The sequence below is a fragment of the Somniosus microcephalus genome, chromosome 8, assembly GCF_052327205.1.
Source record: "Somniosus microcephalus isolate GS21.2 chromosome 8, FLI_Smic_1.0, whole genome shotgun sequence".
Taxonomy (NCBI): domain Eukaryota; kingdom Metazoa; phylum Chordata; class Chondrichthyes; order Squaliformes; family Somniosidae; genus Somniosus; species Somniosus microcephalus.
This window is the reverse complement of record NC_140994.1, coordinates 226,003,028-226,210,720: the sequence shown is the minus strand read 5'-3', so window position 1 is coordinate 226,210,720 and position 207,693 is coordinate 226,003,028. Positions and strand designations below refer to the sequence as shown.

The 207,693-nt window shown below is 43.9% G+C and overlaps 3 protein-coding genes across 7 annotated transcripts; 2 read left to right on the top strand and 1 right to left on the bottom strand.

Moving 5' to 3' along the window:
- Positions 1-31,057: 31,057 nt before the first annotated feature.
- On the top strand, positions 31,058-144,208 carry LOC147114129 (septin-8-A-like). 5 transcript variants are annotated; one of them, XM_085995749.1, is made up of 10 exons: positions 31,058-31,157; positions 96,001-96,111; positions 97,643-97,838; positions 100,897-101,083; positions 103,726-103,887; positions 104,557-104,653; positions 105,185-105,353; positions 107,819-107,951; positions 108,606-108,793; positions 143,512-144,208. In XM_085995749.1, exons 3-10 carry the CDS (start codon positions 97,672-97,674, stop codon positions 143,675-143,677), a joined length of 1,269 nt encoding a protein of 422 aa, XP_085851875.1. In that variant the 5' UTR covers positions 31,058-31,157; positions 96,001-96,111; positions 97,643-97,671; the 3' UTR covers positions 143,678-144,208. The 5 variants fall into 5 exon arrangements, with proteins under 5 accessions (XP_085851875.1, XP_085851874.1, XP_085851872.1 ...); XM_085995748.1 differs by having other exon boundaries at positions 31,059-31,157; positions 96,001-96,115; XM_085995746.1 differs by lacking the exon at positions 31,058-31,157 and adding an exon at positions 33,200-33,507 and having other exon boundaries at positions 96,001-96,115; positions 143,515-144,208.
- A 38-nt stretch (positions 144,209-144,246) lies between these two features.
- Positions 144,247-177,999, bottom strand: ccni2 (cyclin I family, member 2). Its single transcript, XM_085995751.1, has 5 exons — positions 177,672-177,999; positions 163,411-163,567; positions 158,055-158,189; positions 153,041-153,115; positions 144,247-144,928 (listed from the first exon to the last, which is right to left on the bottom strand). Exons 2-5 carry the CDS (start codon positions 163,522-163,524, stop codon positions 144,749-144,751), a joined length of 504 nt encoding a protein of 167 aa, XP_085851877.1. The 5' UTR covers positions 163,525-163,567; positions 177,672-177,999; the 3' UTR covers positions 144,247-144,748.
- Positions 178,000-182,954: 4,955 nt separating this feature from the next.
- ccng1 (cyclin G1) lies at positions 182,955-200,154 on the top strand. Its single transcript, XM_085995750.1, has 7 exons — positions 182,955-183,058; positions 185,338-185,610; positions 187,368-187,621; positions 188,483-188,561; positions 188,650-188,748; positions 189,609-189,807; positions 196,118-200,154. The coding sequence occupies exons 2-6, from the start codon at positions 185,338-185,340 to the stop codon at positions 189,804-189,806; spliced, it is 903 nt and encodes a 300-aa protein (XP_085851876.1). The 5' UTR covers positions 182,955-183,058; the 3' UTR covers position 189,807; positions 196,118-200,154.
- The last annotated feature ends 7,539 nt before the right edge of the window (positions 200,155-207,693 follow it).

The following is a 207,693-nucleotide window of genomic DNA, read 5'->3' as shown; positions in this document are numbered from 1 at the left end:
CCGAATTTCTGGGCCAATGTAATTATGACCCTAGTCGTGTCTAAAGGAGCATCACCCCTTTCCACCATAACTCCCCCACGCCCTCCACCCCCAACATCGCTGTAGCCCTTATCCATACTTTTGTTACCATCTCACTCAACTTCAGCACCACCTTCACCAGCCAACCAAGCTCCACCCTATATAACACCACCTCATCCAAAACTCTGCCGCCTGTATTCTGTCCTGCACTAAATCCTGCTTCCATATCACCCACATCCTTGCCAATCTCCACTGAACCCCCAAACCCCAGCACAACAAATCCAAAATCCTCATCTTCCTTTATATGTTCTTCCATGGCCTTACCCCACCCAATCTTTGCAACCCACAACACCACACTAGGCTTAAATTTCAGTCCTCGTTTTCTGTGTGCTTAGAAAACCTTCCTGTCCACCTTTTTTGAATGATAACCCCTCCTTGAAGAAAATACTCTCTACCCATAATTTTTCACCCGTAATAATTATTATTTAAAACAAGAAATCTGTCTTTGCTTCTTGTTTTCCTTCCTTTTTAACTTTTTGTTCCTCTGTTCTCCAACACTCACACACAATACTCACATGGCTGTTTTCAAGTTTGCAAGTAATAATCAAGTTTATGATCAATATCTTAAATAAAGAGCCAAGGATTAAGTTGCTATGTGTAGTGACATTGTAAATGAATTCATGAAGCTATACTCTGCAATTTCTAGTAAATTTATTAACACGGTCACTAAAAGTACCAAACAGAGCAAATGCTCACACATTTATGATGCTACACAAAATGACAAGAGAAATTCTTATCCTCAAATAATGAAAAAACTGTCACATTTAATCCTGAAATAGCTGCCAGTTTAGCACAGCTAATAAATCTTACAACTCTGCTGTGACCTTGAGCCCTGATGATTTTACTTTTGTGACCATTGCTCTTTGACTAAACAAGAAGATATTGGGCCTGAATTTCTGATCGGAGGCTTTCTGCGGGCGGATGCCTCTGATCGGAAAAAATCTACACACTTACCTGCTGGCTCCTTAGGTCTCGAGACTTCCGATCCTGGGCCTCTGCTCTACAAAATACGCAGAGGCCCAGGTATCCCAAGGGCGCATGTGGTTTGCAAGCACCCCCAGGATCACATGGGCCATGGAGTACCAATCAAAGTAGGGAATCCTCCGTCACACTTTTTACAGTTCTCTACGCACAGATCTGTCAAAAATATGAATGGGGATCACTTAAAAAACAGTTAGACATTAATACATTTTTTAAAATCACATTTAAAATTAATTAAAATTACCTTAAGTTAAATATTTCAAACAAAAAATTTATTTTTTGGAAAAAATATGTAAAGTTTTTTACGGGGCTAAAAATAAACTTATCTTTTATAAAAGTATTTTTAAATTATAAATGAGTGAAATTTTTTTTTTTTTTTTAAACGCTTATTCTGGTAAAAGCAGGCCTTATGTCTACTTTTACCAGGCATGAGATTTTTAAAGGTTTTTAGCGGGCGGAAGTTGTGTAGAAAGCGCAACTCCCTGCCCGCGGAGGCCCTTTTCCCGGGCAGGTGGATGATCTGTCAAGAGAATTCTTCACAGATCGCAAGTGCCGGGTTTTAACGCATGTGCTTCACATGCCTAAACCCGGCACTTACACGGCCCCTCTGGGTGCATACACACCTCGTACGCAGCCGTAGGGGTCGAAAATCCAGCCCCTTTTATTTGTTACAAAATCATAAACGCATGTTTAACAAACTCGCTTATGATTTTTTTACAAATAGTGAACAGGAAATCCTCGTAGGTATGTGTTGCATTAGTTGCCGGCTCAATAATTTAGCTGTCGGGCTGCACTCTCCTCTCACAAAACTGCACATTACTAAAGATAACTCCCGGCTTCTTTTTTCCACTACCAACCATCTCATTAAACCCCTCTACCTTGCCCTCACCACCCTCACCTCTAACAACATGCAAGGACCTCATAGTCTTCTTTATCACTAAAACTGAAACCATCCATTCAGCTGCCTCTGCTGCTTCCCCCTTCCCTTTGCCCACCAAGCCAAAACTCCCCCAGGATCCTACCTACTCTAGCCCTGAACCCACATCTTTCTCCAGTTTGCCCCCAAACTCCCCTGATGCCATCGCCCAGCTCATCTTGTCCATGTGATCCACCTTCTGTTCCCTTTACCCCATTCCCACTAAACAGTTGATCACCCAAATTCCCTTCCTGGCCCCCATGCTCACTGACATAAATGGTTCCCCCCCCCCCCCCCCCACTCAGGTACCGTCCTTCTTGCTTTCAAAACCTCTATCATAATCCCCCTCCTCAAAAAATTCCAACATTAACCCCTCTAACCTTGCATACTGCCCCATTTCTAGCCTCCCTTTCCTCTCCAAAGTTCTTGAACGTGTTGGTGCCTCCAAAATCCGTGCCCATCTTTCCTACAACTCCATGTTTGAATCTGTCCAATCAGGTTTCTGTCCCTGCCACAGCTCTGAAATCTACCTAAATCCTAATCTACCCCAACCTGTCTTCCCCCTCACTTGGTTCTACTCCGATAGGAGCCAAATCACCTTCACACAGCTCTACCTCTCCACCACCTCTCTTGACCCATCCATTGCCTCTGTGTTGTCAGAATGCTTGTCTGACAAACACTCTTTGATGAGCTGCAATTTCCTCCAGTTTAACATTGGGAAGACTGAAGCAATTGTGTTTGGCTCTCGCCACAAACGCCATACCCTTGCCATCAATCCTATCCCCCTCCCAACTACTGTCTCAGGTTGAACCAGATTGCTCACAACCTCAGACTATTTGACCCCGAGCTGAGCTTCTGGACCCATATACTCAACATCACTAAGACTGCCTACTTCCACTTCTGTAACATCACCTGCCTCTGCCCTTGCTTCAACCTATCTGCTGCTGAAACCTTCATGAATGCCTTTGTCACCGCCAAGCTGAACTATTCCAGTGCTCTCCTCACCAGCCTCGCATTTTCCACCCTCCGTTAGCTTCAGCTCATCCAAAACTCTGATGTCTGTTTCCTGTCCCACACCATCCTGCTCACGTATCACCCCCGTCCTTACTGACCTACATTAGCTCCCAGTCCCCAATGCCTCAAATTTAAAATTTTCATCCTCTTATTTAAATCCTTTAATGGCTTTATCCCTCCCCATCACTGTAATCTCTTCCAGCCCTACAACCCTTCCACAAACTCTCCATTTCTCTGACTGGCTTCCTTCCACCTCCCTTTCCTCCTTTAAAGCCCTCCTTAAAATCCACGTCTAACCAAACTTGTTATCACCCCTCCTAATATCTTGGTTTTTTTCCCTCGCATTCATTTTTGTGTGATTGTGTCTCAGTGAAGTGCCTTGGGACATTTTTCTGTGTTAAAGGTGATATATAAATGCAAATTGTTGTTATTCTTCTTCCAGTTGATCAGCAGCTATACTTCACACATTACTTCACCTGCCAGCGTTGTTGCTTGGAACACTTATTTCAATGTAATATTTTAAAGACAGGGTTAACCATCACCTGCTCTCCCACGGTTATTGGCGCATATATTTGGCCCACTGCAAGGCTCCACCTAAGGTTTCCCTACAACTTGGTCATTTCATCAGCCACAGCAGGTAATTTCCTGTGATGTCGGTTTATACTGACTGTAATTGCACTAGCTGCTCCTTGTTTTATGCCACCTAACATAAAAAGATGTTTATTTAAAAATTGTGGCATTGTTCTTTCTTTGTACTATCAAATATTAAACACAATAATACCTGGAACATTATCCATTGACAGCGTTTGTAAGTGCCAAAAGATTTGCCTTGCTACACTTTATACTACTGCAAATTGATATCACCAACAATCCTTCATTTGCTATGTAAAGTAAATCCTCTTTTTACAGTATGATATGTTTCTTACTTTGGTGTTGATCTGAATTGCTGGAAATACATTTAAAATGAGACTAATTCCTGGTCATATAGGATGTTCAAGGTCAGGAACGATAAGTAGCTTGTTATCCTTTAGCAGCTCATTATACTTAGCTGAATTGAAACTGCAAGATTTGGAGGTCATAGTGCACAATAGCACAGTGAAATAAATTAAAGGCCACTGACGTCAGGAAAAGTGCCTGGTAAATTTTGTTTAGGAAGAAGGAAATGTCCTCTTCCACCCCTACCTCAGCCCATCTGGAGCTGAAATCCTCATCTATGCCTTTGTCACCTCCAGACTCATCCATTCCAATACGCTCCTGGCGACCTCCCATCCTCCACAAGCTTCAACTCATCCAAAACTCCGGTGCCAGTACTCTATCCCACACCAAATCCCCATTACTCGTTACCCCTGTTCTCGTTGACCTACTTTGGCTCCCAACGCCTCAAATTTAAAATTCTCACCCTTGTATTTAAATCCTTTCATGGCCTCGCCCCTCCCTCTCAGTAATCTCCTCCAGCCTCACAACCCTGTGAAAACTCTGTAACCCTCTAACTCAGGCCTCTTGAGAGATGGCATAAGCAATGTTCCCGATTAGCTGCATGGCGTCTGAAGTTCCCACACAGGCCGCTTGCCGGTTTCTCAATGGAAAAACCACGCATGCGCCGAAGTTTGAATGGGCTGTGCAGCCCCTTAAAGGGGCCGTGCACCTCAAAAACAATTAGAGGGCACATTGGGCATGAGTCCTCTTTAACACCTTATAAAGGCCCCAAAACTTCATCAGAGAAAGGTAATCGATTCCAGAGGGAATTCTTTTTCCCCCATAATAGACCTCAATGCTCCATTGGGACTGTAAGATTTAAAAAGAGAAGATTCTCCTTGGGGCTTTCTAGTATCTCCTCTCTGCCAAACCTCCAGGCCCACAAATTTCAGAGGACAAACTACCAAACAAGAATACAAATATAATTGGCTGATGTATTGCCAGGGTTGTGTGTTCCTAGGGTTACTGGTTGGACACCCCTACAAGGCTGGTGACCGGCCAGTCAATTAATTCTCTTCCTATCTTCCCTCTTCCCTATGCTGTCAGAACCTGAGTGCTGCCTAATTCCAGGAGCCATCCTGGTGCTCCAGGGCACCAGGACTATCCCGACTGATACCACATTCTGGAGCCCTTACTGTTGCTAAACCCTGAGTTCTCCCCTGCTGCCAATCTCTGGGACACTCCTGATGACAGGAATGTTGTAGATAGCTTATTGGTAATGTTCCTTCAGGGTTGGTAAACTGAGAGGGCAGGATTGTTTTTTTAGTATGTGTAAATTGGCAAGAGGATATTACTGAGGGTATGAGGTGGACACTTGACAAAAAAGGCTAAAAAAAAGGGAACATAGAAACATAGAAGATAGGAGCAGGAGTAGGCCATTCGGCCCCTCAAGCCTGCTCCGCTATTCAATGAGAACATGGCTGATCATCCAAATTCAGTACCCTGTCCCTGCTTTCTCCCCATATCCCTTGATCCCTTTAGCCTTAAGAAATATATCCAACTCCTTCTTGAATAATTTAATGAATTGGCCTCTACTGCCTTCTGTGGTAGAGAATTCCATAGGTTCACCACTCTCTGGCCACTATGACCTCGAACTGACTTGAGGATCCGCCTCCTAAGAAAAATTAAAGAAAGATCTCGCATTTAAATTGTGCACTTTACATTCAATTAATTACTTTTGAAGTGCAGTTACTGTTGTTATGTAGGCAAATGTAGCAGCCAATTGGCACACAGCAATGTCCCTGTGAAAGCAAATTAGATGAATGACCAGACAGGCAGCTTTTGGTGGTGGTGGCTGAGGAAGGAATAACGGTCAGGATAAGATGAGAACTCCCTGCTCTTCTTCAAATAGTGCTGTATAACCTTTTTATATAATATGGATATGGTAGCCTATTATGGTTATAGGACTGAACTAGTAACGTAGTGGTCATAAGTTCAAAGTGAAACCATATCAAGTTGAAAAATGTATAATTCAATAAATCAGGTACAGGAAACTTTCGATTTACTGGCACCTAAATAACCAGAAATCTCGGTTAACCAGCAAAATTCAGGAGTAGGTTCAGGTAAGTTTTACTTCATATTGTACTTGCCTTCCTCGATCTGTTGCTGTGCAAGGGTGTGGCTGCAGCTGTTGCTAAGCTACAGAGACGCTTGGAACTTGTGGCCATTGTTCTGAACCTGTTGCTAAGCAACAGGGTTTGTTGCTTTATACGGAGCTCTCAGCTCTCCGTATCTTTTACTATAGCTTTCGGTTATCCGGAATTTTTGATGAACCGGCACCACGTCGGTCCCGTCGGTGCCGGATAAAAAAAAGTTTCCTGTAATTTGTCGGTTAGCAGTAAATGATAATAAAAGCTTCCATTTTGTCATAAAAACCCACCTAGTTCACTAATGTCCTTTAGGAAAGTGAACCTGCTGCTCCTGCCTGATTTGGCCTACACGTGACTCCAGTCCCAAACTATGTACTGTAGTTGACTCTTAATGCTTTCAGGGCAACCAGAGATTGGTAATAATTACTACTTTGCCAGTGTTGCCCACATCCCAAGAACAAATTTCAAAAATGTCTGATCTACTGGAACATCCAGTTGGGACCTTGGTTTCATTTCTGATCTGAAGAATGAATTAATAATTTGCCTGTAATTGCTAATTGACTAGGGAGGCACAATTGCACCCTGTAGCCAAGTTACATGCAGCTGGAATTTAGCAGTACAATAAATACATTGTGTGGTACATGCTTTAAATACTACCACACTTATAAAACAGTGCATCCTTTGACCTAGAGTGAGTATGCCACAGATCTGTTTTTATATTATATTATGCATTACATCTGTCCACTGTGCATTTATTTCTAGTGCTCTGACTAGTCTGTGAGAACAAGGTGACCAATTAGCAATCATGTGATCTAGTGTTTAATCAGACGTGCTCTGTTGAAACAAAATTATTAATAGAAAATGACCTAATTTTAGATGCCGAATATCTCAGATGCGGCCCCAGCTCTCATTCACTCCACAGGTCTGCAGCCAATATCCCAGCCCCGAGTTTCTGTGGCACCCATGTGTATTACAGTAGCTCCCAGAAGTACCAATAACAGGTCGGAGCATTGGCTCTAGATTCAGCAGGACAGGTACAGGAAGATCATTTGGCGCACTCCATCCCAGGTCTTGACCCTATCTGATCTCCCAAAATCTGGCTCAACACTCTATCCCAAGTCCTAGTCTAACTTTCCAGCCTAGCCTGAGCCCCAGACCCCAGCCTTCCATTCCCTCCTTCATACCTAGCAATAGACAAGATCATTTCTGTATCTATCAAAGGTCTCCAGGTCTCCTGAGAGGAAAGAGTGAGAATCATACAAAAGAAAGAAATGTGATACAGAGAAAAAGATAATATGTGAGGGGAAACAGAGAGATGGGAAATACACAGAAGAGGAACAAGACAGAGGGAAGGGGAGACTTACAGAAAGAGTCAAAGACAAATAGAGATATACAGACATCGCAACAAGAGTAAGTATGTGAGGGCCACACAAAGAGCTGGATCATCCCTACCTTGGCGGGAGCTGACCCCGCAGTTGTCTCAATCCCAGCATCCAACACGATTTTATGAGGCTAAGGCTTGTTAAACCCGCCCTGCAAGGTTCCCGGCCAATTAAAAGGAAGCGGGTCTGATGACATCATTTGATGGCGCGTCATCAGCCTGTTTCCTTAAAGGGACCATGTCCACAATCATTTTGACATGTGCTGTCAGTGTTCTACAGCATCGAGGTGCCCCAATCATTGACAAGCACTGCACAAAGGTGCATGGCTGCACCCAGGCTCTCCCATGACTCCCTCCATATGCTTACGGAGGGAGTCACAGCACATAGGGAGGTTCTCTTCCCTTCCAATGGATGGAAGAAACCTCCCCAGGACACCAACTAACAACACAAAAGGGCAGGCACTTGGGTGTTTTATGCAATGTTCATGTGAAGTTTCTGTTAATGTGTTGTCAAACATTGAAATCTTTATTTTCACCACTTTGCCTTCTTGGACAGATTTGTGTGCACCTTTGGAAGTGTCTTAGTGAGTTCCAGTGAATGGTGAGACATAATGTCTCCCTCTTGGAATTCTATTATTTCTATGGTTTGAGTAGGAGAATAATGATGAGGACAGGGAGGAGGAGAGGAGGGAAACTCAGAGAAAATGGCATTATATACGTTGTCACCACCTGAAATATAGATACCCCTAGATGGTCTACAGATCAAGGAGGTCAAATATGGATATCTTCCAAAGGCAGTGTGTGAGAAGGCTGCAGTTTCCTTTAGAAGCAGTAAGTTTTGCCAACTGCTGACAACAGATCTGAAGCCTCTATCTACCAGGGGCACAGCCTTGTCAGTGGCTGTAAAGATAACAACAGCGCTCAATTTTTATGACACCAGGGGGGAAAAATTCAGTTGGTAGCGCCACCCATTAGCACCTTAAGAGGGCGCTAAGTAGGGCGCAAACCAACTAGCGCCCGGGCATGGCGATGTTTACGCCTCTCGCAAAATTAACTAGACATTTTGCGGCAGCACTAAACACTACCGCCACGATCTCCTGCGCCGGCAGATCGTGCCGTCAGTCGAGTGCGCAACGCCCCAGTAGCACCCCAGACCGGATATTGAGTGGCACCCCCTGCCTTACCGCCTGCCGCTAGCAACGACAGGTTGAGGGGAGCGTTATGCTGTCAGAAAGGGACTAGAGGAGCGCTATTTACAGGCAACCACTTCCTGCCTTTTTTTGTCGGTGACATTTTTGCACCACGCATTCTGAGAGAGAGAGAGAGAGACTTCTGGAGAGATTCAACGCTGTGTGAAGGAGTTTTGGGTACTGAGCAGCACTTTGCAGGTTGGTTTTGATTTGCCCTTCCTTGTATCGATTTAGAAGAGACCATGGGGTCTGCACTCTGAGCTCTTCCCCTGGTTCTCTCCATTGTTCTTTCCAGCAGATTTGATGTACAGGTCTCTCCAGGCTGAGATTCAGGCTGAGATTCAAGGCTGCAATGAGCAGGATGTGGATGGAGAGCAAGATCAACCCTCCCCTTTAAGATAAAAACAGAAAATGCAGGAGAAACTCAGCAGGTCAAGCAGCATCTGTGAAGAGAGAAACAGATTTAACGTTTCAGGTCGATGACCATTCGTCAGAACTCCCCTTTAAGAATTGAATGGTACCAGTGTGTCTGTGTTCCATTGCTGACTGAAATCACATGAGCTTCGCCAGCGCTGTGAGGTAGCGCCTCGCTCCTCGGCCTTAGCGCCTTAAGAGAGGTGTGTAGCACCTGATTTAGCGCTCCAATCATCTCCAGGGGCGATAAAAGCCAAGTTTGCTGTCGGAGGCGATAATTAGCGTCAGGCGCTAAACTTTGTGCCCGGCCGATAATTGCGCCCCAAATGCGGCGATACCGAATTTCTCCCCCAGATGTTTCCAGGCAACTTTGGGTGACCTAATTTCCTCCTGACATCTTATTGCCACAGAATTCTCCTGGACTGCCACAATCATCATGCTCTGACATACTTCCTACATTGTGTTCCAGATACCAGTTGTTTCTGTCCTCCCCTGCCTCCTGAGAACAGACAGTTGGTTCCTCTTCCAGCTCCTCCTATTCACTGGTGCTTTCCATTTCACCCTGTCATATACCTTCTTTCTCATTAGTTACATCCTCCTGAATGGGTCTATCTGGGTTGGAGCTTGAAAAAGTAAGGTCCCATGATTGAGTTGGTGAATCAAGTGCAGGAACGGGCCCTCTTGAGCTGCCAGGCTGCCTGTCAGATGCTTCTTTATGTAAAGGACTAGTATCTGTGAGGGACAAATAGGTCATTCATTTTAGAAGGGTGCACTCTGACTTATGATTTAGAAGAAATGATGGATCAATGATAGGAGGCCTTTTATTTACTCAAAATTTCTGAAGACTGCATCCACTCAGAGTACTGCAAGTGAACCATCTTTTACCAACCTGACAACTATCTTCCAACTTCTTCATCTCACACTGCGTTCGCGGTATGTCTGCCCAGGAGTTGTAGGGCATTCTCCTTATTCCTGCTTAAGGGCCTGATGATAGCCCTTCATCCAGCTGTGACACTTCACTGTCGCTCATTATGGTCAATATTTTCCTTTAGAAAGAAAATGAAGATATAAGAAGGCTAGGGATTCATTCAGAATTGAATGTCACCAAGGTGGGGGGAGTGAAAAGGAATGTTGTAGTGGTAGGGGACAGTATAGTCAGGGGGATAGATATTGTTTTCTACAGCCGTGTTCGGGAGTTCTGAACCTGCCTGGTGCCAGGGTTAAGCATATCTATTCACGCTGGAGAAGAATTTGGAGTGGGGGGGGAGGATCCAGTTGTTGTGGCCCACGTAGGGACCAACAACATAGGTAGAACTAGGAATGAGGTTCTGCTGAGAGAGTTTGAGGAGCTAGGAACCAAATTAAAAAACAGAACCTCAAAGGTAATAATCTCTGGATTATTACCTGAGCCACGCGCAAATTGACATAGGGACAAGCAGATCAGAGAGTTAAATGCATGGCTCAAAGAGTGGTGTGGGAGGAAGCGGTTTCGATTCATGGGGCACTGGCACCAGTACTGGGGAAAGAGGGAGCTGTTCCGTTGGGATGGTCTCCACTTAAACCGGGCTGGGACCAGTGTCCTGGCGAATCGAATAACCAGGGCTGTTGATAGGGCTTTAAGCTAAAAGGGTGGGGAGGGAGAGGGGTCAGTTGAGTGGAATAAGATGAACGCAGGTGTAAGACGTGTGTAAATCGTGCTTGACTAATCTACTGGAATTTTTTGAGGATGTAACTGGTAGTAGAATAGATAAGGGAGAACCAGTGGATGTGGTGTATTTGGACTTTCAGAAGGCTTTCGATAAGGTCCCGCATAAGAGATTAGCGTGTAAAGTTAAGGCACATGGGATTGGGGGCAAGGTATTGGCTTGGATAGAGAACTGGTTGGCAGACAGAAAGCAAAGAGTTGGAATAAACGGCTCTTTTTCCGAGTGGCAGGCAGTGACTAGTGGGGTACCGCAGGGATCAGTCCTTGGACCCCAGCTATTCACAATATATATTAATGATCTAGACTAGGGAACTAGATGTAATATCTCCAAGTTTGCAGATGACACAAAGCTGGGTGGGCGTGTGTGCTGTGAGGAGGATGCCGAGAAACTCCAGTATGATTTGGACAGGTTGGGTGATTGGGCAGAAGCATGGCAGATGCAATATAACGTGGATAAATGTGAGGTTATCCACTTTGGTGGCAAAAACAGGAAGGCAGATTATTATCTGAATGGCAATAGATTGGGAGAAGGGGAAGTGCAACGAGACCTGGGTGTCCTTGTGCACCAGTCGCTGAAGGTAAGCATGCAGGTGCAGCAGGCGGTTAAGAAGGCAAATGGTATGTTGGCCTTCGTAGCGAGAGGGTTTGAGTACAGGAACAAGGATGTCTTGCTGCAGTTGTACAGGGCCTTGGTGAGACCACATCTTGAGTATTGTGTGCAGTTTTGGTCTCCTTATCTGAGGAAGGATGTTCTTGCCATGGAAGGAGTGCAGCGAAGATTCACCAGGCTGATACCTGGGATGGCAAGAATGACGTATGAGGAGAGATTGGGTCGATTGGGCTTGTACTTGCTGGAGTTTAGAAGAATGAGAGGGGATCTCATTGAAACTTATAAAATTCTGACAGGACTGGACAGACTAGATGCAGGAAGGATGTTCCCGATGGTCGGGGAGTCCAGAACCAGGGTTCACAGTCTAAGGATAAGAGGTAGGCCATTTAGGACAGAAATGAGGAGGAGTTTCTTCACCCAGAGAGTGGTGAACCTGTGGAATTCTCTACCACAGAAGGCAATAGAGGCCAATTCATTAAATATATTCAAGAAGGAGTTGGATATATTTCTTAAGGCTAAAGGGATCAAGGGGTATGGGGAGAAAGCAGGGACCGGGTACTGAATTTGGATGATCAGCCATGATCTCATTGAATGGCGGAGCAGGCTCGAGGGGCCGAATGGCCTACTCCTGCTCCTATCTTCTATGTTTCTATGTTTCTATGTGTGGAAATCATCCCTTGCCCTTTCCAACAGTTTCCAAAGTTCAAACCTGTCGAACAGACAACACAAAACCCAATGAATCTGTGAAAAACTTCTTTTACTTTAAAATCAGTAAGAGATTACAAGTAGGCATCCGACAGTTCTTTAGCGTATAACAATTCCTGATTATACTTTAGCATACAGAGAGCTATCCCTTTACTTTAAGCTCAAGTAAAACACCACAAACGTATGAACACCAGCGATTGGTCAATTCGGTGATGACTAGACGTATGATTTCTGACAACTGACCAGGTTGCCCCCGACTGCAGCCCCGAGTGTTTTTTAACACCATCTTTTATACCCTAAATTTTGGCAAACCTTCCACCGTATTCATGTCCCAAATTATGCTAGTAATGGTCAGCAGTTGTTTGTCAGACCCTCTTATCATTAGTCTGTTAACCATCCGTGGGCCTTCAAGGCCGGTTACATTCCATAGTCTGAAGATGTTTCTGTTTTTGCAATGGCTTAACAGTTCAATAGTCTGTTCCCACAGAACTCTCAAAGTCTGTTTTCCCTATCTGTTGAAAGACAGCTGGTAGCCTTTCACATCTTACAACCATAACAGTCTGTTTTACATTTCAGCAGAAAGTCTCTGTTTATGTCCAAGGTCTTCTTTATCTGTGAACAGTTTTTATACAAATTCCCACAGGAACCTCTCGGCCTCTCAAAGCATGCTGGTATATTAAATTTGACCAACTTTTAAGTTTGGTCAAGTTACAGCAAAATTTACAGTAAATAGCTTATTCTTACACAGGGAATAATGATAAAAGGCTAAAACTAAATGCTCTTTACCTGAATGCATGAAGCATTCATAACAAGGTAGACAAATTAGTGGCACAAATAGTGATAAATGGGTATGATCTAATAGCCATTACGGAGACATGGTTGCAAGGTGACCAGGGTTGGGAACTAAATATTCCAGGGTACTTGACTTATTGAAAAGACAGGCAGACTGGAACAGGAGGGGGCAGGGGTTAGCCCTGATAATTAAGGATGACATAAGGACAGTAGTGAGAAAGGATCTTGGCTCAGAAAATCAGGAAATAGAATCAGTATGGGGGGAGATAAGAAATAACAAGGGGCAGAAAACAATGGTAGGAATAGTTTACAGGCCTCCTAACAGTAGCTATACCATTGGACAGTGTATTAATCAAGAAATAATAGGAGCTTGTAACAAAGGTAAAACAATAATCTGTATATAGATTGGGCAAATCAAATTGGCAAGGTTAGTCTGGCGGACGAGGTCATAGAATGTATTCAAGACAGTTTCTTAGAACAATATATCATGAAACCAACCAGGGGACAGGCTATTTTAGATCTTGTTTTGTGTAATGAGACAGGATTAATTAGTAATCTTATTGTAAAGGATCCTCTAGGAAAGAGTGATCATAATATGATAGAATTTCACATTGAGTTTGAAAGTGACATTCTTAAGTCTGACACTAGAGCCTTAAACTTAAACAAAGCCAATATGAGGGGGCGAGTTGGCCAAGGTAGATTGGGAAATTAGCTTAAAAGGTATGACAGTAGATAAGCAGTGACAATCATTTAAAGAAAAATTCCAAAATTCTCAACAAATATACAATCCATTGAGAAATAAAAACTCCACGGGAAAAGTGATCCATCCATGGCTAACTAAAGAAGTTAAGGATAGTATTAGATTAGAAGAAGAGGCTTATAATGTTGCAAAGAATAGTAGTAAGCCTGAGGATTGGGAGAGCTTTAGAAACCAGCAAAGGATGACCAAAAAATTGAATGTCAGAGCAGTCGCGAGGGGCCATATGGCCTACTCCTGCTCCTAATTCTTATGCTCTTATGTGTTTGTAGACATTCCATTGTGATCATGCATTCAGTTGCAGACTATGGAGCAATCTCTTCACTTTTCACTCATACATCACAATCCTTGGTCTCAGAGGTAGGATATGGAATAATGGAATGGTGGAAGAGGGATGTGTGGTACTGGGGGTGAGGGTGTTGGGGGAGGTATTTGGTACATATTCACTGTCTCATTCATCTCAGCATTTACATTGTGTGGGCATGAATGGTATGGCGGTGAGTCATTCTTCCAGCATTATTTCAGGATCGGTCTGGGTACTTTCCTTGGCCAACCTGGCAAGGTCATAAAACCATTCTGGCTTTGTATTACCTTTCATGGAATGGTTGACGTGGCGCTGACTGCCTGTGCCACCTCTCTCTAAACTGTAGCCTTATTCTCCTTGTCTTTACCTCTGCCAAATATCACCTCCATGGATACAACGACAAATAACTGCGGATGCTGGAAATCTGAAATAAAAACGGAAAATGCTGGAAATACTCAGCAGATCAGGCAACATCTGTGGAGAGAGAAACAGCTGATGAAAGGTCATTGACCTGAAATGTTAACTCTGTTTCTCTGTCTTTCTGATGAGATGTTAAACCAAGGCCCCGTCTGCTCTCACAGGTGGACGTAAAAGATCCCATGGCACTATTTCGAAGAAGAGCAGGGGAGTTATCCCCGGTGTCCTAGCCAATATTTGTTCCTCAATCAACATCACTAAAAACAGATGATCTGGTCATTATCACATTGCTGTTTGTGGGAACTTGCTGTGCGCAAATTGGCTGCTGCGTTTCCCACATGACAACAGTGACTACACTCCAAAAGTATTTCATTGGCTGTAAAGTGCTTTGAGATGTCCGGTGGTCGTGAAAGGTGCTATATAAATGTAAGTCATAGAGTCATAGGGCTAGAAATTCAGTAGGCTTTGCGCCCAGTTTTCGCCCAAAGAGGGCTTTTGCGCCACTTGCTGAGATTGCGCCGATATTCAGCGCTGCGGTAATGGCGGCGTTAGCCAGTAGCGCTGCGCCGCCACCGATGACGTCATCGGTGTGCGCAGTGCCCCTCTACCGCCCCGCTACCGGCCCGACCGCCATATTTAGTTGCAGCCGCCTCTTCCGCAGCGGCCGCAAACAGCGATCTGAAAACGGGGCCATCCTGCAGCCTTAGTGGGGCGAGTTAAGGCGGAGGTGCGGCCGGCCGCTTTTTCGGCGGCCGCCTGCCCGCACCTCCTTCCCCGGCCTCCTCCACCCCCCCCACCCCCCCGCGGCATTGCCGGCTGTTTTCCGGGAGCCCGGCACTTCTCCGTGGTGCCGGGCTCATTTGCCGGCACTAGCGAGCGGCGATCTCGCTGTTGCAGGCACCTCCCCCTTAAGAGAGGGAGGAAGGCCTGCAGTACCGCAGCCTGCCACTCCGCAGCGGGTGGCGCTGCGGCACCTAGCGCGCCGAAATTCAGTTTCAGCGCCCCAAGCGGGGGCGGCCACACCCTTGAATAGCGGCCGGCTTCGACTTGGGGCGCTGAAACTGAATTTCCGGCGGGCGCAAGTGGCTCCGCGCGCAGCAGTAACTTCTGGGCGCAAGCGAGCCGGCGGGCCCAAACTGAATTTCTAAGCCATAGAGTTATACAGCACAGAAAGAGGCCCTTCGGCCCATCGCGTCCGCGCCGGCCATCAAGCCCTATCTAATCTCATCCCATTTTCCAGCATTTGGTCCGTAGCCATGTATAGAGTCATAGAGTCTTTCTTTCTTTCTTTTATATCACCTCCAAGCTCCAATCTTGGGGCCTTGGCTGCAGCAGACACTCCCATTGCTGTTCCATCTTTTGTCATTCTTATCTCACTGTGCTCTTGCTCTGTAGCTGCCCCCTTTTGGCCCTTTAACCCACAGCAGTCTCTTAAATGCTCCAGCTGAGCTGGATTTCCCTCCCAGTGCAGAGAAGGACTCAACAGCACGATTCTCGCCTTTAACTCCCCCTGCATTCAAAATTAGGGCCCAACCTGGAAAATGCAGTCAGGTGGCAGCATCACCACATGGGCAGGTGGAAGTCCCAGCTCTCCATATTTACAACAGACCAAGGAAAATCCAGGCCATGATCTTATTTTTTTAATTTTCTGTGAGCAGTGCCATGGGATTGTGACATTTTCTGTCAAAATTCAAACCAGAAAAAAACTATATTTTTAATATCTACTTGTGGATTTTGCTAGTCATTGTAAATGTTGGTTACTGCGGGTGGAGATCTAGCTGGAGTATACATGCAATCACCAGATGATATCCGTGGCCTTTCATACTAACGGGAAATCTCCCGATGCAAATAGTGATTTGATTGCAGATCAATCAGACATCACTAGACACAACTACCCGCTTTGTTCTATGAATGGTTATTTGAGTCAAAAGAGGTATTGCAAATAGGTGACAAATGGATGGATTTGTGTTGAGTCTATTTTGAGTCTGCTGACACAGCAGGGGGCAGCAATTCCATGCAAGCAGTTTGAAATCCCATCAATGACTGACAGGTTTTTTTTAATGATGAAAAATATCGGTTTGATGTCCTTTGGCCTCGTTTGAACTTCAAAGAGGATAAGGGTTATATCTGACACCAGCTGGCAGCAAATCGAGAGTTTTTCCTGTTCCATGATATTGGAGCTTGTGTAGAGGTGAGCACGTGAAGACTCTGAGAGTAGACCCACAAACAGGCTTGCGTCATTGGTGCCAGTCCAGGTTTTGTAGTACTAAGAGAATTCACCCTCCATAAACTTGAGCTCATCCAAAACACCACTGTCCATATTCCTATCCAATACCAAGTCCGACTCACCACCACCTCTGTCCTCAATGACCTACAGTGACTCCCAGTCCCCCAACACCTCAATTAAAAAATGTCACCTTCCTTTTAAATCCCTTCATGGCCTTGCCCCTCCCTATCACTGTAACCTCCTCCAGCACGATAATGCACCCCCGCCCAAAACTCTCTGTTCCTCGAACTCTCTCTTGTGCATCCACCCCCCCCTTCCACCCACCCCCTCCCCCGCTTTGCCCCACCAATGGCGGCTCCATGCTCTGGAATTCCCCACCTAAACCCCTCTGCCTCGCTACCTTCCGCTCCTCCTTTAAGACGACAACAACTTGCATTTATATTGCGCCTTTAACATAGTAAAAGATCCTCGCTAACACAGGAGCGTTTTCAAACAAAATTTGACACTGAGCCAAATAAGGAGATATTAGGACAGGTGACCAAAAGCTTGGTCAAAGAGGTAGGTTTTAAGCAACGTCTTAAATCCTATTGACCAAGCTTTGGGTCACCCCTCCTAATAACTTCTTCTTCGGTTTGGTGTGCATTTATTTTCTGATTACAACTCTATGAAGCGCATTGGGATATTTTTCTATAAAATAATAAAATTCTGTGACGTTCTGGAAAACCCAACAGCAGCTTCCATTTACATAGCACTTTTAACAAATGGCAGCTGCTGTTGTGTTTTGCAGTGTCACAAATGTTATTATTTTTCTAACCAAGGAGATCTAAGTTAATTGTGCTGTAATCAAGTGAAAAGTGGTCTATTGACTTTATGCTACTGTTTAACTTTAATTTTTTTATAGATTTGACTGCTAGTTCAGGCGTCATTAAGCTAATTTTGTTGGAGCAAAGTGCTGAAGCTCTGGAGAAAAAATATAGATATATTTTAACATTTTTAAACCTATATGCTTAGGGCATTATGGATTGCTCACAAATCATATTTGACAATAAACAAAGCAATAACAATAGTTCTCAAAACTTTTGACAAACAAATCCAACAAGAAATTGATCAGCCTCTCACTGCCTCTCAAAAACTGTGACTAGGCAGGTCATTTTAACACCCCAGCGCCGGCTGGACAGTGTCAGGGTGGGGGTGAGGAACGGGTTAAATTGTTAAAAATGGGAAACCTGGCCCCAACCCGCAGCGAACGCGCCTACATCCGGTTTAACCGGGGCGGGTTTGGAGTTGAACGAGTAACCCGATCCCGAGAGGCTGGTCGCTAATTATATTATTTAAATGAGGCTACGTGCCTCAGATTTTATCATCAATTTGGATATAATGGCTGCGGGCCAGGTTTCTCAGGGCTCTGAAAACCCAGCAGCTGAAGGGAGGCAGGAGCTGCCGAATGCAGCAGGTAAGTACTTTTCCAGAAATAACAACAGAAAATGCTGGAAAAACTCAGCAGGTCAGGCAACATCCGTGGACAGAAATTTGAGTTGACGTTTCGGGTCGAACCCTTCTTCAAAACTGGAAAGAAAAGATAGATCGGAGGCAGGGCTGCGATCGGACAAAAGAATAAAAGAAACAAAAGAAGTAAAAAAGAGACAATAAAAGGTGTTAGAAGCTAGACGAGATGGTACTAGGCTGAGATTGGGTGTAAAGTGTAGTGGCAGGGCAAGGGATAGCTGCCAGGTGTGAGTGAGAAACAAAAGGAAAGGGGGGGGGAAAGGAGTGGAAAAATTACAAGAAAAAATGAAATAGGGGCCGAGGTTATGATCTGAAATTGTTGAACTCGATATTGAGTCCGGAAGGCTGCAGAGTGCCTAATCGGAAGATGAGGTGCTGTTCCTCGAGTTTACGTTGAGCTTCCGTGGAACAATACAAGAGGCCAAGGACGGTGAGGTCCGAGTGGGAATGGAGCGTTGAATTAAAATGACAGGCGACCGGAAGCTCGGGGTCACCCTTACGGACTGAACGGAGGTGTTCCGCAAAGCGGTCACCCAATCTGCGTTTGGTCTCCCCAATGTAGAGGAGACCGCATCGTGAGCAGCGAATACAGTATACTAGATTGCGAGAAGTACAAGTAAATCGCTGTTTCACCTGGAAGGGGTGTTTGGGGCCCTGGACAGTGGGAAGGGGGGAGGTATAGGGGCAGGTGTTACATCTCCTCCGCTTGCACGGGAAGGTGCCAGGCGAAGGGGAAGGGCTGTTTGGGGTGATAGAGGAGTGGACTAGGGTGTCTCGGAGGGAGCGGTCCCTGCGGAATGCTGAAAGGGGAGGGGAGGGGAAGATACGTTTGGTGGTGGGATCACTTTGGAGGTGCCGGAAATGCCGGAGGATGATTCGTTGAATGTGGAGGCTGGTGGGGTGAAAGGTGAGGACAAGGGGAACCCTATCGTGGTTCCGGGAGGGAGGGGCAGGGGTGAGGGCAGAAGTGCGGGAGATAGAACTGACAGGGTCGAGGGCAGTGTCAATCACGGTAGAGGGGAATCCTCGGTTGCGGAAAAAGGAAGACATGTCTGAAGCACTGGTGTGGAAGGTGGCATCGTCGGAGCAGATACAGTGGAGACGGAGAAACTGGGAGACTGGAATAGAGTCCTTACAGGAAGCGGGGTGGGAGGAAGTGTAGTCCAGGTAGCTGTGGGAGCCAGTGGGCTTGTAGTGAATATTGGTCGATAACCTATCCCCAGAGATGGAGACGGAGAAGTCGAGGAAGGGAAGGGAAGAGTCAGAGATGGACCATATGAAGGTGAGGGAAGGGTGGAAATTGGAGGCAAAGTGAATGAAATTGTCAAGTTCGGGACGAGAGCAGGAAACGGCACCGATACAGTCATCAATGTATCGGAAAAAGAGGTGAGGGAGGGGACCCGAGTAGGACTGGAACAAAGATTGTTCCACATAGCCCATGAAAAGGCAGGCGTAGCTAGGACCCATGCGGGTACCCATGGCAACACCTTTGATTTGGAGGAAATGAGTGGAGTTAAAGGAGAAGTTGTTCAATGTGAGAACAAGTTCAGCCAGGCGGAGGAGGGTGGTGGTGGATGGGGACTGGTCGGGCCTCTGTTCAAGGAAGAAGCAGAGCGCCCTCAGGCCATCCGGGTGGGGGATGGAGGTGTAGAGGGATTGTACGTCCATGGTGAAAAGGAAGCGGTTGGGGCCAGGAAACTGGAAACTGTTAAAGTGGCGGAGGGCGTCCGAAGAGTCGCGGATGTAGGTGGGAAGAGACTGGACAAGGGGAGAAAAGATGGAGTCAAGATAGGAAGAGATAAGTTCCGTGGGGCAAGAACAGGCTGAAACGATGGGTCTACCAGGGCAGTCCTGTTTGTGGATCTTGGGAAGGAGGTAGAAGCAGGCTGTGCGGGGTTGGGGAACTATGAGGTTGGTGGCAGCGGGGGGAAGATCTCCAGAGGAGATGAGGTCTCCTCTCGCAGCCCTGCCTCCGATCTTTCTTTTCTTTACAGTTTTGAAGAAGGGTTCGACCCGAAACGTCAACTCAAATTGCTGTCCACGGATGTTGCCTGACCTGCTGAGTTTTTCCAGCATTTTCTGTTATTTCAGATTTCCAACATCCGCAGTATTTTGCTAAAGTACTTTTCCAGCATTGCTTGTGGGCCAGGAGGAGCAGGAGTGCTAAACCCCCAGCTCCTCAAACAAACCTGCTGTGATTTGCCTCCTTCCCCACGATCCTCAGATCCACTCCCCTCAATCTCTCGACCCCCCTTGATCTCTCCCCTCCCCGTGATGTCTCCCCCCGCGATTGCTCCCCTTCTCTCCCCTCCCTGTGATCTATCCACCCCAGCGCGATCTCTCCACCTTCCCCGCGCAATATCTCCAACCCCCCCCGCAATATCTCCAACCCCCCCGCGATCTCTCCCCTCTCCACAATCTCTCCAACCCCCGTGATCTCTCCCATTCCCACAATCTCTCCCCTCCCCACATCCTCTCTGTTTCCCATGACCTCTCACCTCTGCGATCGCTCCCTCCCTCTCCACCGCGCCCCGAGTAACCCCCCTTGCACCAACCCTCGATCTCAAGCAGTCCCCAGCTGCTGCCTTGTAGCGTAGGCTTTCCTGCCCGTCAGCCAGCCCGCCTTCAAATTAATGAAGTCCTGCCATTAAATTTGCACTCCCGGCATTTCCGGGTTTCCCAGCAAATGACAGACACTCCTGCTCCCTCCCCGCCTCTTTGTAAATATTGGGGTTTAAGTATATACATACTGATAAGTCTGAAACAAATCTCTCCCCTGTTTCCTTTCTGTATTTGTCTCTTGTAAGAACATAAGAAATAAGAGCAGGAGTAGGCCATATGGCCCCTCGAGCCTGCTCTGCCATTCAATAAGATCATGGCTGATCATCGACCTCAACTCCACTTTCCCGCCCGATCTCCATATCCCTTGATTCCCCTAGAGTCCAAAAAACTATCGATCTCAGCCTTGCATATACTCAAAGACTCAGCATGCACAGCCCTCTGGGGCAGAGAATTCCAAAGATTCACAACCTTCTGAGTGAAGAAATTCCTCCTCATCTCAGTCTTAAATGGCCTACCCCTTATTGTGAGACTATGTCCCCTAGTTCTAGACACTCCAGCCAGGGGAAACAACCTCTCAGCATCTACCCTGTCAATCCCCTTCAGAATCTTGTATGTTTCAATGAGATCACCTCTCATTCTTCTAAACTCCAGAGAGTATAGGCCCATTCTACACAATCTCTCATCATAGGGCAGCCCTCTATTCCCAGGAATCAATCTAGTGAACCTTCGTTGCACTGCCTCCAAGGCAAGGATATCCTTCCTTAGATAAGGAGGCCAAAACTGTGCACAGTACTCCAGGTGTGGTCTTACCAAGGCCATGTACAATTGTAGCAAGACTTCCTTACTATTATACTCCAACCCCCTTGCAATAAAGGCCAACATGCCATTTGCCTTCCTTATTGCTTGCTGTACCTGCATGCCAGCTTTCTGTGTTTCTTGCACGAGGACACCAACATTTGAAAGTTTCTCACCATTTAAAAAATATTCTGTTTTTCTATTCTTCCAACCAAAGTGAATAACCTCAGGTTTCCCTACATTATACTCCATCTGCCACCTTACTGCCCACTCACTTAGTCTATCTATATCCCTTTGCAGACTCTTTGGGGTCGATTTTCCTGAAGCTGTCGGGAAGAAGGCGGGACTACAACTTTTGGGTTTTAGACCCGCCTACTTCGACGTCCAGCCAATCTGTGCGATTTTCCCTTGATTGACCTTGTTGAGCCCACCCAGCGGGCTCAGCAGGCCAATTAAGGCCACCTGGCAACAGGTGACGTCACAGACTGCAATTTCATCTGTCAAGAGTTCTTGACAGATGAAATATCAGTGTTTCACAGCTGTTTGAAGCTGTGAAACACTGACAGTCTGAGTCCTAACATGAGTCCTTCTGCACAGACTCAGTTAGAACTCTCAGCAGCACTCAAAGCTGAAGGCTGTCATTTTTCACAGATCGCAGCCGTTCAGCTTTAAGTGCCGGCTGAGTGATGGGCTCCCAACAGCTACAGGAAGAAAGGCTGTTAAGGTAAGTACAGGTAAGTAAAAGTTCTTTACACACTTTAGACACACCAAACACACTTACCTTTGCACTCATGCACCCATCACTCACCTGAGCACCGACATCGCGACCCCTCCAACTCCTTCAACCCGATGGCCCGACTGCTCTAACCTGGCGTGGTTTGGAGCCGTCGGGAATCCCACACAAAACCCTTCAAAATAGGGATTAGGCTAAAAACTGCCTGTTAACTACCTGTTAACAGGCAGTTAATTGGCACTAATCCCTTCCCGCCTGGTTTCGGCGGGTCCCAGTGCGGGGCGGGTACCCGCCGCCCCTGAAACTTGGGTGGGATGGTGTCGGGACCCCCAAATTTAGGATTCCCCCCCCCCACACACACACCAGAAACCCCGCCTGACGGCTCCAGGAAAATCGACCCCTTTGTGTTCTCACAGCTTATTGTCCCACCTAGCTTTGTATCATCAGCAAACTTGGATACATTACACTCGGTCCCTTCATCTAGGTCATTAATATAGATTGTAAATAACTGAGGCCCCAACACTGATCCTTGCGGCACCCCACTAGTTACAGCCTGCCAACCTGAAAAAGATCCGTTTATCCCTCCTCTCTGTTTTCTGTCTGTTAACCAATCCTCTATCCATGCTACTATATTACCCCCAACCCCGTGAGCCCGAATCTTGTGTAATAACCTTTTATGTGGCACCTTAGCGAATGCCTTTTGGAAATCCAAATATACTACATCCACTGGTTCCCCTTTATCTACCCTGCTAGTTACATCCTCAAAAAACTCTAATAAATTTGTCTAAACATGATTTCCCTTTCATAAAACCACGTTGGCTCTGCCTAATCATGTTATGATTTTCTAAGTGCCCTGATACTGTGGTGTATGTGCCTTTAAGAGCAATTGTGGTGTATGTGCCTTTAAGAGCCCCAGGTGTGCGTAATGCCGGTAATTGCCACTTGGGCTATATAAGCCTGTGTATTGTGTATATCCTTTAGAACCCCCCCCAGACTTGCTTAGTAAATACCTATGAACCAACTCCTGTCTTCAGTGTCTTTATCTACACACGGACACTACAGTGGCGACGAAGTGAAAACGGACTTACCTGCAATTCGGCAGCACCTCAAGGACATCGATTCCTCCAGCGTCCAGAAGACTCAAGGAAGTAATAGAAACTGTGGTTTCACCAGCTGGCCAAGCTGGTGGCAGGTACTGCGCTAATCCTTCCTGGGCGTCAGGCTGGGGCTCCAGCGGTGGGCTCTACAGCTGAGACAGGCAGCGAAATCAGAGGCAAGCAATAACGAACTGGGAGGGTGCACTCGGGAGACGGCCGGCGCGGCAAGCAGGTCATCGTTTAGACCTCCGCCGGGAACGAGTCTCCAACAGTGAATAAACGGAAACCACAGTAAAACAGCGTTGTTATCGGTAGCAGCGGCAGGAAAGCGCAGGAAGCGCCATATCGTTGCTACAGAGAGAAAAAAAAAAAGCGCGGGAAGCGCCATATCTTTTTTGAAATGCCTAAGTCTGGCAATATTGATGCTTTTAATAACGAAACAGAGCCTAACTTTGGCAATATTGATGTTTTTGATAACAAGATAGAGGATTGGACCACATATGTAGAAAGAGTGGAGGTGTTTTGCACCGCAAATGGAATAGAAGATGAAAAAAAAGCTTCAGTGCTTCTGGATCTAATGGGCGCAGAAACATACAAGCTGTTACGCAACTTAATCACTCCAGCCGAACCGATGGACAAGAATTTTGAGGAGATTGTTGATACCCTACACTGCCAATTCGAGGCAGGACTGGCAGATTCTCTTCAAGACAAATTCATCTGCGATCCCCTATGTGTAGAAACACAAAAAAAGGTATCTTCTGGAAAAGATTTAACACTGGACAAGGCTTTCAGTGCAATAGGAGCGGCAAAGATACAGCAAAGGCCACAGGACTTCGGCACCCATGAAATGACAGGGGGTTTCGAGAGATGTTATCGCTGCGGCAGATCCAACCATGACCAGAGGGATTGCTGGTTCAAAGAAAAAGCATGCAGGCGATGCGGAAAGATGGGACACATTCCACGTGTATGCCGATCTGAAAATAAAAAATCCACTAACGGGAAAAGAATCAATAAGGAAAAGCACAGAAAGGTACAAATGATGACGGACAGTAGCTCCAAAGACCAGAAGAGCGATAGCGACTCCGGGAACAAGAGACTAAGCTCTCTCAAATTACATAATGTAATTGCCAATGAAGATTACCAGACCATTTGGGTTACCCTCATAATAGCAGGGTCCCCAGTTAAAATGGAGCTAGATACAGGATCAGCTCTAACCGTAATAAATCGACGAGATTACGAGAGGCTATTTTCGCATATACCTCTAAAAGACACATCCATTATCTTAAAAACATATACGGGGCAGAAAGTATACCCCAAAGGAAAAATAAAGGTGTCTGGTATACAACGGCAAAGAAATACAAAAGTTGTATTTATACATTCTACAAGATGGTGGTCCACCGTTGTTGGGACGTGAATGGATAAGGAAGATACGTTTAGACTGGCACTCCATTCAGGCACTGACGGTGACCAGTAAGGAAAAAAACAATGATGACATCATACCTGAACGATTAAAAGACATCTTGGCCAACGCCAAAGAAGTGTTTCAAGAGAAACTAGGAACCTTGAAAGGCATCACCGCCTCAATAAAAGTGGAAGATGCAGCAATTCCAAAATTTTTTAAGGCAAGACCGGTGCCATACGCAATAGGTCCGGCAGTCGAGGCAGAGCTGGAGAATTTGGAAAAGGCAGGCGTATTATCCAAAATAGATTGGAGCGAATGGGCAACACCCATCGTTCCAGTCATGAAAAAAACATTGAAAAATAACTCTGAGGAACAGAGAAAAATTCGCATCTGTGGGGACTTTAAGGTGACTGTAAACCCGGTCCTTCACACGGTACAGTATCCTCTTCCGAGGATAGAAGATATTTTCGCCTCACTATCCAGAGGAAAACGTTTCACAAAAATTGACTTGGCACAGGCATATCTACAGATGGAGGTTGAGGAGACCTCTAAAAAGTATCTCACAATAAACACACACAAAGGCCTGTACCAGTACAATCGACTGGTTTTTGGAGTAGCATCAGCTCCAGCTATCTGGCAAAGAGCTATGGAGCAAGTCCTGCAAGGGATTCCGGGGACTCAGTGTTACCTAGACGACATCCTTATAACAGGAGAAAACGACAACGAGCACCTTGCCAATTTGGAGCAGGTGCTCACTAGGCTGAAAGAACGGGGCCTACGAGCAAATCGCCCCAAGTGCAAATTTTTCCAAAATCAGATATCATATTGTGGCCACATAATTAATAAGGAAGGGTTGCATAAGTCACCTGAAAAAATTGAAGCAGTTATAAAAGCCCCAGCACCTGAAAATGTTTCACAATTGAGGTCATTCCTGGGATTAATAAATTACTATCATAAATTTTTACCGAACTTATCAACTATTCTACACCCTCTTAATGATCTTCTACACACAGGAGTGATTTGGAAATGGAACGAAGACTGTAAACGTGCCTTCCATAAATGTAAAGACTTAATCACATCCGAGAAAGTTTTGGCTCATTACAACCCATCACTACCAATCAGACTGGCGTGCGATGCATCCCCTTACGGCATAGGAGCGGTATTGTCCCATAGATTCCCTGATGGCTCGGAACGGCCGATAGCTTTTGCGTCACGCTCATTGAACTCAGCTGAGCGTAACTATTCCCAGATAGACAGGGAAGCACTCAGCCTGGTATGGGGAGTGAAGAAATTCAACCATTACCTACACGGACAAAAATTTACCTTGCTGACTGACCATCAACCCCTCATCTCCATATTCAACCCTAAGAAAGGTGTCCCCATTATGACGGCACAAAGGCTACAGAGGTGGTCCCTTTTTCTAGGGGCACACCAATACAACATTGAATACAAAGGGTCAAAACAGCATGGGAATGCTGACGGTTTATCGCGCCTGCCGTTGCCAACGATAGAAGAGGCACCTACAGTAGACCCAGTAGAGATATTCCACTCTACCATAGTGGAATGTCTACCGGTGACAAATTCTGCCATTGAAAGGGAGACCAGAAATGACCCTACTCTCTCACGGGTCTACGATTTAACAATGAAGGGATGGCCAGCACATGGCGAACCACTGTTGCCAGCATTCTCGCAAAGAAGAGAACAGCTGTCAGTGTGCCGAGGAACCTTGATGTGTGGATCCAGAGTGGTGATTCCACCCAAACTCCAGGATAAAGTGCTAAAGGAGCTTCACGAGGGGCATCTGGGTGGAGTGAAAATGAAGAACCTAGCTAGGGCGTTTGTATGGTGGCCAGGTATCGATGGAGACATCGAAGACATGACCAAGAGCTGCCTAGGATGCCAGAAGGTCCAAAATGCTCCGCCACAGGCCCCTCTACATCCATGGGAGTGGCCCTCATCTCCCTGGCAAAGGGTGCACATCGACTTTGCTGGTCCATTTATGGATTCAATGTTCTTAATCGCAGTTGATGCACACTCCAAGTGGCCGGAGGTAATAAAGATGTCCTCCACCACCACGGAAAAAACCATCACAGTATTAAGGACCATATTTGCCAGGAATGGGCTGCTGGAACAGATATGTTCTGATAATGGACCGCAATTTGTGTCCGAAGAATTCAGAAAGTTCTTAAAGAACAATGGGGTAAAGCACTACACGTCCGCCCCATACCATCCCGCCACCAATGGATTGGCTGAAAGGTTTGTCCAGACCTTTAAGAAGGCCATAAAGGCCATGGGTAATGAAGACATAAAACTTCAGCACAAGGTGGATAACTTCTTATTTGCATATAGGAATGCAACACATATGGTTACAAACCAAACTCCCGCCATGATGTTCTACAATAGAAACCTAAGATGCCGGCTGGATTTGGTCAAGCCCAACATCCGAAGGGACGTGGAGAACCGGCAGTTTCAGGGCATGAATGAAAGGCCAACTAGGGCCTTCCAGATAGGCCAACCGGTTTTGGCCCGGGACTACCGTACCGAGAAATGGCAGCCTGGAACTATCTGCACACGACTAGGACCACTGATGTATACCGTGGACATCGGAGAAAGCATAATAAGGCGCCATGCTGACCAAATCATCAAGTCATCCGAAAAGGGACAACCTACACCACCACGCTATACATCTAACGATGAAGTAGAGATACCCATATCTACCTCCGATCCGGTGTTACTGGAACCCAATGAACCCGACACTGGCCTTCAAGCCGAATCAGCCTTACCAGAAGAACCTACTACACCACCAGAAACTACTACACCCCCGAGGCGTTATCCGGACCGAGTCAGGAAGCCTCCTGAGAGACTAACTTATAATTAATTAATACAGCAATGTATATTTTGCATATAACATGTAATTAATAATTACTTAAAATATGATGTACTAGTTAGCTAGAAGGGGAGGAATTGTGGTGTATGTGCCTTTAAGAGCCCCAGGTGTGCGTAATGCCAGTAATTGCCACTTGGGCTATGTAAGCCTGTGTATTGTGTATATCCTTTAGACCCCCCCCCCCCCCCCAGACTTGCTTAGTAAATACCTATGAACCAACTCCTGTCTTCAGTGTCTTTATCTACACACGGACACTACAGATACCGCTTCCTTAACAATGGATTCCAGCATTTTCCCGACAACTGATGTCAGGCTAACTGGCCTGTAGTTCCCTGTTTTTTCTCTCACTCCTTTCTTGAATAGTAATGTTACATTTGCGACCTTCCAATCATCTGGGACCATTCTAGAATCTAGGGAATTTTGGAAGATCAAAACCAATGCATCCACTATCTCTTCAGCCACCTCTTTTAGAACTCTAGGATGTAGGCCATCAGGTCCAGGGGATTTGTGCCACTGGTTCATTTATCTTCTGTGTTTCTCTCCTCCTTCCCTCTCAGTGTCACTCTCACCTATTCTTTATCTGTTTGCCACTTCCTCCCTTCTGTGTGAGGCTCTCTCAACTCCATTCCTCCTGTGCCTTTCTCTGTTCTTTTCCTTCTGCATGTCTGTCTGTTTGTCTCTCTGCTCCTTTTCTTCCATCACGCTCATCCTGTTCCATACTGTGTGTCTCTCTATTATCCTGTCCTTCCATCTCGGCCTGTCTCTTTCTCTTTCTGCTCCTCACCTCCATCTCTCTCTCTCTCTCTCTCTCTCTCCTTCCATTGTGTATCTCCTTACTCTGTTCCTTCTGTCTGTCTGTCACTCTGCTATCCCATCAGCTGGTATAAAGATGGTTATGGCCACAGAAGACGCATTCATGTTGTGGCCTGTCAGACTGTAAATCAGCCTGCAAATCCTTGCACTATTTCACACTATTCTACAAGGGAAGAGTGCAAAGATATGAAAATAACAACAACTATCTCCTTTTTTTCATCTTTACAGCTCATCTTTTTATTTCCTTGTGTATATGTTTTTTCCCCTCCCTTTACTCTCACTCTGTTTCTTCTAATGAGTTGTTCATCCGTAATATTTTCTCGTTCTGATGAAGGGAAATGCCTGAAATGTTAACTTGTCACGTCTCTCCACAGATGCTATGCCTGCCTTGCTGAGTGTTTCCAGCACTTTTGTTTCAAGGTTAACATAAACTTGGCTCAAATTAAAATCCAGATACTCCTGGAGATGCATTCCAGTAATTGATTGGCTTTGTTCATAAAAGCCTTATATTGGCTAGGATATCTTCAGTGAAAATCTCTTCCACCTTTGCCTATTGACATCCATCCACTGTGTATACATGTTTCATATTTCCTGCACCACTCGTAACATTTCTCTCCAACTTATCTATTAAAGGATCTAACTGTTCTATAACACTGCTCATGCATGGATAAAACATTTGTTTTAATGTTGCACCAAATCCCGTTCACCCAACACTCCAGTGCTCGCTGACCTATATTGGCTCCCGGTTAAGCAACACCTTGATTTTAAAATTCTCATTCTTGTTTTCAAATCCTTCCATGACCTCGCCCCTCCCTATTTCTGTAATGTCCTCCAGCCCTACAACCCTCCGAGATTTCTGCGCTCCTCGAAATCTGACCTCTTGACCATCCCCGATTTTTATTGCTCCGCCATTGGCGGCCCTGCTTTCAGCTGCCTAGGCCCTAAGCTGTGGAATTCCCTCCCTAAACCTCTCCGCCTCTCTCTCCTCCTTTAAGATGCTCCTTAAAACCTACCTCTTTACCCAAGTCACCTATCCTAATAATATCTCGTGGCTGTGCCAAATTTTGTTTGTTAACGCTCCTGTGAAGTGCCTTGAGACATTTTACTACATTAAAGGCGCTATAATAAATGCAAGTTGTTGTTGTTCTTGTTTCTGCTACTGACAATTGATCTATTTTACACTTACCTGTTGCAATATGTATATCCTGGAATATTGCCTACAAAAAGGTATACTTCTATTTCTTCTCATTTTGTACATACACATCAATTTTATAAACTGGCCCACTAATCAGTGTGTCAGCTGTGGCTCAGTAGGTAGCACACTCGTTCTCTGAGTCAGAAGATTTTGGGTTCAAGCTCCACTCTTGACTTGCGCACATAAAGCTAGGCTGACACTCCAGTGCAGTACTGAGGGAGTGCTGCACTGTCTGAGGTGCCGTCTTTCGGATGAGATGTTGAACCGAGGCCCCGTCTGCTCTCTCAGGTGGACGTAAAAGATCCCATGGCACTATTTCGAAGAAGATCAGGGGAGTTATCCCCAGTGTCCTGACCAATATTTATCCCTCAATCAACATAACAAAAAGCAATTTATCTGGTCGTTATCACATTGCTGTTTGTGGGAGCTTGCTGTGTGCAAATTGGCTGCCGCGTTTCCCACATTACAACAGTGACTACACTTCAAAAAGTACTTCATTAGCTGTAAAGCGCTTTGAGACTTCCGGTGGTCGTGAAAGGCGCTATATAAATGTAAGTCTTTCTTTCACTAATGGCTGGCTTCCTGAATAGAGCTACTATTACCATTCTCATTTGCCATGTTATGGGAGGCTGGGAGTACTGAGGTATAACATTTTGGAGCTGGTATAATATATCCAGTATCTTTTCACTGTATTCAGTGGAATATCTGATGACTGTTTATGTTCTATTAAGGTAGGAAATGTCAATTGTACATTTTTCACATTCTACATCAACGTCAGCATCAACCGCTTCAAGGTCTGTTACAAAACAGATTAGATGCAGGTTAAAGCTCCCTTTGCTCTACTTCAACAGTATGCCTAACCCCAACTACAGTATAATGCATTTTATTGTACCAGTGGGGAATTAACCACATTAGCCATCCTTGTAGCTTCCCTGAAGAAAACTATTTAGTGCTAATTAAAGTTACGTTATGGAGAGTTCTGTAGTGTGGATTCACTCCAATTGGTCATCAGAGAGAATACTTTTTTTTTTCAATTCAATGCTAAAGTTGAAAAGATTTACATAGAATTTACAATATACCTTCAATGGATTCCAGCTAGATTCAAATGACCAGAAGCAACGCAAGGCTACCTGAACCTATATATTGTGCAAGAGCTCCAAAGTAGTCCAGCTCTTCACTAATATTAAATCTAAACAGCATTTGGATGCCACTGAACATAACTCTGGGTATGTGTGTAAGCTCACAGTTGCAAAGCCTTGCCTCGCCTCACTTGACCAGCAAATGATACAGATTTGGCTTTAACTCACCATCAACAGTTTCTAATCAGGTACTAATTTCAAGCCAGCATCTAAATTGGCTGTAAAGTGCTTTGAGACATCTGGTGGTCATGAAAGGCACTATATAAATGCAAGTCTTTCTTTCTTAAAGCATAACAGTATCAGAAAATATTCTTTGCATATATTTTATGTCAGTAGAAGGTTTAAAGAACAAATATGATTCATTGAAGATGAGAGAGGTAAAATAATGTGGCTGCATCAATATAACTTTCTGAGCAATACTTCACAACAGAAGATGGCAGCAGAATGCCTGGACCTGTGACAACAATTGAAGGTGTAGTATTCAAAAGGCATTGATGGAAGGTTACTTGGAATACTAACAGAATTGAACATGTTACGATGGGATACTAAAGAGATCCACAGTCTTATGAAATGATTGAAGTTACTAACACATTGATGAATGATTGAGTTGTATTTATCATTTCGAATACATGGCATGAAGGGGGAGGGGATGATATCTTATAATCACAGGGCCAGGATTAAGGATCTCAGTAGATGGGAAGAAGGTAACTTGGAAGTATGGAACAGATGGGGGTGGGAGAAAAGAATGGCTTGATCTTTCAAGAGTTCACCATTTTCAAAATTGTGTGTAATTGTAGTTATTTCTTAGGAGTAGCTGATGCTTCATCACATTACTTAAAGGAATCCTTCATCTCAGGTCTCCGCTATATAAAATGGTACTGTGGTGACACAACAGTATTGGTACAGTTCAGGTTCCTGTCTTTTGTATTTATCGATAAACCCTTATTTTATTGCATTATAATCTTTTTGTTTTCTTCCCTAGCTTCTATTGGTTTTAAAATCAAATGTATTACATTATAAATTAAAGACCTATTTGGGAAATGCAGTAAAACCTTCCCAATGTACTCAGGCCAGCAATAGCATGGATTGGATGGCAGAGTAAAACTCCCTGTTACAAATTTGGATCGGCTGTAGATACCTTCTCGGGTACAGTAATGTCAGTTGCTCTCCTAAGTGGTCTGACAATCATACTTTGTGGGAGTTGACTCCCACAGTCTTAGGGCTGTAAGACCAGTATTCCCTTGTGACCTGAAATGGATATTTGTGCCTTTTGTGCACGTACTTTTTCAATTTCTCTTAAAGCAGACTGAGCAAGTACTCAGTGAGATGAGGCCAGATATGAATCATTAAGCTGCTTTATTTCACAGTAAGGTAAACATCCAGAATAGCCGTTATGAATGGACTCACTTAATTCAATTCATAGAATGTATCTTTGCGTAATAACACAATATAGGGAAGAGGCTATGCTACCTCATATCAGTGGGCCATCTGACCTGAATTAAATGAGATAGCTTCTAACTATCCTTCACCATTTTAACCTCTTTACCTCAGCAAAATCCCTCACAGCTTTCCCTTCATTAAATCTGACAACTGTTGCAGCCTTCTTGTTTCATAAAGAGCCTCCCTGCCAGCCTGTGTCCCAGCCTTTCTTTGTCTCCCTCTCACAGACACGAATCAAACAATTTGCTAACACAATGGGTGTGAGTTTTTTTTTAATTACCCAGACAAGCTAATAAATTGCTTATTGTTTAATCTTTGGGGGAATGCTTTCATTTAGCATATTAACCACCTTTCGTTTAGGTGCCTTTTTAACTTGTGTTTAACATTTTGTTTAAAAATCCAACGTCAAAAGTTTTTTTTTTCAAATCGTTTCTGTGAAAAAATGGTCAAAAAAATCCTGAAACGTGACACTCCCCAAAATTTGCCTTAACTCTACTCTAAGAAGGCCACCCCTACTGCACCGAGGTGACATTTACATTTTCTACAGCAGCCGCTTTTCCCTTTTTGACTGAAAATAATACTTTCATGATAATTATAAGGCAATGTTGTATGATGCACTCATAACCAACTAGGACTCCTGTTGAGACTTTGGCTTTTTGTGAGATCCTTACATTATCAGAGAGATGAAACAAATGTTACCAATCTGGGTTGAGTTCAAACCCAGATCCAAGAGATGAAGGGATAGTGTGCTGCTATCTCACTGCAGTGCCTCGTCCTCCAATACCCTTCCAAACTTGATTTTATTTTGAATTCAATCCATTATTACAAAAATCTATATATAGTTATATGGGAAAAAAACTTCCGTGGCTCTTTCGCGTTCATGAAACAAAGTATAAACGTTGATATATTTCTACATGAATCCACTTGGACTTGCAAACTCCGAAAACCATTTCGTTACTCTGCACCCCACTGATTCTTCAAACATCTGAGATGGAAACTTCACCAATTAAACTACAAATCCCAGAGCCTCCTGCGGCTCTGGAAGAAACCATTTGATGAGGCGATGTTCTTGCAAATTCAGCGAGTGCAACAGTAAACATCGAGCGTTGCTATACTTGCAATCGACGATAATGAGTGTAATTCTAGCAAAGGCGTCAATGTGCTTTGTGCATATGGTCCATGTGGCGGTTCTAAAAGCAGTGTTTAGTCTGTGAGTTCCTCCTCCCCCTCTCTTGGAGAGTCTGTTGGGGGAGGGGGAGAGTGTCCATGTTGACCGAGCTGGTAAGGCGGCAGCCAGCGGAGACTCGGAGTGCTTGCGCGCATTCCTTGCTCATTCACTGCACCGAAACGCAATGGAGGCGACGGAAACAGAGCGGCGGCCTGTGAGTAACAAGGGATTTGTGATTTTACCAGGGTCTTGTTTGATTTTAATCTCTTTCTTCGGGCAGTTTTTTTTTGGTGGGGGGTTTGTTCAGTGTTGGGTGCTGGTCCCCTTGGCTTGTTGTGAAGCTGTCACTTAGCGGCCGCCCTTTGTTGTATCTCCTGGAACCGCGGATACATTGTAGTTGCGGTGGATACAATTTGTTACACCGCCTTGTTCATTCTTAAAAAGCGACATTTTTCCATTTTAAAGATTAATTCATCAGATTAAAAAAATAAACTCCTTGACACTCTGCCCTCTTTTCGCGCCCCTTTTTCTCCCAAATCTCCCCCCCCCCCCCCCCCGGGTGAATTTACTTCAAATTTGTCTCGCACACCAATGCATTCGGCATTACTCGAAGCTCGGTGAGTTTGTGCTATACAGCGAATTGAAGAAGGCTGCGTCTTCACATCTCAGCAGGTGTGCGCTTACAGTTGCCCTGGTTCCCGGTTGACAGCGGCTTGCTCTCATTCCAGAGGCTGATCTCTTCAATCTAATTCTTCGGCTTGTACTTCTGCAGTGACATTGAGTATTTTGTTTCGAGAAATGCTCAACATTTCTGCAGGTAGCTATTCTCGCATTTCAGCTGTAATTGAAATCTCCCTTTTTATCTATCATTTCTAGACATAATTCCATCTTCGGTGGCTCGACTTGTTCTGTGCTGTCGGGTCCATTGCTTGACTTTAAAACTTTCTCCAGTAAACGCAAATCGTTTTGTCGCACTTGCTTGCTGGAGGGATCCGTCGGAGGCTGAAGCTTGCGTCGGTATCAATCAAATGCACATAAGGACGGATGTAATCACCATTCGAAAATCGAGCGCAACCGCGCCTCCTAATTTTCCCTCCACTTATACCACAATTTAATTTACTGCTGTTGGTAATAAATAATTGTGATGGCGCACCTTTGACCTCAGTCCCAAAGCCCACTCTACTGCGTCTGAGACAGGCGTGATTTGTGAGCAATGAACAACGACGACTTGCATTTATATAGCGTCTTTCAAGGGGCTTCACAGGAGCGTTATCTAACAAAATGTGACACCCAGCCACATGAGCTATTAGGATAGATGACCAAAAGCTTGATCCAAGAGTTAGGTTTTAAGGAGCGTCTTAAAGAAGGAGAGAGAGGCGGAGAAGTTTAGGGAGGGAATTCCAGAGCTTCGGGCCTAGGCGGCTGAAGGCACGGCCACCAATGGTGCAGCGATTAAAGTCGAGCATCATGCCTATCCCTAAAGGATATGCTGGACTCTGATGTAGTTGGGACAGGTACCTTCTTCACTCCAATCCCTCATACTGAGGGATCAGTGTGAATGTAATGATCCCATAATAATGCCCAGCACTACCTAATCTAGATTGATCTCTCATTCCCATGGCATTAACCAAAATGAGGAGCTACAATTGTACTTTATAGAAATAGCACTAACTTTTTTTATAGAGTAATGGGTATCAATTAATATCTGGGATAACTCGGTCCTGCTCGCCCATCACCATTATTCTTGCTGTGATAAATTCCTGTCCCCTGAACATGTTAAATTTAAAATTCTCTAAATCCCTCCACGGGCTCACCCTACTTTATGTCTGCAACCTCCTCCAGCACTATCTCCTCTCTTCCCCTCCCTCAGAAAACTCTCTTTCTCTGACTTTAGCCTTTTCCAAATCTGTCCTGTTGTCCATCCCCCATTTCGTTCATTCAGCTGTCTAGGCCCTAAGCTCTGAAATTTTCTCCCTAAACCTCTCTACCTCTCTCCCTCCTTTATGATACTCCTTAAAACCTACATCTTTCTCTGTCCTAATGTTTCCTGCTTTGGTTCGGTGTCAATTTTTGTCAAATTACGCCCGTGAAATGCCGTGGGACATTTTGCTGTGTTAAAGGTGCTATATAAATGCAAGTTTTTGTTTATGCAGCAACAGCAGAGCCTTTACTCCCCTAAATCAAACTCACTGGAATTCCTTCCCTATACCTCTCCTCCTCTGTTTCCTTTTTAAAAACCTCAATTATTTTCTTTGGACGTCCCTTCTAACCTCTCCATTCCTGGCTTTCTTTATCTGTAAAGTAGCTTGGGGCATTCTTTATGTTGAAGGTGCTAAAAAAAAAAGCAAACTCTGTTGAACAGCAGCCTGAGTGATTAAAAGTAGTTATACTATCACTTTGCTTCAATAGAAAGTGGTTTTGGGTGTGTATCAAAGTAAAAGGGGCTGTAACTCAAATTACTGAGCATATTAGAATAGAAAAAGCAGGAGTAGGCCAGTCGGCCCTTCGAGCCTGCTCCGCCATTCAATATGACCATGGCTGATCCTCTATCTCAATACCATATTACCGTTCTCTCCCCATACCCCTTGATGCCTTTTGTGTCCAGAAATCTATCTCCTTCTTAGATATATTCAGTGACTTGGCCTCCACAGTCTTCTGTGGTAGAGAATTCCACAGGTTCACCACCCTCTGAGTGAAGAAATTTCTCCTCATCTCAGTCCTAAATGTCCTACCCTGTATCCTGAGACTGTGACTCCTCATTCTAGACCCCCCCCCCCCCCCCAGCCAGGGGAAACATCCTCCCTGCATCCAGTCTGTCTAAGCCCTGTCAGAATTGTATATGTTTCAATGAGATCCCCTCTCATTCTTCTAAACTCTAGTGAATACAAGTCTAGTCAACCCAATCTCTGCTCATACGACAGTCCTGCCATCCCAGGAATCAGTCTGGTGAACTGTCACTGCACTCCCTCTATGGCAAGTATATCCTTTCTTAGGTAAGGAGACCAAAACTGCACACAGTACTCCAGGTGTTGTCTCACCAAGGCCCTGTACAACTGTAGTAAGACATCCTTGCTCCTGAACTCAAATCCTCTTGCAATGAAGGCCAACATACCATTTGCCTTCCTAACTGTTTGCTGCACCTGCACGTTTGCTTTCAGTGACTGGTGTACAAGGACACCCAGGTCCCTCTGTACATCAACATTTCCCAATCTATCACCATTTAAATAATACTCTGCCTTTCTGTTTTTGGAGTCTTGAGGTATGGGATGCTCCTCAAGGAGACAGGTTTGAATTTTAAAATAGTGTAGTACAATTTCAGCTTCATACAGATTATATATAGAATATTGCATACCTGGGAGTGAATTGCAGGTTGGAATATAATGTTGGCTTGTAAGTAAACTGATGCCTACCTGGAAGTTAATGACTGGCTATTATTGCCACTGAGGATGTACAGGGTTGTGCATCAAGTTGATTCCAGGAAAAGGACCGCTATATGGAAAAGTTAAGGGAATTTTTTGTTTTCTTTCAAAACGAGGAAAAGTTTGGGTGACCTAAATTAAGTTTTGTGTGAAATTGACAAAAGTGATTCAGACAAACTTTTCACTGAGGCTTTCAAAAATTTGGGGACAGCAGTTCTAAAAAATTAGGCTCACTAAGTTATGCTGAGGCATAAGGAGAAGGAAGGTTCCATATTTGATTCCTAGCCTGTTAGCAAATCTCACTGGGGACGAGGTTAGAGGCACTTCAGTTGGCCGCAATGCCCCATGTTGGGGAGGGACTGGCCTCTTCTGATCACTATCCAGGGACTTCTGCTGGGAATGCATGTCAGATGAGGACAGATTTAGGCTTGGCTGTGATGCCCCCTGCAATGAATAGCCTTCCAACTCTCAGTTGAGGCCCAAACATGAAGAATGGCCATTCGAGAGAGGTCCCAAAGGCTGCACAGTGCCTATGGAACCATACTCCGACAAGGAGTTTTTTCTTTCATGAGGGGAGAAAACTAGCAAAGGAAATACCCCCCCTTCGCTCCAAAAGAAAAGAGTGGGAAGTTGGGGGTAAAAGTGGAAGTGGGGCAGACCTGTTTTATGCAAAAGGTAATAAACTTGTGGGAATTACCAAGGAAGACCATTTTAAATGTATAGTACAAGATGGGGGTTCTTATGCACAAATCTTTGAAGGTGGCAGGACAGGTTAACAAAGCAGTTAATAAACCTTATGGGGATACTGGGCTTTATAAATAGAGGCATAGAGTACAAAAGCCAGGAAGTTATGCTAAACCTATAGAAAATACCAGTTTGGCCCCAGCTGGAGTATTGTGTCCAATTCTGGGCACCACAATTTAGGAAGGACATGAAGGCTTTGGAGAGGGTACAGAAGAGATTTACTAGAATGGTTCCAGGGATGAGGTATTACAATTACACAAATAGACTGGAGAAGCTGGGGCTGTTCTCCTTGGAGCAGAGAAGGCTGAGAGGAGATTTGATAGAGGTGTTTAAAATCATGAAGGGTTTAGATAGAGGTAAATAAAGAGAAACGGTTTCCAATGGCTGAAGGGTTGATAACGAGAGGGCACAGCTTTAAGGATTGGCAAAAGCACCAGAGGCGACATGAGGAAAAACTTTATTACGCAACGAGTGGTTAGGATTTGGAATGCATTGCCTGATAGGGCGGTGGATACAGATTCAATAGTAGCCTTCAAAATGGAATGGGATAAATACTTGAAAGAGAAAAAAATTGCAGGGCTATGGGGAAAGAGCGGTGGAGTGGGACTAACTGGATGGGCTGAATGGCCTCCTTCTGTGTTGTACTATTCTATGAAGGTGTTTTTGGGAGAGAATGGATTGATGGATATGTGAGAACGGGGTAGGTATGGTTTAGATGTGTTTAAAGCTGCTTTATATTGGGGTGAGTGACAATTTGTGCTGCCGATCCCCAAAGGGCTGGTCTTGTGCAACCAGCAGTCAGACCAGTATGAACCTGCTGGATTCAAGGCCAGTGTCCAAGCTGACCTGTCTTTTACTGGGTCCTCCTATTTACCTACATTAGCAAGTTTACTTTGGGGATGTGTACACTTTGAACCAGTGGTGCAAACACCCCACTGAGCTCAGTGTAAAAGAAGGTAAAAAGAGAAATTTCTGCATTTTTTCTGACGTGTCAACAAATACAATTGGCATATAGTATGTTGGAATAATGACCTTTCTCTTGTGGTATCTGGCTTAACTTCAAGCTCAGACACAATGGATGAAGGTATCTTCTGTAAAGAAGGCCTCTTGCTGTAAGTAAATTCTTGTCGTGACAATCAGCCGGGATTATGTTGGCATGTGCCTTTGCCTTTTGTTTGTTTTTATGCCTTTTCAGTCAGTTGTTTGAGCCCCTTATTCAAGAGGATTTTCTCTTTATCCCTCTTGAGTGTTCGGTTTGTGCTGCAAAGTGTAAATTATTCCAGGTGGTGAAACTGTCTTATTTAAACACTGTAAATGTTTTAATTGCAACCTGTTTTCTTTCTCCATGTTTCTTCAGGAAATCTGGATAGTAGCGCTTGTGATTATGATTATCCCATTGCTGTACTGTGCTTGATCAATGGGCAAACAATGTTGACAATCAGATCAGTGAATGAAATAAAGTATCGCAGTGACACCATAGTTAGAACATAGCTCTGATTTAAGCATTTGTAATTGAAGTAGCAGCATGGTCAAATCCATGCTTGATTAACTATGCGATTGCATGTTCTAACTATGCGATTGCATGTTATCCCTTCCATCACATAGTCTGTGACCTGTCCCACAGTACAGTGTCATGTATTGTCAATTATCAATTCAATTTTATTTGCCATATGTAACCAGTACAAGTACAATTACAATGGAATGCTTACTCCCCATAGGGACGTGTCAGCTATTCTTACAGCGCCGTGTTCAGAAAGTCAATACAATGGCTTGCAGTGGCAGTGGGAGCACGATGTCCCTCAGCCGCTCCGTCCTCCTCGTCACCGCGGCCTCCTCCTCACTGTTGCCGGCTCCAAGTGGTGGCCTGCTTTCCCGCTCGCGATCCGACCTCTGGCCGCCATGCTCGGCTCCCCTCCTCCCAGTTGGACTGCGAGCTTCCCGCCATGGAGCTGCCGGCCGACGTGCTGCAGCGGGACGTCGTGGCTGCGCTGCCTCCGCCCGACTCAAGTAATTGAGTGGAAGCCAAAAGAAAATTTTAGCTGGTATTCATTTTAATCAAAATCTATCTTCGGCTTTCCAATCAGTTCAAATATATCTCTTTTTTTCTTTTTTCTTCGGCTTTCCAATCCATTCAAATTGTGGCGAGGTATATGTTGTCATTTCCATAGGCCAGTAAGCTTATCGGCCATTGCACCAATCTGGGTAACCAAAATAGTATTTATATTCATTTATTGTATTTCACCCTATTTTGTCGGTGCAGTATTTTTTTCTTTAGTTTCTTTATAGGGGAAAGAAAGTTTGGGGAGTACCGCACTGACCCTTGAAGAAAACAACATACACATCAAATGTTATTGTTTTAGTAGAAATATATTATTACTAGCATGGAGACCATTGAGTCTGGTATTTCTTCTTTGATTACACCGCTGGGGAGTATCTCTGTAAATCCTGGAATTGCTCCATAGAAAACATTGGGGGCTGTAACTTCAGATGGCTGAGAGCTGCTAGATTCTGGGAAACTACACTGCAGGCTGGGAAGTCTCCATCACCAGCTGTTTGTGTGGTTTCCTGGATCCCATGGCTCTCGGGCCTATTTGAATTTATGGCCCTTGTTCCTTCCTACGAAGCTGCTTTCGCGGACTTCCACCTCAGTGTTGCTGGTCTAGCAGGGAACGACACCCAAATCAAGGCTCAATATTGGCAACTAAAATTAACTTTATTTTAAAAATTGAAATATCAAAAAAAATATAAAAGGAGTACTTTTAAATTTTAAAAGAAGTATCCTCAGCACTTTCAGAAGATACTTGCATGTGAGGAAGGCCATTTGGCCCATCTTAATTCATTCATCTAGAAAGATCCTACTTTCTCTTTCTCACCTCCCTCCACCCCCTCCATTGCTGTATCTAATTGTTGCTGACGTTTCTTCCCTTTCCAGTTCACCCCCCCCACCCACACCGTTCCTCAGCCAAGAGGCTGGATAGGCAGTTTATTCTTAGATCTCCTTTACTGTGTCAGCAGCTCATTTGTTGTTGTGTTTTGTCTTTTTTTCCCCTTTTTTCTTTGAGAAGCATCACTTGGATGCTCTATGGCTGATCAGATGGGCTGGAATACCCAAGTGGCAAAATTGTCGGGCATGAATGAGTGTCCTATTTTCTTGTCATGGGTTATGCCATGCTGATTTTTTTTACGTTTTAAATCTTTTTTTCATCGGGGAATAACATTTGGAGAGAGGACTGGCCTTCTAATAATGACTCTTGCAAATAAATGTTCTCGCCATTTCAGATTTCCTGAATCTCCTGCCCAGTGTGTCATCTTGGCGACATCAAATTGTGCATCACTTTGGTTGTCTGTCTCCTTTTTATCATACCCCAGTGATCACTCTTCATAGCTGTAGTAAGAGCGCATAAAACAGATGGTGTTTCCAAAGTTAAAATGGATAAAACATTTCTGATGTAGAATGAGGGCTGTATTTTAATTTGTAATAGGTTTACTGTATGTGTTGAATGTTCTGAGATGGTGATTTATGCACATTTATAGAGAATGCAACTTTAGCTTACTGCAACATTAGTGAAAACATAGATTAGAGAATGATGGGTACCTGGAAATAATTCAAGGGTAATCTGTTTCAGGTGATCATGTAGTGTTCTAACAGCCCCATAATCCTCCATGATATTTATTTCTAATAGAGTGGGGTACTCTTCTGATTTTGGGTGAGTAACCAAATAGTCTGTAACTTAATAAAACTTTAAATCTTAACAAATTAAATTAAATTGGTTTGGCCGGGGTGATGATGCACTCCAGTCCCCACAGCGCCCACCGGTCGCGGAAGGCCATGAGCGTGCCGGCGGACACCGCGTGCTCCATCTCCAGGGCCACCTGGGCGTGAACATGGCCGCAGAAGAGAGGCAGGCAATCGGACCGGACGACCCCCTCGACCGCGCGCTGCCTGGACCAGTTAATGGCCACTTTGGCCAGGCCCAGGAGCAGTCCTACGCGGAGGTCCTCCGATCTGCCCGTTCCCCTCCGCACCGGGCGACCAAAGATCAGGAGCGTGGGACTGAAACGCAGCCAAAAATCGAGGAGCAGCCTCTTCAAATAATGAAAGAGGGGCTGCAACCGCCCAGATTCGGTGTAAACATGGACTCCTCCAGGCCACAGAAAAGGCAGGCGGCCTGGGAGTCCGTGAACCTGTTTAAAACTTTACACTATATTAGAAGTCCCGTGCAATAAAGATCAATTGTGGGTGCGGGTGGTTTGCCCGTTGCTGTGTTGGGTTGCTGACTGTTAGTGTTACTGTGTGATGGTGTCCACAGCGATTAACCAACTCATTACTGGGAAGTAAATCATTATCTGTATAATTAGTTTAGAGTCTGGGCGATTACACACTCGTCATGTGGAACCATAAATCACCTGTCTCTCTTTAAATTTGCACGTAGTGTTATTTTGAATGGCTTAAATCACCAAAATCTAACTCCGGTTCTGTTAACCATGCTGATTTTCTCAAAACTCCAATTGTTATTAGGCTTTCAGTGGCGGGTATTCCTACTTGGAAGTAGCAACCTGCACAGTACCTACCAATCAAGTCGCTTAAGTGATTAAGTTGTTTGGCAGCCATGTTGCCTTTTGACTTGCTGCACTAAAGGCCACTAACAATTAAATTCATAACCCAATATGACCAACCCCAAGTGTTCCAGTCGGCTTCCCCATCGCCAACCTCCCTTCCCCTCAGTATCAGCTGCCAACTGTCTCGACTCTATCTTTTCTCCCCTTGTCCAGTCTCTTCCCACCTACATCCGCGACTCTTCGGACGCCCTCCGCCACTTTAACAGTTTCCAGTTTCCTGGCCCCAGCCGCTTCCTTTTCACCATGGACGTACAATCCCGCTACACCTCCATCCTCCACCAGGATGGCCTGGGGGCGCTCCGCTTCTTCCTTGAACAGAGGCCCGTCCAGTCCCCATCCACCACCACCCTCCTCCGCCTGGCTGAGCTTGTTCTCACATTGAACAACTTCTCCTTTAACTCCATTCATTTCCTCCAAATTAAAGGTGTTGCTATGGGTACCCGCATGGGTCCTAGCTATGCCTGCCTTTTCATGGGCTATGTGGAACAATCTTTGTTCCAGTCCTACTCGGGTCCCCTCCCTCACCTCTTTTTCCGATACATTGATGACTGTATCGGTGCCGTTTCCTGCTCTCGCCCCGAACTAGACAATTTCATTCACTTTGCCTCCAATTTCCACCCTTCACTCACCTTCATATGGTCCATCTCTGACTCCTCCCTTCCCTTCCTTGACTTCTCCGTCTCCATCTCTGGGGATAAGTTATCGACCAATATTCACTACAAGCCCACTGACTTCCACAGCTACCTGGATTACACTTCTTCCCACCCCGCCTCCTGTAAGGACTCTATTCCATTCTCCCAGTTTCTCCGCCTCCGCCGTATCTGCTCCGACGATGCCACCTTCCACACCAGTGCTTCCGACATGTCTTCCTTTTTCCGCAACCGAGGGTTCCCCTCTACCATGGTCGACGCGGCCCTCGACTGTGTCCGTTCTATCTCCCGCACTTCTGCCCTCGCCCCTGTCCCTCCCTCCCGGAACCATGATAGGGTTCCCCTTGTCCTCACCTTTCACCCCACCAGCCTCCACATTCAACGGATCATCCTCCGCCATTTCCGCTACCTCCAAAGTGATCCCACCACCAAACACATCTTCCCCTCCCCTTTCAGCATTCCATAGGGACCGCTCCCTCTGAGACACCCTAGTCCACTCCTCTATCACCCCCAACAGCCCTTCCCCTTCGCCTGGCACCTTCCCGTGCAAGCGCAGGAGATGTAACACCTGCCCCTATACCTTCCCACTGTCCAGGGCCCCAAACACCCCGTCCAGGTGAAACAGCGATTCACTTGTACTTCTTGCAATCTAGTATACTGTATTCGCTGCTCACGATGCGGTCTCCTCTACATTGGGGAGACCAAACGCAGATTGGGCAACCGCTTTGTGGAACACCTCCGTTCAGTCCGTAAGGGTGACCCCGAGCTTCCGGTCGCCTGTCATTTTAATTCACCGCTCCATTCCCACTCGGACCTCACCGTCCTTGGCCTCTTGTATTGTTCCATGGAAGCTCAACGTAAACTCGAGGAACAGCACCTCATCTTCCGATTAGGCACTTTACAGCCTTCCGGACTCAATATCGAGTTCAACAATTTCAGATCATAACCTGGCCCCTATTACTTTTTTCCTTTTAATTTTTTCCACCCCTTTGTTTTGGGTCCTTTTTTTCTTCCCCCCCCCCCCCCCCCCCTTTCCTTTTGTTTCTCTCTCTCACCTGGCAGCTGTCCTTATCCTGCCAGTACACTTCACACCTAATCTCAGCTGCCTTTTGTCTGCACGGGCCCATTACCATCTCATCTGGTTTCGTATACCTTTTATTGTCTCTTTTTCTTCTTTTGTTCGATCGCAGCTTTGCCTTCGATCTTTTTATTTTCTTTCCAGTTTTGAAGAAGGGTTTCAACCCGAAACGTCAACTCAAATTTCTCTCCATGGATGTTGCCTGACCTGCTGAGTTTTTCCAGCATTCTCTGTTGTTGTCTGGGAAGAACGTTGGTCATTCATCCTTTGTTCTGAATAGTTTCTCATTTTAACCCCTTCGTCTTAATGTTTTCTAACACTAGCACCTATGGAACATTTTTTACATGAATTAGAAGGCAAAACATGTTTGATTAAGAATTTTTTAAATGTTATTGACATAGATGTGTTCGCAACCTTGGTGTCATATTTGACCCTGAAATGAGCTTCCGACAACATACCCGCAGCATAACAAAGACCGCCTATTTCCACCTCCGTACCATTGTCCGTCTCCGCCCTTGCCTCAGCTCATCGGCTGCTGAAACCCCCATCCATGCCTTTGTTACCTCTAGACTTGACTATTCCAACGCACCCCTGGCTGGCCTCCCACAGTCCACCCTATGTAAAGTTGAGGTCATCCAAAACTCGGCTGCCCGTGCCCTAACTCGCACCAAGTCCCGTTCGCCCATGACCGCAGTGCTCGCTGACCTGCTTTGGCTCCCGGCTAAGCAGCGCCTTGATTTCAAATTCTCATCCTTGTTTTCAAATCCCTCCATGGCCTCGCCCCTCCCTATCTCTGTAATCTCCTCCAGCCCCACAAACACCAGCCCGCCCCCGAGATATCTGCGCTCCTCTAATTCTGCCCTCTTGAGCATCCCTGATTATAATCGCTCAACCATTGGTGGCCGTGCCTTCTGTTGCCTAGGCCCGAAGCTCTGGAATTCTCTGCCTAAACCTCTCTACCTCTCTTTCCTCCTTTTTAAGACGCTCCTTAAAACCTACCTCTTTGACCAAGCTATTGGTCATCTGCCCTAATTTCTCCTTATGTGGCTCGGTGTCAAAAAAATGTTGTCTTAAACTCCTGTGCAGCACCTTGGGACGTTTTGCTACATTAAAGGTGCTATATAAATACAAGTTGTAGTTGTTGTTATTTCCTTTTACAAAACCATCACTAGTTTTGCTTCACTGAAGGATAGCTCCACATATGTGACTCGGTGGAACTTTATCACAGTATTAGATGTTTTTATCTGTGAAGAGTCCAAATCTGAAATAACATTCCAATGATCAAAGCAGCATTTATCTTGAATGTGATCTGATAGGTGGTGGTGGGAACTCATGCAAATATTTGAATCGACAGGTAAAGGAATGCAGCTAAACATAAAATTAGTTTCTTCTGGCTTATCAGATGTGCTTGTTTGTGGTTAATTTGTTCAGTTAGAAGAAACCGATAGGGCTTGCAGGGAAGGCTGCAGAACCATCAGACAGCAAAAACGGTAGCTGACGAGCAATTCAGTCCAAACCACTCATCTGCTAGCACGCTCAAAATGGAGGCTGTTTGACGGGAATGGAGTACCATGTTTCTCGTGCTTCTTGTAGCTTAAAGGGGACAAAATTGCCTCAAGTGAAATAAATATGTTAGAATCCTTGTTTCCCTCAAGTTTAAATGGCTGCTTTTTAAAAACAATATGGCTTCAACTCCCCCGTCCCACCCCTTTTTAGTTGCATATTGTGCATCTTTCTGGGATTTCATTTGTGCAAAAATGCATTATTTGTGAGTAGGGTGATTTGCACTGGCACTGTGTGAAAGAGTGCCAGTTTTGGGCTTGTGATTCTTCCTTGCTTACCTTTTTGTTTGGCCCACCCTCCACCAATGAGCGAAGATTGTTTTAGAAATTTCTTGCTAATTTTCCCCCTCCTTGTTTGATGGGGAATGGTTCCCCACCCAAGTGACCATTATTCACGGTGAGCCTTACTGGTGAGTGTCAGAAAACTATTTGATATAACAGCCAAACGTGAACTTGTCCTCGCCCAACTTCCAGCAGAAGTCACTGGATAAGTCCTGACATCAGTAGTCGGGAAAGTGGTAGAATCTGCTATTAGGACATGGTAACGGGGCACTTAGAAAATCATAATGTGATTGGGCAGTGTCAACATAGGGGAATCGTGTTTGACAAATCTGTGGTTTTTTTGAGATTGTAACTAGTAGGGTAGGTAAGGAGGAACCAGTGGATGTAGTGTATTTGAATTTTCAAAAAGCATTTGATAAGGTGCCACACAAGAGGTTATTGCACAAAATTAGGGCTCATGGGATTGGGAGTAATATATTAGCATGGATTGAGGATTGGTTAACGGACGGAAATCAGAGAGTAGGAATAAACAATTGGCAGGCTGTAACTAGTGGGGCACCGCAAGGATCAGAGCTTCAGCCTCAGTTATTTACAGTCTATATCGATGACTTAAATGAGGGGGCCGAGTGTAATGTATCCAAGTTTGCTGATGATGCGAGTTTGCTGATGATACAAGGCTAGGTGGGAAAGCAAGCTGTGAGGAGGATGCAAAGAGGCTGCAAAGGGTTATAGACAAGTTAAGTGAGTGGGCAAAAATGTGGCAGATGGAACATAATGTGAAGTTGTCCAATTTGCTTGGGGAAAAATTGAAATGCAGAATATTTTTAAAAAGGTGAGAGACTGGGAAATGTTAGTATTCAGAGGGACCTAGACGAATCACAGAAAATTAACATGCAGGTACAGCTAGCAATTGGGAAAGCAAATGGTATGTTGGCCTTTATTACAAAGGGATTGGAGTACAAGTCTTACTGCAATTATATAGGGCCTTGGTGAGACCACACCTGGAGTACTGTTTTAGTCTCCTTACCTAAAGAAGGATATACTTGCCTTGGAGGGAGTGCAACAAAAGTTCACTAGACTGATTCCTGGGATGAGGGGATTGACCTATTTGGAGAGATTGAGTAGACTAGTAGGCCTATATACCCTAGAGTTTAGGAGAATGACAGGTGATCTCATTGAAACATATATCAAATTCTTACAGGGCTTGACAGGATAGATGCTGGAAGGATGTTTCCCCTGGCTGGGGAGTCTAGAACTAGGAGTCTCGGACTAAGGGGTCGGCCATTTAGGACTGAGATGAGGAGAAATTTCTTCGCTCAAAGGGTTGTGAATCTTTGGAATTCTCTACCACATACGGCTGTGGAGGCTCAGCCATTGAGTATATTCAAGGCAGGGATCGATAGATTTTTGGATATCAACAACAACAACTTGTATTTATATAGCGCCTTTAACGTAGTAAAACGTCCCAAGGCGCTGCACAGGAGTATTAAAAGACACCAAAATTAAGGAGAAATTATGGCAGGTGACCAAAAGCTTGGTCAAAGGTAGGTTTTAAGGAACGTTTTAAAGGAGGAAAGAGAGGTAGTGAGGCGGCGAGATTTTGGCAGGGAATTCCAGAGCTTGGGACCAAGGCAACAAATTGGCCACCAATGGTTGAGCGATTATAATCGGGGATGCTCAAGAGGATACAATAAGAGGACTGCAGATATCTCGGCGGGGGGGAGGGGTGCTGAAGGAGATTAGAGGTAGGGAGGGGCGAGATCGTGGAGGGATTTGAAAACATGGATGAGAATTTTGAAATCAAGGTGTTGTTTAACCGGGAGCCAATGTAGGTCAGCGAGCACTGGGTGATGGGTGAACGGGACTTGGTGTGAGTTAGGACACGGGCAGCCGAGCTTTGGATCACCTCAAGTTTACGTAGGGTAGAATGTGGGAGGCCAGCCAGGAGTGCGTTGGAATAGTCCAGTGTAGAGGTAACAGAGGCATGGATGAGGGTTTCAGCAGCAGATGAGCTGAGGCAAGGGTGGAGACAGGCGATGTTACGGAGGTGGAAATAGGCATTCTTAGTTATGCTGCGGATATGTGGTCAGAAGCTAATTTCAGGGTCAAATATGACACCAAGGTTGCAAACAGTGTGGTTCAGCCTCGGGCAGATGTTAGTGAGAGGGATGGAGTCAGTGGATAGGGACCGAAAACAATGGCTTCGGTCTTCCCAATATTTAATTGGAGAAAATTTCTGCTCATCCAGAACTGAATGTCGTACAAGCAGTCAGACAATTTAGAGACCGTGGAGGGGTTGAGAAATGTGGTAGTGAGGTAGAGCTGGGTGTCGTCAGAGTACATGTGGAAACTGATGCTGTGTTTTTGGATGATGTTGTCAAGGGGCAGCTTGTAGATGAGGAATAGGAGGGGACCATGGATAGATCCTTGGGGGACCCCAGAGGTAACAATGTGGGAATGGGAAGAGAAGCCATTGCAGGTGATTCTCTGGCTACGATTAGATGGATAAGAATGGAACCAGGCAAGTGCAGTCCCACCCAGCTGGACGACAGTGGAGAGGCGTTGGAGAAGGATGGAGTGGTCAGAAAAGTCAAGAAGGACGAGGAGGGATAGTTTACCTTCAAGGGATATGGGGATAGTGCGGGAAAGTGGAGTTGATTTAGAAGTTGAGCCATGATCTTATTGAATGGCGGAGCAGGCTCGAAGGGCCAAATGGCCTACTCCTGCTCCTACTTCTTATAACAATTAGGAGCAGGAAGCCTCGTCAATCCCTCCCTAATCCAGGAGTGCTGCGACCAAGTGTGTCACCTCTATGGCTGCCCTAGTTCATTCATCAACTTCAACACGGACTTGGAATCTTCCTCCGTGGATCAACTACTCACTGGCTGAACTTGCCCCGAGGGAAGCAGTACTTCTGGCACTCTGCCTTGTATATACAGGTTCCTTTTGGAGCTGGTGTGTAAATTTCCTGAGCAAAACGGGCACAGGAGAATGAGTTGGCACTAGATTATAGCTACTGGATCCATCAAGCAAACATGGTTTTGCTATTACAATAGCGAAATCTGAAATAAAAACAGAAAATGCTGGAAATACTCATTGGGGGAAAAATTCAGTTGTTTGCGCCTTAAGAGGGTGCCAATTGGGGCGCAAAGCAACTAGCGCCCGGGCGAGGTGATGTTTATGCTGCTCGCGAAATTAACTAGACATTTTGCGGCGACGCTAAACACTACCGCCACGATCCCCTGCGCCGGCAGATTGTGACGTCAGTCAAGTGCACAACGCCCCGTTGAGTGGCGCCCCCCTGCCTTGCCGCCTGCCGCTAGCAACGACAGGTTGAGGGGAGCGTTATGCTGTCAGAAAGGGACTGGGGGGGCGCTATTGAAAGGCGACCACTTCCTGCCTTTTTTTGTCGGTGACATTTTTGCACCACTCAGTCAGAGAGAGAGAGAGAGAGACTTCTGGAGAGATTCAACGCTGTGTGAAGGAGTTTTGAGTACTGAGCAGCACTTTGCAGGTTTATTTGGATTTGCCCTTCCTTGCTTCGCCAGCGCTCTGAGGTAGCGCCTCGCTGCTTGGCCTTTGCGCCTTAAGACAGGTGTGAAGCGCCTGATTTAGCGCTCCAATCACCTCCAGGGGCGATAAAAGCCAAGTTTGCAGTTGGAGGCGATAATTAGCGGCAGGCACAAAACTTTGCGCACGGCCGATAATGGCACCCCAAATGGGGCGATACCGAATTTTTTCCCCATTGTGCTGTTCCATTGCTCAGTATATCAGCCTTTGTACTGACTGGTGTTCACTTTGATGGTCTTTCTCTATGTTTGCACTGCAAATACATTTCTCTTCCCTAATAATGAGGGGATGGAGCAGAGACGACAGATTACTGCTTCCAACAGATGGAAAGCTGATAATTGATTTTCTTCTTTTTGTTATTCAGATAATTAAAAAAAAAAAAAATTATTGTAATCTTTTGTAATGCCTGAATTGACATTTCTTCTATTATGTTGTATAACTCAACTGAATTTGAATTAAGCTGCATTTTGTTGGGGTTTGTTTATCAAAGGAGGTGTATTCGGGAAAAGGGTGCGCCTTTTCAGTTTTGGGACCCAGTTTCCAAAAAGAGCGCTTCGATCAGATGCAGCGTGGGTCAGAAGTTGAGTCCAGTTCTTTCTATTCTGCCCCAAGAATGTGCCTAGTCACTAGCAGCAAGAGCTACGCTTGTGGAGACATGGAAATTAATCTAACCCGGTGACTTCCACTAACGTTATTAACCATGAGGGCAAAGCTTGGCCATTTCAAAATTGCCTGCACCCCAAGATTAGATGATCAACACCACCAACCTATGTGACACCACCCAAGATTTGACCTTCCATCTACCTATACTCTAAACCGTCTTTCCAGCCATCTTCCACTTTATCCTGTGCTTTCACTTTTTTTTTAAAAAGAGAGCTAAAATTAAGTATAGTTAAATGAACTTGTAATGGTAATCAAGACAAATATGTACATAAGTGTATAATTCAAGCCTGAAAATATCACTTACATTTGTCTATACACTCATTAAAAAATGCAATTTGACTTAATCGGTCATTACATCAGTGGCCATAATATATTATATGTTATTTAACATAAAACGGCACCTCTAATTTGCCATGAACAATGACAGAGGAAATTTATATTTGTAAAAAAAATGTATGTATGCCTGCACTTCCTGCCTGTCACATTACGTAACACGTCAGCTATAAAGGTTGACTTGCAAGGTTCATGCCAACATTTTTTTATTCGAGACTTCAAGGTGATTTAGACAAGTTGAGTGAGAGGGCAAATACATGGCAGATGCAATATAACGTGGATAAATGTGAAGTTATCCACTTCGGTAGGAAAAACAGAAAGGCAGAGTATTATTTAAATGGTGATAGATTGGGAAATGTTGATGTACAGAGGGACCTGGGTGTCCTTGTACACCAGTCACTGAAAGCAAACCAGTGACTGAAAGCAAACATGCAGATGCAGCAAGCAGTTAGGAAGGCAAATGGTACGTTGGCCTTTATTGCAAGAGGATTTGAGTACAGGAGCAAGGATGTCTTACTACAGTTATACAGAGCCTTGGTGAGACCACACCTGGAGTACTGTGTGCAGTTTTGGTCTCCTTACCTAAGAGAGGATATACTTGCCATAGAGGGAGTGCAGCGAAGGTTCACCAGACTGATTCCTGGGATGGCAGGACTGTCGTATGAGGAGAGATTGGGTTGACTAGGCCTGTATTCAGTAGAGTTTAGAAGAATGAGAGGGGATCTCATTGAAACGTATAAAATTCTGACCGGGCTAGACAGACTGGGTGCAGGGAGGATGTTTCCCCTGGCTGGGGGGTCTAGAACGAGGGGTCACAGTCTCAGGATACAGGGTAGGATATTTAGGACAGAGATGAGGAGAAATGTCTTCACTTGGAGGGTGATGAACCTGTGGAATTCTCTACCACAGAAGGCTGTGGAGGCCAAGTCACTGAATATATTTAAGAAGGAGCTAGATAGATTTCTAGACACAAGGCATCAAGGGGTATGGGGAGAGCGGGAATATGGTATTGAGATAGAGGATCAGCCATGATCATATTGAATGGCGGAGCAGGCTCAAAGGGCCGAATGGCCTACTCCTGCTTTTCGATGTTCCTGGGATGTGTGCATCGCTGGCAAGGCCAGCATTTATTGACCACCCCTAATTGCCCTTGAGAAGGTGATGGTACACCGCTGCAGTCCGTGTGGTGAAGCTACCTCCACAATGGTGTTGGGTAGGGAGTTCTAGGATTTTGACCCAGCGACGATGCAGGAACAGCGATATATTTCCAAGTCAAGATGGTATGTGACTTGGAGTGGAACTTACAGGTGATAGTGTTCCCATGCGCCTGCTGCCCTTGTCCTTCTAGGTGGAAGAGGTCACGGGTTTGGGAGGTGCTGTTGAAGAAGCCTTGGCGAGTTGCTGCAGTGCATCTTGTAGATGGTACACACTGCAGCCATGGTGCACAGATGGTGGAGGGAGTGAATGTTTAAGGTGGTGGATGGGGTGCCAATCAAGTGGGCTGCTTTTGTCCTGGATGGTGTCGAGCTTCTTGAGTGTTGTTGGAGCTGCACTCATCCAGGCAAGTGGAGAGTATTCCATCACACTCCTGACTTGTGCCTTGTGGAAGGTGGAAAGGCTTTGGAGAGTCAGGAGGTGAGACATTCGCCGCAGAATACCCAGCCTCTGACCTGCACTTGTAGCCACAATATTTATGTGGCAGGTCCACTTAAGTTTCTGGTCAATAGTGACCCCCCAGGATGTTGATGGTGGGGGATTTGGCGATGGTAATATCATTGAATGTCAAGGGGCAGTGGTTAGATTTGCTTGTTGGAGATAGGCATTGCGTGGCACGAATGTTACTTGCCACTTATTAGCCCAAGTCTGAACGTCATCCAGGTCTTGCTGCATGCGGGCATGCACTGCTTCATTTTCTGAGGCGTTACGAAAAGAACTGAACACTGTGCAATCCTCAGCAAACCTCCCCACTTCTGACTTTATGGAGGGAAGGTCATTGATGAAGCAGCTGAAGATGGCTGGGCCTGGGACACTGGCCTGAGGAACTCCTGCAGCGATGTCCTGGGGCTGAGATGATGACCTCCAACGACCACCTTTCTTTGTGCTAGGTATGACTGAGCATCAGTGAACAGGTTATTGGTGAGTAAGTGCCACTTAATAACACTGTCGATGACACCTTCCATCACATTGCTGATGATTGAGTAGACTGATGGGGCGGTAATTGGCCGGATTGGATTTGTCCTGCTTTTTGTGGATAGGGCATAGTTGGGCAGTTTTTCACATTGTCGGGTAGATGCCAGTGTTGTAGCTGTACTGGAACAGCTTGGCTAGAGGCGTGACTAGTTCTGGAGCACAAGTCTTCAGCATGATAGCCGGGATGTTTCGGGGCCCATAGCCTTTGCTGTATCCAGTGCGCTCAGCCGTTTCTTGATACCACGTGGAGTGAATCGAATTGGCTGAAGACTGGCTGCTGTGATGGTGGGAACCTCAGAAGGAGGCCGCGATGGGTCATCTACTCGGCACTTCTGGGTAAAGATGGTTGCAAATGCTTCAGCCTTGTCTTTCGCACTCGCATGCTGGGCTCTGCTGTCATTGAGGAAGGGGTTGTTCATGGAGCCGCCTCCTCCTGTTGTTTAATTGTCCACCACCATTTATATCAGCGACCAATCACAATTGAATAGTAAGGTATTATGCTAATCAAATTTGTTTTACAATTTTTTTTTAAATGGGTAACTAAACTTTCCAATGGAAAAACTACTAAGGACTTATGAAAATGATCGGCGAGGATTGGCCAGTCAGGAAAATCTACCAGTAAATGAAAGGAGTTGAGCCAATCAAATTATTCAAACTACTTTTTTGAAAATGCTTCTTTTTGCCTTCTGTTCCCTATTCTCCCCCTCCCCCTCCCCCACCCTTAAACATACAATTTATAGTATATAACTAACATGTAAAAACATTTTTTTTTTAAATCAACTCTTCCATAAAGCTGTCTCAATGTGTCTTATAAATTTTGCTCGAGGCCTAATCTCTGTCAGGGGCTTGGGCCTTTAATTTGGCTCTGAGGTTTCTGCCAGTCTTCCACTTTGTGGCCCTCACAAAAATAGCAGATTTCCTGTTCTTTCCCTCCAGGAATCCTGCCAGGTTGCTGCCTTTGCCCTGCCCACATCTTTCCCAGCATGGCCCAGCTCTACCCATATTGACCGGTCTTATTCTTGGCCCAGTGTGCCCTGTCCTCGGCACATTGCGACTCCGACATATTCCTGGTTTGTCAGGCTCTCTCTCTCTGACCCATTGCTGGTTGGTTCGCCTGACCGGTGACCTGTTTTGGCCTTTCAGAAACCATTGTTGCCCAAAGCTGATTTTCGGTGTTACACATTGTTCATATGATATTGGCCGTGAGGGGCAAACTTGGATATACAAATCCCAGTCCTTCATCCAAGTCATTGATCTATATGGTTCTGAGACCCCAGTACAGATTCCTGGGGAGCACTAATGTCGCATTCTGCCATGATCTTCCCACATCTCCTTCCCTTCTCTTCCCCCACCCCCAGTGCTGCTGCCTTCAGCCTAGTGCATGTTTGTGTATACTGAGTAAAGGAACCTATAGTTAACTAGGTTAGTAACTTACTGTTTTAGGGCAAAATGGACATTGGTGGAATTTGACCCCAGTAAACCATGTAATAAAAACACAATTTGACTTATTCAGTCAAAATTAATTATGCCCTTGATAATACATTGGGCATCACATTGCAAAACAAGGTATTGTTCGACTCACCATGAGGAATACCCCAGGAGATCTGCAGAATTCTGGTAATCAACCGTAAATTAATCTAATGAACTTCATTGTTAGTTCTCCGAGCAGACTTGTCTTGCATCCTATTGTATATAGTTTCTTGTGATATTGTTGCAATTTGGGGAAAGGCAAAATCTTTACCAGTGTATTGGGTAACAGAGTAATCTCTTTTCTGTAATGTGTCATGGTTGTAAAGTAGGAAATACAGCAGCCATTTCCACACAGCAAGCTCCCACAAGCAGAAATGGGATAATGACCACATCTGTTTTTTTAGTGATGCTGGTTGAGGGATAAATGTTGGTCAGGACACCGGGGAGAACTCCCCTGCTCTTCGAATAGTGCCATGGGATCTTTTACGTCCACCTGGGAGGGCAGACGGGGCCTTGGTTTAACGTCTCATCCGAAAGACAGCACCTCTAACAGTGCAGCACTCCCTCAGTACTGCACTGGGGTGTCAACCTTGATTATGTGCTCAAGTCTCTGGAATGGAACTTGAACCCAGAACCTTCTGACTCAGATGAGGTGTCACTGAAGATCCATGGTGAATCTTCTGAACACTGTGGTGACCGTCATGACTACATTTCTGTGGAGTTGCAACATTTCTGTTGCAAAGTCTGATCGTGTCGTTGTTTGATGGGAAAGGACTTTATTTGGTGATATATTTGCTACATGCCTCTGAGTCAGAAGATTGTGGTAGTTATCACAGATTATCTGGTCGTTCTCACATTGCTGATTCTTTTAAAATTTGCTGCTGCTTTTCCTACATTCCACAGTGACTACTCTTTAAAAGTACTTCATTGGCTGTAAAGTGCTTTGGGAAGTCGTGAAAGGAGCTATATAAATGCAATTCTTTCTTCGCTTGATACTGAGAAATTGCACAATATCTGTGCTGCCATTGAAAGCGAATAGTAAAGGGTTTAATTCATGAAATATTCATATTTTGAGAAGAATTGCATACTGAATTACTCCCACAGGCTGAATATTGAGTGAACTACTTAACATGTAGCTACACAGTCATTGTTGCAAGCATTTTCAGTTGAGCTGCTAATGATCATTGGTAAGTGAACTCGGAGGACAATGGAAGGAGAGAGTTTGGGCCTCTATAGTGATTCAGTAGCACTTTATCCCTTGCTGCCACACTTGACTAGGACAGTAATTGTTCATTTCATAGATGAATATAAGCACTGTACTACATTCACCGGAATATAATAAATATTTGCTGTAGTTTTTCTTTGCAGCAGTAGTTAGCTAAAATGAATTACTAAAATATTTTGCCTATAACCCAATTCCCTGTCTGTGCTTAAAACAAAATGTATACAAGAACATCAAGGTCAAAGATGAGAAGAAGTTCTTCCATTGAAGCTCATCCTTCTAATACCCAAATTCCCCAGTCTAGCATCCAACTAGAAATCTTGTAGTTTGTTTCTCTACTGCCTTGGAAGGGGGATTATTCCAATATTTATCACCTTTTCTTTCTGCTATCTGACTTGCATTTACTTTTCAGTAGTTTATAGCTATGACCTTATTACTTCTTTGAAGCAAAGGGCTACTATGAATGTGCCTTCTCTAAGCCATTTAATATTTTATAGATCTGAGTGTGACCCCTTTCTCTTTAACTGGCCTCTCAAGCCTCTACAGATTGAATTTTTGTAATCTTTCCTCAGAGCTCATTTTCCCCTTACACTTGGATTAACTCTTGTTGCTCTCTTATGCTTAGCTTAGCTTAGGCAGTCCCTCGGAACCGAGGATGACTTGTTTCCACATTAAAAATGAGTTCTCGGGTGACTGATGAGTCCAATGCGGGATCTACAGTCTCTGTCACAGGTGGGGCAGACGGTGGTTGAAGGGGCGGGTGGGTGGGGTGCTTGGGTTGACGTGCGCTCCTTGCGCTGCCTGCGCTTGGCTTCCGCTTGCTCCCGGCGAAGAGACTCGAGGTGTTCGGCGCCTTCCCGGATGCTTCTCCTCCACTTTGTGCGGTCTTGGGCCAGGGATTCCCAGGTGTTGGTGGGGATGTTACACTTTTTCAAGGAGGCTTTGAGGGTGTCCTTGAAGCGTTTCCTCTGCCCACCTGGGGTTCTCTCTCCGTGCCGGAGCTCCGAGTAGAGCGCTTGTTTTGGGAGTCTCATGTCGGGCATGCAGACAATGTGACCCGTCCATCGGAGCTGATTGAGCGTGCTCAGAGCTTCGATGCTGGGGATGTTGGCCTGAGCAAGAACACTGACGGTGCGCCTATCCTGCCAATGGATTTGTAGGATCTTGCGGAGGCAGTGTTGGTGGTACCTCTCCAGTGCTTTGAGGTGCCTGCTGTACATGGTCCATGTCTCTGAGGCATACAGCAGGGCGGGTATCACTGCTGCCCTGTAGACCATGAGCTTAGTGCCGGGTTTGAGGTCCTGGTCTTTAAACACACACTTCCTCAGGCGACCGAAGGCTGCGCTGGCACACTGCAGGTGGTGTTGGACTTCGTCGTCAACATCTGCCCTTGTTGACAGTAGGCTCCCGAGGTATGGGAAGTGGTCCACGTTGTCCAAGGCCTTGTCGTGGATTTTGATAATCGGGGGGCAGCACTGTGTGGCGGGGGCAGGTTGGTAGAGGACCTTTGTCTTACGGATGCTCTCGTACGCTTCGGTGAAGGTGTTGATGATGGTTTGGAGTTCGACCTCCGAGTGAGCGCAGACACAAGCATTGCCTGCATACTGTAATTCGATGACAGAGGATGGGCCGACCTTGGATCTGGACTGGAGGTGACGGAGGTTGAACAGTTTCCCATTTGTTCTGTAAATTAGCTCCACTCCAGTGGGAGCTTACTGAGGGTGAAATGGAGCATTGCAGCAAGGAAGATCGAGAAGATCTCTTGTGCACCCTTTTCAGTAAGTGCCAGCCTTGGCTCGGTAGCAGCACTCTCACCTCTGAGTCGGAGGGTTGTGGGCTCAAGTCTCACTCCAGAGAATTTACACTTGCTCATTATTTCATCCAATGTGGAGTACTTTACACTTGCCATTTGTCAGCTTAATTGCATAAGAAACCCAAATTGTGGGCATCTGGGTTTTGGGCTCATTTTTCAATGTAAAACCGTGCATATTTTATGTAGTCCAAAATGATTAAGTTATCTGGACACAAAGGTTAAAATGACAGCAAAATAAGACGATCTTGATTGTTGACCAATGAAGTAAAGATTCTTGCACAGTGGGGAAATACAGCGTGAAGAAATGTGACTGGAAAAAGTGGTGGGGGGAACAATGAGTATGCCGACAGTTATTTTGTTAATCATTTAAAATCAGATTTTACAGTAGGCAAGGTATGATAGCTGGGAAAGAAAGATTTACATTTATATAGTGCCTTTCATGACCTCCGGAGTCCCAAAATGTCATTGAAGTACTTTTGAAGTGTGGTCACTGTTGTAATTTAGGAACTGCTACACACGTGTAGGAACCTGCCACAGGAGGTTATAGCCATGTTTCCTCTCTTTGGCTCTGAACTACCTCCAGTATATAAAAAGTTGTTTTCCAAAGCCAAAATAAACATGCTTGTCATTTATAGGTAATGTGTTCTGAACTCAAGTGAATATGCACCCTGATTAGATGTTATAACAGTTCAAGCCAAGGTGATATGGAGGCTGTTGCTTCCTTGGTGCCTTGGCATTTGTACTGATTTGAGACTCGTTGGCAACTATTTGTGTATATATTAAATGTCCATTTTTTGTGTGTAATTACCTTCATAATATTCGTGAGCATTAATTTGCCACCACTGCAAGGATATGGAAAACAAAGACAGACCTGAACTAAGAGTTAAAGGAGGCATCTGAATTGAAGATGGGGAAGGAACATGTGGAGTGATGGCTTGAATGGCAGTGGGGCTTGAAACCACAACCTTCGGACTCCAAGGGAAGAGTGCCACTGAGCCAAGGCTGACACTTGTTGCCCTCTTATGCACCCTTTTCAATAAGAGTTAATCCAAACATATGGGGAAATGAGCTCTTGACTTTGGATATCAGGGTAGGGTCAACAAGCAGAAGCCAGACATTTCTGGCAGGATGTGGAAAAAGAGCTTGAGTTTCCCCCTGGATTGTTATCACAACCTCCTACTATGTTTGGTGGTACTGAAGTAGTCGCAGAGGCCTGAGAGGTCACATGCCCACTCTCAGCCAGAGCTTGGTGAATGAGCGAGGGAAATACATTCACGTTCTCTATTAGTAGCATGGTAAGCTACCATACATTTTTTGATTTACTGCACAATATCACTGTGTAGGGCAATACTTCACTATTTTAACTCTTTGACATCTCTTGTGTTCCATAGACCAGAACTACACGCAGACTTTAAAAAAAAAAAAGTATCTATATACTTCTCAAGGTGAGGGTGGCCAGTGCTGAGGAATGGAATATCTTCTATTTTTGGTCTTCTCTAATCATATATGGCACAGGTTAGGTGTGAAGTAATGCTCTTTTGACACTTTCCACCCTTGAGGCATTCCCAGTTGACTTGGGTTAAATATAGGGTAATGCTGCTCTTTGGTAATCTGTATGGAGTGAACGTATTTGGGTGATGTCGGTCACATCAGAGGTCTTATTCAGTGAGTCTGTTTCACTGGTCATTCATACCTGTAGTAGAGATGAGTCATAGTGGAGTTTCCTGTTTTAAAAATATTCTTCACCCACCCCCCCCCCCCCACCCTCTGCACTGAGTATTAGCAACTACCTAATGTCTGCAAGCATCAGCTCCCCAAAATGGATATGCTTTGCAGAGGTGCTATAAATGAAGACTTAAATTTATTATCTAATGTCATAAAAATGCTCTAATGGGATAGGTGGCTGTCAATTATAGCACTTGTACATAATTGCCACCTTTTGATTATTGTACAGCAGTCTCTGCATTCAATAAAAAGGCAGACAGCTGTTGCACGGAGGGCTATGGTTAACGTTGTCGCTCCATGGGGTTAAAGTTAAGGTCACAGTGATGAAAGGTAATGTGTTATTTGTGTTTGTTTAATGTAGCCTCATTCCTTCTGCGCACTTTATAAAAAAATTAAAATTCAGGAAGAAGAGTAGGCCATTCAGCCCATCGAGCCTGTTCCGCCATTCAATGAGATCATGGCTGATCTCGACCTCGGCTTCATTTACCCGTCTTGTTCCATATGCCTTGATACCCTTGCCTAACACAAAATCTGTTAATCTCAGTCTTTAAACTTTCATTTGACCCAGATTCCACAGCCTTTTGAGGGAGCGAGTTCTAGATTTCCACTACCCTTTGTATGAAAAAAGTGCCTCTTGACTTCATTCCTAAATGGGCTAGCTCTAATTTTAAGATTATGCTCTCAAATCAGTTTTCCCATGCTGCTGGTTCTTTCTTCCTCGGTCAGCAAGTGACTGATGTGATTGGCCTATTTGAGTATAAGAGTAAAGATGTCTTACTGCAATTATATAGGGCCCTGGTGAGACCACACTTGGAGTATTGTGTACAGTTTTGGTCTCCTTACCCAAGAGAGGATATACTTGCCATAGAGGGAGTGCAACAAAGGTTCACCAGACTGATCCTGGGATGGGGGGATTGTCCTATGAGGAGAGATTGAGTAGACTAGGCCTATGTTCTCTAGAGTTTAGAAGAATGAGAGGTGATCTCATTGAAACATAAAAAATTCTTACAGGGCTCGACAGGGTAGATGCAGGGAGGATGTTTCCCCTTCTAGTACCAGGGATCACAGTCTCCGAATAAGGGGTCGGCCATTTAGGACTGAGATGAGGAGACATTTCTTCACTCGGAGGGTTGTGAATCTTTGGAATTCTCTACCCCAGAGGGCTGTGGAGGCTTAGTCATTGAGTATATTCAAGACAGAGATCGATAGATTTTTGGATATTAAGGGAATCAAGGGATATGGGGATAGTGCAGGAAAGTGGAGTTGAGGTCGAAAATCAGCTATGATCTTATTGAATGACAGAGCAGGCTCGAGGGGCCGAATGGCCTACTCCTAATCTTGTGTTCTTGTGTTTTTATAGCATTTGTTGCATTTGTCATTATACCACACACTGCTTAGAAAATGGGAACATGTGGCTGTGATTTTCTTGGACTGTTTGCCTGCAGATTAATGGCTTTGCTCCACTTCTAGCTGTGCAGATGCTAATGTTTACAAGAAAATAATTTAAGAGTTCAATTTGGTAATAGTATGGGGAACCTAAAGGGGAGATAATAGCCCGGAATTTGCGGTCAGCAGTGAAGGGAAGGTGTTTGCTGCTGGCTGGCTCCAAAATCCGCTTCGCACAAGGATGTCACGATCTCTGTGTCGAGAACTTTGGGTTTTCCGACCTTCCATTCAAACCAACAGAAGTTAATGGGGATCCCCTAGTGCGAGCTGCTGTGACGTCAATAGGCTGTCTAAGCAGCCAACCAAAACGCAGAGTTCTTACAGGCACCCAACAATAAAGTGAGTAAGCTCTTAAAATTCTAACTTTTTAATTTAAAAAAATATTAGAGGAAAGCAGAACAAAGATTGGGGCTCACATAGGGGGGGAAAGGCAAACCTGAAATAAAGATGGGCAAATGTTTAAGTTTCTTAAATTAATTTTTTATTAAAATGGACAAATTTCACACTGCACAAAATTAAAATGAGTTTTCCAGGCCCTTAACATTTATTTGAAAGTACTATAATAACATTGTTAAAACCCCAGTTGCACCTAATCCCTTTGGGCCTAACTTTTAGCGGGGAATTTAACCAGTATTACTGTGGAAAAGCCGAAGTTTTCGCCAGTTTCCCTGATTTGGCTGATTACACAGATTGCCGGCTCTGTGGCGGGAGGGGGCAGCCTGTTTCAGAGCTGACAATGACTGACCGCAACTTCAGGATGTCCGCAAGTGGCAAATCCCGAGTTGCGGTCAATTTCGAACACTGCCAGTTCGCCGTCATCCCGACTGCAAATTCCGGGCCAGTATGTCCTTTGTGTATTAGCTGTTTTATTCTAGGAATATCATTGCTTTCTTTGGGTTCCTCCTTCACTGCCGCCATGCACCACTTGCCAATCCCACAAATAAAGTAGCACACAGTCCACCTGCCCTCATACAGCTGGCAATGATGGTCGTGACCTGGTAGCGAGGAGGTACATGAGCAACCAGAGGTGACTTGCCTGTTTTATGTATGTACAGGAAACTTTCGATTAACCGGCCCCTAAATAACCGGAAATGTCGGTTAACTGGCAAAATTCAGGAGTAGGTTCAGGTAACTTTTATTACTTTTTTTACTCCATTTGTTGCTGTGCAAGGGTGTAGCTGCAGCTGTTGCTAAGCTACAGAGACGCTTGCAACTTGTGCCAATTGTTCTGAAGCTGTTGCTAAGCAACAGGGTTTGTTGCTTTATACAGAGCTCTCGGCTCCATATCTTTTACTATAGCGTTTGGTTATCCGGAATTTTTGATGAACCGGCACCACATCGGTCCCGTCCGTGCCGGATAAAAAGTTTCCTGTACTTTTTTTTTCCCCACCCCCCCTCTTTCAGAATGCTTGGCTTTCATTTTGCAGTTCTTCGTGACCCTGTGACCCAAGATTGAGAATCTGAGGTAGTTGTCAGCTTTGCTGCCTGTGCAGTAACCTGGCGGAATGGGTCTCCCACCCAGTTTTCAATCCCTTGAAGTCAATGGAACAACAGTCGGGTTGGTTCTACAGCAGGCGGGGTGATCCATTCTGCCAAGTTACCACCTAGATGGTGATATTGAAAATGACCCCCCCCTCTGCATCTTATTGCTCCGTGGCACAACACAGAAGCAATACGCTGGGACACCGAGCCATTCGCAAGAATATCATTCAACTGTGTCCTCTAGCTAATCCTATTTTTGAATTCTGAAAGTGCTTTCAAGTTTCTTACAGAAAATCATTTGTTTACGGTTACTAATTGAAGGAAGAAGCAATAATGACAAACAACGGTGTATAAATTTGAAATCTAGACCCAAACCAACCAGTTTTGTTTAATTATGGAAAATACCTGGAATTCTTGGGAGTGGAGGAGTTAATCACTTTTTAATGCTGATTTTATCTGGAATTTTTCATTTCTGTATTTTTAGTTTTATTTCTCCTTCAAATCTCACTGCACTCTCTCATCCCTGTCCAGCAGTACTCTATATTTAGCCAGATAGTGCTTCTGGAATACAGCCTGGGAATGACTGACTCTCAATTCTCTCTTTTTCCCTCTTCAAGCAATGTGGTTGGGACTTGGAATAGTGACAGCTCTGTTCTACTAACTTGTGACACTGTATTGGAACTCCAGCATGCTTTTTACTTTTCACTCTGCTATCTATAAGAGTATTTTGGTTTTAGATTTACTCCTCCTCCCCTTGTACAAGATGTCTCTCACAATTCACAGTTATAATCTTTTGCTTGATTCACTATGATACTGTTGATCAAGCCAAATGCATACATCACCAAAATGTTGGTGTGACCAGTCAATAGCAAAGCATGAAAGAAAGCCCCCTTCTTCTCCTATACTCTCACACTCACACTCACTCTCTCTCACACACACACACACACACACACACACACACCATTCACCTGAGAAACTACCAGGTGGTCTGTTTTGAATCTCTACCAATTCCTCTGGGAGGTGTAAGAGCAAAGCGTGGATTGAATGTCCCTCGACACAAATCACAAAAAAAATCTTCAGTTAATATTTATCGATTTGACTATCACACGAGCACTCATCCTTAGAGAATCCTATATCCCTTTTGTAAGTTCGACTAATAAATGATCTGCCCAATATTGCAAAATTGCATATATTTCAAACGACCTATTTATAATTAAGGCTCACTAGCTACCTAATGCATTAGTTACTGGTTTTGTGTCCTATTTGGGCCCATTAGCTAATTTATCCAATACTGGAGATGAATTGGAGAGATTTATCCTTAAATTAGTCTGGGACTGAACATCCCATGGTGCAATTTTTCATATTCTGTTGCTGGTCATTTGCAATGTAAATTGGTGATGCGTGATTATTTTGTCAATCCCAGCAGATGCTTCCATTTAGTGGTAGCATGAGATGATTTGCTATGTCTAAAGATTTTATTATTTTGGCGGCATAATGTTTTAATAACTTTCTATTGTGCTTTGTTGCATCATTTTGGTGATGTATGCATTTGATTTGATCAATAGGACAATAAAAAGCAAAATATTGCATGTAATGTGATAACATTGAATTGGCAGTTTATTTTAAACTCGTTTGTAACTCATGCAGCAAATGCTGACATTGCCTTCCCCTACCCCCTTTACCCTTATGTTACCTATCTAGTCTCCTCTATTTGTGTCACTATTTCTCCCCTTGGGGGGACACTCAAAACTATTTTGGATTTTACAGACATTCTCCTGAAAGCCTTGTAACTTATAAATGCATAGAATTTTACAGCATAGCAAGAGGCCATTGTCCTTTGTACCTGTGCTGCCTCGTTGAAAGAGCTATCTAGTTAGACCCTTTTCCCATAATCTTTTTAAAAAAAAAATATATATATATATATATTTTTTTTCAAATGTTTTATCAACTTCCGGTCTAAAGATTTCCACCACTGTTTCTTGTAGGACATTCCATGTCCTAACAATCTCTTTCCTTTGGTCTTTGGCAATTTTTCTCATCCAGTTACAAACCCCTCGACAGTTTGAGAGCTTTTTTCTTGATTTTTTAATATATATATCAGTGTCCTGTTGCTGTGATGTTTAGTGTCCAACAATCGCGGTTGTTAAGATAGCCTTAATTTGCATTTTGGAGTCAAAAATTGTAAACATTGTAAACAATCAGGGGGAGCCCAGACATGAGGGAAAAAATAGGCAGCAAAACCCAACTCAATAATTGAACTTCCAGACAGGTACTCCACGTTCAGCCTCGGGCTCTGACATAAAAGTAGACCTCTGCAAGACAGGGATTTGCATACTGTGTAGGCAGTTCTGCATAAGAATAAGCTTAATATTTGTGGTTTTGTAATATCAGTGCTTTTACATGGCTACTACACTCAGATGAAGATCATGGTGGTGGCCAAAACTATCTTTGCAAAATGGTTTCTTTTCTCCTACTTGCCAGTTCAGGATTGGTAGCCTTGGGGAATGTGATCTAATGCTTAGGTTTCTGATGGTTCTTCATTGGTACCTACTGACTGACTGACTGACTGACTGAATCAAACAAACAGATATAACCCCTCATTTCAGCTAATCAATTTTTACTCTGCTGACATGATGTCTGAGGTGTGACACCTCTGAAAAACTTAACAGTATAGACATACACTTCAAAGAATCATAGAAATCTATGGCACAGTAGGAGGCCATTCAGCCCATCGTGTCCATGCTGGCCGAAAAAGAGCTATCCAGCCTAATCCCACTTTCCAGCTCTTGGGCCGTAGCCCTGTAGGTTATGGCACTTCAAGTGACGCAAGATATTTCAATGTTTTATACAATACAGTTCACATAATTTTAATAATTCCACTGTTGCTGCAACTGGGTTTACGTGTTCCCCAGCAAAGTCCAATTTTAAAAGTGAAAATGGGGAAGAGTGATATACAATGGCCATTCTCCCTCGACAGGAGGGAGACAACTAAACCAGTTGTAAGTGCTTTTATCTTAAATTAAAGTTGCTGAATTTAAATGATTGATGTCAGTCTTTGCTAAGCAACGAGCAGCTCCAGCCCTGCACCTGCTCCAATTAGTGGAGTTATTGTTTTGCAAATTTAATTGCAAATTAGGTGCGATAAATAGATGGCACTTAAATTGACGATACCCTAAAACTAAAATCTCTCCAGTAATGAAAATGTTCAAGACAGTGTATGCTCTTCTGCATTTTTGTTGTGGAATTGCTTGCAATTGAAGTCGTTTCTCAATGTGTCCAGGTTGCTAGAGCTCTCGAATCTGTCTGCTTAAATTCCGTGTGTGGGGAAACAATTGTGCATGTGCAAGATTTCATGTGTAAATTGTTGGAAAGTTGCTATCGTGACTGAAGTTTCTCTGCATAGCCCTCTTCGGTAAGCACTGCAAAAGCTGCACTGCCAGCTGGTATTATTGGGTTGACTGTTCATCCTGTCTATTTGCATTTTGGGAGAATGAGTAGTCATTTCAATTTTAAGCACTCCATTTGTCATCCGTCCCAAAATATAGTTAGAAAAGACAGGCAATTTTTAATCTTATTTCCTGCAACTCTCCGAGAACTGCCATGTCGGCTCTGAATGTTAAAAAGAGCTGCTGCGATGAAATTGGTGATGAGTCCATTTGTTAGTGAGGCAGTATAGAATTCCTCCATGCCCAGGCATGTTACTAGTTCAGACGTTTGGCACCAACATGCTACTGCTGTGTGAGGACTGGTGGATAGAAGTTTGTTTGATGCAACTCTCCACGTTAACACAGGAAACATGTTCACTCGCTTATCCATTCTCCTAATCGTGATGCAAAATTCAACATTGTTGCATTCAACAAATCAGCAATGATCAATGCTAGATAGATATCTTTTTAAAACTTTTTTTTAACTTTCCAATATTTTTTTATGTGTATACATCCCATCAGACAAAAATGCTCAGAATAGACGTAAAAGAGAAAATCTGAGGAAGAGGAAATGGGAACCTTATGAACCATACCCCATGTTGCTGAATGAACATGCTGTAGCCAGCTGGTGGTCATGTAACACAAGGAATGTTCGGCAAAGGATGTTGAGTGTGTCTGATACTAAAAGGAGGGAGGAGGACAGTAGCATTATGTTTGTGTGTGTGTGTGTGTGCGCTAGGCCATTGTAGCAGAGCCTGGTCTCCAATCGTCTTGGATGCCCTTGCCATTGGACCAAGACCTTGCTCTGTCAAGCCCGTGTGGTAGCTGGTGTGCAGCGGCCACCCCACGTTAAAAGAATTCACGCACAGGCATCTTCCACCCTTTAAAATTAAGTTCGGGACCTGGAATGTCAGGACCCTCATGGACAACTCCAACAGTGACAGACTGGAACGCCGTACTGCTATCATTGCCCGGGAGCTCAGACGCTTCGACAGTGACATCGCTGCCCTAAGTGAGACCCGGCGGGCAAGGGAAGGCCAGCTCAAGGAGCACGGCAGTGGTTACACCTTCTTCTGGAAAGGCAAACCTGAAGAACGCCGCCTCCATGGGGTAGGCTTTGCCATAAAAACAAACTAGTTTGGCGTTTCAGAGACTCCCCTAGCGGTATAAACGAGCGCCTCATGACTCTTCGACTCACCCTAGCCCGGAACCAGTGCGCTATGGTCATCAGTGTGTACGCCCCAACACTGGAAGCCAAAGACGAGTCCAAAGAGGAATTCTACTCCAGCCTTGAACAATCCCTGTCCCGAGTCCTAACGGGCGACAAGATGATCCTCCTTGGTGACTTTAACACCAGAGTTGGAAAAGACACAGCCCTCTGGGGAGGTGTAATCGGCAGAGAGTGGGTAGGGAAAGTCAACTCCAACGGTACCCTCCTCCTGTCAAAATGCTAAGAACATGACCTCATCATAACCAACACCTTGTTCCGTCAGAGAGACAAGTACAAGGCTTCATGGTAGCACCCTCGTTCCAAGCACTGGCATCTGCTGGACTACGTCATCGTCTGAGTGAGGGACCGCAAGGACGTCCGCATCACCCGTGCCATGACGGGAGCTGATGACTGCTGGACAGACCACCGCCTAATCCACCCTGTCATCTCCATCAATGTAGCCCCAAAACAGTGGCGGCAACAGAAACAATGCCGCAGGAAAATTAACGCTGGAGCACTCAAAGACCCCACTAAGAAAGCCCTATTCAGCCTGCGCCTCACAAACAACCTGACGACTCCCAGTGATGCAGAGACACAGAGTGCCCACAGCGCCTGGTCTGCACTCAAGGCTTCCATAATCAGCACCTGTGAAGAGATGCTCGGTCACCCGACCAGGAAACACCAAGACTGGTTCGACGAGAACGACCAGGAGATCCAGGAGCTAATAAGCAGCAAGCACAAGGCATTCCTGATCTGGAAACAGCAACAGAACTCGAGAGCAAGAAAGCAGCTCTACAGAAGACTGAAGGTCCAACAAAAAACTCGCGATCTAAAGAACAGATGGTGGGTGGAGAAGGCTAGCTGTTGGATCTCCTGCGCTGACAACCACGACGTGCGTGGATTCTTTAGCGCAGTCAAGACCATCTACAGCCCAAGCACCCAAGGCCCTTCCCCACTGCGGGCCAAGAATGGAGAGGTGCTCATCAAGGACAGGGAGGCAGTCAGTGCCCGCTGGAAGGAGCTCTTCGAAGATCTTAACCACGACTCTGTCTTCGATATGAGTGTCCTCCACTCCATCCCACAGCATGCTACCCGCCACCATCTCAGCACAGCCCCAGCCCAGCATGAGGTTGAAAAGGCCATCCGACAACTGAAGAACAACGAGGCCTCAGGAGCAGATGGAATCCCTGCCGAGGCACTAAAGCATGGTGGAGAAGCACTACTGGCGCGAATTCATGAACTCATTTATCTGGAAGGAAGAGAGCATGCCAGGGTGTTAAGTCCATGAATGATTGAGACACGGACTAGCAGGAGAGAAACAAACAAGTCTTTACTGGTGAAAGGCATAAACGAAACTAACCAACAGAGGCTCTCTAGCGCCTTTTATACAGGGGTGGTCACTGCCAGTATTGCAGTCTGAGACCAGTTATTCTCTTAAAGGTACATACACAACAATTCCTCCCCTTCTAGATAAACAGTACATAACATTCATTTAACACTAATGATAACGAATTACAATCACAATTACGGTTGCTAGATACATTGGTTAAGTTTAAGCAATTATAAGTTCAGTCTTTGAGGAGGCTTCCTGATTCTGTCTGGATAACGCCTCTTTGGTATCAGGTTCTTCTGGCAATGTTGAGTCGGAATCAATGTCGTTGTTTGGTTCATCTGCTTCCAATATTACCGGTTCTGCGGTAGCTGCAATTGGAACGTCGATTTCATTACCAGGTGTATCGGATCGTGGTGTGGAGTTGACGTTTTCCAGTGACTCCAGAATCTGGTCAGCATGGCGTCTTACAATGCTCTCCCCAACGTCCACGGTATACATGAGAGGTCCTTGTTGTGTACAAATCGTTCCTGGCTGCCATTTCTCAGTGCGGTAGTCCCGGGCCAAAACTGGTTGACCTATCTTAAAACTCCTGGTCGGCCTTTCATTCATATTCTGAAACTGCCTGTTCTCCACATCTCTTCGGACGTTTGACTTAACCAAATCCAAGCGGCATCGTAGTCTTCGATTGAAGAACATCATGGCTGGAGTTTGGTTGGTAACCGCATGTGTCGCATTCCGGTAGGCAAACAAGAAGTTGTCCACCTTGTGTTGTAGGGGTATATCTTCATTACACATTGCCTTGATAGCCTTCTTGAATGATTGGACAAACCTCTCGGCCAATCCATTAGTGGCTGGATGATATGAGGCAGATGTGTAATGCTTAACACCATTGTTCTTTAAGAACCTCCGGAACTCTTCAGACACAAACTGTGGTCCATTGTCAGAGCAAATCTGTTCAGGCAGCCCATTCCTGGCGAATATGGTTCGTAAAACTGATAGTTTGTTCCGTGGTGGTTGAGGACATTTTTATTACCTCTGGCCACTTTGTGCATCCAGCGCAATTAAAAACATCGAGTCCATGAAGGGACCAGCAAAATCAATGTGCACCCTTTGCCATGGAGATGAGGGCCACTCCCATGGATGCAGAGGAGCTTGTGGTGGGGCGTTTTGGACCTTCTGGCATCCTGCACAGCTCTTGGTCATCTCTTCGATTTCTCTATCGATTCCCGGCCACCACACAAACGCTCTGGCTAAGCTCTTCATTTTTACCCCACCCAGATGACCCTCATGAAGCTCATTGAGCACTCTATCCGTCAACTTAGGTGGAATTACTACTCTGGATCCACACATCAAGGTTCCTCTGCACACTGACAGCTGTTCTCTTCTCGGTGAAAATGCTGGCAGCAGTGGTTCGCCATGTGCTGGCCATCCCTTCACCGTTAAATCATAGACCCGTGATAGTGTCGGGTCATTCCGTGTTTCCTTTTCTATGTTTGCATTCGTCACAGGGAGACATTCGACTATGGTCGAGTGGAATAACTCCATTGGATCCACTGCAAGGTCTTCTTCCACCGTCGGCAACGGTAGACGTGACAATCCATCAGCATTTCCATGCTGTTTAGTTCCCCTGTACTCGATGTCATATTGGTGTGCCCCTAGGAAAAGGGACCATCTCTGCAGCCGTTGTGCTGTCATTATCGGTACGCCCTTCTGAGGGTTGAAAATGGAGACAAGAGGTTGATGATCGGTTAGTGGAGTAAATATTTGACCATGCAGATAGTGATTGAACTTCTTCACCCCCCACACTAGGCTGAGGGCCTCTCTGTCAATCTGGGCGTAGTTACGCTCGGCAGAAGTTAACGAGCGTGACGCAAAAGCTATCGGCCTCTCCAAACCATCAAGGAATTTATGTGACAGTACCGCCCCAATGCCGTAGGGAGACGCATCACACGCCAGCCTGATTGGCAGTGCTGGGTTGTAGTGAGCCAATACTTCCTTCGAAGTGATTAAGTCCTTACTCTTCTGAAAAGCACGTTTACAATCATCGCTCCATTTCCATGCTACCCCCATTCGTAGCAGGGCGTTCAGTGGATGCAGAATTGTCGACAAATTCGGCAAAAACTTAAGATAGTAATTCACCAACCCGAGGAATGACCTCAGTTGCGACACATTTTCAGGCGCTGGGGCCTTAACAACCGCTTCAATTTTGTCAGGGGACTTATGTAACCCCTCTTCATCAATCACGTGGCCACAATATGATATCTGTTTCTTAAAAAATTTGCACTTGGGGCGGTTGGCTCGCAGCCCATGTTCCCGTAGTCTAGTGAGCACCTGTTCTAGGTTGTTAAGGTGTTCACTGTCATCTTCACCTGTTACAAGGATGTCGTCCAAGTAACACTGAGTCCCCGGAATCCCTTGCAGGACTTGTTCCCTCGCTCTTTGCCATATCGCCGGAGCCGATGCTACTCCGAATACCAATCAATGATATTGGTAAAGACCTTTGTGAGTGTTTATCGTGAGATACTTCCTAGAGGACTCTTCAACCTCCATCTGCAAATATGCTTGTGCTAGGTCAACTTTTGTAAAACGCTTCCCTCCAGACAGTGAGGCGAAGATGTCTTCTATCCTTGGAAGAGGATATTGTACTGTGTGAAGGACAGGGTTCACCGTCAACTTGAAATCCCCACAGATGCGAATCTTCCTTGGCTCTCCGGACTTATTGCTTAACGTTTTTTTCATGACAGGAACGATGGGTGTCGCCCACTCGCTCCAGTCGACCTTAGACAACACGCCCGCCTTCTCCAGATTCTCCAGCTCTGCCTCGACGGCTGGATGAATTGCATATGGTACCGGTCTCGCTTTGAAAAACTTGGGAACTGCATTCTCTTCTATTTTTAACGAGGCGGTTACGCCTTTAAGCGTGCCCAGTTCTTGTTGAAATACCTCTTTGGCGTTAGCTAAGATTGTTGACAATCGTCCAGGAGTGACGTCTTCATCTTTTTTACCGTCCACCGTCATTGCATGAATGGAATGCCAATCTAAGTTTATCTTCCTGATCCATTCCCGTCCCAATAACGGTGGTCCACCATTTGGCAGTATGTAGAGATACAATTTCCATATTTTCTTGCCATTGTATTCGACAGGCACCCTTTATTTTTCCTCTGGGGTATACTTTTTGCCCCGTATACGTCGTCAAGACGATGGATGTCTCTCTCAAGGGTATGTGTGAAAATAACCGCTCATAGTCTCGTCGATTCATGACGGTTAGCGCTGATCTTGTATCCAATTCCATTTTAACTTGGGACCCTGCTATCGTGAGGGTGACCCAAATGGTTCGGTGATCCTCTTTTGCAATTACATTGTGAAGTTTGAGACCGCTTAATCTCCTGTTCTCGGATTCGCTATCGCTCATCTGGTCTTCGGAACTACTGTCCGTCATCTTTTGTACTTGTACGGTCCCTTAGTAGCCTTTTTGTTGTCGCTGGTCTTCTTCCCAGACTTACAAACTCGTGCAATGTGTCCAATCTTCCCGCATTGTCTGCATATTTTGTCTTTGGACCAGCAGTCCTTCTGGTCATGGTTAGTTCTGCCGCAGCGATTAACATTTTGCAAATCCCCGTGTCATTTCGTGGGTGCCGTATTCCTGTGGTTTTTGTTGAATTTCTGCAGCTCCCCTGGCTGCTGCTTCATACGATACTGCCACGCTGAAAGCCTTATCTAGCGTCAGCTCTTTTTCTGCGAGTAACTTCTTCTGTGTTCCTTCACTCAGGAGTCCACAGACAAATTTGTCCCGTAGGGTATCTGCCAGTCCTGCTCCGAACTGGCAGTGCTTTGATAGCTTGCGTAGTTCCGTAAGATACTCAGCATTGCTCTCATCTTTGTGCTGAGTTTTCCTGTGGAATTTAAATCTTTCTGCTATCAACAGCGGTGCAGGGTTTAAGTGCTCCTGTAGAACAGCAACAATTTCGTTAAAACTCTTCGCCTTCGGTTTGGCTGGAGTAATCAGATCCCGCAATAGGCCGTACGTTCTAGCGCCCATTACGTTTAGCAATATTGATGCCTTTTTCCCCTCCGCTATTTCATTTGCCTCGAAATATACCTCGACTCTTTCCACATACGTGGGCCAGTCCTCTATTGTATTATCAAAAGCAATGATACAGCCAGTCTTCGGCATCTTGCAAATCTAAAATGGCGCCTCCCGCGCTTTGCCGCCTTCTCTGATTTAACAAACTGGCGCCTCCCACGCTTTTCCTTCTTCCCCGCTGTTGTTAGCGCTGCTTTCCACGGTTTCTTGCGCGTATTCTTTTTCTTTTATTATTTTCCCGTCGTGGAGCGGACCCTCTGGAACACTTCCCTCCCTCTTCTGAGGTCCGAATGCTGCCCAGCTTCGAAACACCGGCCGCGCCCTGTATGCTCCACTCTCTCTCTCTCCTTGCTTCCCGACTCGCTGCCCGGCCCCGTTGCAGCCCAGGAAGGAACCGAGCACTACCTGCCACCAGCCCGATTAGCTGGGAAACCACGGACCGAGGAACCCAGCCTTGCTCTGGACAGTCTCTCCTGCAAAGTCTTGAACCCGATGATTGACGGTCGACGCCCGTTCCTCGAGTTTCAATGGACTCGATGGGCCAAAATGGCCTCTATCTGCACTGTGGGGTTTCTGTGATTCTGTGACTTTTTTTTAAATTTAATTTTTTTTTTTTTCCCGATCTTCAACGTCGTCGGAGCTGCTGCTGAGTTGCAGGTAAGTTCTTTCTAACTCGTCGCCAGTGTTAAGTCCGTGAATGATTGAGACACGGACTAGCAGGAGAGAAACAAACCAGTCTTTACTGGTGAAAGGCATAAACTAAACTAACCAACAGAGGCTCTCTAGCGCCTTTTATACAGGGGTGGTCACTGCCGGTATTGCAGTCTGAGACCAGTTATTCTCTTAAAGGTACATACACAACACGGGGGATCTCAGACGCCGTAATTGTGACCATCTTCAAGAAAGGTGACCAGTCCGATTTGCGGTAATTACAGAGGAGTTTCCCTGCTGTCTGCCACAGGGTAAGTCATCGCAAGAATTCTCCTCAATCGCCTTCTCCCAGTGGCCGAAGAGCTCCTCCCAGAGTCACAATGCGGATTCCGTCCACTAAGGGTCACAGTGGACATGATCTTCACCGCACGTCAATTATAAGAGAAATGTAGGGAACAGCACCAACCGCTCTACATGGCCGCCTTTGATCTCACAAAGGCCTTCGACACTGTCAACCATGAGGGATTATGGAGTGTTCTCCTCAAATTTGGCTGCCCTCAAAAGTTTGTCGCTATCCTCCGCCTGCTTCACGACGACATGCAAGCCGTGATCCTGTCCAACAGTTCCACCACAGACCCAATTCACGTACGAACCGGGGTCAAGCAAGGCTGTGTCATTGCACCAACGCTCTTCTCGATCTTCCTTGCTGCAATGCTCCATCTCACCCTCAGTAAGCTCCCCACTGGAGTGGAGCTAATTTACAGAACAAACAGGAAACTGTTCAACCTCCATCGCCTCCAGTCCAGATCCACAGTCGTCCCATCCTCTGTCGTCGAACTAGAGTGTGCAGATGACGCTTGCGTCTGCGCTCACTCGGAGGTCGAGCTCCAAACCGTCGTCAACACCTTCACCGAATCATAAGAGAGCATGGGCCTTACACTAAACATCTGTAAGACAGAGGTCCTCTACCAACCTGCCCCTGCCACACAGTACTGCCCCCCCCACACCCCAATTATCAAAATCCATGACAAGGCCTTGGACAACGTGGACCACTTTCCATACCTCGGGAGCCTACTGTCAACAAGGGCAGATGTCGACGACTAAGTCCAACACCGCCTTCAGTGTGCCAGTACGACCAGGACCTCAAACCCGGCACTAAGCTCATGGTCTACAGAGCAGCAGTGATACCCGCCCTGCTGTATGCCTCAGAGACATGGACCATGTACAGCAGGCACCTCAAAGCACTGGAGCGGTACCACCAACGCTGCCTCCGCCAGACCCTGCAAATCCATTGGCTGGATAGGCGCAGCAGCGTCAGTGTTCTGGCTCAGGCCAACATCCCCAGCATCTGAGCGTGGTCAAAGCTTCATCAGCTCCGATGGACGGGTCACATTGATCCTGACCAACAGTTCCACCACAGACCCAATTCATGTACGAACCGGGGTCAAGCAAGGCTGTGTCATTGCACCAACGCTCTTCTCGATCTTCCTTGCTGCAATGCTCCATCTCACCCTCAGTAAGCTCCCCGCTGGAGTGGAGCTAATTTACAGAACAAACGGGAAACTGTTCAACCTCCATCGCCTCCAGTCCAGATCCAAGGTCGTCCCATCCTCTATCGTCGAATTACAGTGTGCAGACGATGCTTGCGTCTGCGCTCACTCGGAGGTCGAACTCCAAACCATCATCAACACCTTCACCGAAGCGTACGAGAGCATCCATAAGACAAAGGTCCTCTACCAACATGCCCCCGCCACACAGTGCTGCCCCCGATTATCAAAATCCACGACAAGGCCTTGGACAACGTGGACCACTTTCCATAGCTCGGGAGCCTACTGTCAACAAGGGCAGACATCGACGATGAAGTCCAACACCACCTTCAGTGTGCCAGTGCAGCCTTCAGTCGCCTGAGGAAGAGTGTTTGAAGACCAGGACCTCAAACCCGGCACTAAGCTCATGGTCTACAGAGCAGCAGTGATACCTGCCGTACTGTATGCCTCAGAGACATGGACCATGTATAGCAGGCACCTCAAAGCACTGGAGAGGTACCACCAACACTACCTCCGCAAGATCCTACAAATCCATTGGCAGGATAGGCGCACCAACGTCGGTGTTCTTGCTCAGGCCAACATCCCCAGCATCGAAGCTCTGACCACGCTCAATCAGCTCCGATAGATGGGTCACATTGTCCGCATGCCCGATACGAGACTCCCAAAAACAAGCTCTCTACTCGGAGCTCCGGCACGGCAAGAGAGCCCCAGGTGGGCAGAGGAAACTCTTCAAGGACACCCTCAAAGCTTCCTTGAAAAAGTGTAACATCCCCACCAACACCTGGGAATCCCTGGCCCAAGACCGCACAAAGTGGAGGAGAAGCATCCGGGAAGGCGCTGAACACCTCGAGTCTCTTCGCCGGGCGCAAGCGCGAGGAGCGCACACCCGCCCCTTCAACCACCGTCTGCCCCACCTGTGACAGAGACTGTAGGTCCCGCATTGGACTCCTCAGTCGCCTGCGAACTCATTTTTAATGTGGAAGCAAGTCATCCTTGGTTCTGAGGGAATGGCTAAGAATAGAAGAAGAAAGAAGACTGCTGTGTGAGGACTAGTGGATAGAAGTTTGTTTGATGCAACTCTCCACTTTAACACAGGAAACATGTTCACTCGCTTATCCATTCATCATTTTGTGATGCAAAATTCAACATTGTTGCATTCAGCAAATCGGCAATGATCAATGCTCGATAGATGTCTTTTTAAAACTTTTTTTTAACTTTCCAATATTTTTTCATGTGTCTACATCCCATCAGACAAAAATGCTCAGAATAGACGTGGAAGAGGAAATGGGAACCTTATGAACCATAACCCATGTTGCTGAATGAACATGCTGCAGCCAGCTGGTGGTCATGTAACACAAGGAATGTTAGGCAAAGGCTGTTGAGTGTGTCTGAAACTAAGGTACCTCACAACAAATCAAGGCAGCAACTGGCTGGAAGGAAATATTGCAATAAATGATGAGACCCATTGGTGGCGATCAGTGGGGTGGGGATAGATGTAGGGCACTTAAGGCATCAGAGGTTTAGTTCCATGCTGAAAGGGAAGGGGTTTAGCAATCGGAGGCTGTGTCTAGAGATGTAAGCTGACAAATGGAACACTTTCCCCTTTGCAGGTTTGCAATGTTGGCATCAAGTACTTTGGGTATAGATAGCACAGCCAGATGCCGATTCAAGTTCCCTTTACCCCAACAGAAGAGCAATCCAATTTCCATTTCCTACATCAGCCCCTCTGAACAAATTAATGGGAATCTATGGGTGATTTTATCTTGTAGGTGTGATTTAGATCATGTGTTGAGACTGACCAAACTCCCCTAGAACAGTTACAATTGTCAAAAAGAGAAGACTTTTGTCACATCAGCTTGAGCTGTGATGAAGTCAGAATGAATATTTGAAAGGACCATTTTCTAAATGACTTTGCTACTCAGTTTCTCTATTTTAAAGTCATATTTTCAAAACCGAACCAGGCTCAATGAATTTCGAGCTCGGCACGATGCTGAGCTCTTTCTCCACCACCTTCGTCTCCGTGCCCACTTCTTTGGTTCACCAGACTGATTCCTGGGATGGCAGGACTGTCGTATGAGGAGAGATTGGGTCGACTAGGCCTGTATTCACTAGAGTTTAGAAGAATGAGAGGGGGTCTCATTGAAATGTATAAAATTCTGACAGGGCTAGACAGACTGGATGCAGGGAGGATGTTTCCCCTGGCTGGGGGGTCTAGAATGAGGGGTCGCAGTCTCAGGATATGGGGTAGGATATTTAGGACGGAGATGTGGAAAAATTTCTTCACTCAGAGGGTGGTGAACCTGTGGAATTCTCTACCACAGAAGGCTGTGGAGGCCAAGTCACTGAATATATTTAAGAAGGAGCTAGATAGATTTCTAGACACAAAAGGCATCAAGGAGTATGGGGAGAGAGCGGGAATATGGTATTGAGATAAAGGATCAGCCATGATCATATTGAATGGCAGAGCAGGCTTGAAGGGCCGAATGGCCTACTTCTATATTTGGCCAGGAGTCTTCCCCCGCCCCCCCCCCCCGCACCAGCACAGCTGACCCTTTCTCCCGTTTTCAGAATTCTCGTTCTACCTGGACCCCTCCCTCTGGCCACTTAACCTCTCTAGATCTTTTCATTGCAAACTGCCAGTGTGACATCGGCCGTCTCAATTTCTCTGCTCCCCTCACTCACTCCAACCTATCTCCATCTAAACTTGCAGCACTCCATTCTCTCAGATCCGACCCCAACATTGTCATTAAACCTGTTGATAAGGGTGTTGCTGTTTAGCGAACCGACCTCTACCTAGCGGAGGCTGAACGCCAACTCTCCCACACCTTCTCCTGGACCATGACCCCACTACCGAACATCAAGCCACCGTTTCCAAGACAGGCACTGACCTCATCTCCTCTGGCGGTCTTCCCTCCATGGCCGCCAACCTCATGGTTCCCCAACCCCGCGCAGCCCGCTTCTGCCTCCTTCCCAAGATCTACAATCAGGACTGCCCTGGTAGACCCATCGTTTCAGCTTGTTCTTGCCCCACAGAACTTCTCTTCCTATCTCGACTCGAGTTTATCTCCCCTTGTCCATCTCTTCCCACCTACATCCACGACTCTTCTGACGCCCAGTTTCCTGGCCCCAACCGTCTCCTTTTCACCGGATGTCCAATCCCTCTACACCTCCATCCCCCACCAGGACGGCCTGAGGGCGCTCTGTTTCTTCCTTGAACAAAGGCCCAAACAGTCCCCATCCACCACCACCCTCCTTCACCTGGCTAAACTTGTTCTCACATCGAACAACTTCTCCTTTTACACAATTTCTCCAAATTAAAGGTGTTGCCATGGGAACCCGCATGGGTCCCAGCTAAGCCTGCCTTTTCATGGGATATGTGGAACACTCTTTGTTCCAGTCCTCCTCAGGTCCCGTCCCTCACCTCTTTTTCCGGCACATTGATGACTGTATCGATGCCGCTTCATACTCTCGCCCTGAACTAGAAAATTTCATTCACTTTGCTTACAATTTCCACCCTTACTTCACCTTTGCATGGTCCATCTCCGACTTCTTCCCTTCCTTTCCTCGACTTCGCTGTCTCCATCTCTGGGGATAGGCTATTGACAAACATTTACTACAAGCCCACTGACTCCCACAGCTACCTGGACTTCCTCCCACCCCGCTTCCTGTACGGACTCTATTCCATTCTCCCAGTTTCTCCGTCTCCGCTGCATCTGCTCTGACGATGCCACCTTCAATACTAGTGCTTCCGACATGTCTTTTTTCCTGAACCGAGGATTCCCCTCTACTGTGGTTGACACTGCCCTTGACCGTGTCCGTTCTATTTCCCGCATCTCTACTCTCACCCCTTCCCCTCCATCCCGGAACCACGATAGGATTCCCCTTGTCCTCACCTTTCACCCCACCAGCCTCCACATTCAACGGATCATTATCCGCCACCTCCAGCATGATCCCACCACCAAACACATCTTCCCCTCACATCCCCGTTCAGCATTCCGAAGGGACCGCTCCCTCCGCGACACTCTGGTCCACTCCTCCATCACCCCTTCCCCTTCATCCGGCACCTTCCTGTGCAAGCACAGGAGATGCAATACCTACCCTTTTACCTCCTCTCTTCCCACTGTCCAGGGCCCCAAACACCCCTTCCAGGTGAAACAGCGATTTACTTGTACTTCTTGCAATTTAGTATACTGTATTCGCTGCTCACGATGCAGTCTCCTCTACATTGGGGAGACCAAACACAGATTGGGTGACCGCTTTGCGGAACATCTCCGTTCAGTCCGTAAGGGTGACCTCGAGCTTCTGGCCGCCTGTCACTTTAATTCTCCGCCCCATTCCCACTCCGACCTCACCGTCCTCGGCCTCTTGCATTGTTCCAATGAAACTCGACGTAAGCTCGAGGAACAGCACCTCATCTTTCGATTAGGCACTTTACAGCCTTCTGGACTCAACATCGAGTTCAACAATTTCAGACCATAACCTCGGCCCCTATCCCTTTTTTTTCCATTTATTTTATTATACATTTTTTTCTCTCTCCCACATGGCAGCTGTCTTTCATTCTGCCAGTGCCATTTACACTTCATCTAGAGCCATCTTTTTATTCTCAACTTGTCCCCTTACTATCTCCTTTTGCCTTGCACCATCTCTTAATCTCTGAATGTCTCTCAATCTCTCCTGCCTTCCATCCTATCACAGACCTTCCCTTTTGTTCCTTCCTCCCCTCCCCCCCCCCCCCCTTTCCCTGCCCCCGAACTTGCTTAAAAACCTGTTCCATCTCCAGCTTTTTCCAGTTCTGACAAAGGGTCATCGACCTGAAACGTTAACGCTGTTTCTCTCTCCACAGATGCTGCCTGACCGGCTGAGAGTTTCCAGCATTTTCTGTTTTTATTTCAGGCTTTCATAACGTTTCTTCAGTGATCCATGTTAAAATTTATTTCAGGAACAATTATTAAAATGGTATCTCGCTATAGTTTCTGTAGCATATTGGCAGGTGTGAGAGATTTTTTGATGTCACCATTTGCGTTGCAAGTATATCCAGCAGTTCAATTATAGACTTTGTTTGTCTAAACTTGTTTGAGCTGAACACTAGGGTGACAAATTGATGCTTAAAGCCACTGTTTACAGGTGATGGTAGTAGTGGGAGCAGTTTGAGGTGATGAATGACAAGTCTTGCACAGGCAGCGTATTGGTTCAAGAATCATTTTTACCTTACAGATACTAGTACCAACTACCGTTTGCAATAGATGTGTCGGATACAATGCATTATAATAAATGCCAGTGAGCTTTTCAGGAGCCAAATATGCAAAGCGTTTGAAGTTCTTGACTCCGATTCTCAAGAGTTCCACTGAATTATTTTCAAAAGCACAATGAAATCTTTCAGGCGTCAATGCCATAGATATAAGTGCATTCAAAAGGGCAAACATGTCATTAGCTATTTTAGCTCGTTTCATCATCCATGATCCACTTCAGAACCCCATCTGATGAGTATTCATTTGCTTCTGAAGTGAATTTGTGTAATTCTGCAACAAAGGACTCTAGTCGTGTGATTCATTACCCTTCTTGACCCTTCCCCAGGAATTAATATTCAAAGTTCTTGTTCTTAGAGGAGAAGTGCATTCAACTGAATTTCTATGTAAAATTAACATTAAAGGAAAGGATATTTAGTTCTACAGCTGAGTGGCCATGATCTGAGACAGTGGCTTTGCTTTTTAGACACAGAGACCTTGGAGATGGTGCCGAGGAGATTTACCAGAATGGTATAATTGGGATTACAGAGACATGGCTCCAGGGTGACCAAGACTGGGAATTCAACATCCAGGGGTATTCAATATTCAGGAAGGACAGGAAAAAAGGAAAAGGAGGTGGGGTAGCATTGCTGGTTAAAGAAAATATTAGCTCTGATGATGTGGAATCTGTATGGGTAGAGCTGAGAAATACCAAGGGGCAGAAAACATTAGTGGGAGTTGTATACAGACCCCCAAACAGTAATGATGGGGATGGCATTAAACGGAAAATTAGAGACGCATGCAATAAGGGCACAGCAGTTATCATGGGTGATTTTAATCTACATGTAGATTGGGCTAACCAAGTTAGTAACAATACTGTGGAGGAGGAATTCCTAGAGTGTATACGGGATGGTTTCCTGGACCAATATGTCGAGGAACCAACTAGAGATCAGGCCATCTTAGGCTGGCTATTATATAATGAGAATGGATTAATTAGCAATTATTTTGTGTGAGGCTGTTTGGGGAGGAGCGCTCATAAATATGATAGAATTCTTCATTACAAGTAGTTGACTCCGAGACCAGGGTCCTGAATTTAAATAAAGGAATCTACGATGGTATGAGGTGCGAGTTGGCTAGGATGGTTTGGGGAATGTTACTTAAAGTGTTGACGGTGGATAGGCAATGGTAAACATTCAAAGATCGCATGGATGAATTACAGAATTTGTTCATCCCAGTTTGGCATAAAAATAAAACAAAAAAGGTGACTCAACCGTGGCTAACCAGGGAAATTAAGGATAGCATACGATCCAAGGAGAGGACACATAAATTGGCCAGAAAAAGCAGTAAACCTAAGGATTGGGAGCAGTTTAGGATTCAACAAAGGAGGACAAAGGGATTAATTAAGAGGGGGAAAATAGAGTAAGCTTGCAGGGAACATAAAAACTGACTAAGAGCTTTTATAGATATGTGAAGAGAAAAAGATTGAAGTCAAAGCGTAGGTCCCTTGCAGTCAGAATCGGGGGAATTTATAATGGGGAACAAATAAATGGCTGACCAATTAAATACATTGGTTCTGGCTTCACAAAGGAGGAAACAAATAACCTCCCAGAGATGTCGGGGAACATAGGGTCTAATGAAAGGGAGGAACTGATAGAAATCAGTATTTGTAGGGAAATGGTGTTAGGGAAATTGATGGGATTGAAGGCCGATAAATCCCCAGGGCCTGATAATCTACATCCTTGGGTACTTAAGGAAGTGGCCCTAGAAATAGTAGATGCATTGCTGGTCATCTTCCAAAATTCGATAGACTCTGGAACAGTACCCATGGATTGGTGGGTAGCTAATGTTACCCCACTGTTCAAAAAAGGTAGTAGAGAGAAAACGGGGAATTACAGACCGGTAAGCCTGACATCAGTAGTGGGGAAAATGCTAGAGTCCATTATGAAAGATGTAATAGCAGAGCACTTGGAAAACAGTGACCGGATCGGACAAAGTCAACATGTATTTACAAAAGGTAAATCGTGCTTGACTAATCTACTGGAATTTTTTGAGGATGTAACTAGTAAAATAGATAAGGGAGACCCAGTGGATGTGGTGTATTTGGATTTTCAAAAGGCTTTCAATAAGGTCCTGCATAAGAGATTAGCGTGTAAAGTTAAGGCACATGGGATTGGGGGCAAGGTATTGACTTGGATAGAGAACTGGTTGGCAGACAGAAAGCAAAGAGTTAGAATAAACGGCTCTTTTTCCGAGTGGCAGGCAGTGACTAGTGGGGTACCGCAGGGATCGGTGCTAGGACCCCAGCTATTCACAATATATATTAATGATCTGGACGCAGGAACCAGATGTAATATCTCCAAGTTTGCAGATGACGCAAAGCTGGGTGGGCTTGTGTGCTGTGAGGAGGATGCCGAGAAACTCCAGTATGATTTGGACAGGTTGGGTGATTGGGCAGAAGCATGGCAGATGTAATATAACGTGGATAAATGCGAGGTTATCCACTTTGGTGTCAAAAACAGGAAGGCAGATTATTATCTGAATGGCAATAGATTGGGAGAAGGGGAAGTGCAACGAGACCTGGGCGTCCTTGTGCACCAGTCGCTGAAGGTAAGCATGCAGGTGCAGCAGGCGGTTAAGAAGGCAAATGGTATTTTGGCCTTCGTAGCGAGAGGGTTCGAGTACAGGAACGAGGATGTTTTGCTGCAGTTGTACAGGGCCTTGGTGAGACCGCACCTTGAGTATTGTGTGCAGTTTTGGTCGCCTTATCTGAGGAAGGATGTTTTTGCCATGGAAGGAGTGCAGCGAAGATTCACCAGGCTGATGCCTGGGATGGCAGGAATGACATAGTCTGCTGACGTGCCCCCAGTTTAATTCCAAATGTTCTAAAAAGGATAGCTCCCTGTTTCCTAAATGGTACGTCTCTTCAGGATAGAGGCAGTCTGGAAGCAGGAATTTTTATTTAGTGCTCTTTGTGGTATAATATCATAAAGTTCTGATCCAGCGACATCAACTGAAATTGTGTGCTGTGGGTAGCCTTCCTCGTTCCTGGTGTCACAGCAGAGGGAGTGGTACATAAAATATTTGCTCCCAGACTGCCCCCATCTAGCAGTTGAAAAGCATGAAGCAGGGTAACAGGGCACCCCAGGTATGTGTACACGCCCCCCTTTTTTAATGTTTAGGATTATAGGCCAATCCAGCAGACCGTAAATCCCCTTTAATATAGTTACATAGTGGATGTATCCTCTGAAATTGCAGCATAAAAGCAACAAGAACTTCATTTATTTTATTTTCAGGGTTTAGCAGGCATCCAGTTGGGGTAGATTGTTAGGATGAGTTAAAAGCCATGACGAACTGGCTAGAACAAAGCTAAATTGCTGCCAGTTTGGATAATTGAGCTGAGCTAGAGGAAATTGGAACAAGATTCGACACCTGAGCACAAGCTCACTATGGCCTGATACAGTGTCTAAAAAGACACATCCAAGTCCTTGTCATTCTGTCTGGGAGCATCGCTGTCTCGAATTCATTCTGTGTTGGCTTTCCAAGTGCTAACACACCAGCTGCTTCTACCCTTGCTATAGTGAATTAAATTACAATGATGCATAAAGTGTTTTACAAATGCTGTGCACATTAATAGCCATCTTTATTTTCTTCAAAGGAAAAGGGGTTTTCTTTTATTTTTATATTTTCTAGGTCGCCTATACAGGAAATCCTGGTTGAAAAGACAGACTGGCAATTAGGGCTTTAGCATTGGCACTCTTAATCCTGATGGTGAACAAGATCACCCAAGGCAATTGACTATGAATTCAGCTTCCTCACTGGCCTGGTGTACTTTTTTTATTTTAAACTACCCGTAGTCTGTAATTCCGCCACATTTGTTGCTGCCAACTACAGGTAGACTATCCTTTATCCGAAAACCTCGGGACCAGCCGTGTTTCGGTTTTCAGAAAATTTCGGATTTCGGAAGGTATTTTATAAGACTGGGAAATTTGTCGGGGGTGGGTCGGCGGGGGTCCGCCGGGGGTCGGGGTCGTGCGCACGACTTGCGCTGACCCTCTGCTCAGCGTAAGTCGTGCGCCACTCTGGTCATGTCGTGCGCATGACTTACGCTGAACGAAAAAACCTTCGGTTTTAAGAGGGTTTTGGTGTTCGGATAAAAGGTAGTCTACCTGTATATAAGTGCACATGCTACAATGAGCTCCCTTCAGACCATAGTGTCCACTCCTCCAACATAGGAGAACCCTTGACTGCAGTTATTGGGGCAGAGATGATTGGGGCATTTTTTATGGTGTACAATAATAGCTTAGGATTTATTTTGATGCAAGTACACACCATTCTTTCTCCTTACCCAACACTAAAGTTAACCCCCATTTATTCTGTTTAATGTTGAAATATCCTGTTCAATAACTGGCACTTTACAGAAACCTTCAAGATCAAGTGCTGAAATGGTGGCCTGGTGGTATACAAATGTGTGCTATGGTGGAGTAGTTGGTTACTGGTTCATGTGTGTGATTTCCTAATCTTGGAGTGGATCGGGCTTGTTGGGGGAGGAGAAAGAAAGGTTGCATTAAGTGGGTACAAGGATGCAAATATCCGATCATAACTGGCTGAGTGTCTGGTTGTGGAGTAGATTTGGTTGAGGTCTGGGGGCATGTTACCGCTTCACGAAGGGTCATCGGCCTGAAACGTTAACTCTGTTTCTCTCTCCACAGATGTTGCCTGACCTGAGTATTTCCAGCATTTTCTGTTTTTATTACCGCTTCACATGTTTGGCTGGAGGAAAGATGAGTTGGCATGTTTGGTACATAATGAAGAGGGTGGGAAAAAATAGAAAGGGGTACGGAGAAGAGGGAAAAATTACATGCTTAGAACAGTAGGAGCCGAGATCTAATGAATTTGTGCTTGGATATTGCACCTTCCAAATACTCCGATTCAAATGCATATTAATTTTGTATTCTAAGCTTTTTCAATGAGTTTCAGTTCATTTATGCATCAGGAAACTGACTTTAATTAGTGTCTCACCAGTCAGATCCTATCACAACATTCAAGTGGGGGGCAGGGTTCTCTCAGACAGACGGAGACAGACACACCCACACACGCACCATTTATTCTCAGCAGAGCCTTGGCACAGAATGAAACTAGTCCTCATTTGAAAGGTCTAACATATTGCTGTCTGCACACAGTTCCTCGGATGTTGCGGTTAGCAGTTTGCTTTTGTGCAAAGCAGTATTTCCTTGAAGCTAATGCAAATCGCACAGGGCTTGTTTTGAGCCACAATAAATTGACATTTTGGTTTAAAGCTTCAAGCTCTAATAGTGTAATCTGAACAGATGCCTGTTAACCATTTAAACAATTTTAACGCAGTGGTTTTTATCCAGGAAGAAATTATTTCTTCCAAAGATATTCCAGAATGACCTTAACAGGTCTTGAGGACGAGTAACTGACAAAAAGCATTAGTCTGCAGTTGAGCCTCACTGGCCTTCCCACATAATATTAAAAATACTATCTCCGTAAATCATGCACTCAAAGATTTTAACATAAGGTGCTAAATATTTTTTGATCTGTGCTTGCTGTGTTTAAGCTTGTAAAAGAAGCTTCCTGTGTGTGGGTGTGCAGCACAGTGAGCATGAGTTGGTGTTTGTGTCAAGATCATTCTGGAATTCAGTATTCTGTCAAGCTAGTCACACTCCTTTTGGCTGGAAGCTGTTACAAAATGTGCTGGCCTTAGCTGAATGGAGCAGTGCTAATTTCAGGCTCTGTTTGACTACATTGCTATGTTAAATTCTCGCTTCTCTACTTATTTGTATCCAAATTGCAATGTCTTGTAGAATTAAAATGGTAACCATACTTGTTCTCTGAGACTTCAATATTGAAATGGTAAACTCGTTTGGATGTGTGATATAATTGAAGAAATTGTGCAGAATATGATTTGTGTATGATTTGATATACTTTGAAATCCAGTTTGGAAAGATTAGATTGCAGGAATGTCTAGTTCCTATCCAAAAGACTGAGGTCCACTCAGGCGATCAAATAAACGAGGTTTAATGAAAAGTAACAGAGTTTAACAGATAACTACAGGAGAACATCCAATATAGGTCTAGTCAGTTCGGAGACTCCACGAGGACTGCTAGGGCGGTCCCGTGGCTGACATCATGACGTCATCACGTTTTTCCCACCGGTGGGGGATCACGTGATGAATGGCGTGACGTCATCGTGTTTACCCGCGCTATTAAAGTGATCGCGCTCTGTACATGTAAACAGTGAAAACAAAGATACAGACTCGGGGAATTATATACAATTGATTGGAGTCCATTAATGGTTCCGCCACAAGATATTGTTTCAAATTAGGCATCAATTATTCCCCTCTTTGCAGTGAGGTTGTCAAACTAAAGTCATCAACTCCATACACATAACAAACAAAGTTGCTTGGAGATTTATTTCTAAGAATGGTTTTTCTTTCTTCCTCTTTCTGTGATTCCAGTTCTCAAAGCTTGGTTGGGTATTTATTGGGTATACTCTGCAGTTGGTTAATGATACCTGCATCCTGTAGCAGCTTAATCTGGTGCAGGTTTTTAAAATCTGTTCCCCTAGCGATGCAAGTTTAAATCCTTCAACCAAACTTTCAGAACCGTAAATCCAATTGCCCGAGTCTTTTGAATCTATAAACAAGGGTGCGCTGTTGCAGGGTATGCATCAGCACAGAAAAGATGTTTTAGGCAGAACTGCGTCAGCTGTGGCTCAGTTGGTAGCACCCTCGCCTATGAGTCAGAAGGTTGTGGGTTCACACTCCAGAGACTTGAGCACAAAAATCGAGCCTGACATTCCAGTGCTGTACTGAGGGAGTGCTGCACTGTCAGAGGTGCCATCTTTTGGATGAGACATTAAACCGCGGCCCCGTCTGCGCTCTCTGGTGGACATAAAAGATCCCATGGCACTATTATGAAGAGGAGCAGGGGAGTTATCCCCGGTGTCCTGGCCAATATTTATCTCTCAATCAACATCACTGAAACAGATTATTTGATCATTATCACAGTGCGGTTTGTGGGAGCTTGCTGTGCGCAAATTGAGCCTCAATTGCTGTGCTGCCATGTTTCCTATATTACAACAGTGATTACACTTCAAAAAGTACTTAATTGGCTGTAAAGCTCTTTGGGATGTCCAGTGGTCGTGAAAGGCGCTATAGAAATGCAAGTCTTTCTTGCTGCCACATGGTGACCAGACTGACTTGGTGTGTGATCCATGGGCCCAGAAATTCGGGTCGGGGGCTTCCCGCGGATGCAAGCCCCCGATCTGCACTTACCTAGCGCGCCGGCCGTTGAGCTGTGGGCCCCTGTGGAATTCCGATCCGGGGCCTGCTCCAGCTGCCGGCGTGCAGTGCTTGCGTATCCCAGGGGCGCAGTTAGTTCGAAGCGTCCCCTGGGATCACGTGGGCCATGGGGAACCAATCGGAGCAGGGAATGCTCCATTCATAAGTCCGAGAGGAAGTGCTGTCAAACTTAGAAATACTACGGGCCCTTTCTTCTTACAAAACATCACTAAATATTCAAATACATTTTTTAAAAATCACTTTTTAAATAAACTATAAATTAAATGAAATAACTAAACAATAATTTAAATTTTTGAAAAAATACTTTTATTTTCTAACGGGGCTAAAAATAAACTTACCTTGCTTTAAAGTATTTAAAAATAATAAACCTGTGGGAAAAAATGTTTTAATTTTAATTAATTCACCATTTACCTTGTAAAAGCAGGCCTTACGCCTGCTTTTTACATTTCTAAATTCTGCAGGCTTACCTTCCCGGGAAAACCTGTATTTATAAAAATTAAAAAAAACAAAGTTCGATGCGCATGCACAGCCTCTCCCGCGCACGCGTTCGACCTCTGAACCCCTGCTTTCAGGGGAACGGAAGTGCCGGTTTCCCGCGCATGCACAGTGCATGCAGGAAACAGGCACTTCCATTGGGCCTACGGGTTAGTACCCCGTGCGTACTCACTCGTGGAGACCCGAATTTCTGGGCCATGGCCTCCCTGTTTCTCAACCTTATTGGCAAAATTTTGCCAGTTCTGCAAAACATTTAGTTAACCAGGTCGGAGACTTGAACTGGAAGACTTTCCTTCTATTAGAACTGTTCTACTTTGTTGTTTTGTTTATTATGATTAGCTGGAGAAGGCTGTGTTTTCTGGGTCTTATTGTACCAGGCTATGTAATAGAAGCTTTTGTGATGTTTCAGACACTTAAGTTTGAAGCAACCATTGTTTAGATTACACACACGGCTCTATTACAACAATTATCCCCATGCCCAGGGCAACAATATTCAATTTTGAAGGCAGTTGGTTTGCTGGTGACACCTACCTGATTGGGAAGAGAGTCACTGTTTCTTTTGTGTACTTAGTCTCCAAGAATACACCATGGATCCATGGACAGAGAATGTTGGGTCTTCCGATACTCCCTCTGTTGATCAGATTTCAGTCTGCCAATTCTCCATTGGATTTCTGTTACTTTCAGTTGAATCCTGGCCTCTTTCAGGTTCCCACCTGTCAACGCTCTCCATTCCTGACTACCTTCTCTCCAGGGATCAAGGGATATGGGGAGAAGGCAGGGACAGTGTACTAAGTTTGAATGATCAGTCATGATCTCATTGAATGGCGGAGCAGGCTCGAGGGGCCGAATGGCCTACCTTCTATGTTTCTCCATACAAAGTGGAGTTAATCTTTGTGCTGTGGGCATTGGAGTCTACACATGCACCTTAGTATAAGTGAGCCTGCTTGATAACCATACTCCTTCAGTTTTTCACCTTGTGCACGGTCTGTAATGTTTTAAAACATTAAACATAAATCAGTCTAACTACCAGTAGGAAAGGAATGATTGAAATGTTCGGTAAATCATTGGCGACAGTAGATTGTAATCATTAAACGGCATCACAGGTCATTCCCGTAAGTTGACCTCATACCTCTCGCGATTCAGATTGTGCCATTATCTAGGTAAACCTAGTGAGATCCAGCGGTCAAGCCGAGAATCCTAGTTACTGTATTCTAGGTTCACGTGCTGCCATGTAAGAACATAAGAAGCAGGAGCAGGAGCAGGCCATTCGGCCCCTCCAGCCTGCTCTGCCATTCAATAAGATCACGGCTGATCATTGCCCTCAACTCCACTTTCCTGCCTGATCTCCATATCCCTTGATTCCCCTCGAGTCCAAAAATCTATCTCAGCCTTGAATATACTCAAAAAGACTCAGCATTCACAGCCCTCTGGGGCAGCGAATTCCAAAGATTCACAACCCTCGAGTGAAGAAATTCCTCCTCATCTCAGTCTTAAATAACCGACCCCTTATCCTGAGACTATGCCCTCTAGTTCTAGACACTCCAGTCAGGGGAAACAACCTCTCAGCATCTACCCTGTCAATCCCCATCAGAATCTTGTATGTTTCAATGAGATCACCTCTCATTCTTCTAAACTCCAGAGAGTATAGGCCCATTCTACACAATCTCTCGTCATGGGACAGCCCTCTCATCTCAGGAATCAATCTAGTGAACCTTTGTTGCACCGTCTCCAAGGCAAGTACTGTATATCCTTCCTTAGATAAGGAGACGAAAACTGTGCACAGTACTCCAGGTGTGGTCTCACCAAGGCCCTGTAGAATTGTAGTAAGACTTCCTTACTCTTATACTCCAACCCCCTTGCAATAAAGGCCAACATGCCATTTGCCTTCCTTATTGCTTGCTGTACCTGCATGCTAGCTTTCGGTGTTCCTTGCACGAGGACACCCAAATCTCTCTCGACACCAACATTTGAAAGTTTCTCGCCATTTAAAAAAATATTCTGTTTTTCTATTCTTCCTACCAAAGTGAATAACCTCACATTTCCCTACATTATACTCCGTCTGCCACCTTGCTGCCCACTCACATAGTCTATCTATATCCCTTTGCGGACTCCCTCTGTTCTCCTTACAGCTTACTGTCCCACCTAGCTTTGTGTCATCAGCAAACTTGGATACATTACACTCGGTCCCTTCATCTAGGTCATTAATGGCCCAGAAATTCCAGAACGGGGCTTGCAGCGCGTGCAAGCCCCGTATTTGCACTTACCCCGCGCTCGTGCCGATCAGCTTCTGGGACGCCTGAACTTGCAGAAATAGAAAGCACATTCCCGGGCAGCGTATGACGTCACGCCGCCCAGGCGTGCAGCCAGGAGCGTGCAGTGTAAGTGAGACACGCCCCTTGAGGTCTCAGTTTCACTGGACACGCCCCCAATGTTTCTGTCAAGCTGCTAAGGATTTTTACATGCAAAGCAGCAGTTTAAATAGGTTTTTGGAAGTTTTTTGAAGATTTTGGTATCTTTTATAAACTTTTTAAAATGTTTACATTATTTTGAGTAATCTGAAGTAGTTTTAAAGAGAATTAAAGCAATTTAAAGACTTTTAAAAGCCCTAAAAGAATTTTTTAAATTCCATTTATTTATTTAGCAATGTCGTCGTCATACGTGTCTTCACACTTTTCCCTTTGGGGAACTGTATGAAGTGGTGGAAGGATTTATGGCCATGATTAACGCTCATTCCGTGACCGTAACCATCTTTGAACCAGCCATTAGGGCGGTTAGTCCTATGGCGGGAGGGTTTTACGGGCTCCCACAAGCTATACAAGGAGGGGGGGGCCACCCACACCCACGGACGCAAATATCCCACTGGATGTCAACCCAGAATTTAGAGCCGGAGCTCCGACTCCACTTGCCGGGACTGTCTGGAGCGGGGTTCGAAACCCTACCCTGATCTGGCCCAGCGGCGGGGATCCTACCGCTATGACAAAGGCCCAATCCAATTAGCAACGTGAAATGGCAGCATAGGGCTCCAGTCACGGGGAGGGAAAAGGCGCAGGAAACGTATGGGTATCACCTTTTGTGCGGAGTGGGCCTTTTGCGTAGCAGTAAGCATCCCCACTGCTGGGCCAGAAGGAGTAGGGTTTTGAACCCCACTCCAGACAGTCCCGGCAAGTGGAGTCGGAGCTCCAACTTTAAATTCTGGGTGGACATCCAGCGGGATACTTGCGTCCGTGGGTGTTGGTGGCCCCCCCCCCCCTCAGATGGGTTGTGGGAGCCCGTAAAACCCTCCCGCCATAGGACTAACCACCCTAATGGCTGGTTCAAAGATGGTTGCGGTCACGGAATGAGCGTTAATCACGGCCATAAATCCTTCCACCACTTCATACAGTTCCCCAAAGGGAACAGTGTGAGGGTACGTACGATGATGACCTCTTGCGCAATGCACCTCCTTGGACCCTCAGTCGCAGATGCGAGGGGGCAAGTCGTGCAATTGTTAAATTTTTTATTGTATTGACATGTAAAATGTTGGCCCAGTAATTCCCTTCCAAATGCGCTAGTACGGTCGGGGTACTTACGCATCTGGCCAGATGAAATGCCGGTTTTCAGCATGCACAGTGCATGTGGGGAAAACCGGCATTTCCTGTCCTCTGAACGAAGGGGTTCAGAGGCAGAACGCGTGCGACTGCACAGGCAGCGCGTGCGCAGTATAATTCGCCGCTTTCATTAATGCTTTCAGTGAGGTCCAGTCATTACAACTTACACATGAAAAAAGCATGGGTACAGTTGCTCCAGAGGCTGCGGAGGAAGATATTTCTTATCGTGGAGCTTCTGAAAGTATGTATGTCTGTATATATTCCTTTGCGTGTTATGTATATATTCCTTTACTTATGTGTATGAATGTATTATTTAATTATGACTTTCAGAGAAAGTAACTTATTGGAAAATCATAATTCAAAATATACATTCATACACATTAGTAAAGGAATATAAAACATACATACATATACGTAAAGGAATATATGTGGACATACATACATAACTCATTCTCACATTCCATTCACACAGCCACAATTGCTCCTTCTACCTACCGTTCTGAAAACCCGTTTAAAAAAAAAAAAAAAAAAAAATTAAAGTTTAAAACTTACTTAAAATTTCTTAAAATAACTTCCCTCCCTTTCCCAAACCTAAATATTGCATTTCATAAGCTCCTCCATAAAATATATCTCCTTCCCCAGCCAATGAACAACTTTACACTTGCTTTTTTCACGTGTAAGTTCTAGGGACTTACCCTCACTGAATCCATCAGTGAAATCTACAAAGTTCACTGCGCAAGCGCTGCCTGTGCAGTCGCACGCGCTGTGAATAGACCTCGGGTCTGGAAATGCCGGCGTTCCCCGCATGCGCTGTTCCTGCTGAACGCCGGCATTTCCAACGGCCAGATGCGTGAGTAACCCGACCGTACTCACGCTTCTGGCCTGGAATTTCTGGCCCAATATAGATTGTAAATAGCTGAGGCCCCAACACTGATCCTTGCGGCACCCCACTAGTTACAGCCTGCCAACCTGAAAAAGATCCGTTTACCCCTACTCTCTGTTTTCTGTCCGTTAACCAATCCTCTATCCATGCTACTAAATTACCCCCAACCCCATGAGCCCTAATCTTGCGCAATAACCTTTTATGTGGCACCTTATCGAATGCCTTTTGGAAATCCAAATATACTGGCTCCCCTTTATCTACCCTGCTAGTTACATCCTCAAAAAACTCTTAATAAATTTGTCAAACACGATTTCACTTTCATAAAACCATGTTGACTCTGCCTAATCATGTTATGATTTTCTAAGTGACTTGATACCACTTCCTCAACAATGGATTCCAGCATTTTCCCGGTGACTGATGTCAGGCTAACTGGCCTGTAGTTCCCTGTTTTTTCTCTGCCTCCTTTCTTGAATAGCAGTGTTACATTTGCAACCTTCCAATCCGCTGGGACCATTCTAGAATCTAGGGAATTTTGGAAGATCAAAACCAATGCATCCACTATCTCTTCAGCCACCTCTTTTAGAACTCTAGATTGTAGGCCGTCAGATCCAGGGGATTTGTCGGCTTTTAGTTCCATTTGTTTCTCCAGTACTTTTTATCTACTTACTGTATATTAATTATGCTAAGTTCCTCACCCTCATTAGACCCTTGGTTCCCCACCATTTTTGGTATGCTTTTTGTGTCTTCTGTGAAGACAGATACAAAATATTTGTTTAATGTTTCTGCCATTTCCTTATTCCCCATAATAATTTCTTCTGTCTCAGTCTCTAGGGGACAAATATTTACTTTTGCTACTCTTTTTTTCCTTTTTACATACTTGTAGAAACTCTTACAATCTGCTTTTATATTTCTTGCTAGATTTCTCTCGTATTCTATTTTTTCCCTTTTTATCAATTTTTTGGTCAACCTTTGGTTTCTGAAACTCTCCCAATCCTCAGGCTTACTATTATTCCTTGCAGCATTATAAGCTGCTTCTTTCAATCTAATGCTATCCTTACCACCTTTGGTTAGCCACGGTTGGATCACTTTTCCCGTGGAGTTTTTGTTTCTCAATGGAATGTATTTTTGTTGAGAATTATGAAATACTTCTTTAAATGCTAGCCACTGCTTATCTACCGCCATACCTTTTTAGTCTACCTTCGCCAACTCGCCCCTCATACCTATGTAATTGGCTTTATTTAAGTTTAAGACTCTAGTTTCGGACTTATGCAAGCCACTCTCAAAATTAATGTGAAATTCTATCATATTATGATCACTCTACCCCAGAGGATCCTTTACTACGTAATCTTCTCATTTTAGGTAGGTTGAAGAATATACACTTCTTCAGACTGAGGCTCAGGCTATAAACCAAAGGACCAATTTATTTAATATTAAATAGATCAATTCACATTATTCAGTACAAGCAGTATATTTACAGTAGTTACAAACATTGCTATTCTTCAGTGTTAAAACAACAAAGGCTCTTCTACAACCACAAAAGCAAAATACTGCAGGTGCTGGAAATCTGAAGGTCAGGCAGCATCTGTGGAGAGAGAAACAGAGTTAATGTTTCAGGTCGATGACCCTTCGTCTGAACTGGAAAAAGCTGGAGATGGAACAGGTTTTTAAGCAAGTGGAGGGGAGGAAAGAACAAAAGGGAAGGTCTGTGATAGGATGGAAGGTAGGAGAGATTGAGACAAAAGGGATGATGGTGCAAGGCAAAAGGAGATTGTAATGGGACAAGTTAAGAAACTCCAGATGAAGTGTAAATGGCAATGGCGAAATGATCGACAGCTGCCATGTGAGAGAGAGAAAATAAATGTTATGGTCTGAAATTGTTGAACTCTGTCGAGTCCAGAAGGCTGTAAAGTGCCTAATCGAAAGATGAGGTGCTGTTCCTCGAGCTTACGTTGAGCTTCATTGGAACAGTGTAAGAGGATGGAGAGGTGGAGCGGAGAATTAAAGTGACAGGTGACCGGAAGCTCAGGGGTCACCCTTACGGACTGAACGGAGGTGTTCCGCAAAGCGGTCGCCCAATCTGCGTTTGGTCTCCCCAATTTAGAGGAGACCGAATTAGCATAGAAGGCTCTTCTACGCTAATTCATAACCTAAATTTGATCCTTGAAACACAAGTCACTCACTTTTATGTTATGTAATGCTAGCACGGAGTCTTTGCAAAGCCCATTAGCTCTGCTGGCTTCAACCTGCATTATTGGCTGCCTGCACTTAGCTCCAGTAAACCCACAACTAGTGGGCTTCCAGCCACAAAGCTGTTCGTCAAAGGGGCCAGAAAAAATCATAAGCCCCCCTCCTCTCGCCGACCTAACCTTGTCGTCTCCCTGGATACAGCTGTTAATCAAACCCAAAAGGAGCTCAGGATGTCAATCACAGGATGTTTCGCCTAGCCTGTTTATATAATCTGTGGCAGCTGGAAATCGCACATTGTCCAGCCTGCTGTCAAGGAAACTTGACACCTATGACTCTGCATTTAACAGATGTTAGCATATTAAAACCCTCTTGTTTGATGGGAGCAGGCCACAAACCTGTATTAATGTGTTTTTTGCATCCTAAACCATTTATTCCTGTAGCAAGAGGAAAGAGCTAGCAGTAACCAATGTTAATTGCAACATCAGTTGATCCATGCTGGACTGCCCATGTGTGTTTCAGGTTTAATCTAAGCTAATACTAGTTGAGTGCATGCTACCTGCTTTAGTTTTCACTGGAAGTTCACAACTCAAACTGATGCTCCTCCTAAAGTGTTATCAACTCTCATATCAAAGGATCTTTTTGAACCTTTCAAATTACTTACACAATCAAGTAATTGACCTGTTTTGAGCATTAACTGGCGCAATGATCTACGGTACGATGGCCTGCAGTGTTGTACTGAAATACGCTGCAACTGATGCAGGATTTCAATGCTAACTGCTTTGATATATTTTTGCAAGGGTTGGGGTGATTAGGTTGGTCTATCATTCAAGAAGATATATATAGTAAGCAGCTCAAAAATAAAGCAAATGCTGGGTTTTGGTGGGGTTTCAATTAAAACATTAAGTGACGGTATGTCTGTAAAATCCATAATGTAAAATTCACTGGCTATGCATAGAAACTTTTACCAAAATAATATTGTAATGGATTATAAGTCACCCTCCTTTATTTAAATGATGTAAAAGTAAATATGGATGTGTGATTTATATACAAGATTTTTTACAGTAAGTCTTTGCTTTTGGGGTTAATCTACCACGTGGCTCTCACAATTTAAAAAGCCTTTACCATCTCTTTTACATTCTAATGATGGATCTGTGACAACTTGGTGGTTAATATCACGTTCTATTACAGGAAACTTTCGATTTACCGGCACCTAAATAACCGTAAATCTCAGTTAACCGGCAAAATTCAGGAGTAGGTTTTACTTCATATTGCACAGCAACAGATGGAGGAACGCAAGTACAAGGGTGTGGCTGCAGCTGTTGCTAAGCTACAGAGACGCTTGCAACTTGTGGCCATTGTTCTGAACTTGTTGCTAAGCAACAGGGTTTGTTGCTTTATACGGAGCTGTCCGCTCTCCGCATCTTTTACTATAACGTTCGGTTATCCGGGATTTTTGATGAACTGGCACCACGTCGGTCCCATCCGTGCTGGATAATAAAAAGTTTCCTGTACCATGGTTATATACCATTGTGTTTAATTGCTCATCATTTGTCTTGCCCCCCCCACCACCCCATCTCGCCTTGGTCAGCAATTGATTGTGGATTTTGGATGAATTTTGTAATGAAAACTCTGATCTACTACAGTTTACTGTTGGGCACTGACTAGCATCAGTCCAGCTGTCTGTTTAGTGAAATTAACCCCTTGTTTTCTGCTGTTCCGATAATCATTTAGCTGAGCTGCAGACTGTGCTAAGGAATTCATGTCCCAGTTTAGATATTGAAACGAATAAAACTGAATCACAGTTGGGGAGGTGTACTGAGGTGGTAATTCCAAATTGTCGAGTCTTCTATTTCTCTGCTCAGTGATTTTCCATTTGCTTGTTAGCACTGGAGGGGAGTGGGGGGAGCAGGGAGAAACAAAGGTAGCAAGTGGCTTCCTTCCTCTAGCAAAGAGGAGAAAAATTGAGGACAGGTCACACTGGGGAGGTTTAATGTGTGGTTCAATAGAAGCAGATCCCTGCCCTGCCAGGCCTGCCAGACAGTACACATGACCGATTAAGTTTTAAAGTATCCCAGTTGCGTGACAAGTTATTACTCTTGTGTCCAAGGAGACACTAGTTCAATTGTAGCCACTGCTAGTATTCATCCCAGAATTTTCCAGTTGGGAGATTGCTAGTCTCTGCCAGTTGGGAACAGCCACAAGAGGCAAGGTGCTGAGAGGTGGAGAGGATATTGGAGGGAGGGGGGAAATCTAAGGAGAAAATGGCACCAGTGGGATTATCCAGCCCTTCGTTATGGGGAAATTGATGAGTATAGAAGATGGTGTCTAATTGTTTCCATCCATTTATGTTTAGTATGTGACTGAAGTTGCCTGCAGGGTAGGTGCATAGTGTGTTACAGTCTCTTTGTCTTGGATGGATACGTATCACTAATAAAAGGTGCTTGCTCGATTTCATAATCTATATCATGTTCCTTTCTTTGCAACCAGGCTGCAGAGAAGCGTAACCTTAGCCTTGGTGGTCATGTGGGTTTCGACAGCCTCCCCGATCAATTAGTCAGCAAATCTGTATCGCAAGGCTTCAGTTTCAACATTCTTTGTGTAGGTAAGTATTGTCATTGCTTTAAAACTGACATCTTGGCATGGGCGGCCATGTATACAGTGACTGACTGTGCAAGCCTATCAAATTTCAGTTCGTTGAAATGATTCAATTATTTTGATTTTTAAAAATGTAATTGTGGCACTTCTGATGATTCCGTGGGTTAATGCACCTTGGGCGGTTGTCCTGGTTTGGGCGGAGTTAACTGATCCCAGCACTGGGTGGCACTACATATGGCCTGGGGACACTGAAGTCAAGTAGGGGAAGAATCAGCTCGGGTCCCTGCTCCTCATCACTCTCATGACCCATAGTGAAAGCTCAGACAGCAAATGCCTGTGATTCCCTTAAATGTTGAATAGTCTACTGTCACTCACTCTCTCTTTAATTACATGTGACCACTTGGGTGAGGTACTTAAGGACTGCTGGTGTGTGTGAAATTTTACCCGAGCACCAGTGAATGTCATCAAAAGCGGAATAAAATGCTGGCGCAGATGTAACCCATTTTGATGTATTATCCTCTAGCATAGCTCTGTGTATTTAAATGAGTGTGTGGTCTATTCAATTTTTTTTTACTATTGTAAATCACCCCTGACAGCTCTGTGTTTATTCATAAAGATTTAAATTATGGCATGTGTATTTTTAATTTGACCCAATGTTGAATATTTGGTTTACTGTTCTGGTTTTCACCGATTTTAATGTAATCTGCTCCAAGGGCATTAGGAAATGCATGTAAAGTAGAGATTTTAAAATAATGTGGCGCTTTACATTTTTAATTATTTAAATATAGGTTGTACTTTTTCACCCTTTTTAAGTTGGTTCACTCCCCTCCATCTCTCTTTCCTCTCCTCCTGAAATAGTAACTCATGGATGCCTTGCTATTTCATTCCAATGGCAATTCTTCATATGTGTCCTAACACCTTTGTTAGTGCTTTCCACATATATATATACTTTCGAGCAATACTGCAGGGTAATGATTAGCAGTGGGGATCCAAGGCTAATTTCCCCCCCTCCCCACCCTGGGAAACCCAGACCAATATGCAGTGCCCCTGCTGTTCCATCTGAGATTAGCAATCTAACGAAAGACCAAGACCAAGACCTGTGACCTTTCTAATCTCTATGGTCTAGTACCACACCATGTGATAACTTTATCCATTGAGCACATATTTGCATTTGCATTATCTATAGCATATATCTGTCCTGGCCAAAAATAGTCACTTGGGACATAAAAGTGAAAGAGAAATTTAAACTGAGAAGTGAATGTATCACACGAGTCATACAGCATTGGTCACCGGTATAAAATGTGGATAGCAAAGTGGCCCTCTATTGTTCAGTGGGTAGGTGTATCAATGTGCTGCACTACAGAGTGATGAGATGTGGTACTTGTCTGCAGTATTCCCCATCTCTTTTCCCTCTTCCCCTTTCCCTCTGCCCCCACTCTTCTTCCCCCCAAGCATTTACCCCACCATGCAGCAAGTTCTTGATCCTCTGTCCTATTACTTTCAAATGTCTAACTGATTTTTCTTGGTATATTAGGAGAAACTGGTATCGGTAAATCAACATTAATGAACACCCTGTTCAACACAGTGTTTGAAAGTGATGAGGCCACCCACTATGAACCAGGTGTTCGTTTAAAGCCACAAAGTTACAGTTTGAAGGAGACCAATGTGGATCTGAAACTGACTCTTGTTGATACAGTGGGATTTGGTGACCAAGTTAATAAAGAGGAAAGGTAAGTTCTTGAAATGAACATCTACACAATTAATCGGGAACATTTCATTTTTGTTTTCTCTTGTCAACTTGCATGCTATGTTCTTTTTAAGGTACTTTGGGAATCCCCTTTCCCAAACACTACATAGCATCTTCTGGCTAGGTTAGTGGGCGGGAAATTTGCTCCCAGGTCTTTGTCGGTGGTGCTCTGCACTCCGTGCAGAACTTACCTGACTGACTGACTGATTTTTCTTTCTTCCCATCTTTCCCCCCAACCCTGCACAATCTCTCTCTAATCCTGACAAGTATCTGCTTCTTGCAACATATATATTTCTATCTAAAATGGGTATAACCGTCCTTGTTCTAGTTCCAAGTGAGCCCATGGTATAAGACTGACCCTAAGGATGTAGAAAATGCAATAATTCATTCTTGTGCGTTAAGGGCTGAGGAGCTTTGCTCTGAACCTAACTTATATTGTTTGTGGATTGCAATTGCTTGACGCAGAGAGCAAAATGAAGTACAGGAAACTTTCGTTTAACCAGAGGTTAAATGTCCGGAAAGCTCTAGCTACCGGCAAAATTCAGGAGCCGTTTCCTATAAGTTTTTTTTACTTCTCGTTGCTTTTTTTTTCCAGTCAGGCTCTGCAAGGTCTAGCTGAAGCTGTTGCTTAGCTACAGAGATGCTTTTAAGCTGCGGCCGACTGTTTTGAAGCTGTTGCTAAGCAACAGGGTTTGTTGATTCACACGGAGCTCAAAAGCTCCGTATGTTTTAACATTAGCGCTGGTTTCCACGGCAGTTTTGATGGTACGGCACCAGCTCGGTCCCGTCAGTGCCGGATACCAGAAAGTTTCCTGTATTCAATTTCCTTCCAAAAATAACTTTTTTTTAAACCTCTCCAATTTTCCCTATTCCCTTCTTCAAAAGGTGCTCCTTGTGGAATATGTTTTCACTTGCACCGGTCACCCTCCAGCGCCTCATCCACCTGGCCATTACTCATATGAGACTTGGCCGTGAGTGTTGACAAACTATTTGACTGCAGGATATACCACAACTTAATCTGGTTCTCTCCCCATCCAGTGTTCACACATGCAAACTTCCAAAAAGGATCATTAGATTGCAGTCAGGAGCAGGAACCCTGGCTGCTTTTGCTCCCACTAACCCAGAATGCCAAGTCAGTTGTAGTGCCTCTGATCACAGGCCTTGCTGAGATCAGCTCTCTCAGCGTGGAATAAGGATCAAAGCTGGGACTTTCCTGGTATGTATGGCTCAGCTGTGCACTGGATAAAATTGGTGAGGTACAGGATAGTCCAATAATTCAGTTTGTAGAGAAGGGAAGGAAAGATAATGAAAGACATCTAGGAGTATTTACTTACCCTGGGGTTTCCTTTTGAAAATCTGCAGTACTGGAGCTTTCCGTTTCCTTTAGTGTTCCATATTATGAACATTCGAGTTTCTTGGATATAGAAGCAGAGACTCTTGGAGTGAAGCAGGCTCAAAAGATTACTTTTTTAAATTTCATATGCTAACTAATAGATTTCTACTTGGCCCCGGGGTCTACTAATGTGTCAGAAATTCTTTGGCTGTACTTGTATGACGTCTTGTAAGAGTGACAGAAGATACAATAACATGAGAAGAGAATACAAATGAGCTTATTGCAGATAAGGAAATTTAATATTGGTTAACATCTTGCATAGTATAAACCAGATTAATGTTGTTAGAATATTGATCAACAACAACTACTTGTATTTATATAGTGCCTTTAACGTAGTAAAACATCCCAAGGCGATGCACAGGAGTATTTTAAGAAAAAAGTTTTCGACACCGAGCCACAAGGATAAATTAGAGCAGGTGACCAAATGCTTGATCAAAGAGGTAGGTTTTAAGGAGCGTCTTAAAGGAGGAAAGAGAGGTAGCGAGGTGGAGAGGTTTAGGCAGGGAATTCCAGAGCTTAGAGCCTAGGCAACAGAAGGCACGACCACCAAAGGTTGAGCGATTATAATCCGGGATGCTCAAGAGGGCAGAATTAGAGGAGCGCAGATATATCGAGGGTGTTGTGGGGCTGAAGGAGATTAGAGGTAGGAAGGGGCGAGGCCATGGAGGGATTTGAAAACAAGGATGAGAATTTTGAAATCGAGGCGCTGCTTAACCGGGAGCCAATGTAGGTCAGCGAGCACGGGGATGATGGGTGAACGGGACTCGGCTGTCCGTGTCCTAACTCGCACCGAGTTTTGGATGACCTCAAATTTACCTAGGGTGGAATGTGAGAGGCCAGCCAGGAGTGCATTGGAATAGTCAAGTCTAGAGGTAACAAAGGTATGGATGAGGGTTTCAGCAGCGGATGAGCGGAGGCCAGGGCGGAGAAGGGCGATGTTAGAGGTGGAATTAGGCGGTCTTTTTTATGCTGCGGATATGTGGTCGGAAGCTCATTTCAGGGTCAAATATGACGCCAAGGTTGCGAACAGTGTGGGTCAGCCTCAGACAGATGTTAGGGAGAGGGATGGAGTCAGTGGCTAGGGAACGGAGTTTGTGGCGGGGACCAAAAACAATGGCTTCGGTCTTCCTAATATTTAATTGGAGAAAATTTTTGCTCATCCAAAACTGGATGTCGGACAAACAGTCTGACAATTTAGAGACCGTGGAGGGGTCGAGAGAAGAGGTAGTGAGGTAGAGCTGGGTGTTATCAGCGTACATGTGGAAACTGACGCTGTGTTTTCAGATGATGTCGCCAAGGGGCCAACCTGTAGATGAGAAATAGGAGGGGGCCAAGGAAAGATCCTTGGGGGACACCAGAGGTAGCGATGCGGGAGCGGGAAGTTATATCACTAATATAACTGAGCAATTGTCTGAAATTTTTTTTTTATATTGCAGTGTTGACTTCGCATAAAATGTTCGTCATTGGAATGGTGAACAATGGATTGTCTATCTTTGGTAGAATAGTGCAGGTTAAATTTTTTATTTGCACACGTAGGGCCTGGAAAGAATGTTTGTTTTTAGATCCGAGCAGTTGAGATAACTTGACTCTATAACACAATTTATGAGCAGCAGCGCTGCCAGGATTTCATCCTGTTTTTATTCTTCAGCTATAAACCAGTCACTGACTACATTGATACGCAGTTTGAGAATTACCTTCAGGAGGAGCTGAAGATCAAGCGCTCACTGCATGATTTTAATGACACACGAATTCACATCTGTCTCTACTTCATTGCTCCCACTGGCCATTGTCTCAAGTCATTGGATTTAGTCACAATGAAAAAGCTGGACAGCAAGGTACCAATGATCAGTTTGGCCTAAGTAATGGCTTTCTGTTATCACTGCAAGATGGGCAATGATCTTTAATGTATAGCAATGTTTGTGGCTTTTCTTTAAATACTGAAGATTACAAGATGTATATTGTGATAGAAATGTTATTACATGATCATATGAATAACCTATAGCATTGCCCATCTCCAGCTGACGTGTAGGCCAAGGATGGGCACTGTGCCTTGTATTATCATGCTGTTTATCGCTTATGTTGCTCAACATGTTATATAGCTACTTTGGACCCCATATAATCAGTCAAATGTATTTTCTTGCCCCCTTGCAAGTCATTGACACGCCACCACCCAGTGTTCATATTGGCAGTAACTGTTACAGGCTAGTGCTGTGTTTTTGCTTGAATTTCTCCCCACCCAAGTTCCCAACTGTTTCATTCGAATAATCTCTTCACTCCTATACATTAATTCTCATATCTAGGAATAGGAAGCCACATTATATGTCGACCTTATATTCCAGACATCTGTCGGGATTAGTGTAGAGAAGTTCACATGTTGGACTGCTCTAGTGAAACAGACCTATATTGTTTCCTTTCTGTCTGTCTTTTGCTTTCCCTTCCTCTTATAAAAAGTTTGTGTTCACACAATGTTGAATCTTGCTTTAAATTATTTTCAGTGTGGCGTTCATTTTGCAATTCCTCAATTTTTGGTCATCCAAAATTATATGAATTCAATCCATCTGGACCAATAGGCAAAATGTGAACTTGGCATGGGAGGGAAGAGGATCATTTTCTCCCAGATGAGAATTCAACTGACTGCTGAGGCAGACCAACGACGTTGATGTCATGTTGAGTTTGTGTGAAGTGCTCATTGATCAATTCTAATTGTAATTCATGATCCCGAAGGTCTGAGTTTTGCCCTATAATTAAATTGCTTTTTATTTTTAGCACTGTTGTTCTCTGCCTTCATGGTTGTGTCATCTCTAGGAAATTCTAAACCTAGATCTATTTCACTTCAAATTGTGACTCTTTTGAGATGTTCATGGTTTCTTTTTCCTTCCTTTTCCCACCCGAAATAAACACAGACTGATGACTGGTGCTTCCAAAGGTGCCATAAAGTTATACCGGCTTTACAAGATGCTTTCCGATTAAATTTGTGCTCTTATTTTAAGCAGTGGTTGCAATTTACAAACATGTCACTTTATTACAGACAGAACTGTGCTAGAGGTCAGTACAGGAAACTTTCTGGTATCCGGCACTGACGGGACCGAGCTGGTGCCATACCATCAAAACTGCCGTAGAAACCAGCACTAATGTTAAAACATACGGAGCTTTTGAGCTCCATGTGAATCAACAAACCCTGTTGCTTAGCAACAGCTTCAAAACAGTCGGCCGCAGCTTAAAAACGTCTCTGTAGCTAAGCAACAGCTTCAGCTAGACCTTGCAGAGCCTGACTGGGGAAAAAAAAAAAGCAACGAGAAGTAAAAAAACTTATAGGAAACGGCTCCTGAATTTTGCCGGTAGATAGAGCTTTCCGGACATTTAACCTCCGGTTAAACGAAAGTTTCCTGTATTTGTGAATCAGAGAATCGAGGAACAAAATAAACAGAAGTCCTAACAGGTTTTGAAGTGTTATTTTTTTTTGGCAATATGCTAGTAATTGAATCTGTGCACATGACGCCCTTTCTTCAAGGGAAGATGGTAAGCCCAACACCTCTGTCACTGTCTCACACTATGAAATCAGAGTCGGATCTCAGGTGAACTGGGAACCCACAGCTACCATCTGCTCAACATGTAGTAGTCATGGCACAATGTGTTGTGTGGGGTAAAATCACATTAAGAAGCTGATATCCAATTGATGTTTTGGAGCTGAGGTGAAATCTGTTTAAAATTCCGCACTTAGCAGTTTTGCTTATGGTAAATCACAAATAAGTAGGGAGAATCACAATATTGTAAATTATGCAGGCTTTGCCAGAAAGAAAGGGCTTTATTTCTGAGGTCATTTCTTTTTCCTCATTCCATATTTTGTGTTTTTGCATTGCCGTTTACTTTTGCAACTGCAGTGTGCCGCTGCCTCATATTTTGTTCTGATTATATTATTTGCAGCAAGAATGCCCCCCCATCAAACTGTTCACATTTTGACTAATGCATCATTGTGTACCAAAGTGGCTGAACATTTGGGAAATTGTGTGTGAACAGTCAATTTGAGTGGTGGATGTCCCTAGCTGATGCTTTTTTAATGTCACAGCATTGAAAACGCTGCTCTATTCCCAAAAATTACATCATAAAGAGATTAATACATATTTGATAATGGTATTAGTCAATCTTGATACCGCTGTTCGTTTGCTCCACTTGTTCAAGGATTATTTTATCGAGAACAGTAGATGCTGTTAAAAGCAATTACTGCAAATGTTACTCTTATGGCCTCTTCACATATGGAGCTGTCAACTAATGTGGAGAACTAATGTATTTTATCAAATATTGATCCTTAATGGTTGGTGGCGTCGTTGAAATGCAAATCTGTTGGGGAAAATTGCAAAAGGAAAAGAATGGGATCACCTGCAAGCGTGGAATTCTCAAAATTCATTCGGTTACAGTTTAATCATACTGAATAAGGTCACCCATCTGTCTCAACTATATTTCTCTTTTACAATTTTAGGTAAATATTATCCCTGTTGTAGCCAAAGCTGACACAATTTCTAAAAGTGAGTTACACAAATTTAAGATCAAGATAATGAGCGAACTGGTCAGCAATGGTGTGCAGATCTATCAGTTCCCAACAGACGATGATGCAGTGGCAGAGATCAACTCAACAATGAATGTAAGTACTAGAACTTCCTGTAGGCTCACATTGTAGTTCCCAGCCTCCCAGGTCTCTGTTTTCTTCTGTTTGCTAAAAGAAAGGAGTTACTGGGGAATAAGATGGTGCAATGTGCCAAAATACTTTCTCTTCACTTTGAGTCTCAAATTTCCTCTTCCTGCTGATTCTAAATGGTTTTGAGTAAAATCAGTTTGTGCTAGTCTCAACATAGCTCCTTGTGCATGTGAACTCACAGCATAAAATTTGTCATAGTTCAGTACTAATTTGCAGTGTTGCTCAGAGGTGTGACAATGACAGCTTGTGGAAGTGGATATGTCACACCTGTGCAATAGGGGCAACTCTGTTAAGGAGATCGCAGTTGTAAAAGGGTGACTTTCAAGCCATATAGAGAAGCTGTTTCTTCACCGAGCTGCAGACAGTGTTGCACAGCCATTTCCTTAAATAAATCTGCAACATAAATGGAGTATCATAAATTTTCAATCACAATTAGCACCATTGATCATGACTGAAGTGCTCTTTGCTGTTTTGCTATCATTATATTCGACCACATCGCCTACCCCTTCTCAAATTACTTACCATGAATTCATGATCTGTTGAGATACAATGGCAAAAGAACAAAGGGCATCATTGTTTATATGTTGTATACAGATGTGTCTTTTCTTCCCCCAGGCCCATCTTCCATTTGCAGTTGTTGGCAGTATGGAAGAGGTGAAGGTGGGAAATAAACTGGTGAAAGCTCGACAGTACCCATGGGGTGTTGTTCAGGGTAGGTGGAGGTTTCCTAAAACTATTATAAAGACACTTTTCGTAAGGTGTAGATAATGCAAATCTCCTCAATCAGATGTAACAAACTACACTTTTAAGGGGCCTATGGTGTTGGTGCAGTTACTATTATCTGAGTTAATTCCCTGTGTGATGCAACCTTGTCATCGATGTTCAAAGAAAAAGTTTCCTGCAACTTTTTCTGTTGTGCAATCTTGTCATAAAAGTATTGAAGAAAAATAAAAACTGATTCTTTTTGATTTAAAAAAAAAAACTTTTGTATTTGTGTTATAATGATGGCTGAAGTGGAAGTGCCTTACCACTTCAGTAGAAGGTATTTATCTGTTTGGTTATAGGGTGTATTGTACATTCTGTTATTCTGTCCACTGAGTGTTTAATATGAGTCTGCAAAATGTTTCATTCCTTAACATTGACATCCCCCACTTGGCAAGTACAAAAAAGCACCATTAATTAAAATAGTTACACATGTGCATTAGTTGCATTAGTACATTAGGTGTACTTGTTCTTTTGACAGTTGAAAATGAAAATCATTGTGACTTTGTAAAGCTGCGGGAAATGCTGCTCCGTGTTAATATGGAAGACCTCCGAGAGCAGACGCACACACGGCACTATGAGTTGTATCGGCGATGCAAACTGGAGGAGATGGGCTTCAAAGACACCGACCCTGACAGCAAACCATTCAGGTTAGGAAATCCAGTTCAATATTTGGTGGAAAATGATTATTAATACAGCCTCTTTTACAATTGGGGAAGTTAAATGTATGATTTGTAGAGGGGAGAAATGCATATTTATTAAATGGGAATGAAGGTCCACAGAAACACTGTATAACTGCACAACAAGTAATCCTTGCCATGCCAAATGAACAGGAAATCCATACACTAAATATAGAGTAATCCTCATTGATGCCTCTCTAATGTAAACCACAGTTAATTTCCATTCCATAAAGTTGGAAAGATTACAGACAGACCGTTTTCTGTTTACCTCGAGTCAAATCTCTGGTCCTTTGGCAGAGTGTCAATCTGTCTAGATTCTGTGAGGAAAGATGATCCAAAGCCACTTTGCTTTTGTCCTGGAACTGAGAGGTTTTTTATTACATGATCCACTCTCTGAAGGAATGCTTTATTTTGAATTGTCGCAATTATGGGATCATGTTTACAACCTTGCCCATTGCCGCACATTCCAAATGTGGTGTCCTTTATGCTAATATGAAAATAAAATGTTTCTTTGCCTCTAGCCAAAAACAGCAAGAGACTTTAGCTGTGTGAAATAATTATCTAATCTGTTCAAATCTAAACCTAGATTCATGCTGCTGGAAGAATTCAATCTTAAGGCTGCAAGTGTATATAACCCTTGAGGTTGTAACCCTTGAAGTCGTCATCACTTTGCTTCCTGCATAACTGTATAGAATTTCCATTTTATTTAGTAGAGTAAGAGTGAACATGATGTCAGATTTTTGTTGTACTAATCCTGTTTACTTAGTTGAGTAAAACTATTCAGATTCTTTCAAAACACTGGCATGATTGTTCTCGTGCAATTCAGTTCTTTGGAGGACTGCAGTTAGTACAGTACCAGAGGGCATGGTGGTGCTGGAATGTGGTAGGAATGGGTGCGGACATATAGTGACTAGTATTGTGATGCTTTCCACAACAATGAGTGATGGAGGTACCAAATTCCAGACAAATATCAATGAGAATATAGAACACTGTGGACTAAACTTTGGAATTTGTCCAAAAAAAAAATTGAATGTGGAATTTGCATGCTTTGTTTTTTTTTTAAAGAATCTTGAGACTTATGGTACAAGAAACTTTTTTTTATCCGGGACCGACGTGGTGCCGGTTCATCAAAAATTCCAGATAACCGAAAGCTATAGTAAAAGATACGGAGCTGAGAGCTCCGTATAAAGCAACAAACCCTGATGCTTAGCAACAGGTTCAGAACAATGGCCAAAAGTTCCAAGCGTTTCTGTAGCTTAGCAACAGCTGCAGCCACACCCTTGCACAGCAACAGATGGAGGAAGGCAAGTAATAAAACTTACCTGAACCTACTCCTGAATTTTGCCGGTTATTTAGGTGCCGGTAAATCGAAAGTTTCCTGTACAATGATTATTGTTTTTGTGGCTGTCAACTGACATTGAAAAGTGGCACAAATCATTGATATTCTAACATGTCAGTGCTGTGGAGTGATGCTGACAGATTTGTGGATGTAATTTTCACCAACCTCAGCCATACCACCTGAGATAGGTGCCAAATGCTTACCGGAGGGAAGGAAGGAGAGTCACCACGACTATCTTGTGCACCTCTCGGCAGCTATTTTGGAAGAGATGTAGAAGTAGGTCATCAGCCCACCTTCTGAGCTGCAGTTTCATGTGGGGAAAAGCTAACATTACTTGGACTTCATTGTTATAAAAATAATGGAAAACCAAAAAGTAGTTGCTGAAGGACTTGGTGAATCTTTGACTCTTCTGCCTTGCCTTACGATGCATACTAAACTTTGCAAATCATTTGCCAGATTGAACCAAGCTGAAACATATGACACTCTCTTATTCTTTGTCACTGTCCATTTTCTAATGTATTGAAAAGTCTAGAAATTTGATTGTGCCTGAGATGAGCAGGCAGAACCTGCCACGGGGTGGCGCGATGGTCCTTTCTCTTGTGGGATCAATATTCAAATCCAACTCAGGCAGATGGAATAAAAATCTCCATTCTCTACTGACTATAGGGATCACTGTGGCTGGGGGGCCTTGACAAAGGTCCTACTGGGATCACTGTAAGCCTGTAATTCAGTACAAATTGGAAATTTATTTCACGCAGGTCACAAGAACAGATGAGTTGGTTAATGGAAACATTTATATTGGTTGAATTAGATGGTGTTGTTTTGAGGTTAAGATGCACTGTTGGGGTAAAGTAATGGGAGCTTTACTCTGCTTCTGCCTGAGTTTTACCTGATCTGCGAGTGCTTGGTGCAGACTCCATGACAAAAGTGAAAAGTTGTTTCATTCCCCATCACTGATGTCCTGCAAAATGACAAACACAAAATTCAGCAGGCAAAAGTTCTGAATTAATAGCTTTTTAAACTGATCTGTTTGACATGCTGGAGACTGGTATTTAGTAGTTGATTCATAATTCTAAACACATTGCTCTGGGTTCAGCCTGCAGGAAACCTATGAAGCTAAGAGGAATGAATTCATGAGTGAACTGCAGAAGAAGGAAGAGGAGATGAGGCAGATGTTTGTCATGAGAGTTAAAGAGACTGAGACAGAACTGAAAGAGAAGGAAAAAGAGGTGAGCCCTTTTTTCCTAGAAACCGGAAATTAGTTGGATTCTATTGTGTCTTGCTGAAATTATAAATTCTATATCTGTTCGCTTCCTATTGATATTCCACACGCTGTTTATATCCGTAAGAAAAGAAGGTTGTCTGGCCCTGCATTAATACTCAGGCAGGCTACTTATACTGGAACCTCAGGCCTGATGTTGGATGTACTGAATCTTCTGGAATTAAAGGTTCAATTTGCCAAGTGCATGGGTGATTCAACACCCGGTTCTGCCATTTAACAAAAAAAGGGTGAAAAAAATTAATTTAAAAAAATTAGACTTCATACCTTTGTGTGAATTGACAACTTATACCTGGCTACTGACTGGGATTTTCATAGAAACGTTCAACACATCTGCCAGTTTCTGTGTAGCTGGAAAAGAATATGTTGAAAATAGCATCTGGAATTAAAATTTAGACTGAGTTTTTGCATTGTCCATGTGTGGAAAGAAAATAGTAAAGTGAAATTTTACCTTGTGTTACTTGAAGCATCAGACAATACAGTCCATGATACATGAAGGGCAAGTGTTGATATAATGACAAATCTCATGTTTCCTAAAATAAATAAATGGCCTCTACTGGATATTTGGATTTTTGCATGTGTTATTCCTCTGGCTTTGTTACAGCTTCATGATCAGTTTGATCTACTGAAGAAAACACACCAGGAAGAGAAGAAAAAGCTAGAGGAGAAGCGAAGAGAACTGGAAGAAGAGATGAATGCGTTTAACCGCCGGAGAATGGCGGCACAAACAATGGGGCAATCTTTCCAGGCTACAGGACAGCAGCCGGTCAAGAAAGACAAAGATAGAAAAAAGTAAGCTGGTTTAACTAGCTCTCTATGGCTAACTGCACAAAATGTAAATTTTCTTTAGAATATCTGCTTAGTGGGGCTGCAATCATTGATTGCTGAGGCTTGTTCCTCCCTGTCCTATACTTGAGTTATAACTAATCCTACTCTGTGACTTGTACATTGAATATTACCCATACAAGCGCGCTCTCGTGCATCTGTCACCTAACCGGAGTATATATTCTGTTTTTCAAATCTGAGTAAGCTAACGACCCCACACCTCAGTCAGTCCCTGAACTTGTCGTTTCATGTATCAGATCACTTTACAAACCTGAAGCAGTTGGGACACCAGCTGACCTTGTATTATATAAACCTGAAGCTCTGTATTCCTCCATGGAGACATGTAAGCTTAGACATGGTAGCATGGAAGTGCAGGTGGTGTAGAAATGACTAACCACAAAATTGTGCATGGTCCTCGGAATAATGGACTGTACGCAGATATAAATGGGTTATGTAACACGTTGTTCCAGTAAATCGGTCTACGTTACCTTCTGCCTCGAACATTAAAAGAAAGGCCCATTGAGCCCATCCTTTCCTCAAAGCATATACAATTTGCCCTATTGCAGGCTCTACCCACCATATTAGATATCCTCAAACAAAAATTCAGAATACCTGTCTAACTTTACAATTTATATTATGCACCTGTGACCATTTGCTCTCCAAGGTGTGGAATTTCTATGGACCTATCAGTTCAGGAGGTATAAACTTTCATAGAATTTACAGCACACTCACCAAGTGTAGATTATTCACAGATAAATTTGCAATCTTTTGTGTAGTCTCTGATGTGTTTTTTATATATATACTGCACAGACTAGGAAGAGCTCCAATAAGAAGACTCGAGGATTAATTAAAGTCTGTGTCAACATCTTATTGCAGGTCAAAATATCTACTGGTGCTATAGCACTCTGCATAAAGTAGGAAAGGAATACACATCCAGGACTTGCTGGATGACACACAATTAACTACACTCGTCAGAAATTGCTGCAGTGCTGTTGATTAATGCAGTAGGCATGAACTACTCATCCCCAACATGTTTATATTTGTTTATTTCTAAATATATCCTGGTTTCTTTATTTTGCTGGTATTTCTATGTAAGTCAACACTAGACGAAGCACTGCTTGAGCTTGATTTATTCAGGAAGAACTGAACTCCAGAATGGGGATGTATCCATGAATGTGGCTTGCCTTGTAGCCACTGAGTTTGTGTAGTTTTAAAATGAAATAAACATTCCCTTTTGAGAGATAATCAGTTGCAAGGATGCAAGTAACCTGAATCTATCTTCACTAATGTGGCTCGGAGTCACCGATTGTAGGTGATGGTGTTTGTCCTGTGATGTGTTGCACAGTGAATTTCTAATCTGAGATTCTGTTGGAAGAAGGAGAAGTATGTGCCCTGAAGGGAGGGCAGCTTGACGCATAACGCTGTTGTAGAACTCCTAGCAGTTGTCTTAAGTGCAGTATTATCAGTGGTGTTCGAGTCACCAAGACACCCATATTGGCAGTAAAAATATATGTGGTGAAGAGGGGGGCTGAAGAAAACAGATGCAGTCATACATAAAGAGCAGGCACTACTTTGGCAGTTTGAGCGTGAGAAAAATTTGGGGGTGCACAGCTGCCTCCCCCCCCCCCCCCCCCCCCCCCAAATGGTTTGCCTATGGAAGAGAAAATAACTTTAAAAATGGATGGTTAGCAGGCAGCAGGGTGTGATGTGTTGTCATACTGGAGGGGAGAAAATAAGGTTCATGTTCTTTTTTCCCCCTCTCCTTTCTCTCAATTGCTGTAGGTGTCACTGGTCTTGGTACTGGTTTTGCATATAAATATTTTTTTTTTTTTTTTTTTTTTTTAAGAGCAGCATTTTATTATTCAAATTCAGTCAAACTGTGTATGTGCTATAGTCAGGTTTTAGCTTAAGGCTGGCTTTTAGTCAATGCTACCTCCACAATACAGCCGCTGGGCCTTGGAACTGGGCCTGCAGTCCAGGTCTTCAAACAAGCACAGGCACAGGCACGCCAAGTCAAAGAGAAAGATCCATCTTTTATACTGAAGTTAATTGCAGGATCCATGTGTTTCTCATGTATGGCTTTGGAGGCTCTTTTGACACAGGTCAAACCTTGGAGTCAAACAGTTGTGGCTTCAGGTCCCACTTTCTCTCCCTGCCTCTCTCTTTCTCTCTCCCCCCACCCCCCTCTCTCCTCGCATGAATGCCTAGTAATTGGAATATCGTAATTTAGTATCACAACAGAGCATTTATTATTTGCTTCATTCTATGATTTCTAATTTTTGTTTTGTTTCTTTTTCAGTTAAAGCTTCATGCACATTTAAACCTATCTAATGGGATTATTTCTTGTGACCTTAATAACCTAATAGTTATCATCCAAAAAAAAAAGTCTCTTTCCTCCTAACTTTCCCACCCCTGCTCCACCACAACATGGACAACAAACATTCCAAGTCAAAACGCGAGCAGAAGGAGCTAACATCAAGACCTGTGAAACCCCGTTTGGATGATCATCGCATGAATTTGTCTTTTTGCATGTTTCATTGTAATTCTGAATCGTAATTTCATTCCTATTCAGTCCGACACATTGTCTCTGATATGTTGAAATCTTCAGATGAATTCTTCACTACTTTTTTTCCAAAAGGGCCCTTTTTAAAGGAACATTGATATAGAATATATGTATTTAAAATATTTTTGTAAGCATTTAGTGCACCAAGTATCACACAATGTAATTTATGAAATGTATATGCAGCAACCACAAAATTGATTTTCCAGCTTTAAGATATTAATGTTGCACCAAAGAATATATGCAAGATGGAAACCAAGCCAAGCTTTGTTCATAATATTTTATAGGTTTGATTTTCTTAGAAATGAAGGATGTTCTTGAACCTTAAAGTCAGCTCTTAGGGAAAGCTAAAATGTGCAATTTTGTGCCAAATTGTTTAGTCTTGTGTTCTAACTTGAGCAAAAAAAATTCTAGCTTTATATTCTGAAATGGGATCTTATATAAAAAAAAAAGTAGAAAAACCTTAAGTTTCTTCATCTCCAGTTTGTTAGATGCTCAGTTTCTTACACGGGTATAATTCAAGTTAAACCATAATAAACAATGGAGTTACACACACCATCAGATGGAACTGGAGCTATTAAGATGCTGAGGGTTGCCCATTTTTTGGGTGGTTTGGGGGGGGGGGGGTGGGGGGGGAGAGAAGGAGAGAGAGAGAGAAAGAGACAATACTATTTTGGACTCCACAGGAAGCACCTGGTTGAGTTTAACATTTGATGCATCTTTTAATGTTTAATGCCTTTGTTACTACAGGGTTATAGGCTATGAAACCCAGGCAGAGAGGCCCTGCAGGTGTGTGTGTGTGTGTGTGTTCTAGCCTGGTCTCCAATCATCTTGGATCCCCTTGCCATTGCACCAAGACCTTGCTCTGTCAAGCCCGTGTGGTAACTGGTGTGCAACGGCCACCCCACATTAAAAACATTCACGCACAGGCATCTTCCACCCTTTAAAATGAAGTTCGGGACCTGGAACGTCATGACCCTCATGGACAACCCCAACAGAGACTGTAGGTCCCACATTGGACTCATCAGTCACCTGAGAACTCATTTTTCGTGTGGAAGCAAGTCATCCTCGGTTCCGAGGGACTGCCTAAGAAGACGACAGGGTTAAGTGTCAGCCACGTGGAAGAGGTATTCGCCTCATATCACTTTGACATTTCACTCCCTATAACAAATCCTTCTATTTTGCACTTGTTATACAGATGGACTAAACAAGCACATCAGTGTAGCATAGAGTACTTATGCATTTCATTTTTGAATAAGTGGAAGAAAGAGTATTGTAAATATCTTACTTTACAGGCTCTTCTTTTGAAGTCCTGTATATTTTCCACTTTAGCAACTAAACAGTGGAATGGACCCACTGGGTGATATAGGCGGTGGATGGAATTCACCTGGCATTGTTAGTGGCTGTCTCATCATGTAACCTTTTGCTTATGTCCATTTTATATTTTTAGTAAATTGGGATTGATCGGTGCTAGCAGTAAGTGACGTGCCCCAAGAGTGTTCCTCTTTTTCCTAGCCTACATCACTCTAGTGTGTTTTGTTTCTGAAATGGGAGATTTGAGGAGGTTCCAGTGAAAAGGCATTTAAAAGGGATTGTTTATAAAATTGTTTTAGCAGTAAAAGAAATGTTGGCAGTGGGATCCAACATTGAAGTATCCCTTTAAGAAATAGATAGTCACTATACGTATATGCACACATTTTATAGGTTAGCTAAATTTTGTATGAAGGAATTACAGTTTTAAATTGATCACACATTTCTATAACTGAATAATATGAAGGCTTGTATGAATTGGCTTTTAAAGAGGGCACAGGGATTGATTTTTATTTTGAAATTAGTCTTAAAATTTCCTTGCTGTGAAACCGCTCCCAGTTAGCGCAGCGAATATATCAAGACTGAAAGGATTCATTTGTGGTGATCACTCAACAAATTGAGAACCAGATCTTTTAAACAAATTTATGTTTTGATCTCTTGTTTGTCCAAGAACTTTGTAATGAATTATTTTTTAAAATGGAGCGCATGTATCCACAAAGTAGCAAATAAGCTTTTAAGTGCTCGCTTAGTATAGCTTTTAATGCAGGCACTTCTATAGGAAACAGAACCCTTTAAATATGCTTACCATAGTATTTGCTTAATCAAATCAACAGTAGTGTATCCTCACAACGGTTAGAGGCTAGTCATTTCTCCCTTCACTGTCTCTAACTGCAACAGGTTTGCATTGGGTGATAAGGTGAGGGGTGAGGTGGGGGGTTGTAGGTCTACATCCCACACCTCCCAGCTCCTTGTATTTCTAGGCTATACAAAGGCTACATGTACTTGTAAACTTCTATTCTAGGAAGTGTTCAATTCACCAACACTAGCATTCCTTACATTGATGTCTGAAGTTAACTCAAAAGCTTATGATTTTATATGCATAACCCTTTGGGATTAATTGTGCACTTTGTTTACTGCCCATAGCCTTTACTGTACATAGCCTGTAGCACTGGGAGATGTGATTAATCATTTAGAAATATGTATTCCCATCAGTGGATTGGTGATATTTTGTGTTTAAGGAGCTTTATTATGGGTACTGTCACTGTGCTTTAAGGCAGGGTAATTGGTGGACCTTGGAAATTCAATATTTTACCCTAGTAGATCACATCAAAACTGAATTTAGTAACAGTTCTGGTTTGGGGAGTAAATAAACAGCAATAGGACTGTCTACTTTAACTGGACACTGCCGGCAGGATTGTGCTGTACTCGAATCTTTCCAATTCAGATTGACTTTGCAGTGTTGAAAAGGTTTTGGGTTGCTTGCTTTTTAGTTACTCCTGTGCTTCTACAGGTCATGTTTTCTTCAATGCAAGAGCAAGGTATGTAAACCAAGATAATGAGGTACTTTATTAAAAGTAAAACAAACCTCTTGCACATCTAAAGCTGCAAGAACCTTTTTTTAGTAAAGGCCTGTTTCTTCATTAATTCTGTTAAGTCATTGGTTATCGTTCAGAAGGAATGTGGGTTGGTGAATAATCTCTTGGCTTACATTCTCCATTCCTAAATTCCTTGGAAATTAGTTGTCCTAAAACTTTGTTTAGTTAAAATAAATGAGAAGTCGGAGTGGGCTGGTGCTCCATCTTGTGGCTGAAGAAGAAAGGACCCTGATTCACATTTGCAGTTCATCGCCTGCCAATTTCTAGCAATGCTGTCTGAGGAAGTACAGAGTAGAGGCCAGGTACATCTGCAGAGCGAGGGGAAAAAGTCAGCAAGCAAGTCACCTAAGGCATCTCCTAGAGGCTAATTACAGAGCCTTACTGGCAGAGGTCTGGGTGTGGGTCATTTGGTTACCTGACTTTTTGGCCCATGTACTGTATGCAGAAGTGGGGTTATCTAGTGGCTGTAAATATATACTCCTTGCTATGGGATGGATTTCCAACCAATCAAAGTGTTAGTGTGGTTGAATATGTTGTGATTTCCTAGGTGAAAATAGAATTAAAACTCAACTGGGATGGCCTTCCCTATAGTCAACTAGCTGTTGAAAGATCGCTACTTGTTTAAGATACCATAAAGGTTGCTGGCTTTAATTCCTTTTGAACTCTACCCTGCTCTGATTTAGTGCTTTCAGCAGAGTAGGTGTAATCGGAGAAAATCAGGGCAGATTCAAGGAGAGGCCAGGGTGGGGGGGAGATATGGTAAACAACTGCTGTCTCACTGGTAACATCTTAAATCTGTCAGCCATTGTGTGACCTGCACTGTTCTGATATCATTTCAAGTTGAACCAAATATTTTATCCCTTTTTTGTTTTGGTTTTAGATTGGGATATTTCCTCTCCAAGTTCCATCTCAGTTTATGGAGTTTTAAGGTCTAAATGATTTCCGGTTTATGAAACACTTAAAGAAAAGGATATTGTAGCTTTACCATCAGTTATACAAAAACGCACATTGTGTATTGTCTCTGTTGGAGGCGGAGAGTTTTTTTTAAAAAATGGATCAGGTTTATTTTAAGATGTAATTTCTCATTGCATCATTGGACCAAACTATTCTAAAACAAGTTGTAGAGAAACAGTTTTTTTAGCATTATTTCTCATCAAGGGTGCTTGCTTGAAATCCATAAGATATTTATAAAATTATATATATAATTTTTTTATTAAGTAGACATTAGAGTTGAGCATTGAATTGTTCTAAAACATTTTGCATATAATACAATTGCTAATATTACTTGAAACTGTATCACTCCATATTATTCTAGTTCATTGTACTTTTTTCATTTTTACCTTTGTTCGGTGTGCTTTTGTAATTCTTCTGTTACTTTCAGCCACTGTAATTCTGTGTACCTGGTAGTTTGCTCAGGTCATGTGCTTTTGTGGAACATTTATACATTGTCTATCTGTACTTGAACAATCCTTTTTATTGTTCAAACATTTTGTGACAGTACTGCACTGACATCTACCATTGACTTATTTTTAATTATATTCTAGCATTTCAATTAGTTATCCATTTTACATTGTGTCTATTTTTAATATTATGACTTGGTTAAAAACTGATGTGCATACACAAAATCAAAATGGTTATTTCTGTGCCAGTTTAGTATAAGTTGTGTTTTAAATGTCCTGGTTTTTATTTTCATTATTTGTTTGTTTGCTTCATACTGACTGTTTATCATTAAATGTTAATAAATCATTTGTTTTTGAGATTTATTTTGCTTGTCTCCATCTCATGTTTGGTGTCCACCCTGTAGAGAGTAAAATGGAGGAGAGGAGAACTACTTCAAGAAGGTATGAATCACATACTGGCATGTTCAGTAATTACATTGGAGACTGGGTAAAAGGGAATCATACATACCAGCACGGTGGCTAAGTGGCTAGCACTGTTGCCTCACAGCACCAGGGACCCGAGTTCGAATCCGGCCTCGGGTAACTGTGTGGAGTTTGCACATTCTCCCCGTGTTTGCGTGGGTTTCCTCCGGGTGCTCCGGTTTCCTCCCACAGTCCAAAGATGTGCAGGTTAGGATGATTGGCTATGATAAATTGACCCTTAGTGTTAGGGGGATTAAATACGTGGGGTTACGGGGATAGGGTGGGATATGTGTTGGTGTAGGGGTTATGGGGATCGGGTGGGATATGTGTCGGTGCAGGCTCAATGGGCCGAAATGGCCTCTATCTGCACTGTGGGGTTTCTGTGATACCTGGTACTGTACACTGAGTAAAGGACCATTCTCTCGCATGGTACTGTACAGGTTGTGTGTGTCTGTCGAGTTCCCTCTTACCCAGTGAAAAATAAAAGTAAATATTGTGTGTAGGACATGAACTTCCTGTCCACAAACCTTACTTCCTGTTATCGCAATTTTTGGTCATGCTTTTTGGTCCATATTTTACCATTATAAATTGCTCTGTCAACATTTCCCATCCAGATTTATGTCAAATATCACTCTAGTTCCAAGCTCTGACTATGATGGCTTTATGGTGTTTCCAACATCTTCTAACTTGGTTACCATCTTGTATAAAATAAAAATTATTGTATTGATCAACTGACCATGGGGCAATGCCGTGGTCTATTAACTGACGTGTGTGTATATGTGTGTTTCACATTGCTCAAGTATCAGCTTCTGTATTTATACCACGTACTGTGGAAAATTGAGCCATTCATTCACATCCTTTTTGTCAATATTTTAAATGTTCCCCCAATTCTGGGCTTTATACAACATTATTTAATATGCTCTCCCCAAACACAATGAACCAAGCTAAATTAACAACTTCGATATAAATGGAACTGGAAGTCCTAGACTGGCTAATAGTGTTAAAAGTAATAAATCCTCAGGAATGAATGGTATTTATCCAGAGTGCTGAAGGAGATTAGGGAGGGGATTTGTGAGGCATTGACCATTGAGATAGTAACTAGACACTAGGAAAGTACCAGTGGATTGGAAATAGGCCAATGTGGTTCCCAACTTCAAAACTGGTGATAAATCAGACACTAGACTTGAGCTTACAGCCTCTTTAGTCTTTCTTCACTACTATGTGAAATAATAGAATCCATTACTGGAGTAAACTTAAAAAATATCTGTACAGAAAAAAACTTAGCTAACAGCTGTCAACATGGATTCAGATGTGCCTCACCTAACCTTGTTTTTGAGAACCTGACAACCCTGGTGGACTGTGGAAATGTTGTGCCTAGATATCAAAAAGGCATTTGACAAAAGATCAAGATGAAGGACTATTAGTTAAGCTCTAAGTTGTGGGGACTCGGTCAATCTTGGGTATGGATAAGAAATTGACTGATGGGTAGGGGGAAATGGTGATATGGGGGGCAGGGGTGGTATGGAAATACTGGTCTCGGTTCTGGAACCACTACTGTGCCTAATTCACATCAATGACATGGTTGTAGAAACCTAATACAAATTGGCCAAAATAAGCTCCTACATTTGCTCCAAGCCCATGGGATAGATGGGAATGTATTTAAATGGATTGGCAAATAGTAGGTTAGTAGTGAGTAGCAGTGCTTGGGCAGGCATCTGGTTGGCAGCCCAGTTACCAGTGAACAACCACAAGTTTCTGTTGGGGCTGCTGCTGTCTATAATTCTTATAAATTATTTAGACGAAGGAATTGTGTACAAAGTATCCAAATTTGCAATGGAAAATGATTATCATTGCTCACAAATTCAAAAGCATCTTGAGCTCGATCATTGGACAGAGAAAAGGCAGATGCAGTTTAATAAAGGGAAATGTAAGGTTGAGAGATTTAGCGGAGGAAAGGTTAATGTGGATTATGTGCTAAATGGGAATGTACTTGAAGTATTGGAGCAGGAGAGATATCTTGGGGGTTTTAGTGGATAGGTCACTAAAACCATCAGCGCAATGTTCTTGGGCCATTTTTGTTGTGCTGCATGGCAAGGGGTATAACCTATAAATCCAGAGAGATCATTTTAAAACTATTTGTTCCTTGTGAGACCGTGTGTGGAGTACTGCGTGTAGCTTTGGTCTCCCTATTTCAAAAAGGATATTCAGTTATACACCGAGATACAAGGCAGACATTCAAGCATTAGAGGCAGTGCAAAAAGCCACTAGGCAAAACCTCAGTCCTGGAGGTCTGTGTGATGAGAAAAAAACTGGAGGAATGCTATTTTCAGCCTTGAAAGCGGGTAATCGAGAGGTGAACTTACTAGAGTTATGCAAATTATATGGCCAAGGTAAATCTGGAAAATTACTTCAAAATTAAATTGCAAGAGTTGGACAAACGGTCACAGGCCCAAAATTACTAAAAGGCAAATTTAGGGCTGATCTCAGGAAGTTCATCTTCAAACAGTGGTCAACACAGGGAATGGGCTTCTGGATAGAGTCCTGGAGGCAAAACCCCTAAAGTCATTAAAAAAAAAACAATTAGATGCTGCAATGGGGAAACATTAAGGTCATTTTGGATGGATGAACAAAGATGGGCCAAATGGCCTTACTCATCTGTAGTTATCTTGTGATTGTTTTGCAAAATTGTTGCATTCTGAGATGCTTGGGATATTGCAGTAAGTACTGTGCAATATATGTGGCATAAATTACAATCTATTTTCAGGAAGTTGTGCCCTTTGTTAATCAAGCACTGCAAGCAGATCAGTCCACATAACAGATGGCCTAACTTGTGCAGGACATATGTTAGATGGTGTGTGATGCGAGTGCCAAAAACTGTACAGCAGAAACCAAATAAGAGTTCAAGGTTGAAGAGACCTTTCTACTGTCAAAATATTAATGTCAATCATTCTATGTTATGCTATTTGCGTTTGCTTTGAGTCACTGAAATTGTCAGACTGCAGCTAGCTCATCCAACTGTAAAATAACTTTTTTAAAAGAACATACCACATTTGCAATGAGCCAAACAACTTTATATGCATGCTGATCTAACATTCACAAATGTTTTAGTCTACCTTATCTATGTGTGCACATATTTCAACAAAAAGCATCACAAAATATTAATCTGATACTTAATAGCGATAAGGAAATGTAAATTGGTGTTTCCATATGGTGATCCCTCTCTCCTGTGGCTGAGTGCATGAAGACTAGGGGAGAAGAAAAGCTCTTATTTTGGCAGTCTCTCAGATCAGGAAAGGCAGAGCCCTGCTTTGTGAATCCCTGTTCCACTCTGTACAGTCTCTGGATTAGATGGCTGCAAGTTTCAGCAGAGGAGCTTCTAAATTAAAACAAATTTTAATAATGTAAGAGCTCTCTGAAAGTATCTAAAGAGTGGGGGAAGTCTTTGTTATTAGTCAAACATTCCTTTTATTTGGTTGAGGTCCACGTGTACCCATATTCTGCAATGTTTGGTTAATAAACTGAATGTTAATTGACAATTTTCTTTTTAAATGTTCGTTTCCATTAACTGACAGCTGGAAGGCTAGATGTTACTGAATTACTGCAAGTCAGTCCATATTGTATCCAGTTTTTATGACTGAGATTTATATCTACAGCTGTTCAGGCACCAGTTCACTGAGGAGCTAATAAGAAAATGAGCGAACCCCCACCTCCACTTAGATTAGTTAGAAGGGTTAACGATATTTATATATAAAAAAATTAATTCAGACCATCCATTTCAAACTGGTGTTATCAATGGAAGTTTGGCAAAAATAAACATGAGAAAGATCCTTGTTTCCAGGACGCCTAAATTTGAGTGGGTCAGGAAAAGAAAAGTAGATGGAAATCCTGTGTTTTTGAGATTTGGACCTAGTTTCTAACCCACATCAGACAGATATGGAGGTCCTGTTTTGTTGGGCTGGAGAAAGATTAGATGGTTCATTCTATTTTCTAAGCCACCAAAACAGAATGACAGAGGTCTTTCTCTAATAGCAAACTGAGTGGTGCAAAATGTATTGCCCTCTGGCATTCCCTCCTGAACCTCTCTGCCTCTCCACCCCTCTCCTTTTAAGACGATCCTTAAAACCTACCTCTCCTTAACCAGCTTTTAGTCACCCTCCTAATACCTCCTCCTTTGGCTCAGTGTCAATCTCTGTCTACACTTCTGTGAAGCACTTTGGGACATTTCTCTGTTTAAAGGTGCTAATTAAATGCAAGTTGTTCTTGTTCATCCTGGTCTTTCTTTCAGCTGGTTGCTAAAATGCCTAAGTGAAATGACTTTGGCTGGCCTCAACTGTATTCCCACTGACACAAATCAGTGAAGTTGAAATTGTCAAAATCCTAGTGTGGTAGATGTGTTTTGATCTGAGATTTAGGAACACTGTTGGGGAAGTCTAAAGGGAACTCGTGAACTGCCTTTCATTTCACTCATGCTTTATTTCCAAGGTGTTCAAGACTTTTGATTTTGTGAGAAGCTGTTTAGGAGCCTTGTAGGCATGTATAAAGGTTAAATTCATGTTCCTGTTCATTTGTATTTATATCAGGTTGCTGATGGTAAGAAATTTTAGACGTTCTGATCTCGTGGAGCAGCAATGCCACAAAGCTCTTTCCAAACCTCCAGGCCCACAAAGTTCAGATAATGAACAAATAAATATGAGTACAAATAAGAAACATAAGCAGAAAGAGAACTTATTTGCCTGAGTTTTGTGGGTCAGACTTAAGGTGCTATAAGTGGTTCTTTGGCCATAGTTTGGGATACAGTATTCTGCTCGAGTCATAGTCATAGAGTTATACAGCACAGAAAGAGGCCCTTTGGCCCATCGTGTCCGTGCCGGCCATCAAGCCTTGTCTATTCTAATCCCATTTTCCAGCACTTGGTCCGTAGCCTTGTATGCCATGGTGTTTCAAGTGCTCATCTAAATGCTTCTTGAATGTTGTGAGGGTTCCTGCCTCTAACACCCTTTTCAGGCAGTGAGTTCCAGATTCCAACCACCCTCTGGGTGAAAAAGTTTTTCCTCAAATCCCCGCTAAACCTCCTGCCCCTTAACTTGAAACTATGCCCCCTGGTTACTGACCCCTTTATGAAGGGGAAAAGTTCCTTTCTATCTACCCTATCTATGCCCCTCATAATTTTGTACAACTCAATCCGGTCCCCCCTCAGTCTTCTCTGCTCTAAGGAAAACAACCCCAGCCTGTCAAGTCTCTCTTCATAGCTGAAGCGCTCCAGCCCAGGTAACATTCTGGTGAATCTCCCCTGCACCCTCTCCAATGCAATCATATCCTTTCTATGGTGGCGACCAGAACTGCACACAGTATTCCAGCTGTGGCCTAACTAGCGTTTTGTACAGCTCCATCATAATCTCCCTGCTCTTTTATATTCTATGCCTCAGCTAATGAAGGCAAGTATCCCATATGCCTTTTTAACCAACTTATCTAACTGTCCTGCCTTCAGGGATCTATGTACATGCACACAAAGGTCCCCCTGATCCTCTGTCCTTCCTAGGGTCCTACCATTCATTGTGTATTCCCTTGCCTTGTTAGTCCTCTCAAAATGCATCACCTCACACTTTTCAGGGTTAAATTCCATTTGCCACTGTTCTGCCTATCTGACCAACCCGTCTATATCGTCCTGTAGCCTGAGGCTTCCCTCCTCGCTATTTACCACGCCACCAATTTTCGTGTCACCTGCGAACTTACTGATCATACCTCCTACATTCATGTCTAAATCATTAACATACATTACAAACAGCAAAGGACCCAGCACCGATCCCTGCGGTACACCACTGGACAGGCTTCCAGTCACAAAAACAACCTTCAACCATCACCCTCTGCCTCCTGCCACTAAGCCAATTTTGGATCCAATGTGCCAAATTGCTCTGGATCCCATGGGCTCTTACCTTCTTGACCAGCCTCCCATGTGGGACTTTGTCAAAAGCCTTACTGAAGTCCATGTAGACTACATCAACTGCACTACCCTCATCCACACACCTAGTCACCCCTTGAAAAATTCAATCAAATTGGTTAGACATGATCTCCCCCTGACAAAGCCATGCTGACTATCCTTGATTAATCCTTGCCTCTCCAAGTGGAGACTAATTCTGTCCCTCAGAATTTTTTCCAATAATTTCCCTACCACTGATGTTAGGCTCACTGGCCTGTAATTTCCTGGTTTATCCCTACTACCCTTCTTGAATAATGGTACTACGTTAGCTGTTCCCCAGTCTCTGACACCTCCCCTGTGACCAGAGAGGTTCTGAAAATTTGTGTCAGAGCCCCGGCAATCTCCTCCCTTGCCTCACACAGCAGCCCGGGATACATCTCGTCTGGGCCTGGGGATTTATTGACTTTTAAGCCCACTAAAACCGCTAGTACCTCCTCCCTCTCAATATCAATTTGTTCAAGTATATCGCAATCCCCCTGCCTGATTGCTATGCCTACATCATCCTTCTGCATAGTGAACACAGATGCAACATATTCATTTAAAACCTCGCCTACATCTTCTGGCTCTACACACAGATTGCCACTTTGGTCCCTTAATGGGCCCTACTCTTTCCCTGGTTATCCTCTTGCCCTTAATATACTTATAAAACACCTTGGGATTTTGCCCGCCAGTGATTTTTCATGCCCCCTCTTCGCTCTCCTAATTTCTTTTTTAAGTACCCCCCTGCACTTTCTATACTCCTCTAGGGCTTCCACAGTTTTTAGTCCTTTGTATCTGCCAAAAGCCTTTTTTTTCCCTAATCCATTCTTGTATATCCCTTGACATCCAGGGTTCCCTGGGCTTGTTGGTCCCACCCTTGACCTTTACGGGAACATGTTGGCATTGTACTCTCTCTATTTCCTTTCTGAAAGATTCCCACTGCTCTGATGTGGATTTTCCTACAAGTAGCTGATCCCAGTCCACTTTGGCCAGATCCTGCCTTATCATATTAAAATCGGCCTACTCCCAATTTAGAACCTTTATTTCCAGTCCATCTTTGTCCTTTTCCATGACTACCTTAAATCTCACCGAATTATGGTCACTGTCACCAAAATGCTCTCCTGCTGACACTTCCACCACTTGCCCGGCTACATTCCCTAGAATTAGGTCCAGTACCGCCCCCTCTCTTGTAGGACTTTCTACATGCTAGTTCAAAAAGCTCTCCTGGATGCACTTTAAGAATTCTGCACCCTCTAAGCCTTTAACACTCTGACTATCCCAGTTAATATTGGGGAAGTTGAAATCCCCTACTATTATTACCCTATTATTTCTACACTTCTCTGAGATTTGCCTACATATCTGTTCCTCTATCTCCCCCTGACTGTTTGGGAGCCTATAGTACATGCCCAGAAAAGTGCTTGCCCCCTTTTTGTTTTTAAGTTCTACCCATATGGCCTCATTAGAGGAACCTGCTAAGATATCCCTCCTTACAGCAGTAATTGACTCCTTGATTAATATTGTGACACCCCCTCCTCTTTTATACCCCCCTCTGTCTTGCCTGAAGATTCTATACCTCGGAATATTGAGCTGCCAGTCCTGCCCCTCCCTCAACCATGTCTCTCTGATAGCAACAATATCATAGTCCCATGTGTTCATCAACACCTTTAATTCATCTGCCTTACTCACAAGACTGCATTAAAATAAATGCCATCCAGCCTTGCCATACTCCCTTGTGCCGTTACATATTTGCTCTGCCTTCCAGGCTGACTTGTTTTTTCCTCTATATGTGGCTATGCATCACCCCCTACTATAGCTCCACTCTGTATCCCACCCCCCTGCCAAGTTAGTTTAAACCCCCCCCCCCCCCCCCAACAGTACTCGCAAACCTCCCTGCAAGGATGTTGGTCCCGTTCCAGTTCAGGTGCAACCCGTCCGACTTGTGCAGGTCCCACCTACCCCGGAAGCAGACCCAGTGATCCAGGAAACATAAACCCTCCCTCCTGGATTAACTCTTTAGCCACGCATTCATCTGCTCTATCCTCCTATTCCTATACTCACTAGCATGTGGCACCGGGAGTAATCCAGAGATTACAACCTTTGAGGTCCTGCTTTTTAATCTGCTACCTAGCTCCCTAAATTCTTGTTGCAGGACCTCATCCCTCTTTCTACCTATGTCGTTGGTAGCAATGTGAACCACGACCTCTGACTGTTTGCCCTCCCCCTTCAGAATGTCCTGCAGCCGTTCAGTGACATCCTTGACCCTGGCACCAGGGAGGCAACCTACCATCCTGGAGTCACATCTGTGGCCACAGAAACGTCCATCTGTTCCCCTTACGATAGAATCCCCTATCACTATTGCTCTCCCACTCTTTTTCCTCCCCTCCTGTGCAACTGAGTCACTCGTAGTGCCACGAACTTGGTTCTTGCTGCATTCCCCTGAGAAACCATCTCCCCCAGCAGTATACAAAACGGAAAATCTGTTGGAGAGGGAGATGGACCCAGGGGACTCCTGCACTACCTTCCTAGTTCTTTTGCTCTGTCTGGCGGTCACTTATTTCCTGTCTGCCTGTGCACTCTTTACCTGCGGTGTGACCACCTCGTTAAACGTGCTATCCACGAAGATCTCAGCTTCGCGGATGCTCCACAGTGACTCCAGCCGCAGCTCAAGCTCCAAAACGTGGATTTTGAGTAGCTGCAGCTGGAGACACTTCCTGCACATGTGTTTGCCCTGAACACCGAGTGTGTCCCTGACTTCACACGTAGCACAGGAGGAGCACTCTACGCTGCCGAGCTGCCCTGCCATGTCCTACCCTTAATTTACTCCCCTTAATTTACTCCCTTTACTTCCTTTAAATTAAAGAATATTAAATATACTAGGGACCTTACTTCCCTTTAAACACTATTCACTCTAAACTAGAGACCTTACTTTCACTTCAACAACTGGACTGTAGAAATACCAGGTCCTACTTACCAATCTGCTCCTTCCCTGGAGTGGTCAATGGGTACCAAGTTTATATAAAAAAATCCAGCACCATCCTTACTTTAAGTATAAAGGTTTACATATTTAAAATTCGTGTTCCCACACTTAAGAATGAAACATAGGATTTTGTTTCTACAGGCCAAATGCTTGTCTATTCAGAATATAAACTGCCTAATAGATGGTGTTTTCGAATCAGATTGGCATGCACAACTTGACATTTCTGGTTCTGTGCTAGATCTAAGATTCTGAAATTGAATGAATTTGGATTCCTATATTTAATAGTTCAATATTGGAATAGAGATATCAAATACAGGAAAAAGTTGGTTAGGTATGATGTTCTGTTAAAGGGTGTCTTCAGGATGCTTCCTAAATGTAAGGAAGTGTGATGCAATTTGAAATAGATGTGAAGAACAAGATGTCTTGAGTATTTACTGTGTTCATGATTTAGTCACAGTTTCGTGACGTTACTAACACCTCTGACATTTAGTAACACCAGAGTGTAATCGTAATGCCTGTTTCTATTGCTTTTAAAGGTAACACTGACACCTGCTACTCAGTCCTTTCAGCATCAATTCTGCCTGCCATTTTTCTTTATCCCAATGGCCATTTTTCTTTATCCCAATGCAAACATATCAAATACAACTAAAAGTTGTACCATTTCCTCCAAATAATGACCAAGGCCACAGGAGATTCACTAGTATTTACTTAATATGCTGGTGTCCTCGAAAGCGAGAATATCAACATTGTACCAACCTGTAAATTTTACTATATGCCAGGCTATCCAATTTGTGCACATTTTGATCCTATGTCTGGAGCCCATTTCGAATGTGAACTGTTAATTTTAACCCATCGCTAAATCTAACACTGGCCCAATTGGGTTTTTCGCCAGCTGTATGCATTATTGCCTCTTTTAGAACTTATATTTAGTGTTTCTAGTGTTTAGTGTTACATTTGTGTTTAGTTCTTCACTCAAGGGTTGTGAATCTTTGGAATTCTCTACCCCCAAAGGGCTGTGGGTGCTGAATCGTTGAGTATATTCAAGGCCAGGACAGAGAGATTTTTGGACTCTAGGGGAATCAAGGGATATGGGGATAGGGCAGGAAAGTGGAGTTGAGGTTGAAGATCACCCATGATCTTATTGAATGGTGTAGCAGACTCGAGGCCGTATGGCCTACTCCTGCTCCTAATTCTTATGCTTGACATTTGCCTTGTTGTAAAGGTCTCTTATTAAAAAGCTAGGTAGTTTGGGTTCTATTCATATTGATTTGAGTCTGAATTGAATGTAATTCACGGCTTAAACCTATTCAAAGAGTTTAATGTGTGCAGAGAATTCTTCATCGGCGTGTGAGCAAAATTGATTTGAGTAAAATTGATTTCTGTAAAGTTGGATTGTTTTGCTCTTTTATCTGTTCCTTTACCTGATTTTTAGTTGTATTGACTGATTCTTCTCTTTTCTCTGTAGCTTCTTTAGCCTTCCCACAAGCCTGCTCCTTGACTTCTGGAAGAGGTTGTAATTAGAAGACGCGTTTTTAAAAAGTCCTAGCTCCTCATGCAGAAGGAATAACGTAATGCCTTCAAGGCTCAGCTTTGATACTTGATCTGTTAATTTGCCGATACAGTTTCCTGGTATTGTTAAACGGTGTGTGTTGAACACATTACACCCCTTTTGATTCTTACAGGTTGGATTATTGCCAAAACATTGCAACTCCAGATTTGAGAAGATTAATCCACAAGAAATCATGTTTTCCTGGCTCTGTAGGAGGAAAATAGTTTTTGTTTTTAATGCCATAATTTGCTTTTGTTTTTAAAGTGGGTAAGGATTCCATTCATAAGGATTGGTGTTTGTTCTTAAATGTTATAAAAAGGAGAGATTTCTATTCATTTATTGGTGTTCGAAGACAATATTGTCAACAAATTCTGTGTAGGATTTTTTTTCCTGTAACATCATAGTCGGGGACAGGGGATTGTGAGCAGTACACCCCATTCATAAAGTCTGATTCTAAGTCTGCCTCTGATCAATAGTTTTAAAGTATAAAATAGAGGAGTAAGGAAGTTCTGAAAGGCTCTAGTGGGGAGGCACAGGTCCTTCTCTGTACAACACAAGATGAAATAGAAATTGGGATGAATACAGTTTATTTTTATTAACGATCTAATGACATGATAGTCATGGGTACCTATTCATGTGCAATAGAGCTTGGAGATGACTCTTCACTTCAGTGCTTCATTGTTTAAAAATCCTGTATATCTTATAAATCTGCAATATCACATATTGGCATAACCAACTCAGAAGTTCATTTTATTGGATAGGAAGGATGCTATAGAAATGTGTAACTCCACTGTGTTCTAGGGATTAACATACAATAGTAAAGTGCTTATTGCTGATGGATCCTCAAATGCTGTACCTTATGCAATTTTAATTTTTTCTCCTGGAACTGTTCAGATAAAACCCTTTCCAATGTAAATCCTTTAACGTCTCATTAAAAGAGGTTCTACTAATCTTTCAGAGTAGGCCCCTCATTTAAGTCCTTTCTTCTGCTGTACATTAAGATTGCCTTGAGTTTTAATGGTCTCTTCCAGAGAAGGATATTGCAAGTAAGGATATTACCTTAAGATTACCATAGGGCTCAATATAAAATGACAACTTTTAATTGCAAATCAACTACACACAAATTATTAAACTGGGGATGTGTGATGAATAACCTGTGGACTTGTCAGGGAGCACAAATGTGTGGGGCTTGTCTCCTCGGGACTTGCTGACTGCTCCTCTCTCAGCTCTAGCAGTAGCTTTTGATTCTGTGCGAAGGTTAGTAATTCAAAGCCTTGACACCAGTTTATACCACTCACTTCAGCTGGACACTATATCTGGTTGCCATTGCTGACACTGCTTTGGGCTGTCACTAGAGAAAATTCCCTGCCTCCATCATTAAAGCCATTAAATTGTTTATTTTTCAGTTTTCTTCCTCCTCTCCTTAAGGGACAGCCTCATGCTGGATATAGTTATAGGATATAACAACAGAAAATGCTGGAAAAACTCAGCAGGTCAGGCAACATCCGTGGAGAGAAATTTGAGTTGACGTTTCGGGTTGGACCCTTCTTCAAAACTGGAAAGAAAAGAAACTAGATCGGAGGCAGGGCAGTTATAGGATGGCAGCAGCTTTTCCAAGTGGCATTGTTGATGTATGAGCACCATCTGGCTATTTTTCCCTGGGACATTACAACTAAGTATATGTTCCATGTACCGTATTTAGATTTCCAGTGGATTTTCCCTTTCCTAACCCAAGGAGGCTGTCAATCATAGCTTCAGTACTGCAACCAAGCTAAGGTCAACACAGAGCGGGATTAAAATAGAGTGCACTTAAACAGAGTGTTTTGTTTGGGAATTTGGAAAGAGTGGGAATTTCTGGTAAGTATTGGGTAAGTAGTAGATGTAAAAAGTGAAATTTAGTTTAATATTTTGATTTTAACCTAGAACTTTAAAAACTGTAGTTAACAGAAGCTGCCTGCCAGTGGCAGTTAACTGTCAGTCAGCTGTAAGTGTTTGTCTTGAATAGGTGCGAATCACCAGGAGTGGGGGAGCGGAGTCAGCACTTGTAAATTGGGTGAGGCTCCGAGAGTATAAGAGTAAACCGGTCTGCAGAGCACAGCGGGATTAAAACGGAGTGTACTTAAACAGAGTGTTTTATTTGGGAATTTGGAAAGAGGGGAAGGAGTTGCTGCTTTTTGCCTACACTACTTGTAGTGCTTTGTGTTACAGGTAGATATTTAATTTCAGTACCCATAACTTAATCTAGATCAAGTAAGTAACCAAGAAACGACACTGTAAACGAAGTTACCTCATTACAAATGTAATTAAATAAAACAAGGTCATATAGAGATGGCAGTGTAGGCGGTGTGCTGCAACTGCAGCATGTGGGAGTTTGTGGAGAGCATTGTGATCCCAGACAACCACGTTTGCAGTAAGTGCCTGCATCTTGAGGAACTTCAGCTCAAAGTTTGAGAGCTGGAGTCTGAGGTGCAGACATTGCGGGGCATCAGGGATGGGGAGAGTTACCTGGACACTGATCCAGGAGGCAGTCACACCCCTTAGGTTAGGTAATGGTACAGGTCTGGTTCATGGTCAGGGACAGGAGGGTGTGACTACAACTCGGGCAGGTAAGGGGACCCCAGGTGCAGTGCTGGAGGAGCCTCGGCCTTTGCCCTTGAGAAACAGGTATGTGGTTCTTGCTGCCTGTATGGATGAAGGAAAAGCTTGCAGGATGGATGAGCAAGCTGACCATGGTGCAGGAGGTCATTTCAAGTGAGGGGAGTGAAAGGGAATGTTGTAGTGGTAGGGGACAGTATCGTCTGGGAAAGATACTGTTCTCTGCAGCCACGACCGAGAGTTCCGAAGGTTGTGTTGCCTTCCCGGTGCCAGGGTTAAAGAAGACATCTCGCGGCTGGAGGAGAACCTGGAGTGGGAAGGGGAGGACCCAGTTGTCGTGGTCCATGTGGGGACCAATGACATAGGTAGAACTAGGAATGAGGTCCTGCTGAGGGAGTTTGAGGAGCTAGGTTCCAAATTAAAAAGCAGAACCTCAAAGGTAATAAATCTCTGGATTGTTACCTGAGCCACACGCAAATTGGCATAGGGACAAACAGATTAAAGATTTAAATGCGTGGCTGAAAGAGTGGTGTGGGAGGAAGGGGTTTCAGTTCATGGGGCACTGGCATCAGTACTGGGGAAAGAGGGAGCTGTTCCGTTGGGACGGGCTCCACTTAAACTGGGCTGGAACCAATGTCCTGGCGAACCGAATAACTAGAGCAGTAGACAGGGCTTTATACTAATGAAGAGGGGAGGGGGCGGGTGGGAGGATTCAGGAAAGAGTAAATTTAAAAGCAGTGAGAGAAATGTCAAGGCACTGGAGCAGAGTTCTGGGTAAAAATAAGCAGAGTGGGTCAGGAAGGGACAGAGAGAGTAACAAAGCTAATAGGGCATCAGTGACTAAGGTGACATCAGGGAAAAATAGAAATAAGTCAAAGCTAAAGGCACGATATTTGAATGTGTGAAGCATTTGCAACAAAATAGATGAATTAATAGTGCAGATAGAAATTAATAGGTTTGATCTAATAGCCATTATGGAAACGTGGTTGCAATTTGGCCAAGGTAGGGAACTAAATATTCCAGGATACTTAACTTTTAGAAGAGATAGGCAAAATGGAAAAGGAGGAGGGTTAGCCCTGACCATAAAGGATGGGATAAAGACATCTTGGCTCTGATAATCAATGTGGAATCAGTTTGGGTGGAGCTAAGAAACCGCAAGGGGCAGAAAACATTGGTAGGAGTTGTTCATAGGCCCCCAAACAATAGTTGTAATGTAGGGCAGAGTATAAATCAGAGGCGCATGTAACAAGGGTAATACAGTAATCATTGGGGACTTTACAATCTACTTATAGACTGTGAAACCAAATTTGCAGTAACAGTGTGGAGGACGAATTCATGGAATGTATGCAAGATAGTTTTCTAGATCAGTGTGTTGAGGAACCAACTAGGGAACAGGCTATTTTAGATCTAGTATTGTGCAACGAGAAAGGGTTCATTAATAACCTTGTAGTAAAGGGGCCTTAGGGAAGAGTGACCATAATATGACAATTTTATATTGAGTTTGAAAGTGATTTAGTTTAATCCGAAACTAGGGTCTTAAATCTAAACAAAGCAAACTATGTAGGTATGAGGGGCGAGTTGGCTAAGGTAGATTGGGAAACTACATTAAAAGGTATGACAATAGACAAACAATGGCTAGTATTTAAAGAATTAATACATAATTTACAACAAATATGCATTCCTTTAAGGCACAAAAACCCCACAGGAAAAGTGGTCCAACCGTAGCTAACAAGAGAAGTTAAAGATAGTATTAGATCAAAGGAAAAGGCTTATAATGTTGCTAAAAAAGAGCAGTAAGCCCGAGAAGTGGGAGGATTTTAGAATTCAGCAAAGGAGGACCAAGAAATTGATAAAGAAAGGGAAAATAGAATATGAGAGTAAACTAACGAGAGACTTAAAAACAGACTGTAAAGCTTCTATAGGTATGTAAAAAGGAAAAGATTAGCGAGAGTAAATGTGGGTCCCTTTACAGGCTGAGACAGGAGAAATGATAATGGGGAATAAGGAAATGGCATAGAAATTAAACAAATACTTTGTGTCTGTCTTCACGGAAGAAGATGCAAAAACCTTCCTAGAAATAATGGTGAACCAAGGGTCTAGCGAGAATGAGGAACTGAAAGAAATTAATATTAGTAAAGAGATAGTACTGGAGAAATTAACGGGACTGAAAGCCAATAAATCCCCTGGACCTGATGGCCTACATCCTAGGGTTTGGAAACAGGTGGCTATAGAGACAGTGGATGCATTGGTTGTCATTTTCCAAAATTCCATAGATTCTACAATTGTTCCTGTGGATTGCAAGATAGCAAATGTAACCCCACTATTTAAGAAAGGAGGGAGAGAGAAAATGGGGGACTACAGACCAATGAGCCTGACCTCAGTAGTAGGGAAAATGCTAGGACTTGGTAACAAGGCACTTAAAAAAAATAATAATAGGGTTGGGCAGAGTGAACACGGATTTATGAAGGGGAAATCATGTTTGACGAATCTGTTAGAGTTTTTTGAGGTTGTAACTAGCAGACTAGATAAGGGGGGAACCAGTGGATGTGGTGTATTTGGATTTTCAGAAGGCATTCAATAAGGTGCCGCACACGAGGTTATTAAATAAAATTAGGGCTCATGGGGTTGGGGGTAATGTACTAGCATGGATTGAGGATTGGTTAATGGACAGAAAACAGAGAGTAGGAATAAACAGGTCATTTTCGGGTTGACAGGCTGTAACTAGTGGGGTACCGCAAGGATCAGTGCTTGGGCCTCAGCTATTCACAATCTATATCAATGATTTGGATGAGGGGACCAAAACTCTAGAGAATATAGGCCTAGTCTACTCAATCTCTCCTCATAGGACAATCCCCCCCATCCCAGGAATCAGTCTGGTGAACCTTTGTTGCACTCACTCTATGGCAAGTATATCCTTCCTTAGGTAAGGAGACCAAAACCAATGCTGATGATACAAAGCTGGGTGGGAATGTAAGTTGTGAGGAAGATGGAAAGAGGCTTCAAGGGGATATAGATGAGCTAAGTGAGTGGGCAAGAATATGGCAAATGGAATATAATGTGTTGAAATGTGAAGTTATCCACTTTAGTAGGAAAAATAGAAAAGCAGAGTTTTTTAACTGGTGAGAGATCGGGAAATGTTGGTGTTCAGAGGGACCTGGGTGTCCTTGTACACGAATCACTGAAAGTTAACATGCAGGTACAGCAAGCAATTAGGAAAGCAAATGGTATGTTGGCCTTTAATACAAGAGGATTTGAGTATAAAAGTAAAGACGTCTTACTGCAATTATATAGCACCCTGGTGAGACCACACCTGGAGTATTGTATACAGTTTTGGTCTCCTTACCTAAGGAAGGATATACTTACCATAGAGTGAGTGCAACAAAGGTTCACCAGACTGATTCCTGGGATGGGGGGATTGTCCTATGAGGAGAGATTGAGTAGACTAGGCCTATATTCTCTAGAGTTTAGAAATATGAGAGGTGATCTCATTGAAACATACAAAATTCTTACAAGGCTTGACATGGTAGATGCAGGGAGGATGTTTTCCTTGGCTGGGGAGTCTAGAACCAGGGGTCACAGTCTCAGAATAAGGGGCTGGCCATTTAGGACTGAGATGAGGAGAAATATCTTCACTCTCAGTTGTGAATCTTTGGAATTCTCTACCCCAGAGAGCTGTGGAGGCTCAGTCGTTGAGTATATTCAAGACAGAGATCGATAGATTTTTGGATATTAAGGGAATCAAGGGATATGGGGATAGGGCAGGAAAGTGGAGATGAGGTAGAAGATCAGCCATGATCTTACTGAATGGCGGAGCAGGCTCGAGGGGCCAAATGGCTTACTCCTGCTCCTATTTGTTATGTTCTTATGTAACTAACTCAACACAGGCAAAGCTTTAAATTGTTTTCTAGTAAATATATATTTTTCCCATTACTGCCCTTTGATTTTCACTGTGTATTGCAGTAATCCTTGGTTGAGAGAGCTCCCAGCTCTCTCGCACCTAGGTTTCTCTCTCTCTCTCTCTCTCACTCACTTTATAATTAGAAGTTGGGAGCCAACATGAGAGGCCGAGGTATGATTAATCTTTCCACCCCACAGGGAGAAAAGATTAATCATGCCTCGGCCCCTCTCTCGTTACCTCCCAACCTCCAGCTATAAAGAGAGAGAAACCATGGAGCAGGAGAGCTGGCAGTGTGCACATAGCTGCTACCCCTGCCCCCCTGCCTTACAACAGATGAAAGACTCACCGAGTGAGTGAATTACAGTATTTGTGCTTCAAACTCTGTCAGCCACCTTGCCCAGTGCATGAATTTCTCCTGCTGATTGAGAAACATCCCTGTTGATTGAGGCTGTGACCGATTTATTTGCTCCATGGGCTGCAAATACAGTTAAGATCTGAGTCAAATGTTCTTTAATGGGACTTTAAACTGATTTGTACATTTTAATGGGAGCATTTGTCTTGTGTTTGGCGAGAAATAGTTAAACAAACCAGTATGCACTCATATTTGCGCTGGGGGCATGCAAATATATATGTATGCCCGCGTGTCACACATTCTTATCACCTGTGCTGAAAAAAGATGCCAGAGTTCCTGCTCCGGTATCGTGTGTTCTCAACTCTACAAGAATTACCACGAAAAGAAACATATATTTATGGAACAGTGCCTGGAACCTGCCACTGCAGGGCATTGAGTTACATGCATGAGATGCAAAGTGTATTAAACTGGGTGAGTTGGAAGATGTGGAACTGGACTTTAAATGCACTATGCTAGGGAGGACAACTGGTTGATTTCCTTTTTGTATGCAATGAGAATTTTTTTTCTGATATTAAAGACTTATATTCATTGAATATTGAAGACTAGAGGGTTCAAAATAATGTTTAAATCTCACTCTCCATCTGTTGGAAGTTATTTATGTATTTTTGGGTTTTTTTGTATGAAAGAACTGAAGTCTAGTGAACTTTTCATTGTACTGATTTAAGAAGACAATATATTTAAAAAGCTGTTGGTCATTAGCTGGTAAACATGGACTGTTCCTTTTCATGAAAGTAACTGCTGTGCAACTGGACTCTGGGCTAATTCTACCGACAGCGATAAACAGCTGAAGTGGATTTTTAAACTTGGCCAATTTGCAGTCCTGACGTTAGCTTTAATACATTCAAACTTCTTGAAGTTGTGGAAGATGCCAGCTCTGGTAAGTCTACCATTTTTATGACTGATTAATTTGTGCCTTTAATTTGCAGAAGATGCCTCTCGAATTTGGTCAGTGTGAGAAGATTGGTCCAGTTAATGAAAATGTTGCCCCACATCAGTTATTAAACTTAGAATAAGTGCTTTAATACAATTTTGAGAGTGTGTTATCAGGATGAATCTAAAAGTCTCTCACGGTTGGATTCTCCATCAGGAAGCACACGCTTGAATTACGATCTTGACTGACATTCATATTCCATCTTCCTATTGGAGCTGGGTTGACTCAACTGAGTCATCTGAAAGAGTGGTGAAGAGAGAAAAGAACCCTCCTAATACAGGGAGAGCTCTGTTCCCATCTCATTCAAACCCTTCACTACAGATTTACCAATGGCCAGTGTTGATGACTCCTGAGATGGTTACACATTGGACTGTGATCTGCTGCCCCAAACAAGGAGGATGATTTGCAATGTGACCAGCTGACGAGGGCAGAGAAATTACAGAAAGGAAGGAGGGTTACAGATTTCTTATGGATTGTATGTCTTTGCAGTAAAATCTGCCTTATTTAAGTTGAATTCTGTGATACAAATAGAACCTGTCAATCGCAGGATCTGGTCCAAATCCATCTCAGAAAAATGGACAAGGATCTCTTCGATTTCATTATCCAACTTGGATGCATAAATACATAGATCTTGCAAATCTGTTAAATCAATAATTTTTGTCAAATATTGTGCAGATTTTTAAGTTCATCAAATCAATACAGCTCAATTATTTTGTGTCCATTATGTCTATTATCTGTTTCACTCGTTTAAAATTTTATTTTACCTTTTTTTTACAATCTTTTTTGTATCTATGACATTTACTACACACAGTAAGGCTTCCTCTATCCTTACACTATGTCTCAAATTTAGAAGACCACCCCTACTTTATCAGTGTTTCATTTCCATTTCCAATCAACCATTCTGTGCCTTGTTGAATTAGACTTGTCGGGTTTGAATTGCGGGCAGTTTCACGCTGTTGGCTTTTGCACAGAAGTGGCCCAAGGTGATTCACTGTCCAATTTTCAGTTGCATCCTGTGTCTGCCCTCAGTTCTTGCCCACATTAGTACAAATTAAATTGAGAACTTGCTATTTGTGGAATTGCTGTATTCCATAATTGTAATCGAACAATTGTAGATGTAAAGTTGAGAGAATTTCAATCTCTTTAACCCACAGTTATTATGAAATACATTTTTCTTGATGTGCAGGGTGCAGCTGAAGAAGCAGGTATGTTAAAATCTCACCTTCCAACCACTACCTCTGGTTTCAGTACACAAGGTCCATGTACTCAGAGTGCTAGCCTCTGCTCTTCACCTGAGTTCTGACAGTGTAATCAACTTGGGTTCAGGGTTCAAAGGGGTGAAGTCAGTGGTACAAACATACGCACACACCCCAAGTGTTAATTTAGTCTCGGTTACAAAAGCACCTAATGGACAATGCTGCTAATCACACTGAGGAAAATTTTAAGGGCTCAGAAGTTGTTCAAGACATCCAACAGAGAGTTTTACCTGTGTGACCCATGTGCAATGAGAAAATTATTTTGTGACATCTTTGAAGTCTTAACTGCGGCTGTTAGAATTAAGGAGGTGGCAGCATAGGGACACAGTGGGTCATTGCACTAATGCAATGTGGCGTGGAGAGGTAGGATGTGCATTCATGCACACAATTCTCAATCTTGTCTGGACTGGGGGGTGGTGATGGTAAGCAACATTCCCTATAAACTGTGCGGCCGCACAGCTCTGCGCGGGACTGGCTTTTCCTATGTTAAAGTTCGCGCATGGAAAAAAAAAATAGGGGAGCATTGGTGGTAAGAAGCATTTATTTTCACTTTTTTCCTCAATTGTTAAGCAAGCCATTCTTTCGCACTCTGGTGCCCCTCCGAGCACACTGCTACTTAACAGCAGAGACAAAGGCCCAGAGGCAGCTCGCCTGACTTACTTTATTTGCTGGGAGAATGGTGCAGTAGATAGCGGAGAACTTCCAGGGTAGAATAGCTTCTCCATGAGGAGTCATAGAATGATACAGTACAGGAGGAGGTCATTTGGCCCGTCACACCTGTGCCAGCTCTTTGGTAGAGCTATCCAATTAGTCCCACTCCCCTGCTCTTTCCCCATAGCCCTGTAATTTTTTTTCACCAAGTATTTATCCAATCCTTTTTTAGGTTACTACTGAATCTGCATCCACCAGTGCATTCAGGCAGCGCATCCCAGATCACAACTCGCTGCGTAAAAACCTTTGATCCAGATTGGATTTTTGCTTGTTTATAGATTTGAAAGGTTTCATTTAACTCTTGAAAGAGTTTAAATGGGACGCCTGTGAATACGTGAGGGGACAAATAGCAAAATACATGTTTAGGGTTTGCAAAAGGTATTGTTAAAGACTGGGTGAATTTGCACACTCAACCTCTTAAATATCTAACGCGTGATGCGCGTTGTATAATATTGTATAATAGGTGTTGCATACAGCACCTTGTTGTAACCTGTGAAGTTAGTGTACATGAATTATTTCTACTTGAGCTTATTGCCAAGTGAAAGACTTGCATTTATAATAGCGCCTTTTATGACCTCATGGGTGTCCCAAAGCGCTTTACAACCAATGAAATACTTTTGAAGTGTAGCCACTGTTGCAAGGTATTGAAAACAAAGAATGAAATAGTGAGTGCATGCTTTAGTTCTAAATAAACTGGAAAGGATTGAAACTATTACCCAACACTTTTCGGAGTGGGGACATTCAGTGGCAGGGACACAAAGCAAATTCCCAGCAGCAATAGGGAGAGCGCTTGAGATAGGGATCCACTGTAGGAACTGTACAGTCTCAATCTATAAAGAGGGATCTGATGCTGGAATTATTTACACTATGAATACTGAAGTGTGACTGATGTATGGATTTACACACAATGCATAAAGACAAAACAAACAGGACTGAATACACTGATGTTTCTCAAAATATCACAGTTTTATTTACTTGCTTCACATAAGCCTCTTCACATCTTGTTGTCCAAATTAAACAGAAGAGCAGGGACAGTCCTGGGCTCATGATGAGGCATCTGGGCTTGTGTAAGAGCTTCCAGTATCTTGCTCAGTATCAACCACTCAGTGTTTACTTAATTTAGAAAATACATATGAATAGAGAATAGAATATTATATCGACTAACAGAGTGCTGGGTATTATACCCCTAATTGTACAATTAGTGCAGAATTTTTTTTCAAGAGTACAAAATACTTGTTCTGCTTAAATAGCACCAATAAAAATCACAGTATTTAAAGCATGCTAAGCTGATTTTTTAAAAAAAGTTTTTGATCCTACCACAGAGAAAAATATATTTTCCAATTAAATGTGTTCCATTTAATTCCAGCTAAATTTGAGGATTTTTTGCTTTTTTTTTTCACTTCAGAGAGGCTTCACCCTCGGGACCCTCATTACAAAAAGCAATCAACCCAAGGAATGTCCTTTTCAAAAGAAACCATTACAATTAATTTGAAACATTTCTTTGTCCGTGGTAGAAATTTTATTAGCTGCCTTTAGAACATGTAAGTGATTATTCTTCCACACATATACACACACATCCTGAGTATTGCACACACTCCCTGCCGCACACACTTCACAGTCACTAATCAAGTGACCGAACAATTCAGACAGGCACATCAGATAAAAGATCAGCTGCTTGATATGCATCAGCCTCTCTGTTCGGTTATACGCTGGGCAAATGAATTTCCTTGCAGACTGTAGAAAATTATTTTTCTGTAAATATGCAGTAATTACATTATGAAAGATTTAAAATGACAATGCTGTAATGTCAGATTAGTGCTCCTTCACTAAAGACTTGCTGAAGCACTTACCCCTAGCATTTGAGCATTTTCAGTAAGCTTATAATAAATTTTAGTAAAAAATACTAGTTGATCTCATTGTGCATAGCAAGTTGAGACCAAATGTAGACTTCAGGTGAATAATTGGAACAGAGCACAAATACATAATTCAGTTGCTATTTTGAAGCCATATATTTTTCCATATCTACTTTAATGGTTATTTATAGCTAAAAAGCAAAATATACAGCAATTTGGGGAAGCAGAGAAGTAGGAGTTTCTCCTGCAGTACAGGCTGAGGAGCTCAAAGATTTTGGGGGGATGTAATTTCAGTGACCAGTTTACCTCAGCAGTTTCCATTATAAATATGGGCTTAGGAATTTATCATCATGGTAAAAGTTACTGGAGGGGCATGCAGATGTAAGATTTAGAATACTTTATCAGCATTACTACCATGCTATACTTGGTGTGAATGCTCAGCTATTAGAGGAAATTATTGCAAAATGACATCCCTGGTAATAGTTGAAAGGAATAGGGTCAAGAGATTTTATACAATAGCAAAATACTGCGAATGCTGGAAATCTGAAATAACAGAAAACGCTGGAAAAACTCAGCAGGCCAGGCAGCATCCGTGGAGAGAGAAACAGAGTTAATGTTTCAGGTCGAAGACCTTTCGTCAGAACTGGCCAGTTCTGAAACTTTAACTCTGTTTCTCTCTCCACGGATGCTGCCTGGCCTGAGTTTTTCCAGTGTTTTCTGTTGTTATTTCAGGAGATTTTATAAATGGACTATTGTAAGTAATTTAACGCAGATTTTCCAGACCATTGCTAAACAAAAATAGCATTTTAGTCATTTTAATAACAGCATGTGACTCCTTTTAATAACCTGTGTACATTGTGCTTGCTGAATTCTAGAATGTTCTAAACACAGGAGTAGCTCTATTGCAATGGTAAGAATTACATATTTAAAAAATTCATATTTTGAAATGATCCTGTTTTATATATATTTTTTTAAAGTCCAGTGAATTGAAGATCATAATGTAACCTAAGTTTCAGGATGTCCTGGGTCATTGATGCTTCATCTTCACAGCTCATGATGCCATTGGATTAAATTACAGCTGTGGGACGTGTTCTCCTACTCTCATTTGTTTTACCTTCTATCCCACTTCAGTGGGAAATAACTAACACTGTACTCCTTTTAATTATTAAAAAAAAACTCACAGTTTTAAGTTGCATGAATTAGATTTTGTGCTTCTCAGGTCACTTATTTATAATCACTATATAAAAATATATTTTTTTCTTTGGTTATTTTTACCACAGAATCTGGCAAATTAAAAATTCTCAATTTCACAAGGGACCACTTTAAGAAGCACAGAAACATAATTGACCTATGATACTACAGAGTGAATTACAATGTACCTTTACAAAGGTGATCAGAGAGATATCACTTGAGGTGGAATTGTATTTGAATTTAAAAGTGACACACACTCCAATAATGGTGCTGAAAGAGCCAAGGATGAAGTTAAATGAAACCCAGGAGTCTTAGTAGGTCAACAGAATGTTGAACTGTATAACTAGCAATGGGATACAAGAGGAAGTCATGATCAAACTGTATAGTGCTCTGGGCAGATGCACTTTAAGTACATGTCCAGTTCTGGCCACCGAGACAGAAGGGAGACATTCAAACACTGGAGGCATGGAAGAGCCATGAGCTTGATCCTTAGTGTCAGAGATCCGAGTTGTGAGGAAAAATTGAACAAACTTGGGGCTTTTCAACCGTGGAAGGCTAAGAATGTCTAAGAGGTCACATTTTTCCAAAGTTAATTGAGTGATTAGGACAAAGAGAAATAGGTTCAAGCTACAGATGGGCAAATTTAAGACAAATGTCAAGAAGTTCGTCACACAAAGAGTGATCAATGCATGGAATGAAGTCCCTGATTGTAAAGGTGAAAATCCTGCAATTATTTAAGAATCGATTGGATGCTGCAAGGGGGGACTTTAGGATATTTCTGGATGGATGAGCCAAGAAGGGCCTAAATGGTGCCTGTTGTCCTGTGATCTTATGTTACCATCATAATGCAGAAAAAGTGAAGTGTTTTCTGCACACAATGGCCACCAGATGGAGCTAGAGCACTGTATTTCTTTTTAAAACAGTGGGCAGGAGTTTCCACTAGGTTGCGCTGGTTTTTTCCTGCGCAATGCCCCCAAAATCAGCCAAACTAGCGCAAACAATCGAGGAATTTTAAATGCAAATTACGTTCAGCGCAAATAGAGTTTCCGTGATCTTTTCACTAGTTTAAAAAAATATTGTGCTGGAAGCCAGCTCCACCCACAAAACTGACCATGCAAATTAACCACCAAGGAAAGTCTCCACTAATTCTGCCCGTTTCTGGGCCTTCGAGGAGGCTCTTAAAAATATGCCTTTTTTTTAGGCGTAAGGACACTAATAGACATGTTTGAAAAACTTTTTAAAAAAAATTCAATTTACGAAGAAACTGACTACTGTACACCAATATATAGTTTTTTTTAAAGTCATTTTCAGTTATTTAAAATAACAGAAAATGCTGGAAAAACTCAGCAGGTCAGGCAACATCCGTGGAGAGAAATTTGAGTTGACGTTTCGGGTCGAATTTAAAATTGGATTACTCACAGGTGGTGGACTAGACAGTCTTATTAAAAACTTTTTTTTGTGATAAACCCATTTTCAGCTGTATTAATAAAACTGCACCAGGTTACCACTCTTAAATATATCAAGGAATATTTTTAATGCAATTTTTTAAATAAAAACATTACGTTGTAAAATATTGCCCAATTGCACTGGTTCATGGCAGGATTTACGTTTGGCAATATGCAAATGAGTGAGCAGAAACTTGAGGGGGAAAAAAACACTTCTTGAACCTGGTGCAATTTGCGCCAGGATCGCCGATTCCGGAAACTCTTGGCCAATATATAAAAGAACATGCACTTCGAGTAGTTGTGGAATGTGGAAAACATATTGCCTGTGATGGTGGGAGAGACACAGCACGCTCATGAATCATTAGACCCAATGTTACTCAATAACAAAGTCCATATGCCACCTCTACCCCAGCTGCATCAATTAATGTAAAATCCTTGTGAACAGGGAGGAGTGAAAAATGTGGGGGGAAATATTCTAAAATGTGATGACAGCTCCGAGTTGTCATCAGTTGACAACTTGTGAAATGTAAAAATTTGGGTTGAACATGGCGGGCACATCATAGAAAGAAGCCTGTTATACTGGTTTTCTGTATCTCGGCCCTGAGGTTTTAAGTGTAATTTTCAGCTGATGGTTTTCACTGCCTATGAAGTTACTCGGGGTCAGAAATACAAACTTCGCCGAGTTTTGATGAAAGAAGTCAATTGTAGTATTTAGCATGTAGGAGGAACTTAGTACTTTCTGGTTATTGTAGATCAGTGAAGATAAGCAGGATTTTTTTCCTAATTTCCAAACCAACTAAAAAGCCCTCAGAGGTGTAAAACTCCCTTTTGAGCATAGCTTTCATACTGAGTGTTCTCAACTTACCCTTGTATTTATACCTGAAACTATTGATTCAAATTTAAACAGGATCTTAATTCTGTTTAACTTGATCATCTATATCTGGTTTCTAGGTGACTTTTTCAACAACAAAAACATTAATCTATGGTCTGTTTAACTCCTCCTTTGGATTCTTACTCATCCTCCACTGGTTGTAGTGGGGGACAAAGAGAAAGGTTTTCCACTAGCTGTGGTGCAGCTGTGCCTGAGCCGATGCCCTTGGCACTGATCCCAACTGCAGCAAGACTGTCACCGTAGAGACACCTGATTCCACTGTACATGGCATCCACCTCGGCCTCACTTGCTCTGACTGGAGCTGCACTGTTGCTGATGGGAGCTGGTTGGCCGGACCTTAGCTCTCCCCCGGTGCGTGATTCAGACTGCAAATTGCATTCCCCAGAACGAGTGTAAAGCATTCTTCCCCTTTGATGCATCACAACACCTGAACTCGCAGGGTCAAAGATGTAGACTGTATTGGGGGCCCAGGCTACAGTTGGAGGCAACAACTGGTGTTCCACAATATTTTTACAGTAGATAAAAACCGAGCTTTGAACCTGAAAAATAGAAGATAAAAGAAATGTAAATTGCAGTTTATACTAAGATGAATTACCTCTTGTGACACAAACCTTTTCTTTGTTAGCTAAAGCCAACTATTGCCCTGGATATTTTAGGGAAAAAAAAAATTTAACATTGCATCAGCTCTCATTGTTCGTTATTCCATCCTGTTCAAAAGGTTTATCAACATTTATTCTTAAAAGGGGTTCAAAAATCAAGAAAATTTTAATCATTAAATTGAAATAATTGAGCTTGCAACATTACCCCCAACAAATAGCTAAATCTTCAAATTAACACAGGCGCATCTGCTGGTCTTGGTAATGGGAGGCTGGGTTTCTATTGACCCGAAGGCCTCAGCTTGAACTTCTACAAAGATGTTCCTAAAATTGTGTCCTTAGAATCGATGTGGATTGAGCGAGCATTGGAAGTGACTGCAGTTGCATATTTGATGAGTGTAGGGTGGCATCTCAAAAAACACACAGGAATTGGAAACCAAAATCAGAAAGCCTAGTTGTTAATCCCTTTGGATCACTCAAATTCAGCTCGGAAGGATTTTGCCGACCAGAGTGTATACAGACAGCTATTATTCCCACAGAATTGGGGAAGGGGGCTTAGGTGTCAGCTTTGTATCAACATTATCAGCCTCCATTTTAGCTATCAGTGTACGGAGTTATCGGCACCATTGGGGGGGGGGGGGGGGGGGGGGGGGAAGAGTAGGAGGTTTGTTTATCGGTAAGTTTATACAGAGCCATCAGCCCCGAGGAGGGTGCTTGTTTAGCTCTTCATGTGTAGTGAGACATCAACATGCAAGGTACAGGGTGTTCACCTGCCAATATGTTGTGAGATAACAGTATGTGAAGGGGGAGTTAATCATTGGTGAGCAGTAAGCAATCAGTCCTTCAACTTCCTTTGTTTATATGTGTGTATATATTTATGTTGAGAATTCAAATGTATCCTGTGTATTTGTGTGAAGTTCTAATACTAATGACTTTAACCAAACATTTTAACAGCTCAAATTAAAATGGAATAATGGTTCAGGGCTTAATGCAATAGTGGAGAAAGGCACTTCTTGCCTACACTCCTAAACCGATGCCACTGTGAATGTGCATACCATTAATGTCGAGACTTGCTCCTACCTGTGCTTTCTTTAGCAGATCAGTTGTAACAATGAACCAATCAGGAGTCAGCCTCTCCACCTCCAAGCTGATGATTGCTAAGGCGAGCGTGGAGCCTCTGAACTGCAATAACTGGTGGCAGGCCATGCAGTGCTGCAGCTGCCTGGTCAAGAGTGCGGCATGGAGAGAGGGCTTCATCTGAGGCCATTGGTCAAGGAGATGGGGCCGGCTGGACATCACCATGGCGTGGAACTGGACAATGGAAATATGTTTAGGTTAGCCACTGGACGCAAAAAAAAAACCAGCCTGAATCATCATCTTCCCCTTGCATCTGCAATACAAATCTAACCAGCTTGCTCCCAGATTTCCCTGCTATGTGTCTACAGGACCTGAAAAGAACAGCTGCCACCTGTCAAAGAAAACAGTTGAGACAGAAAACTGTTGAGATCTGGGAATTCGAATCCCCCACTAAAGATATGCTGGAACCTCCAATATCCACCGTAACGAAGGGGATGCCCCAATGAATGATGGGAGGTGATGGATAATTAAGATTCCTCAAATTTTGGTCCTATATATATGGTACAGCAATAACCTTGACACGGGAATGAAGACAAGTATGTTAAGAGATGCAAAAGAAACGTTTATGTAGTTTTACTTGCCAAGAATAGAGTTTTACTCGTTTTGAATAGGAGATGAAATCAGAGTAATGAAAGAAGCTGTGCAATGAGGTGATGTCTCAAGCAAGGTTTTGTCCTGCAAAAATTCTGGCAGATAATAGTTATCACAGACAATAGGAATGTGGATAATGGAGGTTCCGCCCTAATGAGATACCTGTCTAACCATTGGAAATTACCTGATCCAGGTGTCCAAAACATGTTCTATTTGAAATGGGTAAATTTGGCTTGAGGCCGCAGGTAAAGTAGAAGACATTCCAATTTTGATTTGTTTACAACTTGACTTTCTTTTGGGGTCTGTTATCATTATATGACACCTCCCTGTGCATGTGCAGAAGCAGTTATGCCCTGCCTCCCTCCACAGTGCCTCTTCAGAGTTTAAAACGGCAGCATGAACTGCAGCTTCAAAAACTATCTAAGACTCTCTCTTGCTGACGGTGAATTGTAACCATTCCTGTTGCTAATGTCCTATTAGAAACCAGTATCCATGTAGATAGCGCTTCTGCTTCGAAGGTATGTGTGTCAATAGCGCAAGAAACAAAGTTTGATAAAAAGCTGATGCTAGTCAACCAATCTGAACATCTATCAGTTTGAACACGTTACTTCACAATCTGAAATTCCGACTGCTGAATGCTTACTATGTTCACGAAGTCCGCAGGTGTGGCCGTGTAAAGGTCCCACTGCAGCTTATCCAGTATGATTTTTTCCATCCTCAGAACCTCACTAGAAGAACAGCCGCTGGCACTCTTTGCTGTGATGTCCTTTACCAAAAGTGTGACCTGTGAAATAATTAATAAATCATTGTGCTGTTTCTGCACAGAATGTCGTTTTTGTAGATTTTCTTAAGTTCAGTAAATCATTTAAAAAATGCAGCGGTTGTGTGATTCTTGCTTTTAATACAATGTCCTTGTTTAAAGGAAGGGAAAACATGGCTTTAAATGGAAGAAAGGCCGAGGGTGGCATGGTGTGTTGGAGTAGCAACTTCCTCAGCTATCACTTGGCCTATTTAGCATATTGGTATGAAAACACTTATGGGAAAATTAATGTTTTGTGATACTTATTTCATCTTAAATTGCTCTCCATCATAAGGTCAGAAGTGGGGCTGTTCACTCATGATTGCATTGCGTTCAGCTTCATTTGCAGTTCCTCAGATAATGAAGCAATTCATGCCTGCATGCAGCAAAACCTGGACAACATCCAGGTTCAGGTTGATCAGTAGCAAGTAACACACTAATGCTAGGCAATAACCATCTCCAACAGGAGCCTAACCACCTCCCCTTGGCATTCAGTGGTATAACCATAGCCAAATTACCCCACCATCAACATCTTGGGGGTCACCATTGACCAGAAATTCAACTGGATCAGCTACATAAATGCCATGGTTACTAGAGCAGGTTAGAGGTTAATTATTCTGGGGCGAGTAGTTCACCTCCTGATTCCTCAAAGCCTCTCCACCACCTACAAGGCAAAAGTCAGGAGTGCGATGGAATACTCTCCACTTGCCTGGATGGTTACAGCTGCAACAAGACCCGAGAAGCTCAGAACAAAGCAGTTAGCCTGATTGGCAGCCCTACCAGCTTAGCCATCCAATTCCTCCATCACTGCCTTGTCCTGACTGTACTGTGTACTATCTACAGGATGCACTGCAGCAACTCCCAAACGCGTGACCTTCACCACCTAGAAGGACAATGGCAGCAGGTACATGAGAACACCATCACCTGCACGTTCCCCTCCTACATCTGCACGGGCAGCTTCTGTCCGATTGTGCTCAAGTTGTCAGACTTTGTGTCCAGATAATAAAATGCCAATGTTTTCAATTTTATTTTTGTATCTGAATTTAGAAACACTCGTCCACTTGCCCAGCATTAACTCATCTTAAATACTGGAATTTAGGCTAAATGTGATTCACATTAAATTTATACAACTTTAAATGTGCTGGGTTAATCTAAGAGGGAAACCAACAAAAATACAGTAATCAACAGCAGCATCTGTGGCACACCTTGTCCTGACTGGCAAACCAATAACAGTCAACAATAGCAAAGGTAGCGACTGAATAATAGTCAACTAGGGAAAGTGCAGCAAAGCTATTTCAGGAGACACACGAAACCCCCTTAAAATCTGATGGATTGGATGACATACCCTCATTTATTATCACTCTTCGATAGACATGCATGGGATGCTATCTGAACAGAATTAGCATGATGACATTATCAATGTCACAACCTTGGAGTGATGCCAATAAGGACACGTTTGATAAGGTTCTTGAATATACAATGTCTGAGGAATTTTACATGTAAATAAATCATTATCTACAAGAGTATTACACCTAGGTAAAACAATGTATTATTATAAAGTGCTATAACCCAGTAACAGAGCATGTTATACACAGGTAAAAAAAATCTATTATATAATACACTAAGGAGTGTCATACAAAGTAACAAGACTGTTGCAGTAAGTGAGCAGGAATGTTATACCAAGTAATACAAAACAATTATATACTGTATACAGGAATATTATACCCTGTAAAGGATCCCCATTGTGGTGTATGTGCCTTTAAGAGCCCCAGGTGTGCTGTAATGCCGGTGATTGCCACTCGGGCTATATAAGCCTGTATATTGTGTATATCCGTTAGAACCCCCCCCAAGACTTTGCTTAGTAAATACCTATGAACCAACTCCTCTCTTCAGTGTCTTTATCAACACACGGACACTACAGTGGAAACGGACTTAACTGCAATTCGGCAGCACCTCAAGGACAACGATTCCTTGGGTGTCCAGAAGACTCAAGGAAGTGAGAGAAGCTGTGGTTTCACCAGCTGGCCAAGCTGGTGGCAGGTACTGCGCTAATCCTTCCTGGGCGTCAGGCTGGGGCTCCAGCGGCTGGCTCTACAGCTGAGACAGGCAGCGAAATCGGAGGCAATCAATAACGGACTGGGAGGGAGCACTCGGGAGACGGCAGTCGCGGCAAGCAGGTCAGCGTTCAGACCTCCGGCGGGAACGAGTCTCCAACAGTAAATAAAAAAAAGAGAACGGAAACCGCAGTAAACAGCGTTGTTATCGGCAGCAGCGGCAGGAAAGCGCGGGAAGCGCCATATCTTTGCTACAGAAAAGAAAAAAAAAGCGCGGGAAGCGCCATATCTTTTCTGAAATGCCTAAGTCTGGCAATATTGATGCTTTTGATAGCGAAATAGAGGATTGGACCACATACGTGGAAAGAGTAGAGGTATATTGCACTGCAAATGGAATAGAAGATGAAAAAAAAGCTTCAGTACTTCTGAACTTAATGGGTGCAAAGACATACGGGCTGTTACGAAATTTAATCACTCCAGCCAAACCAAAGGACAAGAATTTTAAAGAAATTGTTGATACCCTGCAGGAGCACTTAAACCCAACACCGCTGCTGATAGCAGAACGATTCAAGTTCTTCAAGAGAAATCAACACAAGAATGCAAGTAACGCTGATTACCTAACCGAATTAAGAAAGCTATCAAAGTACTGCCAATTCGGGGCAGGACTATCAGATTATCTTCGAGACAAATTTGTTTGCGGTCTCTTAAGTGAAGGAACACAAAAAAGACTGCTTTCTGAAAAAGATTTAACATTGGACAAAGCTTTCAGTATGGCTGTATCATACAAAGCAGCAGCAAAAGGAGCTGCAGAGATACAACAAAAGACACAGGACTTCGGCACCCATGAAATGACACAGGGTTTCGAAAGATGTTATCACTGCGGCAAATCCACCCATAACCAGAGGGACTGCTGGTTCAAGGACAAAGCATGCAGGCAATGCGGAAAGATTGGACACATTGCACGGGTATGCCGATCTGGACAAAATAAATCCACTGACAGGAAAAAAAACCAATAAAGAAAAGTACAGGAAGGTACAAATGATGACGGACAGTAGCTCTGAAGACCAGAAGAGCGATAGCGACTTCGAAAACAAGAGACTAAGCTGTCTCAAATTACATAATGTACTTGCCAAAGATGATTACCAAACCATTTGGGTTACCCTCACAATAGCAGGGTCCCCAGTTAAAATGGAGCTAGATACAGGATCAGCTCTAACCGTAATAAATCGACGGGATTACGAGAGGCTATTTTCGCATATACCTCTAAAAGACACATCCATTATCTTAAAAACATATACGGGGCAGAAAGTATACCCCAAAGGAAAAATAAGGGTGCTTGTTGTATACAACGGCAAAGAAATACAAAAGTTGTATTTATACATTCTACAAGATGGTGGTCCACCGTTGTTGGGACGTGAATGGATCAGGAAGATACGTTTAGACTGGCACTCCATTCAGGCACTGACGGTGACCAGTAAGGAAAAAAACAATGATGACATCATACCTGAACGATTAAAAGACATCTTGGCCAACGCCAAAGAAGTGTTTCAAGAGAAACTAGGAACCTTGAAAGGCATCACCGCCTCAATAAAAGTAGAAGATGCAGCAATTCCCAAATTTTTAAAGGCAAGACCGGTGCCATACGCAATACGTCCAGCAGTCGAGGCAGAGCTGGAGAATTTGGAAAAAGCAGGCGTATTATCCAAAATAGATTGGAGCGAATGGGCAACACCCATCGTTCCAGTCATGAAAAAAGCATTGAATAAAGATAATTCTGAAGAACAGAGAAAAATTCGCATCTGTGGTGACTTCAAGGTGACTGTAAACCCGGTCCTTCACACAGTACAGTACCCTCTTCCGAGGATAGAAGATATTTTCGCCTCACTATCCGGAGGGAAATGTTTCACCAAAATTGACTTGGCACAGGCATATCTACAGATGGAGGTTGAGGAGGCCTCTAAAAAGTATCTCACGATAAACACACACAAAGGCCTGTACCAGTACAATCGACTGTTTTTTGGAGTAGCATCAGCTCCAGCTATCTGGCAAAGAGCTATGGAGCAAGTCCTGCAAGGGATTCCGGGGACTCAATGCTACCTAGACGACATCCTTGTAACAGGAGAAAACGACAACGAGCACCATGCCAATTTGGAGCAGGTGCTCACTAGGCTGAAAGAACGGGGCCTACGAGCAAATCGCCCCAAGTGCGAATTTTTCCAAAATCAGATATCATATTGTGGCCACATAATTAATAATGAAGGGTTGCATAAGTCACCTGAAAAAATTGAAGCGGTTATAAAAGCCCCAGCACCTGAAAATGTTTCACAATTAAGGTCGTTCCTGGGATTAATAAATTACTATCATAAATTTTTACCGAACTTATCAACTCTTCTACACCCTCTTAATGAACTTCTACAAACAGGAGTGATTTGGAAATGGAACGAAGACTGTAAACGTGCCTTCCATAAATGCAAAGACTTAATCACATCCGAAGAAGTTTTGGCTCATTACAACCCATCACTGCCAATCAGACTGGCGTGCGATGCATCCCCTTACGGCATAGGAGCAGTATTATCCCATAAATTCCCTGATGGCTCAGAACGGCCGATAGCTTTTGCGTCACGCTCATTAAACTCAGCTGAGCGTAACTATGCCCAAATCGACAGGGAAGCACTCCGCCTGGTATGGGGAGTGAAGAAATTCAACCATTACCTACACGGACAAAAATTTACCTTGTTGACTGACCATCAACCCCTCATCTCCATATTCAACCCTAAAAAAGGTGTTCCCATTATGACAGCGCAAAGGCTAGAGGTGGTCCCTTTTTCTAGGGGCACACCAATACAACATAGAATACAAAGGGTCAAAACAGCATGGGAATGCTGACGGTTTATCGCGCCTACCGTTGCCAACGGTAGAAGAGGCACCTACAGTAGACCCAGTAGAGATGTTCCACTCTACCATAGTGGAATGTCTACCAGTGACAAATTCTGCCATTGAAAGGGAGACGAGAAATGACCCGACTCTCTCACGGGTCTACGATTTAACAGTGAAGGGATGGCCAGCACATGGCGAACCACCGTTGCCAGCATTCTCGCAAAGAAGAGAACAGCTGTCAGTGTGCCGAGGAACCTTGATGTGTGGATCCAGAGTGGTGATTCCACCCAAACTCCAGGATAAAGTGCTAAAGGAGCTTCACGAGGGGCATCTGGGTGGAGTGAAAATGAAGAACCTAGCTAGGGCGTTTGTATGGTGGCCAGGTATCGATGGAGACATCGAAGAAATGACCAAGAGCTGCCTAGGATGCCAGAAGGTCCAAAACGCTCCACCACAAGCCCCTCTACATCCATGGGAGTGGCCCTCATCTCCCTGGCAAAGGGTGCACATCGACTTTGCTGGTCCATTTATGGACTCAATGTTCTTAATCGCGGTTGATGCACACTCCAAGTGGCCGGAGGTAATAAAGATGTCCTCTACCACCACGGAAAAAACCATCACAGTATTAAGGACCATATTTGCCAGGAATGGGCTGCCGGAACAGATATGTTCTGATAATGGACCGCAATTTGTGTCTGAAGAATTCAGAAAGTTCTTAAAAAACAATGGGGTTAAGCACTACACGTCTGCCCCATACCACCCCGCCACCAATGGATTGGCTGAAAGGTTTGTCCAGACCTTCAAGAAGGCCATAAAGGCCATGGGTAATGAAGACATAAAACTTCAGCACAAGGTGGATAACTTCTTATTCGCATACAGGAATGCAACACATATGGTTACCAACCAAACTCCCGCCATGATGTTCTTCAATAGAAACCTAAGATGCCGGCTGGATTTGGTCAAGCCCAACATCAGAAGGGACGTGGAGAACCGGCAGTTTCAAGGCATGAAAGAAAGGCCAACTAGAACCTTCCAGATAGGTCAACAAGTTTTGGCCCGGGACTACCGTACCGAGAAATGGCAGCCTGGAACTATCTGCACATGACTAGGACCACTGATGTATACCGTGGACATCGGAGAAAGCATAATAAGGCGCCATGCTGACCAAATCATAAAGTCATCCGAAAAGGGACAACCTACACCACAACTCTATACATCTAACGATGAAGTAGAGATACCCATATCTACCTCCGATCCGGTGATACTGGAACCCGATGAACCCGACACTGGCATTCAAGCCGAATCAGCCTTGCCAGAAGAACCTACTACACCACCAGAAACTACTACACCCCCAAGGCGTTATCCGGACCGAGTCAGGAAGCCTCCTGAGAGATTAACTTATAATTAATTAACTACAGCAATGTATATTATTTTGCTTATAACATGTAATTAATAATTACTTAAAATATGATGTACTGGTTAGCTAAAAGGGGAGGAATTGTGGTGTATGTGCCTTTAAGAGCCCCAGGTGTGCTGTAATGCCGGTAATTGCCACTCGGGCTATATAAGCCTGTATATTGTGTATATCCGTTAGAACCCCCCCCAGACTTTGCTTAGTAAATACCTATGAACCAACTCCTGTCTTCAGTGTCTTTATCAACACACGGACACTACACCCATGGCTCTATTATAGAATCATAAAATCTTACCACACAGGAGGCCATTCAGCCCATCATGCCTGTGCCAGGCCTTTGAAAGAGCTACCCAATTAGTCCCACTCTTTCCCCATAGCCCAGCAAATGTTTCCTTTTCAAGTATATATCCAATTCCCTTGTGAAAGTTAGTAGATACCATGGCCTAGAAATTGGGTTGGGGCGCCAAAGTGGCGCAAAGGTCGGCGGAGCGCAGGATTTAGCGCAGCGATCGGAGTAATAGCGATCGCCAGAAATTCAGTTTCAGTGCCCCTCGAGGGACACGGGGCGAGGCTCGAGGCGCTCCGCGTCCCTCTTAGGGCGCTGAAACTGATTATTGCAGCGCAACGTGCCGCAGCACCACATGCTGCGGCACGGCACGCTGCGGTACTGCAGGCCTTCCTCCCACCGTTAAGGGGGAGGTGCCTGCAACAGCGCGATCCCCGCTCGCGAGTGCCGGCAAATGAGCCCGGCACCAAGGAGAAGTACCAGGCTCTCGGGAAACAGCCGGCAATGCTGCGGGGGGGGTTAGGAGGCCGGGGACGGAGGTGCTGGCAGGCGGCCGCCCCGCACCTCCACCTTAACTTGCGCCGCTGCCGGCACAGTAAGGTCCCGTGAACCGGGCGCGGGTAGCGAGCGGCGCAACTGCGGCGTTCGCTACCAAATATCGCGAACGGGGCACAAATGGGGCGCTGCGCACACCGATGACGTCATCGGTGGCGGCGCAGCGCAAATGCCCAACGCCACCATTAGCGCCCCTACTGAATATCGCCGCAAACGCAGCCAGTGGCGCTACAGCCACTGACTGCCTCTTTAGGTGCTAACAGCTGGCGCTACTCACCCAATTTCTCCCCCCATGTTTGTTGACACGGAGCCAGACAGCCCAGGAGTTTTCTGTCCGTGTTGAGTTAGTTGATCTCAGCTCGGGGAAGGGCAGGGACCTACTATTTGACCTCAGTGCCCTGCGTTAACCCGAGGAAAATTTAGCCAGGGTTCCCATTCCTAACTGCTATCCAATGAGTCTTGCTATAAGGTATGCATGTTGGGTGAGGAAAGGAGCAGGTTGGTGCTGGCCCATATAGTTGAATAGCACACCAACACTCATTACTTAGACTCACAGGTGAAGATTAACCATTTAGACAAATTACTGGTGGGAAGCCAGTGTCTGAGGAACAATACACTGGCACAAGTCACTAGCCTTGAAATTGCTGCTGAAGTGTTCCTTTGCTAAAATAACCAACAATTATTTTTGGTCTCCTATGTTCAAGACAGCACGGGACAGAATTGGAGGAAAACGGTCACAGAAGTTATTTATATATGAGTATTATACCCAAATAAAACAGTGGATTATTACTTAATACATACACACAGTCTATTTTAGTTCAAAGTCACTTAACCCAAATCACTTGATATAATTCCATTTTTCTTTTGAGTACTAAATCTGTACACCGTATAAGAACAGAAGGAAAACAAACCTCATCTTCCTCATTGATTTTGGCTGCGATGAACAAGCTGGAAATGGCAATGCAACGAAGATACTTTGGATGTGCCTAAACAAATTATACATTTAAAAGGATGAGGTAATTTACATAAATACCAGTACCTTCCAACTTAATATAATCAGTTACTAATGAATGTGACACAAATACAAGGAAATTGTTAATGAACAGAAATGTCATTGAGATAAGAGATTACATATAAACTTGAATTTAAATTTAAATTGGTAATATAAAAGAGAGTACAGGTTGGACCCCGGTAATCTGGCACCCTCGGGACCAGGCCGGTGCCGGACCACTGAAAATTCCGAACCACTGAAGGTTCGGTAAATAACACCCCGTCTGCCTTTCTGCGTGTCTGTCCCTTTCACCCGTCTGGCTTTTTCGTCCTGAAATTATCCTCTTCACTGCTTACTACGTTTCTAAGTTTTGCGTAAGCTGCAAACGTGGGAATGATGCCTTGTATACCCAAAATCGAGTTCATTAACATAAGACCGCCGGTTTCAATTCGTGCCGGACCACTGAAGGTGCCGGACCGTCGGGTGCCGGATTACCGGGGTTCAACCTGTATTCATCAGCAATTAAAGCAGTGTTCCAGAGTAGAGATTGATACTAAATTTCAAAATTGTTCTACTGTTAATTTTATATCACTGAATTCAGACACCTTATCCATTAGGCTGTGCAGCCTGAAATGTATTATTTCGGAAGACTCAGCTGATTAGGAAACGTGCTTTCCGCTCTAGAACCTGGGTTTAAATAAAGGCAAGACTAATAAGGCCAAAGCCTACATCCTCTGCTGTGCTTTAAAATAAACGAAAGAATTTGCATTTATATAACACTTCAAATCCCCAGGAAGTTCCAAAGCACTTAATATACAATTAATTACATGATGCGATGTGAAATGAAATTGAGGAAGAATCAATAAAATCCCTAGTGGACCCTGGGCCCAGAGCATAAAACAATTAGAATTGAGCATTAATTAGTAATTCACTCGGAGGGTATAAGGATGGCTGGTTCAGATGTTGAAATAAGAACATAAGAAATAGGAGCAGGAGTAGTAGGCCATACAGCCCCTCGAGCCTGCTCCACCATTCAATAGGATTATGGCTGATCTTCTACCTCAACTCCACTTTCCCACCCTATCCTCACATCCCTTGATTCCCTTAGTGGCCAAAAATCTATCGATCTCAGTCTTGAATATACTCAACGACTGAGCATTCAGAGAAATTCAAAATGTAAATCTGGTGCAGTAGAGTTTCTCTTCTGAGGCTCATGTTAATGCATAATGTTGGGACATTGCTGAGGGAGCTTTAGGCTCCATCTAAAGTAGGTTTTATCTGACCTGGAATAATTGAAAAAGAATTACATTTATATAGTGCCTGTCACGACCACCGGACATCTCAAAGCGCTTTACAGGCAATGAAGTAATTTTGGAGTGTAGTTACTTTTGTAATGTGGGAAACGCGGCAGCCAATTTGCACACAGTAAGCTCCCACAAACAGCAATGTGATAATGACCAGATAATCTGTTTTTGTTATGTTTATTGAGGGATAAATATTAGCCAGGACACTCGGGATAACTCCCCTGCTCTTCTTTGAAATAGTGCCACGGGATCTTTTACGTCCACCTGAGAGAGCAGACGGGGCCTCAGTTTAACATCTCATCCAAAAGACGGCATCTCCAACAATGCAGCACTCCCTCAGCACTGCACTGGAGTGTCAGCCTAGATTTATGTGCTGAAGTCCCTGGAGTGGCAACCTTCTGACTCCGAGGCGAGGGTGTTACCAACTGAGCCACAGCAGACACTGATTGATGATGCTAACATTGGGTGCTCAAAGCGGAAACATGTTCCTTATTTCAGCAGTGACATCCTTCACCTTACAAATATGATAAAATAAAATTCACTAAAATTATTTTAAAAGGAGACAGGTCCAAATCAATGTTGTTCTGAACCAGGCCACTAGTAGATGCATAAGGAAGTCAGGCAGTGACTCTCTCTATTCCCTTTGAAACTCTTGAGCACATGCCTGAGCTCTACTAACACTCTCTCGTGGCAATCTCACCGAAATTAGAAACTCACTGGGGGTCATTTTAATTTTGGGCGATAGTGTAAAACGGGTGATATCGGATCAGCAGCCTGTTAACTTGCAAAATGGGTGTGTAATTGGCAAACAAACTTCAACATAGATAAGTGTGAGGTAGTACATTTAGGTAGGAAGAATAAGGGGATCACATACTCCTGGGAAAATAAGTGTCTAAATGGGGTTGAAGAACAGAGGGATCTGGGGGTACAGATACACAGATCACTAAAAGTAGTGACACAGGTTAATACGGCCATAATAAAAAGCAAAAAAGAGCACTGGGCTTCATTTCTAGAGGGATCGAATTGAAAGGCAGAGCAGTTAAGTTAAACTTGCATAGAACCTTGGTTTTATAATATGGTGACCAGACCTGTTCGCAGTACACTTGGAGTACTGCGAACAGTTCTGGTCGCCATATTATAAAAAGGACATAGAGGCACTTAAGAAGGTGCAGAAAGCATTTACTAGAATGATACCAGAACTGAGAGGTTATACCTATCAGGAAAGATTAAACAGGCTGGGGCTCTTTTCTCTAAAAAAGAGAAGACTGAGGGGTGACCTAATAGAGGCCTTTAAGATTATGAAAGGGTTTGATAGGGTAGCTGTAGCGAAGATGTTTCCAATTGCGGGAGAGACCAGAACTAGGGGCCATAAATATAAGGTAGTCACTAATAAATCCAATGGGGAGTTCAGGAGAAACTTCTTTACCCAGAAAATGATTAGAATGTGCAACTCGCTGTCACAGGAGTAGTTGAGGTGAATAGCATAGATGCATTCAAGGGGAAGCTAGATAAACACACGAGGGAAGACAGGAATAGCAGGATATGCAGATAGGGCCAGGTGACGAGGGGTAGGAGGAGGCTCGTGTGAAGTATAGACCCGTTGGGCCAAATGGCCGGTTTCTGTGCTGTAAATACTTTGTAACTTTGTGTTACATCTCTCCCGATTTTAATTTCCATTGTCTTAAATCTTGAGTGTATATACTTTTCCAAACCTTACTTTTCAGGTTTATCAGCTAAATTTTGCTTCTCTGTGATAATTTATATATCATATTTCTATTACTGAAGCACATGATCACTGAAACTTTTAGAAAGTTACATAAGAACATAAGAAATAGGAGCTGGAGTAGGCCATTCGGCCCCTTGAGCCTGCTCCGCCATTCAATGCGATCATGGCTGATCTTCCACCTCAACTCCACGTACCTGCGCTATCCCCATATCCCTTGATTCCCTTAATATCTAAAAATCTATCGATCTCTGTCTTGAATATACTCAACGACTGAGCCTCCGCAGCCCTCTGGGGTAGAGAATTCCAAAGCTTCACCACCCTCTGAGTGAAGAAATTTCTCCTCATCTCAGTCCTAAATGGCCGACCCCTTATTCTGAGACTGTGACCCCTGGTTCTAGGCTCCTCAGCCAGGGGAAACATCCTCCCTGCATCTACCCTGTCAAACCCTGTAAGAATTTTATATGTTTCAATGAGATCACCTCTCATTCTTCTAAACTCTAGAGAATATAGGCCTAGTCTACTCAATCTCTCCTCATAGGACAATCCCCCCCATCCCAGGAACCAGTCTGGTGAACCTTCGTTGCACTCCTTCTATGGCAAGTATATCCTTCCTTAGCTAAGGAGACCAAAACTGTATACAATACTCCAGGTGTGGCCTCACCAGGGCCCTATATATTGCAGTAAGACGTCTTTACTCTTATACTCAAATCCTCTTGCAATAAAGGCCAACATACTATTTGCTTTCCTAATTGCTTGCTGTACCCGCATGTTAACTTTCAGTGATTCGTGTACAAGGACACCCAAGTCCCTCTGAGCACCAACATTTCCCAATCTCTCACCATTTAAAAAATACTCTGTTTTTCTCATTTTTCCTACCAAAGTGGATAACTTCACATTTCTCCACATTATATTCCATTTGCCATGTTCTTGCCCACTCACTTAGCCTGTCTATATCCCCTTGAAGCCTCTTTGCATCCTCCTCACAACTTAAGATTCCCACCTAGCTTTGTATCATCAGCAAACTTGGATGTACCTTGTATTACATTTGGTCCCCTCATCCAAATCATTGACATAGAAAGTTCCACATCACTGACTATCACTGGGAAAAATAATTCTGGTACAGATGTTGATGTGCTGCTATTTTGGACTATCCTCCTCTTTCTCTCACCACACACAATTCCACAAATGGGAAGATCACTACCAGCTGTCTGCTAATGTTACTTTACACACGTGTAACGGAGGGGGAGCAGGGAGTTGGTAGACCCTCCAATTTTTTCCCCTTTTCTGTTGGCAACTACTTAGCCTCTGGTAGCCAGGGAGTAAATTGTTTAAAAATAAATAAACTGTGGTGGGGAGGGGGAGGAAAACTATCCTTAGAAGTAATGGTCTTCAAACAGCAAATGGATAGAAATTTAAAAACAAATTGTCTTATAATGAATCTTTACACATGTACTTTCCATTCTTATCCCTACATCGCTCCACCATTTGTGGCTGTGCCATCAGCTGCCAAGGCTCTAAGCTCTGGATTTCCCTCCCTAAACCTCTCCGCCTCTCTTTTCTCCTTTAAGACGCTCCTTCAAATCTACCTCTTGGACCAAGCTTTTAGTCATCTGCCCCAATAGCTCCTTACGTGGCTCGGTGTCAAATTTTGTTTTATAAAGCTCCTGTGAAGCACCGTGGGACATTTTACTATGCTAAAGGCACTATATAAATACAACAAGTTATTGTTGTTGCACATCAAAGGTCTCCTCTAGGTTTTAGCCTATAGCTATCACCAGCTGTGTAGCTAGCTTCATACTAAGCATTAAGGTTTGACCTAAGAGGCTCAGATAAGAAAGGAAACAATTAAGAAAGGAAGCAATTTGTAAAAGTAAACATTTAAAAATTAGGTAAATAAATCTTACCTTGACAGATGCTAAGAGTCGGTCAAGAATACTAATGGCAAGAAAAAAGGTCTCAGGATAGTAACTGAACTTTGAGCACAAGTCCCTGAGCCACAGAACCACATTTTCACGCTGCAACGGAGTGATAGTTGCGTCCTGCTGAAAGAAAATGGATAATTATCAACTTGGAAACCCCAAGGCAGCAAACATGATAGGAAGAAAATTACCCAAAAACAAAACCTCTCTCTCAAGAAGGCACTAACTCTTGCTGTATTTTATTTTGTAATATAGAAACATAGAAAATAGGAGGAGTAGGCCATTCAGCCCCTCGAGCCTGCTCTGCCATTCAATGCGATCATGGCTGATCATCCAAATTCAGTACCCGGTCCCTGCTTTCTCCCCATACCCCTTGATCCCTTTAGCCTTAAGAAATATATCCAACTCCTTCTTGAATATATTTAATGTATTGGCCTCTACTGCCTTCTGTGGCAGAGAATTCCACAGGTTCACCACTCTCTGGGTGAAGAAATTCCTCCTCATTTCTGTCCTAAACGGCCTACCCGTTATCCTTAGACTGTGACCCCCTGGTTCTGGACTCCCCAACCATCGGGAACATCCTTCCTGCATCTAGTCTGTCCAATCCTGTCAGAATTTTATAAGTTTCAATGAGATCTCCTCTCATTCTTCTAAACTCCAGTGAGTACAAGCCCAATCGACCCAACCTCTCCTCATACGTCATTCCTGCCATCCCAGGTATCAGCCTGGTGCATCTTCGCTGAACTCCTTCCATGGCAAGAACATCCTTCCTCAGATAAGGTGACCAAAACTGCACACAATACTCAAGATGTGGTCTCACCATGGCCCTGTACAACTGCAGCAAGACATCCTTGTTCCTGTACTCAAACCCTCTCGCTACGAAGGCCAACATGCCAATATGGCTCCATGAATGACATAGAACGTCTCAACTATGTGATAACTATTGATTATGAGGCTTGCTGTTGGACCACGGTTCTCTACAGGCTATGGCCAAAACCAGTTTACCATCCAAGGATCATGTCCAGATCCAAAGCTGCCAAGTAGAAACAACAAACAATGTGCAAGAGGACTATTTGTCTGTCTGGAGCCTGGACTGCAATCAAGCTGCTACAGGGTGAGGCCTGCTAGCCTAGGGACTGCAGGCAGCCTTGCCAGGTACACACCTACCATCCAGAGTAACCTAGCTATTGGGATGCTGGTTATTCTGTGCCTTACCCTCTCAGGACAAATTTTTACATAACCATCCTTTAGAAATTGGAATTATAAAAAGCTGTTATAAACTGGAACGCACCGCTTCCTTTGGGAACTAACTTCCCTTTCATCTGTTGCTTTCAAAAGATTTAAATTTTCTATTGTAATAAAAATGGATTTTAGTTACTTGGAAATGACCAAGTAATTGTCCTTTTATTTAAGGTGTTATGATGACAAAAATGGGGCATGGCTCTAGTCCCACGGGCTGTATCCAGCCTGCCAGTTGATTCAATGCAGCCCGCGCAGTGGTTCTGAAAGGAATGCCTAAATCTCGCGATTCTTTTTGGAAAAAAAACACCAATTTGTGCATGCGTGAAAAATATACGCAGTGACGCATGCACGAATCGCGTATCTTTTCCGCACATGCGCAAATCAAAGGCGGGAGCATGGGCTCCAAGATGTAGACGAGTTGAAGTTTCTGAGAGGTGAGGTAAGAACCAGTGAAATAAGTGGATGATGGCGAAGTGTTTTATGACCTGCTCCTTATGACGGGAAATTTGAGCCTCTCATAAAAGTGTGTCCCATTATTATTCCAGGAGGTAAGTCAAGGACCTCATCTCTGCGAGATAGTCTGATTCAGGCAGTTCTCACAGGCCAGGTGTGACCTTGAATCATTGCAGGCAGGCAACAAAAGGCAAGAAGCTAAAAAGTGGATCATATGGAGATACTGGAGATGTGTCAGACTGCCTGGGGTTACATATATTAGTCCAAACAGTAATTGGGATATCAGTGTAGCCAGCTGAAGCAACAACAACAACATGTATTTATATAATGCTTTTAACATAGTAAAATGTCCCAAGGCACATGTGAATAACTAAAGCGTCTCTTTGGGTACAGTAGTTGTGCATGATTTGGGCCTCACTGGGGTTCGTTAAGCTTTGGGTAAATCTGTATCAGGTTCATTAACATGTTAATAAATGTTGTTATATTTTTTTTAATGTGGAAACGACACGAAGGGTTCTTTATACAATAAATGCCACAACAAATTTTATCACAATTCGTTTTATGCTTGTGGCCCTCAACAGCTCACCAAAACTTGTTTAGTGGCCCTCCAGCCCAAATAATTGCCCACCCCTGCACTAGTGCATCCCCAAATATATAAAAAAAATTGCAAACACTTATTCATGAAGTCGGACCGTGGAGCCGGCGATGGTGAGGAGGAGGCCGCGGCAACCGGAGCATTCACATCCCGACGATGTGTTCGGCGAGTCGGGCGGAGGCAGCACAGCGCGGCGAGCAGTAGCAGTAGCCACGGCGACTCACTGCAGCACGTCGGCCGGCAGCTCCATGGCGGGAAGCTCGCAGTCCGACTGGGAGGTGGGGGGAGCCGAGCATGGTGGCCAGAGGTCGGATCGTGAGCGGGAGAAGCAGGCCACCACACATGGAGCCGGCAAGTGAGGAGGAGGCCGCGGTGACGACGAGGACGGAGCGGCTGAAGGACATCGTGCTCCCACTGCCACTGGAAGCCATTGAATTGATTTTCTGAACACGGCGCTGTAAGAATAGCTGACGTGTCTCTACGGGGAGTAAGCATTCCATTGTACTTGTACTAGTACTGGTTACATATGGCAAATAAAATTGAATAAAATTGAATTGGATGGCCCAGAAATCTTAGTTGTAACATAGGAGTCTAAAATCATTTCTCTGGATATACAAAAATATTCGACAAACATAAACGTCACATAATTCCCTAAGGGGATGAATTGAAAGTTAAATCTTTGTTTAAAGAGACACTTACATAATGGAGGCTAGTAGTAACATCCAGGAATCATTACTGTCATGGTGGTGTCCTATCTAGGGCTTCCAGTCCTTATTTTAGCCACTTTTTTGGTTGCACAAAATCTAGGTTTTATTGGTGCTTTCTATTTTTCTTCCACTAAAGTGTAGAGTGTGAAAAAAAGTAGTGATTTGTTGCTTCAGTGATTTTTGACAGAATGACCACATTATTGGCCTAGATTTTGCTGTAGCAGGGGATCTAACAGTGTCTGCCAGTAGTCAGACTTGCCCCTGCACCCTGCAGCTCCAAAAAAATTCTCTCACTTAGTTGCTGAAAGTGCGAGCTGTTAACGTCGCAGCGAGAGAATCAGGGAATCTGGGACCTGAGTGAACAGGTCAACCAAAAAGGTATCTCCTTAACCAATCAGATTGAAGAATTGAGAAATAAACAGTGCAAGGACCAAGAAGGAAGTGTAGAATTCAATGTCAGATCAGGTACAGAAAGAGAAATAAAGATGGGGAAAGATGGATTGTAATAAGTGAGAGCGAGAGAAAAGAGACTGAAAGAAAATGTTAAATAAAATGTTAAAGTTGACATTTTTTAAATCTCCAACAATTAATATCTAAAGAAATTAGACTCCACACTTGCAACTGTTACTTTTCAGTGCCAGAGTTTGATTGGCAGTAATTAACAATTACCATATCGTTAAAAGGGTAATGACATGACTTAAATTTCTGTGGCGAGATTAGTTTGTATCTACCGCACAAATACACATCTTCGCGCCATTCAATGCACGTCACTGGTGAGGCTGACCGTGAGATGCACAGCATTCATTAATTCCAGAGCACGTTGGATAGTGTGGCAGAGTCCGCTATCAACTGCCAACCTGCCTGGGGAGATCAGCATAGCCCACATAGAAATGGTGTAAACACCTGAAAATGGCCATTTACACGGTTTCTCTGGAGTTGCCGAAGTTATGGTGCAAGATCGGAAGACACCTGCAGAATTTACAGGCCGTTGATTTTTTTTTTGCCAATGGCTAACGCCAACGGATTGTGCTCTAAAAAAAGGAAACATCTTGATTTTAAACACGGGGGAAATTAATGAATGCTGTGCAAATTCTACCACTTGACCTTGAGCAAGCTTCACCCTGTTAGTGAGCTGGATGGAGGTGGTCATTCACTGCTAACACAAGTAACAATACTACAATACTGCAGTTCTCTTTCCACACCCTCGGTGTTCTGAATTGCTGTACACACTGGGTAAGAGAGAGGCTGGTAAAATGCATCATATGGAGACTATGGGCTGGATTTTGTCAATGGGGACGTGATGGAGGCGGGACTCCCACATTTTTTGGGTTGTAGTCCCGTCTCCATCGATTTGTGGCCAACCCACGCGATTTTTCCTTGATTGACCTTGTTGAGCCCGCCCAGCAGGCTCAGCAGGCCAATTAAGGGACACCCGGTTACAGGTGACGTCAAGGATTGACATTTCATCTGTCAAGAGCTTTTGACAGTTGATATATCAGCGTTTGACAGCTCTGTGAAGCTGTCAAACACTGACAATCTGACTTCTAACTTGAGTCCTTCTCCACAGACTCAGTTAGAAATCTCTCCAGAACAGAAAGCAGAATGCTGCAACTTTTGACAGCTCGCGGCCATTCTGCTTTCTGTGCTGATGAGATGAGGGGCTCCCGAGACCTGAAGGAAGGAAGACTGTATTAGTAAGTAAGGTAAGTAAAACTTATTTAAACACTTTACACACACCAAACACACTTACCTCTGCACTCATGCACCCATCACTCACCTGAACACCAGACATCTCGAACCCTCCAAGCCCTTCAGCCCGACGGTTCGCCTCGCTAACTTGGCGTGGTTTGGAGCCGTCGGGCAGCCCACACTTCAGGGCTAAAAATAGGGATTAGGCCAAAAACTGCCTGTTAACTACCTGTTAACAGGCAGTTAATTGACACTAATCCCCTTCCCGCCTCAGGGAGGCGGCTCCCAGCACAGGTCGGGTACCCGCCTCCTGGGAAATGGGCATGGAGGCGGGCTGGGGGCGGGAAGGGTTCGTGCCCCCCGATTCTGCAATTTTCCCCCCACTCCCGCCTCCACAGGGCTTGGAAATTCGAGCCCTATGTATGTAGAAAACACACACACACACAATTTGCACAGGAAATGGAAGACATCTATTCAGCTGCCTTTCAAAATTCTAGACATATGAGGGCCAATTCTAACTCAGGTCTGCCAGATGGGAATAGGGCAGTTGTGACCCTAAATTTGGAGTGCAGCACTTGATAAAGGGGCTTGGATGTATTATTTTTGACATATAGGTAAGATGATAGATGCTAAAATACTGCAAACTGCACTTTACCTTATTGCTGAAAGTCTTGAAAAGAGGCACTTTCCATAACTTGGCCTCCTTAGAGAGTGCATCATTGAGGAGGAAGGCAAGCCTCTGGCCATCAAAGGACCCAGGACATTTCATGGCACCTCCAAGGTAGGCCAGTTTGGCAGGCAGGCACAGCTACCTAGGAACAGACAGATTTGTTTTAAAACACTTTGTAGCCACAAGATAAATTTGTATAACAGATAGGCCAACTGTAAGAGTGAGTTATCAATTTGCACAGGCCTAAAACTCCTACAGATTATGAGCTCCACAGACATGCAACTAATCAATGCAAGGATCTCACAGACCCAGAAAGGATGACTGGAACAGGGAAGGAGGCTCTGCAGTTGTTCAGAATTGTTCATTTGCTTTTCAGACACAACTAATTTTTCATAATTCTGTAGCATGAGAGAAGGTTTTGAAAACATATTTTAGACACAGTGCTGAAGAATCACCAGAAATGGAATTAAATGCAAGTTCGGATGAGACGTTAAACCGAGGCCCCGTCTGCTCTCTCAGGCGGACGTAAAAGATCCCATGGCACTATTTCGAAGAAGAACAGGGGAGTTCTCCCCGGTGTCCTAGCCAGTATTTATCCCTCAATCAACATCACTAAAACAGATTATCTGGTCATCACATTGCTGTTTGTGGGAGCTTGCTGTGCGTAAATTGGCTGCCACGGTTCCCACATTACAACAGTGACTATACTTCAGAAAGTACTTCATTGGCTGTAAAGCGCTTTGAGACATCCGGTGGTCATGAAAGGCACTATATAAATGCAAGTCTTCTTCTTCTTAATTTCTTTTTCTCTTTTTTTTTTTAAAATCAGGGTATGGCCACTATTTCTTAAGTGTTATCCTACCTTCCGGTCACTTACTTGTCTTACTTTGTTGCCTAGAACTACCCGCACATTCATTTAATTTTTAAAACTATATAATGTACTTTTGACCAACAAGTTGCTTTATAAAATGTGCTTGCTGATAATTAACCTTGCAGTTAAGGACACCAGTACCACACCCGAGATGAGGGTCCGGAGGTGCAATGGTTCATTAACCATCCAGGCTCCAACATCCCCGCTGCAGTGTGATAAATGCAATTTCTCACCCATTGATAATAATTCAATGTCCTTTTAGACATGTTCTTCTTAGGCAGTCCCTTGGAACCAAGGATGACTTGCTTCCACATTAAAAATGAGTTCTCAGGTGACGGATGAGTCCAATGCGGGACGTACAGTCTCTGTCACAGGTGGGGCAGGCGGTGGTTGAAGGGGCGGGTGGGTGGGGTGCTTGGGTTGATGTGCGCTCCTTGCGCTGCTTGTGCTTGGCTTCCGCTTGCTCCCGGCGCAGAGACTCGAGGTGTTCGGCGCCTTCCCTAATGCTTCTCCTCTTTGTGCGGTCTTGGGCCAGGGATTCCCAGGTGTCAGTGGGGATGTTGCACTTTTTCAAGGAGGCTTTGAAGGTGTCCTTGAAGGATTTCCTCTGCCCACTTGGGGCTCTCTTGCCGTATCGGAGCTCCGAGTAGAGCGCTTGTTTTGGGAGTCTCGCATCGGACATGCAGACGATGTGACCCGTCCATCGGGGCTGATCGAGCATGGTCAAAGCTTCGATGCTGGGGATGTTGGCCTGAGCGAGAACACTGACGTTAGATTTGCAGGATCTTGCAGAGGCAGCGTTGGTGGTACCTCTCCAGTGCTTTGAGGTGCCTGCTGTACATGGTCCATGTCTCTGAGGCATACAGCAGGGTGGGTATCACTGCTGCTCTGTAGACCATGAGCTTAGTGCCGGGTTTGAGGTCCTGGTCTTCAAACACTCTCGTCCTCAGGTGACCAAAGGCTGCACTGGCACACTGAAGGCAGTGTTGGACTTCATCATCGACTTCTGCCTTGTTGACAGTAGGCTCCCGAGGTATGGAAAGTGGTCCATGTTGTCCAAGGCCTTGTTGTGGAATTTGATAATGGGGGGGTATTGTGTGCTGGTTGGTAGAGGACCTTTGTCTTACGGATGTTTAGTGTAAGACATACTGGGGGAGAAATTGGGTGGAGCCGCAACCGGGGCACCAAGCTCGCGTGGGCGCCGGATTTAGCGCAGCGTTTGGAGCAGTAGCGACCGCCAGAAATTCAGCTTGAGCGCCCCAAGAGGGACACGGGGCGAGGCTTGAGACGCTCCGCGTCCCTCTTAGGGCGTTGAAACTGAATATCGCAGCGCAATGTGCCGCAGCGCCACACACTGCGGCACGGCGCGCTGCGGTACAGCAGGCCTTCCTCCCATTCTTAAGGGGGAGGGGCCTGCACCAGCGCAATCAGAGATTGCGAGTGCCGGCAAAAGAGCCTGGCACCGAGGAGAAGTGCCGGGCTCTCGGAAAACAGCCGGCAATGCCGTGGGGGGGGGGGGGGGGGGGGGGAATCAGGAGGCCGGGGACGGAGGTGCTGGCAGGCGGCCGCCGAAAAAAACGGCCGCCCCGCACCTCCACCTTAATTTGTGCCACTGCCGCCACAGGAAGGCCCCGTGAACCGGGCGCCATTTGCGAACGGCGCTACAGAGGTGGTCGCCGCCAAATATCGAGATCGGGGCGGTAGCGGGGCGCTGCGCACACCGATGACGTCATCGGAGGCGGCGCAGCGCAACAGGTTAACGCCGCCATTAGCGCCCCAGCTAAATATCGCGGGAGGCGCGGCCAGTGGCGCTAAAGCCACTGAGTGCCCTCTTTAGGCGCTAACTGGTGGCGCAGCCCACCGAATTTCTAGGCCACTGAATTTTAGACATACTGAATTATCTAGACTCAGTTATTGTTCTTGGGCTTTGAGTTGCCAAAGACTGCCCCCAATGACTACTTTCAATCTCAAAAGCAATTTGGAGGTGGTGATTTCAATTGACACTTAGCAAGTTTGTTGTGTGCTTCATTTCTGAATCCTATGTGCTTGAAATATGACTATCGCCCTTTTTCCATTCTCATCCCCATAGCCAATTTGCATCCTGCACCACAGTAATATAAACAAGATAGTTTTCAAGTACAGCAGGTACAAGGATGTCAGATTCAAAAAGAATCCAGTATTGTTTTTAATACAAATACAGTATGGGAGACTAACAATCACTAATTTTTTAGGTTTCAAAAATCTATTTAAACACTTATCTTTTTGGGAATTTCCAAGATGAGGATTCTCTATAACGAGCTGAGACTCAACTCTTCCACTGGAAGACTATAGAGCTGAATGTCACAGCATTCATTCTGCCTTATGGATGGGGCAGTTTGATCAACAGGTTAAACCAGCCAGTCAGTCTATAGAAATTAATTCCAAGTAAGTCATTCCATATAAAATAAATGTTCTGCTTATTGATGCCCCACTTAACTGGCTTATACTATATCTTAAAAAGTCTTTCTACACAAAACTATATGACATAAGGAAAGTTTTCTGATTCAACAACCTATCAAGGGGCAGTTTGATTCTTAAAGACACAAAGAAGAAAATTTCCCATGAAATATGTAACACTAATCCTTCTGCAACTCTTTCACCAGCCCACGCCCTTAACATAATAGAGTCATAGATTTATACAGCACAGAAAGAGGCCCTTCGGCCCATTGTGTCCGCGCTGGCCATCAAGCCCTGTCTATTCTAATTCCACTTTCCAGCACTTGGCCCATAGCCTTGTATGCCATGGTGTTTCAAGTGTTCATCTAAATGCTTCTTGAATGTTGTGAGGGTTCCTGCCTCTACCACCCTTTCAGGCAGTGAGTTCCAGATTCCAACCACCCTCTGGGTGAAAAAGTTGTGTGTCAAATCCCCTCTAAACCTCCTGCCCCTTAACTTGAAACTATGCCCCCTGGTTATTGACCCCTCTACTAAGGGGAAAGTTCCTTTCTATCTACCCTATCTATGCCCCTCATAATTTTGTACAACTCAATCAGGTCCCCCCTTAGCCTTCTCTGCTCTAAGGAAAACAACCCCAGCCTGTCCAGTCTCTCTTCATAGCTGAAGCGCTCCAGCCCAGGTAACATCCTGGTGAACCTCCTCTGCACCCTCTCCAATGCAATCACATCCTTCCTATAGTGTGGCAACCAGAACTGCACACAGTATTCCAGCTGTGGCCTAACTAACGCTTTCTACAGCTCCATCATAATCTCCCTGCTCTTATATTCTATGCCTTGGCTAATGAAGGCAAGTATCCCATATACCTTTTTAACCACCTTATCTACCTGTCCTGCTGCCTTCAGCGATCTATGTACATACATCCCTCAGATCCTCTGTCCTTCCTAGGATCCTACCATTCATTGTGTATTCCCTTGCCTTGTTAGTCCTCCCAAAATGCATCACCTCACACTTTTCAGGGTTAAATTCCATTTGTCACTGTTCTGCCCATCTGACCAACCCGTTTATATCGTCCTGTAGCCTGAGACTTCACTCCTCGCTATTTACCACTCCACCAATTTTCATGTCATCTGCAAACTTACTGATCATACCTCCTACATTCATGTCTAAATCATTAACGTACACTACCAACAGTAAAGGACTCAGCACCGATCCCTGCGGTACACCACTGGACACAGGCTTCCAGTCACAAAAACAACCTTCAACCATCACCCTCTGCCTCCTGCCACTAAGCCAATTTTGGATCCAATGTGCCAAATTGCCCTGGATCCCATGGGCTCTTACCTTCTTGACCAGTCTCCCATGCGGGACTTTGTCAAAAGCCTTACTGAATTCCATGTAGACTACATCAACTGCACTACCCACACATCTCGTCACCCACTCGAAAAATTCAATCAAATTGGTTAAACATGATCTCCCCCTGACAAAGCCATGCTGACTATCCTTGATTAATCCTTGCCTCTCCAAGTGGAGACTAATTCTATCCCTCAGAATTTTTTCCAGTAATTTCCCTACCACTGATGTTAGGCTCACTGGCCTGTAATTCCCTGGTTTATCCCTACTACCCTTCTTGAATAATGGTACTACATTAGCTGTCCTCCAGTCCACTGGTACCTCCCCTGTGGCCAGAGAGGTTCTGAAAATTTGTGTCAGAGCCCCTGCAATCTCCTCTCTTGCCTCACACAGCAGCCTGGGATACATCTCGTCTGGGCCTGGGGAGTTATCCATTTTTAAGCCCGCTAAAACCGCTAGTACCTCCTCCCTCTCAATACTAATTTGTTCAAGTATATCACAATCCCCCTGCCTGATTTCTATGCCTACATAGTCCTCCATAGTGAACACAGATGCAAAATATTCATTTAAAACCTCACCCACATCTTCCGGCTCTACACACAGATTGCCACTTTGGTCCCTAATGGGCCCTACTCTTTCCCTGGTTATCCTCTTGCCCTTAATATACTTATAAAACACCTTGGGATTTTCCTTTATTTTGCCCGCCAGTGTTTTTTCATGCCCATTCTTCGCTCTCCTAATTTCTTTTTTTAAGTACCCCCCTGCACTTTCTATACTCCTCTAGGGCTTCCACTGTTTTTAGTCCTTTGTATCTGCCAAAAGCGTCCCGTTTTTTCCTAATCCATTCTTGTATATCCCTTGACATCCAGGGTTCCCTGGGCTTGTTGGTCCCACCCTTGACTTTTACAGGAACATGTTGGCGTTGTACTCTCTCTATTTCCTTTCTGAAGGACTCCCACTGCTCTGATGTGGATTTTCCTACAAGTCGCTTATCCCAATCCACTTTGGCCAGATCCTGCCTTATCATATTAAAATCGGCCTTCCACCAATTTAGAACCTTTATTTACGTTCCATGACTACCTTAAATCTCACCGAATTATGGTCACTGTCACCAAAATGCTCTTCTACTGACACTTCTACTACTTGCCCGGCTACGTTCCCTAGAATTAGGTCCAGTACACCCCTTCTCTTGTAGGACTTTCTACATGCTGGCTCAAAAAGCTCTCCTGGATGCACTTTTAAGATTTTCGCACCCTCTAACTATCCCAGTTAATATTGGGGAAGTTGAAATCCCCTACTATTTTTACCCTATTATTTCTACACTTCTCTGAGATTTGCCTACATATCTGTTCCTCTATCTCCCCCTGACTGTTTGGGGGCCTATAGTACACTCCCAGCAAAGTGCTTGCCCCCTTTTTGTTTTTAAGTTCTACCCATATGGCCTCATTAGAGGAACCTGCTAAGATATCATCCCTCCTTACAGCAGTAATTGACTCCTTGCTTAATATTGCGACACCCCCTCCTCTTTTACACCCCTCTCTGTCTCGCCTGAAGATTCTATACCCTGGAATATTGAGCTGCCAGTCCTGACCCTCCCTCAACCATGTCTCCGTGATAGCAACAATATCATACTCCCATGTGTTTATCAACACCTTCAATTCATCTGCCTTACTCGCAAGACTCCTTGCATTAAAATAAATGCCATCCAGCCTTGACATACTCCCTTGTGCCATTACATATTTGCTCTGCCTTCCAGGTTGACTTGTTTTTTCCTCTATATTTGGCTGTGCATCACCCCCTACTATAGCTCCACTCCGTATCCCATCCCCCTGCTGAGTTAGTTTAACCCCCACCCCAACAGTACAGTACTGGCAAACCTCCCCGCAAGGATGTTGGTCCCGTTCCGGTTCAGGTGCAACCTGTCCGAATTGTACAGGTCCCACCTTCCCCAGAAGCAGACCCAGTGATCCAGGAAGCTAAAGCCCTCCCTACTGCACCAACTCTTTAGCCATGCATTCATCTGCTCTATCCTCCTATTCCTATACTCACTAGCATGTAACACCGGGAGTAATCCAGAGATTACAACCTTTGAGGTCCTGCTTTTTAATCTGCTACCTAGCTCCCTAAATTCTTGTTGCAGGACCTCATCCCTCTTTCTACCTATGTCGTTGGTACCAATGTGAACCACAACCTCTAACTGTTTGCCCTCCCCCTTCAGAATGCCCTGCAGCCGTTCAGTGACACCCATGACCCTGGCAATCAGCTGATGTATTTATTACCTCACTAGCTCTGCAACTCCTAAAGGATATTGCATCACATAAGCCTCATCAGTTATTTCCACAGAGCTTTTTCATCACTTCGCTTTAACCATGGGTTAACCCACGTCAAATAATGATTAATCATGGTTTAAATGAAAACTGTGGAGGAAGGGAATCCTTTAATTTAATTCCACATAAAGACAAAAAAGAGTGTTGGCCACCTCACATAAAGACACATTCTGTTAAAATGAGAATCAGAAGATCTAAATACTGTGTGCATGTTCATGCATGGAAAAATGTGTTTTCTGTCCTAAGAGTTATATATGATAATGAATTAGGTTCTCCCACTATTATTGTCTACGGTTCTGTGTGGAGATCCTTTTGGGATATTTAAGCTCACTACCTTGATTCTTGGTCGCTTTCTGACTGTGGTTCGCCAAATACTCGAAACAGTCTGGGAGAATTTTCACAGTATATTAAAGACAAGAATAAGCTAGAAACCCATTGTTTTCTTGTAAAGCCATTGTTTGCAGTTTTCACCAGAAAATGGACAGAGCCACACAATAGAATCCCAAATAAAAAATCCCAGAATTCCATGTAATAAGAATGGAATTTGACTCCGTCATCATAAACTAGTAGCTCTCATTATTTGACCGTCTACTTTTAAACATCAAGGGAGGGGAATCATAACAATACTGGTAGTAAAGAGAACATACACCACAGTGTCCAAGGGCTTCTGGTATACTGTAATACTTTGCACATAAAGGAAGCATTTAGACATAGAGCTGGATTCTCCTCCTACTGGTAAGTTAATGAAGGGGCGGGACTTCCTTCCACTCATCCAATCCCACCATGAATCCCCTCAAACTTCCTGGACTGGCCCTCATTAATTACACAGGGCAGTAGGAAACGAGGTGCCAACATCAGATTGGTAAAGGCCGGGCAAGGGGGAAGCACAGGTCCTTTCAGCTTGATGTAGATTGTTCCAGCTAGAATGGTTGTGCACTTAACTGCTATTTCTTCAAGGAGTCCTGTAAGTAATTGCACAGCTAAACAAGCTTCTGCGTTTTTGAAATCCTAGGGGGATGACTTTGAAGAAGAGACCAGCTGCTCTCAAGATTCGCAACTCTTGTCCATCCTCACCACTCCTTCATGGCCTCTTATCTACCCTGGCACTAAACCAGATATTGCCACTGGGAAGGAAGCAGTTAGTGAATCAGGGGGCTTTCACTGAGGATTGGTAAGCGTGAAGATTCAGTAGCAGAGGGGGAGGGAGAGTGCCATTTCTTCATGGAGGGGTGGAGAAACAACCGTCTTTGGCTGATGAGCCTAGGGACCCAGCTCTCAGGGGCTCAGTCTTCAAAATAAGAATGATTCAGGAGCATAGGTCTCATGTGCAGGCAGTGGAGACAATTTCCATGAATATGGTTCAGATGTGGGAGGAGTCCACTACACATCTGCAACACATTGCAGGAAGTTTCTCATAACATGCGGAACACCCTGGAGAGACTGACAGTCCATGAGATTTCTAAAGCAACAAGAAGCCAGGGCTTCCAAAGCTTGATTGGAACTATGCTGTCTCTAATGGCAAAGACAAGAGCATAATTTTAATTTGCGTGATAAAGTGACTGACATCAAACGCTAGCTAGATATCTATTTAATGAAAACCCTTCCTATTAATAAACTGAGGGAGCGGTCATATTGGGCTTTCAATGCCACATATTTTTCCATCTGTTGTTTCTTACACCTGTGGGAACCCGGCCAATCTGTAGACTTGAACTGCTTTCTCTCTTTGTTTTGGAGCTGCCGTGGAGGAGTTAATGAACGGTGAGGTCTGCCTGACTCGACCGTCAGTGACAAAAAGTCAACGGAGGCTGCCTGGAATGGTCCAATGGGAAAAAAAATTCAAGGCTGTGGTCATTTTCATTGTTACAGACAATACTGTTCTACTGGCGCAATGGGCAACAGGTCTTCAGCAGAGCGGGAGGTGAAGTGCAGACTTCGGAGGCACTGACAGGCAGAGAAATTTGAACAAGACCTACTAGGTCTGTAAGCCATTTGCAGTGAGTATTGGCATGTAGGAAATAAACATCTTCTGTCTTGCCTCACTCTAAGTGCCCCAATTTAGCCTCTTCTATATCCTCCTCCTCCTAATAGAATGATAAAGCACAGAAGGAGGTCATTGAAAGAGCTATCCCATTAGTCCCACTCCCATGCTCTTTCCCCATACCCCTGCACACTTTTGCCCTTCAATTATTTATCCAATTCCTTTTTGAAAGTTATTGTTAAATCTGCTTCCTCCACCCTTTCAGGCAGTACATTCCAGATCATAACACCTCGCTGCATAAACATTTTTTTCCTCATGTCGTCTCTGGTTCTTTTACCAATTACCTTAAATCTGTGTCCTCTGGTTACAGACCCTTCTGCACTGGAAACAATTTCTCCTTATTTATTTTATCAAAACCCTTCATGATTTTGAACACCTCTATCAAATCTCCCCTTAACCTTCTCTCTCTCTCTAAAGAGAACAACCCCAGTTTGCCTAGTCTCTTCACGTAACTGATATCTTTCATCCCTGGTACCATTCTAGTAAATCTCCTCTGCACCCTCTCCAAGGTCTTGATATCCTTCCTAAAGTGCGGTGCCCAGAATTACCCACAGCTGGGGCCTAACCAGTGTTTTATAAAGGTTTCGCATATCTTCCTTGCTTTTGTACTCTATGCCTCTATTTATAAAGCCATAGATCTTGTCTGCCTTTTAACAGCATTCTCAACCTGTCCTGCCACCGTCAATGACTTGTGTACATACACCCCCAGGTCTCTCTGTTCCTGCCCCCCCCCCTTTAAAATTGTACCATTTAGTTTATATTGCCTCTCCTCATTCTTCTTACCAAAATGAATCTATTCACATTTCTCTGTGTTAAATTTCACCTGCCATGTGTCTGCCCATTTCTCCAGTCTGCCTATTCCTTCCTGAAGTCTGTTATATCCTCCTCACTGTTTACTACATTTCTGAGTTTCATGTCCTCTGCAGAGTTTGAAATTATGCCCTGTATACCCAAGTCCAGGTCATTAATATACAGGTAGACTATCCTTTATCCGAAAACCTCGGGACCAGCCGTGTTTCGGTTTTCGGAAAATTTCGGATTTCAGAAGGCATTTTATAAGACTGGGAAATTTGTCAGGGGTGGGGGTCGGCGGGGGGGTCGGGGTCGGGGTCGGCGGGGGGGGGTCGGGGTCATGCGCACGACTTACGCTGAACGAAAAAACCTTCGGTTTTTAGAGGGTTTCGGTTTTCGGAAGTTCGGATAAAGGGTAGTCTACCTGTATATCAAAAAGAGCAGTGGCCCCCTGGGGGACACAACGCACTTCCCTCCAGTCTGAAAAACAACCTTTCACCACCACTATTCTCTACTTTCTGTCCCTTAGCCAATTTTGTATTCATGCAGTCACTGCCCCTTTAATCCCATGGGCTTCAATTTTTCTAACAAGTCTATTATGTGGTAAACATACACAACATCAACTGCACTGCCCTCATCACCCTCTTCGTAGTACATGAATAGAGGGATTCTAACTGGGCGATCCATTTCCCCAGTCCAGAAATGTACTTTCTCAAGTACTCAAACACATATTAAGAATGTTTTCAGAGAAGTTCTAAAGCAAGAACCAACTGAAAATCGCTTCTGCAAGCATCAGTCAAAAAATCTAAAATGACCTCCACACCCACCTCAGGGATACGACTGTGTTGCTCATAACTGTCATTTATATGGTGACGATGTTCTCAGAGGTCTGATTTGGGGCAGTAAATGGGGGGAATTGTACAGAGGCCTAGGCCAGGCTCACCTGCCCCTATTTACATACGGCAGGGCTGGTGAATATTGCAGATTGGTGGTTTTTAAGGAGGAGAATTTTGGTTCAACTTTTTTGGGGTGGTATTGCGACAGCAGACCACATCACCCAATTCTACTCTTTGAGCACCCTATACCACCCAAAAACAGGTGGTTTAAAGGAGGCAAATCCTGCCCACTGTATCTCCTTGCTCCTTTGGTTCTAGGCTGTTCAGATAGCTCCTCTCCCTACACCGCCCCTGTGGCTAATCCCCTCCCTTTAGGGTGCATTTATAATACAACTGCAGCCAAGTGGGAAGAGTCAGCTTGAGACTGGTAGCTGCGCTCTATAAACACCCCAAGAGACTGAGAATTTCAAAATACAGTGACTGACTTTCCAAACCTCACAAAGTTCACTCGACTGAATTCCCCAGTAACTATGGGTCGTCTCCTTCTGTAAAGTTACCTTTGAAAGTTACATTTAGCTGCAAACAACTGTGGATTTCCCCAAACTTTTTCTAATACTTGGGGTTCCCCCTCCCACTGGGGACGACCCAAAGTCCCAGTGCCCGCTCCAACTTCGTATTTATAGAAACCTGGCACTAAAATGTTAGAGGTTTCCTCATTCTTTAACACAACCAGGCCTGTCACAATCGCAGCGACCTTACGTCTTAGTTGCAATCGAGAATAATGGAAGGAAATTAATCTAAACAGTGTTACGGTGTGACCCATACAGTAGCGCAAGCTCGCCTTATTTACAGGGTACACACTGGACCTTTGAAAACAAGAGCCCTTTGAAAAAGTGTTTGGGTTGGGTGTGTGTGAGAGAGAGACTGCTGTAAACAGTCTAGGTCTGACCCTAATGAGATGGGGGCGGGAATTACGATAGCAAAATACTGCAGATGTTGGAAATCCGAAATAACAACAGAAAATGCTGGAAAAACTCAGCAGGTCAGGCAACATCCGTGGAGAGAAATTTGAGTTGACGTTTCGGGTTGGACCCTTCTTCAAAACTGGAAAGAAAAGAAACTAGATCGGAGGCAGGGCTGCGATCGGACAAAAGAATAAAAGAAACAAAAGAAGTAAAAGAGATTAGAAGCTAGACGAGATGGTAATAGGCTGGGATTAGGTGTAAAGTGTACTGGCAGGGCAAAAGATAGCTGCCAGGTGTGAGAGAGAAACAAAAGGAAAGGGGGGGGGGGGGGAAAGGAGTGGAACAATTACAAGAGAAAATGAAATGGGGGCCGAGTTTATGATCTGAAATTGTTGAACTCGATATTGAGTCCGGAAGGCTGCAGACTGCCTAATCGGAAGATGAGGTGCTGTTCCTCAAGTTTACGTTGAGCTTCCGTGGAACAATACAAGAGGCCAAGGACGGTGAGGTCCGAGTGGGAATGGAGCGGTGAATTAAAATGACAGGCGACCGGAAGCTCGGGGTCACCCTTACGGACTGAACGGAGGTGTTCCGCAAAGCAGTCACCCAATCTGTGTTTGGTCTCCCCAATGTAGAGGAGACCGCATCGTGAGCAGCGAATACAGTATACTAGATTGCGAGAAGTACAAGTAAATCGCTGTTTCACCTGGAAGGGGTGTTTGGGGCCCTGGACAGTGGGAAGGGGGGAGGTATAGGGGCAGGTGTTACATCTCCTCCGCTTGCACGGGAAGGTGCCAGGCGAAGGGGAAGGGCTGTTTGGGGTGATAGAGGAGTGGACTAGGGTGTCTCGGAGGGAGCGGTCCCTGCGGAATGCTGAAAGGGGAGGGGAGGGGAAGATACGTTTGGTGGTGGGATCACTTTGGAGGTAGCGGAAATGCCGGAGGATGATCCGTTGAATGTGGAGGCTGGTGGGGTGAAAGGTGAGGACAAGGGGAACCCTATCGTGGTTCCGGGAGGGAGGGGCAGGGGTGAGGGCAGAAGTGCGGGAGATAGAACTGACACGGTCGAGGGCAGTGTCAACCACAGTAGAGGGGAATCCTCGGTTGCGGAAAAAGGAAGACATGTCTGAAGCACTGGTGTGGAAGGTGGCGTCGTCGGAGCAGATACGGCGGAGGCGGAGAAACTGGAATAGAGTCCTTACAGGAAGCGGGGTGGGAGGAAGTGTAGTCCAGGTAGCTGTGGGAGTCGGTGGGCTTGTAGTAAATATTGGTCGATAACCTATCCCCAGAGATGGAGACGAAGAAGTCGAGGAAGGGAAGGGAAGAGTCCGAGATGGACCATGTGAAGGTGAGGGAAGGGTGGAAATTGGAGGCAAAGTGAATGAAATTGTCAAGTTCGGGGCGAGAGCAGGAAACGGCACCGATACAGTCATCAATGTATCGGAAAAAGAGGTGAGGGTGGGGACCCGAGTAGGACTGGAACAAAGATTGTTCCACATAGCCCACGAAAAGGCAGGCATAGCTAGGACCCATGCGGGTACCCATGGCAACACCTTTGATTTGGAGGAAATGAGTGGAGTTAAAGGAGAAGTTGTTCAATGTGAGAACAAGTTCAGCCAGGCGGAGGAGGGTCGTGGTGGATGGGGACTGGTAGGGCCTCTGTTCAAGGAAGAAGCGGAGCGCCCTCAGGCCATCCGGGTGGGGGATGGAGGTGTAGAGGGATTGTACGTCCATGGTGAAAAGGAAGCGGTTGGGGCCAGGAAACTGGAAACTGTTAAAGTGGCGGAGGGCGTCCGAAGAGTCGCGGATGTAGCTGGGAAGAGACTGGATAAGGGGAGAAAAGATAGAGTCAAGATAGGAAGAGATAAGTTCTGTAGGGCAAGAACAGGCTGAAATGATGGGTCTACCAGGGAATTGTTGTCATGGTATTATTGAACACGTCCAAAATCTGATTTTAACTTTTTTTGTGAAAGATACACTACTTTTTGTGCAACTGTTATAACTTGGTATTCTAATGCAAAACAAGGGCGTAAACTCTAGCAATTTCGGAGCTAAAATTACTGGGGTCGGGGGGTGCCAATAGCGGCTACTGCCCTTAAACAGAAACAATTATCCCAATAAAATTCACTTCAAAAACAGTGAAGCCAGCGGATTTGAGAACAGCTGGCCTTTCAGACGGTGAAGAAAGACCTACGCGAACCGAAGGTTTGACAAATAGTGGACGGGGCTCCAAAACTTCTCAATCCCCTCCCTCCGCCTAACATTATTAACAAAACATTTTAATCAACTTTACATCCAAAAAACTCTACATTTTAAAAATTCTTACCTGTAACAATATCTTGTAAACAACGAAAGCAAAAAATATAATTAGCATTGTATTGTAAATCAATTTACTTATGGCAGAGTTTGTGTAGTGCAAGCTTTAAAGGAAGATAGTAAAATAGAACTTGTATATAATATATATACTCTTGTATACGCACAGTACATCAGACTGAAAGGCTTGATTTGTAATATATACATATACAATATAGCCACGTAAAAGGCTTCTTTCTCTTTCGAGCAAGTCTTTGGGCGAGATCCTGGTCAGGCACCAGAAGAAATATTTACAATATAGAAAGCTGCAGTCATTTACCTCTTCCCCGAAACAAAGCCCAATGTGCTTTCGGTGTCTTCGCCCCGCTCAAATCCATCAGTTCGGCATCTTCGCTCTTCCGTTTTCAGAGTAGAGTCTTCCAAAAAAACAAAAGGAGAAAGTCGAACCTGTCTTCGTGGCTAAAAAACTTCGGCTGTGGGTTAGAAGAAGAGAATCATGTTTCCCCGAAAAAGGCGACTATCGTCCGGGTGTGTGTGAAAGTAGGAGCCGAGGAACACGAATGAAATACACACACCCACCCCCCCCAGAATTCAATGTAATCGATCGAGGAAGAAGAAAGGGCTGATTCGACACTGTGCCGGAACCGCCCTCTGTTATGCGATCGAGCGGAGCTGGAGTCTGTTTAAAACCTTCGGCTCCTCCTCGTTTCTTCACGTAAGCAGTTACGTGCTGACTTGCACGACACGAACACCAGCTCCAGACTCCGGTCCATGTTGTGAGATGAGGAGAAGGTTCGTCTGGACTGCACCCAGTTGTATTTTAATTCTTCATGTTGGATAATTCCCAGCCACCAGCGAATAATGAATTACAAGTGTGCGAATAATGAATTACAACTGCCGTGTTTGGAATAGTATAGTTACTATCTGCTAATACAACCCTCCCTTTAATTACAGAGCTCGACATCTCAGTGAGCCTCGCTGCTTTTGGGTGAGATCTGGGTCAGTGAAACTTGTTTTTTTCTGTGTCTCGCTGTGAAAAAAAACTCTACCTCTAAATTGGTTTGCAGATTATCTGTAACTGTGAACACAATTTAACCCAGTTTGTTCGTGTTTGTAGTTTTACAGTCTATTTTACTGTAATAAGCATATCTATATTCATTTTAATGGAGTATTTAATATGAATCACTGTCATTAATCCAGCGTTATTTATTTTGATTGAGTTGCAATCTGTCTCAGTAATGAAGCCTATTTGTGATCAGGTTTGTAATTTGTCTCATTGTAATAAATCAGGCTGGAGTCACTTCGATTATTGGGCACATTTATCATATTGTAACAAGCTCAAGCTTCTACATTTCAATGGGTGCTGCAATGTTTCACTGTAATAAACTGTGTGAATTTATTTCAATGGTATCTCTGTTTATAAGCATGTCCTCAAATGTTATCATAGAATAGTACCGCATAGAAGAAGACCATTCGGCCCATCGAATCTGCGCCAGCTCTTTCGAAGAGCAATCCAGTTAGTCCCACTCCCCCGCACTTTATAACCCTGCAATTTTTTCTCCTTCAAGTATTCATTCAGTTTCCTTTTGAAGGCTACTATTGAATCTGTATCCACCACCCTAGCAGGCAGTGCATTCCAAACCCTAACCACTCGTTGCATAAAAAAGTTTTTCCTCTTTATCGACCTATCTACTGTATCAAAACCCCTCATCATTTTGAACACCTCTATTAAATCTTCCCTTAACCTTCTCTGCTTTAAGGGAAACATTTTTTTATCCTGGTTTTGCACAAAATGGATCCACATTATTAATTCTGTTCATTATTTAAAACACCTGAGTTACATCCCCATCTTTTTTTTCCTGAGAAAAAATTTAGCTTCCTTGGCTTTCATTCATAGTTTAATGAATCAACCCCCAAGTTACCCTTATCTGAATCATCTCTCCTGCCTGAATATCTTTTGGAGTTGGTGATTCATTTCATTGGAATAAACCAGCTTTGTTCATCTGAATCGATTTAAAGTCCATTGCAGTATAATAAATACTGCTTTGTTCATTTCAATAGTTTCATTCTGGCTCACTATAATAAACACAGCTCTATTCATTTCAATGTGTTTGCAATATGTTTCACTATAATAAACTCAACTCTATTTATTTCAGTGTTTTTTTCCCCCTTCAGTTATCTCTCCTCCTGTCTGGTAGACTGAACGGTGTCCAGCGGCACTAGTTGCTCTCTTGTACCTTGCCCAAGTAGCTATTCATCATATGTGACCTTTACAAAATTGAGATCCCTGTATTTTAGAAGGTCCATAAGGGATCCTGGGGATCCCTGAGATTATCAGATATCTGCCTGTCATCAGAATTTTACATTTTGTCGTATGATGGCTTACTGTATGTTATTTCTATTGCTGTATGTTAATAAAAAAAAATTCTGCAACGATAACACTGTTTTCCTTTGTGTAGCTGACAATGTCTTTTGGCAATTCGGGCAGGAAATCCCTGGGAGTGTATCAATATTTGCAGGGGCTCCCCCATACAGAAGGGTTTAAAAGTGATGCCTTAGTCGGTGAGTGCTGGCAGAATAGTTCACTGTGGGAGGTGTCACAGATGAGTATGATCTGATAATCATCTAACATCAACAAATACATATTCTCATGAGAGTGATGAGGTATGGTGCTGGAGCCCTGGCTGATTATTTACCTCCTCCTTAGTCCAGATATGTCATGGGAACTCCACGCTGATAGTTTTGCTCCTCATTAGCCCAAGTATGCTGAGACCAAATCAACGGGCTTGAGATCTGCTTCATGGTGTTTCTTGCAAGTGTTCTCATTAGCATATCAAAAATGCAGAAACAAAAATAGAACAAATAGAAAAAAATCTATAAAAACAATTACAATTATTTACAGAGTTTATGCTTAGACTCAAATCTGTAATCTGAACTGGATCAACAAATGCACCATCTACTAATTCATTAAACCAGATTTTTTTTATAGTGCAGCAGTTCCTTGGTCCAGTAGTAGAATAAAACCTGGTTGCAGTGTGCAAAAATAAGGCTGTCACGTCCCTGACAGTTTACCAACCATCTGCAACTGTCTCACTCTCTCTTGCACCTACAGGATAGGACTCCTGATCCCTGTATGAAAAATAAAGTAAAATATATTTTTATTTTAAAATTCTGCATGTGTCAGATGTGTGTGTAAGTACTGGACTGCTGCAAGGAAATCGTGGGACTCTGCATCCTCAATCTATTGAAATCAAGATTAATTTTCCCATCTCATCACTCCAACCAATTCTTTCCCAAGATTCTCAAAACTGCAGAACTCCTTGCCTGCCTCAGTGTTCCTATCCTCCTGCAATCTGTAGGTTACTAAAACCCAAATCTGGCATAGCCTAAACACTACTTCTTGATTTATCTCATCTTCTTCTTACTGTTTCTTAGTGATGTGCTGCACTGTAGGCCACAATTCTTTACCTAGGTTTTATTCATTAAAAATGCACATGTTTGTCAATGATTAAAGTGTTTAAACTTGTATGCTTAATTGACACTCTCCACATCCCAAAAAAGAATAAAACGTTATACTCACTGGAGTTTAGAAGATTGAGAGGGGATCTCATCGAAACCTATAAAATTCTGTCAGGCCTGGACAGACTAGATGCAGGAAGGATGTTTATGATGGCCGGGGAGTCCAGAACCAGGGGTCATAGTCTAAGGATAAGGGGTAAGCCATTTAGGACTGAAATGAGGAGGAATTTCTTCACCCAGAGAGTGGTGAACCTGTGGAATTCTCTGCCACAGAGGGCGGTGGAGGCCAGTTCATTAAATATATTCAAAAAGGAGTTGGATATATTTCTTAAGGCTAAAGGGATCAATGGATATGGGGAGAAGGCAGGGACAGGGTACTGAATTTGGATGATCAGCCATGATCTCATTGAATGGCGGAGCAGGCTCGAGGGGCCGAATGGCCTACTCCTGCTCCTATCTTCTATGTTTCTATGTTATGATGATTCAAACAGTGGCAAGTGGGTTTGGTGTACTAAGGGGAGTGCTTGAGATTGTTACCATTTTGGGGAGGGGGTGCAGTCAGCGTGCCTACTTGTATAAAACAATCCCTGGACCATATACAAGGTGCTAACACAATTACACGCTTGAGTGAAGACTTTTCTGAAACATTAAGGGCTTGAAATTACACTGTAGGGTAAACAGGCTAATAACATTGTTAAAATAACAAAGGAATTTCATACGTTATGCTAATATGGCGGAGCGTAATTTCAAAAGCTAAATCCCCCCACCCCCATGCATGAATGAAAATGTCTGCTGTCTTGCAAATTTCCCTCCCCACCCGGCAAGAAGCACCTGGAATTTCATTGGCAACCTTGCTAATTGCATAGCTGAGCAAATGAGTTTTTTATGTGGAAGCAAGTCATCCTCGGTTCCGAGGGCCTACCTAAGAGAGAGAGAGAGCTGAGCAAACTGCCTTATGGGCAATCACAGAAGCAAAACCTTCAATCAAACACTCTGTGCACAACGTATCATGAAATGTCAAGCTTCTTGAGAATAGCTCCTTCCTGATTTTTGGAAATTGGACACATTAAAAAGAAGTACCAAAATTTGTTTTGTATACTCACTTCCTCTTTAAATATTAGCTGGCCCAGTAACTTCTGTCAAACTTGAGCGTGTGGAGTCGTTTAAAGCATTGCATTCGCTGTAAAGGATTTAAACAATTCGGTTTTAAACCCAGCCAGCTGTGGCATTCAGTTTGTTGCTGTGGTTTCTTGGCCCTGATCCGCCTGTGCAGCTGGCAGACACCAGTGACCATTGAAAGGATTTTTTTGTTTAATGCGGCTATTGTCATAGTTTGCTGGACAAATAATAAGTAACGTCTGACTTTTTTTTTGGTTACTGAAACGATTGGCGTTCCATTCAAAGTAACCCGTTATTTACACAATTCAGTTCCACTGCTCCACTGTAGCTGTCTTACTTTCCATTTGATTTACTTGCCTGTCAGGTTTAGTCAATGCGAAATTGACCCGTTGTGTAATCTGCAAACGTTAAAAAAATGAATACATTTTCTGGCCTTTTGTAACCTTGGATGTGTTAAAATTGAGTACAAGTACAATACGTTAAACATCTGGGCGTTTTATAAATATTTGACTTAGTTTTGCAATGTCAATGGAAAACATTCCACTCGTTTCTTTCGGTATTTGTGTATATACAGTGCAGATTATATAAATAACGATCTCTTTCTCTTTCGAGACAAGATTGAGCCGGTTGGATCCTAACTGTAGACGAACTTTTTTGTTGTTGTTGCAAACTGAAACACTAAAAACGGTGAAGTGTAACTGAGTGAAGCGGTTTATTCCTGGCGGAGGAATCGGCGCTCGGGAAGGAGTCAAACACTGGCTCCTGCTCCAGTGAACCTGAGGGTTAGATTTCCCCATCACTGTCTCACTAATTTAAACGGTGGGGCCCGGGGGTTCCCTTTCTTTGCTTATTCCCCCCCCCCCCTATTTGCAATTGAGCCGATCTGGAAATGGCGATTTGATTGACTTCGGGACTGGCGAGTGGGAAGTGTTAAAATCGTGGGCTGGGCAGTCCGGGGTGGGGAGGAGACCAATTTGCGTTGAGCAAGGGCGGGACATGACGGCGGCTTTAAAAGGAGGTGATTGTGCGGGGCTTCGGTGAATCGGGGAACCGAGGAAGGTCGAGAAGGTAATTTAATATTCTAAATGGTGGATTTAAAAAAATATAATTTCAGATTAGTTCATCTAATATATTTTACCGAAGGAAAGACGCTTTGGTAATCTACAGCACCAGAGCTTGGTGGAGATATGTTTGTTCGATATTATGTCTATTAAATGTATACATTGTGTATTAGTTTATATATTTGCATTCACTGTATATATGTATTGCACTTGTAGTTTTTGGAAACTGGTATTGAGTAATTTGCTGGAGTCCCGGTACACTCTCTGGTTACAGTGTAACTGCTGATTGTACTTTAATCTCAGTGAAACGCCCGGTTCCATTGCTGAGCGACACGGTGTCTGCTGATCCTGCTACACTCTTGCCCGTTTGTATGAAGTAGCTGGAAAGTGAACGGATCGCCGGCCTGAAGATGGCAGCGGGACAAGTCCGGGCATATCGCGAGTGCCGCACCGCACCGGGGGCTGACCCTGAACTGGTGACTGCTGAGGCTCACTGTGGGGGAGGAGCCAGTCTGCTCGGCACAAATCCCAGTCTGTTCAGCGGCCCATTGCTTCTGTTCTATTCAGGCTAGCTTAGACCTTTTTTTAATTAACCCGGCTAGAATGTTGATTAACCTAACTTAAAGCAACTTGCCAGAGTGCTGCATATGCTGCAATATACAGCAAGTCTACAAGCATCTGTAGAAAAGGTTAGATTAATATTTTGGGTATGTACACTTAAAAATTTAGGCTGACACTCCAGTGCAGTACTGAGGGAGTGCTGCACTGTCAGAAGTGCCATCTTTCGGATGAGATGTTAAACCGAGGCCCAGTCTGCGCTCTCAGGTGGATGTAAACGATCCCAGGGCACTATTTTGAAGAAGAGCAGGGGAGTTCTCCCTGGTGTCCTAGCCAATATTTATCCCTCATTCAACATCACTAAAAACAGATTATCTGGTCATTATCACATTGTTGTTTGTGGGAGCTTGCTGCGTGTAAATTGGCTGCCACATTTTCTACATTACAATAGTGACTACACTTCAAAAAAAGTACTTCATTGGCTGTAAAGTGCTATGTGACATCCAGTGGTCATGAAAGGCGCTATATAAATGCGAGTCTTTCTTTGTCAGAACTCTCAATGTGCAACCGTGGCTTTTTCTGTAATCAGATGCTGATAGACCTGTTGTCTATTTTTAGTATCTTATATTTTCATCAAATTTGTATTTTTTAAACTGTTCAGATGTAATGGCTAACTGCTGTTAATCCATTGTGGAGGGGAAAGAAACTTGTATCACTTTCGTACTTGGCACATTCTGGCCTGGTGGATTTAATATGCTTGCTGCGCCAGTGTGTGTTTTTAAAAGTAGAACTAATGACGACTAAGAAAAATGTATAATGTAATTTATGCTTAGAATTTGCTTTAAATATGCAGTTTTATTCTTGTGCCGCTACTTAGCACTGGGTGTCTGTTGCGATGCCATTCCTCTAACAGCTGTTTTGGGCGTTTATCATTGTCTAAATTCTTTGTCACACATTGAGATAACGCAGCCTCCATGACCATCTGTCGTCCTGTAGAAGAGCTTTATTTTGCTGCTTGCAAATTCTTTCTCTTGTAAGATATACATTCTTGTCTGCGTGTGCTCTGTGTCTCTTCACAGAAGCAAGTAGGCTGGCAACATTTCTCTGCAGCACTTGACATAATTTGGAACATAAATCTGTTATGCACACCTAGGATGTGGCGAGAGGATTTACAGCAGGGGTTCCAAGCTTTTTGTCTTTGTGGCCATAATGGATGCGTACCATGGAGCCTCCGAGGGGATGTTAAAGCCATGATCCCATGATTTGCATATCTGAAGTCACTAGTACAAATAGAGCTGCTTGCTCTGATTTTGGATTTAATCACAAATGAGAACAGTATTAAGACCAGCCCTTTCCAGAACTGCAAAATTCAGATGGGACAAATCAACCAATTAGAAATATAAGCACATATCTGACTGAGTTGCCTGGGCTTCATGGGTCACCTTTGGCCCATGGGTGCCAGTTTGTGCAAGATGTACTTGGATTGAGAAATCAAGTGAGCTCTTTTCCTCTTTCTGCTTGTAGAGAACAGATTAACAATATAAGCTATCCTGTGTTGAATTCAAGTCAAATCCAGGAGGGTGTTTATAGGAGGCACAGGTTCTTGGATCTCTGATCTCATTTTGGTATAGAAGTGAAACTTGTATATCACAAGTGTACTCCAGTATTTACTTGGATGTTCAGAGCTGTTAAGTGACAATATTGTGTGTTTTTGACCTTCTGTTCAAGATGATTGGAAGTGAAACACAAGGAGCAAGCAGTGAAATCCTGGCACTTGTGAGCCAGCTAAATGTACACTTGGAACAAGAACCAAAATATCAGCCAAGGATAAATGGTTTGAAGGTCATCGAATCAGCGCATGAAAATGGAATCCGGATGACTGTGCGACTGAGAGAACTTGAAGTTAGGGACCTCCTTAGTCTGTCCCAGTTCTTTGGCTTTAGCACTGACTCATTTGTCCTGGCTATCAGTTTGCTTGATAGATTCTTAGGTTTGATGAAGGTGAGGTTATTGAGTTATTTTTCTTCTGCATGGCAATGCATAGCATCTCTAACTTTATCCAGTTCTGACGAAGGGTCATCGACCTGAAGCATTAACTCTTTCTCTCTCCACAGATGCTGCCTGACCTGCTGAGTATTTCCAGCATTTTCTGTTTTTAATTCAGCAATGTGTTGAGTGACTGTTGCACCAGCCACATTATGCAATGCAGATCTCATTTGCATTGCAAATAGAGTCCCAGTGAGCCTTGCATGCAATTAAAGGGCACACAATTGGCACCCTAAGCGCTGCACTTACCTGCGCTCAGCACACTGAGCTTGCAGCAGGCCTCAGGCTTTCACACTCTACCACAGAAATTGTGGCTTTCAAATGGGACTTGGATAAATACCTGAACGAAAAATATTTGCAGAGCTACAGGGAAAGGGCGGGGGAGTGGGACTAGCTGAAGTGGTCTTGCAGAGAGCCAACACGGGCTTGATGGGCTGAATGGCCTCCTTCTGTGCTGTAACCATTCCATTCGATATTCTAAAACATTTTATGACCACTATAATAAGGATATTAAATCCCCTGCAGATATTAATATATCCTTCTACCACCTAGAAGGACAAGTCAAGGGCAGCAGGTGCATGGGAACACCATCACCTCCAAGTTCCCCTCGAAGTCACACCATCCTGACTTGGAAATATATCACCATTCCTTCATCGTTGCTGGGTCAAAATCCTGGAACTCCCTAACAGCACTGGAAGTACCTTCACTACACGGACTGCAGCGGCTCAAGAAGGGGGCTCACCACCACCTTCTCAAGGGCAATTGGGGATGGGTAATAAATGCTGGCCTTGCCAGCGACACCCACATCCCTGGAATGAATTTTTTTTTTAAATTACACCACATTGGCACTGTAGATACATTGTAAAGCTTCTTGTCACCATTTACATTGGAGGCTCCCAATTAATGCAATCCAGGAATAGGGAATGAAGGAGTTCAGTTTGAACCTGCTGGCAACTCTATCTTGGGAATGAGAATGAGCTTTCCTTTGGCATCATGGGTACAGTCCTACTGTTAAGACTGAACTGCAGCTTGTGTAGACTTTCTACCAGTGTGAGGCCAGAGCTATCAATTCAGCTTGATAATTGCCTGGGTACATATATGCCAAAATGTGCCTTTTCTGGCTGCATGTCCAATTTTCTGGGGATGCCTGGCCCAAATGCATGTGACTCATCTGGGCTGGACTGCAAATATTGTAATGTTTTAATATTTAAAATAACTTTTCACATTGCTAGCAGATCTCGTGTGGTGTTCACAACAAGTCCGAGGATAGTGTTTTTGATAATGGGGGCGTTCTCAACAAAGTGTGATGAGGGAAAGTGTGACACTGGCAGGAAGTGCATGTTAATGCACAAGACATTTAATATATTAGATTTAACTACGTACTTGAATTCTTGGATGTTAAAACATTAAATTATGGGGCTACTGGTGATGTACAGATCGTTAGAGATGCTGGTGCAGGCCTGTAATAAGATGCCTCCTTTTCTTTTGTGTTCCACAGAGGACTTTCTTCGTGTTGTCTGTGGAGTACCTAAAAAATTTTTAAATGCAAAGGAAAGTGACATTTTTAGGGAAACCGTAGACAATCACTAACTTGGGACATATTTATCTTTTGAATTACACTTGCTGAGATGGCTGTAATACTTCTAGATTCATTGTTCGCACCATGTTTGTCTCTGATTAGTGAAGTATATTCGTATAATCTTTGATTCTAGGTGCAGCCAAAACATTTGTGCTGTGTTGGCCTGTGCTGCTTTTACCTGGCTGTGAAGGTGACTGAAGAGGAGCACAGCATTCCACTCGCCAGTGACCTGATTCGAATCAGTCAATGCAGATTCACAGTTTCGGATATGATGAGGATGGAGAGTATTATACTGGAAAAGCTGCACTGGAGGGTGAAAGCTCCGACTGCCTTGAACTTTCTGCGACTATATCACCAAATCATTCTGAACTGTTCTGTATCTGAAAGGTATGGGTGACTTTTTAGTGTTATTAATTTGGTTTGAGTTATCATTTTGGTTACCTTGTATTAGATCTGTCCGCCCAGGGCCAGTTTGTGATTTTTGCAGTGGTACACGGGAGTTGGAAATATTGCTGTGCCGCTGTAAATGAGATGCTGTCTTAATACAGGCATCGGGATTTCTAATTAAAGGTTAGGTCTATATGTTGTATGTACTTTTGTGAACAGAGTTTGAAGGTTATGTAGAAAATGGTAATGTCCAATATTAGCAATTCTGTGCTGAGTTTGGGGTTGTGGTGGGGTCTGCAAGTTACTAATTAACTGCACCTTGCTGCATAAGTGACAGTCAAGGCACCTGCTGTGAAAACATCTTGCTGAATATAAGTGGGGAAAAAGTTTGGATAGAATGAAATGCAGGAGTTATTTAGGGTGTTAAAATCTCAACATTGATACAACGTGGATTAGTCAACAATCATGAGCACGATTTCTCACATACACAGTTCCTAATCTTACTCGTGCTGTTGTGGAGAGGTGCTAATGTGGCTCTGATGTTTCTACAGAAGATTGATCAGACTTTCCCCTGGGGTAATGTACCCTGCCCAGCCCCAGGGGTGACTCTTGTACACCTTCTTGTGGCGACTTAGAGTTTGCACAGACTACCATTTACTTGCTCGCTCTCAGCCAGGGGTTATGTGTAGATTGTGTGTAATGTGCAGATAAAAAGAGGGGAAATTTTAATAAAAGGGACAATTCTCCTCTATGTTGCATGCTGTATTGGACTGATGAAAGTTGAGTCCACTAGTGTAGAGAAATTGTACAACTATGTTTAATGTGAGGAATAGAATCTTGTCTGACAGACTCTCTCTTTAGGAACAAGATGCTGACTCTTGAGCGACTCGAATCCCAGCTTAAAGCTTGTAATTGTCGCTTTGTCTTCTCCAAGACGAAAGTAAGTTTAGACAGTAGTGAGAAAAACTTTGTTAAAAAAGTTAACTGTTCAATTTTTTTTAATTTAAAGAAAAATGTGAATTTTTTAGGGGTCCACATTGGCACTGTCGATCCTCGCACTGGAGGTCCAAAGTCAAAAGTTGCATGAATTAATGGTGACCATAGAGCGTCTACAGCAGCATTCCAAAGTGAGTGGTATAGTGTTACTTCAAGCCGCGTGACACGAGGCTGCACAGTTACCTTGTAGTTAAAAATAAAACCGCTCATCTAGCTCCTTCTAAAGTAATGAGTTAAGGATTTAAATAGAAGATAATTCTATTGAGTACTTGCTTTTTTTTAGAGAAACTATACCAAGGAACTAGGGGTTTGGCAAAATTGTTTTCAAGGATTTTATCAACTTTCTACTGTAACAGTGGAACAGGATGAATATTTTATAAGGAGGGATTTGTGAAACAATTTTTTAATTTGAGCAATACCATGGGAAATCAACACTGGTCAAGATATTGGGGGTAAAATTCCTCTTGGGCTGTAGTGCAAAACTGACAATAGGGACTCGGCCGCCAGTTTTACACTTCGCCTGATTTAGAAAATTGGATGTAATCTCTCAGTCTGGCAACACCGCGATTTAAAAATTCTCCTTTGTTTTCAAATCCCTCCATGGCCTCGCCCCTCCCTAGTTCTGCAACCCTCCAAGATCTCTCTGCTCCTCCAATTCTGGCCTCTTGCATTTCCCTGATTTTCATCGCTCCACCATTGGCGGCTGTGCCTTCAGCTGCTGAGGCCCTAAGCTCTGCAAATCCACTCCACCCCTCTCCTTTTTAAGGTGCTCCTTAAAACCTACATCTTTGACCAAGCTTTTTGTCACCTGTTGTAATATCTCCTTATGTGGCTTGATGTCAAATTTTGTTTGATAACGCTCCTGTGAAGTGCCTTGGGATGTTTTACTATGTTAAATGTGCTATATCAATATTTGTTGTTGCTTCTGCTGCTGTACTTTTTTTTTTAGGGAAAATTCTAGTTTTATAACTATATATTTTGTTTTGCACAGATAAGTGACCAAGATTTGTCTCTCTGGAGAGAACTTGTTGCAAAATGTTTCGCAGAGTATTCATCATCCAGGTGCTCCAGACCTAGTAACAAAAAGCTCATGTGGACAGTATCAAGATGCACATCTAGGCAACTTCACAGTTACCATCGTATAACTCCTCTTCCAACGATCCCTGAAGCTGTCACTTGTACTGAATGAGGTACGGATAGCTGTAATCCCTTTTTTTTTGCAGTAATCAATTAAACTTACAATTGACTTGTTTTATAACCCAATTGCAAATCTTTATTTTCTCTTTCCCTCTGAATTCATTCCCTCCCCCACCACCACCATAAATGTGTTTTCCTGCCCATGTGAGCATTACCTGACTGGCATTCCCTTGTGTCCCTCGGTTGCTATTGTACCATATATTAATAGATGTACAGAAATGACCAAATTAGAATTGCATTTCCTTTTACTTATGGTAGATAAATTGTATGTATCCTTCTACAAGAATAGCTCCCCAATTTTTGCGATGACTGAATGCTCCATGTGGAAACTAGGTAGACAAGACTGATGCACTCATTTTGGGATTTTTTTTCCCCCCCACGGAAAGCATAGGGGAAGGGATGGGGAATTACTTTTAAATGTTGGGGTTTTTAAAGCTTTTTATATTCTTTTTGGGGAAAAAAGCATTAGGATGATTTGTTAAAATTAACCTTCCGTACAAATTGTAAACGATATGCAATTCAATAGCTTGTCATAGTCATGGTCATAACGGCACAGAAGGAGGTCATTCGGCCCATCGAGTCCATGCCAGCTCTCTGTAGAGCAATCCAGTCAGTCCCATTCCCCCGCTCTCCCTGTAGCCCTGCAAGTTTATTTCCCTCAAGTGCCTATCCAGTCTCCCTTGAAAACATTGAGGCCTAGAAATTCAGTTGCGTTCGCCAGCCGCTAACGCCATAAGAGGGGTAGATTTGCAGCGCTAGGCACTTAGCGCCCGGGCGCAGAACGATCTGCGCCTACGCCCAACTTCAGTTGACATTTAGCGCCGGCGCAAAGTGTTTGCGCCCGCTCAGCTGCGCGCGCAGCTTATGACGTCATTTCGTCGTGCAACGCTGTTTGTGCGCCCCAAACCGGAAATTCAGTGGCACCCGGCCAATGTGGGCGTGGCGCTGTTAAGAACTGAAGTGGAACGCAACAGAGGCCCTGTGGGCCTCGGGGAGCGCTAATTAAAGGGCACTTACACTGACCTATAAAGCCCAGCCATTTTGCTGCAATGACTTCAGTGCTTTGGATTTCTGGACAGAGACCAAGGAACAGAGCTTACTGATTTGGGACAACGTAGGAGAGGTATTTTTGGCTTCTGGCCAGAGCTTGGAAATTTGAATCATTGTGATTTAACTGTTTGCAAGTTTATTATGGGGGCTGTATGGGGTTCCAACCCTCAGTTCCAGCATTATGTGCGAAGGGCTCGCAGACGCTGTGTGAGAGGGCCAGCCATGCCTAGACGCAGAGGGGCCATCAGGCGTCGGCAACGTAGGCCTTACCCACTCAGGGAATACCGGCAGCAGGTGTCCTATCTCACCATGACTGCCGCGCATTGTGTTAAGAGGCTGCGCTTCAGAAGGGAGGTGGTTGCAGAGATCTGCCAGCTGCTTCACAGAGATCTGCGTCCACAGCTGATGTGCAGGACGTCTCTCTCGGTGGAAGTGAAGGTCACGGTGGCTCTGAACTTTTATGCAAGCGGCTCCTTCCAAGCCGCTGCTGGGGACATAGCGAACATCTCCCAGTTCGCCGCGCATCGCTGCAGCCGGCAGGTCACCGATGCCCTTTTCGCGAGGAGACACCAATTCATCTCCTTCCCCATGACCCGAGAGAGGCAGGAGCAGCGTGCAGTCGGATTTGGCAGGATCGCGGACTTCCCCATGGTGCAGGGCGCCATTGACTGCACGCATGTGGCTATGCGGGCACCTATCGACAATGCCGAGAATTACCGCAACCGGAAGGGCTACCATTCCCTCAATGTACAGCTGGTGTGTGACCACAGGCAGCGCATCCTAGCTGTCAATGCCCGCTTTCCAGGAAGCAGCCACGATGCATTTATCCTGCGCCAGACTACTGTGGCTGACATGTTCGAGGCACAGCCTCCACCAAGGGGATGGCTTATTGGGGACAAGGGCTACCCTTTGTGTACATGGCTCATGACCCCGCTCCGCGCGCCCAGGACCCCTGCGGAGGAGGCATACAACGAAAGCCATCAAGCCACAAGGAACATCATAGAGCAAACGATTGGCGTCCTCAAGCAACGGTTCCGCTGCCTGGATCGCTCCGGCGGATCTCTACAGTATTCGCTGGATAGAGTCTCCCAGTTCGTCGTCGTTTGCTGCATGCTGCACAACCTGGCTATCCGCAGGACTCGGGCACTGCCACCTCACGTTGGACCACCACCTCAGGAGGACGAGCAGGAGGACCATGAGGAGGAGGAGGAGGAGGAGTACCAGCCCAGGAGGGAGCCACAAGGTCCAAGGGCCGTCCGCCGGCGGCTTATTGAACGACACTTCTAGGCCCCCTGTCAGGGAATGGCTTGTGGCAATGAACGCACCTGAATGCAGGCGCTCCGCAAGCCCTCAGCCGCTTAACGCAACAACCGCTGGAAACATGACACCTGGACAAGCTGAATAAATAAAAAGCTTTATTTAACAAACTCAGGGCCCTTCCCACATGAAACAGAAAAACAGACAAGACCCCCAAAAAACAGTCACAAAAATATCTCGCTCCCACAACCTGGGGAGGAATAACAAAACTTGCCCATCCAATTGGCCTTCATCCTCGGCCTTACCAAAATAAGCCCAGCCCCCCCCCCCCCCCCCCCCCGCCCACAACACAAACACCCCCATATAAAAAAAACCATTGCCAACACACTCTACTGGGTGTGTCGAGAGGGCGAGTCCTTGTGCGGCCCCTGCCCGACCTGTTGCTCCGCCTCAACCTGGGCCCTGTGGGTGTTGCACGGCTGGGGGAAGGCTCCTGAGGGGCAGAATGCGTGACGGCAGATGCCCTTGGGTCGGCCCTGGAGGGGCCGGCTGCTGACTGCTGCAGCTGTGGCTGGGCAGCATCAGTCTCTGCAGCAGCTCATCGCACCTTGGCTGGGGGAGTTGCAGTGGCGGCTGCAGCAATGGGGGCAAGCTGGCTGATGCCAGGCGCTCGCTGGTCGCCAGAGACACTGGCACTCGGCCGGGCTGGCAGTGCAGCAAGCGCAGCAATCTGGTGGAGGCCAGACCGCTGTGCTGCAGCAGGGCGGCGGGTGCCCTGGCGATACTTGCGCGACACAGCGAGTGTGGCAGAAGTGAGTGCCCGAACTGCCCTGGTCTGTGCCCGCATCAGATCAGTGAGTGTCTGCACAGCACCACTCATGAACTCGCGTCCTGCGCTGCCGCGAGTTGCTGGACACCCCTGTCCTGTGCTGCCGCGAGTTGCTGGACACCCCTGTGCTGCCGCAAGTTGCTGGACACCCCTGGCCTGTGCTGCCGCGAGTTGGTCGACACCCCTGGCCTGTGAGTCCCCGAAAGCGGCCACACTATGAGCCAGGGACTCAATGGCCTGAGGCAACTGTCCCACAACCCCCATGAACTCCTTGTGGCGGCGCTCAGAATCCGCGGACATTTCATCTAGGAGGCGCACCTCCTGGGCGAGGACCGTCTCCGGACTGGAGGCCGGACTCTCCCTCTGGGGAGAAGGCCGCCGTTCTGCCCGACCCTTCCCACGTGCCTGGACGCCACTGGGCCCAGGAACTGGCCTCCCCTGCAACACTTGCCCCCTCTGGGGAGAAGGCCGCTGTTCTGCCCGACCCTTCCCACGTGCCTGGACGCCACTGGGCCCAGGAACTGGCCTCCCCTGCAACACTTCCCCCTGGCTCTCCTCCAGGCAAGACGTCTCCCCTCCATTGCCATCCCCTGGCGCGGATGAGGCTTCGCCCGATGTGCTGCCTTCCTGTTGATCCTCGTCGTCGTCCTCTTCCGAGGGACTGGCACTCTCAGCTTCAAGGACCTCCTCCTCACCAGCTGAAAGCAGGAAGGCACAAGAGTAGCTTTAGAGTGAGGACAGGGCGTCAGCGAGGGAGGCATGAGTGGTGGCATTCAGCGCATTGGTCAGACAGTGGCAAAGGATGTAGATCTGATGCGCTAGGGGAACGAGAGGTCCAAATGGTCATGTCCTTACCATTGGGTCGCAGCACAGGGTCGGCATCTCCAATGGCAACAGGGCCAGCCACCCGGCCACGCATGAGTCGAGCCACGTTCTCCTCCAGCTCACTGAGCTCCTGGAACTGGGCACGGCCTCCCCTGGTGACATTCTGGCTCTTCAAATTCCAGGCCATCTTGGCCTGCAAGAGAGAGGACGGCCTCTAAGTACATTGTGGTGGCCTGTTGTGTGCACTGCCTCCCATGGTGGAATAGCTTGGCCAGTGTGGTGGCCTGTTGTTGTGTGCACTGCCTCCCATGGTCGAATAGCTTGGCCAGTGTGTTAAGTGCAGAAAGTGCTATTGAGGATCATGCCAGTGCCATAGCTGCGGGAGGAGGGCTGGCCATTAGGCCTTTGAGGTCCCTTTGCCCATAATGTGAGGTGCACATGCAAGGATGAGGAGGACACTGGAAAGGGTACTCACCTTCACCATCCGAGTGAGGTCGTTGTACTTCTTGCGGCATTGGTCACCAGTCCTGGGGACATCGCTGTTGACTGACACCCTGTGGGCGATTTTCCTCCAGGCTCTCCTGTACTGCCTCCTGGGAGCCTTCTTGCCACTGTCCGGGCACAAGATCTCTTTGTACCTTTCCAACCCCCTAACCAGCACCCTCAAAGCATGCTGGGAGAAGCACTGCGCTCGTTCACGGGCCTTCTCCATGGCTTCAGGCGCTATTTGGGTCCACCAGCCGTGTTCAGGCCTAGCTGCAGGGCTCCACTATCCAGGGCGTGGCTGCAGACCAAGTCGACCCTTCCCCCTTAAGAGCTGGCCGGTGTCAGGGTGTCTGCTGTCAATCAAAACATGACCGCACCTGCGCTGCGCCCGGCCTCGGCGTTATCAGTCCGCACCGCCGGCTTAGCGCCTAAAGATAGGAGTGCAACGCCAGTTTCAGCGCTCGCCCAAACTCTTGGCCAAATCTACTGAATTTCGGCGAACTGACCTGCACTTTCCGGCGGGCGCTAACTTTAGCGACCGCCCAACTTTACCGCCCCAAAAGTGGCTATACTGAATTTCTAGGCCTGAGTGTCTCCGCTTCCACCGCTTCTGTTGGCAGTGAATTCCAGGTCATAACCACTCGCTGTGTTTATATATATATAAAAAAAAAAGTTTTTCCCCACCCCTGTATCTCTTGCCCAAAACCTTAAATCTGTGTCTTGACAAAGGGTTCACCCGAAACTTTGACTCTATTTTCTCTCCACGGATGTTGCCTGGCCTGCGTTTTTCCAGCATTTTCTGCTGTTATTTCTTAAATCTGTGTCCCCTAGTATTTTTACCATCAACTAGTGGGAACAGCCGTTTCCCGTCTAGCCTATCCAAACCCGTCATAATCTTGTACACCTCTATCAATTCACCCCTCAACCTCCTTTGCTCTAATAGAAACAAATCCAGCTTCTCCAAGCTGTCCCTGTAGCTAAGATCCCCCATCCCCAGAACTATTCTGGTAAATCTCCTCTGCACCCTCTCCAGTGCCTTCACAGTCTTGATAATCAGTAAGCACCTCAGACCCATTATGTTGATTGCCTGTTCCCAGGCAGTCGACAGGGTTATCTGGCAGGCCTTGTTTAAGATTAAGAGAATGTTTATATATTTTAAGAGACTGGCACAGACAGTTGGGTCTAGCAAAGGCCAGGCTTAGAAGTTAACATTAAGGGGGGTTGCTAGGAGTTACTTTGTTGAAGTCAAGTAAGACAACCAAAGCATAGCATCTTAATTATTTTATATTATAATGCAAAGACAAGTTGTACTGATTGAATTAATGGTGTCAGATCATAACTGTTCTGTCCTCTTCACTTGCTGTGAAATCAAGCAGGTTAACAATGTGTATCTGGCCTCATCCTGTCAAGTGCTTTTTTTTTGGTCTACCTTCAAAGAGTTTGGAGAGGCATGCGAGAACATGTGTGAAAGATGTAAATATCTGGTTCAAAACTCTGGGCGGGGGGGATACAATTGTTGGACTATGCTAGTGTAAAATTAGATATTTGGAAGTACAAGTACACCCCTCAACTTGAGATGCTCTGACCTTTGCTGCAGTACCCTAGAGAATATCTAAAACCGGACCCTAAACCTGTAACACAAACCTAGTAGTGCTATGTTCTAAATTTGGATCACTTGTTTTTTATGCTTAATGTGCTGTTGCTTGTGTGCAGGAATATAGGAATGCTCTGGCTGGTCAATGCTGTAAAATATTTAGACACCCTGATGTCTGGACATGGACATATTCTGGTTTATGAGCCATAATTTTAGAAAGACATGTCCTAATACATGGTTTCCTTTTTTCTCTCTCCTGCAGAACCTTAATAGTGTGCACCAAAAAGGAATGACTTTTTTCAGATTAAGTGCCTCAACCGTGAACTATTTTTGTTCAGTCTTCACAAGAAGTGTCCTTCTATTCAAGAGCTACAGCTTGCAGTGAAGCAGTGTGTAGGATGTAGTTCTGAAAATAACACTGCAGCTATTTTTTACTGTTGATCTTCTAAAAGTTTTTAAATTCTGAAATGTGATCAATATGGTGTAAAAATCTTTGCATACAGGTACTTCATTCAATTTTTGATAGTTGAATGTGGGGTTCAGGCAAATATTGACTTTATATGTAATCATTCTTTATTGAATTTATTGGTTTAATTTTAAAAACACAAGTGAAGTTTTTAATTACTGTAGATAAGGTCAATGTTGTAGGGATCTAAATGTGCATGTCTCATTCATTAGGGCAGTGGAAATTTATTGATTCTCTCCGAGGCAAGTTCCATCAGCCTACAGGTCACGTCACTTAACAATCATGACTTTCTCTCTTCCTCCCACCCAAAACTAAATTGAATTGCGATTAGATGCAGACATCCCATAAGTGACCCGGAAAATGATTTATTTGCACAGTTACTCTATGGAGGTTACTTTTGCAGATTTCTGGATCAGATGTGATTGGTCTTTGGCTTTTTTTGCCATATCAATGGCTGAGAAGAGCCTGCAGCTTCATAACTGTTACTTCATTTTTCTCATTTCAGTTTCTGCTGCCTCAACAAACTGCATCTTGTGCCCCCCTGGATAAAGTGACAATGCAGCCAGTCCACACCCAGAACAGTAGATGGAGGGGAGGGAAATAAAAATGTTTTGCTTTAAGAGCTGAAGATAAACATTTGTGCTAGCATTGACTCCGTGATAGTACTGTCCCATCTAAGTCAAAAGGTTATGGGTTCAAGTCTGACACTACAGTGCATTACTGTGTGTATTGGAGGTGTCAGATGACATTAAATCAAGACCCCATTTGCATGCAAATGTTAAAGTTCACTTGGCATTTTGTGAAGAATAGGGGTGTTTTTCTGGTGTCCTCAATCCAACATCATTAAAACAGACTCTTTGGTCATTTATCACATTGCTGTCTGTGGGACTTTGCTCTGTGCAAATTGCCTGTCAAATTTATTACAATACAAAAGTGACTACACTTCAAAAGCAATTCATTGGCTGTAAAGTTCTTTGGGATGCTCTGGGGACTTGAAAGGTGCACTATACATGCATCATTTATCATTCCAGGTGATGCGGATCTTGTTTGTTGTGCAATGGGACTTTGGTTAACAAAGGAAAATCCATGCTTGTCCCTATAAATTTATTTGCCCTATGTTGTTAGATCTGTGCCACTACCTAACCTTTATCAGTAAACAGTTGAGTTGTAAGGTGCATCCCATGGATCCAGATTGTACACCAGAAGGCACCCATTGGTTATCCACTGTCTTCATCATGCTAATAATTCAGTTGTGTTTGGAATCTGTTTTTGTTGGTAATCTGAGGGATGGGTGTCCATTTCCAACCTTGTAACCTTTGTGATTTGAACTGATGAAGGAGGATGTAATTAGATAATGATTCACTTTATGCTCGTAATGGCCATCTCTTGCTTCTCTTTGATTTCATATTTAGTAAAGGTTCCTAAACCCTACAAACAAACTTAATTTTGCAGTGTTCAGGTTTGATGCACCTTAATTTCTGGAGTAAAATTGGATTAGTGGAGAGGGAGATCTCTTTTTATTTGTATAGTTTTAAAGAAGTACAGTGTTTAAATTTCAATCCTACAACTCATTCTGCTGCATTCACGATTTGGTAGTGTTTCTACTGGAGGCTTTAGTCCCAGAAGAGTGTAAATGGCCATCACTGTTGACTAGGTGTAAAGCTGATACAGACTATAGTGAGCAGTCCTAATGGCCATGCTTCACTAGCAATCTACATTTTGCTTAGTTCTCAGTTATATATTAACCTAAATGCAGAAATTGGAGCACAGCAGTACAATGGCTTTAATTTTTGTCACCAAGAGTCGATTTAACACATCTATCAATCCTAGTACTGTACTTAAATTGGAATTGCCTTGTGGAGACTAGGAATGGAGCGTTTTGATGTGGCTTCCGCAGTACTTTGAGACATGAAGGACACATTGTTGCCATGGACAGACTGATCATGATTTCCCGACTACCCCATGAATGCTTCCATAGCGCTGTATTATTGGCATCCCCCCCTTCCATAAGAATCCCACACCCTTTTGGGGAGCCATTCATCCCCTGATTGTTGCATAATAGACAGTTGCTATGCTTGTTTTTAGAGGCTTTTATTCAGGCTTCACTTAAAATTCAAGCATTGTTTAAGATGCTATTTTCTTTTAGTCTGCGGGAAAATCCATAGTAAAGGATTGTTTTAACTTCAAGATAGCCTCTAAGCATAGAAGCTGCTTGACTGTAGTTCCCTAACTCATGAAAATGTTTGACTAGGGTTATGCCAGTAGGAGAAACTAACTTCAGATAGTTTTAGGAAAATGGTTTGAGGAAGCGAATATAAATTTGGTTACTAAGATGAGGCTTTTGAGCATGGATTTTAGTAGAATCGGATGTTGAGTTTGTATCTGAACCATAAAGGAGTTATGTGCCATAAACCAGCTTAGTGAGATCAGTTTTTAATGAAAGGAATGGTTGGAATACATTTTTCAGCAGCAAGATTGTTTAGCACTTTTTATTTATAAAGAAAACCCTAAAAAACCTAAATTAATCTAGTGCATTCACTGCTTGAAAGGCATATTCCCCAATGTTGCAAAGCTACTAGGTTAGTATATTTTTAGCACTTTAAAAAAATATAATAATGTCTAGATAAGATTCACATCAAATCACCTGAAGCGTTCACAATTCACTTTTATATTTTTTTTAAAAAGAAATCTAAACTTCTTGGAAACTTACTAAAATTCTTAGTTTGTTGCACCAACCCAACCGAATGCTTTGCCTCTCTGCTCCTTCTACTGTTTTACTGATTATTGCATGTTGTGACTTGAGCATACTCTGCACTGAGGATTTAAGCTTGTTGGTCACCAGGTCACTCGCAGCAAAGAAAATTGGTTCTTTATATTACCGGTATCTGGGAGGGGAAAAGTGTGCAGCTGTGTGATTTCTTGATCAAACAACACAAGAAGCTTGTATAATCTTGCTTTTTGAAGTTATTTACATTTGATTTACTAGGTTTTGTGATTCAGCATGTTTGAGACTTAAATGTTATTACTGTAAAATGCATTATGTGGAGGAAATGCTTCTGAATTTTACCATTTGGCTTGACTTTGTTTTAAAATCACTGAATTGGTAACAAAGGAAATACGATTAATAAAGGAAAACTAAGATTGAAATCAAACTACATGGAAATTCAGACAAATGTTAAAATTTTATGTTGTGTAATACTTCAGGACCCTCCAAGTGAATTTTTCAGTCATTTTGTATTTTGCGTTTGTATTTTAATTTATTTAAATTGGGCTCATTCATTTTAGCCAATGAATTCCTCATTTTCATTGGTGCAGTGCAATATGTGACGGGTTTAGTTATAAGCCTGCGGAAAAAAGTTTACAAACAACTGTGACTTGGTTATACTTCTATATTTTAACTTAAAACACACTTTGATTTATATTCTGTAAAGAGATGTTACACTTTTGGCAGTATTGAAGCCAAATGTTTATTGCATAGATTACTTAAACACTTAGTGAATCTGCAGTTTTTTTTTTAATAAACTATTCTGTAGATTTTTTTTTTTTTTTAAAGTATGAAGAACTTGCTCATATCTCAAAGATGTTTATCTACCAGTGTGAAACCATTGATGGCTGTTAAACAAATGCTTTAGATCTGTGATGCTATATAAGCTAAAAACTGATGCTGGTTAGTGTCTCTCAATGAACTGTGCCTTTTTGGAAATTGTGGCTTAAAACAATATCTATATGTTGTGTACATAAAGTATTCACCTCCAGAAATTGGTCCAAACTCCAATGTTTGATCACTTTTTAAGAGTGGCCTTATTGAATAAACACTGAAACTGTCGTCAACATTTAAGTTTGGCTATTTTTTATTTCAACTGTCCTGGGTTCGTGGCTGAAAGAACAATAGTCTTCTATTTGGGAAGGGCACTTCTTTATTTCTACTGTCTCCCTCCAGCTCCTCCTCTTCTTCGGCAGTCCCTTGGAACCGAGGATGACTTGCTTCCACATTAAAAATGAGTTCTTAGGTGACTGATAAATCCAATGCGGGACCTACAGTCTCTGTCACAGGTGGGGCAGATGGTGGTTGAAGGGGCGGGTGGGTGGAGTGCGTGGGTTGACTTGTGCTTGGCTTCCACTTGCTCCCGGCAAAGAGACTCGGTGTTCGGCGCCTTCCCGGATGCTTCTCCACTTTGTGCGGTCTTGGGCCAAGGAGTCCCAGGTGTCGGTGGGGATGTTGCACTTTTTTTTGAAGGAGGCTTTGAGGGTGTCCTTGAAGCGTTTCCTCTGCCCACCTGGGGCTCTCTTGCCATGTCCTTTCACTAGGACAGTATTTTTAATGAATTCTACATTTTTTGGGGGGTGGTGGTGGTGGGAGGGAATTGTAGTTGTACCAGTATTGTGGCCACTTTAAATTGGTTACTGAGAGTAGCTAGTTTAGTTGGAATACATGTTATTAGGACCAGGCCTCCCAGCAGTTTTGGGGCCTTCCAGCTAAAGCCGCTGGCAGCAGGGATTCAGGTCACAGGAGGCTGAGGTAAGTATTTTTGTATATAAAAGGTTCATTATGGGCCAGGAAGAGCAGGAGTGCTCCTGGTCTCACAGGGATGCCTTGGTCCTCACTAAATATCCAATACTTACCTTGTCTGCAACTGTAATGTGGGTCCCCAGGAGCGTCCCCTCTTTTTCCCCCTCTCTCCCTAACCTCCTTACCCCCCCACCCCCCCTGCAATCTTTAACCTCAACCCACTTGCAGTGACTTTGACTCCTGCCTGAAGACAGCAGGAATTTTGTTGGAATACGGGACATGGGTTCAGATAGAGTGAGTGTGTGTGTGTATCACAATATATACACTCTCGCCACCCCCCACCCCCCCCCCCCCCCCCCCCAAACCATGTGACCTCCTGGGAGAGGCAAAAAAACATTAAAAAACCCAGGATAATTTGGGGGGGGGGGGGAAATCTGGAACATTCCTCTCCGACCCTTCTAGGTGATCAAAACTAGTCCAGGAGATCACTCCAGCCCTGAATTCCGTGAAGTACTCACCATCTGCAAGAGGGGATGTCTGCCCCAACCAGAAACAGGTCCAGCTCGCGCTGGAAGGAATTGGCGTCCACTGTACGTGGCAGCAGTGTATTCTAGAGGTCCACTATTCTCAGGAAAAAGAACCACCTTTTTAAAAATTCGTTCATGGGATGTGGGAGTCACTGGCAAGGCCAGCATTTATTGCCCATCCCTAGTTGCCCTTCAGAAGATGGTGGTGAGCTGCCTTCTTGAACCACTGCAGTCCATGTGATGAAGGTACTCCCACAGTGCTGTTAGGTAGGGAGTTCCAGATTTTTGATAATTAACCTAGATCTAGCCTTACACAACCTAAAATTGTGACCTCAGTCCTTCCTAACCTATTTAATTGGAAGAAACTGTCAACTGGAACACAATCTATTCCCTTCATCATCTTACAAACATCAATCAGATCACCGCAAAGTCTGCGCTTTTCTAAAGTAAAGATTAGGCACACATGGATGTTTCTTGATTGGCAAGATATCGGTTATGGTGTGACCCAGGGATCTGTGTTGGGACATATCTTGCTTTCCATACACAATTGATTTTGTACCACCGTACACTCCTTGTGGAGACAAAGTCCCATCTTCACACTGAGGGCATCCTCCATTGTGTTGTGTGGCACTACCACCATGCTAAATGATTCAGAACAGATTTAGCAACTCAAAATTGAGCATCATTGATGCGCTGTGGGCCATCAGCAGCAGCAGAATTATATTCCACCACAACCTGTAAACTCATGGCCCGGCATATCCCTCACTCTACCATCACCATCAAGCCAGGTGGCCAACCCTGGTTCAATGAGGAGTGCAGAAGAGCATGCCAGGAGCAGCACCAGGCATACCTAAAATGAGATGCCAACCTGGGGAAGATGAAATTCGGGACTACCTACATGCTAAACAGCAGAAGCAGTATGCTATTGGCAGAGCTAAGCGATTTTTGACACGGATTTAGAGCAAATGATTTCAAAATTTGCTGACAATATTGAATTAAAGGATATGACAAATTATGAGGAAGAATGCATGATACTTCAGAGCACAGGTTAGGGCAGTGGAAAGATATATGGCAAATACATTTAAACATGAATGATAAATTAATGGTAATATTCTCAATGGAGTGGAGGAGCAGAGCAGACATGACCAGCATTGGTGAGGGTAGTAGTTTTGCAGAACTTGCACTAATTTATGGAACTGTAGGAGCAGCAACTATCAGAGTAAAGGCCGATGTGAAATTGTGGGGTATTGACCTAGATGGCTACAAGAGAAACATAATGGGCAGCACACTGCAAAAGAGAGATATGTATGGAGTTCCTCTCCATGTTAAATACACATGTTTAAAAGCAAAGTTGCAGGTCAAAAAACACTGTGGAAAGGGCAAATTGGATTTCTGGTTTTACAGAACTATTTCAAATAGAAGGAGCAATAGTTCACAAAATAAAGACACAGATTGAACCAAGATGCTACAGTGGATTAGAGTGTTATTCTTTCACCTTTGAGACATAGGTTCAGATTCTTTCCAGAATAATAAAATGAAAAATGTCTCTGATAAACATTTAAAAATCCCATGTATACAAAGATGAGCAGGACATCCTCCCACTGATCCGGCCAGCAATCCTCCCTCAACCAATACCACTAAGAAACAGATTAACTGGTCATTCACCTTTTCCTGTCTGCAGGGTGCTGCTGGCACAGGCAGTTGTCATGTTTGCCTACATAACACTACACTCCAGTAGTAATTCATTGTGGGAAGTGGTTTGAGATGCTGTGATGTGATAAGGCACTATAAAAAGTAAATATAATTTGTCACTAATTTGTTCTAAATAATCTCACTCAGATCAAAAGGACAGTTAATTTGGGAAGTGGAAAGATTTGTACAGATAAATAGGGGCTATTTAGGTTAAGACATATTAAAGGTGTAGCATTTGTTTACAGTTCAGTTGGTAAAAAACTAGAACAGACTTCAGAGCTTAAAAACATGTATGTTTTTTTATTCGTTCATGGGATGTGGGCGCCACTGGCAAGGCCAGCATTTATTGCCCATCCCTAGTTGCCCTTGAGAAGGTGGTGGTGAGTCTCCTTCTTCAACCACTGCAGTCCGTGTGGTGAAGGTACTCCCATACTGCTGTTAGGTAGAAAGTTGCAGGATTTTGATCTAGCAACGATGAAGGAAAGGCGATATACTTCCAAGTCAGGATGGTGTGTGACTTGGAGGGGAACTTGGAGGTGGTGGTGTTCCCATGCGCCTGCTGCTCTTGTCTTTCTAGGTGGTAGAGGTCGCGGGTTTGTGAGGTGCTGCTGAAGAAGCCTTGGCGAGTTACTGCAGTGCATCTTGTAGATGATACACACTGCAGCCATGGTACACTGGTGGTGGAGGGAGTGAATGTTTAAAGTGGTGGATGGGGTGCCAATCAAGCGGGCTGCTTTTGTCTTGGATGGTGTCGAGCTTCTTGAGTGTTGTTGGAGCTGCACTCATCCAGGCAAGTGGAGAGTATTCCATCCCACTCCTGACTTGTGCCTTTTAGATGGTGGAAAGGCTTTGGGGGGTCAGGAGGTGAGACACTCGCCGCAGAATACCCAGCCTCTGACCTGCTCTTGTTGCCACAGTATTTTTGTGGCCGGTCCAGTTAAGTTTCTGGTCAATGGTAACCCCCAGGATATTGATGGTGGGGGAGTCGGCGATGGCAATGCTGTTGAATGTCAAGGGGCGATGGTTAGATGCTCGCTTTTTGGAGATAGTCATTGCCTGGTATTTATGTGGCGCGAATGTTACCTGCCACTTATCAGCCCAAGCCTGAATGTCGTCCAGGTCTTGCTGCATGTGGGCATGGATTGCTTCATTATCGGAGGAGTCGCGAATGGCACTGAACACTGTGCAATCATCAGCGAACATCCCCACTTCTGACTTTTATGATAGAGGGAAGGTCATTGATGAAGCAGCTGAAGATGGTTGAGCCTAGGACACAGCCCTGAGGAACTCCTGCAGCGATGTCCTGGGGCTGCGATGATTGACCTCCAACCACCATAACCATCTTCCTTTGTGCTAGGTATGACTCCAGCCAGTGGAGAGTTTTCCCCCCGATTCCCATTGACTTCAGTTTTACTAGGGCTCCTTGATGCCCCACACAGTCAAATGCTGCCTTGATATCAAGGGCAGCCACCCTCTTCTCACCTCTGGAATTCAGCTCTTTTGTCCATGTTAGGACCAAGGCTGTAATGAGGTCTGGAGCCAAGTGGTCCTGGCGGAACCTAAACTGGGCATCAGTGAGCAGGTTATTGGTGAATGTGCCACTTGATAGCACTGTCGACGACACCTTCCATCACTTTGCTGATGATTGAGAGTAGACTGATGAGGTGGTAATTGGCCAGATTGGATTGGTCCTGCCTTTTGAGGACAGGACATACCTGGGCAATTTTCCACATTGTCAGAGAGATGCCAGTGTTATAGCTGCACTAGAACAGCTAGGCTAGAGGCGCGGCTAGTTCTGGAGCACAAGTCTTCAGCATGACAGCCGGCATGTTGTCGGGGCCCACAGCCTTTGCTTTATCCAGTGCACTCAGCCGTTTCTTGATATCACATGGAGTGAATCGAATTGGCTGAAGACTGGCTTCTGTGTTGGTGGGGACCTCAGGGGGAGGCCGATATGGATCATCCACTTGGCACTTCTGGATGAAGATGTTTGTAAATACTTCAGCTTTGTCTTTTGCACTCACGTACTGGGCTCCACCATCATTGAGGATGTTGATATTCATGGAGCCTCCTCCTCCCGTTAGTTGTTTAATGGTCCACCACCATTCATGACTGGCTGTGGCAGGACTGCAGAGCTTTGATCTGATCTGTTGATTGTGGGATCGCTTAGCTCTGTCTATAGCATGCTGCTTCTGCTTTTCAGCATGCATGTAGTCCTGCATTGCAGCTTCCCCAGGTAGGCACTGCATTTTTAGGTACACCTGGTGCTGCTCCTGGCATGCTCTTCTACACTCCTTATTAAACCAGGATTGGTCCCCTGGCTTGATGGTAATGGTAGAGTGAGGGATATGCCAGGCCATGAGGTTATAGATTGTCATGGAATACAATTCTGCTGCTGCTGATGACCCACAGCTCCTCATGGAAGCCCAGTTTTGAGCTGCTGGATCTGTTTTGAATCTATCCCATTTCGCACGATGCTAGTGCCACACAACACGATGGAGGGTGTCCTCAGTGTGAAGACGGGACTTCGTCTCCACAATGACTGTGCGGTGGTCACTGATACCAATGCTGTCATGGACAGATGTGCCTGTGATAGGTAGATTGGTGGGGACGAGGTCAAGTAGGTTTTTCCCTCTTGTTGGTTCACTCACCACCTGTCGCAGGCCCAGACTGGCAGCTATGTCCTTCAGGACTCGGTCAGCTGTCAGTGGTGGTGCTACCGAGCCACTCTTGGTGGTGGACATTGAAGTCCCCCACCCAGAGTACATTCTGTGCCCTTGCTATTCAGTGCTGTGGTGTTCAACATGGAGGAGTACTCATTCATCAGCTGAGGGAGTGCAGTAGGTGCTCATCATTAGGTTTCCTTGCCTATGCTTGACCTGAAGCCATGAGGCTTCATGGGGTCCAGAGTCAATGTTGAGAACTCCCAGGGCCACACCTTCCTGACTGTATACCACTGTGCCGCCCACCCCTGGTGGGTCTGTCCTACTTGTGGGACAGGACATACCCAGGGATGGTGATGGAGGAGTTTGGGACATTAGCTGAAAGGTATGATTCTGTGTGCATGACTATCAGGCTGTTGCTTGACTCGTCTGTGGGACAGCTCTCCCAATTTTGGCACAAGTCCCCAGATGTTGGTGAGGAGGACTTTGCAGTGTGTACCGTTGTCGTGTCTGTAGCCGGTGCAGAGGTCGACACCAGGTGGTCTGTCCGGTCCACCTGTTGATAGCTGCATGTGGTTTAGTTGAAAATCGTACCAACACTAGAAAATCAGAGGAAAGTTGCTGCTCCTGACTAGGGATACAGCTTGCATTTCTACAGCATCATTAAAAAAAGTCCTAATTGAGCTGCAATTTCCTCCAGTTAAACACTGGGAAGGTTGGTACCATAGTCTTCAGCCCCCACCACAAATTTTGTACCCTTGCCACCAATTCCAACCCCTTCCTGGCCCCTGTCTCAGGTTCAAAACTGTGGCATCCTATTCGACTGAGCAGAGATTCAGAACCTCTACCAGAAACACCATCCACTTCCACAACATCGTGTGGTTCCGTCACTGCATTAGCCCATCTGCTGCTGAAACTCTGATCCATGCATTTGCCATCTTGATTATTCCAATACTCCTGGATGACTTCCCATCCTGCACCCTCCATTTACTTCAGCTCATCCAAAACTCTGCTACCGATACCACACCATCACCCCTAAACCTCACTGACCTACATTGGCTCCTGATCTCCCAAAAATTGCAACTAAGTTAGTCAGGCATGACCCATCCTTCACAAATCCAAGCTTACTTTTTTTGATCAGCTCATACTTGTCCAAGTACTCAGTCATTGTCTCACGTGAATTATACCAAGTTCTCAGTCTGGTCTGTGATGAGTTCTCAGTTTTGGCAGTTGGGATACTACAGCCACCTCACACTACTGAGACGAGGCAAGGATGCCCAAAACCAAATCATTTTTGTTGCAGATGCTTATTGCTATTCAATCCAATGATCCAATATTTTAACTGGAGGCAGTTTCCTTCCATGTTGAGGATGCCTTTCCAATTTCTTCCCAGACTACAAGTGCAAGTCATTTACTAAGGCAGGCATTTGAAGGGAAACACACTTGGTATCTAAACTGAGAAAATGGCCTAGGGTTTCTAGTTTCCCCCTCCCCCACCCAATGGATTTTTCTACAAATCTGGGATGGGTGCGGACAGAAAGTTGCTCGGGATCATATCCCTTTACCATATCCACACCTTTCCTTTTCTCAGAAGCTGGTCGTCAGTGCAGAATAAGCTTGCTCATACAAGGTGGGTGTATGCAAAATATAGTACATGATGATGATTCACCTTGTTTCCTGGCATTTGAATGCTGGGTGCACAGGCCACCTTTTTGAACAAGTTGAGGAAAGGTGGAGTGGGGAATTTTTTTTTATTTTTTTAAATCCCATTTTTCAGCCAATACAGAGGCTGCCTGTAAGCCCACACTGCGACAGGTGTGTGATCCCCTCCAGGCTTGCCGGGTCAGAACTTTATCCTCTTATTGGAAACTGCTTCCAGTATGCTAAAGACCCAGAGGCTGAAAAGTTGTCCAGGGCAGCATCTCTTTGGTAGGTGGAAGTCATGCCTGCCTGTTATAGATGCAGCCCAATCAAGGAGGA

Excerpts from the sequence above, each read along its gene's own strand:
- LOC147114129 (XM_085995744.1), top strand. The coding sequence starts at position 33,478 with ATGGAGGCGACGGAAACAGAGCGGCGGCCT. Across the intron at positions 33,508-96,000 it reads CGGAAACAGAGCGGCGGCCT|GCTGCAGAGAAGCGTAACCT; the intron begins GTGAGTAACAAG and ends CTTTGCAACCAG. Across the intron at positions 103,888-104,556 it reads AGATCAACTCAACAATGAAT|GCCCATCTTCCATTTGCAGT; the intron begins GTAAGTACTAGA and ends TTCTTCCCCCAG.
- ccni2 (XM_085995751.1), bottom strand. The coding sequence starts at position 163,524 with ATGAAATGTCCTGGGTCCTTTGATGGCCAGAGGCTTGCCTTCCTCCTC. Across the intron at positions 158,190-163,410 it reads TCAAGACTTTCAGCAATAAG|GACGCAACTATCACTCCGTT; the intron begins GTAAAGTGCAGT and ends TTCTTTCAGCAG. Across the intron at positions 144,929-153,040 it reads AAATCAATGAGGAAGATGAG|GTCACACTTTTGGTAAAGGA; the intron begins GTTTGTTTTCCT and ends ATTATTTCACAG.
- ccng1 (XM_085995750.1), top strand. The coding sequence starts at position 185,338 with ATGATTGGAAGTGAAACACAAGGAGCAAGCAGTGAAATCCTGGCACTT. Across the intron at positions 185,611-187,367 it reads GATTCTTAGGTTTGATGAAG|GTGCAGCCAAAACATTTGTG; the intron begins GTGAGGTTATTG and ends CTTTGATTCTAG. Across the intron at positions 188,749-189,608 it reads GTCTACAGCAGCATTCCAAA|ATAAGTGACCAAGATTTGTC; the intron begins GTGAGTGGTATA and ends TGTTTTGCACAG.